The sequence below is a fragment of the Oryctolagus cuniculus genome, chromosome 14 (genome assembly GCF_964237555.1).
Source record: "Oryctolagus cuniculus chromosome 14, mOryCun1.1, whole genome shotgun sequence".
NCBI classification, from domain to species: domain Eukaryota; kingdom Metazoa; phylum Chordata; class Mammalia; order Lagomorpha; family Leporidae; genus Oryctolagus; species Oryctolagus cuniculus.
This window is the reverse complement of record NC_091445.1, coordinates 42,476,110-42,764,467: the sequence shown is the minus strand read 5'-3', so window position 1 is coordinate 42,764,467 and position 288,358 is coordinate 42,476,110.

Below are 288,358 nucleotides of genomic sequence, written 5' to 3'. Positions count from 1 at the left end.
AAATATTTTCTCCTATTCTGTTGGTTGTCTCTTCACTTTATTGAGTGTTTCTTTTGCAGTGTGGAAACTTCTCAATTTGATATATCCCATTTGTAAATTTGGGTTTTTATTGCCATGCTCCCAGGGTCTTTTCCAAGAATTCTTTGCATATGCCAATGTTTTGCAGAGTTTACCCAATTTTCTCTAGGAATTTGATGGTATCAGTTCATAGATTTAGGTGTTTGATCCATTTTGAGTGGATTTTAGTGTAAGGTATAAGGTAGGAGTTTAGCTTCATACTTCTGCATGTGGAGATCCAGTTTTCCCTGCACCATTTGCTTTTCACACAGAGACACAGTTTTCCCAGGACCATTTGTTGAAGAGACTATCTTTTCTCCTCTCCAGGGACTGATTTTAGCTCCCTTGTCTAAGATTAGTTGATTGTAGCTGCGTGGATTAGTTTCTGAGTTTCTATTCTGCTCCATTGGTCCATATGTCTATTTTTGTGCCAGTACCATGCTGTTTTGATTATAACTGCCCTGCAGTGTGTCTTGAAATCTGGTATTGTGATGCCTACAGCTTTGTTTTTGTTGGTTAAGATTGCCTTAGCTATTTAGGGTCTTTTGTGATTCCATATTAATTTTAGCATCATTTTTTCTAGATCTGAGAAGAATGTCCTTGGTATTTTGATTGGAATTAAATTGAATCTATAAATGGCTTTGGGTAGTATGGACATTTTGATTATGTTAATTCTTCCAACCCATGAACATAGAAGATTTTCCCATTATTTGTGTGTCTTATTTCTTAACATTTTGTAGTTTTTATTGTAGAGCTCTTTCACATCATTTGTTAAGCTTATTCCAAGTTATTTAATTATTTTTGTAGTTATTGTGAATGGATCTGGTCTGACAAATTCTTTCTAAGCCATAGTATTGTTTGCATATATAAATGCTATTTATTTTTGTGTGTTTGTTTTATAACCTAAAATGTTGCCAAACTTTCTTGTAAGATCCAGTAGTTTCCAAGTAGAGTATTTTGGTTCCCTTATATATGGGAATCATGTCATCTTCAAATTAATAAAAGAATGTACTGAATGGAAATTAAATACAATTAATGGAAAATATTGTGATTACTAAAATAGATGCATTTTTTAGAAATGAAAGAGCCATTTTCTGTACCTGGAGTGACCAGTCAAGAATTACTTCTAGTAGACATTTCCAAGAATCATAGTAATTTCAAGAAGAAATATGATTTTGAAGATGTATCATTCTGCTTACTCTACCTGCTGAATCTTGTATTGTTAAAATGATAGAACAGTGTTCTCTGAGACTATTCCAGTAACTACTACATGTGGAAAGGAAGAATTTTCCAAGTTTCTTTAACTCATTCTTCCCTCTCATCCCCAATGTCTTCAAAGAGCTCCACACATCACAGTTCTTAAAATTTCGATATTTACAGAAGAATGTGGACTTTGGGGTTTTCTAACCTTGGGCATTAACTTACCTGATTCTTTCTAGATGTGAGATTTGGAGTCATTTAATTTTGTTGCACTTCAATTTTCGGCTGTAAACTGAGAAGTAAGGTATGGCGAGTTTGATTTTAATAAGAGTAAGTCTCAAGAAATTGGGAAATAGGGCAATAAAATTATTCTGAGAGTTATGAAATTAATATAATATTTTAGAGGAGCATTTTATTAAAGATATAAAGCAATGATTCTCAAGAGGGAGTATTTCTACTTGGGATATATTTCAGAGTTATATAGTGGTAGTGGTAAAGCCTTTTCAAGCTTTCCATAATTTTCATATTTCTGCTAGAAAAACTTCCATTTCTTTTAAAAATTATTTCTAAAATGAGTCACTATTTCTGATGGCATTGTGCTATGTCTCAAGTCTTAGGGCAGAAACAACAAGAGGGTAAAAATTCTGATTTCCGGAAAGAACATATCCTTTAATTGATGATGTGGTCAATCAGAGTCATCGAGAAATGAGAGTCTTTAGGGAATGGTCTGTGTTGCCAACCCTAACCTCAACCAAAGGAATTGCTTAACATATTTATACAAATATACATTCTGTATTTAAGTGACATTTAGCACTTTTATCTCTTTTGAGTCAGCCACCTTAGGGCTGACCAACAGTGGAATATTAACCCAATAACATTTCAGGACTGTTAAGATGGGAGGCAAGGAATTTGTAATTGGTTAATTCACTCAGACAGGTGCTACATGCCGGTTTCTGATTGCATAGTTATGCAGCTTTCCCAAAGAACTGGGGATTTTCATGTTCTACTGTGACCTCTCTACTGGACTGTTAAATAGACATCTCTGATAGAACATGTCTGACATAAAAATCTTGATTCTTCATTGCTCTGCCAAACTTTCTACCAGTAGTCTCTGTTTGAGTAAATGGAAGCTCAATTCTTCCAGTTGCTTGGGCAAAAATTCTGGATAAGCTAGTCTTCCTTTTTTTTTTTCTCTTACAATTTCTGGAGGCACATCTTAGGGCTTGGAATGATTCAAATAATCCCTAGTGCCAGCCCTCATGATACCTGTCCTCTAGTACCCATACCTTTATGTAATCCACCACCTTGACAGTGAGTGGGACATATGACCTGCTTTTCAGCTACAGCATGTGGCGTAGTAGGTGGGCCAACATTCTTGTGACTATATTATATGGTAAAAGCAAGGGATAAGATCCATAATTATGACTTTGAGTTAGTTACAGAGGAACCTGAGTGGACCTGTCCTAGTCAACTCATTATTAGAAGACCTCACACTCCCTGAATTCAGTTATCATACTGACCTATTTATTACTCTTCCCTTATTCTCGGTGATGCCACACTGCCCCCTGGTTTACTTATTTAAGATTTATTTTTATTTATTTGAAAAGTAGAGTTACAGAGAGAGAGAAACAGAGATAAAGAGATCTTACATCCACTGGTTCACTCCCTAAATGGCTGCAACAGCCAGAGCTGGTCATGCTGAAACCAGGAGCCAGGATATTAATCTGGGTCATGTGGGTTCAGTGGCCCAAGTACTTAAGCGATCTGCTCCTTTTCCAGGCACATTAGCTGAGAGCTGGATTGGAGGTGGAGCATCCAGGACTTTTACTGGTGCCTGTGAGGGATGCCAGAATTATAGATGGCAACTTACACCATTATGCTACAACACCAAGCCCTGTGGTAAACTATACTAAGTTTATCCATATTGGATGCAAACTTGATTCTTCATGAACCTGCAACAGTCAATAATCTCTTTTTGTTGAATCCAGCTTCCAAAGGGATTTTTGGAATATATTCCACATAAGAAAATGTTGCATTTTGAGGTGATGAGTATATCAATTATCCTGATCTCATCTTTACACATTGTATACATATAATGGAATATCACATTTCACTCGTGGAATTAAAAGATACATTCATTTTGGTGCAACGGTTTTCTGAAATACCTAATTTTACATTACACACATTTTCCACAAACTTTTTGATTACCCCTAATATGCAAGTCTTTCAGTTGTTCTCACCAAAATTTATTTTTTTAATTCCATTTTCTTAAGAACTTCGAAGTACTCTCATACAATGTGTTCTATAAATATGCCAAGTTCCAGTATGATGGTAAAATTCATGTGTTCACTTGACTGGGCTGAGGGATGTCCAGGTAGCTGGTGAAATGTTATCTCTTGGTTTTTCTATGAGGATGTTTATGGAAAAGATTAGTATTTGAATTGGTAGAGTGGGTGTGCATCTATACTCAAGTCTGTTGAGGGCTCAAATGGATCAGAAAGGCAGAGGAAGGGCAAGCTTGCCCTCTTCATCAGCTGGGATGTGCTCAGTTATCAAAGATTCTGGTTCCTGGGGCCTTAGAATGGACATCATTGGCTCAACTGTTTCTCAGCCTCTGGGCTTGGATTGAAGCTGTATTCTAACTTTCCTGGCCCTCCAGCTTGCAAATAGCAGATTATAGAACTTCTCAGCCTCCATTATCATGTAAGTCATTAATAATAAATCTTTATGTATCATGTGTCTTTCCATCATCTATCATCTGCCTATCCATCATCTGTCTATCTATCATCTATCTATGTATGCATGTATCTGTCTATTTGTGTATCTATTCATCCATCCATCCATCAGTTCATTATACTAGTTCTGTGTCTCTGGAGTACCCTGGCTAATACAATCAGGTACAGAACACTTTACATTTATTGTTATATTTTTAAAATATTTTTTGAGAGTTAGAACTACAGATAGAGAGAGGGAGAGACAAAGAGAGAGATCTTCCATCTGCTGGTTCACTCCCCAGTATGGCCACAATGGCTGGAACTGGGCCAATCTGAAGCCAAGAGTTCTTCTGGGTCTCTCCTGTGAGTGTAGGGGCCCAAGCACTTGGACCATCTTCCACTGTTTTCCCAAGCCATTAATAGAGAGCTGCATTGGAAGAGGAGCAGCCGAAACATGAACTGGCACCCACGTGGGATGCTGGCATCACAGGTGGAGGCTTAGCCAACTACACCACAGTGCTGGCCCTATGTTTATTATTTAGTGTGATACTCAAAATAATTTTGTATAGTCTGTTAAAATATTCAACTTCCTTCTTGGGAGAATTGGGGCTTGTGGAGAATAAACAGCTTATACAGGAACATATGCCTGGAAACATGATAGAGCTTGGATTTGAAGGCTAGCAATCAGCCTGCACAGTGTACTTTGATACTCTGAACATGCTTATTAGATCCATAATTTTAATTGTCTTTAAAATCTGATGTTATCCTGTATTTGAGATGATTATGTTGTGTTAGAGTAACTGAAAACAGATAAGGAAAATTATACCAACTGATTGACTAGTGCAAATAAAGCATTTGCAGCTATTAATAAATCATTCTAGCATGCAATCCATGGACTCAGATAGATGCACTACAGTTGAACTACAACCCTTCCCTTCTGTCCTACTTAAGTATCTTCAATTATTATTCTGAATTTTGTTTAAAAGTTTAATAAAAATTTAACAAGACCCTCAGAAATCACTTGCTTTAATTAAAAATATCTGAATTCTCTTTCTTGAAATAACTATCATACTGTCAATTTGAAAATACTGAATTGAAATATTTGCCGGTTCGAATGCAAATCCCAGTATCTACCTTCAGAGTGCAGCACAGCAACTTTGATAGGTGCTGGAGGTGCTGGAGGTTTAATGATGGTCAATAATACTGTGCTAGTTAACATATATATAAACCCCATTTTTTCCTTTTCCTAAAACATAAATGCTGCTTTGATTTTCTTCTGTAGCCCACAGTCTTCCAGGCTGTCACTTGTCGTTCACACCTTGATTTATCCTGATGATTGATTGTTTAAAAATCATTTTAAAAGATCTAAATGTTAGAAAAGACCTTTTATTGCTGCCTGTATGTATTTATCATTCAATAAGTAGTTACCCTTCTAGACAAAACGCTAGAAATGGGAGTTATGATTTGTCTGGGCATCTCATACTTCCAACCATTAGTATTCACCCAACCGTATCTACAAGAATAATTAACACTCAACACTATATTTTGAGTCAGTTCTGAACAGATAGTAAAGTGTTGTTCATTCATCATCAATTAATATTTACTTAAAACCCACAGAGAATGACATTGGGTTACTGCTTTCTGAAGATTGAGACACTATTGCTTTGGAAGGCTGTATGGTCTTGTTATGTAAAAACCCACTTAACAGGTTTGGAGATGGACTTTGTAGAATAAATATCTCTGCAAATGGGATACCAAGGGCCTCAATGGATTATCTGGCCTCAACAGAAGCTTCCAGGAATGCAGTACCTAGAATCAATGAGTTTTCTGGTTGAAGAACAATTTGAAGTCACGGATCTATTACTCTCCTTTCCAACATGCCAGCAGAGATTTAATAATTTTCCCTTTTTAAAAATTTTTAAATTTAGTTTAATTTAATTTTTTTGACAGGCAGAGTGGATAGTGAGAGAGAGAGATAGAAAGGTCTTCCTTTACCGTTGGTTCACCCTCCAATGGCCGCTGCGGCCAAAGCACTGCAGCTGGCGCACAGTGCTGATCCGAAGCCAGGAGCCAGGTGTCTCCCCTGGTCTCCCATGAGGGTGCGGGGCCCAAGGACTTGGGCCATCCTCCGCTGTACTCCTGGACCATAGCAGAGAGCTGGCCTGGAAGAGGGGCAACCTGGACAGAATCTGGCGCCCTGACCGGGACTAGAACCTGGGGTGCTGGCGCTGGAGGTGAGGATTAGTCTATTGAGCCGCACTACCAGCCCATAATTTTCCCTTTTTAAGATAAGGGTTTTATATTTTTATATTGTGAATACTTAGTTTATATTTTATGTCTGTTTTCCTGGTTGAACTCTGCAGAATTCTACTTTTAAAATAATCTACATTCCTCATTTTCTGGCTAAAAGTTATCAAGTTTTTAAGCACCAATGGCAGCTAGTTTCCCATCCAATCCTTGCCCTCCCCACTTTCCATCTGAGCTTCCCATTTGGGAGAATGTCAATGTAGTAATCTAAAATTTAAGAAGAGGAATGGCCAATGATATGTAAGAACACCTAATTGACAGGTAGCTCTATGAGTACACCTTGAAAGGGGACACTTGGTTGACTGTTGCCTGGAATGTGTGCATATAGGTGAAGTTCCACAATTCATTTGTGACCATGAAGTAATCTTGAGGGTGGAAGCTGCAAGCTAACAAAAGCAGAACAGAAACATAAATGGAGTTTGGTGCGTCAAGAGCATACCAGTCCTAGATTATTTATACTGTACTGCATGCTATATGTGACAAAAGGATGCCCTGTTTTGCTGAAGGCATTCTTACCTTGGGTCAATTTTTATCCTAACTGAAACGTACTTTCATAGCAGAAATGTGTCCATCTAGTAACCCACAGAGACCCTTTCAGATGCAGTTCTCTAATGTCATTCTGTCGTCACCTCCTACCAGTCTCTTTTGCATTGTCTATTACATCCATGTAGCCTCTCTCATCATCATCATATACCCAGGTCTCCCCAGTTCTGTGCTTGCCATTCACTCTGCCTGCAGAACTACTGCACAAATGCTTGCCTGGCAACTTCTTTCATGTCTCCCAGGGACTTACATGTGAATCCTCACAGTATTTTGATCTCTGATCATCCTCTCTAACACTTAAGTTTTCTATCTCCTACAACTTTGTATTTTCCTTTCTCGATTTAATTTTTGCCTTTGCATGATCTAACATATAGTATATTTTACCTTTTAATTCATTTTATTGCCTGTTTCCCTCCTAGACAGTAAGCTCCCAAAGATGGATATTTTTGTTATATTTTATTCACTATAATTCAGCCAGATAATAGGTACGAACTTTTGTATTTGTTGAATGAATACTTGTGATAAGGAAGTGGATGACCAAGAATGTTTGGGAGGAAGCTATTAGGGTCAGGTTTGGAAAGCTGGTATTTGTTATTCAGCTTAAATAGCAGGAAATCATGTCCAAATTTAAAAGCATAAATGAAGAGGAACATAACTTGAAAAGTTAGTGGAAACTATGTATTTGAAGAAAACCATACATGGGCTTCAAATGTTTTACATGAAAATATGCATCTTCTCATACCATTTTACCATGAACTTTTTGCATATTTCTAATCATGAAAGGAAAAAAGAATGAAATGAGGAAATTTAGAAAAATGAATGGCAAAGAGCTTAATCCATGAGAATTTTTTTAGTTAAGGGGAGAACTATGTTTCCTAAAGGGCAGGAATGAAAATACCTGAAGGTAGAAGAGCACAGAAATTCTGTGTGGTGAGGGTAGGGGTGAAGGAAAAGCAAATCTACTACCTCAGTCGTCTAAGAAGAGGATGAGCTGATCTGCTGAGTGTGAGGGAGGGCACAGTGATAGAAAATGGAGGGGGAAAATGTTGTGCTCTCAGCCTCTGTGGGAAACAAAAATAATGCAGAACTGCATGAAAATTTGTGCATAGCAACATGATAGCTGGAATTGAAGTAGATAATGAGAATTGATGGTCAAACTAACTGCCACAGCTTTTATTTCTTTTCTTATAATTCTTAGCAGCCCAGAGGTGGGAGTGGGAATAAACAAGAACAGATGGTCAGCTGCTCCTAGGGTTGGTGAACAGTAAGATGGGCTGGCAGGATGACAAGGTGGGCATGGTCCAGTAGGTTGTAGAAATGATTGAAAATAGCATCCCTGTGAGAGAAAGAGGAAAGAACTTGGCTATGCAGTAGCGGGTACCCTAAAAATCCAAGGGAGTCCTCTTACCATGGACTCCACCTCCAACTTCATTTGTACTTTTCATTCCATTTCCTCCTAACCCACATGTAAAGTTGATGTTCAAGAATTCATAGCATTCTTTAGTGCATGTGCTATTTGGCCTGTTGTGTGAACAAGACCCAGCAGAAACTTTCCAGGAAGGTTTATGGTACACACTCGTAGGCACTCATGAATCAAAAGACACAAGAAGGACTGGTGTTGTGGCGGGCGTAGTAGCAGGTTAAGCCACCCCCTGCTGGGCCGGCATTCCATATGAGCACTGCACAAGTCCCAGGTTCTTCACTTCCAATCCAGCTTCCTGCTAATGCTCTTGGGAAAACAGCAGCAGATGGTCCAAGTCCTTGGGCCCCTGCACCCATATGGGAAACTTGGATGAAGCTCCTGGCTCCTGACTTTAGGCTGGCCCTGCCCTGGCTGTTTCATCCATTTGGGGAATGAAGTATCATATGGAAGATATCTCTCTTTCTGTCTCTCTCCCTTCCTCCTCCCATCTCTCTCTCTCTGTAACTCTGCCTTTCAAATAAATAAAATCTAAAACAAAAGACATAGGAGCTTAGCTCATTAGTATGCTGTTCATTTCTATTGGCTCTGGGTACCTGCATTTCACATTAGCTCTCACTGTTCCCAGTTCTTTTTTACCTGTGTCCATCAGAGAGGCAGACAGAGAGAATGGGGGTTGCGAAATTTGGCTCTAGAGTCTGTTATTTGGGAGTAATCACTGATTACAGAATTTTCTAGCTATGTGATCAGGAAGATCTAAGTTCTTAACTTCTCTCCAATTCAATTTTCTTGTTTTTGCAATAGGGTTGATGCTTGTGTCTACCACATAAGGTTGTTATAAGGATTGGTAAAATGTGTAAAATACTTACAGTGGAGTCCAGCACATAAGCATGCTTATTACCTGTGATGAAGTTGATGGTGGTAATTCATGCAATAACTACAACAGTTTGATGGAACCTGAATAAGGAACCTGCTTATCATTTCCTTACAGTGGAGCAGGGGGACTAGTGGTCTATAAATATAAGCAGGGGATGATGATAACAGTTTTTTCATGAGTGTTGTACTAATTGAATGTCTGTCTCAGGGATTTCCATATAGTATAGTCAGAAAAGGCGGAAAAACTCCCAAGATACATTGAAATAGTTCATATCATTTAAAATAAAAATTTGGATAAAAGTGTTGATTCTCAGTGCAAATCAGTAAAATATTATTGTAGAAAAATTAAGAAATAATCAAAAAAGAAAAACATACTTAAAAAACCCCACCATCTACATACAATTATGAATAGCTGCAAAGAAGCTTTATATTTTGAATAGTGCGATTTTTAATTTGACTGTGTCTCATGCATTTCTCTTCTCATGAATACTGTCCTATGGAGTTTTGTGTGAGAATGGCTGGTATTCTGTGGTGTCCATTCCTTTGTTGTGTTCTGGCTTGCCTAGATAGAATCAGCGAGACTCTCCGAAATGCAAAGAACAAAGGGACTTCTTTTGTAGGTCCAGCATGCTGGGCCCTGGCCTCCCGTGCAACGCAGTGGTGGGAGACCAAGACCCCCTTCTCTTTGTTTTCAGGGTTTTTATAGTCCCTGGGCAAACAAGTATTACATCCGCATTCCTTCTTTCCCCTGGCCCTGCAGGACCAAGGATGCCCTACCTTATTGGTTGCCCCCACCTGTCCTGCAGGACCAAGGACTGCCCAGTGTCAGCCTTCATCTTCTCCTCCCAGGTGCATCCTGGGCCTAGCCAGTTCCTTTGTCTTGTGAGAAGCCTGTCATGGTGTGGCTCTGGCCTCTCACACCTTCTCTCCCACCTATGCTTCTCTGCACCCATCATTATAGCAATCCAAAAACTGAGGGGGAAGTTGAAACTCTGTTAGCCTTCTAGAATGAGCTGTGGGCTCCTGTTCAGCTTCACTAGGAATTGTCTTTTGGGAGTGTGTTAAGCAGTGGTCCACTCCTAATGAAGCGCCTTTCATTTACATCCTATTAGTCATCATTAGCCTAGGGGGGAAAAGCCAAATAGGAGCATTCTTAGCTTTCTAGAATAAAATATCATGAAATATTGTAAAATTTAACTCAGGTTCCTAATAGCCCATCTAATCCCCTGGCTCCACATAACAGCTTAGCTAAATACATTCCCTTTCCTTCTAACTATAATGCACATAAAAGCCTTAGTATAGTACCTGACACATTGTTTTTACTTAATTGTAATCATTTTTACTTCATCTTTAGACATAGCAAATATTAGACTATCATTTAGGTCATGACACAATTATATGCCATATCCTTTTAAACAGTGTTTTAGAAATGTGGGCTATTCAGTTTCTTTTTAAAATTTATTTTCGCTTTTGATTGATGTTAATTACATACCTATGAAGTAGCATTTAATGTTTTGATACATGTATACATTGCATAATATTAGAATCCAGGTAGTCCATATATGCATGACTTAAAACTTTTATCTTTTCCTTTTGGTAAAAACATTCAAGATCTTCTCCTAGCTATTTGGGAGTATAAGATGCATTATCAGTCCCTGTAGCCACCCTACTGTGCGAGAGAACACCTGACTCATTCTACTTAACTGTAACTGAGTACTCACCAATTTCTCCACCGCCCCCACCCTACCCATTTTTTCCCTGCTTCTGGTAACCAATATTTTACCATTGATGTCTATGAGACCAATGCTTTTTTCTATGCATGAATGAGGTTTATCTTTCTGTGTCTGCCTAATGTTACTTAACAGAATGTTCCCCAGGTTCATCCATGTTGCAAATGATAGAATTTCATCTTTTCAGATGCTATACAATGGTATTCCATGTTCTTTACCCTTCATTTGGGATGTTTCTGATTACCAAAGCATCACCTGCTGATGGAGAGAAAGCACCTGGCAAGAGCCTCCCTGGAAGGGACTTGGGGTTATGTACCTTCACAGTTCTTTTTATTGCCACATTGCGTGGGGTGGCCTTTTGATTGTATTTCAGTTAGCATTGCACAAAGTTCTTGCTTTATAACTACTGTTTAACAAAGCTCAAGGTACTTTGGTGAATGTAATTAAGTTTCAGCAAGGAAACCAAAATACTTCTTTCAAACATCCTACTAGGGAAAAGAAATAAAGTTCTAAAGTTCATGAATAACTGTTTCATAGATATCAAACTGTACAAGTTTGACAGTAATTAGAACAAAAATTATGCTATTTTATGTTGATACAGAGCGATTTCTAACATTTATTTTATGTGATTTGCATAATCTTGATTTATAAGTTAATGAGAAAAAATAATGGGAAATTCATTTCCAGGTATTGGAATTAAAAGTAATAGGAATAAAGGTATGTATTTCAGGTGACTGTTTCTCATCTGATGAAATAAACCTAGATTGAAGATTAAACAAAGTTTCCATCCTTACAATGCTAATTTTTCAAATGAAACAGTAAATTCAGAATTTTTAAGGAAATAGCAGATAATGCACTAAATACAACTTGCACCTAAACTAAAGTATAAAATGAGTTTAAATATTTTGTATCCTGAGCTTACATGATAACACGATGGAGTCATGGTTTTCATGTATAATTTAATCAAAGGACCAAAGCTATGAAGTGTAACATATTATTAAGACTATTTAACTCATGGTGAGACATAATATCAGCAATAATATTTCATGGAACTGGAAAACATGCAAAACCCTTGATTTTCTTCCCATCCAGTTATATGACATGCCAAATCAGGCAGCTCTTTTAGCAAAGGTCTTGAGATAATAAGTCATCAGTAATATTAGCTTAGGATGTTTCATTTCATCCTGGGACCCGCAAATAGCATTTTAACTTACTTTGGCCTATCTCCTTATAATATATTAAATGCTCCATATAATTTGTATTGTCTGTATGTAGAATAATCTTAGGTGGTGGTCTTGGCATGTTTATATGGTACTGTGAAATGTGGTTAATGGCATATGTTCTGCTACCCAAGTGTCTGAATTTGAACCTTTGCTTTCTCCTCACGAGCTGAGTGATTGTGTGTTGGTAGATTGCTATGTCAACCTCCCTCTCTTCACCTGCAAGAGGAGGTAGGCCATCTCATGGTGGTGAGAGTGGAGTGCTTTGCTCCATGTGAGATGGTTGAAGCCCGCCCAGCCTCGGCAGGTGCTGTTCCAGGCCAGTGGCCCTTGTTCAGCAGCAAGAAGTCATGCTCAGTCATGCTGATTGGTCAAAGTGTTTCTTTTTAGAAGGTTGTCTTCATAGTGAAACCAAGGGAAAGGGACTGATAGATACAACAAAGAACAGAGGAAAATTAAGGAATTGTGCTTAAATTTATGTCTATTTTTTAAGACTTATTTATTTGAAAGACAGAGTTATAGAGAGGCAGAGGGAGAGAGACGTCTTCCATCCGTTGGTTCACTCCCCAGATGGCAACGACAGTCAGAGCTGCACCGACCTGAAGCCAGGAGCCAGGAGCTTCTTCCAGGTCTCCCACACAGGTGCAGGGGCCCAAGGAATTGGGCCATCTTCCACTGCTTTCCCAGACCATACAGAGAGCTGGATAGGAAGTGCAGCAGCTGGGACTTGAACATGCACCCAAATGGAATGCTGACACTGCAGGCGGCAGCTTTACCCGCTACACTACTGCGCCGGCCCCCATAAGTCTATTTTCAAGAATCATTTGTTTAAGAAACACTATCTACCTTGTTTACTTTTGTAAAAATTTAGCCTTGAGGCAGAAGTACAACAAAAGAGCTAATATTTAAATATACTGACAAAGAAGCAAGTGCACTTTCACTTTCTACCTATGATGTCAAAAAGACCTCCCAAGGATGGGTTATTTCTATGAAGACGGGTGCTTTTAATATGAATGGATATATATCTTTTAACATTTTCATTCTTTATTTGATGGATTCTAAGTAATGCTGATCATATAAACTACTCATGCACAATTCTTTTTCATCATTTCAATTCAGATATATACAGAATAATAGGATTCTGACTTATTAGGGTTAATTTAAAATTAAAACTCAGATATTATTAGGAAATTTTAACTACTAGCCAACTTTCTTCTGTAAGCTGTTGAGCTGACTTGGGTAACAGGCTGGGCACAGTTTATGATAATACACATGATTTACTTCTTTACAAATATAATAAATAACATGTTGGGGAAGAAGGCAGAGAGCATCATGACAGAGAGAGGAGTATCTGTTTGGGAGTTGAATTATCCAGTTTTATTTAAATTCTCAATTTCTATACTCCCAAACTCTACTTTTTACCTGCTTTCAACCTATAATCCTGCCTTGATTAAGACTTTGAGTATTTTTGTCTTATATACTAATTAACAAACAATATGTACACACACATAGACACACACATATATCCTTATGTCCATATACCTAGATGCCTATATACATACACAAACCATGTCGTCTGATCCTGGCTCCAATCAGTATCTCCACCAGCTCTCTAACCTGAATAACTTAGATGCTATATACATAAGTACCCCTCTACATGCCAGGATCTTTCTTCTTTCTATTCTGTTATTACTTTGATATAGTTTTTCCCTCATGGGAAATGTTTATCTCTTCCCTTTCTCCCTTCTCCTTTCCTAACCATATTCAGGAAGCTCTTGATCTTCTTTAGATTTCTACATCAGTCCTTGCCTCAGTTCTGATTTTGACTTTGAATTATATGGGGCTTTTTATTTACCCATTCCAAGCTTACCCATGTTGTTTCTTCAATTAGACTAACTCCCACGTCAGCAGAGCCCATATGCATACCTACCATACTGTAACATGCTTAGTGATTATTACTTAAAAATCATCCAGGCCCTCTCAGGTCATTGGACAAAGGAAAGAACTGTCATAATAATGATTTTAGGCTGTAATCAGTTAACCACAAAATACGTACAACCCGTGTATTTTTAAAATTAGTTATTTAAGTTGACAAATAAAAATCATAATGACTTACTGTTATTGCATGATAACATATTGTATGATATCATATTTTGAAATATGTATACATTGTGGGATAGCTAAATAAAGCAAATTAGCATATCATTACATCACATACTTATGTTATTGTACTGAGAACACTTAAAATTTACTGTCAGTGATTTTTTTTTAAGATTTTTAAAAATTTTCTTTACTTGTGAATTAGAGTTACAGACAGAGAGAGGGAGAGACAGAGAAAGGTCTTTCACCCACTGGTTCACTCCCTAAATGGCTACAATGGCTGGAGCTGGGCTGATCTGAAGCCAGGAACCAGGAGCTTCTTCCAGGTCTCCCATGTGGATGCAGGGGCCCAGGCTAATGGGCCATCTTCCACTGCTTTCCCAGGCCATAGCAGAGAGCTGGATCAGAAGAGGAGCAGCCAGGACAAGAACCAGTGCCCATATGGGATGCCAGTGCTGCAGGTGGAGGCTTAGCCCACTACACCGCAGCACTGGCCCCAACTGTCAGTGATTTTCAAGATTATAATGCATCATTATGAGTATTAACCACACCATTTTCACCGTGTTGTACCATAGATCTTTTGAACATACCTCTCCTCACTGAAATTTTGCATCCTTTGACCAGCATTGCCCCAATATCCTGTCCCTCTCAAGCTATAACCACTTTTCTGCTCTCTTGTGACTTCTAGTTTTTTAGATTACGCATGTAAGTGTGATTATGCAGTAGTTGTCTTTCTGTTTTCAGCTTATTTCATGTAGCATAATGTCCTCCAGATTTATCGGTGTTATTGCAAATGAGAGGATTTCCTTTGTTTTTATGGATGAATAGTTTCCACTGTGTATTCTATACCACATTCTCTATTCATTGTTGATGGACACCTAGGTTGGTTGTATATCTTTTCTATTGTGAATGGTGCTTCAATGAACACAGGAGTGTAGGTATCTCTTGGACATCCTGTCTTCTTTCCTTTGAGTATATACCATGTAATGGGATTGTTGGATCTTATGGTAGTTCTATTTTTAAGTTTTTGAGGAAACTCCCTACTGTAAGTACCAATATATATGCCCATTAACAGTGTGTGAACAACCCATCTTTTGAATATAAACCAACCACTTACCTAATCTCTCTCTTGGAGTGTTTGTACAGGCTTTGAAATCTGTCACTTGACACCTGATGTCAGATACCTTGTTTGATATTCTCATGTTTTTATTTTTATAATTTTATAATTATTTATGTAATTATTTGCTTAGTATCTGATTGTATCAATGGCCTGCACCTTCATGAGAGAGAGACTATTACTGCTGTGCTTAAGTGTGTTCTGCATATATTTTGGAAGACAGGAAGGAAGGAGAAAGGGATGGATGAACAAAAGGGATGAAGAAAGAGAGGCAAGTAAGCAAAAAGAGAAAGAAATCTTCCTCGTACTTTGCTTAAGCTTCAAAGCCTGTTACCCCCTCGGCTGTTTGATTTGATGTTTCTTTGCAGATTGCACTAATATTTCCAAACAAAATTGCTTTTAAAATTTAACACCAAGAGCAATTTCCATTTCAAAATTGTGCCAGTTATTGAAAATGTCTTCAGTGGTGTTACAAATGGTCTTGAGGCTTCCTCCTCAAATATGCTAGGCATTTAGTAATGGGTGTCTGTGACTGTCTCCTAAAAATTGCTTATCTAGTTATCGCTAAACAAAAAAGAAAAAAGCCTGGAGAAGTAATCATCATGCTGTGTGTAAAATAAGTGCAGCAAATAGCTCTATAAAATAATATTTTTAAAAGAGAGTTGTTTTGTTTTGTTTAATGTCCCAGAACCTTCCAACTGAGAATTAAAAGAAACTGCTGTAGTGAGTGAAGCTGGTTAAAATTACTTCAGGACAAAACTCACAAATGCAGAAAAAAGGAAATAGGTGATGTGGTGGTGGTGGTGGGGCATCCTGATACACATTTCCATCCTGAACACTAAGGCATGCACAGAAATAAAAATCTCATTCTGCTCTGGGATGAAATAGGATCTTTCCAACAAGGTCTTCAGAGGTCTTGCTCAGGTCTGCTGAAGCAGCCTTCCACTGTCATCTTCCAGAGTATTCAAATTCATCAGTGGTGAAATGTTTCTTCTAAATCCTGGCAATTTTGACATGAGGCAAAATTTCCCATTTTCTTACTAGTGGGCGAGTCTCAGGAAGTCATTCAGCTATTCTAGTAATTGTCCTATCTATGAGGTCTTGCACATACCTCCTTCGGTTGAGGTTCCTGAACTCTGAGTGGGGAAATCCTTAAAAGTCACATTTGAGGGGCTGGTGTTGTGTTGAGGTGGGTTAAGACACTGCTTGTTATGCCAGAATCCCATATGGGAACACCAGTTCAAGTCCTGGATGCTCTGATTCCAATTCAACTCCCTGCTAGTGCAGTTGAAAAAGAAACGAAATATGGCCCAAGTGCTTGGACTCCTGCCAGCCATGTGGGAGATCAGGAAGGAGTTCCAGGGATCTAGCTTCATTGGGACCATGTGGGGCGTTCTCTGGCACTTTGCCTCTCAAACAAACCAACAAATCTTAATAAAAAAAATCACACTTTAAGCCTCATCCACTGAAGAGTCTGTTTCAATACATCTATAGTTGTGGAGGGCCCAGCAATTGCAGATGAACCATAAACAGAAGACACAGCACTGTTGTTGTCAGTTCTTGAGAGAAGTCATATACATATAAGCTTTATTTGCGCAATTATGTCAGCAGAAAATGAAAATGTTTAGATTTCTCATTTCTCTTTAAACAGAATTTTCTTCTCCTTGAAACCCATTTTCTGGTAAAGTTCTTTATATCTCTGTCTTTCCTGGAGTCCTACCTCCCCTTACCTAACAGAGCTCAGAAACTTACCAAATTCAACCACCCCAGTTCTTCTGATTTTCACAGCGTATTTTTCAGTGTGAATGAATACACATGAGGTGGCTTCAAAAAATTTTTGAAATTGATTCATCTGAGGGTCTTCCAAAAGTTCATGGAAATATGTATTTTGAAAAGCTATGAATAGATTTCAAAATGTTTTGCACCAAAATGAATACTTCTTTTTAAAAAGATTTATTTATTTACTTGAAAGGCAGGGTTACAGAAGCAGAGAGAGAGAGAGACAGACAGACAGACAGACAGAGAGACATATCTTCCATCTTTGGGTTTACTCCTCAAATAGCTGCAATGGTCTGAGCTGGGCTGATCCGAAGCCAGGAGCCAGGAACTTCTTCCAGGTCTCCCACATGGATGTAGGGGCCCAAGGACTTAGGCCATCTTCTGCTGCTTTCCCAGGCCATAGCAGAGAGCTGCATCAGAAGTGGAACAGCCTGGACTTGAACCAGTGCCCATATAGGATGTCAACACTACAGGCAATGGCTTTACCTGCTATGCCACAGCACTGGCTTCCAAAATAAATACCTTTTAATTCCATTTTTTCATGAACTTTGTAATTAACCACATATGTGTGTTTATATTTCCATGTCTTTTATAATAATTCTAACACTGTACTTCTAGATCTGATTATGATGGTTTCTCTGTTATGTTCCACTCAGAAGATAGAAATCAGTCTAAGTTTTTCACTAGAAGGAATTCACTCGTTTGGTTCAGGGCCTCTTTTCTTGGAGAATGGAAGATATTAGCAGCCAAATAGGTGCATCTTGTTGATGTATCCAAGGAATTAACAACAGTGGGAAAAGCTGGGCTCACCCACAAGATTGGAGAGGCAATAGGAAGCAGTGATATTGGTGGTGTTATCGTAACACAGGGGTCATTCTCAGGGAGTGACAGTCATGGCACGGAAACGGTGGCATTGCAGCTCCAGGGCAGATGCAGCCAGTGTTGGTTTTATTGTGTGAAGTAGAGCAAGAGAACTAGCCCGACCACTCCCTGTCCCCCAGCTTCTTCCCACGTGCCTCCATTTTCTTTGCCAGGGCCTCCCTCAGGGTGAAACCATATTTAATCCAGGTGACAAAGGAGCCTTGAAGATGTTCCTTAGAGGGATAATGGAAAATGGATTTGAAAGAAAGACACCCGTGACTGGCTCAGTTCCTGTACAAGGAACAGCTCATCCATGGTGTGACGTCTTTCTGTTCTATCCATGCAATGGTTACTTTCCATATAAGGTGCCTGACTACATGCCAATATATGGGAAGTGAGAGACTAGAGAATAATAAAACTGAGATGAAGCCAAAGAGTAAACATCTGCATTTGCGTCCCTACACCCTCCTTTGTTCTGCTCAGCCAGCTCTCCATCCTTCCCCTCTCCCAGGAGCTACTAGTTCTTTTCTGTGAGACTCTCAGCATCCTGCAATAAGATTCAAGGTGGGGACCAATCAGGGAGCGTGATGGTGGTGAGAGCTCCTAATTTCTGGAGGGGAATTGGAGGGAAAGTGGGAAATAGCAGACGACTCTTGGGAAACTGGAGGAAGAAGGTGACTCCCTTGCCATATTCAGCTCCATTTCTCTGAGCTTAGGCAAAGGCAGCTACTTAAGTATGTAAAATCCCAGCCAGCCACAGAACCCATTATGGTTCTCTGAAGATACTGCAGCTGGAGCCAACAAACAGCACCAAAGATTTCAAACTGCAGATGGGACCAGATGTATTAGGATGGCACAGATCCCAGAAAGATTTGCAACAGGCTGTCCCCAGCAATCGGGTTTCAGGCAATTTACATTTTTTGACCTAACGGAAGGATACAATGTCAGTTTTGCACCCGGTGTCTCTTCCCCCTTTGCACTTCCCTGCCAGCCATTCTGTCAGCCTGTTTTAGTTTGGCATCGGTCAGTCCTTCCTCTGAAAATATCCTCTCTACACGACCTGCTCTGTGATTGCAGTTGGCTGCTTAGCAGCACTGAAAACTGGTGAGCAGCTTCTTCCCTTTTCAGTTTTTCCAGCCATCATTTTTTGTTGTTTATCCTCTTACATTTTTATTGTTCTTTCTTGGTTTCTTTTTCTAGTTCCCCTTCATCCTAAATGTTTATACTATCCAGAATCCCCAAATTGAGCTTCTTGACTCCTCTCAACCCAACCTCTTGTTTTATGGACATGTGCTCCCTGGACTTCTCATGCATGAACTTAATTATAACGTGTATCTGCCCAAGTCTCAAGACTGGTTTAGACTGAGAGCGTCTAAACTTCAGGTCTAAATTTCCAGTTGTCTGCAGACCATCTGCAGCTGGATGTTTTACCTCAAACTGAGCATGTCCCAAACTAAAGCTATTATTTTGCTCCTTAAACTGATTGATTTCTCAGTTAACAGTAGTATTTTAACTAAAAATCTGCTGGTATCTCTTACCTTCTCCAAGGTGAAATCTCAAATATCATCTGTACTTCCATGGCATGGAAGATATTGTTCTCTGCTAAAGCCTGAATGTTTGTGTCCCCTCATAATTCGTAGGTTAAATCCAGCCACAAATGTGACAAAAGTAACATCACATTGTATGATGAAGGTGGGGGATTTGGGAGGTGATTAGGTCATGAGGGTAGATCCCTAAGGAATGGGATTAGTGCCCTTTTGAAAGAGGCACCAGAGAACTCCTTGCCTCTTCTTACCTGTGAGGTGAGAACAACAAGGTACCACCCAGTGAACCAGGAAACAGAACTTATTCAGACACCAATCTGCTTTTGCCTTGATCTTGGATGTGGCTGTCTCCAGAATTGTGAGAAGTAAATTTCTGAGTTTATAAGGTATCCGGTTATGGAATTTTATTATAGGAGCCCGAAAAGACTAAGACTTTCTCAAAATATGTATATATATTTTACACTTAATTACTGTGTGTCTGTTGTTGGATCACACTGTGATTTCATCAAGGGCAGGGACTAAATCTAATTCCTCACTGAATTTCTGGGGCCCAGTTCTACGAGCACCTTACTCTCATCACCAGTTCCTTCTCAAATGTGCTGCTCTCTCATTACACACATAAAAGGATACAACGCATACATGGATTTACACATTTGGAGAATTCATTACATCTTTCATTTTCTTAACTATGTTTAGAGCAGATGTTTATATTTTCTAATTCATTTTAGACAGTTTAGACATAGCTATTTCATTTCCAGCTGCCTTGGGACATGAATTCTAGCCATTTGAGTAATGTACGAGTCTTCAGCTTCAGGAAATCAATTTGTCTAGACCACTATGTTCATGATAAAGGAATTTTATCTGTCTCCTATTCCATATTTATTTTTCTAATGTTGACAGAGGATGAATCAGAATCTTCAGCAACTTTTTTAGGGTTGTTCACCTCAGAGTTTCATCAGTCTTTGATTGTGACCCTATGTGTTTTTTTAGTGTAACTTTTTTTTTAAAGATTTTATTTATTTGAGAGGTAGAGTTACAGAGAGAGGGTAAGACAGAAAGGTTTTCCTTCTGTTGGTTCACTCGCTTAATGGTTGCAACAGCTGGAGCTGTGCCAATCCAAAGGCAGGAGCCAGGAGCTTTTCCCAGGTCTCCCATGTGGGTGCAGCAGCCCGAGGACTTGGGGCATCTTCCATTGCTTTCCCAGGCCATAACAGAGAGCTGAATTAAAAGAGGAGCAGTTGGGGCCTGAACCAGTGCTTACATGGAATGCCAGCATCGCAGGCATAATTTTAGCCCACTACGCCATTGCAATTGCCCTTAGCATAACATATTGTTTTAAAAGATATATTTTATTTATGTGAGAGAGTTTCAGAGAGAGGTCTACTGAGACAGAGAGAAAGATCCGCCATCTGCTGGTTCACTCCCCACATGGCTGCAATGGCTGTTGCTGAGTTGATCTGAAGCCAGGAGCCAGGAGCTTCTTCTGAGTCTCCCACGTGGGCGCAGAGGCACAAAGATTTGGGCCATCTTCTGCTGCTTTCCAAGTTGCATTAGCAGAGAGCTGAATTGGAAGTGGAGCAGCCAAGACTTGATGTTCCTATATAGGATGCCAATACTGCAGGCCAGGGCTTTAACCTGCTGTGCCACAGTGCTGACACCTAGAGTAACATTTTTATTAACATTATTTGGAGTACTTTTAGGAGGATACTTTTTTATAAAATTTATCATTTATTTCCTTGTATTAAATAGATGAGTTTGCGTATATCTCATTATTTTCCTAAGGATATAGTACATTCAACTTGAACTTACTCTGAAGTCTAGCATTTGGATGAATGAAATAACTCGGTGATCAAGTTTAGGGAAACCTCATTAAATTCAGTCTTAGCCTTGGTTTCTTAGAAATTGGAATCTGAGGCACAGATTTAAAGGATTGCTGCTGTATTTGAGAAATGCAGGTGCAGGACAGGGGAGAAGGCTGAGGAAAAGGGTGAGCAAGAAAGGGAAGAGCTGAAGAGATCATCAACAATCCAGCCACTGTGTCACAATGAGCAGTACAAAGACATATCTGGGCCCCAGGTGCATCTTAGTGAGAAAGAAACTTACATGAAAAACCTGTGTCTCAGAGCAGTCTGCTGTGGTGCTGGGGCTTGCCTCCTTCCTGTTTTCTGATGGTCACTGAAGTTCACTCTGCACAGTGAGTTAAGTGCCCTGCTCTTTAGGGTTGCATGCTGCAGCTCAGTGTGTGGCCATTGAAGATGCCAGATTCCATCCTGTGGAGGGGTGGTCGTTTTATCTCCCTGTTTCATGCCAGTTAAAGACTTAACAGTACAGGCTTAAGCCATGATGGCTGAATTCTGAAAGCAGAGGCAGGGTCTATACACTTCAAGCACATGGCTGATGGACTATGTTGCTTGTTGGTAATGAAGATCAAGGGATTTGTCAGTCCCAAGCAGGATTCAGGAGACAACAGAGTCACATATAACCCAAATAAGTGCAGAAAATTAGTGTCTAATGGCCACTTTTCTGACTGGTTTACAAAGGTGGGAGGCAGAAGATGCTTTGGCCTAGAACTTTCATCAGTTAGAGCCAAGTTTCTGTAAGTAAGTCATCACAGGTGATTTTGACATGGCAAGGAAAAGCACTGAGAGTTAATACGCTCCCTCAATTCTACTCTGAGTCTGAGTATCACATTCTCAGTCTGGCTGTCCTTGTCTGGTTCCTGGAAACGCCCTTTCTGACTCTCCTGAAGAAGCTGTGTGCTCTGCTTTCCTGTTTCTGAAGTATTATAAAAGATTCTAGCTGTTACCCCAACCCCAGATTCCATTACAATAAATATAGAAATCTGAAAATGCTGGAGACATATTTTCCAGTGATAAGAGGCACCATTGGAGCAGCGTTATTCTGACGGCTTCTGACTCAGCTCCTTTGCAGAAATTGATGTCTTATTTTCAGAGAAATGTATGTCCTGGCCCCAACTGCATTTCAGTTTTGCTCATTTTTGTTTCTTGGGAAACAGAGCTGAAGGGTGCTTTTATCTTCACCAAATTTTGAAGGACCAACCATACCATGTATGGCTTTTCTTATGACCACACCGTCAGCACCAGAGTCAGCTAGTTAATGCTATGCCTTAAGAACTGAGCATTCAAAGGTTTGGAGGTGTTGAGATTTGGAAAAAGCAGGCTAGAAAAATCCAGAGTATGGGGCTTTGACTTGCTAATGACTTTGAACTAGAGAATTGAAAGGCCATAGAAGCAGCCTCAGAAGCAAGGGCTTTCAGACCTTCTCAGGTTTCTCCCAAGAGCAGGTGAAATCTTGTCTTTGAAGTACTATTACTGGAAGCTCCTCTGAAGGGGACACAATTGCCCTCAAATTCATTCCAGAAATTTCATTTACCATGGGGCCCGACTATTGTGGAATATTGGATTCCCCTGCCGCCTGCAGTGCTGGCATTTCATATGAACACCAGTTCCTGTCCCATCAGCTCCACTTTTGATCCAGCTCCCTGCTAATGTGCCTGGGAATGCAGTAGAAAATGGCCAAAGTACTTGGGCCTCTGACACCCATGTGGGAGAACTGGATGGAATTCAAGGCTCCTGGCTTCAGCCTGTCCTAGCCCTGGATATTGTAGCTATTTGTGGAGTGAACCAGTAGACAGAATCTCTCTCTCTGTGTCTGTCCCGCTCTTTTTGTGACTGCTTTTCAAATATAAAAAATAATAAAAATAAATCTTACCAGAAAAAGAAAGTTCATTCACCAGAAAAATTAAACTCATATCTAAGGAAGAAAGACCAAGGGGTATCACCTCCTAAGCAGACTTTGTCATAGCTCTTGTCTGGTTTTGATCCCATTCAGTTTCCAGAGAGATTAATTGACACACTGTTGGGTTCTTTTGGATTATTAAGCTTTCTTAAAAATCATTTACTACCCCTCAAAATTGCCCACTTTCCTCTATGAACACGGGTATGGATGTGTAAGTTTGTATATCAGTGAGTGAATGGGTAACAACTCTCCCATGATTCTCCTGTGCATGTAGTAAATATGTATGCCTTTTTTTCCTATTCATATTTCATCAGTTTATGTCAACAGTCTCAGAACTTCAAAGGGGGAGGGAACACATGTCTTCACCCTTACACATGGACACATGTCCAGGTCAGTTCTCCATGCATGGGTTTAGGGCTTATTCCAACCCTTACTGAATTCAATCAGGGCTCTGCACTGCTCCTAACACTATTCTTCTGATGTCAGTTGTAGATGACCTGAATAATTTATGAGAATTTTTACATGATACCTAGGAGGGATATCTCCTTGAACTTCACTTGTTCAGTCCCCAAAGCATGCTAATAGTGATGTTTAGGGAGAGTGTTAGCTGTGTGTTGTCCTCTGAATTGTGCTTTTTCATTCTTTGAAGGGGGTGGGACAGTGGGCACCAAGTCTTTCACTGGAGTCTGTATAATCGGGCTGGGTAACTTATGTCCTTCAGTTATCTCTCCGTGTCATTACCTGTCCTGCTGCTGTTCTGCAGTGATGGCTGTTGGGTATCTCCCACCTGAATGCCAGTGATCAGCTCTGAACCTGAATGCTCCCCTGGGGGTGGTAAATGGATGGCTGATGGCATTCCAGACCTCTAGCAGCCTAAACAACCAGGAAGTTTCCAATAAATGAGAATTCTTTTCATTTAACTGCTTTGTTTAAGCTATGTTGCAAGTATCTTGGGCCATGTGGTTTGAATTCTTAGGGGTACATCTTATCATTTTTAGAAGTCAATGCAGAGTAGTTTTTCTCCAGTATCTTGCTGACAAAAGGGAAGGTTTGATATAGCAGCTTTCTTCCTTTTCTTTCTGAAAGGGAAAGACTAACTCTACAAATTATTGTCCAGCTTGACAGAAATCAATGAAATCTACCACTAGAAATTCACATTTCAACCAACAATGTGCAAAGGCAAATAAATAAAACTCTATTCAATTCTGCAGGTGACTTGCAAGCTCTGTCTTAGAAGAAAAGTAAAAATAGAATGGCGTTGCTGATTTAAAATTCATTAGGGAGTTTCAATCCAGGCTAGTTCACAGATATTTTAGTCACCTCTGCAGTGAATAGCTAGAAATTGTGCCACACTCTTAACTTTTGTAACAGAACAAGGAGTTAGTTTTACTGGGCATTGCTCTTGTGTTAGTTCACTTTTTGACAGTTACTTTGTTAAAGATTGTGTGGGATACAAAGACTTGTTATCTGCCCTAAAATTAGATTCCACTGTGGGAGACAAATTGTGTGTAATCTAAAGACAATCTTTACTGTTAGAGCTGAGCAGGCTTGTACACTATCACAATTACTAATGAACATTGCCTTGTCCTGATTTAATGCTGGAGGATTCCCCACTGACTTTGGTTGATGCTGCCAACGTCAAACCGTAAAAGGATAAACCACTGTCCTTAGTGAAAGATAAATACTGTTAGAGTTTTAACACAGGATATAAATATACTTGAAAACTATATAGAAATTGTATTGAATGAATAAGTCTAAAAAGTAAAGAATTCATATTTGTCTATTAAAATCAAGAGTGCTAAAGCTTATCAAGATTCTTGGATGTTAGAGATTCAGTTTCTTTTGCTTAGACCTGCAAAATACACCAGTGTTCTTACAAGTGATGTTGAGTGATAATTTTTTGCTGATCATCCAATTTTCATTTTTTTTCTCTTATGGGGAATTTAGGGTATGTGGGGGATGATTTAGGGTCTTTCCTCAGCATATGCTTTTGAAATTACAATTAGGCATTCATTGGGAGCTTTCTAGTTTAACTTTCCTATTTTTACACTAATTCTAGATACATGCTAGAATGCTTTCTGTTTATCTCATACACACACAAAACAAAACCACAAAAGGCTAAGAGATATTTTGTTCCTCAGAGTCATTGCTACTAGAATCCACATTGAAATATAAAAAGGGCAAAAATAACCAATTAATGAAAGTTTAAACTTTCCCAGAGGTAAAGTGGAAAGAACCTAGAGCTATGGTCTCTGAGCTGGCACACCTTGCCCACAGCTGGGTAATTCAACTGCTGGTTGCACATACTAGGAAACCAGGCTCTTTGGAGAGCACACATAGTCACAGGGTGCTTCCAGAAATAACATGAATTTGTGAATTGGAGAAGGAATCCAGGAGATAATTTAACAGCTCAGTTGACCAAATTGTGGCCAAACTTTGTTAAAAATAAATGCCTAGGGCTTCAGGTGATCTGGTAAATGTATTTTGTAGAAACAATTGTTGGTAAATTGGGACACTATTGGGTACTAATAGTGGATGCCTCTGGGATTGTGGGTATTCTTCATTTTGTCTTTGTTAATGTTTATATTCTCTAATGAGCATGCACTGTTATAATGAGAAATACTTTAAAATATATAATAAAAGCAACTGGGATGTTTAATTAAAATAATATATTGTCAATTATGCCTGCTATATTTGGCAAACTTAGTAAAATTCTTTTACTTATACAAATTGGAGGAAAATTAAATGTTAGCAATTGCTAGTTTCATTTTATTTTCTAAAACTTTGTTTATACTGGATGTTCCTATTGTGGCTTTTAATTTTTTAAAATTAACTTGTCTATAAAACAAATATCACAGAAAAATAATAAAATAGTGATTAGATGTTAAAACAAATAAGTTTCAAAAGAAATGGGAAGTAATGTTCTTAAATGTCAGAGAGAATTGCAGAATTTCCCCATGACACACCCCCAATTTATCAATGTATGAAAAACAAATTGTTAGAGAGCATGTGTTCTATAAAGCCATGATTTTCAATGTAATCTTGATTTATTTAATTATACTCAACCTCTTTTTGCCAAATAAAATACTACCAGTCAAGCTAGTTCTAGTTTCTGTTTACTCTATGTCCTGCCAATTCAAAATGTTTAATTCTTATATTAAGAGAAAAACCAAGCCTTTTAATCCTTGTGCATCTCTTTTGTTGGAGGGTCTAGTGCCTTTGTGTTCTTTATTTTGTGAGGAAATCTCCATTCCAGGTTCCACTTCCCCTCCCTCCTTCCCTTCTTCCTTTTGGCTTTCCAGGCTTTCTTGCCATCTCCCCCTCATTTTCTTTAATTTTTTTGAAAGATTCATATATTTGAAAGGCAGAGCTGGGTGGAGGTGAGGTCAAGAATGAATATGAATCTGTTGACTCATTCCCCAAATGGCCACAACAGCCAGAACTGGGTCAGGCTGAAATCAAGAACCAGGAACTCCATTCTATCTCCCACATGGGTGTCAGGGGCCTAACCTAAGCACTTGGGCCATCTTGTTTTGCCTTCCCAAGCACATTAACTGGAAACTGGATCAAAAGCAGAGGAGCTGTGGCTGAAACTGATACTCCAACATGAGATGTAGGTATCCTGTACCACAACACGGCCCCCTCCTCTCTCTTTCACTTTCTGCCTCTTTTTCTTCTCTCCTCTCTTCCTTTCTTCTTCCCTTTCTCTGCCTTCCACTCTTCCTTTGTTTTTAATTCATAGAACTAAAATTTAAGGAAAACAAAGCAAATGCAAAGAAGCACAGTTGCTAATTACATAGGTATCTTTTAGTCTCTAGGAATTAGAGGATTCAGTTACATCTTCGTAGGCAGCCTAACCATTTAATTGAATTCTGAATTCAGCTGTCAAAGGAGACCAAGTCTTCCCCAATAGGCTCATTGTCATGTTTTACTTTATTTGACCAGGTCATAAGTTAATTGAATATTATGTTTAAAAGCTGATATATGGATTTAATTATCCTTAATTGTGTATTAATGATGAATGAACTTTTATATCATAAGTTAAACTCCATAGCTTCCATAGTTTATAGTTCACATAACATAATGAGATAAATAGTACAGTGATAAGGTTAATATTAGTTAATTAATATAGGTCAGACTTGTTCTGGCTTGTTTTGTTTAATCCAGAAATAACCCTGAAACAATTTAATTGGTGTTATAGAACCTATTTATTATATCAGAGTGATTTCAACAAAACAAAACATTGCTAATGCAGTTAAAGGCTTCTTGTTACCTTTCTGCCATCTCATTCTCCTCTCTATCCTCAAAAGGAGCAGCTCCCTTAAGTTGTGTTTTTCCTTTCTATTCTTTGAATTTCTATTATATACACTTTCATGAACAATGTTTGTGATTATTTTGTGTGGTTTTCAGTTTAATATAAATGTCTTCACATTGTCCACTACTGACGTTTTTATACTGTATTTTTGAAATGTTTCCCTCTTCTGACATAGGTGCAATGTTTTGAATGGTTGTGTGCCTCCAAAGTATATGCTGAAACTTAATCCCCAGTGCAATAGTGTTAAGAGGTGGGTTTTAGGGAGTGATTAGGTCATGGGAACTCTACTGTTAGTCATAGAATTACTCACTTATCAAAGGGCTCAGGGAGTCTCCTAGTGCCTTTTGCCCTTCTGGACTTCAGCTATGTGAGGGCATCATGGGTGCCATCTTGAAATGGGAAACCTCACCAGATACTGACCTTCCCAGCCTTATTCTGGGACTTGCTTGCCTCCAGGACGGTGAGCCAATAAATTTCTGTTGTTTATGAGTCACCTAGTAAAAGATGTTTTGTTATAGCGGCCAAACAGACTAAGACAATTGGGATCTACTTCTTTCATTGTAAATGATCTACTTTGGGATTTAATGAGTGATTTAAAAGATTTACATTTACTTTGGTTATTAATATATTTAGATTTTTCTAAATTTCTCAGTTGATCCTTTTGTTCTGATTTCGTTACCCTGTCTTGTCATACATTGATGATTGAAAAAGTTCTTTTTTCTATTTTCTTTTTTTTAACTTTTATTTAATGAATATAAATTTCCAAAGTACAGCTTATGGATTACAATGGCTTCCCCCCCATAACTTCCCTCCCACCCACAACCCTCCCCTACCCTCTCCCTCCCCCCTTCCATTCACATCAAGATTCATTTTCAATTATCTTTATATACAGAAGATCAATTTAGCATATATTAAGTAAAGATTTCCACAGTTTGCACCCACATGGAAACACAAAGTGAAAAATACTGTTTGAGTACTTGTTATAGCATTAAATCTCAATGTACAGCACATTAAGGACAGAGATCCTACATGAGGAGTAAGTGCACAGTGACTCCTGTTGTTGACTTAACAAATTGACACTCTTGTTTATGGCATCAGTAATCACCCTAGGCTCTTGTCATGAGTTGCCAAGGTTATGGAAGCCTTTTGAGTTCACCAACTCTGATCATATTTAGACAAGGTCGTAGTCAAAGTGGAATTTCTCTCCTCCCTTCAGAGAAAGGCACCTCCTTCTTTGATGACCCATTCTTTCTTTCTTTCTTTTGTTTTTTTTTTTTTTTTTTTTTTTTTGACAGGTAGAGTGGACAGTGAGAGAGAGAGAGACAGAGAGAAAGGTCTTCCTTTTGCCGTTGGTTCACCCTCCAATGGCTGCCGCGGCCGGCGCGCTGCGGCTGGCACACCGCGCTGATCCGATGGCAGGAGCCAGGAGTCAGGTGCTTTTCCTGGTCTCCCATGGGGTACAGGGCCCAAGCACCTGGGCCATCCTCCACTGCACTCCCTGGCCACAGCAGAGGGCTGGCCTGGAAGAGGGGCAACCGGGACAGATTCCGGCGCCCCGACCGGGACTAGAACCTGGTGTGCCGGCGCCGCTAGGTGGAGGATTAGCCTAGTGAGCCACAGCGCCGGCGATGACCCATTCTTTCCACTAGGAACTCACTCGCAGAGATCTTTCATTTAGGTTTTTTTTTTTTTTTTTGCTAGAGTGTTTTGGCTATCCATGCCTGTAATACTCTCATGGGCTTTTCAGCCAGATCCGCGTGCCTTAAGGGCTGATTCTGAGGCCAGAGTGCCATTCAGGACATCTGCCATGCTATGGGTCTGCTGTGTATCTCACTTCCCATGTTGGATCATTCTCTCCCTTTTTGATTCTATCAGCTAGTATTTGCAGACACCAGTCTTGTTTATGTGCTCCCTTTGGTTCTTAGTCCTATCATTATGATCAATTGTGAACAGAAACTGATTACTGGGACTAGTGAGATGGTATTGGTACATGCCACCTTGATGGGATTAAATTGGAATCCCCTGGTATGTTTCTAACTGTACCGTTTGAGGTAAGTCAGCTTGAGCATGTCCCGAATTGCACATCTCTCCCCTCTCTTATTCCCACTCTTATATTTAACAGCAATCACTTTTCAGTTAAGTTTCAACACTTGAGAATAACTGTGTATTGATTACAGTATTCAACCAAAAATATTAAGTAGAACAAATAAAAAAATACTAAGAGGGATAACGTGTTAAGTTGTTCATCAACAGTCAGGGCAAGGGCTGATCAAGTCACCGTTTCTCATAGTGTTCATTTCACTTTAACAGGTTTCCTTTTTGGTGCTCAGTTAGTTGTCACCAATCAGGGAGAACATATGGTATTTGTCTCTTTGGGACTGGCTTATTTCACTCAGCATAATGCTTTCCAGATTCCTAACAGGGATCACTTTTCAGTTAAAAGTTAAACACCTAAGAATAATTGTGTTCTTCCCTAGAGAGTTATAAACTCCTAAATTAAAAAAGTAGATAGATTTTATTTCATAAACAATTTTAGGCTATTAGAAAAATTACAGATAATACAGAGAATTTCTATATATTCTATACTTCATTTCCTCTATCAGTGTTTAACATTAATATGCTGCATTTGTTATAATTAATAACCACATATTGATATATGAGTATTAATTAATATCAGCCTTTATTCATAATGTTCCAGGATTCTATTCAGGATCTCACATTACGTTTAGACATCAGGTCTTTTCAGTCTCCTCTTAGTTGTGGCAGTTTCTCAGCCTTTACTTATTTTTGATGACCTTGACCCTTTTGAGACATATTGGTCAGACTTGTAGAATATCCCATTATGTGGATTTTTCTGATGTCTTTATCATGGTTAAACTGGAGTTCTATATTTTTGGGAGGAGGACTAGAGTTAAAGTGCCACTCATCATGTCAAAGGTGTGTACTGTCAATTGACCTGTTGCTATTGATATGGACCTTGATGCCTGGAGCTGAGGTTGTGTTTGTTATGTGTTTCCACAGTAAAGTTTCTCTTTTTTCTTTCTCTTTCTAACTATACTCTTGGAAGAATGTCCTATACTAAGCCTATACTTCAGCAGTGAGGAGTTAGGGTTTTCTGGAGTGTGTGTGTGTGTGTGTGTATGTGTGTGTATACTTGGAATTCTTCTAGGCAGATTTGTTTCTTTTCCCATTTTTTTATATATTTGATAATTTATTTGTATTAGTGTGTCCTCTTGGATAGGTAATTTAGTGTTATAATCCAGTACTCATCTTGTTCCAGTTTTGGCCATTGGAAATTTAAATTTAAATAGACATGCAAACTTTTCTAATGATTCTGAAGTTAACAACAGATTTCCTAGCCTGCTTTAATTCTACTGTAATTATTTTTCCAGTTACTATTGACTAGAATTTTGCTTCACCCTTGAAAATGCAAATTTTATTAAAACAATTGATATTAAATATTTAGCAATTATTATGAACTCTTGTGATGGTTAGTTCTATATGTCAACAATGGCCCAATAGGCCCCTAGTTGCCTTGATAACTAAACAACATTTCTGGGTGTGTCTGTTAGGATGTTTCTGGAAAAGAATAGTATTTGAATTAGTGGACTGAACAAATCAGAGGGCTGTCTCCAGTGTGAATGAGCATTGTGCAATACATTGAGACCCAGACTCCCTGTGGAAGGAAGGTTGGATTAATTCTGCCTCACTGGTTGAGCTAGACATGGGTCTTCTCTTGCCCTTGGCACTCCTGGTTCAGATTGGAATCTTGAAGGTTCAGATTGGAATCTGCACCACAGGCTGACTCTCAAGTCTTTGAACAATGCTACTAGCTTTCCTGGGTCTCCAGTTTACAGATGGTACCTTGTGGGACTTCAGAGCCTCCATACTTCTGTAAGCAACTAACTTATAATGAATATCTAGTGACCAATAGATATAGCTATTTACATCTCTTACTGGTCCCATTTTCTGGAAACCTTTTCTAATACAACTTTCTAAGTTTGCTCTTATTTTTTGAGAAGTAAATAATCTTGAAATTTTTGTGGAAGTCTGTGAGTATTAGGTTTTTATACTCATATTGCTAGAGGACCCAAGATGTGTGTCAGGCTTCCTGTTTTCATGAAATAGTTAATTAGTTTAGGTTTTTCTCATCCTTTGAGCAGTGACTTCCCAGTACAAACTCTGTAAGTGGAAATTAAAGTAATTGGGTTAAATGCTCCTTAGAAACAACAGAAAAATAAAGGGTAATATTCCCAATGAGAGCTTGGTACTTACCTATTATAAATGATATAAACCGTGCCTTGAACCAAATTATGTGTTTTTGTATCACAGATGAATTTCTGTCTCACTTTTCTTTCAGTTTGCTATTGCAGTGTCCCTCTGATTATTTCAATTTCATTCTATCTGCCTGTTTCAATCTGTTCCATCTCCTTGCTATGTCATGTTTTTTCAAGGTGGAAATATTGTCATACAACCTGCTTGATCTTTAGATGTGGATTCTAAGAAATCTCAGGATAGACTCAGTGTCTTGGTTCCATTATTATCTGGTTGCTGGATACCTTTTATATCTAACATCTTCTACATTTATCCATTGCCCTGTCTATGCCAACCACACCATGAGATAAACCAGACTTCTATCTTTCAGATTTCCTATCATTTTTCACACTCACATCTTTCTAATTGCTCCCGGTGACTCTGCTTAGAAAATACTTCCTTTCATTTTTCTTTTGGAAAACTGACCCCAAAGCTGATCAGATACCATCATCTGAGGGTAGTTGGCTTTGATGCTCAGCTACTGCTCTCTATGGGCATTTACCTGCAAGGCATTATCTTTGTTTATGTTTTACCTCTCCTCCATCCTGAAAATATTTTTAAGTCAGTTCTGGACTTTGTATTTTAGATAGCTAACAGCATGAATAATGAATGACAGGGACAACTGATGAATAAACACACCTCCAAGTGCTTATTGAATAGAGAAACATTCTGCTAATAGAAATCAATATTCCTATTAGATTATAAAACACCACATGTAGTCCGGTTGATAGTCTAAAATGATCCTTTACTTTGTTCCTTGAGTACCTATTGGTTCATGTTTGGGAATCCCTACTCCATATTCCTTTTTCATGCCTCTTTCTTCCTCCCACCCCTCCTGCCCCTTGATCTCCAGAGCTTTATCAGTCCTATTTCATTATTTACACTTTTTTTTAAACTCCTTGTTTTTACATTTTTCTTAGGCTCTGCCTCTCCGTATATCAATTTCTATCTGATCTTAGCTTCTGGAGAGTAGTGAAGAAGCTTTGGTGTTCTCAGTTCCTGTGCACAGGGAGAGAAGATGAAGAAATTGACATCATTTCACCTAGCCTTAGGTAGATTGTCTACGAACACTTCCTTTACATATTTTACCAATGCTTAGTGCAGAAACTAGAGGGTAATTGCACCAAAGAACAGCTATCTGAGATCATTTATCTCCCTCGACAGGACCACCTTCAGTTATGATAGCCTAAAGTAGCTCAGGTCCTCAGGAGAAGGGAACTAAGTGTGCCAGGAAGTAGATGGGCATATGGAAAACTCTATCACGCCTCCATTAATTTGCATGGAGCTATACTGAGTGTCTACAAATTGCTAAGGAAGGAAAGATTTCATATTTTGCACATCATACCTCAAATCCCTAGGCAGTTTAGTCTCCCCTGCAATTTTACCTCTTCCACACTATCCATTATTCCAAGAATATTGTTCCCTAACTACTCTGCAAACCACTTAATCTGCCCCTAGACATATGCAACCCGAATTTGCCCAACTCATCCATAGTGCTGTCTTGCGCAACTTCATACTGAAGGTTTTCTTAATCAATTTTCCTCCTAGCTGAAAGCTGACTCCTCTACAAGAGCCTTTGCTGTCTTTATTATAGGTTCTTCATGACTTGGTGGTAAGATTCCTGTCCTTTGCTCCTTGTTGTGTCTTCCAAACTATTTTTCTTTCTGTTCTTTAGAAAGCCTCAATTCCAGTAGAGTGTCACTTAAAGGACTTTCCCACTCTATGCATTTTTACTTGTGTCTTCTATTGGCCTCATCCATAGATGACTTCAGAGTTTGTGTTTTTGTTTTCTGGGAACCAGTCTGTCATCTTTCCTTAGGACTTCAACAGCCATGTCAATGACCCATCGCAGTTTCATCAGTTCCACAAGGCTCGTATCCATCCCTCTCTCACCATCAAAAGTGGTACTTGTGGTGGCTCATGCACCTGAGGGCTGAACAATATTCAGGATAATCTCATAACTACACATTCCAACTTCACTGTCACTGAGATGATTGTCTCATATCTTCTTTCTTTTCAATTCCAATATTCCTCCCCCTACATTTAGCAGGTCCATTCCCCTCATTTTTCATAGAGGAAAGAGATTTGGTCAGATAAGAATAAGATTAGCAGCCAGTGCAGTGGCTTACTGAGTTAAGCCCCTGCCTGCAGCACCAGTATCCTCTATGGGTGCCAGTTTGAGTCCTGGATGCTCCACTTCCAATCCAGCTCCCTAGCAATGCACCTGAGAAAGCAGTAGAAGATGGCCCATGTTCTTGGGCACCTGCATCGATGTGGGAGATCTGGATAAAGCTCCTGGCTCCTGGCTTCGGTTTGGCCCAGCCTTGGCCATTGCGGCCATATTGGAAGTAATCAGCAGATGAAAGACTTCTTTCTCTGCCTCTCCCTCTCAGTAACTCTACCTTTCAAATAAATAAATAAATATTTTAAAAAATGAAGAAAAATAACAAGATTAACTCTTCATCCTTGATGCACTGACACACCTGATTTGTCATGATCAGATTTTCTTCTCTTTCTTTTGTAATGATGAGATATCCTGTAGATTTCCCAAGATCAAACTTGCCTTCTCAAGAACTTTGTCTCCTTCCTACTCCAGCTCTCTCCAGTCCAACCTATTTTCTTGCCATATGATTTTTCCCTTCTCAATTTCTGCCTTTCTACTGACTTACTGATATTGATTTACAAAGATGTCCATCTTCATTAAAATCTATCCTGACACATCACATTTTCTTCTACTTTTTTAATATTTATGTTTTCTTCACAATGAGAGATCTTTCTCTGTATGTTCTAATCTCTTATTTTTCTTCAACTCACCCTAGTCGGGCTTTCAATCTTGGCATTCCACTGAAATCATTCCTACAAGATACTCTTCATCTTCCCAAATTCCCAGTTCTTTGCATCTGACAAGGTTGGCCACTTTGTCTAGAAAATTCTTTCTTACATAAACAACCATACCAAAATGCTATTGGTTCATCCTAGACTCTTATATTCCCCTTTTATCTCACAATCTATCAAGAAGCTTGGTTATCTCTAAAAATATGTATCCCTTCTTATCCTGTTCTATCCTATCCCATTCTGTCCTATTGATTCTATCCTAGACTATCTTCGCCTAGCCCATCTCCCACACCATATTGCTTCTTACCAGTTCTTCTTGTACTTCTCTAGCACAATTCTTGTGCATTTCACAGAAGATGAAGCCTCTATTGAGTTTTTCTCCTTAGATTCCATTTCCTACATAACAACCAAGACCATCTATTAAAATGCAGATCATGTCACATCATACCCCAGCTGAACTCCCCACCCAAGTTCTCCATGGTTTCTTCTCTCCATGCAAAGGGTGGTAGTGATATAAGCAATAGGTGGGATTTGAAAAGTGAGTCTAAACCCTTGTTCCCAGCAAAAGCCGGGGACTTGGCAAGATCTCAGAATCTTAGGAATCTCCTGAGTGCTAGAACAGTAGCCTAGAAATGGTTTTATGGCACTGGGACAGAAGGATCTTAGAAACTTGAATCAAGCATCCCTCAGACTTGAAAGGTACAGGCTTGGAAAAAGGTACAGGACCCCTCAGTGACAAGTATTCATGGTGGGCATCATGTAAGCAGTCCTGGGACACAGGTGCAACTTGAGAGATGTAGTAAAATGGGAAAAACCCTGAATTGTCTAGAAGTTGGTTTCTACCAGTGGAAGAGTAGGGGCTTAAAATAGAGATTTAATTCAGTCATAGAATTAAAAAGTATATTCTATGGGCACATGGATTTGTGGGCTAGTAGCTGTACTTGGTATTTTATAAGGTTGAGTGATAATATGTATGAGTGCAGGTGGAAGGAAAAGATTCTAGTTTTGGCTATAGCTGTGTGGGCTTGGGCCAGTTCCCTTAACATCTTTGAGTCGTGTTACTTATCTATTAAATAAAGGGATTGTATTAAATAAATGTATCCCTAGTCTAATCTATCTAATGAATTATCATAAGTATTTTATCTTAATCTCAGGTATACCAAAAAGAGTGCATGTGTCTAGAACTTGTTCATTTTATTTTTAATGCAAAGTAACTCTCCCCTAATTATAAAGTTTTGTTTCTCACTTTATTATTGATATGTATGTGTTATTATATATAATTATTGCTGTAATCCACTTTTTATGTGTGGCCTTTTTAACCTTAAAGGAAATGAGGCAATCAAATGAGTCTAGAGTAGTTTGGTAACAGGTAGTAAAGATTTTAGCATATGCAGTATTAATGATATCTATATCTAAATAATCTTTTGAAAACATATTTCAACTCATCTGAATGTTTGAGTAAAGCATCAGAATAAGTTGTCTAGTCAGAAAATGTCAATATTAACTAGATAAATATTTCAAGTAAATACAAAAACAAGGGCCCCAAACTAAAACCTACAATATTGAATTATTACCTAACTAAACTACAATATTGATGTTTATGATGGGCATAAATGAGACTTTGATTTTTCAGCTCTATTTTTCAGTACCACTAGGGAAATTACCTTTACAGTAAAATGCATATTTGGGATGCTTTTGAATAAAAATGCAGTGATGACATATATATGAAATCTAACAGATATTGCTTCAGGTCTTCATTTATTTTTATTTTTTGGTATTCTGGTATTAAGAAAGCAGCAGAAAATTAATAATGCAAAAACTCAGTGGAAATATAGATAATATTATATGATTTATTTTTTATTTATATAAAGGGAACAGATTTCATGTATTACACATATACAGTTTTGAGAACATTATGATACTTCCTACCCTCCCTCCCTCCCTTGCTCTCGCCCTCCCTCCTATTCCTTTCTTATTTTTATTTTAATTTTTGTGATGCTTTACTTTCCATTTATGTTAAAATCACAAGGTTAATCTTCTGGGGACTTATCCAAGAAGTCTTTGACTAGGCCAGTTTGTTGTAGTGTTTTTCCTATATTTTCCTCCAGTAATTTGATATTTTCAGGCCTTAGGTTTAGATCCTTGACCCACTGTGAGTTGATCCTGTATATGGTGTAAGTAAGGTAGGGTCTTGTTTCATACTTCTTGTCTGGGGATGCAATTTTGCCAACATTATTTGTTGGAGAGACTATTCTTTCTCCAAGGAGTGATTTTAGCTTGTTTATCAAAGGTTAGTTGGTTGTAGATGTGTAGATTTATTTCTGTGGTTTTAATTTGTTCCATTGGTCCACATATCTGTTCTTGTGCCAGTACCAAGCTGTTTTGATTATAACTGCCCTGTAATATGTCTTGAAATCTGACATTGTGGTCCTTATGGCTTTGTTTTTATTGTTTAAGATTGTGTTAGCTATTTGGAATCTCTGTGTTTCCCTGTGAATTTTACTGTCATTTTTTTTCTAGATCTCAGAAGGATGTCCTTGGTATTTTGATTGGGATTGTATTGAATTTGTTAATTGCTCTGGGTAGTATGGACATCTTGATGAGATGAATTCTTTCAATCCACCAACATGGAAGATATTTCCATTTTTGGTTTCTTCTACTTTTTTCCTTAATATTGTATAATTTTCATGGTAGCAGTCTTTCAGATTTTTGGTTATATTTATCCCAAGTTATTTAAGTTTTTTTGGAGTTATTTTGAATGGGACTTCCCAATTTCTTGATATAAGCACTAATTGTTGTAAACTCTCCTGTTAATGCTTTTGTTGCATCCCATAAGTTTTGATGTGTTGTCATCATCATTAATTTATAGGTATTATTTTTTAAACTTTTATTTAATGAATATAAATTTCCAAAGTACAGCTTATGGATTACAATGGCTCCCCCCTCCCATAACTTCCCTCCCACCCGCAACCCTCCCCTTTCCCTCTCCCTCCCCCCTTCCATTCACATCAAGATTCATTTTCAATTCTCTTTATATACAGAAGATCAGTTTAGCATATATTAAGTAAAGATTCAACAGTTTGTATCCACATAGAAACACAAAGTGAAAAATACTGTTTGAGTACTAGTTATAGCATTAAATCACAATGTACAGCACACTAAGGACAGAGATCCTACATGAGGAGTAAGTGCACAGTGACTCCTGTTGTTGACTTAACAAATTGACACTCTTGTTTATGGCATCAGTAATCACCCTAGGTATTATTTGATTTATCGTATGACCTACTGTTCATTAAAGAACATGTTGTTCAGTCTCCATATGTTCCCACATTTCTACAGTTTCTTTTGTTGTTAATTTCCAGCTTCATTGCATTGTTATTAGAAAAGATACATGGTATGATTTCTTTTTTTTTTAGCTTGTTGAGACTATTCTTGTTGTGCATATGGACTATTCTAGGATACATTCCTTGCACTGATGTAAAGAATGTGTGGGATGAAATGTTCGATAGATATCAGTTTGATCCATTTGATCAATAGTATAGATTAGCTCCTTTGTTTCTTGTCAATTTTTTTGTCTAGTTGATTTGTCCACTGATGAAAGTGGGGTGTTGAAGTCCCCCATTATTATTGTACTGGAGCGTATGTGTCCCTTAGATCCATTAACATTTACCTGAAATAGCTAGGTGTCCTAGCATTGGGTTCACGTACAATTACTATAGCCACATCTTCCTGTTGAATTGATCCCTTAATCGTTATATAATGCTCTTCTTTTTCTTTTTTTAAACAGTTTTTCTCTTAAAGTCTATTTGTGTGATATTAGAATGGCTACTCCTGCTTGCTTCTTATTTCTGTTTGCATGGAATATCTTTTTCCATACTTTCACTTTTAGTCTGTATATATCTTTGTTTGTGAGGTGTGTTTCTTATAGGCAACATATAGATGGATTTTTTTTTTAAATCTATTCAGGGAATCTGAATCTTCTAATTGGAGAATTTAGTTACATTCAAAATTATTATTAAGTAATGACTCGGTATTGCCATTTCTCTGTAACTATTCCTATTGTTTGATTTTTATTTCCTTTGTGCTTTTCCTAGGAGGTTTTCTCCCTTTACATTCTTTCATAATGCTGATTATCTTTGTTCTGTGTATAGCACATCTTTAAATATCATTTGTAAAGCTAGCTGGCTGGTGACAAGTTCCAACAATTTGTTTGTTTTGGAAGGTCTTTATTTCATCTTCATTTATAAATGAGAGCTTTCCTGGTCTTTTAGGACTTGGACTATATCTCTCTATTCTTTCCTAGCCTATAGGGATTCTTATGAGAGATCTGCTGTCAATCTAATTGGAGTTCCGTTAAAGATAATCTGGTATTTCTCTTTGACATTTTAGAACTTTTTCTTTATGTTTATTTTTTTAACTTTTATTTAGTAAATATAAATTTCCAAAGTACAGTTTATGGATTAAAATGGCTTCCTCCCCGCCATAACTTCCCTCCCACCCACAACCTTCCCCTCTCCCACTCCCTCTCCCATTCCATTCACATCAAGGTTCATTTTCAATTTTATATACAGAAGATCAATTTAGTATATATTAAGTAAAGCTTTCAACAGTTTGCACCCACACAGAACACAAAGTGCAAAATACTGTTTGAGCACTAGTCATATCATTAATTCACATTGAAGCCAGCTCCGTGGCTCAATAGGCTAATCCTCCACCTAGCGGTGCCGACACACAGGGTTCTAGTCCCGGTAGGGGCGCTGGATTCTTTCCCGGTTGTCCCTCTTCGAGGCCAGCTCTCTGCTGTGGCCAGGGAAGGCAGTGGAGGATGGCCCAAGTGCTTGGGCCCTGTACCCATGGGAGACCAGGAGAGGCACCTGGCTCCTGCCTTCGGATCAGCGCGGTGTGCCGGCCACAGCACACTAGCCGTGGTGGCCATTGGAGGGTGAACCAACGGCAAAAGGAAGACCTTTCTCTCTGTCTCTTTCTCTCACTGTCCACTCTGCCTGTCAAAAAAAAAAAAATTCACCTTGAACTACACATTAAGGACAGAGATCCTACGCGAGGAGTAAGTGCACAGTGACTCCTGTTGTTGACTTAACAAATGGACACTCTTGTTTAAGGCATCGGCAATCCCCCAGACTCTAGTCATGAGTGGCCAAGGCCATGGAAGCCCCCTGAGCGCGCCGACTTTGATCTTATTTCGGAAAGGCCACAGTCAAAGTGGAAGTTCTCTCCTCCCTTCAGAGAAAGGAACCTCCTCCTTTGATGGCTCGTTCTTTCCCCTGGGATCTCACTCGCAGAGATCTTTCATTTAGGTCCTTTTTTTTTGCCAGAGTGTCTTGGCTTTCGATGCCTAAAATACTCTCATGGGCTCTTCAGCCAGATCTGAATGCCTTAAGGGCTGATTCTGAGGCCAGAGTGCTGTTTAGGACATCTGCCATTCTATGAGTCTGCTGTGTATCCCACTTCCCATGTTGTATCGTTTTCTCCCTTTTTGATTCCATCAGTTAGTATTCACAGACACTAGTCTTGTTTATGTGATCCCTTTGACTCTTAGACCTATCAATGTGATCAGTTGTGAACAGAAATTGATCACTTGGACTAGTGAGATGGCATTGGTTCATGCAATCTTGATGGGATTGAATTGGAGTCCCCTGTTGTGTTTCTAACTCTACCATTTGGGACAAGTCAGCTTGAGCATGTCCCAAATTGTACATCTCCTCCCTCTCTTATTCCCACTCTTATATTTAACAGAGATCATTTTTCAGTTAAATTTCAACACCTAAGAATAACTTTGTGTTAATTATAGAGTTCAACTAATAGTATTAAGTAGAACAAAAAACTACTAAAAGGGATAAAATATTAAATTGTACATCAACAGTCAGGACAAGGGCTGATCAAGTCATTGTTTCTCATATGTTTAGTTTTTGAAAGTTTTTCTATAATGTGTCTCAGTATTCCCACAGTCACAAGGTCTAGGTTTTTCACAGTCACAGTGTGCAAGGGATTGACTCACTGCCCCATGAGCCTCTCTACCTATGGAGAGAGCTGATCCCTCCCTGGAGGCATCTGCCTTGGTGACAGAGGTTGATTGAGTGATAGGAGGGGAGAAATATGCCCTCCCTTAGTGGAGTTAGGTGGGCACCCTTACCCCCACCAGCTCTTCAGACTAGACTCAGTTGGTGGGAACCACAAAGTTCTCCCTCACACGGGATCACCAGTGGAGTGCTACAGATTCCTTTGACCTCAGTGTGAGAAGATAGCATCCCTGCTTGTCTTGGAAGTCACTGATGGAAGCCTGCTAGCTACTGCATGATTCTACTGTCTTCACTCCTCTACAGAGTCTCTCAGCCATCTGTAGACTTTCCACTGTAAACTTCTGTTCAACTGTTCCTTGGGAATGCAGTCCCTCTCCTGCTCTGGCATATTCTTGTGGTTAAAATTAGCTCTTCTCTTCCCTTTTCAGCCATTTTGGATCCTTGAATACCATTTTAGAACTCATCTGAGCATCATTACTGAGAATATAACTTCAAATATATATCTACAACCTCTTGATTTTTGTCCCCTCTTCCTTTTACTTTCTGGGAAATCACTCTAAATGTTTAGTGAAAGAGACATAGATATGTTGGAAGCATCCTGAGTCCTGAATTCTAGTTCTGGTTCTAGCTTTAGCTTATTTCATCATCATTCCTTTGGGCTTTGGATACACAGTTTTAGATGGATCTAATTCATATTCTGATAATTCATGAAGTGTCATGATCAGAATTGCAAAAACCCTATTTGTAAATGGATCGTCACACTGGACATTATGGTGTTTTGTTTATTCACTACCCATAAGGTTTGGTATCTTGATGTTTTACAGTCATTAAATGTCTCCCAGCAGATTGTTAACCTTCTTTGTCTATAAACAACTCACATTTCTTAAAATTTCAACCTCATTTTGGTCTTTTTATTTAAAATACTTTGAATATTTGTCCCCATCTATATAGACTGTGCTGACAAATCTTACACCAGGTACAAAGTACTTCTGGTCCCATCTGTGACAGCAGTGTTTGTGGAATCAGTATGGTACTGAAGGAAAGAAGGTGCATTCAAAGACACCAAGCCCAGATTTGAATTCTGGCTTCAATTTTTTACCTGCACAACAGTCGATTCATTGTAGCCATTGAATGAGGCATGAATATACAAGGGAATTTCCAGGTGGAAATGCAGAATTTTTAAGGAACTAGGTGGGAATCCTGATCACAAATTCACAATCTGTTTCAAAAGAATGGAGAGATTTGAGAAATGGGTGTCTTATGAGAGGGCACACAGAGTTACATGAGTCTCATTCTTCTTCCCCTTGCTATTAGTTAGATCACTTGGGACTTTGACAAAAAGACTACTGGGATAGCATAGAATTCTGAGATTAGGGCACAATAGCCTTGAGAAATCTCTTGTGAATGACAGAGTGCTTTGAGGGCTGCAGTGCTGGAGAAAGGTTGCCCTGGGCCCTGCACAGGTCTGTCTTATGAATCAAACGTGCAAGAACTGATCTGGAGTTATTTGAGGTTACAGTGGAAAGAGTGTTCTATGCAGTGGACCACCAGGCAGACGGGGAGGAGGGCCAAGGGCCACCCAGAGCAAACCTGTGTCTCTCCTGAGTCTTGGGAGTTATTTTTAGGGATTCCTGATAGCCACTCCTAGAGATGGAGTTGCCTTTCACCTCCACCAGGTTCTTAGCAGGCAATCATTTGTGTCTGTCCCGCCTTTTCATCAGAAGGTGTCCTAGAGATGGCCATGATGTGGGCAGTGAAAGAGTAGCCAGGAAAGGAGATGGCTGTACTTCCACTTCTGTGCTTCTTGCTAAGGGAAGCAACCAGATGTTATTTCCAAATTCTGGCTAAAATCTGACCATGAGCCTTTGATTTCCTGTGAGTGACCAAAAAGATCTTGAGATTGCCTGCTTTTTCATCCAATGAACACATTTGAAAGGTTGAGAGGGAGGCAAAAATAAAGTTTCATTTTGAACATGTCATAGGTAAGATTGTCTTATGCTCCAGTGACCCTTGGAGGGTGCCATCTAGGGCAATTAAGTTGCCCACATGATCCTCTGTTTCCTTATCTCTGAATTGTTATAATGACACAGTCTTTGCGCAGGAAAAGAGCAGTAATGATGGTACAGTGTTTCTTTCTTGATAAGGGTTTGATCAGTGAGATCTTTCAAACTGTCTTACTTAATTTTAAATTATTTCATAAAATAATAGTTTTGATTTGATTACAGCCTTCTGGAAAGAGAAAGATATTTAGAGAATAAAGCACGTTAAAATGCCTCAATTTTATTCTGATGAAGGGTTTCTTTCCTATCTCCACAGTGCCTTTTCAACCTTCCACAATGCTGGCAGGTAGTTAGCCACTTGTGCCTTTTGTTCTGAAAGCCAGAAATAGAAGCAGTGGGATTTCCATCTCCTCCTCAAAAGAGATGGAAAGGCAGGACAAAGCTTATCTCCTCTGAGAACACCTGACAAATCCTTGCCTAGTTTTTACTATCCATGGAAGCTGTGTTTTCTGAGTATTTTAGGAGCAAGGGAAAGAGAACATGGGCTCCAACAGAGCCTTAGAAATTGTCGCCTCTTCCTTTGCTGACTATTGGGGTGACAGTAAACAGATGATAGGACTTCAACAAAAGCCATAACTGAGTTTCAAAGAGACTCCAGTACCCCAACACTTCTCCCCTTACTCCCTTGCTTGGTACAGAACCAGAGACTCAAGCGTTCAGCTTGAATTAGAGCTCCTGTTGCCTTTTCACCACTTGTTAACTAATGTGCACTATTTGAGAGCAAGGGGTATGTAGTTCTTTATTGAGATACTGTTGGGTGTAGAAATAGGAGTAGCCTCCACGTTGGAGTTTTCACAGGGGCTATGAAACTCTGGTGGAATTCAATGGGTAAAAGAGGACTCTACTGAGAACTCAGGAGGTGTAAGTGGAAGTGCAGCTGAGCATGATTTCAGAAATTATAGTTGGTATGTCTGCTGTTGTCATGCTGGATTGGGAGAGTGCGTCACTAATAAGATGACACAGAGGCTCATCAATATCAACATCTGGAATGACTGCCTGGGGGGACGGGCATTGAAAGTGTCAGGAAAGGTCCTGTTTTAACTCTCAGCAGAGATTAATTTCTGTAGTACGAATACTCAGGAACTCTGAAAGAGCAGGTAATGTTCTGTGTGGGAAGTGTTTGTGGATGAATTTGGTTTAATTTCAAAAAGTTTCGTTAGCAATTCGGGTGAATTTGCATTGTTGAAAAAGGACATTTTTGGTGTAACAAATATAGCAAATTTGTCTGTATTTCTCTCTTTTTTATTAAAATGATTGTTGATGTAAGATGAGCAGTCAAGCAGAGGTCCTTTAATGATAAATAGCCATCTTCTACCCCAGTGTTTCTCACCCATGGGTTACACTCCAAAGAGCCAACTCTTTTAAAATCAATAGTGTTTATTCTCCCTGGTGTTTATTTCTGGTTTCTAAAGAATTGGTATGTCTGTTATACCTTTATCTATCTATTTTAGATCACCTATTGTCTCCCTAAATAGAAGACAAAAATATAGAAATTTGAAACTATATAATTTTAAACAATATTTTTACTTCTTAATTTAGAAATTTTCTATATATGAAATTTTGTGTTGGAAATTTTTCATCTTTTGTTCCAGGGTTCCAATTTCCTCTAGTTTTTATTCTGGTTCTTAACAGATAAGGAATTGATGTGGTCTTTTTTATTGGGGGGCACATGCCATGCTATTTAGTTGGGAAGTTCTATGGTTTATTCTATTACACATTTCATAATTTCTTCACTCCTATTTCCTCTTTTCTCTCAAACAGGCATTATAACACTGGTAAATAACTCAGTCAGATGTTGATTCTGTGATTCAATTTTCTAAATTTCTTTTTTTTAAAACTTTTATTTAATGAATATAAATTTCCAAAGTACAGCTTATAGATTACAATGGCTTTTCCCCCCATAACTTCCCTCCCACACACAACCCTCCCCTACCCTCTCCCACCCCCTTCCATTCACATCAAGATTCATTTTCAATTATCTTTATATACAGAAGATCAATTTAGCATATATTAAGTAAAGATTTCCACAGTTTGCACCCACATGGAAACACAAAGTGAAAAATATTGTTTGAGTGCTAGTTATAGCATTAAATCACATTAAGGACAGAGATCCTACATGAGGAGTAAGTGCACAGTGACTCCTGTTGTTGACTTAACAAATTGACACTCTTGTTTATGGCATCAGTAATCACCCTAGGCTCTTGTCATGAGCTGCCAAGGCTATGGAAGCCTTTTGAGTTCGCCGAATCTGATCATATTTAGACAAGGTCATAGTCAAAGTGGAAGTTCTCTCCTCCCTTCAGAGAAAGATACCTCCTTCTTTGATGACCTGTTCTTTCCACTGGGATCTTACTCACAGAGATTTTTCATTTAGGTCATTTCCTTTTTTTTTCCCCACAGTGTCTTGGCTTTCCATGCCTGAAATACTCTCATGGGCTTTTCAGCCAGATCTGAATGCCTTAAGGGCTGATTCTGAGGCCAGAGTGCTATTTAGGACATCTGCCATTCTATAAGTCTGCTGTGTATCCCTCTTCCCAAGTTGGATAGTTCTCTCCCTTTTTTACTCTATCAGTTAGTATTCACAGACACTAGTCTTGTTTATGTGATCCCTTTGACTCTTAGTCCTATCATTATGATCAATTGTGAACAGAAATTGATCACTGAGACTCGTGAGATGGCGTTGGTACATGCCACCTTGATGGGATTGAATTGGAACCCCTGGAACGTTTCTAACTCTACCATTTGGGGCAAGTCTGATTGAGCATGTCCCAAATTGTACCTCACTTCCCTCTCTTATTCCCACTCTTATATTTAACAGGGATCACTTTTTGGTTAAATATAAAAGTACTTAAGAAAAATTGTGTATTGATTACAGAGTTCAACCTATAGTATTTAGTAGAACAAACAAAAACTACTAAAAGCGATAAAGTATTAAGTTCTTCATCAACAGTGAGGGCAAGGGTTGATCAAGTCACTGTTTCTCATAGTGTCCATTTCACTTCAACAGGTTTCTATTTCGGTGCTTGGTTAGTTGTCACCGATCATGGAGAACATATGATATTTGTCCCTTTGGGACTGGTTTATTTCACTCAGCATGATCTTTTCCAGATTCTTCCATTTTGTTGTAAATGACCAGATTTCATTATTTTTGACTGCTGTATAGTATTCTATAGAGTACATGTCCCATAATTTCTTTTTCCAGTCTACTGTTGATGGAAATTTGGATTGGTTCCAGGTCTTAGCTTTTGTGAATTGAGCTGCAATAAACATTAAGGTGCAGAGAGCATTTTTGTTTGCCAATTTTATTTGCTTGTGGGATGTCTGGGTTGTATGGTAGGGTTATATTCAGGTTTCTGAGGAATCTCCAGATTGACTTCCATAGTGGCTTAACCAGTTTGCATTCCCACCAACAGTGGCTTAGTGTCCCATTTTCCCCACATCCTCGCCAGCATCTGTTGTTGGTAGATTTCCAACAGTTGTCTCAGCACCATTTATTTTTATTTTTTTTAACTTTTATATAATGAATATAAATTTCCAAAAGTACAGCTTATGGATTACAATGGCTTCCCCCCCATAACGTCCCTCCCACCCGCAACCCTCCCCTTTCCTACTCCCTCTCCCCTTCCATTCACATCAAGATTCATTTTCCATTTTCTTTATGTACAGAAGATCAGTTTAGCATACATTAAGTAAAGATTTCAACAGTTTGCTCCCACACAGAAGCATAAAGTGAAAAATAATAGATGATTTTTTAAATGATGATGATCAGATCAGACCTATTGTCATGTTTAATCCCAGTGAGAGTCAAGTTGGGATATTAATTTCCTTTTTTTTTTTTTTTTACAGAAGATCAGTTTAGTATACATTAAGTAAAGCTTTCAACAGTTTGCACCCGTATAGAAACACAAAGTGAAATATACTGTTTGAGTACTCGTTATAGCATTAAATCTCAATGAACAGCACATTAAGGACAGAGATCCTACATGAGGAGTAGTGCACAGTGACTCTTGTTGTTGACTTTACAAATTGACACTCCTGTTTATGGCATCAGTAATCTCCCTATGCTCCAGTCATGAGTTTTCAAGGCTATGGAAGCCTTTTAAGTTCTCCAACTCTTATCTTGTTTAGACAAGGTCATAGTCAAAGTGGAGGTTCTCTCCTCCCTTCAGAGAAAGGTACCTCCTTCTTTGAAGACCTGTTCTTTCCACTGGGATCTCACTCACAGTAATCTTTCATTTAGGTCTTTTTTTTTCCCCCGAGTGTCTTGGCTTTCCATGCTTGAAATACTCTCATGGGCTTTTCAGCCAGCTCGGAATGCCTTTAGGGCTGATTCTGAGGCCAGAGTGCTGTTTAGGACATCTGCCATTCTATGAGTCTGCTGAGTATCTCGCTTCCCATGTTGAATCACTCTCCCCTTTATTTATTCTATCGGTTAGTATTAGCAGGCACTAGACTTGTTTATGTGTTCCCTTTGACTCTTAGTCCTTTCATTATGATCAATTGTGAACTGAAATTGATCACTTGGACTGGTGAGATGGCATTGGTACATGCCACCATGATGGGATTGAATTGGAGTCCCCTGTTGTGTTTCTAACTCTACCATTTGGGGCAAGTCCGATTGAGCATGTCCCAAATTGTACATCTCTTCCCTCTCTTATTCCCACTGTTATGTTTACCAGGGATCACATTTCAGTTAAATTTCAACACTTAAGAATAACTGTGTATTAACTACACAATTAAACCAGTTATATTAAGTAGAACAGACAAAAAAAACTAAGAGGGATAATGTATTAAGTTTTTCATTAACAGTCAGGGCTATGCTGATCAAGTCACCATTTCTCATAGTGTCCATTTCACTTCAACAGGTTTCCTTTTTGGTGTTCAGTCAGTTGTCACCGATCAGGGAGAACATATGGTATTTGTCCCTTTGGGACTGGCTTACTTCACTCAGCATGATGTGTTCCAGATTCCTCCATTTTGTTGCAAATGACTGGATTTCGTTGTTTCTTACTGCAGTATAGTATTCTAAAGAGTACATATCCCATAATTTCTTTATCCAGTCTACCGTTGATGGGCATTTAGGTTGGTTCCAGGTCTTGGCTATTGTGAATTGTGCTGCAATAAACATTAGGGTGCAGACAGCTTTTTTGTTTGCCAATTTAAATTCCTTTGGGTAAATTCCAAGGAGTGGGATGGCTGGGTCGAACGGTAGGGTTATCTTCAGGTTTCTGAGGAATCTCCAGACTGACTTCCATAGTGGCTTGACTAGTTTGCATTCCCACCAACAGTGGGTTAGTGTCCCTTTTTCCCCACATCCTCACCAGCATTTGATGTTGGTAGATTTCTGTATGTGAGCCATTCTAACCGGGGTGAGGTGAAACCTCATTGTGGTTTTAATTTGCATTTCCCTGATTGCTAATGATCTTGAACATTTTTTCATGTGCCTGTTGGCCATTTGGATTTCCTCTTTTGAAAAATGTCTATTGAGGTCCTTGGCCCATCTCTTAAGTGGGTTGTTTGTTTTGTTTTTGTGGAGTTTCTTGATCTCTTTGTAGATTCTGGTTATTAACCCTTTATCTGTTGCATAGTTTGCAAATATTTTTCCCATTCTGTCGGTTGTCTCTTCACTCTCCTGACTGTTTCTTTTGCAGTACAGAAACTTCTCAATTTGATTCAATCCCAATAGTTGATTTTGGCTTTGACTGCCTGTGCCTCCGGGGTCTTTTCCAGAAATTCTTTGCCTGTGCCAATATCTTGAAGGGTTTCTCCAATGTTCTCTAATAACTTGATGGTGTCAGGTCATAGATTTAGGTCTTTAATCCATGTTGAGTGGATTTTTGTGTAAGGTGTAAGGTAGGGGTCTTGCTTCATGCTTCTGCACGTGGAAATCCAGTTTTCCCAGCACCATTTATTGAATAGACTGTTCTTGCTCCAGGAATTGGTTTTAGATCCTTGATCAAATATAAGTTGGCTGTAGATGTTTGGGTTGATTTCTGGTGTTACTATTTTGTTCCATTGGTGTATCCATCTCTTTCTGTACCAGTACCATGCTGTTTCTGTACCAGTACCATGCCATTTTGATTACAACTGCCCTGTAGTATGTCATGAAATTTGGTATTGTGCTGCCTCTGGCTTTCTTTTTGTTACACAATATTGCTTTATCTATTCGAGGTCTCCTGTGTCTCCATATGAATTTCAGCATCATTTTGTCCTGATCTGGGAATAATGTCTTTGGTATTTTGATTGGTTCGCATTAATCTATAAAGTGCTTTTGGGAGAATGGACATTTTGATGATGTTGATTCTTCCAATCCATGAGCATGGAAGATTTTTCCATTTTTTGGTATCCTCTTCTATTTCTTTCTTTAAGATTTTGTAATTCTCATCGTAGAGATCTTGAACGTCCTTGGTTAAGTTTATTCCAAGGTATTTGATTGTTTTTGTAGCTATTGTGAATGGGATTGATCTTAGAAGTTCTTTATCAACTGTGGCATTGCCTGTGTATACAAAGGGTGTTGATTTTTGTGCATTGATTTTATATCCTGCTACTTTGCCAAACTCTTCTATGAATTCCAATAGTCTCTTAGTAGAGTTCTTTGGATCCCCTAAGTAAAGAATCATATCATCTGCAAAGAGGGATAGTTTGAGTTCTTCCTTCCCAATTTGTATCACTTTAATTTCTTTTTCTTGCCTAATAGCTCTGGCTAAATATTCCAGAACTATATTGAATAGCAGTGGTGAGAGTGGACATCCCTGTCTGGTACCAGATCTCAGTGGAAATGCTTCCAACTTTTCTCCATTCAATAGGATGCTGGCCGTGAGTTTTTCATAAATTGCTTTGATTGTATTGAGGAATGTTCCTTCTATACCTAATTTGCTTAGAGTTTTCATCATGAAACAGTGTTGAATTTTATCGAATGCTTTCTCTGCATCTATTGAGATAATCATATGGTTTTTCTTTTGGAGTTTGTTAATGTGGTGTATCACATTGATTGATTTGCAAACATTGAACCATCCCTGCATACCAGGGATAAATCCCACTTGGTCTGGGTGGATGATCTTTCTGATGTGTTGTTGTATTCTATTGGCGAGAATTTTATTGAGAAATTTTTGTGTGTATATTCATAGAGACATTGGTCTCTATTTTTCTTTCAATGCTGCATCCTTCTCCAGCTTAGGGATTAAGGTGATGCTGGCTTCATAGAAAGAATTTTGGAGGATTCCATCTTTTTCGACCGTTCTGAATAGTTTGAGAAGAAATGGAGTTAGTTGTTCTTTAAATGTCTGGTAGAATTCAGCAGTGAATCCATCTGGTCCTGGGCTTTTCTTTGTTAGGAGGGCCTCTATTACTGTTTCAATTTCTGTCTCAGTTATGGGTCTGTTTAGGTTTTCGATGTCTTCCTGGTTCAATTTAGGTAGGTTGCATGTGTCCAGGAATCTATCCATTTCTGATAGGTTTCCCTTTTTGCTGGCATACAAGTCCTTGTAGTAATTTCTGATGATTCTTTTTATTTCTGTGGTGTCTGTTGTTACATTTCCTTTTTCATCTCTGATTTTATTGATTTGGGTCTTTTCTTTTCTTTTTTTAGTTAGTTGGGCCAATGGGGTGTCAATTTTGTTTATTTTTTCAAAAAACCAGCTCTTCGTTTGGCTGATTTTTTGTAATGTTTTCTGGATTCAATCCTGTTGATTTCTTCTCTGATTTTAATTATTTCTCTTCTCCTACTAGATTTGGGTCTGGTTTGCTGCAGTTTTTCTAGATCCTTGAGATGCATTGAAAGTTCATTTATTTGGTGCCTTTCCAATTTCTTGATGTAGCACCTATTGCTATAAACTTTCCTCTAAACACTGCTATTGCTGTATCCCATAAGTTTTGATATATTGTGTTGTTATCCTCATTTACTTCCAGAAAGTTTTTGATTTCTCTTTTGATTTCTTGAATGACCCAGTGTTCATTCAGGAGCATGTTGTTCAGTCTCCATGTGTTTGCATACGCTCTAGGGATTCCTGAGTTGCTAATTTCCACCTTCATTCCATTGTGGTCTGAGAAGCTGCATGGTATGATTCTAATTCTTTTGAATTTTCTGAGACTTGCTTTATGGCCTAGTATGTGGTCCATCCTAGAGAAGGTTCCATGCACTGCTGAGAAAAATGTAAAATCTTTAAATGTAAGATTGAAAGTTCTGTAGATATCTGTTAGATCCATTTGGGCTATAGTGTCAATTAAGTCTGCTGTCTCCTTGTTGATCTTCTGTCCTATTGATCTGTCTATTTCTGAGAGTGGAGTATTGAAGTCCCCCAGTACTGTTGTATTGGGATCTAAGTCTCCTTTAAGTCCCTGAACATATCTTTTAAATAAACCAGTGCCCTGTAATTAGGGCATATACATTTATAATAGTTACATCTTCCTGTTGAATTGAACCCTTAATCATATAGTGTCCCTCTTTGTCCCTCTTATCAGTTTTTGTGTTAAAGTTTATTTGGTCTGATATTAATAGGGCTACACCTGCTTTTTTTTTTTTTTGGTTTCTGTTGGTATGGAATATCTTTTTCCAACCTTTCACTTTCAGTCTGCATGCATCTTTGTTAGAGAGATGTGTTTCTTGTAGGCAGCAAATAGATGGGTTTTGTTCCTTATCCCATTCAGTCAGTCTGTGCCTTTTAACTGGAGAGTTGAGGCCATTAACGTTCAATGTGACTATTGATAAGTAGTGACTTTGCCCTGCCATTTTCCCAAAGATATTTTATAGTATATGCTTTGAGCTTCCTGTGATCTTTTGCTGGTATGTTTTCTTCCTTTACCTTTTTTCATATTGATGCCCTTTTTCTGTGTTTCTGTGTGTAGCACATCTTTCTTTAAGCATTTTTTGCAGGGCTGGACGAGTTGCAACAAATTCTTTCAATTTATGTTTGCTATGAAAGGTCTTTATTTCACCTTCATTCACAAATGAGAGCTTTGCAGGATATAATATTCTGGGCTGGCAGTTTTTCTCTCTTAGTACCTGGGCTATATCTCGCCATTCCCTCCTAGCCTGTATGGTTTTCTAGATTTCTTTTATTTTCAATTTATTTTTTTCTTCTCCATCTAGTGTTATTTTCCTCTCCCCTTTACAGGATGTCTTTTAGTTGTATTATCATCAACTTCTAAGACTATTTTAAAATATATTTTTTACAGATGACGTTTTTCATATTTCAGGGGTGAGATGTCTCATCTTTCTGCATATATTCACTACAGATTTAAAAAAATATTTCTTCAGTATCTCATCATTTCAATTTTGTTTTACTGTTGCTCTGTTTTGGTCTGCATTTCGTGTTGTCAGAATTCCTCACTTGTCTTGTGGCCCAAGCTGTTTATTTATCTGTGAGACTGAGGTACTTAAAGCCTGATCTGAAGCCCTATGGATACAGCTGAGTTCTGTGGATGAGTGGCTTCTCTGACAGTTTTTTAGTATCTGAAGAGATTTTCACTGGAAAATCCTCAATTAGCTGCTGTCTCTGGAAACCAGTGAGAAATGGCATAGGCACCTCCCTTTTTAGTACTCCCTAGAATTGAATCAGATCTGGGTTCTTTCCCCACATCTCAGCTGTTATTAATAGTATTTCCAAGAATATAGGAGAGCTAATGGCTCTGAGATCTTGACTTCAACTGTTGGGAAAAATGCCCAGAAGTGGGATTTCTAGATAGATGTTCTATTTTAATTTTTTTCATGAGCCTCCATGCTGTTTGCCCTAGTGATGACACCATTTTACATTGCTTCACACAGTGAGCAAACATTTCAGTTTCTTCACATCCTTGCTGACTCTTATTTTCTTAATTTTTAAAAACCATTTTAATACTTACTATCAGTTGCCTTGATTACTATAATAGTAATGCTTGTCTCTCCCCAAGACCTTTGTTGTCTTTCTACACTGCATTTTCCACATAACATCAGAATAACCTTTTACAATTTAGTTCAGATTATTTCCTTTCTTATTCTGCTGTCTATACTGGACTGCAAGGCCACACAGGGACCTGGCTAGAGTGTGCCATGTTTCTCTGCACACTGGGCTCCTTATCATCTTGGGCCTTTGCATCCCTTCTCCACTCTGCTTGCTGTGCTTTCCCTCAACATTTTCCCACCTGGGCTTCTCTGTGTTGTTCAGATCTCAGCTTGGAAGTACCTCGGCCTCACTGGCTATACTTTCACCCATGGGGCCCTTCCCTGAATGAGTTGTGCTTAGAGGGATTTGGACATGTAGATTACAGCCTTTTCTGTGAGTATTAGATGTTCCTCATTGTCCTGGGATGGGAGAGTTTGCAGCAGGGAGTTTCCACACCATTGGTTCTGTTATTTGTTCTTGGTTTGTCTGGCTTCAGGCTTCTGAATCTGTGCACTATGTCACATTTTGGGACAATAGTTCTTTGTGGAGAGGTGTTCTTGTGAGCATTGTAAGATGCCGAGGGCATTCCTGGGTTTAACTCACCAGATGGAATTAGCATTTTTTAGCTCCACCTATGAAGACACCCAAACTCGAATGTCTGCACTCATTGTAAAATATGTGATGGGGGCCAAAATTCTACCTCCTTCCCGGTTGAGAACCACCTGCCTAATCGATGAACAGAGTAAATACACAGTAAAAGCCATTCTTTCCTAAGTTCCTGGGCAAGGTCCTAGGGGCCCTACAGTGTTTTTCCAGGGTCTTTGTGTTTATCTGTTTGTGGTGTGTGTGTGTGTGTGTAATATTTTCAAAAGTAAATACTGTTAACTCTAATTTTCACTTCATTGTATTTCCTTCAAAATCCTGGTTTGTGTGTTGTGTTGGAGTGGCCATGGGCATGTTTGAGACTCAACTAAGTTTGTTCAAATTGTGTTTAGAGGGAGTTGAACATGTAGATTGCAGTGTTTTCTGTGAGTATTAGATGTTCCTCATTGTCCTGGGATGGGAGTTTGCAGCAAGGAGTTTCCACACCTTGTGCTTGCTCACTTGGTGCAGGAACATGAAGATTCAGGGCCATAGGTAATACACTGATTTGAACATGTCTTATAGCACCTAGTGTGTGGGTAAGAGATGTACAGAGACATAGGCTGGTTTGTGGAAAATGTGGTTATTGAAAAGTCAAGATTGTGAAAGGAAGATTTCCTTCTCCTCACCCAACAGAATGAAAATTATCTCCTGTCAAAAATACTAAGTTGTGTACCATATACTGTATTTGTTCTCCTTTTTGTGAGGGTCATGCAAAGTGGAATTTTTCAGATTATTTTTGTGATCAAAAACATTTATATAAAAAACATCTCACTTTAACAGGTTTTATGAGAAACGGTGACTTGATCAGCCCTTGCCATCACTGTTGATGAAGAACTTAATACTTTATCCCTATTAGTATTATTTTTGTTTGTTCTACTTAATACTTTTGGTTGAATACTGTAATCAATACACAGTTATTCTCAAGTGTTGAAACTTAACTGAAAAGTGATTGCTGTTAAATATAAGAGTGGGAATAAGAGAGGGAAGAGATGTGCAATTTGGGACATGCTCAAGCTGACTTACCTCAAACGGCAGAGTTAGAAACATACCAGGGGATTCCAATTCAATCCCATCAAGGTGGCATGTACCAATGCCATCTCACTAGTCCCAGTGATCAATTTCTGTTCACAATTGATCATAATGATAGGACTAAGAGCCAAAGGGAGCACATAAACAAGACTGGTGTCTGCAAATACTAGCTGATAGAATAAAAAAAGGGAGGAGAGAACTTCCATTTTGACCATGGCCTTGTCTAAATATGATCAGAGTCGGTGAACTCAGGGGGCTTCCATAGCCTTGGCAACTCATGACAGGAGCCTAGGGTGATTACTGATGCCATAAACAAAAGTGTCAATTTGTTAAGTCAACAACAGGAGTCACTGTGGACTTACTCCTCATGTAGGATCTCTGTCCTTAGTGTGCTGTACATTGTGATTTAATGCTATAACTAGTACTCAAACAGCATTTTTCACTTTATGTTTCTGTGTGGGAGCAAACTGTTGAAATCTTTACTTAACGTATGCTAAACTGATCTTCTGTATATAAAGAGAATCGAAAATGAATCTTGATGTGAATGGCAGGGGAGAGGGAGTGGATAAGGGGAGGGTTGTGGGTGGGAGGGACGTTATGGGGGGGAAGCCATTGTGATCCATAAGCTGTACTTTGGAAATTTATATTCATTAAATAAAAGTAAAAAAAAAAAATCTCTAGTAGTTCATGTATGTAAGAAATTTGGTGAAAATCTTCCCCAAACTGACAAAAATGCTAAAAGTGTCACTCCTAATGTCAAATTGTAAAGTTGAAATATACCCTGATTGAAGTACCAAAATATATAGTCAAAATGCATGAAAAATGCTCTGGGTATGTATTAAACAGGTGATCAGTTAATATGCTGTTTTTTTTTTTCTGTTGTAGTATTTAGTTGTACTGTAGTTTTAAAATTATTTCTAACACATTTTTATTCTAAATTTATATTCATTTCTGTATCTGATTTTAAATTAACATTTTCTATGTCATTTCTTTCTTAGTGAAGCCCCCTCCCATCCCCCTACACTCTAACTTATTAAGCTAGAGGACACACAACTTGGACCAATTCTGGCTTAACACTTCTAGGGGCAGGAGAATTGAGAGTAGAGAAATTTCTTTTATGTTCCCTACTTATAGCTTACTAGAGTGCATTTCTCATAGTGGATTCTCCATAAACAAATTCACAATTGTTTGGCTTGTCTTGCAGACAACATTGAGCCTCTTCTAGGCTATCTTGCCTGCTGGCTGTGTACACTTTCAGCTTTCAGGAGTGGGTTAGAGAAAAACCCAGGAAGACCAATTATGCATTTGTTTTATTTTGTTTCTTGATTATTACTTTCTCAAATATGTAGCTTTTTAAAATGTAAGATTTCCTAGTTTATATTTTTACCTTATTTTCCTCATTAGTAAGGCATGTATTTTGTATCACTAAAATATCCATACTATCTGAAGCAATTTACAGATTCAATGTAATCCCTATCAAAATAAAAATAGCAATGCCATTCTTTATAGAAATAGAATAAACAATACTAAAATTTGTATGGATCTGCAAAACACCCAGAATGGCCAAAGAAATGCTGGGGAAAATTATTTAAGCTGGAGGCATCAAAATTCCTGATTTCAAAGTACTACAAAACTATAGTAATTAAAACAGCATGCTGCTGGCATAACAACCAGCATAGATCAGTGGAACAAAATAGAGATCCCAGAAATTAATTGACGTATACACAGCCAACTGATTGACAAAGTTGCTAAGAACACATACTGGAGAAAGTATAATCCTTTCAATAAATTATGCTGACAAAACTAGACATATATATGAAATTAGATTCCTCCCTCTTACCAAATACAAAAATCAACCCACAATGAATCAAAGACCTACATGTGAAATTGCTAGAAGAAAGCATAGGGGAAACACTTTAAGGCATTGGTGTAGGCAATTATTTCTCAGATCAGACCTCAAAAGTGCAGGAAATTAGCAAAATCAGACAAATAGAATTTTAAAAAACTCAGAAGCTGTTGCACAGCAGATGAAAAAATCAATAGAGTGAAAAGATCAAACAGAGTGGGAGAAAATATTTGAAAGCTACTTATCTGACAAAGGATTATCCAGAATATATCAAGAACTCAAAAAACTCAACAACAAAAAACACAACCAACGCCATTAAGAAATGGGCAAAGGACCTAAATAGATGGTTCTTAAAAGAAGACAAATGGGCTGATGCCACGGCTCACTTGACTAATCCTCTGCCTATAGCACCGGCACCCCAGGTTCTAGTCCCGGTTGGGGCGCCGGTTCTGTCCTGGTTGCTCCTCTTCCAGTCCAGCTCTCTGCTGTGGCCCCGGAAGGCAGTGGAGGATGGCCCAAGTGCTTGGGCCCTGCACCCGCATGGGAGACCAGGAGGAAGCACCTGGCTTCAGATAACAACAACAACAACAAAAAAAAAACAAGAAATGACCAGCACATATATATAATATATATATGAAAAATCGTTACTAGCTCTAGTCCACAGGAAAATGCAAATGACAATGACAATGAGATATCACCTGACTCCTGTTACAATGGCTGTTATCAAAAAGACAAAGTAATAAATGCTGGCAAAGATATGGAGAAAGGGTAATTCGTACAATATTGATGGGGGAATGTAAGTTAGTACAGTGACTATGGAAAATAGTACAGATTTCTCTTTAAAAACTAGAAGTAAAACTGCCTTATGATTCAGCAATCAAGCTACTACCTATATATGCAAAAGACATGAAATCATTGTATCAAAGAGATATCTGTAGCACTATTCACAATAGCCAAGATATGGAATCAAGCAAGGTGTCTGTGCATTCTGAAATAAAAATCTAACAATAATAGGATTTTTGAGGGGATTAGATGAAATTAAGTACATGAAGCCTTCAGTGCAGTAGCTGGTACACAGTAAGTGGTGACTGAATATTAGCTACTACTTCTCTGATCTTATTCCTAGAGCACTTGTCTCATTTGTCTCCATGAAATCATAGCTATTGATAGCACCATTGCAAAGTAGGTTTTGTATTTCCTCAAGCTCATCAGAGCCCTGGGATGAGGCTGGTCACGGGTGGGAAAAGATTGAAGAGCATCACAACTTCACACTTTCCCACAAGCTTTCCAGCTGTGGCAGAACCTCTCGGGGTCATGACCCTGTGGAAGCGAGCATACCAGTATGGGACTCAGTAGTGTCTTCCAAAGCAATGCTTACAACTTCCAGAGGTGGCTAAAATTTTCTGATAATGTATTGAAATGATTCACAGTACTTGAACAATAGATTTAATATATCATCCAGATTTCTTTTTGCTTGGACATCATTTTTGTTAGAATATATTATATAGAGGCAATTACAGGCTACAATAACAATTATTTATATAGTGCAAGATCACAGGACTAAATCTAGCCCAAATCCCTACCCTAAATATGACAGAACCAAAAATGGGCTAGAAATACTCACTAACATCAAACCCTGGACTTTCCAGATTCTTTTTAGGTTGAAGTAGTTGAGGATTGACCTTTAAAACCACAGTATACAAATTATGTTAGATCAACACTGCCATAAGGACAAGGTAGTAGAAGCATGGTTATTTGCTAGGAATTAAGGCATATAAAGTTTACTGTAGCTCTGATACCCCCACCCCCAGAAGGATTTTAAATATTAAACAGTGTCATTCTAGAATGTCATGTTTGCACTTTTTATTTTTTTGTGTGTGTGTGCAAATTTATGTCTTCTGACTCCAACTTGTAAAGGTTATATTGAAGAAATTTGGTCTTTCTGAAGTTTGCTCTTAAGTCAATTAAGTAAAATTTAATTCTGTATTGCTGGTGACCTTCTGAAGCATCCAGATATTTTGCAAATTTAATGTGAAACTCATTAATTAACTCCACAAAATTTGCTGTATGTGTAGCTAATGCCAGCTGCTGTGATAGGTAATGGGATCCAATTTCAGAAACCAATGCAGTGTTCATGGAGCTGTGGCCAGAAAGGCTGCTGTGCAGGAGAGGTGCTGGGTGTGGTGTCAGTTTGTGTAACAGTACCGCATGTTCCAAACAGAGGGTAGTTGAGAAAGGTGCACAAAGGAGATGTTTAAGATGAGGCTTGGTGGGGGGATTTGTGGTTTTCAGTGTCTGGGGTATTAGTTGGGGAAAAGGAGGGATCTGCTGAAGAAGTGTGAAGAGGGGAAGCAAACAACGAAGTTGTCTGTCTGCTCTGCATCACAGTTTCATGAGCAACACTGAGCTACTGCAAGGTTTCTAAGTATCAGACATACCTCGTGATGTTTGTACTGAAGAAAGATATTTTGACCCTAAGGTGAAAGCAAGAAAGTGTAGTGAGCACAAACCAAGTTGGAATGTGTTAGCTTCGACTATCTATTAAGGAATCAGTATACAGGCTAGTGTTTATCATCCATGGAAAGAAAACAAACACTAATGTTTGGAAAATAAACACCAATAAGTTAAAATTGTGTCATTATTTGCAAAATTCAAAGATCTCATATTCTTGGTTTATTTAAATGAGTAGTGGATTTCAGGTAATTACAGGAGAATTTCATCATTTTACTCCCCGTTTTAGAAAATTCTTTCTTTCTTTCTTGCTCTCCCCCTATACATCTAGGTTAATAAACTGTAAGAAAGCATTTTTTCAAAGAACCCTGAGGGAAAATCTAAGAAAGTTTTTGCTGTGGTGACCACACCTAAATTATTTCCATTATTCTACTTCAAAAATAAATAACCTTTAGGGCAGTCACTTCTTTTTCCCTTTATTATGCTAACACTCTGGAGGGAACATGTCTAGCTGAGAAACCCCATGAGTCACCTGGCTCTAGTAATACACTGCATTTTGCTCTGGTTTTACTCAAGTTTTCCATTTCCCTTGCCCATTGGCTTTCATAGCACACTCTTAACAAGGCAAAGGTGGAGCAGGCCTTTAGCCAATGATTAAGATGCTTACTCCCACATCAGCGTGTCATGGTTTGATTCCCTGCTCCAGCTCTTGACTCCAGCTCCCTGCTAATGCAGAGCCTGGCAGGCTGTGGTGATGGCCTCAGTACGTGGGTTCCTGCCACCCATGTGTGAGAGCTAGGTTGCATTCCCAGCTCTGAGATTTGGTTTCAGTCTAGCCCTAGATGTTGCAGAAATCTGAAGGGTGAACCAGTAGGTGGGAGCACTCTATATCACTCTTGAACAAATAAATAAAAACAAAAAATAGACCCTGTTCTTTAAAAGAAAAATACAGAAGCAAGAGACAGATAAACCAAAAGCCACCAGATATGTTATTCATCTGCATCATGGGCATGGCCTCCAGCTGGTTCATTTCTCTAGGGAGTTACAGCAAGGACAGGAGATTCAGGCTTATGAGCAGTACAGATCTGAAAGGCAAGCGAAACAAATCTCTCTGCACAGTGACTATGCTCCCTGAGGGGCCCATCCATAAAAATAGAGTTTGTTAGGGAGGTGAAGGCCACTAAGCAATTTTCCTGGGAGACAGAATTATGAGTCTGGGGAGAGAGCCTTGGAATACAATAGAAGGGAATGTACCGGCTTGGTATGAGATGACAAAGACATTTATTCAGTGTGGCTTGTTCTGTGCATCACTGGCTTGCTTCATCGAGATGTGTGCAGAGACTGTCACCTTGTATGGCTTCACGCCTTCTCTGCTGTTGATGCCATTTTGTGCTGTGTGGCTCTTCTCAGAGATCCTTGTGTGCTGCCTCAGGAGAGTGAGGGAGGCAGCATTTTCTCCTTTGCTGCTCTTCTGGAGCACCATCCAGGGTCTCCTCTCTCAAGGATCTTGAGAGCTCCTTAACTGAGACCAGCCACCAAACCTTGCTGTGGCCATGCCTCTCCATTCTCCTTCCTTCGAAACTTAACCCTGTCTCTGAAAGCAGAGCTGGGGATTAATACTCATGCAAGGTATTCAGGGAAGGAACTCTGGAGAAGGGGAGTGACATGGAATGTTCTGGAGCATGACCTGCACTCCAGGGTCAGCTCACCTGGAGATAGGGAGCCAGCTGTTTGTACCACATGTCAGCTGGGGATTGGCTGCCCTAAGTGAAGGTGAATGCTGTTTAACCTCACAGGCTAGACTGATACTTAGGCTGAGAACAATCATCTGTAGATGGAGCAGATTTGAGCCATCCACAACCAATGCTCAAAGCAGCTGGGAGGTCAGTCACCTTGATAACAAGTCAGTCTGGGTGCCCTGACTACAAACTACAGGGATTTACAATAATCTTTAAAGGATAATTTGGGATGCCTTGCTATCTTTCCTAAGAGTGTTTGCACTGTGTCCTAGACTAAAAGACAGAATCTGCATTCAGGAAGCTACAGGTATTGTGTTTGACTGATGTGGAGAATACTTGCAGGCATGAGTGGTGTCATTCTAGCATCTTCTTGTTGCTCATATTCACGAAAACCAGAGTTCAGGAGGCAAGTCTGGTGTGTCTGCCAGCTACAAATGTTTCCTGGTAAGCATCAGGGCTGTGTGACTTGATTTGTGCTTTGTATACATCCTCTAAGGCGCTGTGATCGCAGCCTTCCAGCACACACACATCCATCTCAGACATGCAGCCCTGGGAAGCTGAGTTAGAACAGACATGGGTTCCCTGCAGCTAGGCGCTGTGATCCTGCAGCAGAGTTGCCTGCCAGACTCATGCAACTCCTTCCTCAGTTCCAGTTCCTGAGCTGCTGATAATTCCATTTGCATTCAGGTCTCAGTCAGCTCTCACCAATGGAGTGAGGGCAGACACGTTTGTCACTTTGAGGCCTGTTCTTCCCTTCCCTGGGAGGATGGCAGTGCCCAGCTGGTAGACAGAGTGGAGGAGCTGAGGCACCGAGTGCATATGTGGAATTCCACCTGCAAACACTTGCACTGAATGGTTATGGGAACAGCAAATGTATTTCTGTTTTATTAATATTAGAACCCCGAAGCCACTCAGAATAGCTGATGTTAACTTAATTAACACAGATCTGGAACACTTGGTTGTTTGCAGTGAATACTGATTCACAGTAAACACTGGGAGTACGTATAGGGCAAGTGCACACTTAGCGAAGTGAAAATTTTCCAGTAACAAATCAAATGAATGTGTTTACATAATATAAAGGCCATACCAGAAGCACTGATGTGAGTTTATACTCCCATCATTGGAGCAAACACTAACAAGACCAAGAAAGACTTAGATTCAGTGAGGTCTTTCACCAAGTTTTTTGAAGTTCAAAAGTGTTGGTGTTGTACAAGTTGACACATGAACAGGACAAGGTCATTTTTGTTAATGAAGTGCTAAGATAATCTGGTCCTACAAAGTGACTTGGAAAATACATAAAAGTTATTGATGGGCTGAAAAACAAATGCTGTAGTATTTGACAAGTCATTTGTATAGATATGATGCCTCAAGTTGCATATTTGTTGTCCTCTTGTATTTTTGAGCATTTGAAGTTCTCTTTAGAATTCTTAAGTGATTACATTGTATGATGCAATTTCCATTTATTATGTCTCCATGGAGAGACACCGAATGAAGTCTTAGAATACTAACATTAGTTTTCTACAAACGTAGATCAGAATTTCTGATCACTTGGATTGAGTTGTTTGGCTTGGCTTTATACCAAGGTAAAAGGGGAATTCTTCAACTACATATTTGAGAAAATACATCATAATTGCCTATTATACCTAGAACAATTATGTGGCCCCACTCTGCCTTATGAAACCAAACAAGTAGGGAGAAAATGAGTTTCCTGTATTAAAATCTATCTAAACTCACTGCTGAAGGTAACTATGAGAAATGATATGCAGAAAGAAAGTGGTGCTAAAAATCTTCTGCAGCAGCAGGAACATGTATAATGGGCCAGGAAAGCAATTAATGTCATTTTTGTTTCTTCAGGCAGATGAATCAAAGTCAAGAGGAAAGCTCTATGCTCCTAAAATTCTTTCATAATTTCTTTGTCTTGGATTGTGGAAGAGTTCACTTGCAGAGTCCTTTCTTTAGCCACATAAACAGACTAACTATTCAAAGTATTTTAGAAAAATTCAGAAACTAAAAGTGATTTCTCCTGTATTTATTTATTTATTTTGCTTAAAAACTATAAAAGAAGAGGCTATTTGTTTACTGGAAAATTTGAATTAAAGCAGAGAAAATATAGCAAATAGTGGAAGCTTCCTCTAAACTACTCTTCCCATTAACCATGATAATCACTAATACCAATTCTGTGTATAATAGGATACTTAAAAATTTGTGGAAAAGTGAAATTAAAAAATAAATTTATTCATGTGCAAAGAAACCTGTGCATGTTTTTCCATAATACAGATTTTCATGAAATTTTTAGAGACCTTATATATGCATGGATTTCAAAATTTATTGCAGCAACATAAGCTTATGTTTTATTTACATTTAAAAATTTTGTGTATTTTTCTAAATTTTTTTAAATTTATATAAGCTGAAAAAATTTTATGTATTTCATATAGACAGATTTAAGATCATAATGCTACTTCCTACTCTTCCTCATCCTTCCCTTCTTATTTCTTCTTTTAATTTTTATAATTGCATACTGCATTTGAAAGGCAAAGATATTGAGAGAGAGAGAGAGAGAGAAAGAGAGAGAGAGAGATTGTCCATTAGCTGATTCACTTTACAAATGCTCACAATAGCCAGGATTAGGCCAGGCTGAAACCAGGAGCCCAGAACTTCCATACTGCTCACATGGGTGGCTGGGACCCAAGTACGCAACTATCACCTTCTGCCTCCCAGGGTACACATAAGCTTGAAGCTGGATTGGAAGTATAGCAGCCACGACTTGAACCTGCAACTCTGATGTGTGATATGAGTATTCCAAGTGGTAACTATCTACTGCTCTAAATGCCCATCCCAAGCTTACAGTTTAATTCCATTTTCTATGAAATTTTTGAAGTCCCTTCATATATGTGTATTTTTTATTTTGCTTTTCTATGTTTTGAACCTTTTTTTTTTTTTGGAGTAGAATACAAGTACACTATTTCCACGAGGGTAGTAGTAGTAGCTAGTTAAATGAAAAATCTAACCCCAGCCTGATCTATGGATCTCAGATTGAATGTAAATTGCACCACAGCTGTCTTCACTTGAGGCAAGAAGCAGGACTTTTGGTTCCTACATTAGTCAGCCACTGGAGCCCATGTACTAGGCCATGACTGCCAGGTACCTCGAGGTGAGTCACTGTATCTTCCAAGTGCTGGTACCTGGTGTTAGCTACTAGCACCAGCTCACCTCTCAGTCCCTGGGATCTGAGCAGAGATTCTGTGGAATCTGCTACAGTGTATTTGATGCATGTAAGTCTTTCTTTGTTATTTGAAAACAAAAGAGAGAGAAAAAGAGAAGGAGGGACAGGGAGGGGAAGAGATAGATAGACACCTCCCGTGCTGGTATGCTCCCCAGATGCTCACAACAGTAAGGGCTGGGGAACTCAGTCCAGCCCTCCCAAGCAAGTGAGGGAGACTCAAGTATTTGAGCCTTTACTTGTTGCCTCTCAGGGTCTGCAATAGCAGGAAGCTGGATTGGAGAGAGGAACTGGAACTAGAAACCCAGTACCAGATGCACGCATCCTAAGTGGTAGCTTAATCTTTGATCCAAATGCTTGCCCTGGTTTTTGCTCTTGAGTAATAAAGGCATTTAAAAACAATGACGTTTTTATTTTTAGCTGCCTCCCTTGGGTTTTGATATTTTGCATTCTCATCTTTACTGATGTTGAAATGCCTAAGCATATCCTATGTGCCAGACATTCTTCTAAGCACTTTTAAACCATTTTCTCATGTTATCCTCACAATAGTTTGTGAGATCAGTACTGTTATAATTCTCATTCTCCTGATGAAGATACCAAGGCAAGCCAGAGGTGGTGGAAGCTGACTTTGAATTCTGAGGTTCTAACTCTGGGGTCCTTTTATGCTCCTAGCCCTGACCATGGATTTTCCCTCTGGTTTTCTGTGGAAATGTCTTTTGCCTTAGTCCAATTTAAAGCTTGTATTTTGGGTTCCCTTTGTTGGACTTTATCACCAACTTGATTCTTTCAGCTTTATATTCTTGAGAAATCTTTCCTTGGTTTGATTTTCTGGTAAATCTTTTCTTATTCTTTTTAATTTGTCTTTTGTTGTATTTTGCTTAAATCACATCAATAAGACTTTGGTTTTGAAGAGAGATGAAAGCATGTGGTGCCTCACCTGTGTTGAATTAAAGCTCCTCTCTTTTACCCTCAACATATCTGAATCAAATACTTCCTTTAGTTTTTTTTTTTTTTTTTTTTTTTTTTTTTTGACAGGCAGAGTTAGACAGTGAGAGAGAGAGAGAAAGGTCTTCCTTTTTCCATTGGTTCACCCCCCAAGTGGCCGCTATGGCCGGCGCTCTGCACCAATCCAAAGCCAGGAGCCAGGTGCTTCCTCCTGGTCTCCCATGCGGGTGCAGGGCCCAAGCACTTGGGCCATTCTCCACTGCACTCTGGGCCACAGCAGAGAGCTGGACTGGAAGAGAAGCAACTGGGACAGAATCCGGCACTCTGACCAGGACTAGAACCTGGGGTGCCGGCGCTGCAAGCAGAGGATTAGCCTAGTGAGCTGCGGCGCTGGCCTTCCTTTAGTTTTAATCTAGTGGCACCAAACATCATATAGAAGATTTTTCCTATTTTCATGAATATTTTAATTAAATTCCAAAAAGGCTTACATTTGTTTCTAATTCCTTGTTATTGGTTGTAACTCTCAAAAGGCTGCTTTTCAGTTTCCTTTTTGTCAACATTCACCTTGAGACAAAAACTCATCTTCCAGTTGCTGATGATGAAGAAAGTGTTTTTGTGTCCTAGTAGGATGTATATGGAGAGCAACAGATCATGGAATTAGAAAACTCCTTCTGTGGCATAGAGAGCACATCATTAATGTAATCTTTATACATTTTTATCAATCTAGATTATCATTTTTTAGAATATGCTTCTGTTAAACAAAAAAACTTGTTTGATGCTGAGATAATATCTCCTATTCACAAGATACAAACTAGACAACATGGAAAATAATTTTCTACTTGCTCTATCTCTATATTTTCCAATGTTGATAAATTTACCTAATGATTATCTAGCTGCTTATGTCCTTTAAAATCCAATATCATTAAATTTTTAATAACCCTGTTTTCTATTTTTTTAATGAGACAGATTTCATAGAGAAGATGAAGGCCTTAGACTTCTTCCTTTCTTTTTTAGTGGGACTACTTGAGTTTATAAAATGCTCTATTACATTAAGATTTTTGTTAAAAATATTTTGGTGAATAAAAAGAATCTCTCTTGAATTTGTAAACTCTTAAATAATTTAGGGATTTTTTTTGCCTTCTTCCCTATATAAATACTTATCTTTGGTATAAGAACCTGGTGACTAGATTTAAATCTAGATTATGTCCCCAAGGTACTAGCACAGTCTGGGTATTCCATTCTAGAGAAAGAATTCTTAACTTTTTTGTTCTGACTGCAGGGTGTTTGACTCTGCTGATTTCTTCTACTGTAGGTTTTCCTCTGTGCTATTAATGGCTTCAACAGATTGCTGTCTTCCCACAGCAGGGACTTTGGCACCAAAAAGAGCTGTGATGGCAGATGTACTCTCACCTCTCCCACATGTAGAATCGTTCCACAAATTCCATGAGAAAAGTTCTACGATTTAAAATTAAAGAAGCAATGGGTTTTGAAGAATCAACCTCACACAGTTGCTTAGCAACAGCTAAGCATCATTCTGTATAATATGAATGAAAAAGGATTGATACCCATTTAATACTGCACTAATAAATGAAACCATTGCTCTCAATGTGGACAGCACATTTGTAGAATGCTGGCAAGGGAAGAATGTCAGTCTCACATCAGTCTTCGGTGTTTCAGTCTTCTGTTTAAGATTGTTGTCATTGACTGCGTATAAACTAAGTATATCAGATGAAGTTCTGTGAGAAAATAGAATTCTACTCAAACTGATCAACTAAAGAGGCTTGAATGAGAAGCTGTAGAGTTGTGGCAAGGTTGAGGGCATCACAGAAGGTGCTGAGGCACCCAGGACTAGCAGAGTGGGAAATCTAGAGAGTAAAAGGAGAGAATATTCTCGGAGCACCAGCACTGTGGATAAGCTTTGCATTACAGGATGCAGCAACCAGAATCACAGGACTAAAGTAGGGAGCATGAAGGGAGCAAATTTCCCAGCCCCTGTCTCTTTCTGCCCTTCCGTCTCCTGCCGGGGCCTGCCACTGGTGAAGAGGCTGAGAGAAAGGAGTCAGAAAAATCCAGTCTTTAAGGATCAGACTTCTAGGGAAAGACAGAGCTGTCAGAAAAAGGTAGAAATAGTTGATAGGTGGGATAGGAGAGGTCAACACATGAGTAACTTACACATAGGTTAGTATATTAGATATTTTGAATAGATTTTCTGTCATCTGTTCTCACAACCACCTGGCAGGCTTTATTGCTACCGATAAATGGAAAAGGTAGACCATAAAAGACTTAAGGCTGTATGCATGCCTCAGAGAACATTTCCATACTCTTTTTTTTTTTTTTTTTTTTTTGACAGGCAGAGTGGACAGTGAGAGAGAGGGAGAAAGGTCTTCCTTTACAGTTGGTTCACCCTCCAATGGCTGCTGCGGCCAGCACACTGCGGCCGGCGCACCGTGCTGATCCGATGGCAGGAGCCAGGTGCTTCTCCTGGTCTCCCATGTGGGTGCAGGGCCCAAGCACTTGGGCCATCCTCCACTGCACTCCTGGGCCACAGCAGAGAGTTGGCCTGGAAGAGGGGCAACCAGGACAGAATCCAGCACCCCAACTGGGACTAGAACCCGGTGTGCTGGCGCTGCTAGGCGGAGGATTAGCCTGTTGAGCTGCGGCGCCGGCTTCAAACTCTTAACACAGTCCGATGTGAAGGGATTGTAAGCCAGAAACATTCCTTCTTTTCTGTCTGCTCATCCCATTTTGCCCTTGAAGGTGCCCTCGAAGCTCTTCTTCCTTCTTAGCAATGCACACCCATGCTGATGCTCTAGAACTTCTACAGATACGAATGGTTCTAGCTTCCCAAGTGGCTCCTTCTAATCTAGAACCCGGGGTGCCGGTGCCACAGGCGGAGGATTAGCCTAGTGAGCCACGGCGCTGGCCTCCATACTCTTTATAATATCAACCTTAATACAATTTTTGCAGGGTTAGCTCATGCTGTTTTAGTGGTGTGAAATATTTTGTAATTCCTTGTTGTCCTCAAGATAAAACCTTAACTTTGTACAGATGGCCCATTGTTATCTGGCTTGTTTCTCTTTTCTCAGCTTCATCTTTTTCCTGTCTTAATGCATGCACCCAATAATACCATTATCCGAACTTCTTTCCCTATAACTTACCCACTCATTGTTCACATTTAGGGATGTTTGTAAATGTCACACATTTATCTGGTGCATCTTCTTTCAAATTATATTTTTGCATCTGGTCATCCCATTTTGATCTTTCACACTTAGGCCAGCCTCATTATCACTTCTATCTGGAAATGTCCCAGGACCGCCTCTGTTCATTCTAGGTTAGGTGATTTTTTTCTGAATCCTTATGACATAATTTGAAAGTCACAATCACAGCCTCACCCACAAGATGCTGGGTGTGTCCTGTGCATGCTGTGTGTTCATGTTATTCCCTATGTCCATTTCCACAGCTGACACATGGAAAGATCCATACATGAGTTTAATTCTGAACAAGGGTTGTGAATTATTGAGTCTTTGCATACAATAATTACATTTGGATTTGGATGGGTAAGGGGCATCAGATTCTTCTCAATGCTCTTGATGTGGTTGATATGTACAAATTCCTGTCTGGTAATAGTTTAGAGGTTGAGCACATGCTGCAAGGTCAAAGAATTTCAGGTCATTCAATTTCCCAAAATAAAATAACTCCCTTGATACAGAATAAAGGCAAGGGGTAAACTATATTTAAGGTAAAGTGTACTTAAAGTTGATGGATGGCTAACTATCTTCTGAAACACATCAGATTTGCCAGAGTAGATTAATCAACTAGACAAAGAATAAGAGTGACACTTAGGTGATGGGAAGAGATAAGATAGGTTTTAGTTATGTGGATAACAGGGGTGGGCAATAAATCTGGAGATATTTGAGGAATCATAAATAATAAAATGTGTGTTTGCGAAGTCAGTGAAACTTAAGGACACAAGGCAGGTATTTGGTTTTTCTCCCCTTTAGCTCTTTTTTTAAGGTTTTATTTGAAAGTCAGAGTTACACACAGAGAGAAGGAGAGGCAGAGAGAGAGAGAGACAGAGAGAGAGAGAGAGAGAGAGAGAGAGAGAGAGAGAGAGAGGAGGTCAGTCTTCCATCCACTGGTTCACTCCCCAGTTGGCTATAATGGCTGGAGCTATGCCAATCTGAAGCTAGGATCCAGGAGCTTCCCCTGGGTCTTCCAGATGGGTGCAGGGGCCCAAAGACTTGGGCCATCCTCCACTGCTTTCCCAGGCCTTAGCAGAGAGCTGTATCAGAAGTGGAGCAGCGGGACTTGAACTAGCGCCCATATGGGATGCCAGCACTGCAGGCGGTGGCTTTACCTGCTACTCCACAGTGCTGGCTCCTCCTTTTTAGCTTTTGCCTTTTTTCCCCCCTTTTAGTTTCATTTCAAAAGAGAAAATATATGCCAGTGTTGTGGTGTAGTGGATAAAGCTGCCACCTTTAATACCGGCATCCCATATGGGTGCTGGTTTGTGTCATGGCTGCTCCACTTCTAATCTGGCTCTCTGCTAATGGTTTGGAAAAAGCCACAGAGATGCCCAAGTATTTGGACCCCTGCCATCCATGTGGGAGCCTAGACCCAGCTATTGCAGCCATTTGGGGAGTAAACCAGCTGATGGAAGCTCTCTCTCTCTCTCTCCCTCCCTCTCTCTCTCTCCCCCTCTCTCTGTAACTCTGACTTTCAAATAAATAAACCTTTAAAAAAGAGAAAAGAAAAAAAGAGGGTATTTGAAGCAAATAAGTGAGTGATGAAATAGGACACTGAGTTAGGAAAGAGAAATGGAAAAAAAGATTGAGATCCAGAAAGAAGCAATGTTTTTACAGAAGGTCATTCAAAAAATGTGAAGAAGAATGGTAACGCTGGTGGCACAGTAGGAAACTGAAGAGAAGGAACAAGAGGGCATTCAAATTTGGTTCTGATTTCTCTGTCTTAGCTTAGCCATGATTCCTCTAAGGCTTCAATTGAATATTAGAGGTTAAACAGATTGGAATAAAAGCTATTCAATGGGCTGGCTGTCAATAAGCCCCAATGAGAAGAAGGCAAAAACATTCTTTGGAATAAAAGTTGAATCTAGTGGTGAGCCATAATATAAAGCAGCCAATCTGAGCTATCATTCAAACACCTAATATATATTATGAAACTTTGCTACTTAAATCTCCTCTGGGTTTCATGGTTTTCTAAGGAAATTAAAAATTAATCTTGTGAGGCTCAGGGTGAAACAAAAATTTAAAGAATATGAAATTTGGCATATCTCTTCTAGTGTTGGGAACATTTTGTTCTGTAGAATTAGTGAGAAACTATTTGATAATATGAGAATCATCACAGCATATTTAGCATATGTGGGTTTAAAAATATTACTTAAAGGTAGCATATGTCATAGGAGACTTTAGAATATGAGATAAAGAAACAGATTTTAGAAACTGTTGTAGAATTAGAGGGAATTAAGAATCAAATTTAAACATGGAAATACCCTCCCTCCCCCAGTTACACCATAAGGAGATTTGGTTTAATTATTGTCTGCTGCTGTTGTGGTAGAAAAGAAAAATTAAACAGACCATTTTTTCCTATGAAATGAGGGAAACATCTAGATGATTTTGAGCTATTTTATGTGCCAGTGAATAATAACATGTAAGTTTAAATAAAGTATTGAAAACAACTCTTGCCCTCTGGTGATAAAGAGTTCTGCTAAGCATTTTAACAGGTAAGGTGTTTACCTTACCTGTTTGTGATGTGTATGTATGTTTTGAGTTTATTTTACAAACATGCATCCTCTTTAATAGGCCATGAACGTTTGGAAGTCAGAACTTCTATCATTCATTTGTGCATCTGCAGTTCTTAGTATAATCCCTGGCACATGTGTATACTTAGGACAATTATTATGTGAAACTCATGCCTAACTCCCAGAAAGGAGAAGCATAGAGACAGAACTGATTTATAAAATGTTCTTACCATACATAAGATTTCAGCCCCAGAAATGATAATGTCATCCATACCCCACCCTGGAGCGGTATGACAGTCTCCCCAGTTAGTCTCAGGAATGAGCCCATGCTTTCCAGAGACTCAGGACCACCTAGGGCAGTTCTGGAAGGAGACGCTGCCATAGAGGAGGATGACAGAGACTTTGGTCATGCTAACTGAGTGGACTTACACACATTTACATGTGTGAGACACAAAATTTCAGAAGCTCTTGAATTCTTACCTGGTTGATGTTTTATAAAAGACAATAATATGGGACATTGCTCTATAATTATTAACATAATTCTTTTCTACTTGTGGCTTGTGAGGTCTAGGGAACCTTTGGATTCTTCATAATAGATTTATTATTTTAACTTCTTAGGTGCTAGACATCCTTATGGTATCAATTCAGAAAAACTTTCAAAGATCATGTAGAATTTTTCTTTGAAACAACACGGTAACCCTGGGTTATAAAGAGATTACTATTGCTACCACATATTGATTTTGACTGGATTATCTGCTCCTAATTATAGAAACTTGGGTTCTGATTTACTTGGTCACATTGACCTAGGACATACAGCCTTATTTATGAGGGTTATTCTAGTCATTAAATCCTTGATGCTAAGTTTTCCTCTTAGCATCCTTAAAAAGTTCTTGTTTGCTAACACACTAATACCAGTAGTTTCAATATCAAAGGTTAATAACACCCAAATGAGTCAATCGATTTACCAAATTTATTTGTGTGCAAACCATTGGTAGAAACCAGTACCAGGAGAGTAGAGAATTTTATACAAGAAATTCTGATCTATGCATATCCATTTCATAAAACAGATGATTTCAAGATAATTGCTTAATTATAAGAAAATTCATGGTATTTTAAGTATTGATGAACAAATATATTAAAAATTTATCCAAACAGTTCTTTTATAGATTTATATATAATAAAATAACCTCTAAGACTAGTCAGAGATAAATATAGTTTACAGACATACATTAAAAATCTACTTACATTTATAAGTTACTTTATTTATTTATTATTTTTGACAGGCAGAGTGGACAATGAGAGAGAGAGAGAGAGAGAAAGGTCTTCCTTTTGCCGTTGGTTCACCCTCCAATGGCCATTGCGGCCGGCACACCGCGCTGATCCGATGGCAGGAGCCAGGTACTTCTCCTGGTCTCCCATGGGGTGCAGGGCCCAAGCACTTGGGCCATCCTCCACTGCACTCCCTGGCCACAGCAGAGAGCTGGCCTGGAAGAGGGGCAACCGGGACAGAATCCGGCGCCCCTACTGGGACTAGAACCCAGAGTGCCAGTGCCGCAAGGTGGAGGATTAGCCTAGTGAGCCGCGGCGCCGGCCACATTTATGTTACTTTAAGAAGTGCTATTTTTCCTGTTATGAAAACATTTTATTGACTAAATACTGTCTATAGGGACACATTGTCAATTTAATCATGGCAGTGTAAATAGGAGGAAATAGTATCATAAACATATACATTGTGGGCCAGCGCCGAGGCTCAATAGGCTAATCCTCCACCTTGCGGCGCTGGCACACCGGGTTCTAGTCCCAGTCGGGGTGCCGGATTCTGTCCCAGTTGCTCCTCTTCCAGTCCAGCTCTCTGCTGTGGCCCGGGAGTGCAGTGGAGAATGGCCCAAGTGCTTGGGCCCTGCACCCGCATGGGAGACCAGGAGAAGCATGTGGCTCCTGGCTTCGGATCAGCACGGTGCGCTGGCCGCAGCGCACTGGCCGAGCGCGGCCATTGAGGGTGAACCAACTGTAAAGGAAGACCTTTCTCTCTGTCTCTCTCACTGTCTAACTCTGCCTGTCAATAAATAAAAAAATAAATAAACAAACATATACATTGTGGTAGATATTTGGCAAGTACCCTGAATTGACCATTATCCCATATATAAATGAATGAAAATATCACATTATGCCCATAAATATGTATAATTATGTTTTCATCAAAAATAAAGCAGTGTACATTAGAAATAAAGCATTGAAATATGTGCTCATTAAAACCCAGTACTTATAAATTAGTTGCATAAATTGTAGAAAACCTAGATAAATGGAGATATATACTATCTCTTGGAAGGAAAAGAAGCAGGCATCATACTAGACGTAATGACCACTAGGCTAAACCCTTTGTGTGGTTGCAGGTGATGGGTTAGTAGTCAGGTTCCTGCCTTCCTCATGGGAGACCAGCATTGAGTTTCTGGCTCCTGGCTTCAGCCCTGGCCCCTCCACCCCATCCCCAGTATTTGAGGGCACAGAAGGAGTGAATCAGTGGTTGGGCATTTTCTCTCTGTCAGTCTCTCTCTTTCTCTTTGTCTCTCTAAGTCTCTATAAATAGATAAAAATAAAAATAATGTATATCTTTACTGAAGTTTTTGGGGGAAATTAAACAAAGCTGGTGAAGAATAAGGTGATGTGGAAAGTGGAATCCAGTCACAGCATTCAGTAAGCAACACAGCAAAACAGAAAAGAAAGCAAATACTCGAAATATAAAAATAGATTTGGGTAGCTGAACTTCAAAGGGTTTGAGGAAATCCTAAAAGGATAGAAAAAAGAAAAACAATATAATGTCACTTGAATGTCAGGAAAAAAGTGGAATTCATAAAAGATCAGAGGGATTTACTTCTCTTCCTATATAAAAGCTTCTCTGACATTTCTATCATTGGTGACTCTTACCATCCATACATAACTGCCATGAATTTTTAGTATTTTTTATATAAACATTTTAAATGCACTTAACAGACTAAATACATATTTGTAAGTTTGGCATCTGTTTTACATTTTGCTCTTTTTTGAGTTAATATTCTAACTAGTCTTTCCCTAAAACATTAAATAATCTGCCATGCATGCAAATGTTGTAGTATTATCTTATCGTACTCCTATTACAATCATAATCAGATAAGACTTTAGACAGGTAGAAAATAAGTAACTTGACCGAAGTCAAGAAGTCACTCAGTGGAGGATCAATGGCAGGCTGACTCCAAGCAGTCTGGTTCCAGGGCAAGCTTGGAGCCCTGTGTTCTGCTCTTCCCTGGGGGCAAGTAACTCTTCAGAAAATACCTCCATTGGTGTTTTGGAATAAGTTTAGGAAATTTTAGAGATTTCAGTGAGATGTTTCTATCACCTCAAGGAAATCCTCTGTTAAAATTGTACCCCTGGCAACGGCCTCCGATTGACACCATTCTTTGGCCAACCTGCTTTGGCTGTTATAGCCTAGCATTCCATTTCATGGAAGACTCTGGAGTTGGTATACGGGCAGTTCTTCTTGAACTGTATGCAAGAAGTCTAAATTTAAGTTGCCAGTGTAACGTGTGAGTAGTCATTCCACATATGTGCCCTTCTAAGGGAGAATTTGATTTTGTTGTTGTTGTTGTGTTGTTTCTCTTTTTATACATGACTAATGGTCTTGCCTTTATTTTGCCTGACTCACTAGCAGCAGGTCATTACATTGAAAACATAATATGTTATAAAATGATTCTTTTCCCAATTTGGTATGTATTTGAGTTACACTCTTAGAGAATGGCGATTATACATACACATTTAGGAGGACCAAAGAAGCTCTTTTAAAGACTGATTATTTGCATATGTAGTTAGGCTTTGTGCCTCAAGTTAACAGAAAAATGCATGTGTAGTTTTTTCATTCCTTTTCTTATAATTGTTTATTCTACATAGTACAGTTATAGCTAACACTTCATAAAATTCTCCATTACAGCATTGTTTTTCTAAGTGTATAACTCAAATTGTCAAGTTTCCTCCAAGGCTGAAATGTAACTTATTGCACAAGTTGTTAAACCCAGGAGCAATTTTTTGGTGAAAAAATTAGCTTGAAATATTTTTTAAAATTCCAAGAGAGAAAAATAAATAAGAAGGACTTTTTTCTTATGGCTATTCTTTTACACCATTAAAGAATGGGTTTGTTATATTGTATGATTTATATACCCTTGTAGAAAACAAAAACAGGAAGCTCTTTTAACAAACAACTTTGTGTTTTCTGAAATAAAATACTAAAGAAGAAATTCATCCACAATTGATTGCTAAAATCCTTCATTTGTGTGTAGTGTGTTGATTTAATCATAGGATAAACAATTAGAGTAAATCTCAGTTTGAGGGGTAGCTAATAATTATTTATAACCTGCTATGAATAACCATGTTAAACACCAACAGGGAGATCTTTAATATCTAGAATTGAATGCAGCTAGAAAATTACTACATTCCAATAAACTGTATTAACTTTACCAACATGTGTTTTATTCCTATTATTTTCTAGCTGAAATTGCTTAGGTAAAATGGACTCAAAGCAATATTCCATTCTTTTCTCAATTTAATTTAAACATGAGGATCACAGTACAGGTGTTTTGTGTAGTAGTTAAAACTGCTTGGGACATCCACATTCTATATAGGAAGGCCTGATTTTGAGTCCTGGCTCTGCTTCCAATTCCAATTCCTGTTAATGTGCACTCAGGCAGGCAGCAGATGACTGCCCATGTACTTGGGTCCCTGTGACCCATGTGGGGCATCTGGATTGAGTTCCAGGCTCTTGGTTTCTGCCTGACACAGCATCAGCTTGGTGTGGGCATTTGGTGAGCGAACCAGTGGAGGGAGAATCTTGGTCTCTCTCTTTCTCTCTCTCTGCCTTTCAAATAAATGAAAATTGAAAAAAACAACATTGGGATCACACAGGGTCTTCTTTTTTTTTTTTTTTTTTTTTGACAGGCAGAGTGGACAGTGAGAGAGAGAGACAGAGAGAAAGGTCTTCCTTTGCCGTTGGTTCACCCTCCAATGGCCACCGCGGCCGGCGCACCGCGCTGATCTGATGGCAGGAGCCAGGAGCCAGGTGCTTTTCCTGGTCTCCCATGGGGTGCAGGGCCCAAGCACCTGGGCCATCCTCCACTGCACTCCCTGGCCACAGCAGAGGGCTGGCCTGGAAGAGGGGCAACCAGGACAGAATCCTGCACCCCAACCGGGACTAGAACCTGGTGTACCGGCGCCGCTAGGCGGAGGATTAGCCTAGTGAGCTGCGGCGCCGGCCACACAGGGTCTTCTTAATACCTGATGGGTTGTATTTAATTCATCCATCAAACAGTGCCTTTAAACAGAACTAATAAGTTGCCAAGGCTATGGAAGCCTTTTGAGTTCGCCGACTTTGATCTTATTCAGACAAGGTCATAGTCAAAGTGGAAGTTCTCTCCTCCCTTCAGAGAAAGGAACCTCCTCCTTTGATGGCCCTGTTCTTTCTACTGGGATCTCACTCGCAGAGATCTTTCATTTAGGTGGTTTGTTTGTTTGTTTGTTTGTTTTTGCCAGAGTGTCTTGGCTTTCCATGCCTAAAATACTCTCATGGGCTCTTCAGCCAGATCTGAATGCCTTAAGGGCTGATTCTGAGGCCAGAGTGCTATTTAGGACATCTGCCATTCTGTGAGTCTGCTGTGTATCCCGCTTCCCATGTTGAATCATTCTCTCCCTTTTTGATTCTATCAGTTAGTATTCACAGCCACTAGTCTTGTTTGTGTGATCCCTTTGACTCTTAGACCTATCAGTGTGATCAACTGTGAACAGAAATTGATCACTTGGACTAGTGAGATGGCATTGGTACATGCCACCTTGATGGGATTGTATTGGAATCCCCTGGAACATTTCTAACTCTACCACTTGTGGCAAGTCCGATTGAGCATGTCCCAAATTGTACATCTCCTCCCTCTCTATTCCCACTCTTATATTTAACAGAGATCATTTTTCAGTTAAATTTAAACACCTAAGAATAAATGTGTGTTAATTATAGAGTTCAACCAATAGTATTAACTAGAACAAAAACTACTAAAATGGATAAAGTATTAAATTGTACATCAAAAGTCAGGACAAGGGTTGATCAAGTCACTGTTTCTCATAGTGTCCATTTCACTTCAACAGGTTTCTTTTTTGTGCTTGGTTAGTTGTCACCGATCAGGGAGAATATATGATATTTGTCCCTTTGGGACTGGCCTAATTCACTCAGCATGATGTTTTCCAGATTCCTCCATTTTGTTGCAAATGACCAGATTTCCTTGTTTTTGACTGCTGTATAGTATTCTATAGAGTACATGTCCCATAATTTTTTTATCCAGTCTACTGTTGATGGGCATTTGTGTTGATTCCAGGTCTTAGCATTTGTGAATTGAGCTGCAATAAACATTAATGTGCAGACAGATTTTTTGTTTGCCAATTTAATTTCCTTTGGGTAAATTTCCTTTGGCAACTCATGACTAGAGCCTAGGGAGATTACTGACACCATAAACTGGAGTATCAAATTGTTAAGTCAACAACAGGAGTCACTGTGTACTTACTCCTCATGTGGGATCTCTGTCCTTAATGTGTTGTCCAAAGTGAATTAATGCTGTAACTAGTACTGAAACAATATTTTACACTTTATGTTCTGTGTCGGTGCAAACTGTTGAAATCTTTACTTAATATATACTAAATCGATCTTCTGTATATAAAGATAATTGAAAATGAATCTTGATGTGAATGGAATGGGAGAGGGATCAGAGGATGGGAGGTGTGCGAGTGGGAGGGAAGTTATGGGGAGGGAAGCCATTGTAATCCCTAAACTGTACTTTGGAAATTTATATTTACTAAATAAAAGTTAAAAAAAACAGAACTAAAAACCCACAGCCAACATCCTATTGAATGGGGAAAAGTTGGAAGCATTTCCACTGAAATCTGGAACCAGACAGGGATGCTCACTCTCACCACTGCTATTCAATATAGTTCTGGAAGTTCTAGCCAGAGCTATTAGGCAAGAAAAAGTAATTAAAGGGATACAAATTGGGAAGGAAGAACTCAAACTATCCCTCTTTGCAGATGACATGATTCTGTATTTAGGGGACCCAAAGAACTCTACTAAGAGACTATTGGAACTCATAGAAGAGTTTGGCAAAGTAGCAGGGTATAAAATCAATGCACAAAAATCAACAGCCTTTGTATACACAGACAATGCCATGGCTGAGGAAGAACTTCTAAGATCAATCCCATTCACAATAGCTACAAAAACAATCAAATACCTTGGAATAAACTTAACCAAAGACGTTAAAGATCTCTACGATGAAAATTACAAAACCTTAAAGAAAGAAATAGAAGAGGATACCAAGAAATGGAAAAATCTTCCATGCTCATGGATTGGAAGAATCAATATCATCAAAATGTCCATTCTCCCAAAAGCAATTTACAGATTCAATGCAATACCAATCAAGATACCGAAGACCTTCTTCTCAGATCTGGAAAAAATGGTGCTGAAATTTATATGGAGGCACAAGAGACCTCGAATAGCTAAAGCAATCTTGTACAACAAAAACAAAGCCGGAGGCATCACAGTACCAGATTTCAGGACATACTACAGGGCAGTTGTAATTAAAACAGCATGGTACTGGTACAGAAACAGATGGATAGACCAATGGAACAGAATTGAAACACCAGGGCCGGCGCTGCGGCTCACTAGGCTAATCCTCCGCCTAGCGGCGCCGGCACACCGGGTTCTAGTCCCGGTCGGGGCGCCGGATTCTGTCCCGGTTGCCCCTCTTCCAGGCCAGCTCTCTGCTGTGGCCCGGGAGTGCAGTGGAGGATGGCCCAAGTGCTTGGGCCCTGCACCCCATGGGAGACCAGGAAAAGCACCTGGTTCCTGGCTCCTGCCATCGGATCAGCGCGGTGCGCCGGCCGCAGCGCGCCGGCCGCGGCGGCCATTGGAGGGTGAACCAACGGCAAAGGAAGACCTTTCTCTCTGTCTCTCTCTCTCACTGTCCACTCTGCCTGTAAAAAAAAAAAAAAAAAAAAAAAAAAAAAAAAAAAAAAAGAATTGAAACACCAGAAATCAACCCAAACATCTACAGCCAACTTATATTTGATCAAGGATCTAAAACCAATTCCTGGAGCAAGGACAGTCTATTCAATAAATGGTGCTGGGAAAATTGGATTTCCACGTGCAGAAGCATGAAGCAAGACCCCTACCTTACACCTTACACAAAAATCCACTCAACATGGATTAAAGACCTAAATCTACGACCTGACACCATCAAGTTACTAGAGAACATTGGAGAAACCCTTCAAGATATTGGCACAGGCAAAGAATTTCTGGAAAAGACCCGGGAGGCACAGGCAGTCAAAGCCAAAATCAACTATTGGGATTGCATCAAATTGAGAAGTTTCTGTGCTGCAAAAGAAACAGTCAGGAGAGTGAAGAGACAACCGACAGAATGGGAAAAAATATTTGCAAACTATGCAACAGATAAAGGGTTAATAACCAGAATCTACAAAGAGATCAAGAAACTCCACAAAAACAAAACCAACAACCCACTTAAGAGATGGGCCAAGGACCTCAATAGACATTTTTCAAAAGAGGAAATCCAAATGGCCAACAGGCACATGAAAAAATGTTCAAGGTCATTAGCAATCAGGGAAATGCAAATCAAAACCACAATGAGGTTTCACCTCACCCCGGTTAGAATGGCTCACATTCAGAAATCTACCAACAACAGATGCTGGCGAGGATGTGGGGAAAAAGGGACACTAACCCACTGTTGGTGGGAATGCAAGCTGGTCAAGCCACTATGGAAGTCAGTCTGGAGATTCCTCAGAAACCTGAAGATAACCCTACCGTTCGATCCAGCCATCCCACTCCTTGGAATTTACCCAAAGGAATTTAAATTGGCAAACAAAAAAGAGGTCTGCAGCCTAATGTTTATTGCAGCTCAATTCACAATAGCTAAGACCTGGAACCAACCTAAATGCCCATCAACGATAGACTGGATAAAGAAATTATGGGATATGTACTCTTTAGAATACTATACCGCAGTAAGAAACAACGAAATCCAGTCATTTGCAACAAAATGGAGGAATCTGGAACACATCATGCTGAGTGAAATAAGCCAGTCCCAAAGGGACAAATACCATATGTTCTCCCTGATCGGTGACGACTGACTGAACACCAAGAGGGAAACCTGTTGGAGTGAGGTGGACACTATGGGAAATGGTGGCTTGATCAGCATAGCCCTGACTGTTAATGAACAACTTAATACATTATCCCTCTTAGTAGTTTTTTTTATCTGTTCTACTTAATATGACTGGTTTAGATCTGTAATTGATGCACAGTTATTCTTAAGTGTTGAAAATTAACTGAAATGTGATCCCTGTTGAACATGGTGGTGGGAATGGGAGAGGGAAGAGATGTATAATTTGGGACATGCTCAGGCTGACTTGCCCCAAGTGGTGGAGTTGGAAGCATACCAGGGGATTCCAATTCAATCCCATCGAGGTGGCATGTACCAATGCCATCTCACCAGTCCAAGTGATCAATTTCAGTTCACAGTTGGTCATGGTGAAGGGACTGGGAGTCAAAGGGAACACATAGACAAGTCTAGTACCTGCTAACGCTAACCGATGGAGTAAATAAAGGGGAGAGTGATCCAACATGGGAAGTGAGATACTCAGCAGACTCATAGAATGGCAGATGTCCTAAACAGCACTCTGGCCTCAGAATCAGCCCTAAAGGCATTCGGAGCTGGCTGAAAAGCTCATGAGAGTATTTCAGGCATGGAAAGCCAAGACACTCTGGCAAAAGATCTCTGCGAGTGAGATGCCAGTGGAAAGAACAGGTCATCAAAGAAGGAGGTACCTTTCTCTGAAGGGAGGAGAGAACCTCCACTTTGACTATGACCTTGTCTAAACAAGATAAGAGTCGGAGAACTCAGAGGGCTTCCATAGCCTTGGAAACTCATGACTGGAGCATAGGGAGATTACTGATGCCATAGACAGGAGTGTCAATTGGTAAAGTCAACAACAGGAGTCACTGTGCACTTACTCCTCATGTAGGATCTCTATCCTTAATGTGCTGTACATTGAGACTTAATGCTATAACGAGTACTCAAACAATATATTTCACTTTGTGTTTCTATGGGGGTGCAAACTGTTGAAATCCTTACTTAATGCATACTAAACTGATCCTCTGTAAAAAAAAAAAAAAAAAAAAGAAAAAAAAAAAAAAGAAATTATCAATTCCCAACTTGACTCTCACTGGGATTAAACATGACAATAGGTCTGCTCTGATTTCATCATCATTTAAAAAATCATCTATTATTTTTCACTTTATGTTTCTGTGTGGGAGCAAACTGTTGAAATCCATACTTAATGTATACTAAGCTGATCTTCTGTATATTAAGATAATTGAAAATGAATCATGATGTGAATGGAAGGGGAGAGGGAGTGGGAAAGGGGAGGGTTGTGGGTGGGAGGGACGGTATGGGGGGGAAGCCATTGTAATCCATAAGTCGTACTTTGGAAAATTATAAGCATTAAATAAAAGTTTAAAAAAAAAAAAAAACAGAACTAATGAAAAACATTTTTTCCAGAATGGAACTCATAAAAATCTAAGCTTGAATATTTGTTTTCCTAGCTTAACCAGCTCTACAAATAGGTAGTTCTGAACTCATGATTGTTTCAGTCTAAAGCTGGCTAGTTTTCTTTCTCATTATATCCAATTTGGACAAAGAAATATTATTCAGAAAGCAAAGAAATACAAGTCCATTCCATTCTAAATACCTTACATTCAAGATTTCCATTTAGGGAATGAGCCAGTGGATGGGCGCTCTCTCGCTCTCGCTCCCCCCCATACATAAACAATAAAAAGATTTATAATTTGTTTCTCATTTACACTTGACCTGGTTGTCAGAGTCCATGGGGAAACAAAGTGAGACAGTCTGGGAGGAGAAGGGGAAGGGGACGGGGGCCATATTCCTGCCTTCAGTGCCAATTTGCTGATCTCTGTCCTATGCAACCAAACTCTCTGAGAGGAGAGAGGTGAAGCAGAAAGATGAGTGGTGAGTGCCTTGCAATGAGATAAACATGGACTGTGCACAGCGGCGGGACTCAGGATCCTCCCGCTCTTCCTTCCTCTTTCTCTTCTCCTCCTCCTTTCCCTCTATACTTTTTTCTTTTGTTTTCCAAAAGTAGCCTTCTTATTAGAGGAAAAAAACAGAAGACCCATTCTGATGTAACTTATACGAATGGAGTAGATTACATTACTGTGGGCCTAATTTTTTTTCTGTTTATATCTCTGCCTATCTAAAAATATTAAATTGATTTCTTCATGTTTCTCTATCTTGCGATATACTTTATTATTAGAACTGGTAATATAAAATGATATTTCTATGATTTTAAGTTTCATATTTTTAGAGATAGAGTTGAGAAAAGAGAGAGGGAGGAACACTGTCAATAATGAATCATTCCACTGGAATTCATTATTTCTTTCATCCAGTTGTTAACTTAGGAAACAAACATGTCCCTAGTGCTTGTTATGTCCAAAGCACTGCCTCAGGTTCCAGAGAAAGAACAGTTATATTCTGTGTGGAATATTCTCATCACCTCATTGTTTTTCAGGGGAAATGATTGACGTAGTCGGGTGTATTTATGTTATACCTTCTTTGTACCAATGGATGATCTTAGTTTTTCCTGATCAAGTTATTGGCAAGGACAAGGCATTGTGTGCTGTGAGGACACCTGAGGCAATGAGGGAAGCTGGCATGTTCCTGAAACCCAAGTACAGAAATTGTGTCTTAGCCTCACAGAAGCTGGAAGTGCCTCCAAGGCAGCTCTAAGAAGCTTGACTTCATGCACTTCTGTATCTCTGTTCTGCCATTAAGGTGCTCTTCTGGTCTTTGCTGCTTTTGTACATTCATCTTCCTACTGATGCTCTGTGGCATCAGCGTCTTCTCTAACTTTCCCCTCTAGTACTGTAGATTTGCAATCTCTGTAATTTTGTGTTTGTCCAACTATGTTCAACTGGAGTCCCAGCTGCTATTTAATTCTTTCTTTATCTGCCAGTTTAAATTTCCAAGAGAAAATCTAACTGGCACAATCAATGACAATTCACTTCTGCTTTCAAAGGGCTAAATGAAGAAGATGCCCTTAAAAAGTTGACTGATCAACTACCACCTTTGTGTTTCTCCAACCTGTGGTCCAGTCATTTTTCTGTGGTGCAAAAGTGAGGGACCACTCTCTGATACAGAATATAAGTGTGTTGAGGTCATTCTTCTTTAAGTCTCCCTTGGGATCCTATGACTGTGGAGCACAAAGTGTAAAAAAGATTTTTTTTTCTAAATTTGAGTGGGTAGGAAAGGTTTAACATTGTAATTGCAACATCAGTCCCTTCAGTGAAAAAACTGTCAAATTAACTTGGACATTAGTGTAGAGATCATTGAGATTTGTAGTTTTGTTTTCCATGGTAAACCATAGTCTATTGAGGCATCTAGTCTCCTGTATGCATTCATAAGCAGATGACTAAAATAAGTTTGTGAATCTGACTTGAGGTGTCATTTGAATGATGCCTGGAAGGTAACAGAATATTGAAGCAGAGGACAGTCCAACTCTTGAAATTCTGTCATTAGAGATGGTGTGGGGAAATCATCCTGATTTCCTTTATTTTTATTTTTTTTAAGATTTATATTTGAAAGGCAGCATTACAGAGAAAAGGAGAGAGAGAGAAAGAGAGAATGAATCTTTCATCTGTTGGTTTTCTTCCCCATATGGGCACAACAGCCATGGCTGGGCCAGGCCAAAGCCAAGAGGCAGTAATGTGAGTGCAGGGGCTCAAGCATTTGGGTCATCTTCTACTTCTTACCTAGGCAACAAAGCGTGTGGCAACAAAGCTTTTGTGGGGAGTGTGTATATAATTGAATGCATATGTCTGTGCACACAACATACATGCACACACACATACTTTTGCCTATATGAATATTTTGACAATAATACAATTAGAAAAAAATAGCGAATAATTTGTATAAAGAATTTAAAGTGTTTAATGTCTTTGAAGTTTTTAACCACAAAATATCTTTTGATATTTTCATTTATATGCCCTATAAAAACGATCTGTTTTCCTTGGTAATTCCCTGACCTATTTGCTTATCAGCTTGACATGAAATAGATGGATTTCTTTATAATAACAAACAAATTTGAAACCCTGTATAAACAATGATAAGTTATCAACAATCACTGCTGTTCATTCTTCCTTCTCAAGATGGAATTAAATCAATAAATTCTACACTATTGATTTAAGTGGGATGGTATTTTGAAGCTGCATGTGTGATGATGTGCATGACCAAGTGTATATATTTGCCATCAGGTTATTGAACAACTAAAGTGACAGTTTAATGTTTCTGCTTGAAAAGCAGAGGTATAAAATATTGTAGTAATTCATAAAGAATAACTGTTTTGTTACTGAGTCTATAAAAGAGCATATGCTATAAAAAGAACTTTTTAAAATGACTAAACATTTTGTTGACTAAGTAAATTAAATCATTTAAAAGAATTTACATCTAGTATTGCCATATAAAATAATACTTAAACACTGGATTGTTTGTAAGTTGACTATTAACTAACTGGATAACAGTGTCTGGCATTTAATTTGCTTCAATGACCAATCTGAATCCATCATTTGGTGCAATTTGATCAAATTCATTGCTAAAAAATATGATCAGAAAATATCTAGTCTGTCATGAGACCTATTTTATGTAATACCCAGTTTCTTTTCATGTGTATCTCTTTATAAATTTGAGTGGCTTTCTTACTTGCAACTCTTTAGTTATTTTGTAAATCATTTGAATATTGGTTAGTAAAACTGGATGTGGTCTACCCATGACACATTCAATTTGTAAAGAAAATACATCTGTCAAATTGCTGCTTTAATGACAAATATGGGTGATTTTATGAATTCTATTCACTATTCCAAATTTAGCCAAACTAATTTGTATCTGGATGAAGTCTAAATCTAAATTCACTGTGTCATTTCTGATTTTCGTTTTTTGGAATGTTGAGGCTCTCTGGCTAGAACAGAATCCATGCATTTTTACATAAAGATGGAAGTTTTATTTGCCTTTGCTGATGCTAATAGGTAAAGATGTTCTGATTTTTTCACATGTCAGAAATTAATCAAACATGTTTTTGAAAAAGCATTTAAAATATGGATGTGGAAAGAAATTTTAGGAATTGATTTCCTTTTAGTAACACTATAGTGTTAATACCATCAAATGACATAGTCAATTATTAATAATGAAGATACTATATTTCTATGAATAATTTTCAGGTGATGGTGGGGGCACTAAGAGACTTGTTTTATGCTGATTGATGAATTAACCTTGGCATGAATCAGGTTGTGCATCATTTCTTCATACCTGCAGCTCTTTCCCTTTGAACCTGCCATGATTTGTGAAAGTCCAACTTGACATGAGAGAGGATGCACTCACCATCACTTTAGTTGATAACTCTAGTTTTAAGCATGGGATCAGTCATCATCTGACACTTAGTTAATCTTTTCCATTTAAAAATTAGTGCTCTGGCCAGTGTGGTTCTTTGCCTCAGAATATCTTCCCTTTGTCAGAGTGGGTATTTCAAGACCTCTACTGGTACTTCTAGCATACTTACTCCCAACCCTTGCTATGACAATCTTGGCAAAAATCTTATGATTAGTCATAGGTGATTTTCAGGACTCTGTGTCAGTGGCTTAGATGGCTCCGCTACACTTTTCCATAGTGTTTTCATTTGATTTGAGTGCCTCTCCTGTTTCTATGACCATATCCACTCATTGGACCAGCCTGTTCCAGTTGTGAGGTCTTATCACCGTTCATGAAGTTCTACTTCAGAAAGATCCATGACTGTCCCTACCATTCACTTGTCAGCACATAGCTCTCCAGATAATCAGTGTCTAGACCATGTACTCTTCACCTCTTACTATTTTCTAGAACGTTCCTGAGCATCAGTTGTTCACCCAATGAGTCACTTATTACTCTCAACATTCTCTGCTAGAGCAAGCCTAGATTAGACTGCAGCAACAAATCAGTTTCAGTATCTCAGTGGCAATGCGTGCAAACTTTTTCCTGCTTATACTGCATCCACATCATGTTGGTGGTGGTCAGAGACCTAGGCTCATAGAAGTATTAGCCTTTCATGACACTAGGAACTCAAAAATGCATCACTGTAGCAGGGAGAAAAATAATTGACAACACACACCCACTGTTACTTGCCTCAGACTAGAAGAGGAACAATTCATCCCGATACATAGCTATTTGTCCAGAATGATGTCATAGCTCCTGCTAACAACAAAGAGATTAGCCATCTTCAGAACCACATGGATGTTTGTGACCTGTACATGTCTTTCTCCATATGTCCTGGAGACCATGTTCTACATGGGTGGGTGATCTCCTTTTATCAAGAAGCCATCCTCAGTGATCATTTCTACTGTAAAGGGCTGACTTTGTTTTAGGTTGCAGAATATTCTGGATCAGTCAGTGCTAAGTATGAATACACCTGCATTCGTTTCTATAAACACTGAAAGTCACACAAAAATTCTGCATTTATAGTATTGTATTATTTTTTCTGTATCCCATATTTAGATCCTGGTAACCATAAAACACAATTTTGATAATATTTTTACTTGTAAAAGTGCAGAAAAGTTGACATTTAATACTTTAATTTGCAAGATCCTTATTTGTGAGACAGATGTATTCCTTGGTTTTGTGGCTTAGTTAAGCAAGTTTTCATTATTACACACTTCTGAGCAGGCAGCTCTTCAACCCACACATCATGCAGACTTACAGGTTAAATAATTTCTAATGGGGGGTGCCAAGTATTGATGTTTATCAATCTGGCAGTGATGGATTCAAGACCAAGGAGACTCATTAAAATGGAGCCATGCTATTCAATCAGCTGTCAGTTCTCCAGCATGCATGGAAAAACCCAAAATGTCTTCTGGGCTTGGCTGGATTTCTGATGGATTGGGTTGCCCCAAAGTAGAGCCAAGGTACATGGTTTTCACAGAGAACTGGAAACCATAGATCATTCCAAATGATTGTTGTATATGGCAGTCAACAACACTTGGGGATAGAATCATCCCTAGGAGAACAGTGGCCAGTTGTGATCAGTTAGGTACATAATTTGATAATGACAGCATTGATCATGCAGTCTAATGTGTTTATCATTATCAACCACGAACAACTGCTTCTCAGTCTTTTGGATACGATGAGCTTTATAACTATACACATTTTAAATCAAACACTCAATTCAGTGCACTTCCCTCTGGCTAATAGGCACATGCAGGAAAGAAGTAGTAATATTTATGCACTCTAGATTTTAAGTACAGTTCTTGCAAAAAATAGAGTAACTACTTAAATTTTTCCAAAGACTGCTCAAGCATTACTGTCGCAGCAGCTGCTGTAGGAACATATGTGTATCATCCATCTGTTTAGTGTCTAAATCTCATTTATCTTTGTGTTATATTATTTTGTCATTGCTTCAGAGTCTGAAGTTACCTATAATATTTGGTTTAAAGGACTCTGTCTCTTACTCTAGAGTTGTTAATAAAAAAGGGCAGTTTTCACACCCTTCCATATGCAATTTTCCATTTTTGTTTATTTTACATTGTTTATATGTCTGCTATGAGCTCCAAAGTAGTGATTACTAGAAAGTATATATAGCTTTCTTTCACGTATTTCAAAGTTGGTAGCTTACAGAATATATAATGCATAATTCTTGTAGTATTTATTCAAGATGTTACTTCTAAATGTCAAAAAAGAACACCAGATAGAGAAGAGTGAAGAGATCAGATGAAGGGCTTAGTGTTGAACTTCAGAAAGACTTCATATTTTTATTAAAACTCGGGATTAGTGCCCAATTCATTTGTTTATTGTAGTCTATTAGAGGGATGCATTCAGTTAAACAAAATCTAAATTCTGTTTCCCTCTCTTGTTTTGTAACATCAGTCAGTCAACTTTAAAAATATAAAATTTATTAAGAGGGAATTTATTCATAAATTTGCTTTTACCTCTCATACCTTTTTGATTGAACATAACAAGGGAAAATAAATTGGTTTAATAGACTTGATTAAGTAAATATTTGATCAAAACTTTTTTACATCAAAAATAGCAAAAAAAAAATCAACTACAAAGGAATCAATTTATGGATGTTCACTGGTATATGCTAAATGTAATTGTGTTCGTGGTCCAGGACTTTTGGTTCCTTGAAATTTAGAACTGAAATTGAATTTAATATAATTTTAGTAGCTAAACATAATTCTGTGTGTTTCCCTTATACATAAGGTAAAAACTATTATTATTGAATTAGTTACCTTACGGAACAAGACCATTGAAAAAGTGCATATAATACAATCTTCTGCTTCATTTTTGTTACTTAGTGAGTTCTTCATGATATCTGCCAAGGGGGAGCAGGTATCTTAATGTGAGAGGCAAATAGACTGACCCCCAGAACTAGTTTACAGTCACTTGCTTGTCACAGAGAATGCTTGTCCGCAGCCATCCCTGTCCATAGAATAGCAACAGAGATAAGCTGTTTCCTGTAGGGAGTCAGAATCTGAGTGGAAAGGGGTAGATGCTGATCTGAGCATGCTCAGTTCCTTCCTCCTAGTTCGGGAATCAGGAAAGTCACTCCAATTCAGTGGGGCGGGGGAGGGGTGCAGAGTGAATGAATACATGGAGAGACCATCTGGAGGGATCTAAAAGAGCTGTGTTCAACAGCAGCTACACATGTAATAAATAAGTTCAGTCTCCTCTGACCTCTGTGATGGCTGGATAACTCTGCATGCTCCACAGCTTGCAATCCTTCCTTCACTTCCACCACTTCCTGGTTCTTAACTCTCACGCTTCCAGCTCCACCTGACATCCCTGAGGACTGAGCTGGTCGCTCATCCCATACTGCTTGTGGAGGGCTTGCAACACCAGTGTTTGGACAGGCACTTAGAGGTTGGTCTGTCTTTTCCCTGAACTCTCTCCCTAACCTGACCTTCACCTGTGAAGATGTTGTCAAGTGCCTGCCCAGGGTTATGCTCTGTCTGGATTCTCTGCTCTTCTTTTGAAGTTGTCAGCACTTCTGGAGAAAGCCACCATCTACTGCTGGTTGGTTAACCCAGAAACAGAAATCGACATTAATAAAGGAATTTGCGGTGAGGATGGAGGTTAGTTTCTATTGAGCCTTCAGTATTTTTTTTAAAGATTTATGCAGGTGTAGGGGCCCAAGGACTTGGGCCATCTTCCACTGCTTTCCCAGGCCATAGCAGAGAGCTGGACAGAAGAGGGGCAGTTGGAACTAGAACCAGCACCCATATGGGATGCTGGCTCTTCAGGCCAGAGCTTTAACCCGCTGCACCACAGGGCCAGCCCTGAGCCTTCAGTATTTATCAGAAATCCTTTATTAGTATTTGATTGATTCAAAAACTTTCACTCTTTATAAGATTCTCATTCTCCCAAATGACTTCATCACTCTCTTTATAGAGTTTTAAACTCTCTAATTTGAATTTTCTCAAATTTGCTCTCTGCCTCTCAAGCTCCCCTCCTGCCATTATTTTTTTTTCTGCCTTTATTTTGGCAGATATGCCCATCAGTTTCAGGCCTGGCCATTTACTGGACTTGTCTTTCTGTCTTGCTGCATCTCTTTGGAGGCTCTGTACTCTGGATAACTCCCTCCTCCTTTCTCCTTTCTCTGAATTAAATTGCATTCACTGACTTTCCTCTCTCTGCCTGCAAACATGTTCAACTATATTTATTTTGAAATGTCCTCCCAGATCTTCTTGCCTTCTTAAGACATCTATCCTACTTCACTGGCAAATTCTCTTTACTTATCTCTACTTTTTAAGAGTTCTCTCAAAATCCTACCCTTGGAAATTGGACTTGCTTTTAGCAACTCCAGGTAGCATTTCTGGGGATGATGTCCTCCTAAGGGCTTTTTCTTCCATAGTTCCCTTTTTAACCCATCTCAGTCTTTATCCTCTTGACTAACCCCATCATTAAAGCCTTGCCTTTTCCTGGACTTCTAATTTTCTGAGTGCTCTTTCCACTTCTCAGAGCAAATTTCTTTTCCCCAAGTCATTTTCTACACAAGTTAATCTCTGACTACTGTGGGTTCAATAACCAAATCTATGCAGGTGATGCTGATGCTTCCTTTCTGAATTCAGAGTTCTGTTTCAAATTCCCTGATGCTTATCTATTGTAACTGTTTCTAAAGACCCATAGACTTGATCATACCATTTTCCCTTCACATGCATTCCTTATGATTCCCCATTTCTATTATTGACAAGACTTTTCTTCTCATTATAAAGTTCCTATTTCTAGTCACATTTATTCAGTTCCTATTGATCTACCTCTACTAAAGAATCTGAGACAATCCTGCTGTATTTATTTCCACTACTCTTTTGATAGTTCAGATCTCACTTGTCCATAGCTTAGCTTAGTCGATAACTGCTTATTATATCTCGCCCCTTCACTGCCTGCAAACTTCAATATCGCCTATACACACTAGATGAATCCCCCTAAAGCAAAAACTCTGCTTGTGCTATAACTTGATGTTAAAACTGAGGTTTCAGCAAGATGCTACTCCATAAATAGATTTTTGAAAGAAATATTATTTAATCCATTTCACAACTCTTAAACTCCCCATGCAGAAGAAAGGTTTTGATGAGTTGAGAGATCAAGTTTGGGGTTGATTTTGATGATGAAATTGTTGGAGCTGTGTTGTGCGTCTACTTTCCTGCAAAGAGTACACTAGTAGAATCTTCAAGACTAAGGAGTACTGCTTCAATATGGGCCACTCATAGCCTTAGTACACTGCTGATGGTCCCTGGCACCTACAAGAAGAGGCAGCCTGTCTCAGCAGAAAGGAGCTCTGCAGTCAGGATACTAACACATGATGCTCTTGGTGGGAATAGCAGTATGCCATGATTGGGCAGGGGATTCTGCTACAAAGAGCAGATGTCAAAATGAGACAGCCATGTAAAATGGTGTGATGAATATTGGCAAGAATAGAGCTGACATGTGGTGAGAAGAGTCTAGTTGATGGCAAGGTCTAGCTCCTGTCAAAGTTGATGTAGGCCCATAGGACATTCTGGAGAAAGTTCCGTGAGTAAAAAGTCAACTATAAGAAGTTGCTAGTTTCTAGAAACTACAAAGCCATATCACAACAGGGTTAAGGTGGATTCAACTAGCCACCAAGTACTGAATTCTTTCAATGACCAAGTTCTTTTTTTTCCTTCAACTCTGGCAGGATCAGAAATATGTCAGCAAGTAGGGCAGAAGTCCATGACATGGGAAGACATATCAGTCCCATACAGGCTGCAGCCCCCAGGTAGTCCCTTGCATCTGGAGGGGCTAGTGAGACATAAATAACCTGAGGATGAAAGTTGAAGGACTGATCAAAATATTAAGTTGAATACTTTAAATTGATGATTTAAGATGACAGGGACAACAAACCATGTCTATTGTCAAAGTGTGACCAATAAGCTTATGAGACTTGGCAGAGTTTTCTTTGCAGGACATAAGATTAGCCCCATGGAGCAGATTTAAAGAGAAAGGGAGAGACCCCTTCAAATAATAAATACATTGCTTTTATGCTGACATTGCATGACTTCTGCATGTGTGGTGACCAGCCCAAGTCACTGAAGTTTTCCCACAGTTCGCTGAAACAGATTAGATCTTGAGTGGTAGCTTCCAAAGGAATCTCTTTAGCCTGAGCTTTAGTTCATGCTTTTTCCTGCTGTGTAATGACCAAAAAGCCAGAGATTCAGATGTCAATCTTGCTGATCACTAACTGCATTTTTTGAGCAACTGCATAATCTCTTGTCTTTTTCTGTCAGTAGAGTTGATTAAAATGTGTACTTTATATGTATATTGGGAGGATTAAATGAGAAAATGCTTTAGAAACATGACATATTGGTTATCTATTGCTAAGAAACAAATTAGTTTAAAATGAAGCCACTTAAAACAACATACATATATCCTCTCATAGTTTCTGTGAGTCTGAAATCTAGCTATAACTTAGCTGGGTTTCTTTGGCTTGAGTCACTCAGAAGGCTGGACTCCAGTATCAGCCACAGCTGGACTCAGGGAGGAACCACTTCCAAGCTTTCTCCTGTGCCTGTTTTGAGGCCTCCTTCCTTGCTGTGTGTTGGCTGGAGACATGGATAATTTGATATGAGGCTTTTCCATAGGGTAACTCATGATTTATTAACTGGCTATCTCAGAGTGATAAATATGATAGAAACCACAGGGTTTTTGTCACCCAATCTTGGAAGAGACCTCTCATCACTTTTGTACTGTTTTATTCACTACACGTGAGCCATTATGTCCAGGCAACAAGAACAAGGAGGTGACTACAGAGGGCACAAATATCCAGGGCTGAGGATCGTGGAGGCCATGCTAGGGGCTGCCTACTATGCACAGGGTGTGGAACAAATGTTTCTACCTCTTCTATACACCCCACATCAAGATACACTCCTAGAAACCTTTCTCTCATCCCTCCAACTGAATTCGCTTTCTACATCCTCTGAATTCACACAGCATTTCCTTGGCTTACATGTGCTTTTATCATTGCTTTTCCTTAAATTTATTTTTCCTATGTTCATTAAATAACGGCACTCTGGTGTGTGTGAAGAGACAGAAATTGGGTATATCTGCTGTTGCCAAGAAGGGCTGCCATGTTGCTCACCACAAAGAGAACTAGCCACATTGTGTGGACAGTGTACCTTAAGTTGGGTGATGGAGGTGGCCCTATCCCAAATGGCCCCTTGTTTATAACGGTAGATTTGAAAATTAACAGTCACAGTAGAACACTGCAAAAAAGAGACAAATAATTATATGTGAAGAGGCTGATAATGACTTCATGAAAGAAAGGTCCTATGAACGGATGTGGAAAAGAAAGAAGAGGTTTTCCAAGCACAGCAAAGAACAGAACATTCTAGTCCTCAAAAAAAATGAACAATTTTAGACATCTCAATTCTGTCTAACTCTCCCTGTGCTGTAATAGCAGTTGGCAAACTATAACTTACAGGCTGATATCTCTTTTTGTAAATAAAGATTTATTGGAACACAACCTCATCTATTTGTTTTATACTTCCTCCTATTTGCTTCCAAGATACAAAAACAGAATTTTGTAATTATGACAGATTCTTTATGGCTCACAGAATCTAAAATATTTGTTCTCTGGCCTTTTATCCAAGAAGTTTTCTGACCCCTGTTCTTGGACATAAATCATGCACATGATACAGTAGGAAGTACTCAAGTGTTTGCCAAAGTAAATTGCTGAATAATCACCAGTAGGAGGGATGCCTTTGTGTACTGCTACACAAAGTAGATGTGCATTCAGTCAATGTCTTACATGATTCCTTATCAGTGATTCTTGACAAATGTTTCAAGTGACACACGACTGTGCATAATAATGACATATTTTTGCAGCAAGAAATAAAGTGCAAGTGTGCTATTCTCTAGATCTGAGTAAAAAGGAAGTAGTTTTCTACTTCAGAATATGTCATGTAAATCTGTTTTTAATGAATTTTCTTTTCTCCAAAAAGTTGGCCAAACAAATCAAAGAAAGTTTGTAACAGATATAACAATACAACTCTTGTAATGAAAGAATGTTTTAAATCTAATATCATAAAAATATCCAAGAGAATTTTTCAGTACTTTTTTCTCCACTGAAGTTGAGTAATATTTTTATTGACAATTTAAAAAATCCCAAATCATCAACCACAAGTTCAGTACCAAGTGATTTATATAACCTTTGAAGCTGAATGTTATTATTATTCATAAATATGTAGTACCATAGACCTATCAACTTAGGCTTTAATAAAGTGCAAGATATTTCAGATTTTGAAATGAACTAGATAATAGAAATGTGTTGAAACATTACTCTTTGAAACCTGGAATAGCCATTAAATAAGTCACAGAATCATAAATATTTGTATCAAACCTAGTGATTAAAATTTTAGATTATTTCCAGTCCTTTAAAGTGAAGTACTGGTTTTAAAAAAAGGAACACCAAATTTCTGTATTCTCTATAAATTTTGTGGATTTCAGTTTAATTTATAGCATTTGTTGATCAGAAGCTATTGATACACAGCTCATGGTCCAACTGGTTAAGAAAGCAATGGGGTTGTATATTCCACCATTAAAACATGGTTGCTTTCTTGAGTTCTAGCAAACATCACTAAAATCAAAGTACCTCAGAAACTCATACTAAGAAACTGTAATCTCTTGTCAATCATGAGGTACTGAAGGCAAAAGTAGACTCCACTGTAGATGTGACTGTTGGGGTTTGGTTTGTGGAGTGCTAGGTAAAATACTTGGGTTTGAGCCAGTTGAAAATAATTATAATAATATCGAGGACAAAAATATTTTTATGAATTTGCTTTTTAAATATAAACTTCAAATCTTAGACTAATTTTGATTTTACACATAATTCAAAGAGCATACAGAAAATTCCCCCATGTCCTATAGTCAGTTTCTTCTATAATTAACATCTATATTAAAATGGTAAATTTCTTTTAATTAGTTAACCAATATTGATAAGTTGTTAACTATTGAAGTCCTTATTTCTTTCAGATTTCTTTAGCTTTTACTGTATTAATTTTCCATTCCAGAATCCCATGCAAGATAAATTGCATTTAGTTGTTATGTCTCCTTCAGATTTCTTTGGCTGTGATAGTTTCTTAGACTTTAACTGGTTTTGATGATCTTTGCAGTTTTGGGAAGCATGGACAAGGTATTTTGTAAAATGTTCTATTCTACATTAATAAGAATATAATTAAAAATCCTGTTATTAATTATTGGGATTTGCCTGATGATTTCCTTATAAATAGTCCTGGACCATATGATTTCTGGAGGAAGATGATGGAGGCAAAGTGCTGTTTTCTTCAAATCACTTACTGCTGTTGATGTTCAGGTTTCTTCACTCTAAAGTGACATTCTCCCCCCCCCCCCCCATAGTGTTTTCTTTACAATGATGTCACCATGTGAAATGACATTTAAGGAGGAGGAATTATGCTATACTTCTTTGAGGGTGGCTAACTCCATAAATTACTTAAAACTTTTCTGTGGGGAGGATTTGTTTATTCTCCCAGTTTTATTTGTTCATACAAGAATTTATTTAAATCAGTATTTGTGGTATTTATTTTATTCCTTTGTAAATAAATGTATGCTATTTTATTTCTTCTGTTGCTCAAGTTGTTCCAGCACTGGCCATTGTGTGTGTGTGTGTATGTGCGTGTGTGTGTGAGCACCTGGATTTAGCACTACCCTACTGTATGGCACTGTGATTTGCTTCAGGTTCATCTGTGATGTCATTGTTTCTAGGTTCTCTCAGAGAACAGAACAAGGATGTCCCTTTGTGTGCATTAACTCATGCATACATGTATTTCTACAAATCTCTAAGTGTAAAAATACATATATCATTATTAAATTAAACATGAGATTTGTATTAATGTCTCTGATTACCATTCATTGCCACATAGATCCCTGTAACCTCTTTTCTTTGTCTTCTCACTCAAATGTGAAAAGCCTGGTTCCCATCATCTGCCATCTGCATACTCAATTTTTCAGTTCAAGTATACATGGATAACCTTATCAGAATTATTTATTGGTGTCCTTTGTGGGAAAACAGCTTAATCAGTTAGAGTGTTTATATGCAGTTTCTTTTGGGTTTAGTTTTACAAATGTAATTATTTTTTGACCTTGCTTATGTTTCACATTGTTCCCTCCTTAATCAGCAAGGCCATTTTGAATACTTCTAATACAGTTATATTGCTTTGTTCTGATTCTGGAAACACTGGGGCAGGGCTGTTCGATGCTGGATGACCAAGATGAGAATTGATGCAAACAAACAGGTTTGTTCAGGAGGCTAGCAATCCTGGAGAAATACAGCCATCTTGAGTCTCAAAAATGCTTTTTCCAGTCTTGGTAGTAAATAAGAGCACTTTTAAAGGATGAGTTGAGGTTGGGGGAAGATAGGTAAGATAATGGGCTCAGTTGATTGTCAAACAGATTTTCAAGGTAGGTTTGAAACTAGTTTGGTTGTGGCCTCTTTGAGCCGAGACTTGAATGTTGCAGTGGGCAGTTGTGGTTCCTGTCAGGTCGGGATTTCAGTCATTTCCCTGGGGTCAGTCCCTGGAATTTTTAATCAAGTATTATTTGTCTGTTGCAATACAATTCTGATTGGTCAAAAGACCAGCAGTGAGCTTTTGTTAATCAAAAAGTAAAAAGAGGAAGAATAATGTATTCATTACACTTACAGTGCCATACATCCATCATGACAATATCATACCAATAATTCTTAAAAAAATCATCAGTACTTACCCCATTCATCTCACCTCACCTCATCTCTCTGACTCCCTGGAAACCCTATAGTTTCATCATTTTCAGAATGTCATGTAATTGGAATAATACAGTAGTATATACACTTTCTATTCTGAATTATTTCACTTAACAATATACATTTAAATTCATCTGTGTTTCTTTAATGCCTTCATAGCTCATTTCTTTTTATCATTGAATAATACACAGAGGCACCAGAGTTTATCTTTTCACCTATTAAAGGACATTTTGTTTGGTTTTACTTTTTGTTGATTATGAGTAAGACTGCTGTAAACATTCATATGCAGGTTTTTGTGTGGAAATATGTTTTTGACTCATTTGGGTAAAATCCTAGGAGTGTGATGCCATGGTCATGTGGTAAAGATTGTTTAGCTTTATAAGAACTTATCGAATTGTTTCCCACAGTGGCTGCATTATTTTGCGTTCTCAGAAGTAATGAATATTTCTAATATCCTACATTCTTGTGAGCAATTGATATTGTTATTTAAAAATTAGCCATAATGATAAGTGGTTAATGGTATCATATTTTAGTTTCAATTTTCTCATTATAAATAAAGTTGATTTTTAAAATTTTTATTAATATAAACAGAAATTTCCATGCATTTCTTTTTTTGTTAATATAAAGAAAGCAGACTTCTTGTATTCATAAGTACAATTCTGATAACCATACTTCCTTCCCTCCCCCACCCCCTTTTTTCTTCCCTTATTTTCATTAATTTTTACAAAGATATAATTTTAATTTACTCTATAATTACAGGCTTAATTCACAACTAACCATAACATTCAACAAGTAAAATGTAGGAAGACCATAGGTCCAAAGGAATATAAAAAAGGGCTAAAAATGACAATCATATCACAGGATTTCCATTTCATTCCTTATTTTTGTATTCAATATTAACTGCCAGAATTAAGAGAAAACATGCTATTTGTCTTTTTGAGACTGGCTTATTTCACTAGGCGTATTGATTTCACGTTGCATCCATTTTGTTGTAGCAGACAGGATTTCATTCTTTTTTAAATTGGTTGTGTAGGATTCCATAGTGTATATATACCATATTTTCTTTATCTAGTTATAGGTTGATGAACATCTGGGTTGATTCCATATCCTAGCTGTTGTGAATTGAGCTGCAATAGACATGAGGATAGAGATAACTCTCATATGCTGATTTAATTTGTTTGGGTGAATTCCCAAGAGTGGGGTGGTTGAGTTGCATGGTAGATCTATTTTCAAATTTCTGAGGAATCTCCATATTGTCTTCCAGATTATACTAGTTTACATTCCAATCAGCAATTTTAAGGTACCTTTTTCCCTGCATCCTCATTGGCATTTATTTTTTGATTTTTGGATAATAGCCATTCTAACTAGGGTGAGTTGAAACCTCATTGTCGTTTTTATTTGCATTTCCTTGATGACTACTTGATGACTAGTGATTCTGAGCATCTTTTCATGTTTCTGTTGCCCATTTGTATTTCATCCTTTGAAAAATGCCTATTTATGTCCTTTGCCCTTTTCTTAAATGGATTGTTTGTTTTGTTGTTGAATTTCTTGAGCTCTTTATAGACCTGGATAGTAATCCTTTTTTTTTTTTTTAAACAGGCGGAGTTAGACAGTTAGATAGAGAGCAGAGAGAAAGGTCTTCTTTCCATTGGTTCACCCCACAAATGGCTGCTGTGGCTGGCGAGCTATGCTGATCCAAAGCCAGGAACCAGCTGTTTCCTCCTGGTCTCCCATGCAGGTGCAGGGCCCAAGCACTTGGGCCATCCTCCACTGCACGCCCGGGACACAGCAGAGAGCTGGCCTGGAAGAGGGGCAACCGGGACAGAATCCAGTGCCCTGACCAGGACTAGAACCCAGTATGCCGGCACCGCAGGTGGAGGATTAGCCTGTTGAGCCATGGTGCCCGCCTAGTTACTTAGGTTTTAAGAATTCTTTTTATATTTTGGCTAAAAGTCCTACTACAGTTATGTTTGCAAATACTGTTTCCAAGTTGATAGCTTTTCTTTCCAATCATTTAGAACTGTCTTCTGCATGGTAGGTTTTTGAAATTTTTTTGTTCTTTTTTTAACAATATAAATATAAATTTCCAAAGTACAACTTTTGGATCATAGCAGCCTTTTCCCCCCATAACCTCCCTCCCACCCACAACCATCCCATCTCCCACTCCCCCTCCCATCCCATTCACATCAAGATTTTGAAATTTTAACACATTCAGTGTTCTTTCTTTCATGGGAGTATGTTTTTGCATCTATAAACTCATCATCAAACCTATATCACATATTTTCTCCAAAAAATTTATACTTTTCATTTTACAACTAGATCTATGATGGATTTTAAGGTATTTTTAACTGCCACACAAAATTATACATATTTGTGGGGATATTATATGATGTTTCAGTACATGTATACGTTTTATAATGTTCAATAAGGGTAACAAATCTATTTCCTCAAACACTGAACATTTCTTTACTATCAAAGCATTTTCAAAATCTTTTATTCTCAGTTTTTAAGAGAAGTGTCATTTACATTATTATTTTCAGCGGTTCATTTTGAATTATTTTTTGTGAAAGTTAGTATTTGCAGAAGGATTTCCACTTAATACAAAACATTTGCTGAAAAGACTATCATTTCGCCATTGAATTGCCTTTGCTCATTCGTCACTTAATTATATTAGTGCAGATTTTTTATTTGAGTTCTTTGTTATTTTGCATTGATATATGTGTCTATTCTTTAGCCAATACCATGCTGCCTTGATTACTGAAGCTTTATAATTGGTTTGGCAATTGAGTAATATGAGTCTAAATTTTGTTCTTCAGTACTATATTGGCTATTCTAGCTGTTTTGCCTGTCCACATATACTTAGGATCGGTTTATCAACAATAATTAAATAGCTTTTTGATGAAGATTATGTCAAACTTATACCTCGACTTTGAGGTAATTGATTTCTTAACTATATTGGATTTTCCATTTCATGTACATTGGTTCTCTTTACCTTTGTTTAAATGCCTGATTCACTTTATCAGAGTTCTGTATTTTTCTATACTATGGACTCTGGATATATTTTGTTAAATTTGTATCTAGGTGGTTTCTTTTTAAGATTTTATTGATTTTTTTCGAGAGGTAGAGTTATAGACAGTGAGAGGAAGAGACAGAGAGAAAGGTCTTCCATCTGCTGGTTCACTCTCAAATGGCTGCAATGGCTGGAACTGTGCCCATCTGAAGCCAGGAGCCAAGAGCTTCTTCTGGATCTCCCAGGCAGTGCGGGGGCCCAAGCACTTGGGCCATCTTCCACTGCCTTTCTAAGCCATAGCAGAGAGCTGAATTGGAAGAGGGGCAGCTGAGACTAGAACTGGCACCCATAGGGCATGCTGGCACTGCAGGCGGTGGCTTTACCTTCTATGCCATAGTGCTGGCCCCAAGTGAAGAATTTTAATGTGGGATGAAGGCATCTTAACAATTATACTAATGCCCACCCTGATTATTTTGGTAGATACTATTTGGTCTTCAGAAGTTAAATCAGCCTTGTATGCCCAGAATAAATTCAACATTATGGAGACTAAGGAAAGTTTTCAAACTTTATATGCTAAATAATTAAAAACTAAACACTTCTACATTTTTTTTTTAGTAATACCAATGACCCTCCAAATGAAATCAAACCAACCAACTAAAAAACTCAAACAAAATCAATACGTCTCAGTGATAATCTATCTTGGTATTCATGGATAAGAAAACCACAATCCTATGAGTGTTTCTCTTTTTTTCAGGTGACTGAAATTGCCAGGATCTCAAACTGTCTTCTGTACAAACACCAGATATTTTCAAAGTGAGGAAATGTCATATGACAGGTAAGCAATGAACAGTCAGTGATCTTTTTTTGTTTGTTTGTTTTTTGACAGGCAGAGTGGACAGTGAGAGAGACAGAGACAGAGAGAAAGGTCTTCCTTTACTGTTGTTTCACCCTCCTATGGCCGCTGTGGCCGGCACGCTGTAGCCGGTGCACAGCACTGATCTGAAGGCAGGAGCCAGGTGCTTCTCCTGGTTTCCCACGCGGGTGCAGGGCCCAAGCACTTGGGCCATCCTCCTCTGCACTCCTAGGCCACAGCAGAGAGCTGGCCTGGAAGAGGGGCAACTGGTATAGAATCTGGCACTCCAACCAGGACTAGAACCCGGTGTGCCGGCGCCGCAAGACGGAGGATTAGCCTATTGAGCCGCGGTGCTGGCCCAGTCAGTGATCTTAAAGAGAAAAATTTAGAGGGGGCTAGTATTACTTGAAACTGTGTGGTGTGGTTTTATACTGAATACTATTTATATATACTAAATAATTTATAAAATGATAGCTTTTTCAGGAGAATCCTTTTTTTTTTTTTTTTTTACTCTGTTGAATCAAAGTTGGGGGTTTAAAAAGACTATCTATGGTTCAGCACTCTAATAAAAAAGTTTTTGCTTTATTGCCAAGAAACTGAAACCAGAGCATTACATAAAACACTCTCCCATCACTATATATATATATATATATATACACACACACACACCTGATTCATATGATGAGTGGATAAAATTAAGCTAGACCAGGACATCTACTACTTGTTTGACATGAAGTAGACATCAAGCAGCATACGAAATAGTTGGCTGGCGCTGCAGCTCACTAGGCTAATCCTCTGCCTGAGGCGCTGGCACCCCGGGTTCTAGTCCTTGGTGGGGCGCCAGATTCTGTTCCAGTTGCTCCTCTTCCAGTCCAGCTCTCTGCTGGCTCGGGAAGGCAGTGGAGGATGGCCCAAGTGCTTGGGCCCTGCACTCGCATGGGAGACCAGGAGGAAGCACCTGGTTCCTGGCTTTGGATTGGTGCAGCACGCCGGCCTCAGCGGCAATTTTGGGGGTGAACCAATGGAAAGAAGACCTTTCTCTCTGTCTCTCTCTCTCACTGTCTAACTCTGCCTGTCCAAAAAAAAAAAAAAAAAAAAAAAAAAAAAGTTGACAACCATATGTCATGGCCCAAGAGATTCAGGTGTTTGCTTATTTTGACAATGAGAAAGTCCAAGAAGGTTTATCAGAAAACATTTATTTATCTACATCTGGACCAGTTCATTTTTGTGGACTCCAGATCTTAGCGACAGTGAGAAATTTGTTCAGCATCATCATCACAGTTAGACAGAGTTAAGGCTTTCACAGTAGTGAAACATATTGTTTCCATTGAAATAGATGGCCATCTATACAACTTTGTTTTCTATTTTATTTATTTGTAAGAGTGATGGGAAGGGAGGGAGGGAGGGAGGGAGAGGGAGAGAGATTTTTTATTTATGCCTGAATTTTTAGAAATTATCTTAGCAAATCTCTCGCCAACAACCTCTCCATTACTTAAGACCACCTGTGAATAATTCCTCTGGGTCATTTTTCCTATTATTTAACAATCAATTCAATAAGTTTAAGGTATTATTCTGTGAATTATGAACATGGTTCACATCATGAAATTGATTGCACCAGAGCTGCTAATGAAAGGTGTATGCTTATAGGCTAATGAAACATGTGTGTTAATACAGGTGTGCTTAGAGAGTTGAGTAGCCATTCTGTAATACAGAAAATCAGGGCTCTAAGGCTGGATGAAGAGTGTGCATTTAGGTAAAAGTGGCAGACTATTGATGTTAAGTCACCTCCTTGTCAGTGCCTGTATTCTTGAATAGGATTGGCTGTGCATTCTCCACAGTTTCTTTAATCATTTTTTTCCTAGAACTTATGTACCAGGAAGCACTTGAAACTTTGCCATAATGGTTGAAGCCAACAAGTAACTTAAAGATTTGTTTAAGAATTCCATATTTCTGTTTGTTAGTTGACCAGGAGCCGTGAAACATCATTACATAAAATACTAAAATTCAGAGATATAATTGGTCCATTAGGAACAGAAAAAATATAATTAAATTTGGCTAGATTTCATTCAAATGCAAGATACTTTCATTGTGAATTACCCTGCCCACGTTAAAATTAGGCTGGTATTCAAGGATCAGTTAAAAGAATGATTGCGCCTTTAGGATGGTCAGAGGAGTCAACAGTTATAATACATTTATTTATTTTCTTGTTTGTACTAGGCAGAGAAAAGTGTGTTATCACCAATAAATGAATAAATTAAAGTTGCATTGCCTTGAGAAATTACAGATCAGAATGTGCCACAGATTGGGTGTTGAGTAGTAGAGGGAAGAAATACAGAGTGTGATAAGCAAGCAAGAGCAGAGAGAGCACTCAGAATAGACAGGAGCCCAGGACACATTTGTAAAAGCAGTTCACACTGAGGCTGGGTCTTGACGGGTATTTGGATGTGGTGGGAGAAACAACATCCACTCAAAAATGTCCTATATTAATCCCTGAAACCTATGAATATGTTGTCTTATATGGCTAAAGGTTTTTGTAGAAATGATTGAGTTAAAGGCAATGACATTGGGAAATTATCTGAGTTGGTCCAATGCAGTAGTAAGTGAAAGAGGGAGATATCAAGTCACAAAGGAGAGGTGATGATGAAAGCAAAGGCAGAGTGAAGTTTACAGATGAAAACAGCTGCTAAGAAGGAATGCTGGTAAACTCCAGAAGCAGTAAAGCCAAGAATTGGAGTCTGCCCTGGAGCATTCAGAAAGAATGCAGCTCTACAGACATTTTTTTTTTTTTTATTATTTTTTGACAGGCAGAGTGGACAGTGAGAGAGAGAGACAGAGAGAAAGGTCTTCCTTTGCCGTTGGTTCACCCTCCAATGGCCTCCGCGGCCGGCGCACCGCGCTGATCCGATGGCAGGAGCCAGGTACTTCTCCTGGTCTCCCATGGGGTGCAGAGCCCAAGCACCTGGGCCATCCTCCACTGCACTCCCTGGCCACAGCAGAGAGCTGGCCTGGAAGAGGGGCAACCGGGACAGAATCCGGCGCCCCGGCCGGGACTAGAACCCGGTGTGCCGGTGCCGCTAGGCGGAGGATTAGCCTAGTGAGCCACGGCGCCGGCCCTACAGACATTTTTCTTTAACCCCTCCTAATGCCCACAACAGCCAGGGCTGGGTCAAGCTAAAATCAGGAGCCAACAACTGAATAAGAGTCTTCCACGTAGGTGACAGAGACCCAAGTACTTTATCCATCATCTGCTGACTCCCCAGGTATGCATTAGCAGGAAGCTGGAAGTGGGAGCTGAGCTGCAGTTTAAGGCCACATACTCCAATATGGGATGCAAGCATCCCAAGTTGTTTCTTAACTGCTGTGCCAAACACCCACTCTAACATCTTGACTTTAGCCCTGTAAGCATCATTTGAAACCTCCTTTCTCCAGAATTGTTGGACAATGAATGTGTTGCTTTATACCACAAAATTTGTGGTATGTTTTTTTCTTTATAAGAGTCTTAGCAAGTGAATAACATTAGCTAGTCTCAGTTGGTGGTTAGAAATGAAGGAGGTAAGAGAAATGCCTTAGGAGAGGAAATGGAAACTGGGGTGAACTGAGGTATGTAAGAACATGTCTTGTTTCAAGAACTCAAGGTTTGTAAATGTGTGTACAGTCTCTCTGTGGGAGTATGTTAAAAGCAGTGTTGCATAGCTAGACAAGGTCACAGCCAGAGAGATGTGCTGAGGTGCTGCACTTGTTCACAAGGCACTGGGAGCCTTTAAGTGGTGAAGTGGCAAAATCATTATATATCTTAGGTGCTTCAATCTGGTGACTGAGGGAGACATAAGACTAGCAGTGGAAGAATCATTTGTGAGCATCTATGAAAGCCAGTTGTGAGTCCGTAGTGATGCATTTTAAAGAATGACTTTAAATGATGTGTAGAAATAGAAGAGCAAGTGTTGGTGGCCCCTTGGCTACCGTGAGGACAGAGGTATGATTTTAAATTTCAGAATTTGATGAATGAGCACCATTAGCTAAAGAAGTTGTGAAGTGTTACTGCCCAACATCCACTTACTTGATTTCTGTCTGAAATTTTCTCCCACTCTCAGCTCATGAGGATAGCCCTAGGAAGAGTGAGGCCAGGCTACAGCAGAGTAACCCTTGGTTTTTCTCTGGTGAATGTGAGTGTTCTGGTTATGGATATGTAGCCTAAACCAGTGTGACTGAGTGTACCACAGGATTTTGGTAAGGCTTCTCCATCTTTTTTCTGCTTAGATTAGGGCCTGAACTCAAGGGGTATGAGGTATGAGGTACTCAAGGTGTCAGCCAGATGCAGCACAGTGCCTACTATCTGAAGACAAAGTTTTTAAAAAATACAAAGGCACTATCAAAACTGTGACAAAGGGCAAGATCATTCAGACTTGGTATCAGAACTGAAGTTTCTGAGTCCAACAAATCCAATCCTGGAACAATGAATTGCCTTTATTTATTTAAATTTGATTGTAATAGTCTTTCTTACAACCAAAAATAAAAATCTTAGGAAAGTGCATAATTTGCATGAGACATGTGAATTTGTGACTGTATCAAGTTTGTCCTGGGTGCATTCGAGTTGTTTAAAGACAAATTAACCTAAAATGTACATTTCATGAGGTATTCTTTCATAGACAAGAGAGAACTGATCAAGACTTTTCGAAATGACTGGGAGAAGGGGCATGGGTGTAGAACTGAGAACAGGACACATTCTGAAAAACTTGAACTGTGACACTGTGGAGAAACAATAAAGGAAAGTTTCTCTAATGCTTTAAGTTACTTCATAATCAACTTTGGTGTTATATTTTCATTTGTTAACAGCTGATTTTAAATACACATGCAATAAAACGTTATGTACAATTCTAGTATTTAAATACAGTAGCCTCCCTGTGTGAGTTTCTCAGGCAGTTCAAGCAGTCATTATTTGGTGAAAAATGTTTACTCTTTGGGGAATTCCTAGGCTTTTCTATAGAGCATCACTTTAAAAACTGCCGACCTGTTTCAAATAATTTTAATCTTTTAAAAATTCCATTGCACTTCATAACTATATATAGTACTTCTACGTATTGTAAAGGGAATTCTATGAAAATATTTTGCACAAGAGAACAAAGAGGCAATGATATACAGAAATCAAAAGGGGCCTGTACCTTGTAATATATTTTAGAATGAACTGCTTTCTTGAACTGATAGAACTTGACTTTAATGTATCTCAGGAGATCAACTCTTCCATCCTTCTGCCTCTAGACGGTTGTATTTGCTGTCATTTTTGAAAACTTTAGACAGAGTGACTAAGCTCTTTTCCATTAAAAGGATCAGTAATTAGCATGTTGAAGTCTCCAGCCCCTGAGCCGTTTGGTAATGATGTTCTTTAGCACTGCACTAATTGAAATACCTGGAAAGGAACTCAGGAAGAAGTTGGAATTGTCTGTTCTGTAGTAGAGGATTCATGATTAATTTTCCGGAGTTTTTCGCATAGGTGGGGTTGGTACACTTTGCACTGAATTAAATTAATACAATGATATCCCAAGAATGTTCATTAGCGTATGTCTGGGCCTTGGGATTGTCAATGCAGACTTTATCTTTGTAGGATCCAGGGAAAATGACAACATGACAGGCATGTGGGCAAGGTTCTGGCTCTGCCAACCAGAACACACTTAGTGTATTGTCCAGGAGCTGTTCATAGCACTGGCCCTGGTGTTGGCCATAGCATTGGTATGGGTGTTGGCTCAGATGTTGGCCTGAAGTTTGCTGGGTTCTGGCCATGGTACTTGCACTGGAGCTGATGTTGCTGGCCCTAGTGCTGATCCTGGTGCTGGTTCTGGAGCTGGTCTCAGTACTGGTCACAGAGTTGTCTGCCAAGTAGGGCAGTAACTGAGAGAGAAAAAGGTCAGCACATACATACCCTAATGGAGAGTGTGGTGTCTGCTGTACTTCTGGAAAGAATTAGGACCTTTGAATGCCTTGACAATCTTGTGGATCCCACCCAGAACACTCTAGGTTTCTAGGGTCAATGAGCTAGAGTTCCTAGGATGTTGTATTACCAACATTTACCAAAATGTAAAAGTCAAATGTCTTGTTCTTAGTTACACAGCTATAGGAATTCCTGTGAAGAGAGTAACTCAAATCTGGACCTGAAGCCTGTGTCAAAGTCTATTTCTGTCAGATGAGATCTGATATTCCAATAGCAGGGACAGGTTCTTGGGAGGATAGGCAGCAAGATACTAAAGTTCTATGTGTTGTTTTGAAAAATAAGGTTGTGGGAACCTTTGAACCACCTATATTTTTATAAAATGACAATATACCTGAAAAGGGAGACAATCAAATATCATTTTTTTAGAAAACTTTTATTTCATAAATATAAATTTAATAAGTACAACTTTTGAATTTTAACAGTTTTTTCCCCCATAACCACCCTCCCATCCACAAACCATCCCTTCTCCTTCTCCTTCTTCCATCCCATTCTTCATCTAGATTCATTTTTTTTTACTGACAGAGTGGACAGTAAGAGAGAGACAGAGACAGAGGGAAAGGTCTTCCTTTACCATTGGTTCACCCTCCAATGGCCACTGCTGCCGGCGCGCTGCGGCCGGCCCACCGCACTGATCTGAAGGCAGGAGCCAGGTGCTTCTCCTGGTCTCCCATGTGGGTGCAGGGCCCAAGGACTTGGGCCATCCTCCTCTGCACTCCCAGGCCACAGCAGAGAGCTGGCCTGGAAGAGGGGCAACCGGGACAGAATCCGGCGCCCTGACCAGGACTAGAACCCGGTGTGCCAGCGCCGCAGGTGGAGGATTAGCCTATTGAGCCACGGTGGCGGCCGAGATTCATTTTCAATTATCTTTATATAGAGAAGATCTACTTAGTATATACTAAGTAAAGATTTCAACAGTTTGCACCCACATAGACACACAAAGTATAAAGTACTCTTTGAAGACTAGTTTTACCATTAATTCTCATAGAACAAACATTAAGGACAAAGATCCTACATGGGGAGTAAGTGCACAGTGACTCCTGTTGTTGATGTAACAATTGACACTCATAATTATAATGTCAGTAATCACCCAAGGCTTCTGTCATGAGCAGCCAAAGCTATGGAAGCCTCTCAAGTTCACAAACTCTGGCCTTGTTTAGAAAAGGCCATAATCAAAGTGAAAGTTCTCTCCTCCCTTCAGAGAAAGGTACCTCTTTCTTCGATGGTCAATTTTTTCCACCCAGATCTCACTCACAGAGATCTTTCATGGAGGACGTTTTTTGCCATAGTGTCTGGTTTTCCATGCCTGAAATGCTCTTATGGGCTTTTTAGCCAGATTCAAATGCTTTAAGGGCTGATTCTGAGGCCAGAGTGCTGTTTAGGGCATTTGTCATTCTATGATTCTGCTGTGTGTTCTAGTAGTTTCCCAGATTATACTGGTAGCACTGTTATTATAGTTGCTACAGGCCTGAACACTCTAATCTGAGAATCATTACAACCATTTCTCTACCAAGTGAGTGATCTATTTAAATGGAGGCCTGGAAACTGTGTCTAACAAACCTTCAAAGAAATGCTGATAGAGATAAAGATTGAGGAACGCTGTCTTAGAATGACTAGCTCAGCCTCTGGGACTGAGGACATATCCAACTTTCCCACAAGAGCAGAGTGGTAAGAAACACACATCTCAGAGGCATTGATACTTAGTTTGAAATTTGGAATGCAACACAGTATGTGTTTATAGAAAGGCGCTTATAATTTTTATACCTTTTTACTTTCTCCAGTCTAATAAAAATCAACTGTTTATTAAATTGTGATCAAAATGACACGTCATTTATTAGAGAATGCTGTAGAACTTCCTGAAACCTTTAGATGTGGTCAAGATTTATTATCGTTACTTAAAATAAGTCTCCTAATAAAAGTGATCATAGAAGCAATTGACTAAGGCCAAATAACTGAATGCCTTTTACTTGTTGCTGTACTGATAGTTAACTAAAGAGAATTAGCACCTTTTCTTGGGTGTTTAACTTTAACATAGTTAAATGAAGAATCATGTCAGTGATTGCAGTGAGTTTTTGTATTATGGACAGTTCTGTTTCTCCTGTGGGAGGATTTGGTTTTTATATATGTAAAAAATTATTTCACCTATGTTGCAGTTTGTGTTGGCAAGTTTTCAAGTGTCAGGTGGAGAAATAGTAACAGATTTTCACAGCCAGTGACTGGGGCTCTCACTGAACCTAAGCGTTGCTCACTGTATGCATTATTTGACTTCTTCAATTAATTAGAGAAAATCACTTTGAATTCTAAGATCTTGCCACAGCAACATTCACCGTTTTTTTTTTTTTAAAGAATGCCATGGGGATAAAGAGGTGAGGTGCAAATACATTTGCAGACACCCAGATCTGCTCCTCCCACCTTAGGCTGTATTAAGTTTGATACATAATGGGGAATGTTAGAGCAGAGTGAGGACAAGGTGAATCTCCTCTGTTGATTGCATCTTCCCCTATTTCTGCTCTAGGATCTTTCCTGGGTGTTACTTCTTTTATGTGTTGTCTCTTCCTAGATAGCAGATACCATAAACTGAGGGGATGAAAATGACATATATTTTTTATTTCAGCTTCAAGGAGAGAGGGGGCCATTGTCACTAATTATCTGGATTCCAGCTCAAGATTTATCTGATTGGAATTAAGGTGTTGGCATAGGGTTCACTGTGAGCCAAGGCTTCATTCCTTCTCCTAGCTCTAAGGTTGTTAAAAAATTGATCTACTTGCAGCTATAGTACTGAGGCCACCCACTTTCTTTCTGGGAGTCATTTTCAGTTCCTAAGTTTGCTCCACATTTCCTGACACATAGTCCTCTCAGAGGAACAGTAGGGCAGTTGCAACTTCAAGGTCTGCAGGAAACTGTCTCCCATGCCTCAAAGAGCTGACCTAGGAAGGGCCTCTTGTCTTGTCTTATCTTTCTCTTTTATTTTCTACCTAGAAACCATTTATTTAAGGAACACAAACTTCATGCATTTCATATAAACAAATTCAAGAATGTAGTGATGCTTCCCACCCTACCCTCCCTCACATTCACACTCCCACTCTTTTTCCTCTTCCCTCTCCTATTCCCATTCTTATTTTTTACTAATATCTATTTTGAGTTAACTTTATAGACATAAAATTAACCCTATACTAAGTAAAGAGTTCAACAAGTACCAATGCCATCTCACTAGTCCAAGCGATCAGTTTCTGTTCATAATTAATCATAATGATAGGACTAAGGGTCAAAGGGATCACATAAACAAGACTAGTGCCTGCAAATACTAACTGATAGAATAAAAAAGGGAGAGAATGATCCAACATGGGAAGCGGGATACACAGCAGACTCATAGAATGGCAGATGTCCTAAACAGCACTCTGGCCTCAGAATCAGCCCTTAAGGCATTTGGATCCGGCTGAAAAGCCCGTGAGAGTATTTCAGGCATGGAAAGCCAAGACACTCTGGCAAAAAAAAAAAAAAAAAAAAAAAAAAAAAAAAAAAAAAAAAAAAAAAACCAAAAAAACAAAAAACAAACAAACAAACCTGTTTTTCAACAGTCGAGACAAGAGCTGTTCAAAATTATCACATCTCAAAGTGTCAATTTCAATTCTATAGTTTACTTTCTTTCTTTTGACAGGCAGAGTTAGACCCCCCAAATGGCCATTACAGCCAGGGCACTGCTCCGATCTGAAGCCAGGAGCCAGGTGCTTCCTCCTGGTCTTTCATGCGGGTGCAGGGCTCAAGCACTTGGGCCATCCTCCACTGCACTCCCGGGCCACAGCAGAGAGCTGGACTGGAAGAGGAGCAACTGGGAAAAATCCAGCATCCCGATTGGGACTAGAACCAGGTGTGCTAGTGTTGCAGGCAGAGGATTAGCCTAGTGAGCCATGGCACCAGCCTATAGATTACCTTTTAAGTAGTCTATTAGTTAACAAAGATCAGGGAGAACATATGGTATTTGTCTCTTTGGGATTGGTTTATTTCACTAAGTATAATGTTTTCCAGTTGCATCCATATTGTTGCAAATGACAAGATTTCATTTTTGAAATGCTGTGTAGTATTTCATGGTGTACGTATGCCATAATTTCTTTATCCAGTCTTTAGTTGATGGACATCTGAGTTGATTTGATTTCTTAGCTATTGTGAATTGGGCTGCAATAAACATAGGGGTGCAGGATCACTGTTTCATATACTGATTTCATTTCCTTTGGGTAAATTTCCAGGAGTAGGATGGCTGCATCATATAGTATATCTATATTCAGATATTGGAGGTATCTCCATATTGTCTTCCACAGTGGCTGGATCAGTTTACATTTCCACCAACAGTGGATTAGGGTACATTTTTTCCCCACATCCTCAATATCATTTGTTATTTGTTGATTTCTGTATGAAAGCCATTCTAATGGGGTGAGGTGAAACCTCGTTGTGATTTTGATTTGCATTGCCCTGATGGATAGTGATCCTAAGCATTTTTTCATGTGTCTGTTGGCTATTTGGATTTCTTCTTGAAAAATGTATGTTTATGTCTGTTGTCCACTTCTTAACTGAACTTTTTTGTTGCTGTTGAATTTATTGAGCTCTTTATAGGTTCTTGATATTAATCCTTTATCTGTTGCATAGTTTGCAAATAATTTCTCCCATTCTCTTGGTTGCCTCTTCACTTTGCTAAGTGTTTCTTTTAGAGTGAAGAAGCTTCTCAATTTGATATAATGCTATTTGTCAATTTTGGCTTTGATTACCTCTGCTTCTGGGGTCTTTTTCAAGTCTTGGCCTATGTCCATGTCTTTCCCCAACATTTTCTAATAATCTAATGGTATTGGGTCATAGATTTAGGTCTTTAAGATACAAGATAAGGGTCTAGTTTTATACTCTTGCACATGGAGATCCAGTTTCCTCAGCCCCATTTGTTGAAAAGACTGCCCTTGCTCCATGGATTGATTTTAGCTCCTTTTTCAAAGATAACTTGTTTTTAGCCACTTGGATTGATTTCTGGTGTTTCTATTCTGTCCCATTGGTCTATTCATCTGTTTTTATACCAGTACCAGGCTGTTTTGAAAATAACTTCCCTGTAGTATGTATTGAAATTTGGTATTCTGATGCCTCTGGCTTTGTTTTTATTTAGTATTTGCCTTTTTAGGTCATGGCACCAGAAAAATCTTCCCTGTGATTAGCTGAAGTCAACTAAGTATGGGCTTTAATTTTACCTGAAAAACACCTATAAACTTTTTCTTTTAATGTAATTTATTGACAGAAGTGATTTTTTTTTTGTAGTCATGGCACCTACTCATAATCAGACAGGGTGATATAAAGGGTGTGTATAAGTCCGGGCATCTTGAGTGCCTTCTCAGAATTTTGCTTTCCATACATCTCCTCCCTTTCCCATTATTTTTACTTCTTGCTTGGTGTGTATATGCACACAGGTATACATGCACATATGTGTGAGATACCTATATAATAATAGTAATAGCATACCCTCAAAAAGCAATAGCAGAACATACCAAGATGTAATGATGTGTGATTTTTCTCTGACAGTTTACAGCTTTTGAAAATGTTGAAATTACTAGTTTTGAAGGATGAAAATTCAGTCTGGTTGTTTAAAGAAAATAAAAACTTTGCAATAGCAGATCATATAGTACTGATTTGTCTTGGGTTTGATGGGCTACTCCAACACAAACTAAGAAAGCTGTATTAAGTTCTAGATTTTAGGCAAAATATGCAATATAAACAAACTGTAGTCCATTGCTGCCAATATGTTTCATGGAAAGAATGAGTTCACAGTAGCCAAGCCTATAGTCCCTGTAGGAAACTTAGGCTACATTGGGATTCACAGATTTTCTCTGAGGTCTCTCAAGGACTAATGAAGCTTACCATTTCATTCTAATATGGTGTGTTCCAAACCAAAATAAAAACACCTTTTTTTGTGCTTAATATTCAAGAGTAGAGTTAAAATTGCTTGGAACTTCACCTATTTGTGTTAGCAGCAGAATTGCTAAGATAAAGACAACAAAAGATCTTGAATTTAAAAAAATTATATACAGGAATGGTAACTAATTTTGTCCATGAAAACAATTCAGAAGAATTAAAAGATGCCGGCGCTGTGGCTCACTAGGCTAATCCTCCACCTTGCGGCGCCGGCACACTGGGTTCTAGTCCCGGTCGGGGCATGGGATTCTGTCCTGGTTGCTCCTCTTCCAGGCCAGCTCTCTGCTGTGGCCAGGGAGTGCAGTGGAGGATGGCCCAAGTGCTTGGGCCCTGCACCCGTATGGGAGACCAGGAGAAGCACCTGGTTCCTGCCATCGGATCAGCGCAGTGCAACGGCCGCGGCGGCCATTGGAGGGTGACCCAACGGCAAAGGAAGACTTTTCTCTCTGTCTGTCTCTTTCACTGTCCACTCTGCCTGTCAAAAAAAAAAAAAAAAATAATTAAAAGAACATTTTTCTAAGTAAAAGACAAATAAGACTTTTGTGATAGATCATCCATATTCTTTTTTGAATTAATAACTGTCAAAAAAACATGTCCTGTATTTGTTACAACTAATAATTCCAAAAATCTGGATATGCTTAGATTATTTTCCTCAAGACTCCTTTGTGGGCTTTATGTTGGTTATTATTGTGATATAATCCCTTATTATGTATTATAATCCCTGTGGAGTGGGATTTTAGCTTAGTGGGTGTTATATGTGGATCCCATAATAGAGTGCCTGGATTTGACCCCTTACTCCAGTTTCCTGCCAGTACAGACCTTGCAGACAGCAGGTGATGATTCAGGAAGTTCTTGGCTTCCTTTCAACCCATGTGGGAGACCTGAATTGAGTTTCTTTTTAAAAACCATTATTTAAGGTATATAAGTTTCAAGTATTTCATGTATACAGATTTAGGAACATAGTGATATTCCTAACCTATCCTCCCTCCTGCCCACACTCTCACCCTTCCTCCTCCTTCCTTCTTCTATTCTCTCTCTTAATTTTTACACTGATCTAATTGCAGTTTACTTTATGCTCAAAATATTAGCCCTATACTAGGTGAAGAGTTCAACAAATTAGTATGAAGAAAAAAAAATACTGTTCCTCAACAGTAGAGAAAAAGTCTATAAACAGACATCAAGACTCAAAATGTCAATTTTACCCCAATACATCACATTTTTGGTCCTTAGTTACCACTGATCAGGGGAAACATGATATTTGTCTTTTAGGGACAGGCTTATTTCACTCAGTATAATGGTTTCCAGTTGCATTCATTTTGTTCCAAAACATAGATGTCCTTCTTTTTTATGGCTGAGTCATATTCCATGGTGTATATATACCATAATTTCTTTTTAGCTCCTAGCTTCAGCCCTGTTCCTACCCAGGCCATTGAGGGCATTTTGAGAGTGAACCAGCAGATAAGAGGAGGCTTTCCCTCTCCCTTTCCCCTTCCCTTTGAGTTTCTTTGCCTCTCAAATGAACAAATAAAATTTTAAGAAATTCTATAGGTATATACTTCATTCTACACTTCACTGGTTCTCAAGGGATAAAAATGCTCCTAATTCCCAGTATCCATAAATATAACCCTGTTTAGAAAGGGTCCTTGGAGAATATGATATTAAGATGAAGTCATTAGAATGAGCCCTAGTACAATATGACTACCTCTTTATCAAAATAGGGGGATCTAAACACAGAGGCAGACACTCAAAAAGGATAAGTACAAGGCACAGGGACAATGTCAGCTACAATCTCAGAAATGCTAGAAGTTTTCAGAAGTTAGGAGGGGCATAAAACAGATTTTTTTTTCTCATAACTCTCAGAAGGAGCCAACCTGCTAGCATGTTAACTTTAGACTCCAAGCTTTCTGAACTGTTAGGTGAAAATTCTGTTGTTTAATCCACTCAGGTGTGATACTTGGTTAAGGCACCCTCATGGAGCTAATATATGGAGATGCTAAAATTTTCAAAATTCTATGTGCTTAAATGATGCCCCACACTATTTCATTAACCTTTTGCAATGAAATTGCTTAAAATTTGATTATAACATCGTTTGCTTTAGAAGATTTTCAGTGGTTTTCAGTCAGTCCTCCTAGGCTTACTATGTGATCCAGAATGTGCTGAAGTTCCTACTCCTGAGAATTGTTTTTAGATACGGCCTCCCAGTTTGACACTTCTGAACAGAGAGGATTTTCTCATTCTTTGGGCATTTATTGTTGTTAGAAGGCATCATTTTCTTCTGTTTGTCAGTGAAGAACCTGAAAACAGACTTGTGCTGGAAAGCTTTCTTTCATCTACAATTATTTTGAAGATATCTGGGGTAAGAATATAAGCACGTATTTTTAGGTGAAACCATAGGGGATGGTATCTGTTAGTTTTCCATGGGGAGAAAGGTCTGAGAAATTGACCTCACACAACATGACATCACCCTGAAGATATAACATTTTTGTTGCAAAGTTTTTCAAGAAAAGGAAAACCTTCACCCACACAGCATGAGCTGTAGAATACTCATTCTGCTGGTGACACACAGGGAGTCTCTGGAAAGTAAATTTTTTCAGTTTTAAAATAATTGGAAGCCATCTGCTGATGATTTCTTGAGACCACTTAGTTTTGTCTTTAAAGTATATGTCACAGTGTAAAAAGCTGCATATCTGCTACAATTACAAATATGAATACACATGCTCAGTGAGTATATTAGTCAGCTTTCTGTTGCTACAGTGAAATATCGAAGATAATCTATTTATAAAGGAAGTAGGTTCAGTTTTGCTCATGTTTTGAAGGTTCACAGCCTAAGATCAGACATTCCTACTGGTTCAGCTAACTAGAGAGGAGAAGAATGGCAATGGTGAGGAGTGTGCAGATTAACAATCAGATGGTGGGTAAGGAAGCAGAGGAGAGAGACAATGTGTGGCTGGGTCTGACTCAGATTTTATAACCAAACTTTTTATTAGAAGTACCTCTGAGTAGATGCCTCCAGTGTCATAAAGACCTCACATTATAACACTTTTAATTTAAGAGTATCAGTGTTTTTTGTAGATTTATTTGAAAGTTAGAGAGGGAGAGGGAGAGAAAAAGAATCTTCCATCTACTTGTTCACTCCCCAAATTGATTCAATGGCCAGGGCTGTGCCAGGCTGAAGCCAGGAGTTAGGAGCTTCTTCTGGGTCTCCCATGAGGGTGCAGGAGTTCAAGTACTTGGTCCATCTTCCGCTGATTTCCTCAGTGCATTAGGAGGGAGCTGGATTGGAACTGGAGCAGTTGGGACTCCAGTCAGCATCCATATGGGATACAGGCACTGCAATTGGCATCTTTACCCGCTATGCCAAAGCACCGGCCCCCAGAGTATCACTTTTTAGAAATTTTTGTTTTTAAATTTGTATTTATTTGAAAGGCAACAAGGAAAAGTCGCACCAAAGCCAGGAGTCTAGAATTTCATTCAATGCCACTTTCTAAACATCATAATTAAGTTTCCATCCTCTTAGTTCAACGAAATCATGACTTTGAGGATTAAATATCTTCATGAGTTTAGGAGCCATATCTCTTGAACCCATAGGAGTTAGGAAAAATTTCAAAGTACTAAGAGTAGTGATGCACACAATACCAGATTTCAGGACATACTACAGGGCAGTTGTAATCAAAACAGCATGGTACTGGTACAGAAACAGATGGGTAGACCAATGGAACAGAATTGAAACACCAGAAATCAACCCAAACATCTACACCCAACTTATATTTGATCAAGGATATAAAACCAATTCCTGGAGCAAGGACAGTCTATTCAATAAATGGTGCTGGGAAAACTGGATTTCCACATGCAGAAGCATGAAGCAAGACCCCTACCTTACACCTTACACAAAAATCCACTCAACATGGATTAAAGACCTAAATCTACGACCTGACACCATCAAGTTATTAGAGAACATTGGAGAAACCCTTGAAGATATTGGCACAGGCAAAGAGTTTCTGGAAAAGACCCGGGAGGCACAGGCAGTCAAAGCCAAAATCAACTATTGGGATCGCATCAAATTGAGAAGTTTCTGTACTGCAAAAGAAACAGTCAGGAGAGTGAAGAGACAACCGACAGAATGGGAAAAATATTTGCAAACTATGCAACAGATAAAGGGTTAATAACCAGAATCTACAAAGAGATCAAGAAACTCCATAAAAACAAAACAGTCTGGAGATTCCTCAGAAACCTGAAGATAACCCTACCGTTCGACCCAGCCATCCCACTCCTTGGAATTTACCCAAAGGAATTTAAATTGGCAAACAAAAAAGCGGTCTGCAGCCTAATGTTTATTGCAGCACAATTCACAATAGCTAAGACCTGGAACCAACCTAAATGCCCATCAACGGTAGACTGGATAAAGAAATTATGGGATATGTACTCTTTAGAATACTATACTGCAGTAAGAAACAACGAAATCCAGTCATTTGCAACAAAATGGAGGAATCTGGAACACATCATGCTGAGTGAAATAAGCCAGTCCCAAAGGGACAAATACCATATGTTCTCCCTGATCGGTGACAACTGACTGAACACCAAAAAGGAAACTTGTTGAAGTGAAAGGGACACTATGGGAAACGGTGACTTGATCAGCATAGCCCTGACTGTTAATGAACAACTTAATACATTATCCCTCTTAGTAGTTTTTTTGTCTGTTCTACTTAATATGACTGATTTAATTCTGTAATTAATACACAGTTATTCTTAAGTGTTGAAATTTAACTGAAATGTGATCCCTGTTAAACATAAGAGTGGGAATAAGAGAGGGAAGAGATATATAATTTGGGACATGCTCAAGCTGACTTGCCCCAAATGGTAGAGTTAGAAACATACCAGGGGACTCCAATTTAATCCCATCAAGGTGGCATGTACCAATGCCATCTCACTAGTCCAAGTGATCAATTTCAGTTCGCAATTGATCATAATGAAAGGACTAAGAGTCAAAGGGAGCACATAAGCAAGTCTAGTACCTGCTAACACTAACCGATAGAATAAATAAAGGGGAGAGTGATCCAACATGGGAAGTGAGATACTCAGCAGACTCATAGAATGGCAGATGCCCTAAATAGCACTCTGGCCTCAGAATCAGCCCTAAAGGCATTCAGATCTGGCTGAAAAGCCCATGAGAGTATTTCAGGCATGGAAAGCCAAGACACTCTGACAAAAGATCTCTGTGAGTGAGATCTCAGTGGAAAGAACAGGTCTTCAAAGAAGGAGGTACCTTTCTCTGAAGGGAGGAGAGAACCTCCACTTTGACTATGACCTTGTCTAAACAAGATAAGAGTCGGAGAACTCAAGGGGCTTCCATAGCCTTGGAAACTCATGACTGGAGCATAGGGAGATTACTGATGCCATAGACAGGAGTGTCAATTGGTAAAGTCAACAACAGGAGTCACTGTGCACTTACTCCTCATGTAGGATCTCTGTCCTTAATGTGCTGTGCATTGAGATTTAATGCTATAACGAGTACTCAAATAATATATTTCACTTTGTGTTTCTATGGGGGTGCAAACTGTTGAAATCTTTACTTAATGCATACTAAACTGATCCTCTGTAAAAAAAAAAAAAAAAAGAAAAGAAAAGAAACTATCAACTCCCAACTTGACTCTCACTGGGATTAAACATGACAATAGGTCTGATCTGATTTCATCATCATTAAAAAAAATCATCTATTATTTTTCACTTTATGTTTCTGTGTGGGAGCAAACTGTTGAAATCCTTACTTAATGTATACTAAGCTGATCTTCTGTATATTAAGATAATCGAAAATGAATCTTGATGTGAATGGAAGGGGAGAGGGAGTGGGAAAGGGGAGGGTTGTGGGTGGGAGGGACGGTATGGGGGGGAAGCCATAGTAATCCATTATTCGTACTTTGGAAACGTATATTCATTAAATAAAAGTTAAAAAAACAAACAACAAAAAAAAAAAAAAAAACAAAAAAAAACAACCCACTTAAGAGATGGGCCAAGGACCTCAATAGACATTTTTCAAAAGAGGAAATCCAAATGGCCAACAGACACATGAAAAAATGTTCAAGATCACTAGCAATCAGGGAAATGCAAATCAAAACCACAATGAGGTTTCACCTCACCCCGGTTAGAATGGCTCACATACAGAAATCTACCAACAACAGATGCTGGAGAGGATGTGGGGAAAATGGGACACTAACCCACTGTTGGTGGGAATGCAAACTGGTCAAGCCACTATGGAAGTCAGTCTGGAGATTCCTCAGAAACCTGAAGATAACCCTACCGTTCGACCCAGCCATCCCACTCCTTGGAATTTACCCAAAGGAATTTAAATTGGCAAACAAAAAAGCTGTCTGCAGCCTAATGTTTATCGCAGCACAATTCACAATAGCCAAGACCTGGAACCAACCTAAATGCCCATCAACAGTAGACTGGATAAAGAAATTATGGGATATGTACTCTTTAGAATACTATACCGCAGTAAAAAAAACAATGAAATCCAGTCATTTGCAACAAAATGGAGGAATCTGGAACACATCATGTTGAGTGAAATAAGCCAGTCCCAAAGGGACAAATATCATATGTTCTCCCTGATCGGTGACAACTAACTGAGCACCAAAAAGGAAACCTGTTGAAGTGAAATGGACACTATGAGAAATGGTGACTTGATCAGCATAGCCCTGACTGTTAATGAACAACCTAATACATTATCCCTCTTAGTATTTTTTTGTCTGTTCTACTTAATATGACTGGTTTAATTCTGTAATTAATACACAGTTAATCTTAAGTGTTAAAATTTAACTGAAATGTGATCCATGTTAAATATAAGAGTGGGAATAAGAGAGGGAAGAGATGTACAATTTGGAACATGCTCAAGCTGACTTGCCCCAAATGGTAGAGTTAGAAACATACCAGGGGATTCCAATTCAATCCCATCAAGGTGGCATGTACCAATGCCATCTCACTAGTCCAGGTGATCAATTTCAGTTCACAATTGATCATAATGAAAGGACTAAGAGTCAAAGGGATCACATAAACAAGTTAGTGCCTGCTAATACTAACCGATAGAATAAATAAAGGGGAGAGCGATCCAACATGCGAAGCAAGATACACAGCAGACTCATAAAATGGCAGATGTCCTAAACAGCACTCTGGCCTCAGAATCAGCCCTAAAGGCATTTGGATCCAACTGAAAAGCCCACTAATTTCAGGCATGGAAAGCCAAGACACTCTGGGGGAAAAAAAAAAAAAACCCTAAATGAAAGATCTCTGTGAGTGAGATCCCAGTGGAAAGAACAGGTCTTCAAAGAAGGAGGTACCTTTCTCTGAAGGGAGGAGAGAACTATGATCTCGTCTAAATGAGATAAGAGTCAGCGAACTCAAAAGGCTTCCATAGCCTTGGAAACTCATGACTGGAGCATAGGGAGATTACTGATGCCATAAACAGGAGTGTCAATTTGTAAAGTCAACAACAGGAGTCACTGTGCACTTACTCCTCATGTAGGATCTCTGTCCTTAATGTGCTGTACATTGAGATTTAATGCTATAACGAGTACTCAAACAGTATTTTTCATTTTGTGTTTCTATGTGGGTGCAAACTGTTGAAATCTTTACTTAATGTATACTAAACTGATCTTCTGTATATATAGAAAATTGAAAATGAATCTTGATATGAATAGAAGGGGAGAGAGAGCGGGAAAGGGGAGGGTTGCGGGTGGGAGGGACGTCATGGGGGGGGGGGAGCCAATGTAGTCCATAAGCTGTACTTTGGAGATCTATATTCATTAAATAAAAGCTAAAAAAAAAAGCAAGAGTAGTGATGTTGAGGTGAGAAATTCAAATATTTTATAATCATCAGCACTGGTCATAATTTATAGACTGTATTCCCTTTTCAGCTTTATTGAATAGCTATATTTTTGCCCTGATCTATCACACATCTGTTATTACTATGAAGATGACGAGCATTTCAAGAACAATTGTTGTGCAATTGTGGTAGAAACTGAGGGAAGAATGGGCAAGGCAATGCCCAGCCTTGCTACCAGTCCCTGAGGATGCCTTCTCTGGATTCAAAATGTTCTTCCTAAAAATGATTAAAATTGATTTCAGTATATCCTAATGATCATTTGTTGCAAGAGAATCTCATGATTAGCAAAAGTTTTAAAATTCATAACTACTCTTTTTGGGCATCAATTTCCTCAAAATAACTTAAGAATTTATATTTTACCAACTTTCTCCCAGAATCAGTTATCTTGATTGAAGTTGCTGAGACAGATGCATGCAGTTATGGTAATCAAGACCAAGGGGAAAGGAACAATCTTTAGTGGTGATGGTGTTGTGCGATGTTTTTTTCATGTGTGTGTTTCTTTTGTGTGTGTCTATGTGTGTGCTTTAGTATTAAGCCCTAGACACAAATATCTTGGAGTGGCAACAATGAGAGGAAAGTTAATGATAAGAGGGGCATTAGGATTGAGTATTGCATTATTTGCTTTTCCAACCTTTCCACTCTTGCTTTCAAACCAGATCTATGGCAATTATAAATACCACTGATGCGAAAAGGCAGGATTTGTGCATCTGTATGTGTATGTGTGGGGGGGATGAGTGGATGATTGTCTGCTATATTAACATTTTCTTTTAATGTCCAGTGAGAGATTGATTACAGCAATAAAACACTATTACTAATTTACAAATTGAATTGCATTCAATTTGAAGGATTACTGTTAAAACTAGAGGAGAGGAATAGTGGAAAGTTCAGGACACAGGTGGTATTGTAATTGCTCTTTACCAAATACCTATTCTCTGCCAGAAACTGGCTGCCTGCTTAGTTATGTTATTTCCTTACCTCTCACAGCAATGCTCTGGGGTGGATTTCATTGTCTTTACATCACTGGTGAGGAAATTGAGACTAGGCAATTGTGTTCATTTTAAAATCTATTAGTTGGGGTAACACCAGCTGCTGTAACAGATAAACCATAGGACTTCAGGGACCAAGCATGATGGAAGTTAATTTCTCACTGTGGAACAGATCCATGCAGGTGTTCCTGGTGGGCTGTTCTACTTGCCATTATTCAGCGATTGTGGGGATTCTTAGAGTCCTGTGTTTGCATTTGTCCAGACGGCAAAGAAGCCAAACCTGCTTCTTAAAAACTCTGGCCCAATAGTAATGCTCAGCACTTGAGCTCATGTTGCATAGATGAGAGCAACTCACTTGGACACCTGGGTGCATGGGAGATTGGGAAATTAGCTCCCACTGGGCATACGAATTCACAATATTTGAAGGGAAGCCATACATTTTGATAGAAAATTGTTTCTGCCTTTCTTATTCATTAATATTTCATACACAATCAGTATGCATCTGTGATTCTGAATAGTATAATTTTATTTGAAAAATCATATAGGAAATTCTTGTGAGAAAAAGATCGGATATTGATATCATGATTCTGGATCATGATAACCGAATGCCTTCAAAGGATTATAATATTCTCTAACACTGATGTTGAGGTGAAAGCATAGTGAAAGATCAATGGTAAGCAAAGAACTATTTCAGGGCAAAATATGTTTGCCTGGAATAACTGTTTTTTTTTTTTTTGCTGGCTGGTTAGATTATTTCTTTTAGGAATTCTTAAGGTGTTGGCAAAATTACAAAAGTAGGAGTTTCAAGACAATCAGAAATTTAGCCCCAACCCCAGTGGACGTTGATATCTACTTCTCTAAAGAGGGGGCCAGTGGGTTTACTGTGTGTGTGTTGGGGCTTGAGATGAGGTGACACAGTGCTCCTGGTAGTAATTCCTGCCCCAAGCCTATGGGATTAGGCTTTCTAACATTTTGTGAAATCTGAGTGCTTGGAGTGAGAATTATTTGCAGTGCTCTGGTTTTACTTAAGTCTTTTAAAAAATATTTACTTTTTTGAAAGAGTTACAAGTGGAGGGAACAGGAGAAGCGGAGGGAGAGAGAGAGGGAGGGAGGGAGGAAGAGAGGGAAAGAGAGGGAGAGAGGGAGAGAGAGCAGAACAGAAGAGAACAGAAGAGAAGAGAGAATGAAATAATGAGAGAATGAGAGAGAATGAAAATCTTCCTGCTGATCTACCACTCCCCAGAGGACTGCACTGGTCCAGGCTGAAGCCAGGAGGCAGGAGCTTCATCTGGGTCTCCCACATGAGTTGTAGGGGCCTAAACACTTGGGTCATCTTCTGCTCCTTTTCCCAGGTTATTAATATGGAGCTGACTCAGAAATGAAGCATCCAGGCCATGGATGAGCAACCCTGGGATGCTGTCATTGCAGAGTCTTTTCCTGCTACATCAGAATGCAGGCCCCTTTACTCAAGTTTTAACCAAACTTCCAGCATATAACAATCACAGAGTCAGATGAATTAAAACTGAAAGAGATTAGGAAGTCTGGCTCCAAGTTTATGATTTTATAGAGAAACACAGAAATCCTCAAAATCTTCAGCATCATTCTAGTTTGAAGTCGGGTCTCCTGTGTCCCTGAACCCTACACCTTTAATTAATTTCTTTCCTTTCAAAATCCAACCAATTCAAATGTTTGAGCACCATTAGATACCATGCACTGTGCTATATTCTAGGGATGTGGTAGGATCTGAGGTAGGCAGTGCCCCACACAGCTTTCTGAGGAAGACACTTTAGACTGATAGCCAGGGTGCACTTGTGTCTGATTATGAATGGAATTGTGAATGCCTCTTGCTTGGATCCTTGCTCTGAAGTTATCACATTTCCTGTGATCTTTGAGGAACTCAAGATAATTTAATTTTTTTTAAATGTTAAATTATCAACTTTTTTTAAACTTTTATTTAATGAATATAAATTTCCAAAGTACGGCTTATGGATTACAATGGCTTCCCCCCCATAACGTCCCTCCCACCCGCAACCCTCCCCTCTCCCACTTCCTCTCCCCTTCCATTCACATCAAGATTCATTTTCGATTCTCTTTATATACAGAAGATCAGTTTAGCATACATTAAGTAAAGATTTCGCAGTTTTCTCCCACACAGAAACATAAAGTGAAAAATAATAGATGATTTTTTAAATGATGATGAAATCAGATCAGACCTATTGTCATGTTTAATCCCAGTGAGAGTCAAGTTGGGAATTGATAATTTCTTCGTGTTTTTTTTTTTTTTTACAGAAGATCAGTTTAGTATACATTAAGTAAAGCTTTCAACAGTTTGCACCCCCATAGAAACACAAAGTGAAATATACTGTTTGAGTACTCGTTATAGCATTAAGTCTCAATGTACAGCACATTAAGGACAGAGATCCTACATGAGGAATAAGTGCACAGTGACTCCTGTTGTTGACTTTACAAATTGACACTCTTGTTTATGGCCTCAGTAATTGCCCCATGCTCCAGTCATGAGTTTCCAAGGCTATGGAAGCCCCTTGAGTTCTCCGACTCTTATCTTGTTTAGACAAGGTCATAGTCAAAGTGGAGGTTCTCTCCTCCCTTCAGAGAAGATAATTTAATTTTTTCAATCTGGCACCATATAGCATTCCTGTCTATGATTACAAGGGCAATAGAACACAGTAATGGATTTACTTAATATAAATGTACCATCTCCCACCACCACCTCTTTCCTAGGGACTCAAATTTCAACATAGAATTGTGATTTCTAGCTGGTATTTAAGACTGTAAAGAGAGATACCAGCAGCTGGACTGCTTTCGTTAGATGCAGTGAAGAACATTCCTTTGGTCAGTAGCTGTGTGGAGTGTCATGGGTATCAGGATAGTTCTTTCTCTCCAAATGCATACATGCTCACCAACTTGCCTGTAAGTAGCAACAGAGCCAGGAGCTGGGGGGTAATTACTGGAGAATAAAAACTCTCCTTCTCTGGATTAGGTTCCCAGGAATGCTTCATGGGGATTTTCCTTTTGGCTGGTGAGCAAGCAACCTTCTGTTTGTTTCAAGAGAAAAATGCAAATTTTACTTGATTTCTGATCTTGCTGCAAATATGGCTGGGATTGGGCAGTGGGATATGTTTGATACATCTGAAGCTTTATATCACAATGTATTTATTTGAAGACTCATTTTGTGAGTACATTCCCAATTCAGTATACCAACTTAGCCCCTAACTTTCCTAAGGGAAAAATATAAACAAAACATGATGTTTATTACATGGTAGAAATACAATACCATACAACTGGCTAAATGGAAGCTACCTTTGCTACTACTATTTCTGTTTGTGAGCCCATTTCAAAATATAGCTTAGATTTACTAGCTTTCCATATGTACTGTTGTATAACAATAGCAGTAGCAATGAAAACACAAGAAAATAGGGATAAAAGATCTGTTTAATTTATTTTACTTAAATGGTAGGTTGACAGAGCTAGAGCAAGAGTGAGAGTACGAGAGAGAGAGAGAGAGAGAGAGAGAGAAAATCTTCCATCCAGTCTTTTACTTCCCAGATGGCTGCAACAGATAGGACTTGGTTAGTCCAAATTTAGGAGTCAGGAGTTCCATCCTGGTCTCCCACATGGATGGAAAGGACCCAAGTCCTTGGGCCATCCTCTACTGCCCTCCTGGGTGTATTAACAGGAAGGTGGATCTGAAGTACAGCACTCAGGATTTGAACTGCTGCTCTGATATAGGATGCCTGCATGGCAAGTGATGGCTTGTGCCATATGCTGGCTCTGAAAAGAGACGAAACCAAACCAAACCTTTAATAAAACCATTGCTTATATTACTGCTGAACTAGGGTCTTTTTACTTGTCTGTCGCTTTATTTAACTGAGCATTAAGCCCTTGACTGAAGTGCTAATTAAAATATGTTATCTCAAAAATTAAGAAAGAGGGAAAAAAGATAGCAAATGGGAAAGGAGGGAAGGTGTGAGGAGGGGAAAGATGGAAAGGAAGAAGGGAATATCATTATGTTCTTAAAATTGTTCCTATAAACTACACTAAATCTGTGCTCTTTCAACTAATATTACATTAACATGAAAAAATAATGTATCGGGAAAAAATCTTTCTGTATTAGAAGGGAATTCATAAGTTATTTAGGTCAGCTGCTTTATTTCACAGGCAAACAATGGAAGTCCATACAGATAACTCACATGGCCATGGTTACTAGGAAATAGAAGGTGAGGATCTATATCTGAGGATAAATCTACTCTACTTCTTATTGGGTCCATGGCCATGCAAATGATTTAGAAATATAGAGCTTGAAGGCTGAGGGCAAGGAGAATTTGTGGTTTCTGATACAGGGTCACCGTGGAAAAAAATGTAACTGAGACAATATTGACTTACAAATCCTCTGTCAATGAATTCTTATCAAATGGCTATTGCTTTATCTCCCTCCTTTCCTTCCCTTCCCTTCCCTTCCCTTCCCTTCCCTTCCCTTCCCTTCCCTTCCCTTCCCTTCGCTTCGCTTCGCTTCGCTTCGCTTCGCTTAGTAGCTGCCTTTAATCCTACTCACTATATGCTAGCACAATTTCATCTGTTACACATACTGACAGGATTATTATTATGATGTTAGTTTAAAAAATAGTATAATTAAATGTTTTCAACTAATGTGATCACTTAGGCAAAGCAATCAAGTGAATCATGTGGATTCAGGATCTACTTAGGAACCTGGCAACTTCCAAACAGTATTTATGTTTGCTGTACTATTAATAAATAGAGAGCTCTGTTAGTTTTGGGCACTAATTTTTACAATGGCAATGGAAAATTAATTGTGAAATGATAGTGATGGACAGTGTGTTGATTTTATAATGTAACAAAAATTTGACATTCCTCCCATTGAAAGATGGGGTTTATGCTTTGGATTATGGTGATCTTGCCAGTACTTTAACTGGTAAAATATAGAGGGCATGATGCTGTTTCTGAAGTGAGGTCCTAGAAGATTATGCGGCTTTTCCTTGTTTGAGGTAGTACCCTCTTCAAATCAGAGCTGCCCCATCAGAAAACAGCAACTCTGAGGGTGCCCCACCATGAGGAACACTAAGCCACATAGTGAGGCTGCATGTCCCAGATGACCTCAGCCTGTAAGTCATCCCAGCTCTGACGCCAACTTTGTGAGTGTGGAAACTTCCAGGTGATTCCTTCACTCAGGGCTATGATTCAGCCCCTGTTGCTTGAGTATCTTCAGTTGAATCCCTAGATACAATGGAGCTGAATTTCTGATGCACAGTATACATGAGAAAATAAAATGGTTAATTTCTCACGTGACTAAATTTCAGGATGGCTTTTTATGCAGAAGAGAACTGAAGCCAATTGGTAGCTGGAGAGCTGGCAGCCAGTTGATGGAGACAGATTTTATTCCTGGAGAAGAAGAAAAATCACCCCAGTTGATTTAGAGACATCTAAAAATGTTTTTTTCTCATTGCAGAAAAGTTAATTTTTTAGGCTTTTGTTATATTAGCAGAGAACATGCTAATCAGAAGAACAAAATATTGCAAACGAATGTGAGCATGGAAAAGCAGACTTTCCATGGCAACGGAGATGAAGTCTTGTTTTTAAAGTTCACACTGAAAGCAAAACAAACTCACAGCCAGTCCTCATCATCTTGAGTTGATTTATATATAGTTCCCTTGCTTTTAATAATCTTTCATGCTATAAATATACTATTTCTGAATTTAGTGTTCATATATGCTGATTCCTTGATTGTACTGAAGAGAATTTGAGTATCCATAGTAGATATTCCATAAAGTGTTTGAAATACAGAAGCATTTTCATAAATTTTGTTACTAAAGCAGTATGTATATATATATGTATATATATATATACACACACACACACACACACACATATAAGGACATTATATTTCCCATTATAATATCTTAAGTTTTCTTACTGGTCTTATAACAGGTTGCCATTTTTTTTTTTTTTTTTTGAAAAGGCAGAGTTAGACAGTGAAAGAGAGAGACAGAGAGAAAGGTCTTCCCTTTCCACGGGTTCACCCACAAAGTGGCCGCTGCAGCTGGCGCATTGTGGCCTCTGCACTGTGCAGATCTGAAGCCGGGAGCCAGGTGCTGCCTCCTGGTCTCCCATGCAGGTGCAGGGAGGGCCCAAGGACCTGCGCCATCCTCCACTGCACTCCTGGGCCACAGCAGAGAGCTGGACTGGAAGAGGAGCCACCGGGACAGAATCCGGCGCCCCAGCCCCAGCCGGGACTAGAACCCCGGGGTGCCGGCGCTGCAGGCAGAGAATTAGTCTAGTGAGCTGCGGCGCCGGCCAACAGGTTGCCATTTAAAAAGAACAAAACACTGTACACTCTTCAATTCAGATGTAAGACTATCTTAAAAACATTTCAAGTATGAAGAAGGTAAATCTTGAAATAGCAAAATAACAAGTTATGTTTGATACCAGACCAAACATATGTTAGATTATAACTCAAAAAACTGCATTTTCTATAATTAACAGACATATATATTTTGGGAGAGAAATGCAAGGGTTTTAGTGGTACTGGGTTAAGAAGATCCTTAATATGTCAGCTGACCATTGAATTTTTTAGAAAACTTTTATTTAATAAATATAAATCTCCAAAGTACAACTTTTGGATTATAGTGGCTTTTTCTCCCGTAACCTACCTCCCACCCACAACCATCCCATCTCCCACTCCCTCTCCCATCGCATTCTTCATCATGATTCATTTTCAATTATCTTTATATACAGAAGATCAACTTAATATATACTAAGTAAAGATTTCAACAGTTTGTACCCACACAAACACACAAAGTATAAAGTACTGCTTGAAGACTAGTTTTACTGTTAATTCTCATAGTACAACACATTAAGGACAGAGATCCTACAAGGGGTGGAAGTGCACAGTGACTCCTGTTGTTGATTTAACAATCGACACTTTTATTTATGATGTCAGTAATCACCCGAGGCTCTTGTCATGAGCTTCCAAGGCTATGGAAACCTTATTTAGACAAGGCCATAATCAAAGTGGAAGTTCTCTCCTCCCTTCAGAGAAAGGTACCTCCTTCTTTGATGGCCAACAATTAATTTCTATCAAAATTTGCCAATAACACCTGTAATTTTATTTTTGACAGGCAGAGTGGACAGTGAGAGAGAGACAGAGAGAAAGGTCTTCCTTTGCCGTTGGTTCACCCTCCAATGGCCGCCGCGGTTGGCGCGCTGTGGCCGGCGCACCGCGCTGATCCGATGGCAGGAGCCAGGAGCCAGGTGCTTTTCCTGGTCTCCCATGGGGTGCAGGGCCCAAGCACCTGGGCCATCCTCCACTGCACTCCCGGGCCACAGCAGAGGGCTGGCCTGGAAGAGGGGCAACCGGGACAGAATCCGGCGCCCCAACCGGGACTAGAACCCGGTGTGCCGGCGCCACTAGGCGGAGGATTAGCCTAGTGAGCCGCGGCGCCGGCCCAACACCTGTAATTTTAAAAACACTCATCTTAACTGTCCTCTCTGTTAAAAGTTTGTATTTTTATAGGAATTAATGGGATCTCTTAACAAAAGACATAGCATAATAGAACTCTTTTAACAACTCCAAAAATATTTATGTTTCTGGAAATAAAGATTAGATTTCTGTTTGTGAATATTTGAATATTCTTATTCACAAATATTCACTCCTGCATATATCTAGCTGAGTATTTGTAAGCATCATAATACTTGTAAGGAAACTGTTCAGGTAGGAAGGAAATTTTTTGCTTGAAAGAAGAGTGATGTTAGCCTCAGAAATGAAATTATTATTTGAGACCCCATGTCCATGAAACTTATCAGCCACCTGATATTTTATCATTTTTATTTATGGAATCATTATCGTACTCAGCTACAAATCTTCTGCTACAAAACTGTTTCTAGTTTGAAGATTACTTTTTGAGATTCGGAAAGGAAATATTAAAAAGTCAAAAGGGAATAGGAATCACATCCTGATGCATGTGTCCATACATGATATATGTATGTGTACACATGTTTGTCTATACAGACATACATGGTTGTCTGAACTTGTATTTTTTATTGGAGATTCAGGAAATGTTGTGGTAGGCAGAAATCAAAGATGACCCTTTGTGGGGAGCAACTGGGAGCAACTCGGACTAGACTAAGTTACTGGAATTAAGACTTACTCTATGCATCTGCTCTCCCACAATATGGTGCTGGGAGAGGAGGAAACAGCTTCTACACAGCTGCCTCCAGTTCAACCAATAAACTGTAGGACCTGCTCCTGATTGGAGGAGAGCAGCGTACTCAGCGTGTGGGTAGCAGAGCATGGATTGGTGGAGAGGACTATATAGGAGGAGAGAGACGGCATGGTGGTGTGGGTTGGTTGGAGAGTGCGTTGGAGAGTTCGCGGGGAAGTTCGTTGCTTTGTTCTTTCTCATTTCTCTCTACTCATTCTTGCTTTGGGAGTTCACTGTTTACTTATTCTTACTTTACTATAGAAAGGACTTGTAAAAAAGGGGAACAACAAGCGTCCGGTCCGGTGCGGCTCCTCCGCGTGCGGAGGAGCAGCAACCCTTCAAATCCCTTTCCCTATGGGAATCTGATGGATTTTTCTCCCTTGTTTGGGGTGTTGTTTGGCACAGCTGACTCTGAGAAAGGGAGACTTAATGTATGGGCTTGACTGCAGGGAGTGACACTCCAAGGAATGAAGCATCCTCTAGACTCTACAGCCTCCAGGCTAACAGTTGGCCAGGAAAAGGGGAACTCTGTCTCTCAACCCAGAGAGCTTGGATTCTGCAAATGAATGAGCTTGCAAGCAGATTTTCCCTGAGGTTCCTGATAAACATTCAATCCTGAGAATTTTTAGCCCTGGGCAGAGAACCCAGCCCAAACTATGTTGGGCTTTCTTCAGAACTCTGAGCTAGTAAATGGGTGTTGGTTAAATCTCTAAATTTATAGCAATTTGTTGTGCAGTGCTAGAAAATTAAAACAAATGTGCATTTACCAAGGGTCACTTTTGAAAGTCAGCATTCAGGTTGGAAATCTATTGACCAAAGTGGTTTCATTTCTCTGCTCTTTTGCCTGCCTTGGAAGGGATCAGAATGTGGAACAAAGAGAAGCAGAATCACAGTAAACCCTTCTCTTCTGACATGTTAGTGTGTGTGATGTCTTCTCAGTAAAGACTGAAAACAATCTTTAAATTTCCTTCTTCATTATGGTCCTTTGGATTGAATTCTGTGAAGTTGTCACAATGAACACTCTTTGCTGTCTTTGTTGCCATCAAGGGCTTTAGGATAATTTGGTGGCACTCCTCTGAGATCCCTGAAATAAAATAGAATTTTGAATAAAAGAAAATCTTGTTTAAGAACATACCTGTAGTGAGAGATATTGTGAGAAGAGCTAGGAAAGAAATGAACCTAGGAAGTTACTATATTTTTTCTTCAGATATTCTCATAGTTGAATTGTTTGTCCTATGTGTTTACTGTTCAGTTTATCTGAAGGATTGATTTATATTTAAAAAAAAGTAACCCAAACAGAAATTATATATATATATATGTTTATATATATAATTTTTGCTGCTTAAATTGTATTATGGAAAATTGAAACTCTGATTTTTGTTAAATGAATTAGGCAAACTTTTTAAAAATAGACAGAATCATATATCATTTAACACAACAAACTTCTACTTAATTATGGCCTAAAAGTCTGCTTAGGTTTTTTATCCCTATAGAACTTTAGAAGAAAGATTGTTCAGAATCATATAGTAAAACAATCTTTCCACAGACTCCATTTGTAATTCTCTCAGTACTTCTTAGACATCAACTGAAGTGTAAAGGGAGTTTTCATAATTCAAAATCTACTTAACTGTGCAAAGGAAGAACTCCCACCTTTTATTTAGAATTGATTAATCTGAAGCATAATGACATCCTAAAATGAAAATATTATGAAAAAGCATAATAGAACTCTATAAATGCCTGGTTCAAGTAATGGACACACTCAAGTAAAAATCATGTGTTCATGGATTTTTAACAGTATTTAGTGGTGTCTATTTGTGAAAAAAATACTTTGATGTTGAATTATATAAAATCTAATGGATTTGGTTATAGGAAATAACAAATTTTATTTATTTGAACAACAGAGCTTAAAGATAGAAGTCTAGAGAGAGAGAGGTCTTCTGTCCTCTGGTTAACTCCCCTAACAGCCACATTGGCCAGAGCTGAGCTGATCTGAAGTCAGGAGCTTCCTCTAGGTCTCCAACATGGGTGCAGGGGCCCAAGCACTTGGGCCATCCTCCCCTGCTTTCCCAGGAACACTAGTAGGGAGCTGGATCAGAGCTGGAGCAGCCTGGACTCCAACTGGAGCTCATATGAGATGCCAGCACTGCAGGCTTGGGCCTTAACCCACTGTGCCACAGTGCCAGCCCCAGAAATAACAACTCTGAAGCCACTAATAACAAATGTTATTCCCCCAACACCCAAAGAATTGCAATCTTCTCATTAGTAAAACTGTACTACAAAATCATACTCAATTATTACACCTTAATTTGTGTCAGTTAAAATTTATCAATTTGGTTTTTTTTTCAATATATAAGTATTTGTATAATATCCGTGATTTTGCCACATGGTCCACAGTACCTAATTTACTATATGACCAATTACAGAATAAGGGTTCCAACTCCATGTACAGGATTGTCTTTGATCTGGCCCCTGCATCCCTCTTCAGTCTTCTCTGACATCACTTCCTCCTCACTCATTCATCCCCAGCCACACTTGTGCTTCTTCCATTTGCCATGGCAAATGCTTTGTCTTCACTCTGCTAAAATCTGTGCCTTCTAGTAGTCTTTGTTTAAATGCTATTTCCATAAAGAAGTCGTTTGTGGCCTACTCTTGACCCTTTGTTGATGGACACCAAGGTGGATTCCATATCTTAGCTATTGTGAATTGAGCTGCAATAAAGATGGGGTACAGATAACTCTTTCGTAATCTGTTTTCATTTTGTTTGGGTAAACTTCAAGGATTGGGATGGCTGGGTTATATGTAGACCTATTTTCATATTTCTGAGGAATCTCCATACTGTCCTCCACAATGGTTGTACTAGCTTACATTCCCACCAACAGTGTATTATCTTTTCTCCCCACATCCTCATTAGCATTAATTTTTTATGATACCCATTCTAACTGGGGTGAGATAAAATCTCATTCTGAGTTTTTATTTGCATTTCCTTGATGGATAGTGATCATCAACATTTTTTCATGTGTCTGTTGGCCATTTGAATTTCATCCTTTGAAAAATGCCTGTTCATATAATTTGCCCATTTCTTAACTGGATTGTTTCTTTTGTTATTGTACATCACCTGAGATATTTTTTAAAAATGTGTTCTTTCCTCTGACCTTGACAAATACACCCTTGTAACAATCAAGAGGACTAGTTTCACATTCAGAATTTTTGCACTCTGTGGATTTTCCCCCTGGAACATGGGAGCACATAACAACCATATTTATTTCCCAATGGGTAATTTATGCCTTGTGTGTAGACACCAGTTTTCCTGTCCAAGTGTGATGTGCACCACTACAAATAACCAGTCCTTGACTACACTTCCCAAGGATGATGCACCTGTACATACCTGAGACACAATTTGTCCCTGAGACTATAATTTGAAGAATCTCATGGAACCCCTAACAGCTGTTGGAACACAGGATTCCAGGACCCCAGAAAGTCTAGAGTGAACATTTTCTGTGAAGGAGGAATAAAAATTTTCTGTAAAGTTCAAGATAATAAATAGTTTAGGCTTTGCAGGCCATTCAGTCTCTGTCACAAGTACTTAGCTCTGCTGTTAAAGTGTGAAAGTGGTCACAGATAATATATAAATTAATGGACATGGCTATATTCCAGTATAACTTTATTTATGACCACATATGGCTTAGAAACACAACAAGCTCCAGCTTATAGAATTAACATCCCATAAACTCTTGGGATCCTTGACACTGAGTGAAGCATAGCAGATAAAATCCATGCAGACCTGGGAATTCCTCTGGAAAATATCAGCTGTCACTTCGGGGTGGTATGAGGCCCAGCCCATATGCACTGGTTTGCTAACACTTGGTTGAGAAGAATGAAATGCCAGTGCCAATGACAGGAAAACATATCTTTAGTTATTTGTAACAAGTAAAGAAGAAAATGAAGGGCAGGCGTGGGGGGGAGGAGAACACGACATCTATCAGTGTCAACCAGAGATTCCCCAAGGAATAACGATACTTTTTTGGGAATAGTAGAGCCCTTTCATGGGAGTAAATGTGACATAGTAAACTAGAAGCTTATTCAATGAGGTTGAAGTAAAGGGAAGTTTAAAAAAAAAAAAAAATGAGGAGGCCAGTGCCGCAGCTCAATAGGCTAATCCTCCGCCTGTGGCGCTGGCACACCAGGTTCTGGTTCCGGTCGGGGCGCTGAATTCTGTCCCAGTTGCTCCTCTTCCAGTCCAGCTCTCTGCTGTGGCCCGGGAGTGCAGTGGAGGATGGCCCATGTCCTTGGGCCTTGCACCCACATGGGAGAGCAGGAGAAGCACCTGGCTCCTGGCTTCGGATCAGCACGGTGTGCCGACTGCAGCGCACTGCTGGAGTAGCCATTGCGGGGTGAACCAACAGAAGGGGAAGACCTTTCTCTCTGTCTCTCTCTCACTGTCCACTCTGCCTGTCAAAAAAAATTTTTAAAAAATGAGGAGAATTAGGAAACAGTAATCTGTGACCATAAGGGTTAATAACAAGGCTGATATGTGAGGTTGAAACTGCAGTTTCTGAGCAGATGTCCTTGCAGGAGTATTTTTTGTGTAAGGTTGTGGTGACCTTTGTTCAAGTCTGTGGTCTGGGCAGAGTCTTTTATGATAATTACTTTCATGTATGAGATAATGATAATTTCATGTATGAAATGTATGAGAATCTTTCCTTCATAGTTTCCTGGCTTTATGCATTTATTCTTTTGTTAGAGTTGACACAAGTGACTGTTACGATTCTGACAAATTTTATATTAGCAATAGACAATGCTATAGTTCAGAATTTACAAAAAATGTATTATTGTATGTAGAGATGATTGATGGTGGCTTGGACCAGGTAACTAGAGTGGGAGTTAGTGAAAATGGTCAGACTTGATATAATTTGCAGGTAAATGGTATTTATCTTTATTTTTTAAAGATTTATTTTTATTTATTTGAAAGGCAGAATTACAAAAAGCTAGCGAGATCTTCCATCTGTTGGTTCACTTCCCAAATGGCCACAATAGCCAGGGCTGGGCTGGGCCTTGCTGAAGCCAGGAGCCTGGAGTTTCTTCTGGGTCTCCCACACGGATATAGGGCCCCAAAGACTTGGGCCATCTTCTACTGCTTTCCCAGTCACATTAGCAGGGGACTGGATTGGAAGCAGAACAGCCGGATCTTGAACCGGTCCCTTATGGGATGACAGTGTTGCAAGCACAGGCATAACCTACTACACCATAATGTAGGCCCCCAATTCTGGGAGATCTTACAGTCACTTTATGATTTCTTGCCATGGAGTCTGTATTAGCTTCTGGGACTTCATAATAAAGTAGCACACACTGTGTGGCTTAAAACCAAAGAAACATCATATACAATGCCGGAGGCTAGAAATATCATAAAAGTATTGCCCAGGTCATGCTTTCTTGGTAGTTTTCAGAAGGCTTTCCTTGACTATTTTTGCATCTGGTAGTGTCTAGTAGTATTAGGCATTTCTTGACTTGTAGGTGTCAATCAGTCCAGTCTCTGCCTTCATCATCACATGGTGTTCTACCTGTGTCTGTGTCATGTATTCTCTTCTTAAATGGACACTGTCATATTGAATTTAGGATGTTCTTCCACTCCACTTTTTGTATGATTTTATTTTAACTTGGTTCCATCTACAAAGATCCTATTTTCAAATAAGGTTATAATTCTTGGTACTCGGGGTTAGGATTTGAATGTATTTTGGGGGGGACATAATCCAGTTAATAATAGGATCCATATCTGGACTGTGACTTATGAAGCTTTTGAAATCTGTTTCCATACACGACTTCCTGTTTCAGAGGTGGAGCCCAACACTTTCATTAGACTTGAATGTGTCTGGACTACAGCAAATCAAATAGGTAATTTAATTCCCCCCTTTCAGAATGTCTGAGCTTGAAAGAGGTCGAGTGGCTTGAAGATGCTCTTGACTGTGTTGTGGTAGACCTAGGGGCAAGTATCACCTGACTCTTTTCCAGAGTCATCCCGTAGGTCTTTTGCTTGGTGGTCACATGAAATGACTAATAATACAAAGAGATGCTCTATTATCTCACAGCAAAACAGGCATGAATTTCATGTGTCTGGCCTGCCTTTTAGTGTTCTGAATGTGACTTTTTTCATGGGTGGGGTTTTACATAATCCATGGTAACAAACAGTGGAATTGTAAAGAGCTGCGCATCAAGCCTGGCACATCTTAGAATGACTGATATACTTTGTCATGCTGGTGTAGAAAGAATCTTGAAACGTTCATGGCAAATGTGTATTATGAAAAAAACCTGTGTATAGATTACAAATTATTTTGCACCAAAGTAGATTTATCCTTCACTTCATTTTTCCATGAACTTTCGACGGTCTCCCTGTATACAGTTTGGAAATGCACATGGAGCTCTTCTGAATCTTATTCGGTTCATGGGGTGATAGGAGAAGACACAGCTGTGCTCTAAGGTGATATGAGCATTAGAATATTATGGGAGAGAGACAAGATCCAGGAAACAAGAGATAGTTTAATGAGGTTGATTGTTTAAAAAAATCCTTTTTGTCCCTTTTTAGTTAAAGGACCTTCTACTTCCATTGCAACCACATTATTGCTTCATTCAGTTCTCTCCCTGGCTTACTGACAGCATGTGCTGCTGTGATGGTGACGGCCCCTTCCTGCTTCATGGTCTCCACACTCCTGCATGCTGGTGTGTCTCTCACACACTTGCACAAAAGGCTGTGTCTTGGGCTCCTCAGAATAAAGTTGCCTTCTCTTCTCGTGGCCAAAAAGCCACACCTGCACTTGATTTGTAACAAATAAAGAAGAAAATGAAAAGAAGAGCAAAAGCAGGAACATGACATTTATTGCAAGTAAGCAATGTTGCAGGCTAGCACTGATTGAGGTAGAAAAATGTTATTATTCAGTGGTTTTGCTTTTCTGATTTTGTAGTTGAAAATACAGCCTTTTTCTTCTTCTTTTTTTGTTTTTCTCTTTCCAGGTAAATTGTATAAATTGGCTGAAAATACCTAGTAGATGGCAGAACTATAATTCACTTTTTAAAACTTCTAGCAAAGAATTGTAATTTTACTAATGTCTTTCTTTTTTACAAAGAAAGAGAAGAAATGATTTTTCAAAATAATAAGAGTGCTCCATAGAAACAACTCTTTAAGACCTTGTTATTTCAATTTATTATAATTACTGATCAAAGAATCACTCCTTAGTTATATTTGTCCAATGTAACTGTCTTAGACCACCCTAAAATCACTTCAATTTCTTTTTCTTTACTATTAGAAAATTACGGGGCCTTTAACCTACTGAGAAAATCCCAAAACCATCACAGGAGCACTCTCTTGATTAGACTCCCTGCCACTAAAACAGACTTCTGTGCTCAGCCTTCCTCCCGTCTTTGTGATCTTGTCTTCAGAGAAGCCTTTACCCAGCAAATCTAATCCCTGGTAATTGGCGTCCCCTGGTCTCCTGGAGAACTGCTACAATCAGTCCTTCCTTCCCTGAAGCCTCATTTCCTTTGCTCTGAGGACTATTTCCCTTCATTGTATAAACATACTTAAGTCTTTTTTCTTCTTATTTAATATAAATTCTTCTGTTTACTTCTTGCTGTCTTAATATGTGTGTATTTCATAGGTACATTTCATAAAAAAAGACGATAAATCACTTTGTGCTCTTTATTTACATTTGTGTAGCATTCATTATCCACATCATGCACTACACTCTATCCATCCACTACAAATCACTTTCTGTATAGTCATTAGCAGTCTCCAAATAACACAGCCCATGCTTTTTATTTCTGTACTTTTTTTTAATTTTCATTTTAATTGAAAGGGAGAGAGAGAGAGAGAGAATGATTGAATGTTTGTTCATTGCTTGTTCACTATCCATCTCTCCTTATGGTGGGGTGAGATTAGGAGTCCCGGCTCCCATGTGGCCCCTGTAAAACCACGTGGGCCTCCTCTTTGCTGTGTGGTGGTAAAGCCTGACTCCTCACTGGGTCACCTCTGACATAACCCTTTTCATGCCTCTGATTCTCCATGTGGCCTCCGTCAATGGCAGATTGGGTCTTTTGACATCTCCTTAGCTTCCCCTTCTGCTTCATTTCTCAGAGGTTTGCTTTTTTTTTTTTTTTGCCTTCTGCTGCTTCTTGTGTGACTGTATTGGGCAAGCCTGGACTGGCCAGGATCATTTCTCCATGTTATGGTCAGCAGATTCAGAACCTCAATTTATATATAAGAAATTTGTGAAAGGCATAAAAGTGACACTAACAAGGTAGAGAAATAATTTTTCAAAATGTTCCATGAAAAAATCATGGAAATGAAGTCTAGGAAGTACTATTCCATTATCCACACCTCAGAAATACACAGCATGTGTGCTAGTTAGGGTCTTTGATGGTCCGTACTATCGCAAGTATCTGTAACATCTTAGTGGTTCAACATTAGCAAGGGTTCACTCTAGTTATAATATGATTAGATGTTTGGAAAGTGAGCCTCCATGTGGTGATTTCTTTTTAATTTTCATTTTTAATTTATTTTTAACAGTTTCAATATAGTTTGTTGATGCGATCCTAAGACTATAGTGAAGTTCCCTTCCCTCTCCCCCTCTAAGCTGTACTTCCTTCCATTTTATGTTGCCTTCATCTTGTACAGCTTCCTTGGAATTCTCTAACAGGCATTCTATGTTCAGCTCCCCAAGGATGAGAGAGTAAAGAAAATGAAGTGAGTCATTTGATATTAAGAGCTACAAATGTCAGTATCATTTTCCCACATTCTGTTGGACAGAATCAGCCACAGGTCTTAAACTTAAAAATAAGGCACCTGCTGCAATTCCATTTCCCGTGGTTCTCCTGAGGCTTCAAAGTCTAAACAAACAGACCAAGAAAGGAAAAGAAGGAAAGAAATGTGGGCATTGAATATGAAGATAAAAAAGCAGTGAAGAAAGCACCTATCCAGTGTCTGCTGTGTAACTTTAAAGTTCAGAAGTGAAATAGTGGAACAACTGTTTAACTTGGCTTGGTTTTGTGTTTTCCAAACTTAAAGATTATTAGTTTGGGCAATGGATTCTCCAACAGTTTTCTTCAAAATTCTCTTCAAAAATTATAATTTAATGATTGGAAAAGAAGTATTTCTAGTTATTTTAGAAGAAGCACTATGTTCCTAAAGTTGTATTTATGAAATGAAATGTTTGTATTACTTAAATAAAAGGTTTCAGGGAAAATTTTTTTGACATATTGGTAATTGTTACTGTAATTAGGAGTATAATGACTCATTATCAACCCCTATAGCTAAGACAGATATGAAATACACATGTATTTGAAGAATAAAATTTGTTGTAGTATCCAGCTGGAGGCAGGGTGATGAATGATCTTTGTTAGTTCCAGACTCATAGAGCAAACCTGCTAGGAGTTCCGGTTGTACTAATTAACATTTAGCCCAAGTTTAAGGATAAGGGCAAGACATGAGTGCTTTATACTCTAGAAGCCATCTGAGAAATATGGCTAATATGTATACAGGAAATATAGATTCTTCCAGAACTAGGGAATCCTTCTTCCATCAGTTTGTGTCATCATACTGAGATGGACAGATACAGAGGTTAATGATGTTTTCTGTGCAGGGATTTAGTGACTTACATATCAAAGTAACTTCCTTATTTCTGTCATGAAACAAACTCTATAAAAAGTAAGGGAGGAAATCCTGTTAAGGTGGGTGGTAAAAATACCATTTGAAATGCTAAAGTGATCAGGTCAAGTGTTAAAGTGATCATATAGATAGGATTAAGTGTTAAAGTGATCATATAAATAGGATCACGTTTCTGGTAATAATAGAATTAAAAAGCAAGAATGTTCCAACATGGGAAGCAGCCCACACAGCAGACTTGGTAGAATGACAGTTGCTTTAAGTAGCACTCTGACCTCAGAATCAGCTGTTAAAGCATTCTGGACTGGCTGAAAAGTCCATGAGAGCATTTCAGGCATGGAAAACCAAGATATCATGGCAAAAAAGTTCTATATAAAGGATCTCTGTGGGTGAGACCCTAGTGGAAAGAAGTGGCCATCAAAGAAGGATGTACTTTTCTTTGAAGGGAGGAGAGAACTTTCACTTTGCTTATGGCCTTTCTAAATAATGACAGAGATTGTGGATTCAGAAGGCTTTCATAGCCTAGGCAACTCATGTCAAGAGTCTTGGGTGGTCCCTGAAATCATATATAAGTGTTAATTGTTAAATTAACAACAGGATTTGCTGTACATTAACTTCTCATGCAGGACCTCTGTCTCAATGAGTTATATTAGAGTTAACTGTAAAACTTGTTCTCAATTTTTGTGTGTGTGTGTGTGCAAATTATTGAAATATTTATTCAATAAAGAGTTGGTCTTCTGTGTATAAAGTAATTGAAAATGAATCTTAGTAAAGAATGGGGCTGGGAACGGGAAAGAGAGAAGAAGAGGCAGGATGGGAGTGTTGGTGGGAGGGTGGGTATGGTGGAAAGAATCCCTATGTTCCTGGAGTTGTACTTATGAAATGCATGCAATTTATAATACTTAAATGGTTTCTTTTGGAATAAAAATGAAATAAAATAAAAATAAATTAATAAATTAATAAGTGAGGGTGGAACTATACCTGAGGGGCTAAGGACTTGTGGTCTTTCCCCAGTATATACAACTCCTCTCACTCAAAATGTGGTACCCTTGGGGCCAGTGCTATGGCTCAGCAGGTTAAAGCACCAGTCTGCAGTGCCAGCATTCCATATGGGCACCTGTTGAAGTCCCAGCTGGTCCTCTTCTGATCCAACTCTCTGTTGTTGCCTGGGAAAGCAGTAGAAGATGGCCCAAGTGTTAGGCCCCTGCCCCCATGTTGGGGACCCAGAAGAAGCTCCTTGCTCCTGGCTTCAGATCAGCTCAGCTCTGGCTGTTGCGGTCATTTAGGGAGTGAACCAGTGGAATGGAAGGCCTCTCTCTCTCTCTCTCTCTCTCTCTCTGGTTCTACCTATCTCTGTAATTCTGTCTTTTAAGTAAATAAAAATAATTATTTTAAAAAAATATGGTACCCAGATCAGCAGCAGCAACATCACCTAGGAGCTTATCATAAATGCTGAATATCAGGATATATATATATAGGTGATTCAGATTACAATTTGCAATGCAATAAGTTTCCCTGGTGATAGAATTACATGGGAAGTATGAGAATTCAATAGAGGTACATGCACACACATATACATGAGTTTTGGAAGTCTGATTCCTGAGCAATGCCCTCTACAGTTTACAGTAGGTCATCAGACAGCTAAGAGACCTACGTGTTCCTTATCTTGCAAATATCATCTGCCACCCATGTTCGATGCCAAGATGTTGAGGAGCTCCTCATGCTAGCACTGAGTGTTGCCTGCAGGTCACCCATACCTCTGGGGAATAAAAAGCAGAGTGGCCAGAGGAAGAGTTTCTGAGAACTGTAGGCTCAGTGCTCAGGCTGAGGGTGTGCTAGAGGTTGCAGACACTCTCGGTCTCATTGCTTTCTCTTTGCTTTTCTCTGGATAAACAGAGGATTTTGGTCTGCGACGTCAATCCAACTTCTTCAACAGGCACCAAATTAAAAAAAAAAAATAGAAAGGAGAGGGAAGGAATGAAGTGGATAATGGTCAAAAGTAAATATCAGACAAAGCAAACTCAGTGGTATAAATACTGCAATAAAAGGAAAGAGCATTGAAGGGGGAATGGGTTTTGCAGGCCTAAAACGTGGAGTGGAGTCACTGAACTAGCAAGTCCAGTGACCTCAACTCTCAAAAGAAGAAAAAAAATTCAGCCTGTGATTTCTAATAATTAACCCTTCAGATGATTCTTTTATTTTGAATTTTATGTTACTATAGATCAGATACAATTTTTTTCTTAGATGTTAATGTTAAGTTTTATGAACCAGTTTATGTCAAGTTGAATAGTGGGTTTTTAAAATTTGTGCACCAAATGAATTATGGCTGCTTCAGTACATAAAATAATATAAATCTTTTGTCATGGATACAAGTAGCAATAGATTGCATCCAAGAACTCAGTAATTGATTTCACATCCTGTACTCCCACCAGCTACTTCATCATCACTTCTCTTGTCTTCACCTATGCATTCAACTCTTTTATTTCTTTTATTTGAAGGGGGAGGGAGAGAGCTCTCCTATCTGTCTGCAGATTCATTCTTCAAATGTCCACAATATCAAGGCCAGGCCAAAGCCAAGAACTGGAAATTAATCCAGGTCTCCTATGTGGGTAGCAGAGACCCAACTATTTGAGCCATCAGCTGCTGCATTAGCAGGAATCTGGTATCAGGAGTGGAGGCAGGACTCGGACCCAAGCATTCTGCTGTGGGATGCAGGTGTCTCAAGTGGTGAAATGCCTGCCCCTGTCAATGGTTTACATGATATTGCCTTGGTTAGTCCTCTCAACAGGTGGAAGAATTAGTATAATATTACATCTCACTGTTCACATAGTACTTTTCTCAAGAAAATCCAGTTATTGGATCCTTATAATCACAAACCAGAATTTTCTTTCAGAAGACTCTTGGATTATATGAGGATAGTTCACAAAGTTCATAGAAAATGTGTATCGTTCAAAAACTATACGTGATTCTCAAAATAACATCTTCTAAATCCATGTTTCCATTAATTTTTTGAAGTCTCCTCATAAATTATCATTGGAAAATTGCTATGTAAACATTTTTCAACATTAAAATTCTGTAATTGCATGATTTTTAATTTGCTTATTCTGTTGAACTCCCCACAGGTAAAATGGAGCAAATCCATTTTTATTTTAAACTTTCCTATTAAGACTTTTTCCCTGGAGCAAATGGGAGTTACTGGGTTTCTGTCCAGTAGAGACCAGTGGTGTGTTGTCTATGAGACTGGCCAATTTTATGCTTCAGAGGAAACCCTCCTCTCTGCTTCTGAGGTGAGGATTACTTCCCTCTACTGTCACCTTTATCCCTCTGCTCCTCTTCCAAATAGTCCTGGCTCATGATATTGCAGAAATTTATGACCCAAGGGACCAGTGTTTCAAGGTTAATGCAGTCAATTCTGACATTCTTGAAGAATTACCCATCTCTACACCAGAACAGTTGGTGCTGGTCAAACGTCAAACGTTCCTATGGCCATAAGCCTGCTTATTTTTTATTTCTTCTCTGCCTTTCGCACAAGAATAGGATTCTTTCTAGAGGCTGTTCATCATTGCTGTCTCAGAAATACAATAAGGAATATAAATAATATAAGAATGTTGCAGGAAATACGTGTTTACTTTCTTTTTTTTACTTAATACATACAGAAACTGCCCAAATATAGAGGCTCAGTACTACTGAGGAAGGATACACAAGGACAAAGAAATAAGAGCTCACAGTTCTGTGGATGATGAAAGAGATTAGAAATTCATAAAGCCATGCTTCTCAGGTTTTATTACTCCTCCAATTATTCATGGATCATGTCAAAATACAGGCCTTGATTTAGAAGTTCTATGGTGAGACTGGAGATTCTGCACTTCTACAAAGCCTGGCTTAGATGGTGTCAATGTCACTGGTGACCACACATTGAGCAGTCACACTTCAGATGCAGCCGAGAGGGAGGAAAAAGATGAGAAGAAAGCTGTATACTCAGATGGGCAAGGCAGCCTTGCTGCTCCCTGTGTGATCTGAAGACCAGCAGCAGTGCCCTGCAAGCTACGCTGGAGCCTGAGACCAAAGGAACAATGTGCCCTGTGTATACTTATTACCCTCCATGAGGGTCCTCCAAAAAGTTCATGGACAATGCAGTTCACAGGTGCTTAGTTTGGTGCAATTTTTTTGATATCCATGCTCAATTCTTTCATGGTACACATTTTTCACGAACTATTTGCAGACCATCCATATTTTAAACTAAGCAGAAAGTGGAAAATAAATCTTTACAATTGAAAAGCATTATGATAAAAAATAGGCGAGAATGTATGCTGTGGATTAATTGTGACAAATATATCATACTAATAATAGGGGAAGTTGAGGATACATAGGAACTCTTTGTACTATACAATTTTTGTTTTGTAAATTTAAAGCTGTTTCTAAACAAAAAGTAAAAAAAAATGCACTGTGGCATATAAAGGCTTGGCATGCTGGCTCTGTTCCCATGGCAATGGGGTCTTCAGAGTAGCACCTTCTGGAATCACCAATAAATAGGGATGATGATTCCTGTTACCAATTAATGCAGAATATTAATAAACAAATTAAATTTTTTGATATTTTAAAATTCTGTCTTTTAAGGAATCACTTTTGTTTTTAAAAATATTGCATTAAATTTTATGTTTTTGGTTACTAAGTTATTTTTATTTTATTTGAAAGGATGACAGACAAAGAGAGGGACAAAGATCAACCATATATTGGTTCACTCTAAATGCTCACAACAGCCAGGGCTGGGCCAGGCTGCAGCCAAGAACTCAATCTGGTTCTCTCATGTGGGTGGCAGAGACCAATACCCATGCACCATATTCTGCTTTCTCCCAATGCATTATCAGGAAGCTGGATCAGAAACAGAGAAGCCAGGATTTGAACCAGGCAGTCACATATAGGGTGCTGGCATCCCAAATGGGGATTTAACCCCTGTGCCAAACACACAGAGTTGATTACTGAGATTTTTATTGTCTCTTCAAATCTTTCGTTTGAGGAAAGAGCCTCTTACCAGATAGGAATATAAGCATCACCGGGGACCTTGTTAGAACCTCGGAATCTCAAACCCCATCCAGATTTATGGAGTCAGAATCTATATATCAACAAGATCTCAGAGTAATTTTTGAGCATGTTCAAAGTGGAGATGTATCTTTCAAAGTTCAGGCTTTCCATCTATAGTTCTCTCAATCTTTGTGTCTCACCTTATCTTGGAAGAAGACTTTGGTTTAACATTGAATTACCATGCCTGAGTTTCTCTGTTTCTCAAATGCAGATGGTCCTAAATTTCCTCTAAATTTACAATGTTTGTAGGAAGTATGTTTATGTAACAACTGTCTTTTACAAATAGATATGGGTTTTGCCTCCAATGCCGTGATGCCTTCCACCTCTGCTCTCAATCCAATTTTTAGTGCATGTGTTGCCAAAGCGAGCGCACACCTCTGCTCTCAATGTTGTGATGGACCTGTCACCTTCTGCCCTTCGTGCTGTGATTCTGCTTCTGCTGACTGTGTCTTTGAGGCGGTCTCCTAAAGGCATCAAATTAATCCAATTCCAGTGCAATCTGGGAATGTAATGATAATGGAAAATGACACAAGTATCTTTTCTCATGTCAATGATTTTGAGAATAGTTTGTAAAGGTGCTAAATTAAGTCTGTCTTTTGGGGAGTTTCAAAACTCCACCAGTTGTGCTTCTAGGCTGTGAGTTTCAAAAGAATTCATAAGAGTTTATAGGGTATTTTGATCAACAAAAATGATGGATACATGTTTGTGGCTGTTTTATGAATTGAAATTTCTTTGACTCTACTATCTTTCATGTTTCACTTACATGAAAAAATCTTTTGTTTGTTATGAAAAAGCAGTACACATTTTAGGTTGACTTTTGTTTAATGGTCTCCCTCACTGTTAAGCTTTGCTTAACATAACGTACAGCTGGGTGGTGTGGTGTTTGGGAAGTAAGGTGATGAGGATCTTTTTTTTCTGGTTAGTTATCGATCACTTTCTTGGCACTAAAAGCAGAAAATTTGTGATGAATTTAATAACTGGAGGCTGCAGTAGTTCTCAGTCAGAAGCAATACTGCCAGGTAACATATACCTGGGAATGTGTGGGAACCATATTTTTTTGTCACAGTAGGAAGCACTCTGGCATTTAGTGTGCAGGGGTCAGGGCTGCGAAACATCCTGTGTGTAGGGGACAGTGACCCTCAAGATAGAATTACCCCACCCAGTTGCAGACAGAGTCTAAGGTAGCCCCTGTTCCTTAGTGTTCATGCTCCAAAGTAATCCTGGCCTTGTGGGTGTGGGCGGGATATGTGCAGTGCCTCTTACCAGTAGAATACAGCAAGGTGGATAGGATGCATGCAGTTGTGTATTTGTGATTGTTATTAAACCTTGTAAAATTGGTTTTGCTTTGAACTCTCTTCCTGGATGGCTTTGATGAAACCTGTGACCTTTTTGTTGGCTGCCTATGGAGAGGACCATGTGCATAGTAAATGAAAACAGCCAGTGAGAAACTGAGACTCTCAGTCTGAAAACCCACAAGGAACTGCCTGCTGCTAACAACTTCATCAGCCTGAAAGGTCCTCCTTCCCTAGGTCAGCCTTAGAACGGAACACAGTCCTGGCTGGCACCATGGTTATTGTAGCTTTTGAGAGAAACAAGCTAAGTTATGCTGAAGCTCTTGACCCCACAATATTATGACAAGTAAATGTTTTGCTGTATTTTATTGGGTTGGTAGTAAATTTGTTACTAGGAAATACATAACTCACTCTCAGTTTTTCTATCCCTGGCTCTCTTTGCCTCTCAAATAAATAAATAAAAATTTATAAGAAATAGATGAGAAGTACACATCAAGTATCCCCAAACCCTTTAACTTATGTTGACTAAATTGATGAACTTTTTACTGACCTTTCTTGGCCCTGGCAGATTTGATGAATTTAAGCTCACTGGATCACTGCATACTTAACCATCATCTGACATCATGCGTGCCTGATTGATGGTCTTTTCATCACTGTGGCCTGGTGTATAGAGAAGAGTCCAGCATGTAAGAGGTGCTAGAAAACTTTGCTAACTGAGTGGTAGGTAAGCTCAAGCTGTAAGTGAGACTGGAACCCTGCAGGAGCACCCACTTGGCAGCCTGTGTTGAAGAGAAGCCTGAAAGGGAGAAAAAGGGAAGAGCCCCTAAACTGGGAAATGTTCAGATTGTAATTTCATGTGGCAAACAGTTTTGCAGCAGTATTTGTTTGCACTTTTTGTAGTTCTCAGCTGCTTATTTTTCATTATAGAATTAGTCAACTTTCCCCCATTCGATGACTTTCAGGAAAGTTCCCTGCATTTAAATGGGTGTTTGGTAGAGGGACTTGATGCTTCTGCCTCTTTTGTCTCATCTGGGCCTGACTCCAGAGGTGTAGGAGTGTAGCCAGTGTGGTGCCTCTGATCGCGTGGTAGATATTCCCACAGAACTTTATTTACTACAGGAAAGGGATAGTGTGGGGAGGAACTGACTATTTTGGGGTGTATAGGGCTAAAGTCAAAGAGACCCATATATATCCTCTTTTTCTTCAGGGCTCAACTGTGCACACACAGCAGCTCTCCCTTGTAAAGACTACTCTTCTAAGCCTTTTCTGTAGCTCAGTCTGGCTATGTGGTCCTGTTTGGCAGGTGGGATATGAACACATGTTGGACATCAGCATTTTTTAAAATTATTTATTTATTTGAAAGGCAGAGTTACAGAGAGGCAGAGGCAGAGAGAGAGAGAGAGAAAGTCTTCCATCTGCTGGTTCATTCCCCAGTTGGCTGCAATGGCTGCAGCTGCATCGATCTGAAGCCAGGATCCAGGAGCCTCTTCCAGGTCTCCCATGAGAGTGCAGGGGCCCAGACACCTGGGCCATCTTCTACTGTTTTCCCAAGCCATGGCAGAGAGCTGGATTGGAAGTGGAGCAGCTGGGACTTGAACTGGCACCCACATGGGATGCTGGTACCGCAGGTAGTGGCTTTACCAGCTATACCACAGCACGGGCCCTGGTCATCAGTATCGTGAGGAAGACGCTGCTGTGTTCTGAATGCTTGTGCACCTCCAAATTCCTACACCATCACCCACAATGTGATGGAGTTATGTGGAGCTCTGAGGAGGTAGTCAGTCATGAAAGTGGAGTCCATATAAACAGGATTAGTGTATTTATAATGGAGACTCAAGGCTGCTTGTTTGACCTGCCACATAGGGAAACAGTGAGAAGAGGTCATCTATTAACTGGAAGATGACATCTTCTAGCTCCTTACTCTTAAATTCCCAGCCTCCGAAACTGTCAGAAAAAAATTTATTTTGTTTACTGGCAATTTGGTAGATGGTATAGCAGCTCAAACATACTAAGACACTCCCTTGCTGCTTTTTCACTCAGTAAACAATGGAGCAGCTGCCTCAATGCAGAGATGGAGGCAGGAGTGCAGGAGAGCTGATCATGCGTATCTCTTCCTTGCTTTGCATTCATTCTGTGGCATCTTCCTGGTACCATGGATTCAGCCATACTGGCAATATTTATATCATAGAAAATGGTAAATCTACAAATAAAGAGTTTTGGTTTGCTTGTTTTAAACTTTTTTTTTAACTTTTATTTAATAAATATAAATTTCCAAATGATAACTTTTGGATTATAGCAGCTTTTCCGCCCATAACCTCCCTCCCACTTGCAACCATCCCATTTCCCACTCCTTCTCCCATTCCATTCACATCAAGGTTCATTTTCAATTATCTTTATATACAGAAGATTTACTTAGTATTTACTACGTGAAGATTTCAACAGTTTGCACCCACATAGACACACAAAGTACAGAGTATTATTTTAGTAGTAGTTTTACCATTAATTCACATAGTACAACACATTAAGGACAGAGATCCTACATGGGGAGTAAGTGCACAGTGACTCCTATTGTTGATTTAACAATTTACATTCTTATTTATGACATCAGTAATCACCCTAGGCTCTTGTCATGAGCTGCCAAGGCTATGGAAGCCTCTTGAGTTTGCCAACTCCAATCTTATTTAGACATAGCCATAGTCAAAGTGGAAGTTCTCTCCTCCCTTCAGAGAAAAGTACCTCCTTCTTTGATGGCCTGTTCTTTCCACTGGGATCTCACTCATAGAGATCTTTCATTTAGGTCATTTTTTTTTTTTTTTTGTTTTTTTTACCACAGTGTCTTGGCTTTCTATGCCTGCGAAACTCTCATGGACTTTTTAGCTGGATCCAAATGCCTAAAGGGCTAATTCTGAGGCCAGAGTGCTGTTTAGGACATCTACCATTCTATGAGTCTCCTGTGTATCCTGCTTCCCATGTTGGATAGTTCTCTGCTTTTTAATTCTATCAGTTAGTATTAGCAGACACTAGTCTTGTTTATGTGATCCCTTTGACACTTAATCCTATCTTTATGATCAATTGTGATCAAACTGATCACTTTGATTAGTGAGATGGCTTTGGTACATGTCACCTTGATGGGATTGAATTGAAATCCCCTGGCATGTTTCTAACTCTTTCATTAGGGGTAAGTCCGAGTGAGCATGTGCCAAATTGTACCTCTCCTTCTCTTATACCCACTCTTCTATTTAACAGGGATAATTTTTCAGTTAAATTTAAACACCTAAAAATAATTGTGTGTTAATTACAGAGTTCAACCAATAGGATTAACTAGAACAAAAAAAAATATACTAAAAGGGATAAAGTATTAAATTGTACATCAAAAGTCAGGACAAGAGCTGATCAAGTCACTGTTTCTCATAGTGTCCATTTCACTTCAACAGATTTCCTTTTAGGTGCTCAATTAGTTGTCACCAATCAGGGAGAACCTATATTTGTCCCTTTGGGACTGACTTATTTCACTCAGCCTGGTGTTTTCCAGCTTCCTCCATTTTGTTGCAAATGACCGGATTTCATTTTTTTTTAACTGCTGTTCCCACCACTCAATGAAGGTGATGTGTTAGAGATCCACTTTCTAGTCCAGAGTATTTCCCTGATTTGGACTGTTTGCCTCTGAACTATCACATGGATAAGGAATACCTTCTGTTTAGCCAGTGGGTGCTGGGTTCTATTTATTATAACTATTCAGCTTATACATTAGAGCAGGCCACATAATTCTGAGTGGAGGGCGTAATTGTCGGAGTTCCACCTTACTCACTCTGTCTCCATGTGAGCTTCTCACTCCTGTGAAAGGTGCTGCTCTGGTATTTTTGGGCATCTTACCTTTTTCCTCTTTCCTTTATAAAAGGGAACCATTTGACAAGTCTCAGATGTAGCAAAGTCCTGTAGAGTCAGCAGCCTGGTCTTCAGAGACAGGCAGGTCTTTCATGTGAAGGGCTGTGCCGGATCCTCTGGAAGCTGCTCCCGTTCCAGCCCACGGAGCTGACATGCCCTGATTCTAAGGGGGCTAAAAAGTAAAGGGAGAGCCTTTCCTGAAAATTCTTTTCTCTGCTGTTTTCTTAGTGTGTTAATAAATTTCCCACTTAGCAGACTTCTCTCATTTGTTATCCCTCACTGTTCAGCATAAATAGCAAAGCTTTCACCTCTACAGGGCTTTAAACTTTTCCGAGCAGTTTCCTAGATGCTGTTTTGTTGAACTTCTGAGGCAGCAGGGTGTGCGTTAGTCTGTCTCCTTTCAGGTGAATATATTGAAAACCTGATATAGTTCTCAAGTTCACACTGAGCAGGAGAGAAACTCACATCTCTAAATCTCAGTACTGTACAACAGAGATAACTGTATGCACTTTGAAACCACGAGGTTTGAGAGTAGACTTTTCACTGTCACTAATTGTGAGACTCAGAGCAAGTTGCTTACAGGGTCTAAGTTTCATTTTTCTCATTTGTAAAATCGGGTTAATAACAGTTATGTCTCCAGGCTTATTGTGACAATCGAGTGACATCTGGCATAGTATATTTATTTCATTGAGGTAGCACTCAGTGGATGTTTTTCATTGTTCTACCATGGACCTAGCGCTGAACAGGGATAGGCCACCTACATATTCTTCTTTTTCCAAATTTTGAGTCTCCATTGTATCCTAGTGTTACCTCTGGATTCATATTGTAGTTCCTGTATCTGCATACACTTTTGAAATGAGTTTCCACCCACCCAACAATACTTCCAAAAAGTATACTCCCACCTTCCCAGAAAAGGAGGCTAGAGAAGGGGCAAGGTCAAGGAGAAGGTTCTTTGAGATGCTTAGAAGTGATCAAACAGAATTAAAATACTGCAGGATTTTACTCAATACCCAATTCGCCTCCTCACATGTGATTTTAGCTTATTGTAGCATGCTTTTGATTCACTGCTCTGGTTAATTTCCCCTCAGCCATTTTTCTGTCATCAGCTCAGAAGAGAGGCTGCACATGCACCCCCTAACTCTTGGTAATGGCTCAAGGCTGATGCCTTCTCTGGAAAATTTCCCTCAGGTGACAGGAGTTACCTTGATCCCAGTGAAGCAATGATTGAGGTGGGGAATACAAAAGACAGGTCACTTTCCTTCAAGGTGGAATCATGAGTATGTGTGTTCCAGATCCTTTTTGTGGAATCAAACATATCTCTAGCCAAGACCACTTTCCACCTCTTCTCCCTTTTCTTTGCCTCACTCTCCTTCTTCTGTAGCATCCTGTGCGTAAGTACTCCTGTACATGTGAGTCTGCCTTAGGCCTCTACCCAGCGACAGCTTTGTTCACTTTTGATACAAAGGTGTAGGAATTCATCTCTATAATTTTCTTTGTAGGCATTGGAAACTTGATTTTCACTCTTGGTTTGGTCTTTTGTTTAATATTCCTGCTGAGAATGTGTTCTTTTAGCCTCCCGTCCTGAAGAAACCTATTCCTCCCAGTCCAGTGCCTTTATTAGGGCACTGTACTGTGGATATTCAGAGAGTTCATGGAAAATGTATACTAGATCCAATTATGCAGGAAAACCTGTGCATGGATTTCAAAACTATTTTGTACCAAAATAAACTTATATTAACTAGCCAATACATGTATGAACAGGATCTAGTTTGAGGCAGTAAGAAATATAAAACATCAGTTTGGAAAGGTACCTCTATCAAAACAACCTGGATTTTTCTAAAATTGAAGTAATAGTAAAGCATCTAATGTATAGTTTGGGTAAAAGAATGGTGAAATTATTGATGCTTTATGAAAAGTTTATGGAGGCAGTGCCCCCAGAGCAATCCATAGCTTATAAATGGATAATTCAAATAATCAAACTCATGAAGCATTTTGACAAAGATTGTATCAGCTGATGAAATGGCTTTGCCAGGACTGGCTTTCGAAGATGAAGAATATCATTTTAAGAAAGGATGAGACGATGTTGAAGATGAAGCTAAGGCACAATGGCAGACCATCCACACCAATTTGCAAAGAAAAATTAATCTTGTTCTTTTCCTAATTGAAGAAGATTATGATTAATAGAAGAAACAAGAGGCAATACCTAAACATCTTAATTGTTTCAGCTTACACAATTCTGATAGAAAAATTAAAGTGGTTTCATCTTGGTGGGTACCCAGAACAGCTGCAGACAAGAGCAGCGCTTTTAGTAGGGATTTTATAAAAGATCAAACTCATGAAGCATTTTGACAAAGATTGTATAAGTGGATGAAATGGCTTTGCCAGGACTAGCTTTTGAAGATGAAGAATATCACAGCCATGACTACCGAGAGGTAGAAGTGGTCCAGTCCAAGCAAAAGCAGACTGGTCAAGAGCAGAGGTCAAGACAACAGTTTTGTGGGAATGCTCAAGACAATTTAGTTGTTGAGTTTCTAGGGTGCCAAAGAATAATAGTGTTTGCAATATTAGAGAGTAACTTGAGAATGGTAGCCACAGCTTCTGCAGAAAAATACCTAGGAGTTTCACCTGACAATCTTCCTTTACCATGACAATGCTTTTGCTTCTTCTGGACATAAAACAAGGGCAGTCTTGTGACATTTTTGGTGGGAAATCATTAGACACTCACCTTGAAGTCTTGATTTGGTGCTTTTTGATTTTTTTGTTTTCTAATTTTAAAATATCTTCAAAGAGCACTCATATTTCTTTCCTTAAAAAACTGCTTTGTGGGTAAAATATCAGGAATTAATTTTTTATAGATGGACAAAATGACTGGTATGTGAAAAAAGTGTCTTGAACTTAATGTTGTATTGAGGTATGCAATTTATATTTTCAAGGTAAATATTGACTAAACTCTTAAAGGAGGACTTGAGAGCATTGTTTGTCACCCATAGTTTGTCCTAAATTCATGTTGTAAGTGGAGCAACTATCTTTGTGGGTTAATTGCCTATATTCACAGGAGAGATGAAAGTTTTATAAGTTTATGTAAGGGAGAGTTTTCTAAAGTGATTCCTCTAAGTAAAGAAAATTGACCAGATTTTTTTTTTTTATTTTCAGTGGAAGAATGAAACACTATTTTAAAAATATACACATTTTATTTATTGCAAGGCAGAGAGATAAAGATACACATGCATAAAGTCAAAAAGGAAGAGAGAGAGAGAGAGAAGAGGGGAGGAGGATATGGGGAGCAACTCGGACTAGACTAAGTTACTGGAATTAAGACTTATTCTATGCATCTGCTCTCCTACAATATGGCGCTGGGAGAGGAGTAAACAGCTTCTACGCAGCTGCCTCCAGTTCGACCAATAAACTGCAGGAGCTGCTCCTGATTGGAGGAGAGCAGCATGCTCGGTGTGTGGGTAGCAGAGTTGGGATTGGTGGAAGAGGACTATAAAGGAGGAGAGAGACAACATGCACCAGGAACATCCGGATAACATCTGAGCAGCCCCCGAGAGAGCCGGCCGGCGGTGTGCCACTCCCCCGCGGAAGTGGGGAAAGTGGCAGGGGGAGCCGCCCTTCCACAGAGGTGGAGGGGTTGCCAGCCAACCCGGGAAGGACCAGCAGCAAACCCGGGAAGGGCCGAGCAGACAAAAGAACAGCGCAGGGTCCTGTGTCGTTCCTCCACGAATGGGGGAGCGACAGGAGGAGGAAAAAGGAAAGGGGGAGGGGGATATGGGGAAATATATTTTCATCTTCTGGTTCACTTCTCATTTGTCCATAACAGCAAGGACTGGATCAGGCTGAAGTCAGGATTTGGGAACTCAATCCTATGCACTTATATCCTAGTGTCCCGTGTGGATGGCAGGTATGCAGCTATTTGAGCCATCACTTGTTGCCACCCAGAATCTGCATTAATAGGAAGCTTGAATCAATAGCAGAGCTAGGACTCAAAACTGGGCACTCTGCTATGGGATATACACATTCCAAGCATTGTTGTGTTTGCTGTATCAACCCCCAGTCCCAAGTCTCTTAGTTTTAATTTGTATAAGTGCTTATATCTGTCATATTCCATAGGGCAGCAACCATCCTAATCCTCATAGAAAACTTCAATTAATGCTGACAGATCAGCCTTCTAGCCCTGGTTAAATCAGCCTGGTCCCTTACTAAAAAACACTCATGGAGGGTAAGAGAACAAAGAGATGGATGAGTGATGGGCATAAGTAGTGGGAACATGTGAGAAAGGGGCTAAGATAGAGTGAAGAATTCAGAGAGATGCCAGAAAAAAATAGAAAGACATTTGAAAGGGAGTCTTGTATATTTTGGTCTAAATATATTTTGTAATGTTTGACACACAAGTGAATGATAAGTTAATAATACTGTTACTGCAATCTGATGGCAACTTCTGCATGGCTACACAAGGTTTCTCTACTGTGATATTGGCCTTCCCAAGAGAATATGCCTCCAACCTAGATAAGAAGAATTTTTTCCTTGAGTTTATTATATTAGTAACACCATATATTTTGCAAAATCATAAAGACATAGTTAACTGCATTATCTAATGTATTTCTGACAGAATGTCTTATATAGATGAAAACACTGAGGCTCAGAAAATTGAGATATTCTTCAAGATTGTGCAGGTAGTGCAGTTAGCACATAATTAAGCACAACTAAGCAGACTCATAGGATGTAGCTTAGGGCTCTGACAATAAACAGCATTTAAAAAATCTGGATTTTATCAAGCATCATCCAACCACAGCATTTTTAGACCATGAGTTGTTACTTGTTTGGATAACAAATAATATGGAGGTGCCAAACTACCTGCATAAAAACAGAATGATTTGGACTAAAACATATTACCTTATCAAAATGAAAATAATAAGTATGTGAGGTAATGAAGGCATTGATTAACCTAATTTAATATTATGCAAAATCCATACCTATATCAGAAAGCCATGATGTATACCCTAGGGATGTACAGTTTTTATTTATCAGTTAAATAATTACATTAAAAGGCCTAAAAATGAAATATCAGAGCAAACACATGTAGAAATGTTAAGTATTGGTTCATAAACTTCTATTCCAATGATGTGTGTATAAACTGAAGTTGTGCCTGTGAAGAAATTCATTTTTGAAGCTTGGAAGGGCTTGATCTCTACTACTTTTGGGCCTCACAAGCAGAGACTGAGGCCCAAAGGAGTGAGAGAGTGGCCTACAGTAGGAGTTAATTGTGGGTGAAACCCTGACCGAGCCTGAGGCATTTTTTCTTCTACCCAATGTGTGTGTGTTCCTCCTTTACCATCCTCTTTTTTCAGTCTTGCATAAGCAGTGCAGGAAGCTCAAAATCTCATCTCCTGTCAGTGTTGGATAATGGCTTAGCGGGGCTTAACTTTTCAAAACAGAAATGAATCCTGTCTGTTATCAGAGGAAGGAGAAAAATAACAGGCAGCTGGATGTTGAAGAAAGGTCTTGTAGACTTAGGGCAAAAGCAAGGACCTAGAGCTTCTTGGGGGAGCTGGGAGTTCAGACTGCAGGTGGTCCAGAGAAGCAGCTGAAACTTTCTCTTCTGCTAGGCTGCAAATGCAGGAGGAGGTACAGTAGTCCTGACAAAATGCAAACCACTAGCTCTCCTTTGCTGGAGAACTTGGAATTTGCCAAGAACGCCATACTGTTGCTTTGACCACAAGGCCCACTATAATCACAGAATGGAAAGCAGTGGTGACCGAAGCTCAGCAGAAGGGCTGGGCATGATGGACCACAGGATTGATTTCCCCAGTGGGGCAGGCACAGCCATGGACTATGTCATTTAGTGGTTCTGTGTTTTAGTTTCTCATCTGCAAAATAGAGATAAAATTCCTTTATCATATTGCCAACCTTGATACGGGGATTAATTTGGTATGATATGAAGATGTGTAAGGGAAATATATTTTTACAGCTGTTAAAATAAATAAGGGAGAAACATAAAAAGGAACAGAAAGCTAAATGTTATTGTTCATTAAATATGGTTCAAGACTCTAAATTATATTGCATATGTTATCTTCTCAAATTGCAAAAGCCAATGTTGTATCTATAAATTATATTTTTATAGTTCTCACTAAAAGACTCCTTCTAACTGAAAGAGTTCCCAGTGGCCAAAGCTGGAATAGTTTGAGCAATAAAATAAATAAGTATTAGACTATAACCAAAGGTGTAAAGTAAGTATTCATGAGTCTGTATTAACTTAAATAAATGATTGAATAAATGATTGGATAAACAAATGAGAGGAAAGAGAAAAAATATTCTGTGCAGAATTCCAAGTCATTTATGTATTATCCTTAGCCTGCAAGGAGGTATAACATACTCCTCATGCTTTCAAAAAATGTATCTATCTATCTATCTATCTATCTATCTATCTATCTATCTATCTATCTATCATTTATTTTTGGTTTATCAAAAAGGGAGAGAGAGAGACAGACAGACAAACAGACAGATAGAAAGTGATCTTCCATCTGCTAATTTACTTCTCAAATGCCTACAACAGCTAGAGCTGGGCCAAGCAAAAATCAGTAGCTTGCAGTTTAGTCTGGGTCTCCCATGGGAGTGGTAGGGACCTAAGTACTTGAACTACCATCTGTTAACTCTGAGAGTATGCACTGTCAGGAAGCTGGATTGGATTACGGCCTAAAAAGATAGGACATTAGAGTACCTGTGCCAGTACTCAGCTCTAGCTCCTCACTCCTCCTTCTTGTTACTGTGGACCCTGGGAAATGGAGATGGGCTCCTACCACACAATTTTGAGACTGAGATGAGGTTCCCAGCTTCCCACTGTGATGTAGTCCAATTTGGGCCATTGTGAGGATCTAGGGAGTGAATCTGTTGAATGGAAGCACACTTGCTCTTTCTCTCTCTTTTCAATGAATGAATAAATAAATGACAAATGGGGCCAATGCTGTGGCGTAGTAGGTAAATCTGCTGCCTACAGCGCTGGCATCCTATATTGCCAGTTTGAGTCCCAGCTGCTCTGCTTCTGTTCCAGCTCCCTGCTAATATGCCTGGGAAAGTAGTGGAAGAAGGCCCATGTGCTTGGGCCCCTGTAGCCATGTGGGAGACCTGGAAGAAGCTCTAGGCACCTGGCTTCAGATTGGCCCAGCTCTGGCTGTTGCAGCTATTTGGGGGAGTGAACCAGTAGATGGAAGATATCTCTCTCTCTCTCTCTCTCTCTCTGCCTCTCTCTAACTCTGCCTTTCAAATAAATAAATAAAAATTAAAAAGTACAAATTTATGAAATATGAAATATTAGAAAATGATATTAAATGAAAATTAAAATTAAGTATGGACTTTAATAATCAATGTTTATTAATTGTGAGAAGTATATCATAATAATGTAACACATGAATAATAGGGGAAATTGTGTATGATATACTGGGGCCTTCTTTATTCCTTGTTCTTTTTATGTATATCTAAACTATTCTGGAATTTCAGATCAATTTCTGCAAACATATACCAAGCTGTTAAGTGACAGATACATAGTCCCTGCCCTTCACAACTTTAAAATACTGAGGAGATACAGTGTGCAAACACATCCTAGGGTGTAAGGAGATACAGAATGGCACAGATTTTACAATTTGTAAATGGTGAGACTGTAGAGAAAGGCTAATGGGATAGATGATGGTGTTTGGTGATGTCGGAAAGTTTCCTCCAGCAATTCTATTGAAACGTGTTTCTTCATTAACAAGATGGTACCAGGACAGGTAATCTGATAGGACTGTGTTTGATTCTGAGGATACTGAACTCCAAGTGCTTGTGGGATATCTTCTATGGTTTTGATGTGGTTTATCCCCTACTGTAGCAGGGCTACCTACTGTAGCAGGGCTAAGATGTATTGGGATCCTTAAGAGATGGTCCCTGAGTGTGTAAAGGAGGTATAGGTCACTGTGGGTGCTGCTCTGAGAAGGGATTAAGGTACCTCTCCTGGAACTACTGAGTTCTTGGGAGAGCCAATTGTTACAAGTTGACTCCAACTCCTGAATTGCTCTCTGGCTTCTTGTCTGAAGAGAGGATCTCTTCTTCCCACATATTCCTGCTGTTGTGATTCCAGGCATTTTTAGGACATTTACCTGACACTGAATCAATGGGACCCCTGATCTTGGAATTTTAGCTACAAGACTGTTAGCAAAATAAAACTCTTCATAATGTTAGCTTGCCTAGGCAGTTTTTTTTAAACAGTAATTAAAAATATCCTAATATAATAACTGAATCTATGAAATCTCATCTGTAGGTCTGTGTAACTTGAACATCATCAGATTTAATATAACTGAAGTGCCTATGATGAGGATCCACAGTTTTTTCACAAACAGAACGATTTTACTCAGTGAGTAGTAATGTAGCCCACACCTAGAACCAGAGTCCCAGTGTGGCAATTACTAACTGAAATGAAAGCAAATTGTGTTCATTTTCTGAGCCTAGTTTTCTAATCAATACATCGGGGATTGCAATGCCCCTGATTCTTTCTACCTTTCAGGTTGGATGGGGGATCAGATGCTATCCTAATGTGTCCTTTGTACTCTGTACAGTGGGAGATGGAAGAAAGTCATTGCTTGGTGTGGCTTTAGAAAGTGACTTCAAAACAGGCACTCTAGGAGTTTAGTTCTCTGAAGCCTTTGGTTTATTTGGATGTCAGTGTTCTTTTGGAGATTCAAGGGCTAAATATCATGGTGGTTTGCACACTGTTTTGGGAAATCATTCAAAGTCATGGTTGTTGGCTCAAGATCAACTTTCCATTATAAGATGTTGACAAATTTGCATTTCCCATCATCTAACTCAATAGTACCATTTCAAGGGAAACCTGTAATGCATTTATATTGTTTTTTCTTTTTAAAAAATTTTTCTATTTATAAAAGGTGAACAAATTTCCATGTATTTCATATGTACAGATTTAGAATTATAGTGACATACTGTCCTTGAACAGTGGACAAAGGGCTATAAACAAATAATCAGATCTCAAAATGTCCATGTTTCTCATATGCATTACATGTTTTACTCTATTAGTTACCACAGATCAGGGAGAACATATGATATTTGACTTTCTGGGACTGGCTTATTCCACTAAGTATAATAGTTTCCAGTTGCATTAATTTTGTTGCAAAAGAAAGTATTTTCTTCTTTTTTATGACTGAGTAGTATTCCATAGTGTGTGTGTATGTGTGTGTGTGTGTGTGTGTGTGTGTGTATATATATATATATATATATATATATAACACATTTTCTTTATCCAGTCATTGGTTGATGGACATTTGGGTTGAATCTCTATTTTAGCTATTGTGAATTAAGTTTCAATAAAGAGGGGGAATACAGATAACTCTATCATATGCTGATTTCATTTGTTTGGATAAATTCCCAGGAGTGGGAGGACTGGGTCATATGGTAGATCTATTTTCAGATTTCTGAAGAATCTCCATACTGTCTTCCACAATGGCTGTACTGGCTTACATTCACACCAACAGTGGGTTAGGGTAACTTCTTCCCCACATCCTCACCAGAATTTATTGTTTGTTGATTTCTGTATTAGAGCAATTCTAACTGTGGCAAGGTGAAACTTCGTTATGGCTTTTATTTGCATTTTCCTGATGGCTAGTGATCCTGAGCATTTTTTCACTTGTCTGTTGGCCATTTGAACTTCCCTATTGAAAACTGCCTATTCAAGTCCTTTGCCCATTTCTTAAAGGGGTTGTTTGTTTTATTGCTGTTAAGTTTCTTGAGCTCTTTATAGATCTTAGGAATTAATCCCTTATCAGTTGCATAATTTGTAAATATTTTTCTCCCATTCTGTTGGTTGCCTCTTAACTTTGTTGAGTGCTTCCTTTACAGTGAAGAAGCTTCTTAGAGTAATGTAATTCTATTTATCAATTTTTGTTTTGATTGCCTCTGCTTCTGGGCAGAAGTCTTTGCCTATGCTAATGTCATGCAGTGTTTCCCAAGTGTCCTGCTCTAGAAATTTGATGGTATCAGGTTGTAGATTTAGAACCTTGATTTATTTTTATTTAATTATTATATAAGGTATAAGGTAGGGGCCTTGTTTCATACATCTGTATGTGGAGATCCAATTTTTCCAGCACAATTTGTTGAAGAGACTGTCCTTTCTCCAAGGATTGATTTTAATTTCTTTGTCAAAGATGTTTTAGATGTATGGATTAATTTCAGGCATTTCTATTCTGTTCCATGGGTCTGCATGTCTATTTTTGTGCCAGTAGCAGGCTGCTTTGATTATAACTGCCTTGTAGTATGACTAAAAATCTGGTAGTGTGATGCTTCCAGCTTTGTTTTTGTTGTTTAAGATTGCTTTAGCTATTTGGGGTCTTTTGTGTTTCCTTATGAGTTTTAGGATCATTTTTTCTAGATCTGAGAAGAATATCATTGATTTTTTTTATTGGAATTGCATTGAACCTATAAATGGATTGGGGTAGTATGGACATTTTGATGATATTAATCTTCCAATCCAGGGACATTGAGGTTTTTCCCATTTTTGTGTCTTAAATTTCTTAATGTTTTATAATTTTCATTCTAGAGATATTTCACCTCCTTCATTAAATTTATTCCAAGTTATTTAAGTTTTGTAGCTATTGTGAATGGAATTGACATTAGAAGTTCTTTCTCTGGCGCCACGGCTCAATAGGCTAATCCTCCACCTGCAGCGCCGGCACACCGGGTTCTAGTCCCGGTCGGGGTGCCGGATTCTGTCCGCGTTGCCCCTCTTCCAGGCCAGCTCTCTGCTATGGCCTGGGAGTGCAGTGGAGGATGGCCCAAGTCCTTGGGCCCTGCACCCACATGGGAGACCAGGAGAAGCACCTGGCTCCTGGCTTCGGATCAGCGCGATGCGCCGGCTGCAGTGCGCCGGCCGCGGTGGCTATTGGAGGGTGAACCAACGGCAGACCTTTCTCTCTGTCTCTCTCTCTCACTGTCCACTCTGCCTGTCAAAAAAAAAAAAAAATTAGAAGTTCTTTCTCAGTCATGGCATTGATATTTGTTTGTTGCTTTTCCATTTTTGAAAATTTTCTAGTGGAGTTTTGTTTCACATGACAAGTAGACTTACTGTTGTTAAAACCTTCTAAGAAGCCTGTTGTGAGAAGTTCTTATCTTTTTTATTAGTGTGTGATATGGCAGGACATGGGAAAAAGTGATGGAGAAAACCATGTAATTCTCACTGCAGAAGTTACGTAATTTCATAAAAATGAGAGCTCAGAAACCAACTAATCCAAAAAATATTTCCAACTTTGATGATAATAAAGGAAATAAAGATGCATAGGTCAGGCCAGGGATTTAATTCCTCACTTTCCCACTATGGCTCCATCGACAGAGCTTTCTTCTAGGTTAACATAAGCAAATGTGCTATTCAGGTGTGAACTTGTCAGGTTCCTGGCCGTGAATTTCTCCCTGTTAGTAACCTTTTCAAAGCTCCCAGTAATGGAATTTAAGTGCAGTGCTGCTCTCTGAGATTTTGTTATGAGGCAGTGTAGTCTGTGACCCATTCATGTGAAGTAGTCTCTTCTTTTTTTCCTGAAGTCCCTGGACTGCCCTCTCACCTTGCCAGTTCTGAAAAAGGTCATAGGAAAACCAGAGTGTGGAGCTGTAATAAAATGTGAGGTTTTTCCTACTCCATTAGAACACATTGATGATATCTGTTCTCAATGAATAGCCACACATGGACTAGTTATTCTTTTGGTTAACTGGCCACATCAAGCTCTTTGTGAAGCATATTTTTAGCAGTTCCCATGTGACAATTATCATTTGCTGTTTGAAAACTCCTTTTGATATGCATTTTAAAAATCTGAGTAAGAAGAATGAAAATGAACAAAGTAGAATTAAGTTTGAAACTAGATGAGTTGTGATAAAACATGGTTGTTTCATGTAGAAAAACATTGAAAATGACTTCTCTTTCTGACATAGGAAAGACGTATCAGCTGAGATTCTGAAGAGACTATTTCTAAATAACCTAAAGGGAATGTGATGCATAGGATGGGATACTTTGGGTGAAATGTTATGTAGGGTGTAGTGGGATCACATTCTATTATCTTTTTACTCTTCATCATTATTATCTTTTACTCGAACAGTACTCTATATCTTGTGTGGTTGTATGGGTGTAGTCTGTTGAAATCTTTATTTAGTATATACTAAGTTGATCTTCTGTATATAAAGATAATTGAAAATGAATCTTGATGAAGAATGGGATGGGAGAGGGAGTGGGAAATGGGATGGTTGTGGGTGGGAGGGAGGTTATGGGGGAAAGAGCTGCAACAATGCAAAAGTTGTACTTTGGAAATTTATATTTATTAAATAAAAAAAGACAGCTGATCTCAATCCATGATCATAAGCAAACCAGTACCAAATTTGTGTTTGAGTCTCAGATCTACTATTAAGGAGCATTGTGATCTCAGGGATAAGTGGCAATGGCTTTCAGTCTATGGCCTTCATTAAATGAGGATATGAGTTCACATCTGATAGAATTGTCAAGAAGATGAAATGTGAAATGTCTACACAGAAGCTCCCTGTGTAGCAGAACACAAATGCATTCATTGTTACTAAGTTGCCCTCTCACTTTTGGACATGGTCAGACAGTATTTTTTAAATGCCTGATGAAGACTTCATTTAAGTCAGGTTTAGATAAGTTGTGATCTGAGTGACCTGTGGGCATGACTGATATTTGGTTTAAATGTTATTACATAGTTCCTGGGTGATGGTGAAGACAAGGGGATAGTAAGCATTGCTCAAAGTCCTAGGAGGAGAGATTTTAAATACTTGACAGAGCTTAACATCAGAGAGAGCATGAATAAGTGAAAGAATAACCTCTGAAAAAGAATTGGAGCTTCTATTTAGCCATAGCTCTCTAAGCATCATGCCGGGAAGGGCTGGCAGGAGAAACCTGAAAGGACTCCACTGGTACCTCCCTATGTCCAGGTGGGTAGATTTCAAAGCCTTCCTGCCTACTGGTGTGAAATTTACTGTGTTCCCTCCTCTGCAGGGGTGTTGAAGTCCTAATCCCCAGTTCTTATGAATGTGACTGTATTTTGAGACAGGATCTTTGCAGATGACCAAAGAAAGATTAGGTCATCAAAGTGGGCCCTAATGCAGTGATTGGTGTCTTTGTGGAAAGGGGGAATTCTGAAACAGAGACAGACAGGTGCAGGGGAAGACCATGTGAAGATATAATGAGAATGCCATCTACAGACTAAGGAACAGAAGATGTAAATCTAGCCAACAACTTGATTTCAAACTTCTAGTTTCCAGAACTGTGAGACAGTAACCAACTAGTTTGTGGAGCTTTGTTACAGCAATCCCGGGGAGTAACCACCCTCTGCCTGGCACATAAATGTTATTTAGTGATTCTTTTATTTGCTATGTACTTCAACTGGGTCATGGTATTCATGGTAGTAGAGTATGTCTCCATCATGAAGCCTAGACCATTGTCTGGAAGGTAATGGGTACAACACAATTGTTAGGCAGCTGAACATGAACAGAACTTATATGTTCTGAAGAGCCTCAAGAAGTTTCTGTATCACAATAACAGAAAAACTACAGGGATGGCACAATGTCCTAAAAAAGACAGTCATGTGTCCGTCATATCATTATGTCAGTTGACCCTGGGCTGATTAGGATGTCATTAACATTGTGGTTGTAGTTATGACTACCTCCAGAATCACCATTACGGATCCAAAAGGACCCATTATCAAAGAAAATAGACGGTACCCCTGTTGCAGAACCCTGCCTTGATCTGAGGACTCTCCTTCCCATCTCATGGACAATCCCACTCCATCATTACAAGAAAACATGAAGAATTCTCCTCAGACTCTGCGCAGAAGCTCTCTTCCCAGAGCCTGTTCCCTCTCCATATCTGCAGAGTGCATTTTCACTCACTGTAAATGCTATTTCCTTGCTCAATTCTACCCTGATGTACCCTAAGACTCTTTCTTGCAATGGCATCATTAATCTGGGTACACTTTCTGTTAACATAATTGGTATTTGTTGAATAAATTTTTATTGATGGGCCCAGCATGTTGAGCCAAGGGTACAAGAGTAATTGAGCCCTACTTTAACTGAATCAAATGAAGCACACATCATTGATGTGTGATCTGTCAGTTTATTCTTTCTCTTTTCTTTTCTTTTTCTTTTCTTTTCTTTTTATTTTATTTATATATTTGACAGATAGAGTTAGACAGTGAGAGAGAGAGACAGAGAGAAAGGTCCTCTTTTTGTTGGTTCACCCCCGAAATGGCCACTACGGCCGGAGCTATGCCGATCTGAAGCCAGGAGCCAGGTATCTCTTCCCGGTCTCCCACATGGGTGCTGGCGCCCAAGCACTTGGGCCATCCTCCACTGCCTTCCTGGGCCACAGCAGAAGCTGGACTGGAAGAGGAGCAACCGAGACCAGGACCCAGTGCCCACATGTCAGTTTATTCTTGATTACAGATTGGCTCTGGAAAATTACCTCCAATTAGCAAACACAGACCTTTGAAGTAATAGAAATACTATACTCTGAAAAGAAAAGTATAGCTGATAATTAGAATGGCCAATCAAAATTAGATTATAAATATTTAAAATGTAGCTAACAGGAAAAATTGCTAAGAATTTAGATTTGGCTTTTATGCTACTTCTCTAGCAAGCATGTACCTCATCCTTCAAAATCAACTATTGTAAGACTCATCTAAATGATCGTGGTTAGTTCTATATTGATTTTTGATGCCTCTGTAACAAATTTAAAAAAAAAAAACTTAGTATAACAGGAATTGATTGTCTCACAGTTCTGGATGTCAGAAGTTGGAAGTATTCTCTTAGGGCTAACACAAAGTGTTGGAAAGGCTGTATTCCTTCTGGAAGCTAGAGGGAGAAACTACCTTTCTCCCTTTCCTAGCTTATGGAGGTGATCTATGCTTCAATGACAGTTAAATCTTCACAGCCAGCAGTGGTCAGTACCGCAGTGTGACTGATTCTGTTATCGAAGGAAGAGAATGAGCTTGTGTTACAATCCAGAGTTCCAGGGCCTGGACTGGGTCCCTGAAAATGCTTTTTTGGATGATCCTCAAATGGCCATATCTGTAGTCATGATGGCATCTCCGAAAATTCTAGCCCAAATGTAGAAAGATGACCCCTCACATTAAGCTCTTATATAGTTCTTGTTTAATACCCTACATAATACTTGAGAAGGTTCTTTTTTTTTTTTTCTAGTTTGCTGATAAGCAAGACACAAAGGTAGATGCATGCATAAAATACATTTAGTACCTCAGGATTTTGTAATGCCTACGCCGGCATTGGAGCCTGGGAAAACACATACTTCCAAGATCCTTCTTCTACTGGCTTCTGACCTAATTCTCCAGTAGAAATCTTGCTCTGATCTCTACCTCTCTAGACAGTGACCTCTGAGTCCTGCTCAAGTGTGAAGTGCTGACATCCTTTTCCTGCTCCTCACAACTCTGTTGGCCTGCCTCTCTTCACATGGCTGAGACTGGGAGTAATCTCTCCTTTCAGGCAATCCACTCATTCCTTCCTGGGCATGTCATTTGTGATTGCACAAGCTCCAGTGCTAAGGAAATTTCTCTCATTGGGCTGTTGTCATTTCATTCACTGTCAGAGTTGATTTGATAGATGTATTAGTCTTCTATTTCTGCTATCACAGGTTACCACAAACTTAGTCACTTAAAATAATACAATTCTTTATTATTGTTCTGGAGGTCAGAATTCTAAGAAGGTTTTGCAGATCTATCAGTGTTCCTGCTGAGGGATCAGGGGGGAGAATCTAATCCTTGCCTTTTCCAGTATTAAGAGGCTGCCATCATTCCTTGATTTGTGGCCCGTCCTCCAACTTTGAAGTCAGTTAGCAGAGCATCTTCTAATCTCTCTCTGGCTTAGCATCTTGTAAATCTCTTTCTGCATCTGTTGGTACAGTAAATTTTCTCCTCTCTGCTCTCAAGAGTTCTTACAAGGATTCTTATGATGACATCGGACCCACCCAGATAATTTAAGATCATCTCCCTGTCTCAGCTTCTTCATTTAATTAAAGCTGCATTCACTGATGGAGACCGAGACATGTGCAGGGTTCCATTAATTTGTCTACCAGAGTGAGCATGGACAGACAGGTATGAAGGTGGTCTCATTTATCTTTAGCTCTTGGCTAAGAACTTCAAAGAAGATGCCTTTCCAGAAAAGTGAACAGTTACTATCATTTTTAAATGAATGTAGTTGAGTATCAACAAGAGTCTGAAATAGAAATCTGTTAGCTGGCACCACGGCTCACTAGGCTAATCCTCCGCCTTGCGGCGCTGGCACACCAGGTTCTAGTCCCGGTCGGGGTGCTGGATTCTGTCCCAGTTGCCCCTCTTCCAGGCCAGCTCTCTGCTGTGGCCAGGGAGTGCAGGGGAGGATGGCCCAAGTGCTTGGGCCCTGCACCCCATGGGAGACCAGGAGAAGTACCTGGCTCCTGCCATCAGATCAGCATGGTGCGCCGGCTGCAGCACGCCAGCCGCGGCGGCCATTGGAGAGTGAACCAACGGCAAAAGGAAGACCTTTCTCTCTGTCTCTCTCTCTCACTGTCCACTCTGCCTGTCAAAAAAAAAAAAAAGAAAGAAATCTGTTGTTATGTCTGCATATATACATGTGTATATGTGTACATGTGTATGAGTATATTAATATTTATACATCATGTATATATATATATATATAAGAAATGCATATTTTTATTCATCTAACTATCTATACCTGTACAACTCATACATCCTGGTAAAGTCTTTGAAAGTTATAATGAATTTAACGGCAGTCCAGGGGAATATAAAAGGGAAGATTCCATATTCTATTTCTTTTAAATGCTATTGACAGGAAAGTAATGGGCAAATGAGGAATAAAGAAGAAAATCTATTGTGTTAAAGGACAGATCTACCAAATGGTGTTTTTTCTGGGGCTTAGGAGCAAGTGGGTACCTTGGAATAGTTTCAGTGTTCGAAGTACACAAGAAGATAGTTTTTCCTACCTTTTTAAGGGAACATATTTACGTTAGGGAACATTATTTGTAAGCTCTCACAGCTTCACTCTGAATTGCAAGATAAAGAAAACAGTAAGAACAGAAGTTAAATGATGATTAAAAACAGCATGGCAGGATTTAAACCTTCAGATTAAAGATGAAAAGTTTTGCCAAAAACTATCAAGTGAGACATCTGCTACCATAGATGAAAGATGTTGCACAGTACAATTTTTTTTAACTGCTTGTTCTGGATAAAATATTTGATATTCGCTTAGTAAACAGAATAATTAGTAAAGATTAAGGAAATGAATCCTAAAGTTTCTTGATTGATAAAATTTACTTGGTATGAAGTTTAGTAGAAATAAAAGCTTATCAATGTAACCATGCATGATTTTTAAATTAGGCACTGGAATTTGATCTAATCAAGTCCAACTGAATTAACAGCTTGTCTGGGTTTCCAAAACTACCTAAAATGTTTACAGTAAAATTTACTGAGAGAAGATCTTGTAGCTTAGTGGTGGCTTTATCTTTACCCAAGCACATGAGGAGAAATGGGATCCATGCTTTCAGTGAATACTGAAATGGTTTAGGTTGGTCTGTACCTTGTCTGTGTTATTTTTAATCCATTTATAGTTTAGTGGTATGCCTTGCAGAAGCCAAAGGTGATATGAAAAAAAAATACAAAACTCCAGTATCACAAAAATTTGTGTTAAAAGTCTGACTCTTCACATTACCAGTTGTGTAAAAATGAGAAAGTTTACCATCCCAATCCAATTTCCCAATACCTTCTTTATAGGAAAAAAAAATAATCCTTGCAAAGGCTGTTGTGAGAATTTCCTAATACAATTCATCAAGATGAATTTTCAGTGTAGGCTGGTAATAGTTGCTATGGACAGTGGATGTATTTCCTTACTGTCTCAGAGGAAGTTTGGTGTTTCTGGATAGGATACTGTATATGTTGTCTACGGCCATACCACCCTGAACGGGTTTATCTGATCTCGGAAGGATACTGTATATAACGGTATCATACAAAATGTTGAAGAATTCCATTTTATATTCATCCTCTCCATCATAAAGAAACGCATGCAGGGAAAGGGGTTAACCACCTACACAGACTGTTTGCCTGTAAGCCTGGTCCTGGAAAGTAGAGTGTGGAACCTTGCTGGGCAGCAGGTTTTTCTCTTAGATTCCCAAAAGCAGCTGAAAGATGTGAGAAATGCTAGTCTAGCTAAAAAAAAATTTAAAAAAGGAAAAATAACAACAAAAAACTAGGAAAATAAGAGGGCTCAAGGATATTACTTATTTCCATTGGGTAGCTGGGCTAAATTGCACTACACAAATTGACTTTTGAGTTCCCTATTTCCCAGTGATAGCACGTGAAGAGCGTTGCATCTGAAACCCTTTCATTTTGGTCAATCTCTCCTCTGTTTTGGATCCTACAATAAAAATATGCAGAACCTATTTTTAGGATCAAGATAGAAGTCTAGGGGATCAAAAGTTGAGTCTGGAGCTTGCTGTTTTCATTTTGTGCACATATGAGTTTAAAAGTATTATTTTTTCCCACTTACCCTAAAACCGTTTTTGTGGCTTCAGAATCTTTTGTCATGGAAAAATATTGACATGCTGGCAGACTGGAATTCAAAATGTTTTCAGCTGTTTTAATGAGTAGTATTACTTCATTAATTTATTTGACATTCCAGCAATATCCATTAAGCATCTTCCCCATGTGGGCTTTTTCCTAGGTGAGAGGGACAGAGAGTTAAAAAAAATTATCTTCATCTTCTCTCATTACTCTCCTTCTGTATCACTTTTTCTGTGTCTTCCTACACTCCCTGACTTCTTAGATGTTGGAAGGTTTCACTCTACAGACCTCTCTTAAACTCTATTCCTCTCTAGTTTAGGAGATGTCACCTTTTATTATTTTTTCCAATCAGAAAATATGTTAGGCTTATGTGGGCCACACAGTTTCTACTGCAGTACCTCAATTATGCCATCGTAGCATAAAAGTGTGCATACCCAATAAGTAAATAAATGATGTGACTGGGTTCTAATAAAGTAGTTTTATAAAATTATTATTTGAGAACTATGGTTTGTGGCTGCTGATCTAGGTAGTCTAAATCTTGTGACTTTCAATGCCTTCTAAATTCTAGTGATCTACAAGTGTATATCCCTTGCTCCTGGTATGTAGGCTGAATTGTCTGCTTGATACTTCTGCTTGGATATTAACAGGACTCTTGAACCTAACGTGTCCAACTTTGACACCCTCATCGCAATTGAAAACGGATCCCTTCCCAGTGTTCCTCACCTCACTAAATAGCATCTTTGTCCCATTCTGTTGATCAAGCCAGACACCTAGAAAGCATCTTCAATTCTTGCTTCTGCTAATGGTCATTCATGAATCTGTCAGTAATTCCACTGGCTATTCTTTTCAAACAGATCCCCAACCTGACTGCTTCTCACAGTCAGTGACCCTACCACACTACTCTAGGACATAATCTCCTCTTATCTCAACCTCTCCAGTAGCTCCCAAAGGAATCTCCTTTCTTTCATTCCTAGCCTAATTTCCAGTCAGTAAAAATCTTAAAAGCATTTCTCATCACCCCTGGAGTAAACCCCAATATCTTAATGATCTTCAGAACCCAACATGGTCTGTTTCCTGAACTCCTCCTCCTCTTATTTTCCACTATTTGTCTTGCTTCTTGCCTTTGATCACATGGTCTTCCTTAATTTGTCTTCAACCCATGGATCCTAGTCCTATGTTAGCACTATCAAACTTGGTTTTCCCTCTCTTTGGAAAAACCCTTCCTTATCACATGTATCACACTTCCTCAACAGTCTTCCCTGACAAGCTGTGCTGGGTACAATAACACCCTCTTCATTCTCTCTCTTTCACCTTACTCTAATGTAGATTTCTAAGAACCAGCATGTCAGTACCTGACATTGGATTGTGCACATATTTATGAGTTTTTATTATTTGCCTGCCCTACTGGAATGCAAACTGCAAGTCAAAGACAGCGCTGTCTTGTCACCATTATGTCCCCTTCCTGGAATAGGATGTGGCACAGAGTAGACAATCAATATCTGTTGATGGTCTGGAAGAGGATAGAGACATATTCTTTTTCCTTGTAAGGCTACAGTCCAGTAGGGTGATTCAGCAAAGTAAATATTCAAATAGCATGGGGAGAACTTTGGTAAGAATGGGGAAGAGGAATTTGAAGTTCCATTCTTGCTCTAGATTTTGGTTGCTGGACCTATCTTCTCAGAGCAAGGTAAAATCTTGAGTCTCTAATGGTGTAGTATAGTTAAGAATCTTACGCTAAGTGTAGATTTCTGAAGGTGTTAAGCCTGGGAGAAACCAGGGAGGCTGAACTTCTTAAAAGATTAAAGATGCATTTTAAAATTTGATAGAGAGGACATTTTAATAATTTTAGCATTCCACATTAACTGTCACCTGAATTCATATTTAGTATACACAGTTTTATTGTTTTTAAGCTAAGTACACTGTTTGATGCATAATGTTGCAAGTTTAATCATAGAAATGTAATTGTCTCCGCCAAGACAGTAGCAATGGAAGCAGTGACCTTTCTAGTGGTCAGAACTCCTGCTGGCAGCATAGTAGGCTGTCTCCAAATGCTCTGAGCTGTGATTCAAATGTGAACACTAGCTGCACTTTTTGCCCTCACTTTAATGAGTCATTTTGTCCTGGGGAGATTCTATTGTCTTGGATTGTCATGGCAACATTTCAATGATGGGGGAAAAAAGCCTAAACTTTAAGAGAAACAAATTAGTAATATTATGCCATTATTCTCTCCTCTGCTTTTCCAGATGCAATTTCATCACACTTTTTACTTGCAAAATGTACACCCCAAAATTTTCCTTCAATTTCAGTGTGCCAATGCTTTTAGTGTGTCCACATTTTCATTTCAAGTTTTGTGAAACCAGCAGGGACAGAATTATTCCTATTTACATATGATAAATTTTTTTTTTTCTCCTGCTATTGGTATCCCTTGGCACCTGTTTGAAAACTTAAAAGGAATTAATTAATGAGATACCTCACGTTGGCAAAATACCACATAATGGCACCTGAAGTAGGATTGTAATAACAAAAATGTGTTTCCCACAATAGACAGTGGTACTTTTCTGTAATTTCAGGAACTGTTATGAACAGGGATTTACAGCTGGAGTAGGTTAGCCTATGAGATTCGCTTCGAGCACAGGGTATGAAGATTGTAAATTACTTCTGACCTGTTGGAAGGCTGTGGAAAACACTTCATATATACCATCTTTGGAAACTGTGTCATTTTCCAGACATCAATGTCAGCTCATTTGTCAGTGATCTGTAAACAAAAGAACTTCTCTGTTAATGGAATTGCAGGGGTGGGATTATAGGTCTAATATGCTGAAACTAATAAAAATAATATTTTAACAATAGGATTTTTTTCAAAGAATTTCATATACACACACATACTGAAATACTATTAAACCTCAAAAAATAAGGGAATTTAGGGAGGGCATTGTGACACAGTAGGCTAAGCCATTGCTTGGTTGATATCAGAGTGCCTGGAATCCATTCCTACTCCTTCCTTCCAATCCAGCTTCCTACCCATGTGTCTTGGAGGCAGCAGATGATGGCCTGAGTGCTTGAGTTCTTGCTACCCATGTGGCAGACCTGTGTTGAATGCCAGGCTGCTGACTTCAGCCTGTTCTAGTCCCAGTCACATGGGCTTTTGGAGAGTGAAGCAGAGGATGAATGATTCTCATTCCCTCTCTCTCTCTCTCTCTCTTTCCTCCACTGCCTTTTAAATAAATAAAAATCAATAAATAAGCATTCAAAAATAAGAAAATCATTGTCATTTGTGACAACATGGATGGACCTGGAGAGCATTATATTAAGTGACCTATCCAAGCACAGAAAATGAATACCACAAGACTCACTTCTATGTGAAATGTAGAAATGTAACCCACAGAAATGGAGAATAAGATGGCAGTTACCAGAGTCTGGGGGAAGGGAGATTATTCAGGAGATTTTAGTCAAAGTACACAAAATTTCAGTGAGAAAGAATAAGTTCAAGAAATCTATTGTGCCTCATGGTAACAATGCATTGTATAGTCTCATGCTGCATGTTTCAGTCAGTGATGGAGGGCTCATGTGATGGTGGCCCTATAGACGTGTGTCACTTAGTAGAGTCAGAACCATCTTCGGTTGTATAAGCATACTTCATGATGTTTGCACACTGGCAAAATCACCTAACAGATTATTTCTCAAAACGTATCCCTATTGGTAAGCAATGTATCATAGTATTTAAAATTGCTGTGTTTGAAAATTCAAGTGTTCTCACTGAAAAAAGCCTACTAGGTGAGGTGATGTATATGTTAAATAATTTGACTTTCTATTCTACAGTGTACACATGTATCAAAATATGCTCTTAGCATATATATATATATGCACACATGACATATACATATATATGTATAAAACATATACATTTAACTATGTGAATTAATGGTATAACTAGTACTCAGTACTTTACACTTTGTGTTTCTGGTAGGTGCAAACTGTTGAAATCTTTACTTAGTACGCACTAAATTGATCTTCTGTATATAAAGATAATTGAAAATGAATCTTGATGTGAATGGGATGGGAGAGGTTGCAGGTGGGAGGGAGGTTTTGGGGGGAAAAAGCCACAGTAATCCAAAAGCTGTACTTTGGAAATTTATATTTATTAAATAAAATTTAAAAAACATATACATTTAAGATAAAAATTAGGATGATGGCTAAACTAAATAAGAATTTATAAATGTGAAATATTTGAATTAACAACTGTGTCCCACTACTGAATAAAGATATCCGTTTTGATTGACAGATGCCACTTTAGTCCATGTTACATTGATTTCTGTGGTAATATCTTTGTTTGTCTTTATTTGCCCTCTCTTCTTCTCTCAAATATACCTGATAGTTTAATAAAAGGAAGAAATTATATGAGGGTATTCAAATGTTCATGGAAAATGGAATCAAAAGATTATTTTGGTGCAATATGCATAGTTTTTTCATAATACATTTTCCATGAATTTTAGAAGACCCTCATGTGTATGGATCTCATACATATTCCACTTGTGTTTTTATTACTCCTTTCTGGGCCATCAAAATCATCTTTTGTCTTTCTGTAACAAAGGATCTTAGACTGAATGACTTATAAAGAAGATATGTTTGTTTCTCACAGGCCTGGGGGCTGGACACATGTGAGTAGAATGCCAGCACTGTCAAATCCTGGCAAGGGCTCCCTCTGGGTCGCAGATGACTTCTAACTGTATCCTCACATGACAGAAACAGAGCAAACCAGCTCTCTGGTCTCTTCTCTTAAGAATACTTATTCCCAAGGCCTCTACCCAAAGACCTCCCAAATACTCCTCCTCCTAATACCACTACATTGTGGGCTTGATTTCCATGTCTGAATCTTGAGGGGACCCAGACATTCAGTCCTTGAAAATGTTCTTCCGTATTTGCCTCCTTGAGTTAGCTGGGCAGGGACAGTGTCCCTGCGGCTCAAGCCTGCACTGCCCAGGAGTCCTGCAATGGCTCCAGATACTAAGCCAGTCCAATAAGAGGACACAGCATCAGAAAATAGCTTCCCTTGATGTATACTGTGTTATCCCCATCCTCTTTACTAGAAATATTGGTAATAGTTTGATTTTCTATCTGATTCACTGTTTTGTTGTAGTTTTAAATTGGTTTATTGTTTGCTGAAAAAGAAAGGCAGAATTTATCAAATACCTTGAATAAGAATTGTACTAAGAGTTCATGAACTTTTGTTTCCAGTCTTTAAGATGATTTTCCATAAACTTATACCAGAGATATTAAAAAGACAAAAATGATGATATCTTCTTTGTCTTTCCTGAGCAATCTCTGTAGTTCTTTTTTTAGGGTTTTGTCTTTATTTTATTTTATTTTTTTTGAATAGCATCATGTACATCTTGTAATATCCTCAAAGGTACTTGTTTATTGTTCGCTTATTCAGTTGCCCATGGCTACAGGAAAGATTTTTGCAAAATTCAATACAAATTGTGTTAAATTTAGGGAATTTCTATAGTTTTTAAAATCTCTGCCTACCCTCCATATTTTTACCTTTTTGTTTGATATTTGAAATTCTTTATGTGCATGTGTAGGAACTAGTTCATAACCCAGTTATAATACTGTATTGTTCCTAGAAAACAAAGTTGTTCAAATTATTATTTAACTGAGTCTTAGATCTATAAAGCTTTCCAGACAAATAACCATTTTTGTTTTTTTTTTTTTTTTTTAGTGAATACATTTAATGTTTAGCAACAATTTAAAGGGCCTATGATCCAGAGTAGATCAGGTAAAGTTAGATTTATTTATTCAGTTTTTAAAATTTAGTACACTACACATTCCATGTATCTGGGAAGAGTATGTTAAAAACAAGAGACCTGTGATCTCTTTGTTCAGAGGTAATCACTGCTAACATTTTGGCGTGTATCATTTTAGGCTGTATTCCACATATTGAACACAAAACTCACATATGCAATCCACACATCATCTATTATTTTTCAGTAAAAAAAAAAGGTCTCAAAGTTTTTGATTAAATTGAACATTTTACTACCAATGAGAAAAAATTTAACATGAGAGACCAAAAAAAAGAAAAAAAATCAGAGCTCTTGACATCTGTTTTAGACATGGCCTATGGAATTCTTCCTAGAAAAATATCTTTAAATGTGGAAGGACCCATGAACTGAAGTTAGTTTTATCAGAATGCTCCCCATTAGAGTGGTCAATACCAGAAGTACGAGGACTTAGTGGAGGCTGTAGAGTAGGAAGATAAATCTCAGCAGGATCAACACGTCTTGGGGAGCCATGCACCACTGCACTTTGGTAAAGATGCAGCTGACCATGAAAGACAAACTGCAGAGTCCCTGCCATTTCTCAAAAGAACATAAGGTAAGACCCAGACCAAATCGGATCAACTGGGAGATTTACTCTTAAACCACAGCTAATGGAGAATTCCATGTGTACAATGTACTATCACCAGAGGTAGAATTATCTTTCTATTTTGTTTCCAATTGGATCTGGACATAGAGAAATGCCATTTTTGAGCCAGTGCAGACACCACTTACAGCTGCCATGTGAATACAACAGTTCCTTCTAGTCTATATCCCCGTCTCACAGAGCCTTAAATCTCCAACTCTCACTGAGTTTGACAGTTCTGGTTGTGGAGTTCTAGAGGAAGGTAAAAAATCTTAAATATGTCTGTGTACTTGTTGATGTACCCAAATACATTTTTTTTCTGGTAAATTCAATGTGCTTTCTGAATCTCATTTTTTTTTTATTTTTTGTCATATATTAAAAACTTTGTAGCTTAATTTGAAATAATCAATATTCTTTCCAATGGTTGTTCATGCATCTTGTTATGGACTAAGTATTTGTGACATCCCCAGTGAAATCCTAACTCCTGGTGTTTTACTGTTGGGAGGTGGGGCCTCTCATAGGTGCCTAGGTCATGAATGCAGAGGCCTCACAATGGCATTAGTGCTGCTGTAAGAGGATTTGCCAGAATTTGCCAGAATTTGTCCACTCTGGGCCATCTCAGGATACAGTGAGAAGTTGGCTACCTGAAAACAGAATCTCCTCACTCTGGTCTTGGACTCCCAAATCTGCAGAACTGTGAGAATAAGTGTGTGTGAGTTAAGCTACCCAGTCTCTAGTGCTTTACTGTAGCAGCCTGGATTGACTAAGACAGACCTGAAGTGGAGAAGCCTACATCCATTCTCTGTAGGCTGGTAAGTACGCCAAGCATGATAAAATGATCTGTGCTTCTGGTGTGACCACATGCAGTGAACGCAGCATTTTCCAGGTTTATCATGTGGAATGATTCCCTTCCTCTAGGGCCTTACTCTCTTTGTTGAGCATTTTGATATGAATGCAGTAAAAAGTAGATGTTTTGATCAACTAAAATGTTGCATTGTACCCCTTAAAAATGTACAAGCATTACATGTTAAGCCAAAATTTAAAATGAAGAAATGTGTAATTTATAACATTTTCATTTAAAAGTAATATTTATGGAAGACATGCATACTCATTATAGATGGGAGGAATGCAGGAAAATAAAGCTCCTCCAAGAAACTTTATTCTTGAGTGGTCACACACTCATGGATCATCACTGCATCAGCATGTGTCACACTTCCTAGGAATACAAATACACACACACACACACACACATTCAAAATAAATCTACAAAAATAGGTTTACAGTCTATATGTTTACTGGTTTTCAACTCATCCTTTATACTGAGAATTTTTATCCATGTCATCAAATATTACTTAAAAATATGTATTTTTGTGAATTATACATATCCCCTGATATGGATATTACATCGTATTTATGTTTGAGATTTATAGACAACATATATGTTGTTTCTTTTAATCTCCTTTACAGATAACCCTGTGGCTAACATCTTTATTAATAAATAATTACTTATATCTTTGCTTATTTTCTCAAGATAAAGCCCTAGAAAGAGAATTAGCAGAGTTTTAAGGATTTTAATGTATATTCATAAATTACTCGATAAAAAGCACTTAGCAGGTAACATTCTCACCAGTGGCTTATAAATATATGCTTTCTGATATGTCACCAGTACAGGATATTAGCATAAAATAATTGTTTCCATGATGAACTAAAGGTGGGGTGGGTATCAAAAGTCCTTTTGTTTGATTTGTATGCAAGTTGGACTCTAAGAAATATTTTATACCCCATATGTATTGTTTCTTTGGTGCATCAGCTTTTCACATTTTGCCAGTTTCTCAAACTGGCATATCCATCTTTTTCTCCTATGTAAGAGCATTTTATGTATGAGGAATAATGACCCATTGTCTGTTATTTATGGCGTACTAATTTTCTTCCAGTTTGTGCTTTTCAGATTTTACTTTTAGAAGCTTTTGTTGCATAAATATTTGAATTTTTTATGTGACCAAGCCCATCCATCTTTTACTTTATATTCGCTTCTCTTTATTTCTGTGCTTGGATATGCTTTCCCTACTCTACTCTGAGACAGATATTTATCAGAAGCAACACATAAAACATTATTTTAGGACCACTGTTATTTTTGGTGATTTGTTCTGGATGGGTGCACGCTATGAACAAGGTGGAAGCAGAGGAGGGAAAGGAGCTAGGGGAGCTGTGGTTAGGAGTGGATGCTGTTCACATTCCTTCTCATCAGGCTCTGAGGGATTTTCCTCTCTGGAAACAAGAAGACTGATGGGAAGATGTATGAATGAGTCATTCCACTGAATGGCCTTTGTGAGGGCTGGAAGGGTCTGTGGCATCTATCTTAATTTTGGCCTCTCCTGGGAAGCCTCTTGCCTGCTGTCACCTTGTGTAACTGGGGATTGCTCCTGGACCCTGTAGTTGCTTCTTAGCTGGAAAGATGTAGTACGGGGAACACCAGGGAACACAGGAAGACCAGGGAAGAGCTTGAGCTAGGTTGTTTGTGGAAGAGGGAAGTCATTCTTCACCTGCTCACCTTCCCCAAACTTTTCCTGAGCTTAAAATCAGAGCCCATGCTCATGGTTAATTCACCATCAACTGCACCATAGGTCTGAGCCTTCCTGTGATTGAGGGATAATCACTAAAGAATGAAATTTATGGGCTCAAGCAGAAGAATCTGGGTGGTCTGGGTGTTATAGAATCTGAACCCCAAGTAGCTACTCTGTGCTCCCCACAAAGCTTGTCTTGTCACCCTGGCCAGTCCTCGCAGACATAACAGTGACAGATAAACCCTGATATTGGTGTTCAGAATGAGAGCTCATAGTGCTACGGGGGACACTCTCAGAATTTTCCACAGTCAGAAAAAATGAGAATTGGAGAGAAGAAAGTTAAATAGTATGTTAACTTTAATTTCCTTTATGTATCTGAGGTCTTCACAAATTATTTAGCTAAATTCTCAGAGCTAGTGAGGGTCTTTGATGTTGGAAAAGGGACTGTTCTTATTCAGCTGTCTTATTTTGCTTAAGGATAAGTCATAAGCTTAAGACTGATTTAGAGTCCTATGAAAGGGATAGGGAAGGAAGTTGGGTGAGCTTCAGAATATCAGAATCTGATATTGCATATAAAAATGTTCTCCACATATTCATATTAGTCCATTTATCTATTTCAACAGCGGTTAGAGCTTTATTGAAACTGAAGAATGTGTTTGGGATGGTGTGGTTCAAAATACAGACTCCTTAAAGAATGATGAAATTGTCTTGGAATCTTGTGACATTTGGAATCTGCAGTGACATCTGAAAGCAAAACCAATCATGTTTTGTGGATGCTGCTGGTGGTAAAACTTCCCACATCCACTGGGCCCTTGCACAACTAATAGCAATTCCATAGGGCATGGCAAAGGGGACTCTTCACTGCATTTCATGATGGTTTTTTGTTTTAAAATTTTTATTAATTCTTAATTGATCTAATATACATCACAGAAAAATTCAATTGAGTTAATTAACATATCTCATCAATTTATCATTTTTTGTACGTGTTGAGAATGATAAACATCTGTTCGTTTAGCACTTTGGAAATGCAAAGCACAATATTATTACTGTGGTCATCATGTAGTGTGATAAATTACTAAAATATATTCCCCCATTTAAACTGGAGCTTTCTAATAGTCTTAGTGAAACTTAGATCAACCCTGTAATGGTTCTCTTGACTTCTGATTCTAATTTGTACTCCAGTCAAATCTAATGCCCTGAGTGTTGATAAAGAAGTTAAGGAGCAGACCTGTGCTGGACACTGAAGAGTAGGTGAGTTTTGCTTTCAAGGATTGATAAATGGAGAGTAGAAAGATGAGACTTGTAACTACATAATTTATTACATATACTGACTTGACCCACGATGGTAGGAGAAGCTATAGGTCAGCGGAACCAAAAGTTCTTGAACAACACAGGATCCTTGGCTCTTTATGAATAATTTATGTTCTTCCTCTTTCTGTTTTCATCCTTTTCTGTGGCTGAAAACTTCCATTGTCCTCCCTGACCTTTCTTTAAGCAACTGACTAGACTCCTGGAAATTTGTCTCTAATTGCTGTTTATTTAATTCACAGGTAGGTTGCTTATTATATTACCATTACCATAATTTAAGAACCATATTACCAGGGCAATCCAGAATGGAGTATTCACTCTAAATTGGCCCTAGACCTTTAGCCTTACTTATTGTCCCATGATTTCTGGGTCACCCTACTTGATTTTGTGATCCCAGGGAAGCAAACTCTTGCCAGATCTGCATACTTTCTTACTCTCCCTTGTATGCCTTGACTAATTTGCAGTTTCCCTCCCAACCACTACTTCACACCTCAAAGCCTTCTATTTTGTACCATAGGATAGTAGATAGTATTTCTCAGACTTTGTTGCATATGGGACTGATCTGCCTTCATGATGTTTTCCAAGAGATTTGAACAGGAAGCTGTTTGAGACCATGAAACAAGACCCTTACTACTCAAAGTGTGTGCATTGGGGTAGTAGAATGGTTATCAGCTGAGCTTGTTCCAATTGTAGAATCTTGGAATCCACTCTCATCATTCCTGAATACAAATTTGCTTTATCATGGCACTCATTTCATTCAGATGCATGTTGAAGTTGAGAAGATTAAAGAGCCCCTCCAATCTACATATCCCAGCCAACAGCATCTTTTTTCTACAGTCATTAACTAAAGATCACCAAGAACAAACTCAAGTCAACAAAGTTAGGTTTATTTGGCTTGGTACAGTGTGGGAAACTGTGTGTTAGAGAAACCGTGGGACCTCTAGGCAAGAAGGAGTTGGGAGAGACATATTTTAGGGTTTAGGCTTGGGTTGCATGACTTGAGGACAGAGCACTAGAGCATTTTTAATTCTCTCCACTCCTAGAAGGAAATAAGTGAGATCAAGGCATTGAATTTCCTTCCCTTCCCTTTGTGACAGCCCACAAACTCAGAGCTAGTGCCTGTTTTCTTAGCTCTTCCTAACAGGAATAGCATTTTGGCACACACTACAGTGTTGTAGGTACATCAAGGAGCAGAGGAAGTGGGTTAATTGTGAGCAGTTCAGGATTTTACAACATGCAACTAATGGGTAGCATATCAGGCCACTGACATACTAAGTATGTGTAACACTGGATTATAAAGGACTTTTTGTAGTAACAGCTTCAGACATTAAGCAGTATTTTCTAGACTTGCTCTGGCTGTGAGTGTCTGGGCTCAGAGGATACCTTGCCAATCCAAGAAGACATCACCACTGACTGAGATGCCAGCCTCACTATGTCTCCCAGACAGAAGAAGACTGAGTAGAGCTTTGGAAAGAGGACATGGTATCTTTGGGGAGAGAGCATTCTGGAAGGTGTTCAGAGCACATCTGAGTTGGAGTCATTCCTTTGCTCTTGCTCCTGAGGGAAGTGCCATTGGACATTTTTCCTTAAAGACTGGTTTTTGTGAACATGGGGCCTACGGCACAGTTTCCTCTGGAGACTTCAGTGGCAGGTCTTGTAGATAGTCTCCAGCTGCTCAAGGGAAGTCTTGGAGGAGATGGTAGAGTGGCAGAGCAGGTTAGAGCAGGTCATGGTCATTTCTAGGCCCCTAAATCCCAAGCTTCCCTATGGGGACTGTATTCATGGGACAGAAAATCCTATGTCTAAGGCAGCAGATGTAGCAAGGGCAGGTCTGGATCTCTAAAGAGAGAGATTGCATGCAATGATTTTGGTGTGGACACCATGTTAGGGATAGGAGTTGAACACATCTCACCACCCCTGAAGACTCTCAAGGGCAGAAAATTTCACAGGGAATTCTTACAGCCAGAAAAGTGTGCCTCAGCATATGACTTTTTGGCATACTCAGTACTTTGAATTGGAGGGTTCTAGAGGGACTTCAGAAGCCGAGCCTCTTTCTGAAATTCTGTCCTCCTTTCTTCTGATCCCCTTTCTCCTCCATAAGAGGCCATGGATATTAGAGTTCCCTTTTGTTCAAGGTAGAACATAGAAATTAGTACCTTTCTCTCCCAAAGTTAGCCATAAAACTCAGAAATAAAATTCTGGCCTTCATTGCTTTTCTGTATTGCAGTGGGAGTTGACCATAAAGAAATTCTCTGATCTACCTTTACTGGAAGTAAGTCATAAGCCCTATATCTGGAAGCATGAAATGCTACATAGAGAGGCTGAGAAGCATCTAAATACACACCTTGTTGGGTTTACCTTCTCAGGCTATTACCACTGGCCATACCCTTTTTATTCTGTAGAATGGATGTCCATTCATCATTTACTGTAAGCATAAAAATGGAAACTTTTCCATGAATCTTTGTGTCTTCACTTCTGTAAAACTGATTAAATAAATGTTACATTTTTTTTCTTTTTATTTAGCCTGTTTTTGTTGTTGTTAAAGTGGTGATTTTATAAGGTATCTCACTTTTCCAACTCTAAAGAGGTCTGGGGCTAAGTTGCTACCAGCAAATGCGTCATTATGCTGGTCAAGTGAGCAAGGCCATGGTGTTTTATACATGTAATTCACCTCTGTCACAGAGACTGGCCCCCCTCCCCTTTCTCCTAGTAATAAAAGATTTTTAGATATAAGCAGGGAGCACGAGTGAGTGCATTCAGTGTAAGAAGTCATTAGTGGCAAAGAAACAGAGCTGCTTCCCATTCAGGTGGAGGCAAACCTATGGCACCCTCATGTTGCCTGTGGCTTTCTGCTCTAGGCCCATTGAGAATCAGATGGCCTCATGCACATTTCACAAGGTTTGTGAATTCACATTGCTTAATGAGTTGTTCAGCTGATGAACCACACAATGAATATTGTATATATAAATATATATGCTTATGTATCTCTTAATGCCCACCAAACTATCCAGGTGATTCTTGTCAAAAATGTTTTTGAAGTCAAGATGTAGTCTTCCTATTGGCAACTTTGTAATTGACATGTTACTGATCCCACTGGCTTCTAGGCATCCTGCTTCCTTTGTTAACTGCTACACAACACTTACAAGCTGCTTTCTCAGTGGTGATTATAACTGCATTCATTGAGTCTTGCCATAATCTGGGCACAATTATTTCATTTTACTTGGTCAGGTCTCTAGGGGTGGACAGAGTCTCAGAAACTCTGGGTATGATTTTAGCTAGATTGGGTGACTTGGAACCAGAAGTGGGGCTCTAGGACTTGGTGGGAGGTGTGGCTGGGAGAAGATATTACAATTGTCTTCAGTATTTCCATCAGGCTTTGTTTTCTGAGGCTCACTAGAGTCACCTTGTGCCTCCGCTGCCTCCCTTCTCTGTTCCTCATTAGTTTCATGTGTGATGGCAGGAGTGTGGCTACATTTCCAAATGTCTCCCTCAGCTGTGCTTCTTCTCCGAGTCTTAGAAATGGACCAATTTGATCTTTTTAAATTTTTGAGATCTCTTTTTAACTAATAGTCTATGGAACATCTGATGACATTCACTGTTCCTTTATCTTTCTTTTCCCATTTTCTTCCTTAAGCTAAAAGTCCCTTGTTTCTAGATTGAGTGCCTCTAAATCACATGACCATAGACTTATAGAGTATTTTAACCTCATTAGTAAATATGATTGGCAGTGCCAGCATTGAATAAAAAGATTGTCTTTTGGGCATGGCACTATGGCTTAGAGGGTAAAGCTGCCTCCTCTAGTGCTGCCATCCCATACGGGTGCTGGTTTGAGACCAGGCTGCTCTACTTCCAACCCAGCTCTCTGCTATGACCTGGGAAAGCAGTAGAAGATAGCCCAAGTCCTTGGGCCCCTATACCCCTGTGTGAAACCTAGGAGATGCTCCTGGCTTACAGATTGGCACAGCTCTAGTCATTGTAGCCATCTAGGGAGTGAATCAACAGATGGAGTCTCTCTCTCTCTCTCTCTCTCTTTCTCTCTGCCTTTGCGTCTGCTTCTCTGTAACTCTGCCTTTCAAATAAATAAATAATCTTAAAAAAGGCATTTAATCTCCAAATGATATCTGTTAATGCTGAAAAGTCCCACAAGGGCTTTAACCTGCAGGATTTGAGAGCCTGAGGTCATGGCCCAGCTGTGTGAATGCAGAGGCCAGCTTCACCCACACCAAGTGAGTAACTTCTGATGAGTCTCTGATCCTCTCTATGCCCAAGTTTCAGAACCTGAGAAATGGGGGGACAAAACATAGAATCATCTTTACAGGCTAGCTGGAGGAGTGAATTCAATCACTCATGTAAAGCATTTAAATTCATGGTTGGTGAAATCGGCATGTCACCCAGAATTCTTAGAATTGTGTATGTGGGGAGAGCAGTTCCTTTACTGTTCTTGATCCTATTTAATATAAACAAAAACCTATGTGCTACAGCCAGTGCAGATAATCATTATGAAGAATGATGAAGTTGGGAAAATAGAGTAGGAAAGAAGATGTATCAGTCAAGATTCTCCAGAGACAGAATCAATAGAATATATGTAAATGTGCATACACACACACGCACACACACACACACAGATGGGATACTTTAATGAATTGGCTCTCAAGTTGTGGAATTATGGGGCTGGCAGTTCTTAAATTTGTGGGATAGACTGTAAGACTAGAAACTCAGCCAGGAGTTGGTCTTGCAGTCTTGAATTCAAATTTTTAGGGCAGATCAGCATGTAGAAACCAAAAAGAAAGTTATTTTGTTTAAAATGTATGTATTTTGTGTAAAATGTTTTCCATACTGCAAATGTGTGATAACTAGGTAGCAACAAAGGTGTTTTAAATAGTTTGTGTATCTCTACTTGCTGAAGTTGATGCGTATTTCTCAAAAGCATCTAACCATCATCCACTGGTCATATTGGATTAAGTCAGATCAAAATAATGATCTTGTCTGACAGGTCCAGAGGCAGGTGGAAAAGTTGTAAACTAGCAGATTGTGGCAGTGTTTTCTAGAAAAATAGAACACTTTTTTATCTTTCATTTATCTATGTATCAGCTCTCTTTTATCATCTACTTATCTAGATAAATATGGAGAGAGAAGTTAAGGATTTGACTCTCATGGTTATACTCATGGGGGCTGGCAAGTCCTTCATTTGTGGTACAGATAATTTGGGCTGAAAGGTTAGGCTTGGCTTCTGCATTGCAGCCTTGATGCAGATTTCTTTTTGTTTTTGAAAACTTCAGTTTTAGAGCCTTGAACTGATAGAATGATGCCCAACCTCATTATTACAAGTAATCTTTACTTTGAGGCAACTAAGGTGTTAATCACATCTTCAAGATACCTTTCCAGCTCCATCTAGACTAGTGTTTGACCAAACAAACAGCTGGGCAACATAGCCTCGACAGGTGGACACACAAAGTTAACCATGCCAGGCAAGGTGTGTGCTCTCTTATTAGAGACAATCACAGGTGAGCCTCTGAGGAGGTGGCAAGTGAGTGGAGATCCAAATAAAGTTGAAAAGGAGAAAATGCAAAGGATTGATAATTAGAGAGATGAGCACCCTGTGCAAAGACCTTGGGATGGGAGCATCTAAAAACATATAATCACTGTCATATGGAAGAGCCTTGCATCTTTCTGTGCTTTGACAACATATTTTTTTTAAGATTTATTTTTATTTTATTTGAAAGACAGAGTTACAGAGAGAGGTAGAGACAGAGAGAGAGGTCTTCCATCCGCTGGTTCACTCCCCAGATGGCTGCAATGGCCTGAGCTGTGCCGATCTGAAGCCAGGAGCCAGGAGCTTCTTCTGGGTCTCCTATGCAGGTGCAGGGGCCCAAGGACCTGGGCCATCTTCTACTGCTTTCCCAGGCCACAGCAGAGAGCTGGATTGGAAGAGGAGCAGCTGGGATTAGAACTGGTGCCCACATGGTGCCATATGGGATTCTAGTGGTTCAGGCTGAGACTTTAACCCGCTGCGCCACACCACCGGCCCCTTGACAACATTTTTACACTTCATTGTAAGTTATACTATTTCCCTTCTTTATACTTTATACTTGAAATCATTGTTCAAATCTAATCATTATTCAAGTCATTTCCAATCTATTTGAAACATCCTATTATAGAAACTACATATAAATGACAAAATGATTAAGTACAATTATTTACAAAGTCCAACTTCTTAGTATCATGATGATGTTCCCAAGCACCATCCTCTTCTTTTGGGTTTGCAATGAAAAATTATGTTTTGCTTTGGATCCTGGTTCAGTCATCTCTTCTTCTAAGGAAACAAATTTATGTGACATTCTTGAATTGGTAAACTTAATTAGGAATTCACATATGTGTAGTACACACAGCTGATTGTGCACACATTCACACACACACATAGGCAACACTTCCTTTTCCTTCTTGAGATGGTCTTTGCTATGGTCTTAATGTGAAGTGTTGGGAAAGAGAACTCTTGCTGTTCTTTTATGATTGGATTGCAAAAATACTACAGATTTAGAAGTATATTCTGGGGATAATGCTGAGGATTGGGCAGCTTCTTGTTTAAATTAGAAAATATTTAACTTCTGTAGGATTTCAGATGCCAACACGATGCAGTCTTCCCAGGAAAGCATGCTTTTATGGGTATTCAGTCTGTTTTGTCTGTGAGGCTTTGTGGCTTTAGGATCTGAGGGACAGCTTGCACACTGGGAAATTAAAGAGCTGAAATGACAGTTGAGGCTTGTCTTCCTCTGTGTGGTATGTAACCTTTCACATCATTCTAATGAAAATGACATTTATGGTTGCAGGCTTCTGTGAACTTTCAAAAGTTAGCTATAATAAAATTGCTGCCTGGATTTTAGATGGCGTCTTTAACTTTGAATTGTGTAACAATATTCCATGGCCAAAGAGAACAAAGCAAAGCTGGCTTTCCTCTCTAAGGACTCAACTTTTGATATTAAGTTTCGTGTCCACACTGAGATAAAAATCTGTAAAATTCTAGGAAACGAACAAGGCTGGAGAAATTAAAAGACATGTCATCTCATGGGAATTTTGTCTTTGCTGAGGTTTGTAGCCTAACTTTGTTCCTCCTAAGGGATGGAGGTGGTGCCCACTAGAGCCTATCTGAGCAAACTCTGAGCCTTTTGAAATGACTTCTTCAAAAGGTTCAACATCTTCTGCCTCAATTATCTGGAGACTGACATTTCCCTTAAGCTTTGAGATTTTAATGCAGGTGCTCTTCTGATATTTTTGAATTGGGATGACCTGCTGCTTTCATATTTGTGAACATTGCTCCCATGTGTCTGCAGTGCCATTTGTGCTTCAGATCCGAAGTACTTGTTGATGTTGACCATCACCTGAGTAGCTGCTTTCTGAAGAATAGATCCCAATTCACCTTTGTCCTCCCTGTTTTGTCAGCTTGATAGTGGCTGTCAGAGAATCCCTTCATTTTTCAAGGAGATCAATTGGCCTGCCTTCAAGACTTGCTGTTAGATTTGATCCCATCAATTATTCTCTCCATGAAGGCCCTTTTGCTCTGTGATTGGCCAAACAGGTCAAATTCACATAGCACCCTTAAAGAGGCATCCAATTAATATTATCAAAGGCTGTGGCACTCAATATACTTGACATTCTGTAAAATAAAATCTGCTCATATGCTGTTTCTCATCATTCTCATGGGAGCACCCAAATTATTTTCCCTGAATGTTGTTGGTAAATATTGGGATCATGATTTTCTTCCAAGAGTTGCCTTTAAGTGAAAGCTGAGTAACTAGAGTGAGACACACAGCCTGAATCATGGCCTCTAATTTAATATTTCCAGGGAAAGCCCTACCTCTTCATTTAAACTGGACTCACAAATCCATATTTCTTGTCTCTCTTTTCTGTGAAGTCTGACAATAATGGCTGTCTCGGAACTCAGGCAATAGCAAGGCAAACCTTCTGAAGGAAATTATAGTGTGCTCAGGAGGGGACCTGTGACAGTTATCTGTACTCAATATGACAAGGGCATTCATCATGTCTGCATTGGGCCCAGGGTCTAGGGAGCGGGAAAAAGCAATAAAGCAAATAAAAACATGAAGCTTGCTTGATGTCTCAGTAAACACAGTGGTTGTTAACCTCTTGCTGGAACCCTGGATTCCAGACACTGCTTTCTCACACCAGAAGTTGTCATCAGAGGTCTTGCTAGGCCCAGGAGAGGCACAAAGCCCTGGTTAATCAATAGCATCTCTGGGTTCTCTTTGTTACTTCATTTTTTCCTACTTGGGATGGTGTTTAATTTATCAAATATCTTCTTCAAGGATTTACTATTGTGATTAAGTACTTTTTTCTACTTTAATCTTTCTCATTTTAAATTGAAATAAAAACACTTAACCTAAAATTTACTGTCTTAACTATTCAGATTGGTATGGTTTATAGTGTTAAGTACATACACACCTGTGGTCCAATAGATCTGTAAAACTTTTATATCTTACAAAACTGGCCCAGGGGCCAGTGCTGTGGCCAAGCAGGTTAAAGCCCTGGTCTGGAGCGCAGCAACCCATATGGGTGCCAGTTTGAGTCCCGGCTGCTGAACTTCTGATCCAGTTCTCTGTTGTGGCCTGGGAAAGCAGTAGAGGATGGCCCAAATGCTTGGTCCCCTGCACCTGCATGGGAGACCTAGAAGAAGCTCCTGCCTCCTGGCTCCGGATAGGCACAGTTCTGGCCGTTGCAGCTATCTGGGGAGTAAACCAGTAGATGGAAAACCTTACTCTCTCTCTGCCAATGCCTCTTTCTCTCTCTCTCTCTCTGTAAGTCTGCCTTTCAAATCAATCAATAGATATATATAAAAAAAGAAAAAGTCTATACTCTATTGAACAACAAACAACTCCTGATTTGCCTTCCTTTCACCCCTGCAACCAGCATTGTGCTTTCAACTTCTGTGAGTTTGATTGCTTCAGGAACATCATGTAAATCGAATTGTATAGTGTGTCTTTTTTGTACCTATTTCGCTTAGCATAATGTTCTCAAATTCAATGTGTGTTGCAGCATGCAGCAGAACTTCCTTCTAAGGCTGAATTTTATTAGTTGTACATGTATCACCTTTTCTTTATCGAGTCATCTGTCAGTGGGCATGTGGGCTGCGTCTGCCTCATGGCTGTTATGAACAAAGCCGGAATAAGTGTGGTTTGTCCTTTGGGTTCTGTTTTGCATTATTTTTTTTTCAAGGGTTCAGTGACTATATGACATAAGTCTTTAAAGTTGCTAGCCTGTAATATCATATTTAGAAATTTATGCAAAATATCTGACATTGAAAAGACACCAGAAGTGAATGGAGTGGGAAGAAGAGGCAATATGTGCAGTTCTAAGGCAGAAAATTAGAGAAATTGGAGAGAAATGAAATGCACCTGTGGCTACATCTTCTGGAATGATTCAGATGCTTCCTTTGGACTCCTTGGGAAAGAGGAGAAGGGAAAGGCAAGGATGCACATGGAAGACACTGTAGTTCAAACAAGGACATCCTAACCAAGGACCATAATTCCCAATTGATCACCCTGCTCTCCATCAGAAACATACACCACTTTAAAAGCCACTCTTTTTTTTTTTTTTTTTTTTTTTTGAGATTTGAAAAGATTTGAGTCAAAGACCTCCAGCCAGAGTGGCATGGAAGGGCAAGAGAGGGCAAATCCAAAGAGGTGGGGTTTTTAAGTACAATCTTGGGGACTAAACTGTCAGTCAGTCAGTAAGGTGGGACAAACCCAACAAAAGACCTGATTTACAATTCTTTATCCTGTCTGGCTTGCTCTAGATAAAACAACAACAAACAAACAAAAATCCAGAAGGGTGGGATAGGTAACTTTTTTTCTTGATAAACTGTGAGCTCGCTAGGAATCTCAGCTCCCTTTCTATTCTCATGGTAAATTTGGAGATTCCTTAGGGAGGAGTGCATTTTGTTCCTGCTAAAGATAACCTTTCAGGGAGCATTCTATACTCCAAATTCTACTGGTAGTGATATCAGAAATGACCCCCTAAAATATATATTAAAATGTGGCCCCTTAAAGTCCCCAGAAGTCTCATCTGGGGTGCCACATATGCTATTGAAATTCAGGGTTCCAGAAGATATTACCATATTGCTATTAATAAATCCCCAATATTAATAAGCCCGAGATGGTTCTTGCCTAATATTTAGAGAAGAATTCTAAATACAGGCATAAATAAATGAGGCAGCATGGTACATTTTAAACTTTCATTTAGTGAGAAAGATGCATAGGAGAGTAAGAGCTTTATCTAGGAGAGAGGTAAATCTGGGTTTATACCTAGCATCTAGGCCAGGAAGCCTAGGGTGGCCTGAAGAAGGTCACACGCCCTGGGGGCGCAGGGCTACAGCAAGCCCTCTCCTGGCAAGAGGTGGGGGGGGGGGGCGGGACACCGTGCCCCAGGCTTTTAACCCACTTTGAAAGGGCAGTGGTTAATTAACCTGATTGGCCAGTGGGCACTCAAGTGTGGCCAGGTAGGGGCATGAGGTCACACAGGGGCGTGGCGAAGGCATGGTCTTCCAGCTCACAAACCCAATGGATTTTTTTTTAAAAACCCAATGGATTTTAACCTGTATGCCTGCTTACTTCAGCACCACCCTGAATACCTTAAAAGCCACTCTTATCATGCAAGAGCTTTGTGAATCCTATGTCCACAGAATTAAATGTATCAGCATTATTCAAGGATTATAAGAGCATGGCTCAGAAATTGCTTTTTGGTTTTATTCTCCACCCTTCATTTCTGGAGCTGAGTGAGGTATGTGTAGCTCTTTGATGACATGAGTTTTCGTCTTTACCCTGTCCATTCATTTGTAAGATAGAGATAGAAGGCTTCCATCCTTTGGTTAACTTCCAAATGCCCACAACAGCCAGAATGGCGCCAATCTAAAATCAAAAACCTAGAACTCAATTTGGGTCTCCCACATGGTGACAGGGACAGCAGTGCTTGAGCCATTGTCTCTGCTGCTTCCCCGAGTGCTTATTGGCAGGTAGCTCGATTAGAAGTGGAAAAGCTGGGACTTTAACCGGAAACAACCCTACCAACCCATTTATATTGGTGTCCCTCAACAAGACCTTCCTTTTTTTGAAATCCATGGTCAGGTAATCTTATGCCTTCAATGACTATATTTATGCAGGTAATTTTTGTATTTATATATCTGGATCAGACATAGCTTCTGAACTGGAGCCCCACATATTCAACTGTGTACTAAATATCCTCCACTGGACTTCCCAAATGCACTGTGAATTTATCATATCCCCCCAAATCTATGACCTTGTTCATCTGTTTTCCTTCCAGTTTTCACATCTAAGTGAAATTTTTCACCATCTCTTTTTTATTTTATTTATTTATTTTGACAGGCAGAGTTAGACAAAGAGAGACAGAGAGAAAGGTCTTTTTTTTTTTTTCTGTTGGTTCACCCCCGAAGTGGTCACCATGGCTGGTGTGCTGTGGCCGGCACACTGCACCAATCCAAAGCTAGCAGCCAGGTGCTTCCTCCTGGTCTCCCATGCAGGTGCAGGGCCCCAGGACTGGGCCATCCCCCACTGCCTTCCCGGGCCACAGCAGAGAGCTGGATTGGAAGAGGAACAACCAGGACAGAATCCGGTGCCCCAACCGGGACTAGAACCTGCAGGCAGAGGATTAGCCTAGTGAGCTGCGGCGCTGGCCTTCACCATCTCTTTAAACATCTTAGAGTGTGGAGTCAACTTTGTTCTAGCAGTTAAGACATTGCTCAGGATGCCCAAATCCTGTATCTGAGTGCCTTGGGTTCAAGTTCTGACTCCATTTCCACTTACAGCTTGCTGCTTATGTACACCATGGGAGGCAGCAGGTGATGCATCATGCAGTTTTTTCCCTACCATACATGTTGGAGACTGGGATTGAGTTCCTGGGTCCTGGCTTTGCTGTGGCCAATTCTCTGGCTATTTTTTGGTATTTGGAGTTTCCAGTTTATGAGAGCTCTCTGTGTCTTCTTTTAGTTTCTCTACCTCCAAAACAAGTTAAAAAATTATCTGAGAGAGCTGGAGTTATCTTTAATGCTCCCACTCACTTCCATATCCAGTATCCCAATATCTCTCCTCCCTGCCCACAACCATTCTAGTTCAAACTATCACCTTTTTCTTTAAACCGCTCTTCTGAATTCCTAATTTGTCTACAGAATCCATTGTTGCCCATTTTCAATCCATTTGCTACAGCACAAAGCAGAGTGATGTTTATAATTATCTAATCTGATCTGCTGGATTAAGGTCTCCTATTGGATGTTCTTATAACAATAGATAATTCTCCTTCTGACAATCAACATGTTTGTACATACACATTCTATATGTCCTTTCTACTAGATGTGATGATATCTATTGGGACAGGACCCACCTGTGGTTTACAAATGTCTATCCATTGCCACATTTAGGCAATGCATTTGGAAATTAGAAAGCCTTTGGTAGTTTTTGGAAGAGCAAATGTGTTAATGAATGCTTAATTACATCTGCAACTAAAGCTAATATTTAAACTGTAACCTGGTTTCTACATGTAATTCTTTGCATTTTTCTATTGCTACATGGTCAAAGTAGGACAAAGTTTTGATAAATATACTACCCTTTGAGACTGTGTTTTCTTTTTCCTTACTACTGTGGTATATTGGAACTAGTGCCCCAACTTCTTCACTAACTTGTAAAATACATACCATTGCGATGAAATATCCATTGATATTAAGGTTGGCCATGTGACTTGTATCGACAATAATGTGACACAAACTGTAAACTTAAATATATTGATGCTATTTTGCCTTACTTTATTGTGCTTTGCCACTCATCAAGGAAAAAACATATCCTGGGGTTCCACTTAATGAAGGACAAGGACCAGATGGATGATACAGACTTGAATTCAACCTGCATCTTAGAAACAATTTCAGTTGACCATCAGCCTAAACATTGTAATCAAGTTGCAAAAATATAAGGGGGAAAAGTAAATGCTAGGTGTTACAAACCACTGAATTTTGACGTGGTTTGTTGCTATACAAGGATATTACAGCAATAGCTGTCCAATGCAATCCCTCATTGGAAAAACAATAGTGTTCTTATGATATATTTTAATTTTGACAGGTTGTAAGTATTTGGTACTAATTTTAGTTTTTCACACATTTCTTTAGATTGTAACTTTTTGGTAGTCAGAGACAGTATTATTTGAAGGGTGATGCTAAAACAAGTAACTGACATCATAGTTAAGGCCTGATACAAATGTATGTAGTGAATTTGAAATTCTCCTTTCTTTTTTATGACAATTCTGATAATCACCAGTAACTCCTTTACTTCCCCTGCAGTTGCAATCTTATTTCCTAATATAACTGAGAAATTTAGAACTCTATTTTGACATAAATTCTCAGAAGTCCTTTTATGTCCGATAAGGTCTCATCTAATTAATTAGCATCCCTGTGAAACACCAAAACTAGACTAGAGAATTACATTGTAAATTTATTTTCTGTTTATGCTTGTTAGCTAGAAAATAAATCACCTTTCAGGTCTGTTTCACAATTGTTTCCCAAACTCCATTTTACCTGTCAGAGACAAATGGGCATGTTTCTTGATTGAAACTGTAGCTAAAAATTTAATATTAGGAAATTAGGCTAATGAAGGTTCAGCTGTCTTAAGCAAAAATCATCTAGAAAAGTGAGTCTATTTTAGTAAAAATGTGCTTTATTTTAGTAAAAAATGTGCATTATCATCAATTAGTTTTGTTTTACTTAAAATATTGCTTTATTCTGTTTCATAACAGATATTTATGCAGAGAATCATTTATTGAATTAAAAACCAATACAGATTTTGCATAAAGAACTTTGGTATGATATACAAGAGATTGCAAGTAACAATCATCTGTTTTGATGAGAGATGGTGGTAGAAATTCTGTGAATTTGGAATAGCAGTCGGAGGGTCACTTAATATATATATTTCTTTTTTTAAGATCTATTTATTTATTTGAAAGGCAGAGTTATAAAGAGGCAGAGGTAGAGAGAGAGGTCTTCTATCCAAGGGTTTACTCCCCAGATGGCCCCAATGGCTGGAGCTATGCTGATCCGAAGCCAGGGGCTTCTTCTGGGTCTCCCACATGGATGCAGGAGCCCAAGGACTTGGGCCATCTTCCACTGCTTTCCCAGGCCATAGCAGAGAGCTGGATTGGAAGTGAAGCAGCCAGGACTCAAACTGGTGCTCATATAGGATGCCGGCACTACAGGCAGCACCTCTACCCATATGCCACAGCGTTGGCCTCTAAATATATATATTTCAAAGTTTCCATTTTTGAATATTGTGAATATATTGCTTTAAAATTATATATACTTTAGCATAAGGTTTATTATTTAGGATGAAATATAGCTCAGAGAGAGTTTGATGTATTTTTAGACTGTACTTGTTTTGGTGTTTGACAAAATAGCCAACGCCTGATGATAGTAAATGTTATCTGAAGAAATAATTTTTGGGTGAAGTGAGATCTTGACCCTTCAGACTACACCTGATTTGTGTCTGTTCTGGCTTTGCCACTTAAAGCTATTGCTTCATTTACAATGATGACACAATTGATGTTTCAGTGCTTTGCTCTTATTGGGGAAGAGAAGTAGCAAGAAAATAGAGGATCTATATACTCAATTTCATTGACAAGCAACTGGCTTGTACCTAGTTTCATAAAGAGGAGGAGTACAGATATAAATCCCTTTGAACTCTATATTCCATGGAACTTTTCACATCATTGTTAAATAACTTACTTGCTGTTGGCTGGAGGTCATCTCACTTTATGTCCATTTTTATCACTTTTTAAAACCTGGCTTTGCAGAAGCTCAATTTATGAAAGTGTTCTAAACTGGAAATATGAATTTTTAAAGCACAGGCAGAAACATAAGATGCTAACATGTTTAGTTCAGTTTCTAGTTCTTAGCATTTTAAATCAGTGTTTTGAACATCTATATTTATACATTGGCAAGATGAGAGAGTTGGAAGGTGATCATCTCTGGGAAAGGTAGAGTGAGAATTAGTTGATTAATGTGCATAAGTTGCTCTCATTATGTGTTAACTGCCAGTGATCTGGGGTTATTAGAAAAAAATATAAGTGTGTGTGTGCATGTGTGTGTGTGTGTGTGTGTGGGTGTGCAGATTTGCCCCCAGCTTATTGACTTTCATTTATTATGATCTTAAGGACCTCTCTCCCTCATCCTTATCCAATTAATTTTGTCATTTCATTGGAGATCTGCTTGCATGAGATTTATTTTTTTAATGACTTAGAAGATTAATTTGGAAGAACAGTATATTACTTTACTGTTGAGTAGCTAGAAAATGAGGTCAGATGTGGAAGTCTTAACTGGCTTAGTTCTGTGCCCTGTGAACCCAAGAGGCTCCGTTCTGAACTGATGCTCACAGTCATTCTCACTGTACCGAGCTAGAGAAGCATGGCCGCACACATCACCACATCTGGGACATTAGCTCAGCCACAGACAGAGGCTTGAAGGCTGCATATCCTTTCCATTGCAGTGGCCTTTCTTTCCTCAGGCACTCAATTACTTAAATTATAGAATTGGCAGTCACTTTTCCATTTTAGGAAGCTAATTGAATGTAATATTACGAAATGCAAGACCTGTGATGGCTTCAGGGGAAGTCCTCTGAATTCCACCGAGATTTTACAACTCAGATGCTGAGACATAGCCTCAGTGCATTACCTAGGGAGGCATAGAGGAGAGGGCATTTAGGAAGAGTTTGTTGCTATCCTCAAAATTTCTGCTTTTTTAAGATTTATTTATTTTACATGAAATTCAGAGTTATACAGAGAGAGGAGAGGCAGAGAAAGAGAGAGGGGGGGGGGGGTCTTCCATCCAATGGTTCACTTCCCAATTGGCCACAACTGCCGGAACTGCACTGATCTGAAGCCAGCATCTAGGAGTTTCTTCCAGGTCTCCCATGCGGGTACAGGGGCCCAAAGACTTGGGCCGTCTTCTACTATTATCCCAAGCCATAGCAGAGAACTGTATGGGAAGTGGAGCAACTGGGACTTGAACCAGTGCCCATATGGGATGCGAGTGCTTCAGGCCAGGCTGTTAACCCACTGCACCACAGCACCGGCCTCCAAAGTTTCTGCTTTTATCATTGCTAAACCAGATATGGAAGTCCACAATGGACGAAATTGCTGATGGTATCTGTGATCATATTGAAAATAATATTGCCTGTGAATAGAGCAGAATTGGAACCTATGGCACTGTGTTAATCAGCTTAAGTTTATATTACAAAATATAACCTAGATAGCATAAACAACAAACCTTTATTTTTCACAGTTCTGGAGGGTGAAAAGTCTGAGATAAGGGTCCTAGCGTCCACTGACAGTTTAGAATTTGGTGGTTTTTCACCAAGCAAGAGATTAGGAATAAGTAGTGCTGCATGATGAAAATTCCACCTGGTGGATTTATGTCCAGCCTCCCACATCCCTTCTTTCTTTGACTTCTGTTACAAACATGAGTGAGATGTCAGTGAAGCATGAAGCAAAATGACATACATTGGAAGGGGTCATTTAGTATTCAATCGCTTGACCAAACCTAAACATATCAGTTGTGGTTTAGAATCTCAAAATGTTTTGTTACAAATCCTGACCAACACAAATATGCTTTTCTTATAGCTTTTGATACTATGATGCACTTATGAAGCAGCATATTTAATATTTTCTCACTTGAATTTGCATGTGCTGTTTTTACACCCTCCTAGCTGATTGCCAGGAGTAATAATATGCTGAATAAGAATATTTAAATTTTATTGAATAGTTAATATCTGTCACATGTATTATATATGTTAATTACCACAACATTCTGAAATACTTTTCATTAATAACTCATATTTAGGTGAGGCCATTCAAACTCAGAAGGGACAGGTCACTTTTCAAGGTCACATGGAAGGTGAATAGCATATCAAATTCTTGTCAAAAGAATCCAAAACACCAGCTCTTAACAACCTTGTTTCTCTGACCTTTATGTCAACTGCACATTTTGCTCTCCCAGAAATGACTCTCTGAAAAGGAATGGAAACAAGAAGAGACTTCCACTGGAGGTGAGAGATTTGTAAGGAAGAGATGTGATTCAGCAATGTCAGAGGTCACATTTCTTAACTGGATCAAAGCTGAAACCTCTCACTGTGTAGACAGAACAGGTGAATAGTTGAGTATTTGTATTTATGCAACAGAAGTTCATTTTTAAAATATTTATTTATTTATTTGAAAGAGTTACAGAGAGGGGAGTGGAGAAATTCAGAGAGAGAGAGAGATCTTCCATCCGATGTCCACTCTGCAGATTACTGCAATGGCCAGCACTGGGCCAGGCTGAAGCCAGGAGCTTCTTTCTGGTCTCCCATGTGGGTGGCAGTGGCCCAACAATTGGGCTATGTATGCCAGTTTTTTCCAAAGCCATTAGCAGGAGTCTGGATCTGAAGTGAAATATCTGGGATATGAACTGGTGCCCATATGGGATACCGGCATTGCAGGTGGGGATCTTACCTGCTATGCCATAATGCTGGCTTTGAAATAGGTCCTTATTGAATTTATTGAGTGTTTAAATGGCACAGCTTGTATAGCCTTTCTGTGTATATTTAACATTTTAAACCTTATTTTAAGAAATACAGTTAAAAACTTTTTAGGGAATTATATTCCTCCAGTATAGTGTTTGATTTCTATGGCAATGGCATTTTTCAAGAAGTTATGTTTTTGACCTATGCTCATCCAAACTCAAATTATTCCATAATAGTTTCATGTTCTTGCTAAGGTGTCCATATTTCTCCCCAGAGCACTAGATACTTACGATCTTTCTTGATTGATGTCTTGCCTTTTATCAACCAGACTAAGTGAAGACAAGATGGATTGGAGCAGAGTTCTTTTTCTAACTAGCTGAGTCTCTGTGAGATCTAAGCAGTTGGTGCTGAATATCATCCCAAATTCTGCAAGTTTACTCACTTTGGTGAAACATTTATTATGACTTGCATGAAATGCCTTTGGGCATACATCAAAATATTTTAGTGAATTTAAAATAAAACCCAAACGTCTATGTACGCAAAGCCCTTCCTATAATAGTTTTGAATGAGGTCAAGCATGCAAAGTGGTTTTGCTGAACCCTTTAACTTTACTCAGGTCTTTTCACACACAATCTCCCCTGCTACCACCCCATTCAACATATATACACACACTCCAGTCTTGAATACTCTCTGCCTTGTGAGTGAGTTATTCTTCCACTCTAGAAACAGATCTTTGTGCCATTTTATTTCTCCTGCTGTCCATCAGATTATAGCTTATTCATTTATGATCTGAAGGTATTCTGCATACAGCTCTCATAGTCTTCTTCCCGTGGGTTTATAATCTTTTTTGTCACTGTGATATATTCTCACCTTTAACTCTTTCATTCAACTGTGAAATTTCAAGGGTGGGTATGTGCCTTAACTTTCCACATGTAGGACCTCACACACTTATTACATTTAAATCAGCCATCTGATAAATTGTTTGTGTCAGGATCTCCCCCTTTGGGAACTGGCTGGGTTACCATGAAGGAAGAGTCGAGGAGACTGAGGAAGGTCAAGCTAAACACACTTTATTGATACTCTAGGCGACTAGGAGGAGAGATCGCTCAAGCCTACTCCTGCGGGCACTAGACACTACGGACCAGGGAGAGAGGCTGAGCAACCTCTGGTTTACAGCGTCTGAGGGTCCTCTTATATACAGTTTCTAGAGGCTAGCCCCACCCACATTCCGACCTCCCAGGGTCCCATAGTCATGGCAACGACAGTTTGTGGTTAGGCCTTCTAGTTAGGCTGTCCTTTTTCAAATCTTATCAGCTAGGGTGGTTACCTTTCTACTTTTCTTTCAAGCTGTGCTACTGCGCAGTTACTTTGTTTCAAAGGGTGCTACAGTTACTTTGTTTCAAATGGCGCTACAATTACTTTCTCCATGAATAGTTCCCTAACAGTTTGCTATTTGTGTGTCTGTCCTTTAGGCCCTGAAAGTGGGTACTTAAAAATTAAGAGCAGCTTCAGCGTATTGCATGTCTTTCTTCTGTCTGCTGGACTTTCATCATTACTCTCAGGTCAGCTCCATTAACAGGATTTAGATCCCAGCTTCCCTTAGCCACCATCTTCTGTCATCTTTGTCCGTGATAACTGTATTTACAATTGAAAGTGGTAACTGCTAGGGATTGTCCTGTGTGACATTTGAACCTTGTAATGTTAAACACAGAAGGTTTAATTATTGATAGAACAATGCTGGAGAAAGCCAACCAGGGTATGACTAGGTGTACTTCTGCATGCTACAAAGACAGATGCAGATATGGGAAAATGCCACTGAAGCCCCAGGTCCTGAAACTTGCTGATGTTAGATCAAAGTCACCTGGCACTTCTTCAGAAGGGTCAGCCTTCAGCAGTATTAATGTTTTCCAGAATATGCTGCTCTATTCTTCCTCTTTTAATTACCACACAGTGCAAATATATTGGGATCCTTGGAATATTCATAAGTCAATCTAGTAATTATTTTCAAAGTATTTAATGTTATGAAAATAAGCAAATCAAAGTTCCAGTGGCCGCTGTGGCACCTTGTCCTCTGTCCTAGAAGCCCAATGAAGGGAAGTAGAGACACACTTTAACATCTACTTTGTAAGAACAAACAGGGGAACCCATCAACTGGTAGACTCCAGTTCTGGATTTTGCAGTTAGAATTATCTCCCCTTTTTGATTGTTTGTCCTGACAATTTCTTTTTCACTCCTCCATTTATAAAATTGTATGTCTGGGTTCAAATACTCACCTCTCTTTTAGTTATTCATTTCCCCTTGATGATTAGTTCATTCCTAGATGTTCCCTGGGTTGCCCTCCTCAAGGTATTTACAGGGACCACACAGTTGATATTTGCAACCACCCTCCACCCATCAGTGAGTGGGCACTTCAGTTTTTTTTTTTAAATATTTGTTTTATTTTATTTGAAAGTAAGTTACAGAGAGACAGAGGGAGGGAGGGAGGGAAGGGGGGAGGGAGGGAGAGAGAGAAAGTCTTCTATCACTAGTTCATTTCCCAAATGGCTGCAATGGCCAGAGCTGACCAGATCCCGAAGCCAGGAGCCAGGAGCTTCCTCTGGATCTTCCCACATGGATGCAGGGGCCAAGGACTTGGGCCATCTTCTACTACTTTCCCAGGCCATAGCAGATAGCTGGATCAGAAGAGGAGCAACCACTTGAATTGGCACCCACATGGGATGATGGCACTGCAGGTGGCAGCTGTACCTCTAAGCCAAAACACCAGCCCCCAGGCACTTCAGTTTCATAGCTATTCACCTAAATGCTGCTTATACCTTAGTCCCATTGGGTTTCTTTTCTGCCATTGAGTGGGAGATCTGTGGTGTTGTCTGTCCTCTCCAGGGCTGTCTGATCTGGAGTTCAGTTCACTGGCCAAGAGTTTTAGTGTATGGCTTCTGTCTCTTTGTTTCCTCAAGAATTAGTCTACAATATCTCCGGAGTGCAAACCACTATGTTTTCTGCATTCTAGTTTTCATTGAATTAAAACTGTTATATTAGAAGGATGCTTATGTTGTATTCAGGAATTGTTTGTTAATCTACATCCCTTTTAAGTCTTTATTCTTTTAAAAAGTAGTGGAATTCTTTCCTATTTGATGTGGGCAGCTTCCTGAATGTTTGACTCTCTTCCATGAAGATATTTGCAGAATTTGAATCTATTACTCACAAAGGTAACCTTGGCAACCTTTACAGGCCAATGGAAAAGATGTATGGATCACCTACTATATATAAGCATTGTACCAAATTTTGATATTTTAAGATAAATAGGACATAAATTGTGTGTAGTATCAGTCAATGACTGGGCAAATCTTAAGTAAAAATGTATTGACACCTGTGTGTAAATATAATTAGATATGCATATATATATTTGTACATAAATATGACAAAACTTCAAGAAGTTTGTGGAAAGTAAAATAAGTTTATTTTGGTATAAAAATTTTGAAATCTATGCATAGTTTTTAATATAGGCATTTTAAAGTTATCTCGGCATAAATTTCAAACTTCTTTTAAAAATTTATTTATTTATTTGAAAGGCAGAGGGAGGAAGGGAGAGAGGGAGAGAGGGAGGAAGGGAGAGAGAGAGATCTTTTATCCTGTGCTTCACTCATGAAATGGCTACAACCAGAGGTGGGCTGCACACGGGTGCAGGGACCCAGGGACTTGGGCCATCTTCTACTGCTTTCCCAGGCTATAGCAGAGAGCTGGATCAGAAGTAGAGCAGCTAGGACTCGAACCAGCACCTGTATGGGGTGCCAGCACTGCAGGCCAGGAAGCAGCTTTACCCGCTAAGCCACAGTGCCAGCCCCTCAAACATTTTTTTCACCAAAAATAAACTTATCTTTTAATCCCATTTCCACAAATTTCTTGAAATACTCTTGAAAGTGTGTTTAATTGTGATACAATAAAAATACTTGTTTAGGTTACCTATCTACTTGAACATTATTCTTGGCAATAACTTCAGTGTTTTTTTTTTTTCTTTTTGAATACAGAAAACATAATTTCATAGACGAGGCATTTTTCTTACAAATTAATTTGGGAAATATGTTGCTAATTGCTTCAACTGAAAGCATTCTTTTGGGAAGTAGATTTTGGAATTAGCTTAATTAGTTTAACATAGTATTCTCTTCACTTAAAATTATATCTTTGAAGTTTAGTTACAAAGTGTTTTTTTATTTAAAACAAAATGACAAGATCCCTTTACCATGACATTAGCAGTTCATGTCATCAGGGGGCTGCGTTCCCAAGTCTGTGTGCAGGCAGCAAATCAGCCGCTGCCTGGTCTGCAGTGCTGACATTCCATACAGGCGCTGGTTCGAGTCCCTTCTGCTTCACTTCTGATCAAGCTCTCTGCTATAGCCTGGGAAAGCAGTGGAAGATGGCCCAAGTCCCTGGGTCCCTGCACCTGTGTACAGCCCACCTCTGGCTGTTGTAGCCATTTTGTGAGTGAAGCAGAGGATAGAAGACCGATCTCTCCCCCTCACCAACCCCGCCTTTCAAATAAATAAATAATTTTTAAAAGAAGTTTGAAATTTATGCCTGCATTTCTCAGTGGATTTCATTGATTACTAACACGTTGTATCTGAGTTTACAGCTCTTCTGGGTTGTTGGTGAAGTCTACCTTCATTCTTTCCTACTCTGAGCCATGTAATTTCATGTAATTACCAACATCACCTATACCTCTATTACCATGACATGAAATCTCAAGTTTGAAGACAGGATGCATTTACACTGGCATGTTAACACTACTATTGAAAGCAAAAACAGCTCAGTGTGGTTCATCTTCCAGTCAAAAATGACTCCTTCCCCTTTCCATCCTCTCTCAGGCTCTAAGCTGAGATTATTCAGGGGGTTCTGCACAATTCTGTAAGATTATTTAGCCATTTTGAGGAAAACAAATCCAGAGAAAGCTATGAACCCCTTTAAGGTTTACTTTTTTGTGCTTCATGCTAAGTTGGTTGCCTTTGAAAGCACATGCTCTCCTTCTGAATCCAAGTCTCTCAGGGCATAACATTTTGATCTGACATAGGACTCAGTCAGGACAGGTAGGTGCAGATGAAGGGCTTCTTGCACCCAGGTCACCCTCTGTGGTAGCTAGCAAGTCCTGTGCAATGCATGTGATGTGGAGAGGAGATGCTGTGGCCTCACCCGGGTGGGCTGCACTCCATATCCAACAGAGGATCTGGCACCTTTGGGGTTTGGAATGTAGAATCAGGATATGAGGTTTTAAGTCTTGGGCCAGGCACTTTAAATGTTAGACAATCTTAAAGTAATAAATTTTGGTAGATACTATCATCTATGTGGGTACATGTGTACTATATATAGCAGGGAGAAACAGACTCAGGAAAAATTACAAAGAAAAAATTTTTTATACTATTCTATTAGCTGTTAAATGGTAGAGGCAGAAGTCAATCAATAATGTTATGTACATCTCTGCTTCTTAGTAGCATTCCTGGTCCTTACATACTATGGAATACCCTAGCTCCTCTGGCTAGTGCCAGATGCTTGAATAGACTTGGTATTTTTTTTTTTCCTCAAAGATAGATAGATAGTCTACATATTGATTTATTTATTTGAAAGTCAGAGAGAGAGAGCAGAGAAATTGAAAGACATTGATAAAAGCACAGAGATCTTTTATCTGCTGGTTCACTCCTTGAGTGCTTACAAAAATTAAGACTGAGCCGTTAAGACCTGGACTCCATCCAGGTCTCCTATATGGGTGGCAGGGACCCAAATACTTGAGCCATTAACTACTGGCTCCCAAGATTTGCATCAGCAGGAAATTGAATGGGATGTGGAGGAGCCAAGACTCAATCCAAGGATTGATTTAACTGATGTGCCGAATGCCTGCCCTACTGTGGGGAGCAACCGAGGCTAGACTAAATTACTGGAACTGCTATGACTAATTCTATGCATCTGATCTCCCACCATATGGCACTGAGAGAGAATAAACAGCTTCCATACAGCTGCCTCACCAATTTGACTAACAAGCTGCAGGAGCTGATCCTGATCCTGATTGGAGGAGAGCAGCGTGCTCGGGGTGTGGGCAGCAGAGCACGGATTGGTAGAAGAGGACTATAAAGGAGGAGAGAGACAATATGCACGAGGAACATCTGAGCAACCCCTGAGAGAGACAACAATATGCACGAGGAACATCTGAGCAACCCCTGAGAGAGACGGCCCAGCCAGCGGTGTGCCGCTCCTCCGCGGAAGCGGGGAAGCGGCGGGGGTGCCGTCCCTCCGTGGAGGCGGGGGGGGGGGGGGGGGGGGGGGGGGACGGGACAGGGCTGGCAGCAAACCCGGAAAGGGCCGGGGAAAAAGAACAGAGCAGGGTCCGGTGTCATTCCTCCGTGAGTGGGGGAGCGACACCCTACATCCTAAGCTTTATCAAATATTAATTAAGTGCATTAAAAGAGCCAATATTGTGGTTGATATGGGTGAATTCAAAGAATTAATGAGAAAGGATACCACCAGCTTCCATTGGGATCTTTCTCAATAATCTTATATTTTTCACATAGGCATTGGGGAAAGAGGTGGTCACACAATGTATATCTCAAGGTATGAGAGGAGAAGGGAAAGTAAATTTTATGCACAAGAAGTGTAGTGAAAAAGCTTGAGGTTTTTGTAGCCAAGGAATAAGATTATTTAGTCATTTTTAAGAAAATGAACCAGAGAAAACTATGAAGCCTTTTGAGGTTTGTTTGTTTATTTATTTACACTCCATGCTAAATTGATTGCCTTAAAAGGCCCATGCTTTCTTTCTGACTCCAAGTCTCTCGGGGCATAACATTTCAACCTAGGACTTGAGGACAGGTGAGCACAGGTAAGGAGGACTTCTCACACCTAAGTCATCCTCTCCTGTAGTTGGCAAGTCCCTTGCATAAGGCTCTTGTGGTGTGGGGAGGGGACACAGCCTGTAGCTGTGAGACTTACAATGCCCTCAATCCCTCCTCCACCTTTCTGCCACACTCCCAGGTATGTGTATTTACTTTTTTTGTTTGCTTTTACTCAACAAAGCAAAGTGAAGCACAGCAGCATTAGATGAAAGAGCTCCAAACTCCATCAGTCTGAGCTCTGGAAGGAGGGAGAGAGACACAAATGAGTACAGGCAAATTTTGGCAGGTGCATGGTCTCTCTACTTCTTAACACCTCATGACAACTCATTAAAACGAATGTCTCTTGCTGTTTGAAATTTTTCCAGAGGAATAAGAAGTTTTCTTCCCTTCATATATTATCTTAGAAGACAGAAGGCTCCCTGCAATTTTTTTTATCATTTTAGCTCTCTTTGCAATGAATTTCTAACAGCACAGCATCTGCTAACAGAACATTTCTCTTGATGCTTTGCTGAGAGATGGTTTCTGTCCTCTGCCAAGAGCAGTGGTTTTGAAAGAGTTTGCGAAAGGCTTGGGAAATAAGTAGCTCAGTCTGCACTTTGCCATCCTCACTCTCAATGAACTCTTTTTCAAAGTGATCCAGAGAGGTTAATTAACCTCATTGTCACAGTCTATTGTAGATTCCACTCATTTGAGAAATGTACTAAGATGGGAGGTTTGGCCTTCATAGGCTGGAGGCCCTGAAAGATGTGGTGGTGTGGACAGATGCTGGCCTTTGAGTGGAAGGGGAGAGACCAGTCTGAAGTAGAATTTGTCACAAGGCAGAACCTGTAATTCCAGTCCTTTGGTTTATTCCTTGATTTTCCTTTTATTTTAAACCCTCAGAGGGTGCTATTTCCTCTCATCTTTGTGTGAGTCACTCCGGGGAAAAAAGTAGAAAAGATGAGGTGGTGATAAACCCAGGGAAATGACAATCATAATGCTGATTTCTGTGTCATACTTTATGACATCTTTCTTTTTAAAATTATTTTTAAAGATTATTTATTTGAAAGACAGAGTCACAGAGAGAGGTGGAGACAGAGAGAGAGGTTTTCCATCTACTGGTTCACTCCCAAGATGGCCACAACAGCTGGAGCTGCGCCGATTCAAAGCCAGGAGCCAGGAGCCAGGAGCTTCTTCTGGGTCTCCTACGCAGGTGCACAGGCCCAAGGACCTGGGCCATCTTCTACTGCTTTCCCAGGCCACAGCAGAGAGCTGGATTGGAAAAGGAGCAGCCAGGACTAAAACTGGTACCCATGTGGGATGCCGGTGCTTCAGACCAGGGCTTTAACCCGCGGCACCACAGTGCCGGCCCCTGTGACTTCTTTTCTTTTTAAAGAAGCAAGAAGTATGTTGAAAGATGATTTTGTGTTTATTTTTTTTTATTTTTATAAAGGGAACAAATTTCATGTATAGAGTTTTAAAAGCACAAGGATACTTCCCTCCATTCTCCTTCTCTTGTTATTTTTCTTTTTCTTTTCACTATGACATACCTTCTATATGCATCACAATCACAAACCTAACCTTCCACCAAGCAAAGAACCTAACAAATATGGAAAGATGATTTTAAATGCGTCATAACTGTGTCATACATGAAATGAAATGTATTGAATCCACAAGTTTAGAAAGGATAGTTTGTGGCAGACTAAATTGGTCAAAAAATAAAATACTTAAAACATTCTGTAAGACAGCTAATAAAATTAAAAAAATTTTATGTTTATGTTTTTCATGTAAAAATTTGTAATTTTTGATAGTTTTTACATAACTTTCCTTGAAAGAAATGTGTGAAAATTAGGCTAGTGATGTTTGCTGTGAAGTAACTTATTGGAATTGGAGTACTTATTTAAGTACTAACAAGTATAGACAGAGTTGCTATTGTTTTCCTACATCTGTTTATTATATGTACTATTATACTCATCCTTAAGATAATTAATTTCCTTTAAATCACACACAATTGATTCTCTTCACAGACACACACTCAAACACATATTTAGGTTTTTTTTTTTTTTTTTTTTTTTTTTTTGGACAGGCAGAGTGGACAGAGAGAGAGACAGAGAAAAAGGTCTTCCTTTGCCGTTGGTTCACCCTCCAATGGCCACCGCGGCTGGCGCGCTGCGGCCAGCACACCGCGCTGATCCGATGGCAGGAGCCAGGTACTTATCCTGGTCTCCCATGGGATGCAGGGCCCTAGCACTTGGGCTGTCCTCCACTGCACTCCCTGGCCACAGCAGAGAGCTGGCCTGGAAGAGGGGCAACCGGGACAGACTCCGGCGCCCTGACCAGGACTAGAACCTGGTGTGCTGGCGCCGCAAGGCCGAGGATTAGCCTAGTGAGCCACAGCGCCGGCCCTAGGTTTTAAAAAGTTCAAAGATTCAAAGATAATGAGAATTTTCCATGAACTTTTTCAAGCCTACTGTAAATATGTGGACTCTTAGAAAATTTGTGGGGTATGTGAATTATGAAAAAAGATACATAATTTTTGCTCCAAAATGAACTTATCTTTCAATTACATTTTCCAGGAATTTCTGAAGCGCCTCAATATATATGTATGTGCAAGTATATAACGTGTTTGTTTATACATATAAATGTTTGTGTATGTATATCTGGGAGAACACATTGTGTGTATTTTATGTATATATGTGTACATGTATAAATGTGAGTATATGCATGTCTGTATATATATATTTTGGTATATGTATATGTACTAATACACATAAGTTTTTATATGTGTGAATATAGAAATATGTGTATGTGCTTGCATGAGTATATGTGTATATATATGTACACATGTGTGAATGAATAAATATATGAGCATGTATGCATATGTATATATAGACTGTAATATACATTTATCTGAGGATTTTAAAATCTTGCCATTGATTTTCTAGTATTAATGTTGTCATTGATTTTCTAGTATTAATCTACTTATTAATTGCTTATGCTTGAAATTATGAAGAGAATTTGACTTAGAAAGCTGAAACCTTTCATGTTCTTGTCTCAACTGGTCAGTGACCTTGGAAAAGTGAAGCAACATCATTGTGCCTCAAATTCATTTCCTTAAAAATATTGTGCCATAAATATTCTCTCTTAGAATCTGATATTGATGGCTTTAATGGGGATTCTTGAGGAAGATGTGTGTAAGAATGAAGGGGATTTCTGAGATGTGTGATGCATATAATCATAAATGGTATTTGCACTGGGGATTGCACTGGGCTGGTGTATAAAGAACTTGAAATTTAGGCCAGGAATGCCTTCAACACAACTGTTCAGCTTTGGAAGACCTTCCCACTCCTGATTTCACTTGACTGTGCCTCCAGGATCTTAAAATGTTCGCCTGGCCTTTTGGACACTACAACTCTAAGCTTCCCACAACATACATCATGACCCTGTAAATTATTGGAATAATTTCCCAGAAACTCATTGAAGGTGTGTAGAAAAAGGAATGTGGCATATGAGACCTATTAAGGCAGACTCTGAGTTGCTGTAATGTTTTTTGTTCAAAATTTCCAATTGTTGGGAGTTTGTCTATGATAGATCTAGTAGTATCCTAGGTTCTATGGGATATGAAAAGAATGTTAAGATGTGAGTTGCTCTCTATAAACTTTTCATATATTTAAAATAATAAAATTAGTCAATAAGACATCATCCACCATTAATTATTCAATATGCATGTATATATAAAAAGGGTTTAAGGGTCCCTGTGCTGGATGCTTTCATACATCATGCAGGGGAGGGGAATGTCCAGCCCATGGGCCATACAAGCCTGTAAAATCATTTGTTCTGGTCCTACCAAGGCAACTACAGATGGGATTCAAAATTCAATAAATTCTATAAATTCTGCATCAGGATAATTTTTAAGTTGATAACTTTATATGATCTATGAATGATATTATAAATATCCAAATGCCCTTGACAGAAAAAACATTTCCCCACCCTGAAAGCTCACCAAAACTTGTAGATATTAGGTAAACAATTATTACTTTAGAAATATTAGGTAACCCTCTTAACTTCAGTGAGATAGTAAATGGAAAAGCAAAGGTACACACCAGTCTGTATGACTCTAGAATCATTCTCTTCCCTTTAGTAACAATATTACTAGTAAAGTTCCAGAACCAAAATGGTATTTCTTTTTCAGTAATGATGAATTCTGGAGGACGAGGTTTCCTAGACCCTCATCAAGAGATAGTATGTTGAGGCATGTGATTTTCAAAAGGATGGGAAAATTAATATACTTTTGGGAGTTTCCAACATTAACAGTCAGTTCTTTGGTTTTTCCAGTGACCATACCACAAATTAGTTTAACTGAATCCTAAAACACTTTCTTCAGACAGAGAGTTATAAGCACCACACAGCCAGCTCTGAGTACTTCCAAGGATGATAGTAGAGACGATGTTAAAAACATTGGAGTTTCTAGTCTAGAGAAGTTGAATGAGCTCCTGTAACTGAGAACTTTCAAGACTCAGGATGCAAACTTCAAGATACAGAAATGGAACAAGAGATCAGGGGTAGAGTAAAGTGCTGGATAGATGAATGAGAGATCCTTGGAAATATGAATCCTTCTGATTTACATTGGAAGGTGATACCATAAGACAAAATTATAGTCAATGATCTTCCTGGTGTGGAGCCTCTCTCCAGGAATAGGCTGCCTTCCTAGATACCTGAAACCTAGATGGTTTCTACATCTGTAAGCTAAGGATATTTATTCTGGGTTTTTGGCTACTGTTAATTATAATTTATGTGTAAAGTATTTCATAGCCCATAATAAATAGTGACTCATTTGAAAACATTTCCTATAAGTTATTCAAAATTAAAAGAACACCTACCAGGGGTTAATAGCTGTAGAAATTCATCTCTTATAAGTTGACCTACAGACTCTTGAACTCTGACAGGTCACCTGCAAGAAGAAGAAGACAGGTCTTCTGGGGCTAGGAATGCAATGTAAATCCGGTTGCCCTGAGGGATTGCACACAGATTGTTCAGTTTCAGAACAGGAAATGGTTTGTGAAATATTTGTTCTTTATTTATAGTCTGAGGCAGTTTAATGTCACTGATCATTTCATAATTAGGGTTTGCTATCAAGGATTGGATAGTTCATTTTTCACTGTAACATTCTGGTAAAGCAACTATACTCCCATAGTAACTCTAACTGAAACAAAATAATTAACTACTTAATTATAGTTTGTAAAACATGTCATACTTCTCTATTTCATAAGCAGTTGTAGGCTCAAAATATTGCAATTGTAAGAAAGAAGAAACAGTTATGAAAAATTATACAGGAAGGCCAACATGCTTAAATGAATTACTATTATAAATTGTATACAGTTTATACAATCTTTATACAATCTAATTTTCTCATTTTTATCCTGGGTTTGAAAGTTTTAGCTCATCTTGAAATTTTATATTTATGATAAAATCCTTCTTAATGCCCCAGTATTGTTTCACTGCTCCAGATCTTTCCATTCTTGATTATTCATAAAATAATTTTATATATATTTTTTAAATATCTTGTGCTTAACTCCTTTTTTGGTTCTTGCCAAGTCACAGAACAAAAAGAGAAAAAGTTTTCCTATCTCGTAGGGTCATTTTTTTTTCCCTGTATGAATGATTCATAGCTAGTTTTCTTCTCTATTATTTGCCTTTTTATATTTTCATTTTTTGTTACTCTTCTCAGAGACAGATTGTTCATCTAAAATAATCAAGTTCATTTGAACTAATTTTTTCCTATACTTTGGGTGATCCTGCACTTGTCTGGGAGACGGCTTGCCTAGCCCATGTAGGAGGTTAAGAGGGTATGGTATGCCAAGCCTACTGGGAAAATACCCTGGATGAGGGCTCAGCACACTGGGACACACACATGACCTGGCTGCTGGCAGTGGCAGGGACCCCAGATACATTTCCCGCACCCCCACTTCCTGTTGAAAGGCCTTATGATTGTCAACAAGGTAAACAGCTCCTGGGTGTGGCCCATTCTCATAAGGGCCACCTGGAAGGCTATGTAGGCTACATGACCTTCAAGCTGATTGGAAAAGCATACAGGTGCCACTATCATTTTCCTTAGAATTAGTGTTATCCTGAACTAGCTATGCCCCCTCTGCCTGCCCCGTAAAAGCCTGTGCCTGATTGTTAATAAACGGACATGTTCACTGAAACTTGTCTCTGGTGCTTCTTGTCAAAGAATGCCATCACCCCACCATCCTGACAGTGTGGGCCTTGCAGGATGAGCCCACACTATACTAATTATGCATTATTCAAACAGATCCAAATATCTCTGTTTAAAATGAACCAGTACTCTTCTCTGTCAAATCAAGTGTACAACTTCATTTGAATAGTATCATGAAAGTACAATTCTCAAGTCATAAAGATTTTTTTTTTCTTTTTTTTTGACAGGCAGAGTGGACAGTGAGAGAGAGAGACAGAGAGAAAGGTCTTCCTTTGCCGTTGGTTCACCCTCCAATGGCCGCCGCAGCTGGCGCATCGTGCTGATCCAAAGCCAGGAATTTATCCTGGTCTCCTATGCGGGTGCAGGGCCCAAGCACTTGGGCCATCCTCCACTGCACTCCCGGGCCATGGCAGAGAGCTGGCCTGGAAGAGGGGCAACTGGGACAGAATCCAGTGCCCCGACTGGGACTAGAACCCGGTGTGCTGGCGCTGCAAGGCGGAAGATTAGCCTACTGAGCCACGGCGCTGGCCGATTTTTCTTTCTAAAACTTAAACACTTATCTCAAGTGAAGAAAGATGAAATCACTTTTGTCTTGGGTAGCAACATATCATGGATCAGGCAGAAGAGGCATCATCCTGAGAATGAATAATCTTAAGGCCAGTGGAGAAAGACCCCTAGGAAGAAATTATTTAGTGCTGGAAACCTCTGAAATTAGGTCTAGGTAATGGGAAACTGTGATTTCCTTTAATAGGTAGAATTTGGAAAAATAATAATGTAACAAACAATGATAAATGGGAGATATGTATTCAAACTAAATAAGATGGATTGAGAATAATGAACAGGATGTGTGGAAAGAGACTTGTAGGAGGAAGGCATTCACAGATTCAAGCTACATCCAATCTTTTTTTTTTTTTTTTTTTTTTTTGATAGGCAGAGTGGACAGTGAGAGAGAGAGAGAGAGAGACAGAGAGAAAGGTCTTCCTTTTGCCGTTAGTTCACCCCGCAATGGCTGCTGCGGCCAGTGCACCACGCTGATCTGAAGCCAGGAGCCAGGTACTTCTCCTGGTCTCCTATGCTGGTGCAGGGCCCAAGCACTTGGGCCATCCTCCACTGCACTCCTGGGCCACAACAGAGAGCTGGACAGGAAGAGGTGTGACTGGGACAGAATCTGGCACCCCGTCCGGAACTAGAACCCGGTGTGCCGGCGCTGCAGGTGGAGGATTAGCCTATTGAGCTGCAGTGCTGGCCTATACCCAATCTTGAATGGAGAAGACTGATGATATGATCCAACCATTAGATTGAAATTGTCAGAAAGAACAAGTCTGAAATACTCTACAAATATATTAAATGTTACTATAATATCTTTTACTGGTGATTTTCTTTTTCAGTGTAATTTCTGTTATATGCTTTCAAAAGTCACACAGTCTAGTTAGAAAAATATCTAATATATACAAAATGATTAAGGGACCCTTGACTAAGTAACTTAATCCTATCTGTTTCTTTGCATGTACAACAAGCGTGGCAAGATCTCATTGTGCTTTAGTGATGATGCTTCTAATGATTTTCTGCAGCCCTGTATTCTTCCATGTTATATTTCACTTGATAGTAGGTAGCTAGTCTAGGAAGATCTCTGCAAAATGCAGTATTAACCACAGATATCACATTTAATTTTGTCCCTACAACTACATATCTTAGTTGAAAAAACGTTTGCAGCATAAAAATGACATCTAATAAGCTTTGATATTTTTGCTCTGCCCACTCATATCTCACACTAGCTAGTGTAATCTCTGCCAACTAATATTACCTATTGTGTCTACTTATATAATCTTTATTTATGAATAACTGTAAGACAATCCAATCAGTGTGCTGACTGATTGTAAATGTTTGCAGTTACTAAGTACAGCTTTTCAATGCTCATTTAATATATACATGCTTGTATGTTGTATAATGTAAACTTTTACATTTCCCTGAGTGTCACAAGGCCAAGCTCTTCTTGCCAAGGAGAAAGCCCTTCAAACACAGCATGCAAAGATCTGGTTTCCCTGGCAACTAGAAACTCTCCACCCCAGTATTCAATTCAGCATACACGTCTGCACCATTTTCTTCTTTATTTTTTAAGTGAGAATGCAGTTTTAGAACAATGGCTGCCAAAAATGGATAATAGCACGAATCAGAAGGCTATTTATATAGGAAATTGGGACATTAGCAGATTTTTCTATTCCATGTTCTTAAATAGTTGACTTGAATACTTAATGGTTAAATAGTGCTAAGTTTTATTTTTAGTAACAGTGAATTTTGAAAAGAAACCTATGTACATCTGCAATTTTGTTAAATGGCAAGATAGTATAATTTTTTCTGATTAAAAATATCTTCTGTCACAGTTTAAAAATACACAATTATCTATCTACAAATAGATATGTGTACATTATTTAGATAGCATATGAAATATTTGATAACATTTTTGTTAGCATTTTAAAATGTGTTATGTTTGCACAATATAATTATAGACAAACCTAGCTGTTGGTGGGATGCTAAGTTAATGCAAAAGATATTTGGAATACTTTTGTTTCTGGAAGGCACACAGTTTTATAGCCAAAGTTAAAAATATCAGTCTAATATACTAAGTTGTGATGCTTGGACACAGCCTTGCCTTTGGGCAAGATAATCAAGCTCTAAAGTTTAGGTATAAACTCAGATGTTTAGCAAGGCATGTAGGAAATGACGAGAGATCTTAACAATGGTTTTCACCAACCGCCCTCCTTTGCCTCTCGTTGCTGCAGATCTCTCTTGCTCTTATCTTTCCCGGTCAGCTTTAGGAGAGCCAGATCTGGTGGTCTAGCTGAGAGAGCACCACGGATTCATACCGTCATGTGTGTTTAGTTTGCAGAGGTTGTTAAATGAGAGCAAATCATCTTTAAGAAGTCAGTTTATAAGCATCCAATATTCAGATGTCTATATTTTGAGCAAGGGTCTTTTCTGGAGTGCAATAAGTATTCCTGCATCTAACATTGGCCCAGAAAAGAAGTTTGCACCTCTTGTGGGTAGCCCAAGACTAGGTAAATTGAAGATATCAATTGTCAAGGCTTTTATTGACCACAAAAATTTTTTAAGAAGAAATCCCAGAAACTAACATCAGCAGCTATTATATATCCTTAACAATTCATTGTACTTGGATCTTTGTGGATAAAGTGGTTTCAGTTATTTCCAACCTATTATTTATTACTTTACAGAGACCTGATTTAAGAACCTTTCTAATTATTATTTTTTATAAATTAAATGGACACAGAAGTCACATACTAAGAAATTCACACCACAGGATAGAAAAAAAATTAGGTAGCTCATTGTCAAGAATTAGTGATAAAACAACTTTCTTCTTCTACAAGTTTTGACACAAGGCACTCCGCTAATAAATATCTTGGTATTCAAGAGATTGAGCTAGTTGTGAATTAACATGAAATGCAAAGGAAGGAATCAGATGACAGTCACCAACATGAAGCACTCTTCCTTTTTGTTTCTCTGAATTCTGTTTACACTACAGAATAGCATTTCAAGGGCTGTGTTATTGGCCTTGACCATGGAAATAAACTGAGTTGGAATAGATAAACCTAAAGAGATGAACAAGTCTACAGGTTCCCTTCAGATGCTCATCTTCACTATCATTACTAAAAGAATTATCTTTCTGATATTTTATCTTAGAGTGAGAGCGAAAAGATAAAAAGTCTTCCTCAGCAGTATCTAAATATGGTAAGAGTTCCTCATAGATAAGTTCTTATGGATGCAAACCACTTCCATATACTGGTGCAGTTGTGTTAACCTGATCCTTATTTTACTTAACTGCTTCTCTGTTCTGAATCCCTGCACTGTCAGGAATTTCTGGTGTGTATCTTGATTACAGTTTTTGGACTCAAAAGTTAAAAGCAATAATTTGGCATAGGAACCCATGCAGACTCAACCTTCAAGTTTAATTGTATATAAAATTTAAGTTTTCCCTCAACTGTCTAGAACATGAAGATACTTCAAAAAGTTTGTGGGGAAATGGAATTAGAAGATATCTCTACTTTGGCAAATAATGCTTTCTGGAATGTATGCCTAGTTTTTTCATATTATATAATTTTATGTGTTTTTTTGAACTCTTCTCATTTTTACAGCTTTTAGGGGAAGGATTTTAATGACTTCTGTTCTGATTCCTTTACCTGTGCCTTACTGGTTTCTTGGGGGTGGCCTAAGCCTTGACAAAAATCTCTAAAATATCATGGCCTTTACAGTCTAGTGAGTTTTTGTTAATTTTTCCAGTCATAGTTCTACTGTCACATGCTCTGTGTTTTCCTTGATATTCCATTAACACTTAGGTTGTATGAACTGTGTTGTTCTGTGAATAGTGTTGTAAATGCCTTCTATGGATCTGTATATAATCTCCATAACATTTTTTGGTAAGCTCATGGAAGGCAAGTATCAGAGATTTGACACTTAGTTCAATTCCAGTTACTGAACAAAGGCTCAATGTAGAGTCTGTTCATTAATTTCATGTTTTGGGACCAAGTTGTGTTTTCTCCTCATCCAAAATTCATATGTTGGAGTCCCAATTCCCAGTACTTCAGTATATGACTTTTTTTGGAGACAGGAATGAGATAATTAAGTTTAAATGAGCCCTGATCTGATCAGTGTCTTCATTAGAAACAGAGATGAAGACTCAAATATGTGTAGAGGAAGACTACACAAAACATGAAGGAGATGGCCATCTGCACTCCAAGGAGGGAGGTCTTGGAATCCAACTGTGTCAAAATCTTGACCTTGTCTTCTGACCTTCAGAGAAGGAAGAGAATACATTCCTGGTGTTTAAGGCACCTGGTCTATCATGCTTCATATGGCAAGCCTAGCAAATTAATACTGTTGTACCTGAGTGAGTACAAACAGAGGAGAACTATACATGGATAAAATTTGATGGTCCTTTATTGCCAGAGGTGGAGAGTGAGCTCATGCCCTAAAGAACTCATGACTCTTTAGCTGAAAGCAACAAGGTTTATAAAGGCAGAAACCACAGGAAGGAAGGAGGAATACATGGTTGCTAGGATCAGGGGGAATATGTGGTTACTATGGTCAAGCTGATCTAAGGCCTTTGTGAAATTAATATCAATTATAAACTCAACAAGAGACAAATTATAAGCTTAACATTAATGCAGCTGCAGCCTATCTGTTTTAAACTTGAGTAACCATGCTAGGAAGTTTCTGTGTTCAGTCAGGTGGGATGCAAGGGACTGTTGTTGTCTGTGTTTTAGATCATAGTTTCAGACCAGAGTCTCAGAGTGGGGGGTGCTTTCACAAGATGGAGTCTCGGGTGCTCTAAAATGGAGTCTCTGCTTCCAAGGTGTTACTTCAATAGAGTACATATTTACAGCATTTCTACATATTTGGAATGCCATTGGTTCTTTTTCAAAAGCAATCAAGGGTCTTTGTTCCACAATCATCTCTAATTTCACTATTTTCTGTTCCCCATGTGATACACAAAACCTGTAATCTGACCCTGTATCACCTCTTTGCTCATCCCTCAGCAGCTCCCCAGTTAAATGTGGTTAAGCTGGCAGAGCCTCCTATAAGAGATGGTATTTCCATTAATGGGCTGTTTTTCACCACAGAAGTTATTGGCTAGGAACACAATGTGTTTGAGTGCGAGTGTTTGTAAGTATCCAACCCTTGTGATGTCATTACCACCTTGTTTCAGAGGCCATTTTGTTGCTAATTGTTTGTTGTTTATTTTGATAATTTTTTTCTCTGTTTTTTTTTCTTCCATTCTCTGAGCATTTCATTGCTCTGTTTATCCTCTTTTTAATATAACATTGTTCTTAATGGTTAATAGACTTGCAAATGCAACCTTTGTGTTTCATCATGTGGACCCTATGCCAGATTTTTCCTTCTGCTCTCTCTGAATGCTTAATAGCACTGGCGTTTTCAGGAACTGTGTTGCAGTTCATTTCCAACTGTCTTCCTGCTATTAAATGTACAGTACACAACAAGGAACACATTCCACCAATGTGTTCTCCAGAAAGTAGCTATGAGCATAGAACATCAAAAGCAAAATGAGTTTGGCAATCTTAACATAACATCTGTTCAGGGATTTCTCCTCATACCATGAGGGAGGAAAGAGAAAGTGAGATAACTGTATACTACATGGCACATTTTAAAAGAGTCAAAGAAAGCTGCTATGTGAAAAAGGAATAAAAAGATACCCAATGTAGAAAAAAATACATAAAATTATATACCACCCCAAAGACAAATTCATATTCTATTATGTGCTGCTTGTTGAGTGGTTATACAGGTGGCAACAGAATACAGGGTGATTCACAATATTTTTCTTGTGTTCCCCAGTTCTCAATAACCATCAATTACCATAGGGCAAATGACTTTTCTCCAAATACATCTGAGCAGTCATATATTTTCATTATCCTGCACTTTGTTTCAATGACCTGACTGTAGATAAAACGCCATGTGTGTGCCTGCTGTGACATTCATTGCAGCAACTGCACCTGTTAGGAGAACATTTCTGCTTATTACAAGCATTTGGTGAACATTGAGGCCGCGTCTACAGAAGGCAATTGTTTTAAAATTAATACTGGATCATTTGTCTTCAAATACTATTCTCCTTGTTTTTTTGTAGTCCTCACATATATACAAATTTAAAAAAAAGGTGGAGATAAATGTGTTTTTCAAGCACTACAGGCCCATGAGAAGATTTTTTTTTTTAATAAAATACTTTTATTTGGGAGGCAGAGAGAGAGAGAGAGAGAATGAGAATGCAGAACTATCCCATTGGCTTATTCACTCACCATATACCCACAACAATTGGGGCTGGGCCATGGTGGAGACAGGAATTCATTCTATTTCTCCCATGTAGGGGGTCAATAATCTAATATGTTGAGCTATCACTGCTGCCTTCTAGGGTCTGTATTAGCAGGAAGCTGGAGTCAGGCTCTAGAGCCAGAACTCAAACCCAGGTACTTGATTATGAGATGTGGTGTCTCAACTAGTGCCTTAATTGCTATACCAAATGCCTGTTCTAAAAAGGCTGATTTTGAATTGGAGCTGCATTACCACATTGAGGCACTGGCAAGATTACTCCTAATACTTTAGTTATTTCATGTTACTCAAGCTAACATATTCCTGAATTTTATTGCCTTCTACCTTTGCCTTCTCATTCTGTACCCTCCCTCAAATCTACTCCTCATGCTGAAGTTCGGGGAGGAGATGAGAAGAAAAGGGAGAAACACTGCTGACTTCTTTTAGAGCCACTCATAGTGTAGTTGCAGTAATTGGATATGGCAGAAATGGAATGATCAGGTAGATGATGGCTCTATCAGATGTCTGCCTCTCCACCATTGTCCTATTGTAGCAAGGACCCAGCCAACTGCAGCATGTTCAAACAGATTGCTGCTTCTTGTCTGCTGCGGCTGGCGCATCGCGCTGATCTGAAGCCAGGAGCCAGGTGCTTCTCCTGGTCTCCCATGCGGGTGCAGGGCCCAGGGACTTGGGCCATCCTCCACTGCACTCCCGGGCCACAGCAGAGAGCTGGCCTGGAAGAGGGGCAACCCAGACAGAATCCGGTGCCCCGACAAGGACTAGAACCTGGGGTGCCGGCGCTACAGGTGGAGGATTAGCCTATTGAGCCGCAGCGCCGGCCCACATCTTTTCCTTGAATTAACATCTCTGAAGTCTTCCCATTGGTAAAAGAAGAGCATGAGCTTTTGGGTCAGACTTGATCTTGAATCTCAGCTCTGCTATTCACTGACTGTGCCTTAAAGTAAGCTACTTCACATCACTGAGTCTTGATTTTTCTCAGTTATAGAATGGGAAAAATAAAGCCTTCTTAATGATTTGTGAGAATTAAAATAATACACATTAAGCAATTAACCTAATATAGTGATCACAACATATATATCAAATTCTTCTGCTAACTAATCCACAGTTTGAACTATACTTTTTATGTACTTTTTGGTCACATCCTTCTTAGAATTGTGTTTCATTTTTCAAGAGTAAAAGAAAATCATAACTGTTTGAGAGGATTGTGCTGCTGGTTTATTGATTATATTCCTTTCTCTTCTGTATCCTTCTAACTTGTCCCATTCCTCCCACGCCCATGGAGTCAATTTTTGACTCCCGGTTTTCACTATGAAAATAAGAAACTTTATTAATAAAGATGTAATGAAAATTTCACCAGAGTAGTCCTCTTGATATAAACACTGTAACTTCGCCTATGTACATATTTTACATTGAACCTCCTATTTTGAAAAATTTCCTGTGACTCTTGGGAATATACATTTCTCCACTTTTCCTTTTCTTAGACTAAATTCATCTTGTCCCAGTACCGCTGTGTTTTCTGTATCTGCCCCAATAATAAGAAAATAAACTGTACCACCTCCTACTAAAAGCAAATTATTTGACTCCATGCACTCCTTTCGTACCATTGCTCTGAGGCAGAGTAGAATCACAGAATGAAGTTATACATCTCAATATTTTTCACTGTTTATTGAGTAGATGAAGATTGTTATTTTCTCCTCAATCCACTCTTTATTTGGCTTTTGTTTATAGTAAAGCTCTCCTTGCCTGGATCTTCAAAAATATTTCATGTTGCTAAGTTCAGTAGAAACTTCTCTTTCTTTGTTTTCGCTGGCTTCTCAAAATCCTTCGACTCAGTTCTTTGAAATACTCTTATGCATTTCTGTGAACTGAAGAATTTCCTTTTTAAAATTCTGCTTATCTACATTTTTATTTTTAATTGACAAATTATTTGTATTTATGGAGTAAAATGTGAACCTGGTGTTCCAGCGACGCAAGGCGGAGGATTAGCCTATTGAGCCACAGCGCCGACCTGCTATATTGAATTTCTATCAACCTAATTAGTGATATTCCTTTTGCTTCTTTGTGTTGAGTTCTATCTATTCTATTCAATCTGTTCGTGTTGGATCCCGTATGCCACAGGATCTGTTCCTGATTCTTTTCTGTGTTTTCATTTATTCCTATGACTTTGCCTATCATATTACCTATGACTTACAAATGTATATGTATGTGTGTAGGCATAAGAGTATGTATTTTGAGATATGCATAGTATATATCTTATCCAAATATATTTGTCATTTTGTCTTTTCTATCTAAATACCCATCTAATAATCATTTCTTAATAGAATTCCAGGAATTCCAAAGTTAACATTTCAAAACTGGAGCCATTAATCCAATCATATTCAAGATGGCAGTTTATGCTCTATTAAAGTCAGAATCATCATCATCTAAAATGTCTAAGCAAGGAAAAAAACAGGCATCATTTATATTTACTCCTTCTCAGTCCATATTCCACAGTAAATTCAATCAAACTCTATCACTTCCAGGTTTGTTTGATACTTACTTCATACACTTGTTTCTGTCTCAGTCAGAACCATGTTTGTCCTCATCTCAATCATTACTTGCTTTCATCTTTGACCTTCTCTCTGCTTTGCTTTTTCCTCTTGCCCCTCCTGTCTAATTCATTCCCACCATAGCAACCTATAGACTATTTCTTAAAAATAAATTACAGTTCAGATTGTGTGCTATTTATTTGAATATGTCTTGTACCCTTGGACTCGCACAAGAATTTAATTCCCCCAGATCATATATTAATGGTATTAAGAAGTTGGAAACTTAATTTGACTGTGGTGTTTAGAGTTGAGGCTATTGAAAGTGACTAGGTTTAGGTAAGGTCATTAGGAGGGAGAACTCATGTTTGAGTTCTGTGACTTTAAAAGACAGAGGCAGAGACTAAAGACAGACATACTCTCTCTCATTGTCATGTTTTTCCATGTTTGATCTTGGAAGTCTGCCATTAAGAAAGTCATCTACCATGAAATCATGCATCTAGGTGGGGCCCTCACCAAAACATGTATTATGCTCTTTGGTCATTCAGCATCCAAATCGTTGAACTAAATAAATTTGTTTCTTTATAAACAGTCTGCCTAAGATGTTTCATGATAGAAAGGAAAAGCTATTACATCATGATTCTCTCTTGCTTAAAAACGTCCAATGATTCCATTTTATTTTCAAAATAAAATCTTTCTATGAGCCACCTCTTTCTTATCTCTCTTTAACCTCATCACATTCCACACTCACTTCCTCTTTGACTTACTCTAGCCTCCTTTCTGCTCCTTATTCTTGCCAGTCTCATCCCTCTCCCAGAGATTTGGCTTTTGTATATTACTCCTGTGGGGGATGTACTTCCCTGTACTTCTCCATGAGTTTTTCCCTCACCTTTCATAATTTATTTCCAATATCATTTTTCAGAGAGGCCTTTCCTAACCAATTTACCTGAAGTTGTTTCTTTCCTAGTAATCATTATAGCACTCTACTTATGTCCTTCATGCTTTATAATATGTCTCTTCCTAATAAAGTATGACCTCTTCAAGAATAGCAACCATGCTGATTCCACTTCTTCCAGTGCTTAAGTTCCAGGCATCTGTGGTATTCAGATAACTGTCTCTAATGATGTCCATAGAATCTGTGAGTATGTAACCTTCTAAGGCAGAGGTGGCTTTGCAGATGTGGTTAAGGTCAAGGGCATTGATTATCCTGGATGATCTGAATTGGCCTGGTATGAACTCTAGGTCCCTTTGATGAGGGAGTCAGGTCAGAGGAAGAGAAGATGATGTGAAAGTAGGGAGAGTAAGGGACGGTGGGGTTGTCTGATGATGGAAGCAGAGGTGGGGATGATTTAGGGCCATGAACCATTCTGCAGATGAACTTTTGAAGCTGCAAGGGCAATGAAACAGATTTTCTTGTAGAACCAGCAGGGAGACTGCATCCCTGTCAAAGCCTTAATTGCGGGTCACAGAACTGATTTTGGATTGCTGAGTAATGTGTTTGTGTTGTTTAAGCCACTGAATTAAATTTGTTATAGAAGCAGTGAGAAACTAATAGAGCTACATTTATGATGTCATCTTTTAGCCAGTCCAATAAATATTTGGTGAATCAATGTATTGAGTGCTGTTACATATATAAGGAATATTTGTTTGCCTTCAAGGGGCTTACATTTTTGTCTTCATATTTTTTATATGTCTGAGCAGAGAATTATGGCTGTCTTAAAAGCATTTCTAAACTATATCAATTAGAGTATGGGTTTTAGTAAAATTTTCTACTCAAAAACTCATTTAATTCATTTTAAAGTGCCATTAATTATGGATATCTGTGGCGGATGTATAAGTGACAAAATAACAATCAAGAGAAGAAAATCTGTATGTATAATGCTGCCCAATATAGTGGGGACTAGCTACTTGCAGCTATTTAAATTTATATTATCAAAATTAAATTCAGTTCATTATGACAGTGATCACGTTTTAAGTGCTTAGTATCCACATGTAGCCAGGGTTCACCAAGTTGATGATATAGACATGAAACATTTTCATCTTTACAGACATTTGTTTTAACCCAGTATATTTAAAGGCAATAGATGACTGCACAGACAGTTCTCCATGGGGTCTTCATATCTGCATATCTTGTGATCAGAAGCACTGCCTACCTTCTGAAAGATGTTTGTATAGCAAAAGCTTCAGAGGTCAGAGGTAATATTTCCCTCCACACAAAAACAGACATGTTCACTCTCTGTTACAGTAAAGATTACATGTTCTTCTTTGAAAAAAGTCAGGAGGGACCGGCTCCGTGGTGTACTAGGTTAATTCTCTGCCTGCAGTGCTGGCATCCCATATGGGCACTGGTCCTAGTCTCAGTTCCTCCTCTAGTCCAGCTCTCTGCTGTGGCTTGGGAAAGCAGTAGAAGATGACCCAAGTGCTTGGGCCTCTGCACCCTCATGGCTCCTGGCTTCGGTTTGGCACAGCTCTGGCCGTTGTGGCCATTTGGAGAGTGAACCAACGGAAGGAAGATCTTTCTCTCTGTTTCTGTCTCTCACTGTCTGTAACTCTACCTGTCAAATAAATAAACACAATCTTAAAAAAGTGAAAAAAAGAAAAAAGTCAGAAAAGTTTGCCTGTAGCCCATTGTCAGCAGCCCACTGTATGTATAGTTTCCACCCATGCCCTAATTCATTTCCTCAATGGAATTTGGGAAATAAGAGAAACATATATGAACCTGAGACTCCGGCTTCTTGCACTGCCCTGAGCAATAAAATACTTTGTTTCTGACCCAAGAATCTTGTATCTTTTGCCAGTATCAGTTAATCCATGGCAAACTTGCCTGTTGGCGTACAAATAGGGTAAATCTTAGGCTCTTCAAAGTTTGTCAAATGGGTTTTGACAAGCAATTTCAGAAAATTACTGAAACATTATTTGCTCTGCCAAAATATTCATTTCAAAGTTCTTTCCAGTAACACATTTAGGTTAGTTATAATATTATGTGATCTAAAAATTCTCCCCAATATTCTCTCTTCCTCCAAACCTCACATTCAGTCTTTCTAGAAATTCATGTCAACCTGTATATTCATATACGTAGGAATATATGTCAAAGAAGATAAAACTCTACTTTGTAAAAATTGAAGCAGTCTACAATAGCCAAGTGTCAATAGTGCGAAAAGGCTTCCTATATACTTTTCTATTGATTTTGCATTGGTATCTCAGAGGTCCCTGTTTCACATCTTATTATATACATAGTATTAGGTGGAAGTCATCTACCATATAATTAACTATAGTAGTTTCATTTATTCATGAGAATAAAGTATATAAAATTAGCTGTTTTGAAAACATAAATGGCATTTAGTTATTTTTCATAAATGTTCTTTTAAAATTATAACTGCTAAATGAGAACACTGTCTTCACTCAGGTAACTAAATTGTGATCCTTATTTGGAGAATTAACATAAAATATTAAATATAGCCACAGCTAAATAGGAAGCCTGGAAAATTGAACCTCAACAAATATAAGTATTTTAGGATGCATCTTATTTTCTTTCCAGATTAATGACGATAAAAGTTGAGCTTCAGCATTTCCCTAGTTTCTCAGGTATAGTTCAAAAGACTCCTCTTGCACAGAGCTCTCAGTCCTTCCTAAAGCATACGTGATTGCTTTTCTCTCCTATCATGTCCACTTGATTTAGTGTTACTTTAGTTTAATCAAAGTAAACAGGGCACAGTGATTTAAGCAGGATGGAAATTTCTTTCTATTGATGGTGTGGTTTTCCCTAAAGCTGTAGATTCCCAGTCAGTTTGCCATTTGCTGTTCTCAGCATATAATTTTTTCCTCAGATTGACCTTCTGATCCTGGAAGGCTTCTGGAAACTTGATCACTAGGTTCCCCTTCAGCAGTAGGAGAGGAGTCGGCTCCTTTAGAGGCTTTCCTGGAATTCCTTTGGAACATTTACATGGCATCTGCCAGAGAATGTCACATGTCTATGACACCTACAAGACAAGACAGCTAGAGAACGATCATTCTGGGAGTTATGCATTCTGTTAAAAGTTGGATTCTGATACATAGAGATAGAAATATAGTCGATTATAAAATTACCAATCTCAACCACATTTTTCTACATAATTCTTACATTGTCATGCCTGATGATAATTGATTTTCACTTGACTGCTATCATCAGGGAATTCTAAAAAATATATTTGTTTTGTGTAGGAAAGAATGAGTACTAGTACTTGTACTGTTTATCTTACTTTTCAGGACCTAACAGCACCTGCCATGCAATCCATCCCTAATCAACATATACTGTTTCAATAGTATTTATTGACTTTGATCAATCAATCAAAGTCAGCGAACTCAAAAGGCTTCCATAGCCTTGGCCACTCATGGCAAGAGCCTAGGGAGATTACTGACGCCATAAACAAGAGTGTCAAAGTGTTAAGTCAACAACAGGAGTCACTGTGCATTTACTCCTCATGTAGGATCTCTGTCCTTAATGTGTTGTCCAATGTGAATTAATGCTATAACAAGCACTCAAACAGTATTTTACACTTTATCATCTGTGTGGGTGCAAACTGATGAAATCTTTACTTAATACATACTAAATTGATCTTCTGTATATAAAGATAATTGAAAATGAATCTTGATGTGAATGGAATGGGAGAGGGAGCTGGAGATGGAAGGGTTGCGGGTGGGAGGGAAGTTATGGGGTGGAAAAAACAATTGTAATCCATAAACTGTACTTTGGAAATTTATATTTACTAAATAAAAGTTAAAAAAATAGTATTTATTGAATAACACAGGCCATAACATATCTTTATTTTTCAAAAATAACTTTATAGTTGCTTTTAGTAAACTATGTGATTCTCATGACAAAAGTTTATGAAGATGGTTTATTTTAAAGATTTATTTATTTGAAAGGCAGAGTTACAGAGAGGCAGAGAGAGAGAGAAAGGTCTTCCATCTGCTGATTCACTTCCCAAATGGCCACTATGGGTTGGAGCTGAGCCGATCCAAAGCTAGGAGCCAGGATCTTCTTCTGGGTCTCCCACACAGGTGCAGGGGCCCAGTGCCTTGGGCCATCTTCTACTGATTTCCCAGGCCATAGCAGAGAGCTGGATTGGAAGAGGAGCAGCCAGGGCTTGAACCAGCACCCATATGGGATGCCGGCACTGCAGGCTGTGGCTTTTTATTCACTATGCGGTAGCACCAACCCCTGAAGATGATTTTCAAATTTATTTATGTAACTTTAAAATTTTATTTGAAGAGCAGGGAGTGAGAGTGAGAGATCTTCTATCTGCTGGTTCACTCCCCAAATGCCCACAGTAGTGAGAACTGGGTCAAGCCAGAGCCAATAGCATGGAGGGACCCAACTACGTGAGCTATCACCTGTTGTGTTGTTGGGTGTGTATTTCCAGGAAGCTGGAGTCAGGAGCTCAGCCAGAACACAAATCCTGGCACTGCAGTGAGATGCAGGCATTCCATGTGGGGTCTTAGCCACTGCACCAACACATGCCCCATCATGGTGCTTTTCCAAAATTTTTATTAATATAAAGAGAACAGATTTCATAGGTACAGTTCTAAGAAGATAACCATACTAATCTTCTTGCCCTCTCAGTCTTCCTCCTTCTCTCCTTTTTTGTTTCTTTCAATTTTTGCAAAAACATATTCTCAGTCTATCTGTCATCACAGGCTTAGTGCATCACTAACCATAATATTCAATAAATAAAAAATAGAAAGACCACAGTTCTACAAGAAGGGAGGAAAACAACAACCAAATCACAAGATGTCCATTTCATCCCTATATATTTTTTGTATTCTATACTAACTATTGCATATCAGAGAAAACATATGATACTTCTCCTTTTGTGACTGGCTTATTTCATAAGAATAATAATTTCCAGTTGCATCTTCTTTTTTTTTTTTTATTTCAGAAGACAGGGTTTCATTTTTTATGGCTGAGTAGTATTCCATAGTGTATATATACCACATTTTCTTTGTCCATTCATCAGCTGATGGACATCTGGATTGATTCCATAACATAGATATTGTGAATTGAGTTGCAATAATCGTGTTGTTAAAAATAACTGTTTCACGGGGCCAGTGCTGTGGCGTAGTGGGTAAAGCTGCAGCCTGCAGTGTCGGTATCCCATATGGGCACCAGTTCGAGACCCAGCTGCTCCACTTCCGATCCAGTGCTCTGCTATGGCCTGGGAAAGCAGTGGAAGATGGCCCAAGTCCTTGGGTCCCTGCACCCGCATGGAAGACTCAGAAGAAGCTCCTGGCTTCTGGCTTTGGATTGGCCTTGCTCTGGCTGTTGTGGCCATCTGGAGAGTGAACCGACAGATGAAAGACCTCTGTCTCTGCTTCTCCTTCTCTCTCTGTGTAACTCTGACTTTCAACTAAATAAACAAATCTTAAAAAAATAACTGTTTAATATCGTTGGGGTAAATTCTCAATAGGGGGATGGTTGGGTCATGTGGTGGAACTATTTTGAGGTTTTTGAAGAACCTCCATATTGTTTTACATAATGGTTATACTAGTTTAAATTTCCATCAACAGTATATTAAGTAACTTTATTCCTACATCCTCATCAGCATTTATTATTTTTTTGATTTCTGTATGAAACCCATTCTAACTGGGGTGAAGTGAAACCTCATTGTGGTTTTGATTTGCATTTCCCTGACGGCTAGTGATCCTGAGCATTTTTTCATGTGTCTATAGGCTATTTTGTATTTCATCCTTTGAAAAATGCCTGTTCATGTCCTTTGTTCACTTCTTAAATGGATTTTTGTTGTTGTTGTTGAGTTTTTTGAGCTCTTTATAGATCCTGGGTATTAATCCTTTATCAGTTGCATGGTTTCAAAACATGTTTTATTTTGGCACACACTATTTACTAGACAAGTATAGAATTTATATTAATCTATTCCTTCATTAATAGCTACCCTCACTCATAAAGTATTTATTAAACACTTTACCTGCAAGGCATTGTGGCAAGTTTATAAAAGTGAATATGATGTAGTGCCTGATTTCAGAAAACTCACAATCTAGCACTCTTCCATTGCAAGTGTTGATAATGAATGTCGTTGCCTATTAAATACTTATATATATGGCACAGGTTTCCAATACTTTTACATTTAAGAGCAAATTTCTTTTTCTTTTTTAAAAAGATTTATTTATTTATTTGAAAAGTAGAGCAGAGAGGAAGAGACACACACACACACACGCACACTCACTGTGCTTCCATCTCTTGCTTCACTCCCCAAATGGCCACAATTTTCTGGGCTGGGCCAGTCCAAAGCCGGAGTCAGGAGTTTCTTTCGGGTCTCCCACATGAGTGTGCAGGCACCCAAGTACTTGGACCATCCTCCAATGCTTTTGTCAGGCCCATTAGCAAAGAGCTGGATCAGAAGTGGAGCAGCCAGGACTTGAACTGACACCCATATGGGATGTCAGTGTCCCAGGTGGAAGCTTTACCTACTATGCCATGGTGCCTGCCCTGAGGGAATTTCATTAGTAATATTTTCCTTTAACTGCTACCACAGAAAAATTAGTGACCTGTTGGACAGAGAGAAAGAGAGGATTTATCTACCCTTTTTGAAAAAGTCCTTTCAAAGTATAACTAAGGTAAGTAGAACTTGATTATAAAATAAGGATTTTTAAAAGAGTTCCTTACCCTGTAATTTCTTTTGTGAAGTTGTGGAATTTCCTTTTACCACCACGTAAGATTTCTGTCCACAGAATGTTCCTTAAAATCTAATATAGTCTATTTCAACTTGTAAGACTTTATAGAAACCTATTATCTACTTTCTTCAGGTTAGAATTAGCATTGCCACTGTTCCAAACTGCTTTTATTACTTTGTTTTCTATTGAAAACAAATTTACTCATTCTGCTATAGTGCTAAATTAATTTAATCTCATTGTAGATTCAGTCCCATGCATATTCACTAACAACCCTGTGTACTGAATGCTATGGTGTGCCACCCAGATTCTAAGGCATTCATTCCTCTAGCTGCTAATAGTGTTGCCAGCTGATGGCTCACAGCTCAGTCCTCCCTAGTTAAGATTGCTTACATCTGAAGGGGGGAGACTCATAGAGACAATAAGCATTCTCAAATGAAAGTTCTCATGGAATGAATCAATGATATGAAGGCTTCAAAGGATTGGCCCGCTGTCTTTAAATTAGGAATCTCCCAAGAACCATTCCAATTCCAGAGCTTTCTACCAAATTAGCTGAAATTTCTCTTGTAATAACCATGTAATACTGATGTAATGATAAAACTTTGAGCATTATTAAATTGAGGTGAGTTGCAGTCCAAAATGTAATGGTAGGGCTATATCTTAAACATTTGAGAAATTTAGAATAATTAGTAATTATAGGTCAGAGGAATAGAATGGCTTATACCAGTGTTATTGATGTTTTAGACAAAGAAAATGAAACATTCAGAGTCTCCCTGACAACAAAAAAATCTTGCCTTCTGGAATTAGAGGGCATAAAAGCTAAATATCAGGCTCAAAATTTAATTTTTAGAGTGCCAGGGATCCAGAGAAGATTAAATTCTTAGCCACATAAAATATGCTATGCTGTGGATAGCAGATTGTATATGTATGGGATCCTGAGACTTGAGGTGATGGACATCTGGGTTGATGCATTTGACATTCTTGAATTACTAGTTTTTCCTAAATTTCCTGGATCTGCAAAAGTACCACACTTCTACCTGTTAAAGGTTAGCACTTTTGCATTGATTGAAGATGAAGCAAATACCTGTTCCTCCAAAGACAATATACATCCCTCCCATCTTCTGTCTGTATCTACCTCCACATCCATTCTAGCCATCAGATAAATAACAAATGATTAGTCACAGTGTAAGCCAGCAGGGCAGGTGTTGGAAATGCTGAAGGTAAATATAGACCACTCTGAATGGATCTGTAGGACTAGCTGACATGTATTAGCTTGAGTATTGTGTGTGGGATTGGATACTGAGATGCTGAATCAGCAGTGAGGGAGGAGCAGAACATAAAGTTGGATACAGGGGGGTTTACTGCTAGCCAAGGACCTTCCCACCACATGTACTCCTTCCAGAAGACTTGCCCTCAGCCCAAGGGAGCAGGGTCTTCTAAGGTTATGCCCCTACCCAGGGAATGCCTATGCTGAATGACTGGTTTATGATAGGAGCACATTTTTGCCTTAATTTCTCAGTTGTAGGCAACTATAAAGGACCTTTCTACTTCCATACTTCCTCAGGGCTTTGATAGCTTTGTTGTAAATTCAGCTTCTTTTTGTCTACTCCTGTTCCCTTCACTGCCTCACAGATGTCGCTCCCAAGAGTATTTCCTGAGTGAAATTCCTCATTAAAGGTCTGCAATTCAGTATATTCCTGGGAAATCACCTTATAGCCTTTGTCCTCTGTGTGTATGTGTGTGTGTGTTTAGTTTTTAAAAAACATGTTATCATCCTCTATTTAATCTTGTAGCTGATAATAGCCAATTATTCTACTTTAAAATATGTGTCTATGTAAATTAAACTTGGAGAATGCATATTCTTCTATAATTTATATCCTTTACTCTGTTGTATATTTTTTATTCAATACTTCCCCCTAGCTCACTGACTAATCTTATGAGGAACATTTCATCTGATTTGTGTTTTTCTGAAGATTGCTAATTTATTACAGTGCCATTATATTATCTATTAGGATTATCTATCATTTTCTAATAAATGTGGGATTTAAGTTCCTTCATTTTTATCCTGTGAAGCAAATTTTTAAAATCCATGCAGAGATCGTACTCTTCTGCTTCAGTGCAAGTTTCATTAAAAACATAAATCAAAAATGTCTTTTTGTAGGATATAACATATCAAGATTCAAGTGAGTAACTCAAATATTGCTTTTGGCAGGGCTGACAGGTTTTCTGTCTACTGTCTCCCACAATTCAGAATGGCCCCATCCATTTTCCATTTTTATAGACTCCCTTTGTGTGTGTGTGTCTATCCATCCAATTAAGATCTATTGACATCTTGTTGTAGGAGATGCAAGATTACCCATGGCGCCTAAACACATGATGCTGTTATTAAATAACTTTCTTACTTATGGAAACTTATGAGTGAAGAAAGTTTAGGATCTTTCATTGTTGTTACCCAGGGGCATGTCTGTGCCAGTGGCCAGACGTGAGACAAAGAGAACTGGAAGACAGAGGACATCCCTGCCATTTGCCTTCATATCTGTGTGTTGGCTTCAAAGGGAGGTATTAGTGTGTCAGGGCTTCCTGTATCACAGGCTGTGTAGCTTAAACAATAGCATTTTATTTTCTCATAGCCCTGAGTGAGATGGTATGGCCAGGGCTGGTTTCTGATGAAGCCTGTCCTTTGGTTTGCAGATGGCCTTGTTCTTACTGTGACTTCATAAAATCTTCCATCTGTATTTGTCTGTCCTAATCTCCTTGCCTAAGGACATCAGTTGTGTGACCTTATTTTAATATGACATTTTGAAAGATTCTGTTACTTGAGGGGCTGGGGGTTAGGACTTCAAGTTATGAATATACAATTCCACTCATAACTAGGAGACAGGGAACACCTATTCTCTTAAAGTAATGAGAAACAGAGTAAAATCCAGGCACTCTAGCACCATGCTAGAAAATGTGCATACCAGGCCGGCACCGAGGCTCAATAGGCTAATCCTCTGCCTGCGGCGCCGGTACTCTGGGTTCTAGTGCCGGTCGGGGCGCCAGTTCTGTCCCGGTTGCTCCTCTTCCAGTCCAGCTCTCTGCTGTGGCCCGGGAAGGCAGTGGAGGATGGCCCAAGTGCTTGGGCCCTGCGCCCACATGGGAGACCAGGAGGAAGCACCTGGCTCCTGGCTTCTGATCGGCGCAGCACGCTGGCCGTAGTGGCCATTTAGGGGATGAACCAATGGAAGGAAGACCTCTCTCTCTCTCTCTCTCTCTCCCTCTCTCTCAGTCTCACTGTCTAACTCTGCCTGTCAAAAAAAATAAAAATTAAAAAATTTTAAAAAAAGAAAATATGCATACCAAGGGCAAAGATCTGCATTCTAAGAGGCTGAAAAATAGTGGAGACATTGCCCTATAACCTTAGTATCTCTCTGCAAAATGTTTTGGTCCAGGTGGGCTTGTTTGTTGCCTCAGGTAAGGGGAAGGAGAAAAATCCACATAGACAGCTAAAACTGCATATGAATTTGTAGTTCTTTGTGGGTAGCAACTCGGACTAGACTAAGTTACTGGAATTAAGACTTATTCTATGCATCTGCTCTCCCACAATATAGCGCTGGGAGAGGAGGAAACAGCTTCTACGCAGCTGCCTCTTGCCAACTTGAATGATGACCTCCAGGAGCTGATCCTGCTCCTGATTGGAGGAGAGCAGCGTACTCGGCGTGTGGGCAGCCGAGTTGGGATTGGTGGAAGAGGACTATAAAGGAGGAGAGAGACAACATGCACCAGGAACATCTATCTGAAGGAACACCTGTGCAGCCCCCAAGAGAGCCGGCCGGCGGTGTGCCACTCCCCCGCCGAAGTGGGGAAGGTGGCAGGGGGAACCGCCCTTCCACGGAGGTGGAAGGGATGGTAGCCAACCCGGGAAGGACCAGCAGCAAACCAGGGAAGGGCCGAGCAGACAAAAGAACAACGTAGGGTCCTGTGTCGTTCCTCCACGAAGAGGGGGAGCGACAGTTCTTCACATCTGCTATGTGTGTGTCAGATAACATGCATATATAATTCCGATCAGCCAGTGACAGTATGGCAGTCCCAGTCCCCTCAGATGCATGCGAAAGCTTATTAAGTTCACACAATTATGTCCTAGACCAGCCAGTGATCTATAGACTATTGAGAAATACTGAAAACTTATCATTTTCAACCTCTGAATTTTTGAGATGGCTTGTGATGAACTCACAGATAATTGATATAATAAAATTATTTTAACAGATATAACATTTACATTTATTTGTGGGGTACTATATGATATTTCTATATGTGCATATACTGTGTGATATCTACTCAGGGTAAAATATATCCATCTACTTAAACATTTAACATGCTGTTGCGGTGAAAGCATCCATAAGTGTATTTTCTAGGTTTTTTAAAAAAGTGAAACATATAATATATTATTGATAGTTACCCTACTGTGCAATCAAAACTTAGAACTTCATAATTTGATTTAATTATAAAGTAGTGCCCATTAATCAAACTTTTATGATTCCTCTCTCCTTCTTCCCCTCCCTAGCCTCTGGTAACCAATATTATGCTTTTAATTTCTATGAGATAGCCATGTTTTTAGACTCTACATAAGAGTGGGATTGTGTGATGCTTGTCTTCCTGTGCTGAATTTATGAAAATAGATGTAGAAAAAATGAGGCAATTACAGAGGAAAAGTTAAAACATAAAATGCATACCATGCAAAATGTGTGTTTCTTATCTCTAGGTCAACTAGTGGGAAAAGGATTAGACCCCCTATTATATGATACCTAATATTTACAAGATAGTTGTATGCCTAGTCTAACTGTGCCTTTGATTTCCCTAATAAATGTCTGCATGGAATTTTGCCACATTGGAAATCAGGCAACAATAAAGTAAATAACAGCTTTTTTGGGTTTTAACAATCCCCCCCCCCTTTTTTTTGTTTATCCAGAGAGGTTCTGATTATTCCAGAGCATCTTTCTACTCCTTTATGTGTTATTCTTTTATTCATCTTTTGTCATCTTTACTTCACATTCTGTATTTTTCCCTATAAAATTTGTTTCCATTTCTAACTACTGATAAAGGACCAAAGAGGTTAGTGAGGCAAGGTCCAACTGGGACATATTTGGGCAAGATTAATTAGGATACTAATTGTAATGTTCACTTTTTCAAAATATCTTTAGATACAGGGTGTTTCACCCCATGCATCTTCAAACATATATCAGCAGTTAATGAGCTTTCCTATTTCACAAGTTTATATGATATCACATTGATTAGAATAAATAAACTACATATTCATCAGATATCTTGTATCATAAATAGCAATTATTTACCAGAAAGTTTAGAAATATATCATTAGTGTGGGTTTAAAAAATCTTTAAATTTTATTTATATGTACTATTCAGCTTCATTGGCTTTACAAAAACTTATTCTAAAATTTTGACTTCTAAAAATGATTGGTTTCAGCTTTGCCAGTCAGCTTTTCATAATAAATCATCTTTTTAAAAATGTATGCTCACCAAATGCCAATATTGGCCATAATTATACATAGTAATGGCCAGAGTGTTAGTTGCTAGAACATGAAGACAAATTAGCTGTTGTGCTGCCAATAATAGAAATTGCTGTTGGCTATGTTGAGGTCTCTATTCCAATCCATCAGTGTTTGGAGAAGTAATGTGCTAATGGCACCCGAGGACCTGTGAGGAGGCCTCTAAATGAACATGTACTAATTTTACATAAAGTTTTGTGATGTGGTAGATTTTCAGATATCCACTGTGGAGTGATAACTTGAGTAGAAAAATTTGATATTAAGTACCCCAGATAAACAGTACAAAAAAAGCCCCTTCCCTTTTTGGAACATGTTTTAAAGCAGGTATTTGCTTTTAATGGTCTATAAAACAAAAACAAAAACAAAAACAAACAGGAAACAGTGCGTAATTGAGCAGCTGAAAGGAGCTGCTTACCTCAATAATCATTCCTTTCTCTATTGAGATCAGTCTCTCTCCTCTTTCTGTATATTTGTGCTTTTTAGAATTGTAGTTGTGAAGTAGCCTCACAGAGGGGATGCTATGTTAAATGGTAGTTGATAAATGGGCTCAGGAAGGGTTCCTCATATGTCACAATGGATGCTGAAAATAGTTGTGGCATTAGACTTAAAAGCCCAGGTGGTCTCATGAGAATGAGCAGTAAGGAAATGAATCCTATTCAGTCAAATCTTGTACCCTGTTATTCAGCTGTAGATATGGGTAAGTGGGGGTGATTCCTGAATTTCTTATGGGGAAGGAACAAAAGGAGGTGGAAAGAAGAGAGCAGAAACAAAAGGAGAGTGTGGTAAGTAGACTCTAAGTCCCAGGTAATCCCCAATTCCTGGTATTCACAATTTAATGCCTTATTCTCCTTTGGATGGTGGTCTGTGCTTTTTGGCGTGCTTCTAATGAAGAGACCACAACTATATGATGCAAAGTACTGCTGAGGTTAGTTCACAAAAAATTAAAAAAGATACCTTTTGTCTTTGACTAGGTAGGTTTACATATGGTTTACATATGTAAGTTTACATATGGTTTGAGGGCAACTTCAAGGGTTTTTTGTGCTATAAACCTGGTTTCAAGTGTGTTGATGTTGGGAGGTATGGAATCTTTACAGAGATATGGCCATGATGGGAGGTGGCTAAGGCTGGGAGCACCCAGCCTTTCAAGGCATTGATACTAGTCTTGGCAGGGAATTAGTCCCCATGAGAGCAAGTTGTTACCCTTCGCCTCTTCTGTGTGTGACCATATCCCTTCCTGTTTCTCCACCATGTTGTCATGAAGACTATAGTGGTTGGACAGATCTGGCTACTAGCCCAGTCATGCACTTTCAGTAGTGTAAGCTAAATGAACTTCTTTTTTTTTTTTTAATGAAAGAACTTATTTTCTGTTACAGAAAAATACCCAATCTCAGGTATTTTGCTGTAACAATGGGAAATGGATTAATATAGGCACCTTTTCTTCTTTCCCAGAACCCTTATTCTGGGAGAAACAAATTTATTTGTGCTGGGAGTACTGTGGATAATACCATGTGATAAGACACTTACGTTTTTGCAAGACCCAGTGAGAGGCTGAGGTCTGCCTACAACCACAAGGGAGAGGTTGGATGATCATTCTTCTGCAGAGAAACCTGCAGGTGACTCCAGTTTTCACAGACACTTTCCTTGATTGCAGATAGATAAAGTCCTTGAACTACAAGCATTGCCAAGTCTTACCTGGGTTCCTGACTCACAGAAACTATGAAACAATAAATGTTTGTTGCTTGGAGCTGTTTTTTGGGGGGATAGATAATAATAGAAATTTGATAAAGAAAGAGACAGAGATAAGGGGGAGAAGGAGGTAGAGAAGTTCTGTCAATGTTTTCATCTTGTATCTTAGTTTTTACTTTCTATATCTATTTTCTGTTTTCCTATCTTTGTCCTGCTATGAGTTTAAGATTCTTAGGACTAGCTTTTCTTGTTGCTTGTGTTCTAGAGTCACAAGTGGATATCTCAGGCAATAGGAGATCAGAATAACATCACTGGTCTTACGTGTACATTGCTCTTAAAGCAACACAAAGTTTAGATGAGGTCTGTTGTTGAGACAGAAGCATCACACCTCCTCTCACATGTTGGATTTAGCAAAGAAAGTTTTAAATTTAGTTCTCAAAATTTCTCATATCTTCCCCAATCATTCAAATATCATGTGGAATATTGGTGTGACTATAAATCTTCCTACAATCTTAGAAATTCATTTTGCTTTTGGAAATTGTATTTTTTGTTGGAGTGTTATTCTCAATTAATTTTATTAGCAAGGAGTATACTTATAATCAAGAGTAAATTTTTATTTTGGGAAAGTATCTACATTTTATCCACAAAGCTGTGTTACACTTTCAGGTTTTTAAGAGCTAATATCTGTATAGTTGCAGACATGTTTGTGTGCTACTCAAAGGTGTGCCTTTTTGCCATACTGCTGTCTCCCTACATCTTTGTCATATATAGATTAATCCCCTCAACAAAGTACATTGTCCAATAGAGACTTTGAACTCAAGGCCATCATCCTTGGTTCTTTGAAGCCATATGGATGGCTACCCACTGACTCAGCCTTTTTGTTTATTGACTTCTTTGATTCTCCTTTTATTTCCTACCCTTTCATGTTATAACCTGGACCTAGAAACTACTACACCTTTGAAATTGGCAAAGTATCCAATTCTTTCATCATAACTGCCCACCTCTTCCACTTTTTGTTTAACTACTCTAATTTTGGCCACTTATGAACTTCAGCAACAACAATCCATTGTATCTTTGGCTGTTGTCCAACCCATTACTTTCCTGTGATCATTATGTTTTAGATATTATTGACCAGTATTTCAACAACATTCTTGCCAATGCTGTTAACACTCTTCTTCCTTCTGGTTTTAAAAATTATTTGAGAGAGAGTGAGAGAAGGCTCCCATTCAATGATTGGCTTCCCATATGTCTACAAATTTGGGAGCTGGGAATTCAATCCACGCCTCCCAAAGGTGTGGCAGGGTCCAAATTACTTTAGCCATTACTTTTACCTCTTAGGATTTGCTTTAGCATGAAACTGGAGTAAGGAGCTATAGCTGATTATTGAACCCAGTCACTCCAATGTGGGGTGTAGGCAACTTAACAGCTAGGATAAGTCTGAATCTTCTTTCCTCTGATTTTTAATTTCATTCATCTATACAAAATTTAAACCTAACAAAAAGTTCATATTTTCATATTTGTACCCATGTAGCTGAGTACTTCTGGAGAAAGTCCTAGAGTTGAAAACCATGATTTACTCTGAATTCACTAGTCCCCACCTCCACTATATGTCAACACTAATCATCACATATGAAATTTTTTAAAAATACTGTTATTTTGTAAAAAAAATTCTTTGAAAGGCAAAGTTACAAAGAAGGAGAGACAGAGAGAAAAAAAAAAAATCCTCCATCCACCAATTCATTCCCCAAAAAAGGCCACAAAATAGCTAGGGCTGGGCTAGGCTGAAACCAGGAGCCAGGAACTCCAACTGGGTCTCACGTGTTAGTGACAGAGTCTTATGTACTTGGGCCATCCTCCGCTGCTTTTCCAGGTATATTAATAGAGACCTGGATCATTAGTTGAGCAGATAGTAAACAAAATGACACTCATAGAAGATGCCAGTGTCAGGTTATAACTTCCTCACCATAATGCCAGCCCTCATATGATATTTTTAAGTGCTTTCCTCTTCAGTTACTCTATGCTACCCCTCACAGTCACTCATATTTGGTTCATGTATTTTTCTTGTGCTCTTTTCAAAATATAAAATGTGTAACTGCTTAGTCTGTCAACAACCACACCAATCTGAATTCATAGTCTTTACTGCCTCTATACAGTAGAGGGATTACCCTAGGATAATCTTTCTACCACAGTTTTGGATCACTACCCTCCACAATTTTGCAGAAATCTTTGTTACTAAAATTTTTCTCTTGTATATTCAAATTTTTATTTTAATAAAGTATTTCCTAAACTTGCTTGTATACTCTGTGAAAAAATTTTGCTTATATGACTGTGATGTAAGACAAGGAAATGCAACTCTTTTGGTTCCATTCTCTTTCTGCTTGCTATCTGTAGCAGGTTGTATTTTCTAAGAATGGCTGCAATGGCATATCCTATCATTCATTTCTTACAATGTGACTTTAATTATTTAATTAAGTAGAGGAGATTCTGTTCCCTCTCTTTGGACCTGAGCAAAATTTCTGACTTCTAGGCTAATAGAGAGGAAGTGATATACATGTGGTCTCTCCATGTAGTTTCTCCTTATGGTCTTTTTTGCACTTCCTCACAGCATTGGTGGTTCAAGCCTAAGAGTAGTAGAACCATGCACCATTATTATGATCAAACTTTGGTAGTCCCATATACTTATTTCCCACATGGTTTAGCAATAATGCATATTGTCAGATGGTGTATCACTGATGGTGACAACCTAGATCACCTAGCTAGGGAAGAGTTTGTCAGGGTTTCAACTATAAAGTTAGTATTTGGATCCAGTACTCTTGGATAGGAAATAACCATGTATTGCTCATGCTTAAGGAGTGGGGATTTATATGCCCCATTTCCTTAAGTATCTATATAAATTGTTCAGAGTTCTTCTTCATGGACTACCTATTCTCCTTTATTATTCAATCACTTATTTTTATCAGTATGGACTTACAGATATTTATATTTTGGGTTATAATACAACAGTGTATTATTTACATTTTACTCAAATTTTCATCCTGCTCATCCTCTTTCTCATTTACTATTCCTTCAATCCAGCTTTGGCATTTGGAGTTCTTCCTGTTAACTCCTGTGTGTTAACTCCTTTGACACAACCACCAATGTAACATTATTTTTAGAACTTCCTTACTTTTCATCACTACATGAAGTGCCAGCCTCATCATGTTTATTTACTTCCCTACTCCTAGTTTTAACCATTTCTCTAAGGAATTTACTTCTGTTATTAGAACAGGGCATTGGAAATTATGATTCAGGCACTAGTGTGATCTTTGCTACTGAGATGTCATTGTTTTTAGACCCTATCAGATGACTGAGTGAGGAAATACATGAGTATGTTTGTATCTGTGTATGCATTTTTACATGTATATGTATTGTTTATAGTTTAGCTTATTATAATTTTTAATAGTTTCAGCAACCTTAATATTCTTATCAAATATCATGGGATATCATCAGTTTTCCCCCTTAAATGCCTCTCAAATTAATTGTGAAATTAGGGGCAAACCACTTAACCTGTGGAAACCTCAGTAGTTTCATGTATAAAGTTAGAACAGAGTCACTGCATGATTGAAGAGTTATCCAGGTTCCAAGTCTCTGTGTATCTATAAGCAATGTATTTGTGCTTTTGTTGGGGGGCCTTGATCTTGACTTATAGAATTTATAATAAATTTCACTGTCACGATCCCTGAGTGGATGTGTCTGTGTGGGTTGAATATCTTCGCACACATTGGCCACTGGCTTACTCAGTATATTCCTTTTAGATATTCTCTTCTATGTGTTCTTTATTAGGTTAATAATGCACTAGTGAATATATGTACAACACTCACAATTAACATTGCTTTATGAGAATGACTCCATTTTTTATGAAGTCACATCTTCCACCTTTTCTTATGATATTAGGAAAAGATCTAGAATGTTTTACTTTTTCTGTCAATGCAAACCTAGCTCTCCTTTGCAGAAAAGTTCTCTTAGGAAGCAAACAAGGATACCAGTATGTTCTGGACATCCATGTGGATAATATATACAATCATTATATCTCAAAAGCAGGTGTACACTACTTATAGTATGCTGGATCAAGAATAGATTTCTACATATTTTAAGTGAAATAACAGTCATGTAATTATATGGTTCACTGCTTTATGTTACTTCCACAGAAGAAAGAAAGCTTTATGTGACAAACAGTATCCATCCCACCTTCCATGTGAGATCATTGTTTATGTGGAATGAAGGATTATAAAGTGTTGTGAGATTTTCTGGACCTGACAACTTCTCAATCTGTTTTTTTTTTATTATTATTATTAAAGATTCAATTTAGTTATTTGAGAGGTGGAGTTACAGACAGAGAGGGAGGGAGAAAGAGAGACAAACATCTTCCATCCACTGGTTCACCCCCCAAATGGCTGCTGTGGCTGTGGCTGGGCCAATCTGGAGCCAGGAGCCAGGAGCTTCTTCCAGGTCTCCCACGTGGGTCCAGGAACCTAACTACTTGGGCCACCTTCCACTACTTTCCCAGTCCATAAGCAGAGAGCTGTATTGGAAGAGGAACAGCCTGGACATGAACTGGTGCCCCACGTGGAAAGCTGGCACCAGAGGCAGAGGCTTAACCTACCATGCCACAGCACTGGCCCATCTTCTCAATCTTTTCTGCACACACTCAGTTTAAGCAATCTATTCTGTTCTGAACATTGTAAGAATATATATGCTAAAAAATTAAGTAAAAATAGTTATACTTGACCATGTCATGGCATCTGGGCATTAGGAATAGAATTCTCACTAGTAGCTTTACATTACATAGTACTAATGCTAATTTTAATTTCAGCCTTTGATGACAAAAGGATTTCTAGGTTTAAATATTTTATATCAGGATTTTTTATCAGGTTGTTTTAACCTCTGGCAATCAATTTTCTTTGATGTAGTTATGGAGTTTGTGTGATATTGGCTCTGGAAGACAAGGTATGTCAATTAAAGGGAAGTTAGCTTGTCTCTTCTGAAACAAAGTTTTTGACAGCATTAAATGCGACATCTTCAAGGAAGCATCTGGACTATGGTTATAGATGAACATTTCTCATTTCATTGTCTGAGTACAAAGCCATTTATAGGACAACTTATCATATAAACACCCCTTGGCATCTTATAATCGAAATCAATAACAGAGCCAAAAAGAAGACAGACACAATTTAACCATATGCTATGTAAAAATATCCTGTAAACTTATTAAAAACTTAGTGCATACTATATTTACCTTGCATTGATGCCTGATGTATATGGTTAATTTTCACAAGTATTTGCTACAAAGAGATTGAGATATTTACTTGAATAGGGATATTAGAAAATACATTTTAAGAATCATGAAACATTTTGAGATTTGTTATCAAATGTGCTATCATCTATCTATATCAGAAGACATGCTTTAGAGACCTAAATGGAAGTGAGGAGGAATCCATTTATCAATAAAGAGAAATTTAGGAAGAAGCAGGAAATTATTCTCTAGCCTGAAATGTGACAGATAGAAATGGATGTTAACTGGCAGGAGGAGCTGATGGTTCTGGAAATGGAAGGTAGGTTGGGGCAGAGGCAATGAGGAGCTGATCACATGTGGATAATCAGAGTGGCTCAGATGGTGGCTGAGGCAAAGACAGTGGCAATGACCTGGCAGCATCAATTGTGACCCCAAGAAACTGCTACTGCTTAGAAACAAGGTGTCCAAATGGCAAGGCAAGTATTATATTTGACCTTGAAGGAAGACATTTAAAGCAGTCATACTTGCAGAAGACACACTAGGAGATCGACATGACCTTCTTACCCAGGGCAGCCGTGGTGGAAGAGGGAGTTTGAAGGGAACAGGGTCCCCAGGATTGATTTGCAATAGTGATAATACCACACAGACTGATTACTGGTGGCTTCTGTGCAATTATCCCTCTCAGGTTGAGGACTGTGAACTGTGACTCAGGATCCACAAGGAGTCCACAACTCTTTATTTTGTCTGGAAACCTGAAGGACAGACAGGTGGTGATGTCAAATAGCTATGCCAAATTCTCATAAATAACTTTAATGTCACAGCTTTTGCTGTTTTCAGTTTAGAGAAGATCAACACCTGAATTGTGTTTTAATGTTAAGGGCAAGTCTGTCTAGTACCCCATCATTTCTTGTAAAAAATGATTGATATTCTGTTAGCTTTTACAGATTTTTTTACTCTAAATATGCATTCCCTTACTTCTTTCAATTCTGTGGGCAGCCACAGGTAGTGGCTCCCTTTGTTTACACTTAAACATATGAATGGAGACTTCCTGGCACAGACAATTAGGCTAGGGGAGATTCTGGGAAGAGGCAGGAAGAACCTAAACCTTTCACAAGAGATGATACAGATAATCAGTCACACCTGTAACCTGCATTTATCACCTAAGTGTTTTATTGTAACCTTAAGAGCCTTTTTGATATGTAAATCTTTTGTGCTCCTTCTTGTAAACAATTGGTCATGTTTAAATACTACTGGATTTGTTCAATAAAGGAGCCTTGATCAGGACTTGTCTTGGCTCCATTCTTTGCGTCCTTGTCCCTGCATTCCCACTCTGTTTCAGGAAAACCCAGTTCATTGTGCCACAGGCCGGCACAAATTCCTTTTATTTAGTATCAGAATCTCACATTCTTAGGTGGTGTTTATTTTTGTTTTCTTCTGGTACTGTAGGACCCCAAAAGTGGTGTCCTTTTGTGACGACCCCAGAAACACAGACTCCAGACCAGACGATGCAAAAGGCAGGAGGCAGTTTTATTTCATTTGTGCAAACGGGCCCTCTTCTTGCTGCCGCAAGCAGCGGAGGCAGAGAGGAGCCCCGAACAATCATTTTACACAGTTTTTAAAGGGCAAAACCACAAAATTAACATACTATAGGGTGGCGTAAGTTTATTGGGCAACTATAAGGGGAGGAGGTCCTCGAGGAGGAGGAGAAACAGGGGGCTACGTGCCCTACGTGTCTAAGCTTGGATATGGGGAGGGGGTCCTTGAAGAGCAGAAAGGGGTGGCTACGTGCCCTACGTGCCTCGCGGTTTCTTTGTTAAGCTTGAACAAGCACAGGGGAGGGGGCTTAGGTGCGTACCAGGATGTTCTGTCGCCCTTATCTCTGGGTAGTAGCCCTTATCTCTGGGTAGTAGCTATCTGCCTTCTCTGTGAACTTAGTTTACTCCCCATTTCCCAGGACTGTTTTATTAAGGCCATTCTTATGGCAGCTCTTGGCTCTTGGCCATTCCTTTCAGTACACAAATCATTTGTTCTTGTAATTTGCATTTGATTTTTTAAATATGAAGAGAATTTTAAATTTTTTTAAATTTATAAAATTCCATAATGTCATAGTCTAATATAACTTTGTATTTCATTCTCAAATGTTAGGGTAGACTATTTATTCCTTTTGTGTAGTCCAGTCTTTGATGATAGTAATCCTCTTTATGGATCAAACACAGAAGCCAGGGCTATTCCTCTTTTATTCTCTTTTGTGCCTTAGTTTTATTGAGATGTAACTCATGTTCTATAATGTTTGTCCTTTGAAGTATATATGTTATTTCAATGATTTTAGTGTATCGTAAAGTGTTCAGTTATCATCCCTAACTCTAGAACTTTTATGAAGTTTCCAAAATCAATCCCCATATTCATTCATCTCTTTTATTTAATGCTAACCCACTTTCTGTTTCTATAGATTTGTCTATTTCAGATACTTTGTATAAATACTATCATGCAATTTGTGTTCTTTGTGTCTAGCTTCTGTATTCAACACGCTCCTTCAAAAGCTCACTCATGTTCTTGCATTTTCAGTACTTCACTGATTTTTAAAGCTAAGACCACATTGGATGAATGTACCACACTTTCTTACCTATTTATAAGTTATAGATAATTGAGTTGTTTCCATGTTTTGGTTTTTATGAATAGTTCTGCTATGAACATTCGTGTACAACTTTCTGTGTAGACATCTGTTTGCATTTGTCTTGGTTATATGCTGTAGTAGCTTGCTAGGCCAACACAGCAAAATACCACAGATAGGAGTTTCAAGGACCACAGAGGTTTTTTCTCACAGTTCTAGAGGCTGAAAACGTAAGACCACTGTGTCAGTGTGGTCAACTTCCTCTGAGGCCTTTGTCCTTAACCTACAGATGGCCACACAGTTCCTCACCTGGCCTTGATGCATGCACATCCCTGGTATCTCTCTCTGTGTTTCATCTTCCTTCTCTTGTTAATTTAGGACCCACTCTTCAGATCTCATTTTTAACTGAACTGCCTGTTTAATGATTTTATCTCCAAATAAAATTACATTCTGAGGTACTGAGGGGTAGAAACTTCAACATATACACTTGAGAGGAAGCAAAAATTAATTCTATAATTGATACTTAGGGAGGGTGTTGCTTGTTCAGATGAGAATTCTATTATTAGCCTTTTGTGGAGCTGCTCAACATTTTTTGATGAAGCTGCAGCACTTTGCATTTCCACTAATAGTGTATGTGGGTTCGCTTTCTTCTCATCATCACCAACCTTGTTAATACCTCACTTTTTTTATAATATCCATTCACAAAAGTTAAAGTTTCAAGTGTATATTTTTGTGAGTTTCCTATTTCCACACATTTCTGTTTCTTGTCTCTCACATTATCCCTCTCAATTGTAATCCTTGCATGTCTGTGTTGCTCTTGGAATGCTCTAAGAGTTTAAATATTTATTATAAGACTGATAATACTGGGAGAGTGCTGCAAAGCCTAGTGAATTGTGTAATTTGTTATCAATAAAGCAAACTGCCTAGTATTGTGCAAAAACATAATTATTGAGAAAGACATAATTATTGAGAAAATAGACAATCTAGATGAGCAAAATTTAAAATTTTGTTTATATACAACTCAACTTTGAAAACAGACTACATTGTAGATTTACATAAAAGAATAAAGAATCTACCACACTTTGTCCTTTCAATATTATGCCTTTGCTTGTTAAAACCATTGCAAGGAGTGTAAAGGTACTTCCCTAGATGCAATTCAAGTTGGAAAGTAAGTACTCCATTGTAATCATTAATTTTACAGAATAAAACTCATTCGTGATTGAATTGTTTATATAACTTGGAAGTTCCCTACATCTGCCTATGTACATTCAAATGAGGAATTTCTGAATTTAGTTTTTATGTTAATATAAAGTTTTTCTGGAAGATTATAATTCCTTCCCATAACTGCATTGAAGAATATTCACCTCTCTGAACAGTCAGCAAAAAAATCACTAAAACTCCAACAAAGTTATTCTGTGAAGAGGTATAAGTGAGAAATGATCCTTCTTTTTGCCAGGTATCTGGGAAAAAGAGTTTGCATTTTACCTGAGGCCAATGCATTTCTAATATGTTAATATCTCTGAAGCTTGTATCAATGCAAAACAAACTGATGATGTTATTTTAAACACTGGGGTCTCATTCCCACCTAGGCTGGTATTTTTTTTTTTTTTTTCCTGGCAAATATAGTTAGTCTGAGCTTCTTTCCTGAATGCTTATATGGATCATTCTGGATTAGTCTCACCTGGAAATCAGCTGCAGTGTCATTTTTGCATCACTTTGGAGGATTCTCTCAATACGTACTCTCTGTCCCCTTGCACTCACCCTAATGCTCTTTTGGCACTTAATTGCAGCAGCATCTGCATCAGCTATGGTCATTTTACACATGTCCACCTCTGTCCAGGTCAATGATTCTCAAGGTGACAATGCATGAATCTTGCCTTAAAGAGCTTTGCAAATATCTTCTCCCCTCTGGGATCAAGACACAGGATAAGCTAGCTCATGTTCCAAATCTAAAAGACTTCTTCAGTTCTAGGTATTGCCAGACCCAGTCCCTTGGGCAATTTATCAGATTGAAAGAAGGGGGATGGGCCATTCTTCCCATGATTTTGAGATGAGCCATCCTTTTTCTTTTGTCTGTTTTGTGGTCTCACTCTGCCATTTGGCCATAGTGAATATTTGTAAATAAAGAACTTCCCAATTATGCATTTTATAGACTCAGTTAAGGAGTTGGGTCTAGAGTAAGCTATTTTATAAATCTTGGCTGGAAAGTCATGCTAAAAAGAAAAATGAATAAAGAATGGGGCTTTTTTTTGAACATATGTGTGATATGCTAGACAATGAATTAAGCACTTTAGAATAATTTAATTCACCCCACAACCTCATGAAGCATGTATTGTCATCTGCACTTGACAGATGAAAAAAAAAAATCAGAGAAATTGGACAGATTACTAGAGTAATGGGACTTAGATGAGCTGGAGGATCTTACACATCCCACATTGCTTGTTGGTTAAAAATGGATATGTTTGCATCAAGTTAGATCAATACTTTATTACACATTCTATCTCAGAACAACAAAGACTAAATGGAAGTTTGAAGTTTAGTACCCAGACCAAAGCCGAGCCTACTGTTTGTCTGTTTGTCCTCATATATTGCTCTTCAGATAAAATACAATTGTTTTAGTCTCAACATGCCAGCCTGAGTGTGTGTGCTTGTTTGTGTGTCTGTATGTGTACATTGGGTCTCGTGCATTGACAATGCTCTTTGACAATGCTCTTTGGTAGAGGATATGGTCTCTGGTTCAGAGTCTGATCTTTGTAGCAGGCTGTGTCCATCAGAGATTAATCTCAGTTACCCTCTAAAGAAGAATCCTTATAGTTTTAAGAAGTAATGCTAAAATTGTGGTCTGTTTACTAGATTATGAGTGCTAGTGGAGGCGGAGAAGCTTCTATTTATCCATGAAACATCTATCAGAATTTTGTGAAAATAAACACAGCTAAATCATGAAGGGTTTAGGTGAAAACTATAGATATATATATTTACATTTCTTTAATAATTTTTAAGGTGAATAAGTTTCATGTATTTCAAATATACAGATTTAGGAATCTAGTGATAATGTTAGGTAGGAAGTCAGTTATGAACTTATGTGTGTGTGACCTGAAGGCCTAGAGAGAAGACATCTATGTCCAGCATATGCTGCATCTCAAAGTCATCCTGATGGTGTTTCAGGGGCAGCCCGGTATTCACATCCTGTCCTGCCCTGCCCCCTTCTACCTGATAACCTGCCAGGTGGGGGGGGGTCCCCACCCCTTCTGCCTGACAAATCTTCCACAATCTCCCAGATGCAGCCCAGTATCTGCATCTCAAACACCCTGCTCCCTTCCTCCTGTCTGATAACATTTGCATCCATAAAGTCCTTTGTTTCAGACCTTCAAGAGAGAAGTTTTTATATTTACATCCAAAAAGCCCTTTGTTTCAAGAGGAGCAGAGGTGGGGAAGCAAGACCCATCTCCTTAAAAACCCCCAGCCTCAACCCGACTGCGCTCAGCCCTCTGCCTCTCTGCTGAGCCACCCGCCTGGTCTGGCCAGGTGTATTCTCTCCACTCAACCATGTAACCTCCACCCCACCCCGCCAAGTCTCTCCCCATCTATCCTTACGGATGTCCCTTCCCTAATAAACCTTGCTATTTTACCTCCCACTACTCTCTGTCTCATGCCTGAATTCTTTCTTGTGCGAAGACAAGAACTCTGCAATTTCTCCAGTAACAATACTTCCCACCATAATCTCCCTCCTGCCCATGCACCCACTCTTCCTCCTCCTTCCTGTCTTATCCCCTCTCTAAATTTTTACAGTGATTTTATTCAGCTAATTTTATACTAATAAAATTAACCCTATACTAAGTAAAGTGTTCAACAAATAGTAGGAAGGAAAAAACACTATTCCTCAACAGTAGAGACAAGGGCTGTAAACAATCATAGAATCTCAAAATGAGTAGTATTCCATTCTCTCTCTATCTCTCTGTCTCTCCCTCTCTCTCTCCATATATATATCAGTTGATGGACATGTGGGCTGATTCCATATCTTAGCTATTGTTAATTGAACTACAGTAAACATGGGGTACAAATAACTCTTTCATATGCTCATTTCATTTGGGTAAATTCCCAGGAGTGAGATTGTTAGGTCATATGATATATCTATTTTCACCTTTCTGAGGTATTTCTATACTGTCTTCCACAGTGACTGTACTAGTTTACATTCCCACTAACAGAGGATTAGGGTACCCTTTCCCTACATCCTCACATTTATTATTCTGATTTCTGTCTGAGAGCCATTCTAACTGAGGTGAGGTAAAACTTCATTGTGGGTTTGATTTGCATTTCCCAGGTGGCTAGTGATCCTGCACATTTTTTTTTTTTCATGTGTCTGTTGGCCATTTTTGGCTTAAATACATTAATGCAGTATTGTGTAATGTGTATACTGGAGTTAGAAGATCATTGATCAGAAATAATACATCATTGAAACTTGTATCCAGTGCTTTTTTCCTCATAACAGATTCTTATAATATAGATTTACATTCAGAGATATTCAGCTTCTCTGTAGAATATATAGATTCTGCAAGGATAAGAAGCTTGGGGAAACATGTAAGGTTAAAGAGCCTTGAAAAGGAGATAGAAGCGACCTCTGGATGATAGCTGCAAACTCTATGTGGTGAAGGACCAGTTTGTTTTTTTTTTTTCTTTTAATATTTAAACATCAGTACTAGCTCATACCAAAATATGTGTAACATTTGAGTTTGATAATCTCAACCTGTTTTACAACCTATTTAGTGAAATGCGTTCGTTAATCATGTACCTGGATGTCAGGCAATCCCACTTGCTATAAAAGTATGAAAGTGCTCACTTTCAGATTCTGTATTTACCAAGTAATAGAAAACAGTTAGCAGATTGATGCTGATCAGTTTAAGGGATGTACCTTAAACTGTATTGCTGTAGATAAAGTTTATCTACTGAATACTTCTACCAAAGGGCAAAACTGCCAGTAGATTTTAGGAATATGTGCCCAGTCTTGATGCAATGCCTATCATGATGTGTATTTACATATAAAGATACACTACTAACTCCTTATACAACATTGTATTATTTGGTCCCTAATAGCTACTTTAAAATTTTACCTCTCATCAGTACTTATGACAAAGGGAATAACTTTTCTTGTCTGAAATGTGACTCCCTTGTATAGAAATTAAAGAGAATCCAAGATTATAGCCGTAAAGGCAACTGTGCATTTACTGTATTTGTATAGTACTACAATCAGTACTCAATGACTTAGAAAAAGGAAAAGAGCGATGGATTGCTTCTGGGGGAGAAAAGCCATAGCTAACAAGAATACAAACAAGAGGGTGCTGCTTAGGTAGAAAATTTACAGAAAGCCTAGAAATACTTATAAAGGACTCCAGGTATAGATATTTGGCCAGAGGTTAGGATGCTGCTTGGGATGTCCATATCCCTTACTTGACTGCTTGATTCGGAGTCCCAGTTCTGTTCTGGATTCCAGTATCCTGCTAATATGAACCTTGGGTGGTAGCAGGTGATAGATGAAGTAATAGATCTGAATTCAGTTCAATCTGAATTGAATCCTGGATTCATCCTAGTCCAGCCCTTCCTGTTGCAGGAATTTGGGGAGTGAACCAGTGAGTGGGAGTTTGCTGTCTGTCTCTCTGCCTCTGTCTATCTCTGTGTCTCCTTATGTTTTAAATAAATAATTGATAATAAATAAAAAGTAGTCAATCAACTTTTAGGTTTTCCCACCATTTTTGTTCAACTTAAAGGTTTTGATAAAGAAAGGGTTTCATTCATTTTTATGGCTGAATACTATGCCATATTGTATATGTACCACATTTTATTTATCCAGTCATCAGCTGATGGGTATCTGCATTGATTTCATATCTTTGCTATCGAGAATTGAGCTGTAATAAACAGGGATACAGATAACCCTTTCATATGCTCATTTCAATTCCTTTGTGTAAATTTCAAGGAGTGGAATAGCTGGGTCATATGGTATATCTATTTTTAGCTTTCTAAAGAATCTCCATACTGTCTTCCACAATAGCTGAGTTAGTTTGCATCCCTACCAACAGTGGTTAGGGAAAGATTTTTCCCACATCCTCTACAGCATTTATTGTTTTTTGAGGGCCATTCTAATTGTGATGAAGTGAAACCTCATTGTGGTTTTTATTTGTATTTCCCTGATGGCTAGTGATCCTAAGCATTTTTGCATGTGCTTATTGGCAATTTGAATTTCTTCTTTTGAAAACTCCATGTCTAAGTCCTTTACTCATTTCTTAACTGCACTGTTTGTTTTATTATTGTTTATTTTCTTGAACTCTTTATAGGTTCTGGATATTAGTCCTTTATGAGTGCATAATTTGCAAATATTTTCTCCCATTCTGTTGTTGACTCTTCACTGTTTTGAGTTTTTCCTTTGTAGCCTGGAAGCTTCTCAGTTTGATGTTATCCTATTTGTCTATTTTTACTTGATTGCCTTTGCTCCTAGGGTCCTTTCCAAGAAGTCTTTGCTTATGCTAATGTTTTGCAGAGTTTTCCCAATGTTCTCTAGTAATATGATGGTATCAGGTTGTAATCTAGACCCTTGATCCATTTTGAGTGGATTTTTATATAAAGTATAAGGTAGGGATCTTGTTTCATACTTCAGCATGTGGAGATCCAATTCCAATTTTCCAAGAACAGAAGACAGTGTCCTTTTTTCAGGGATTAATTTTAGCTCCTTTGAAAATTAGTTGGTTGTATATCTGTGGATTGATTTCTTGGAATTCTATTCTGTTCCATTGGTCTACATGTTGTTTTTTTGCTAGTACCAGGATGTTTTGATTATATCTGCCCTATTTTAAGTCTTGAAATCTGGCATTGTGATGTCTCAGGCTTTTTTTTATTTATTTATTTTTGCATAAGATTGCTTTAGCTATTCAGGATCTCTTATGTTTCCATATTACTTTTAGTATTATTTTTGTAGATATCAGAAAAATGTCATTGGTATTTTAACTGGGATCATCTTTAATCTGTAAATTGCTTTGAGTAGTTATAAACACTTTGATCATATTCTTTGAATCTGTGAACATTGGAAATTTTTCCATTTTTTGTGTCTTCTATTTACTCCTTTAATGTTTTGTGATTTTCATCATAGAGATCTTTCACCTTACTGGTTACATTTATTCTAAGGTCTTTACATTTTTGTAGCTAATATGAAGGGAACTGATCTTACAAGCTCTTTCTCAACTGTAGTGTTGTATACAAAGGATATGGACAATTGTGTGTTGATTTTATATCCTGTCACTTTACCAAACGCTTTTATGAGTTCCAGTAGTCTCTTAGAGACTAACTGTAGATTATAGAATACAGGCTCCCCAAATATAGAATCATGTGACCTGCAAAGAGGTAATTTGACTTCTTCCTTTCCAGTTTGTATCCCTTTGCTTTCTTTGGCTTGCCTAATGGCTCTGGCTAAAAATTCCAGGACTTTACTGAATAGGCAAGTGGGCATCCTTGTCTGATTTCAGATCTTAGAGGAGATGCTTCCAACTTTTCTCCATTCAGTGTCATATATTGCCTTGATTGTGTTAAGGAATGTTCCTTCTATGCCCAATTTGCTCAAGGTTTTTTAAGCTCAAGGAATTTGAGTTCTATGGAAGCTTCCTTTGCATCTATTGAGATAATCATATGATTTCTATTCTTCAATTTTTAATGCTATGTATCACATTATTGATTTGCTAATATTGAATCACCCCTGCCTATCAGGGATAAATCCCACTTGGTCCAGGTGCATGATCATTCTGATGCAGTGTTGGATTTGATTAGCTAATATTTTTTTTGAGGATTTTTGCATCTATGTTCATCAGGGATATTGGTCTGTAATTTTCCTTCTTGTTATCCTTTTCTGGTTTTGGAATTAAAGTGATGCTAACCTTATAAAGGAGTTTGGGAGTATCCCCTCCCTTTCAGTTATTTTGAATAGCTTGAGAAGAATTGAAATTAGTTCTTCTTTAAAATTCTGGTAAAATTCATCAGTGAAGACTCTTGTCCTGGGCTTTTCTTTGTTGGGAGGGTCTTTATTTCTAGTTCAATTTTCCTTGATCTGTGGTAACTAATAGAGTACAGAAAATGTAATGCATATTAACAAAATTGACATTTTAAGAACTATTATTTACAGCCCTTGTCTCTACTGTTGTGGAACACTGTTTTTTCCCCTACTTTGTGTTGAATTCTTTATTTAGTGGAGGGTTAATCTTACAATTTTAAAATAAACTGAATGTATGTCATTGTAAAATAAAGAAAGAATAAGTAAGGAAGAAGGAGGGAGAGTAGTAATATGGGTGGGAGGGAGGATAGTGGAAGGGGGAATTATCACTGTGCTTTTAAATCTGTATATACGAAATACATGAAATTTATTGAACTTATATAAATAAGCAAAATTATTTGAAATATTTTGAGAGTTTAATTTTATAATAAATATTTCAAGCACCCCATCTGGAGGAAGCTTTGAAGTAAGGAGTGAGAGATGTTGACAAAGAGGCTATCAAACACTGTGAGGGATGGAGCAAAATGTGTATTCCATTTGCTGGTTCACTCCCTAAATATGCAAAATTGCTGAGGCTGTGGCTGAAGGTGGGAACTGGGAACTCAGTTGAGGTTGCCCATTTGTATTTCAGGAACCCAGTTACTGGAGCCATCACCACTACTTCCCACATTAGCAGAAAGTTGGAGCCAATACCTCCTGAGTATTGAACCCAGGCATTCCAATATGGGATGCAAGTGTCATAACCACTAAGTCAAATGTATTCCTTTAGAATACATTTTAAATGGATATGAAACTCTTTCAGATATTATCAAAAATAAACATTACCTAATTAAACTGATAATTAAACCATAATGACCAAGTTCTAGCAATCAAACACAATGTCAGGCAACTACCTCATGACCAATAGTAACTGGGAGAACTGAATGAAAGGCATACATATTTATTAAAGCATTAAAAATAGCAAATTATATACTTGAGTGAAGTGAATACAGTAGCTTACCCCCACACTGCCAATCCATAGGAGATACATTCCAAGACTCCCAATGGATGCCTGAAACTATGGCTAGTACTGAATCCTATATACACCATTTATTTTCTTATACATTTTTAAGTGTTGGCCATAACAACAGTGCTAACCTACCCTTCCATATTTTATGCCCTGGTGCCTTCTTTGCATCACTACTCTTGCACTTGGGAGGCAGTAGTAAAATAAGCATTATTTTAACTCAAGTTATGTATTACTGTGACAGCTGATTTGATAACTGAAACAACTACTAGTAACTAACAGGTGGGTAGCATATACACTGTGGATAGGCTGGACAAAGGAATGATTCCATCTCATGTGGGATGGATTTCATCATGCTACTCAGCAAGTGAGTTAAAAGTTGTGAATTGTTTGTTTATGGATTTTCCATTCAAGCTTTTTGAACTGCTGTTGATCAAGGGCAACTGAAAGCATGGAAAGTGAAACCTCAGATAAGAGGGGGAATATTGTATATCAGTTGCATATGTTCAGTATAGATATAATCAGCTTATAAAATAAATATATATAATAAATATATATAATCAGCTTATAATATAAAATGACTACATTTTAAGTCATTTTTCAAATAATACAGTATGTAATATGTTGTGAATCCAATGTTTGTGTTCTCCCCAAATGCATATGCTAGAATCCTAGCCCCACTGTGATGGTGTTGAGAGATGAAACCTTTGGGAGATAATTAGGTTATAAGGATAAAGTGTATAAGCTCATGGAAGAGGTTAGTGACTCTATGAGAAGAGACTCCAGAATTTTTTATCTGATCTCCATCATGTGAGGGCACAAGCAGACTAGAGGCCAGTGTTGTGCTACAGTCAGTTTAAAGCTGCCACCTGTGATGCAATTGACCTGTATCAGGATGCTGGTCCAAGATGTAGCTGCTCTGCTTCTGCACTAGGTCCTTACTAATGTGCCTAGGAAAGCAGCAGAAGATGGCCCAAGTGCGTGTGTCCCTGCCACCTACAAGGAATGTTCAAATGGAGTTCCAGGCTCATAGCTTTGGCCTGTCTCTGCCCTGGGCAAGTCCCGCCCATAGTGATGATGTGGGGAAAGGATTAGCAAGTAGAAAATCTCTCTGTTTCTTCCTTCTGTCACTCTGCCTTTCAAATAAATAAAATAAATCATTAAAAAAAGGAAGAAGACGACTACTATTAGTAGACTGGGAAACCAGCCTTTACTAGACACTAAATCTTGGACTTCCTAACTTCCAAATCTTGAGAAATAAATGTTTGTGATTGAAACCATCCAGTATATGGTAATTCATTATAGCAGGATGATCTAGGATATACTTTCAAGGTGTGAGCATCAAAACAAAGTGAGTGCATGATGATGGACAGCACAATTCGCTGCGATCTCTCAGACTGTTTAGTCCCCCTTAAACAAAGAAGCTTCTTTCAAAAGGACATTTTTGCTTTGTTTCTACTTACATGTATTTGGTGATCTTTGTCCATATTAAAATAAGTTGCAAAACTGAACAATTTTTGAATTACTGTATTTTTACAATAAGAAAAGTTTATACAAAAATTAAGAAACAGCAAATCTCAAAAAATTAAATAAGTTATTTAATATTAATGATAAAGTCTATCTATCACCAATGATAAAAGTCATTTTGCATAAGACCCTTGTTTTCTGTACCATGAATTTTCCAATGAATTAAACCTCATTCCTGCTTCTAATGCAAATCATTTTGTAGGGAAAACAATTATTATCCAAATAACTACAGCATAGGATAACTGGTGCTGAATGTAATGAGAGGCATTGAGTACTACAAAGTTTAGGGAAGAGAAGTTTGCATAAGATGGGAGGCAATCCAATTATAAAACTCAGTGGAGGAGATATATTTAGTATGATTCTTCATAGATTCAGATTTGTATGGATAAAAAAGGCATTTTAGTAATAGGAAAATATTTAATTGATATTCAAGCAAGACATTCAATTAGGCTTATGGAGGGGATTATTAATTTTGATTATAATCATCCAAGTTTCTCTGGGATTGTTTGAGGATTCCATATTCTCTAAAAGTGGGTTGTGGCAATGAGGTAGATTTAAATAAATGAACTTTAAGGAAAATTATATAATTTTCTATGTTCTTCCTAATAATGTTTAGCATTGTTACTGCTGTGTTGGCCTTGGACCCTAAGTGGTTATGATAAACAGAGTACCGTGGCCAGTCCATAAGGATATAAAGAAGGAGAATAATAAATCTTATTTGATTTAATCCACTTAGGGTTTTGGGAGATTGCTTGTTAGTGCAACATCAGCTAATTTATGCTATTCTGACCATTATAGCTTGAGATAGAACATGTAAAGGCAAAGAATAAGAGAGAAGATTGGCCAGTACTGTGGCTCACTAGGCTAATCCTCCGCCTGTGGCGCTGGTATCCCAGGTTCTAGTTCTGGTTAGAGCGCCGGATTCTGTCTGGGTTGCTCCTCTTCCAGTCCAGCTCTCTGCTGTGGCCCAAGAAGGCAGTGGAGGATGGCCCAAGTGCTTGGGCCCTGCACCCGCATGGGACACCAGGAGGAAGCACCTGGCTCCTGACTTCGGATCTGCACAGTGTGCCGGCCACAGCGGCCATTGGAGGGTGAACCAACGGAAGAAGGAAGACCTTTCTCTTTCTCTCTCTCTCTCTCTCACCGTCTAACTCTGCCTGTCCAAAAAAGAAAAAAAAAAAAAAAAAAGAGAGATAAGATCAAGAAGTTGCAGAGGGCAAAGTCATTCTTGTATATTATAAATAATTGTTTTATGTCATAACCAATACAGAACCATTAACCATTTTTTTTATTTTGTTTTACTTTTAATTTGAAAATGACATTATTAGGTGAACATATTAGGATGAGTTGATTTGCAGTGTATAGTAGAGCAAGTTGGAGGAAGTTGGAGGAAGTAAAATATAATCAAGTAGTGACATTTAATAGACAACTATAGCACTTCCCACGGTGAGATCATGAACTTAAAGTTGCAGCTGTAGGAAGAGAGGACAGAAGTCTTGCAAAAACACCATAGAGGTGCATTTGAGGAGATATGCAAGCTAAATGATTGGCACATCACACTATCATTGAGTAGGAACTTGTCCCCTGAATAGATAGGTTGTTCCAACCTCCATTCCCTCAGAATGTGACCTTATTTGGAGATAAATTCTTTACAGAGATAATCAAATGAAAATAAGGCCAGAAGGCCATTAGGGTGAGTTGTCATCTAATATACCTGGTGCTCTTATAAGTGTAAGAAATTTAGGCTATGAGATACATGCCCAGAGTGCAGATTATATGAAGACCACAGAGAAAAGTCTACAAGCCAAGAGTAGGAACTCCGAACAGGTCCTCAGAAGGAATCAGGGCCTCCATCTCAGAATTTTGCCCTCCAGAACTGAGACAATAATTTCTGTTGTGTAAGTACCCAGTTTATAGCAGTTTGTTATGACAGCCTAGCAAGCTAATAGTTCTCTTAAATTTTATTTTACATGCCCTTTGATCTTTGGAGATTTCCAGCCCCATTCCCTGTCTACAAGCTACTCTCATTGTCTAAATGTAATCAGAGGCACAGGAGTAACCTTCTGCTCCTAGATTGAGCCTATTCTTCCAGCTGAGTGACTTCTATTGAAATTTGCATTTTCTTCTTTTCATCTTGCCTCCCTTCTTGTATTAGGAAGGTAGTAGAGCTTAGCATGTTTGTGCAGACACAAGCCCTACCTTGAAAGATGGAATAAGGACATTCCATTTTAAAAGATTCAGACAGTTTTGAATCCTGCTTAATTTTAAAAAGCCCTTTAAGGTGATGAATGTTGTCGTTAAATTAATACCTACCTCTATTGAAAACCTACTGCAGTCAGCTCTTGATTTACGGGAGTCAAGGTAAAAGGCTTCCCACATTTCCCATCTAATGAAAATGAGCTGTGTACTGGGGACTTTCCTTTGTTCCCCTCTAAGATCTACATGAATGCAGCAGGTGAATATGAGATGTACTTTAGAGGAATTAATGATTTTTATAAACTCATATTCATCATATTTTAATGCCAACAATTGATAGATTATGGTAATATGAAATAATATTTATTTTTAACCACATTTTGAAAGCTTCCATCAGGAACATGTTAGTCATTTTAATGTTAAAGTTAGCTTGGCCCTGGGAAATTTAATATGTTCTATTATGGAATATGACTATTGCAGTAAACTAGAAAGGAAAAGTTGACTCAATAAATTGTCCAATTAAAATGATATCCAAGGGGCTGACACTGTGGCACAGCAGGTTAATGCCCTGATCTGAAGAACCAGCATACCATATGGGTGCCAGTTCAAGACCTGGGTGCCCTACTTCTGATCTGCTATGGCCTGGGGAAGCAGTAGAAGATGGCCCAAGTCCTTGGGCCCAGGCACTCACATGGGAGACCTGGAAGAATCTCCTGACTCCTGGCTTTGGATCATCCATCTTCAGCCATTGCGGCCAATTGGGGAGTGAACCAACGGATGGACAATTCTCTCTCTCTCTGTGTAACTCTGACTTTCAAAAAAATAAATAAATATTTTTTAAAAAAGATGATATCTGAACCTGTCTTTACCAATGGATTATTTTCCCTCCTCCACAATATGGATGCCAAATGTCATTTTAAAAATGCCTTGCCCTGACTGTTGATGAACAACTTAATATGTTATCCCTCTTAGTATTCTTTTTTGTTTGTTCTACTTAATACTTTTGGTTGAATACTGTAATCAATACACAGTTATTCTTAAGTGTTGAAACTTAACTGAAAAGTGATCGCTGTTAAATATAAGAGTGGGAATAAGAGAGGGAAGAGATGTGCAAATTGGGACATGCTCAAGCTGACTTACCCCAAATGGTAGAGTTAGAAACATACCAGGGGATTCGAATTCAATCCCATCAAGGTGGCATGTACCAATGCCATCTCACTAGTCCCACTGATCAATTTCTGTTCACAATTGATCATAATGATAGGACTAAGAGCCAAAGGGATCACATAAACAAGACTAGTGTCTGCAAATACTAGCTGATAGAATAAAAAAGGGAGAGAACAATCCAACATGGGAAGTGAGATACACAACAGACTCTTAGAATGGCAAATGTCCTAAACAGCACTCTGGCCTCATAATCAGCCTTTTGGCCTCATAATCAGCCCTTAAGGCATGCGGATCTGGCTGAAAAGCCCATGAGATTATTTCAGGCATGGAAAGCCAAGACACTCTGGAAAAAAAAAAAAAAAAAAACACACCAAAAAACCAAAACCAAACACACAAAAAAACTAAATGAAAGATCTCCGCGAGTGAGGTCCCAGTGGAAAGAACAGGTCATCAAAGAAGGAGGTACCTTTCTCTGAAGGGAGGAGAGAACTTCCACTTTGACTATGAACTTGTCTAAATATGATCAGAGTCAGTGAACTCAAAAGGCTTCCATAGCCTTGGCCACTCATGACAAGAGCCTAGGGTGATTACTGATGCCATAAACAAGAGTGTCAATTTGTAAAGTCAACAACAGGAGTCACTGTGCACTTACTCCTCATGTAGGATCTCTGTCCTTAATGTGCTGTAAATTGTGATTTAATGCTATAACTAGTACTCAAACAGTATTTTTCACTTTATGTTTCTATGTGGGTGCAAACTGTTGAAATCTTTACTTAATATATGCTAAACTGATCTTCTGTATATAAAGAGAATTGAAAATAAATCTTGATGTGAATGGAACGGGAGAGGGAGAGGGAGAGGGGAGGGTTGCGGGTGGGAGGGAAGTTATGGGGGGGGGAAGCCATTGTAATCCAAAAGCTGTACTTTGGACATTTATATTCATTAAATAAAAGTTAAAAAAATGCATGTTTGATTCCCACCAAAATGATTTGAATATATATATATATATATATATATATACTAGTTGTATTAAAAAATAAACTGGAAGACAACTTTGAGAGAACTCAAGTTACATAAATTATGTTTTAATTTCTCAACCAATGCTATTGGCAGTTTTAAGATAGTCCCAATAATTAGGTTTACTGAAAGCTTTTTAAAATTCTTCTGGAAATATGTTTTTGAAAATTTATTTATTTGAAAGAATTACATGGGGTCAGAGGCAAGAGAGAGAGAGATTATCCATTTGGTGGTTTACTTCCCAGATGGCCACAGTAGCCATGGTTGGGGCAGTAAAAAGCTAGGAGCTAGGAATTCCATCTTATGCAGGGCAGGGGCCCAAGGACTTGGATCATCATCTGCTGCCTCTCAGGTGCATTAGCAGAAAGCTGAATCAGAAGTGGAACATCTGGCATGACTATATGGGATGCTACAATGACAAGCCCTGAGCCAGATCTCTAGACCCCATTCTTGAAATGTTTTGATAAGAGCCAGTAATGAGATGATGTTTCCAAGATTACACTCACAAAATACTTAATATATTTAATGTTGGTGTGTTTCAACACCTAGAATCTTGCTATGAAGATGTTTCCTATACAAAATAGACTTAAAGACCATATCAGCCACTCATCAGACCTTTATTCTTCCTTATGGATAAAGTGATATTCCAGGGAATAGGATTTCAAAGATCTATTAGGCAAGGTCACTTACATATTGTCAAATGATGCATATGTGTAAATGAATAATAGTGTTACAGTATAATGCACACATGTATTGTTACTAAGCTAGGTCTAGTATGTTTGACCATACATGAGGTTACTTGACTTGCTTTCCAAGAAGTAGATTTCTATTTTTTTTTTTTTTTTTTTGACAAGCAAAGTGGATAGTGAGAGAGAGAGACAGAGAGAAAGGTCTTCCTTTTGCCATTGGTTCACCCTCCAATGGCTGCCACAGCTGGCGCACTGCGGCCGGCGCACCACACCGATCCGAAGGCAGGAGCCAGGTGCTTCTCCTGGTCTCCCATGGGGTGCAGGGCCCAAGCACTTGGGCCATCCTCCACTGCACTCCTGGGCCACAGCAGAGGGCTGGCCTGGAAGAGGGGCAACCAGGAAAGAATCCGGCGCCCCGACCGGGGCTAGAACCTGGTGTGCTGGCGCCACTAGGTGGAGGATTAGCCTATTTAGCCGCGGCGCCTGCCGTAGTATACTATTTTCAACCAGAAAATGTGATGAATACTTTAGGCCGAGGAAGAAACACAAGCTGAGGTTTAAAAGCTGAGCAATATGTGCACAATTTGGAACCAAGCACAGAGCAGACTTGCTTAGAGAAAGAACAGTTCACATAAGGAGAAAACTCTAAAAATAGGGGGGAGGATGATAGTTATATAAATAATAGGAAATGTTAGAAGTATAGAACTGACAAAAGTGAAAATAAAATCTAATGTTGAGACTGATCCAGTCAGCACATGCATCCTGGGGAAAAGCAAGTGTGAAGGTCATGTGGAGCATGCAGTTACATTATTCCAGCTCTGGCACTGTCACTGATTATTTTGGAAATCTTTGCCAAGGCATCCAGTGTCCATGCACTTATCAAATGATGTAGCTGAATGCATGGGCTCTCTAAGCCTGGTTAGTTACAGCTTTGAAAGGAGTTGGGGTTCTGAGAAGGTCAGTTCAGATGTTACTGAGTCCCAGAATCAGTGCATGCATCATCAAGGGTATGCTGATGGTCTTCTCAGAGAAGCCAATCGGCAAGTGATAATAAGTAGACATTCAGCACACAATTTAATAGTTTTCCTTAACATTTAAAGACCTTGTGTTTACTGAAAGCTCCCTTACTGTGGTAGGCATTTAGCATAGATTTTAGGCACTTCTTGGATGTCTCACCTCTTGTGTGTGACAATCATTCACCTTAGGAATCTCGTGTCCTTGAAGTATGAAGTATGATTCTCACTTTTTCTAAGATTTATTTTTATTTATTTGAAGAAGTGCAGAGAGAGAGAGAAAGGGCACTTTTATCTACTGGTTCACTCCCCAAATAAGTGCAATGGTTGGATCTGGGACAGTCTGAAGCCAGGAGCTTGTTCTGGGCCTCCCACAAGCACTTGGTCCATTTTCTACTGACTTTCCAGGCACATTAGCAGGGAGCTGTATTGGAAGTAGAGCAGGTAAGACTTGAACCAGCACCCATATGTTATGCCCATTCTGCAGACAGCAGCTTAAACCACTATGGCACAGTGCCGGCCCTCAGAATCTCACTTTCTTGCTTCCTTTGCAACTGGGGTTTAGAATATTACCTTGATCCAATCATACATACATCTTGCCATAATATCATTGTTGAAAAGTGTGAGCTGAAGGAGGAATCCATGTGATGGAGATATTTCTTTTTAACGTAGCAATTGCAGAAGTTCCAGTGGAGTAAACTCCTACCCAAGGTCATGCAAACCCCAGTGTCCACGACATTGACAGTGGCTATAAAGCTCCCCTGTAGTCCTTGGCAGTGGGACACAAGCATTTAACTTAGTTGTATGACTGCAGCATCCACATATGTTCTTGACCCTGCTGGCAAGTCTCTATTATCAGTATTTTTAAATAGTTTCTTTCTGCTTGATCTAGTAAGGGGGTGTGCTGGTATTTACATCTAAGAACTCTTTATGATACGACAATCTGATCCTCTCCGCTAATCCCTCTGTTTTGTCAAAATCCCTGTTTGCTAGACAGGGAGAGAATTCCATCATTATCCAGTGCCAGCATGCTTTTCCTCACAGAATAAACCAAAATGTTTTTTATTTCTGGTGAGCTTGCAATAATGATAGAAGTGGACATATTTCAGGCAAACCATTTCAGGACTCAGTAGTCAGTCAGTCTGGAGTTTTTGGGATTCTCTTCTGTTTGCTCTGCCACTCCAAAAACCTGATACAGTAAATAGGTCTAAGGAAATGGCTGCTACAAATTAAGATAGCTTCAAAAATTGAGGGAGAAATGGTAAAAAAGAGAGAGGTCAGAAAACTGAGAACAAAACATAAAAATCAGTTGGAGGAGAAGGTAAAACAAAGTATGATGGGGGTTAGTAGTTGCTAACTAGACGAATACTGTACAGTTAAACACATCTCAAGTGTTACCGTATTTCCATTTGTACCACTCAAGTATAATTTATTTTGATTAATTACTGTTCTCTCCAGTTGCCTGCTTTACAATGGATATGTCAAGCACAGGTAACCACCAAGTCATTAACATCTCCATGGGACAATGAGCCAGAGAATCTTAAAATTCTCTTTGCCTGGTTTAACATTTATTCCCCATAATCCCCACCTGTTAAATTACACTTTTTTCTGAGCCCTGTCTTTTGCCTTTTTATGGTGTCACCTGTTATCTCTAATAATGTTTTCCTGTGTTCACAGGTTTCTATAATTCACTTTTTCCATTTAATTGCAATGTTTCTGCTTCCTCAAAGATGTGAAATCTTTTGATGGGACAACCCTTTTAGGCCTTTCTTTTCCGATCTTCTGTGTCTGCTCCAACTCTGAAGGTTCCAGAGAGAGACATCTTCACATCTATGTTAACTAATTTTTCTTGTAGTTCATGGTCTTTGTTCATCACTTTGAGATAAGTGAGCCTAACTTTGAAAAAACTTTAGGCCCTCATATTTTACTCTTTCCACACATCTTATACACCCTCATCCTGTCTTCTTCCAGCCCTGTTTGTCACCCAGAATTGACGTATAAAGTGCACTTTGGTGAATTATTTAGGCATGTTATAATTTCCTGGATGTAGTGTTTGTTTTTACTGACCAGTTACTGTAGTGTTCTACATGAGTTCAGTTCTACGGGGTTATATGATAGAAAAATTGAGCCGTCTCTGTGGGCCTCAGCTAGGGCAAATGTCCTCCAAAATAGCATTACTCAGTGTTTTTCCCAAGGAATGCCCATGACAGGTGCACTTCCAAGGGACAATCCCCTGTTGGAAATTCTCTGATTTGTTTTTCTTCTCTTCTAGGCATTGTAACAAAATATACTTTCTATTACAGAGATTGTGGGGATCACTGGAATCTTCTCTGGATTTGAACATGTCGTTAGTTCACAAAGGTTAACTAGTTGGTGACACATGCCTACAACATGCCTCACTGCTGATCAGAACACATTGGAGTGAAGTAGCCCCTCAGCTGTAGGGTTTGATGTCTGGATTTCTTTTTTTAAAATTTTATTTAGTAAATATAAATTTCCAAAGTACAGTTTATGGATTACAATGGCTTCCCCCCACATAGCTTCCCTCCCACTCGCACACCTCCCATCTCCTGCTCCCTCTCCCATCCCATTCACATCAAGATTCATTTTCAATTACCTTTATATACAGAAGATTGATTTAGTATATATTAAGTAAAGATTTCATCAGCTTGCACCCACACAGAGCATAAAGTGTAAAATCCTGTTTCAGTACTAGTTATAGCATTACTTCACATTGGACAACACATTAAGGACAGAGATCCCACATGAGAAGTAGGTACACAGTGACTCCTGTTGTTGACTTAACAATTTGACACTCTTGTTTATGGCGTCAGTAATCTCCCTAGGCTCTAGTCATGAGTTTCCAAGGCTGATTTCTTGCCCATATGTATATGGTCTCCAATGCTTGCTGTTCTGATTGGGTCTTGGTTACCCCCTTTTCTTCTTATCTCACCCTTTGTCATTGCTTCCTCCTTTTATATATTTCACAGCAATATAAGTTACTCACTCTCAGTAATGGTGCCTTTTCAAAATTATAAAACACAGCCAGCTCTTCGCTTCTCTGCTAAGGAATAAGGTAACTGAACTTGATTCAAATATCCATACCAGACTCCTCCAGCCAACACTTACTCATGTATATTCTTGAGAGAGAGCTGAAACACTGGCCAGGATCTTTACCTGACTCCTTACTTTCAGCAAAGCTGGGCTTATGATCTTGAACAAAGACAAACACTGACCTTTAGCAGGTGGCAAACAACTTCAGTTTGTAAGGATGAACAAAAAGACACAACTAAGAATGTTTCACTGTAGTAGCACAGGTGAGCTAGAAAGCTCATCCACCCACCCTCAAATGAATGCAGATACATTTTCTGCCTCTATCCTTTGATTTTCCTGGGGCACTCACCTTGAAAGCTGCTGAAGTAATTAGATGCTTAGCTATGTGAATTCTTTCTGATGTTTCTTCACCAAATCAGTGAAAATCTGACTTACATGGTGAGGAGGACGTTACTGTTTTTATCTTCAAAATATTTTAGAACAACACTCAACCTCAGTGGTTATGTAAAACATACTTAATGAGATCTACCTTTATAAACTAAGAGTAAGTAAGAGAACTCAGAGAATGTGATATGAATTTTTATTTCATTTTTTTGTAATTTGAGGAAACATGTGTTTTAAAACAAAGGCATGATTTAACCCAAATGAAGTATTCTATGGTCTCTCAAATTTACACAATATACTTATAGCCTAAGGCATATTTCAATATGCTATATATGTATATATCTATATAAAATTACCTCCCTGTAATTTTAATATTAATAGTGAGAAACAAAAATAAATATATTGCTTTTATTTTAATTAGTTGTTATAGTATTTTTTAGAAAAAAAGTTTGAAAATATTGATATTCTAACTCACTTGGGAAATATTTCTAGTGAGTTTGGCTTAAAATAGAATTTATGTCCTTGTGCATATAACTCTAAAATTGCAGTTTTTCTTAAACTGTAATAAATAAGAATATTCTTTGTTTTTTTATTGGCGTATTTTTATATGACTGAAAGAGATAAGTTATTGCAGAGTCTAAGTGGAGGATCTTCATAAGTTGACACTCATCAGAAAAGCCCATTTATTATTCCTGTCTAATTAAATACAATAAATCCACCTTGTTTATGCGACATGTGATGCCTTTACTGCTCACGTTTACTCACAATGGAACACAAAAGCTGTGCACTCAGTTCTAATGACATTGTCGGGGAGATCTGGTGATGAGCGTTGGTGTGTGTGGCCAAAAGGATAATGATGTGTCAAGAATGTGCTTTTCCATTTTGTCTGGCCTCTAGACTCTGGGACTTACCCCAGCTGCTGCTCTGGTTCTCAGGCCTTTGGATTCACAGTGAATTATACCACAGACTTCCCTAGTTCTCCGGGGAATCATCTCCAGCTTCTAAATGGCATATTGTGGAGCATCTCAGCCTGGACAATCATATGAGTCAATTCTCAGTATAAATAGCCTCTCTATCATCTTTCTGTCAATCAATCATCTTTATTTTTTTAAGATCTATTTATTTGAGTGGCAGACTGAAAGAGGGAGAGAAAGAGAGAGAAGCCTTCCATCTGCTTGTTCACTCCCCAAATGGCCGCAATGGTCGGAACTGGGACAATCAGAAAGCAAGAGCCAGGAGCTTCTTCCAGGTCCCTCAGGTGGGTGCAGGGCCCAAGTATTTGAGTCACCTTCCATTTCTCTCCCAGACACAGTAACAGAGAATTGGATGGGAAGAAGAGCAGCTGGGACTGGAACCAGTGCCCGTATGTGATGCTGACACTGCAGGTAGAGGCTTAACCTAGTAGGCCACAACACTGGTCCTGTCATCTTTCTATTTATCTTATAGTTTTGTTTCTCTAATATAGTCCTCCTTTTCATTTTTAATGTTAGTGATTTCTAATATTTTTCTTTTGAGAAATATCAATATATAGGTTTATTAAATTTATTACTCCTTTATATAATTTTCTTTTAGCCTTGTTATTACTATCTTTTGGATTATGCTTTTAAGTTCCTAACTTTATGAATTAATTTTGATTGATTCTATTGTTAGTTACATTTCTAACTTCTTAAATTTATATGTGTCGGGGCTAGAGCTGTGGCATAGCAGGTAAAGCCACTATCTGTAACACCAGCATCCCCTATGGACACTGGTTTGAGATTCAGCTGCTCTACTTCCAATCCAGCTCCCTGCTGATGCATTTGGAAAGTCAGCAGATGATGGACCAAATATTTGGGCCCCCACAGCCATGTGGGAGATCTGTAGGAAGCTCTGGGCAGCTGGCTTCACCATGGCACAGCTCCAGCCATTGAGGGCATTTGGAGAGTGAACCAACAGATGGAAAATCTCTCTGTGTCTTGCTCTCTCTCTCTCTGTAAATCTGACTTTCAAATAAGTAAAATAAATCTTTAAAAATCATATTAATCTTAATCTGCACCTTAATTTATCTGCATCCAATAAGTTTGAGATGTAGTATTTTCTGTATTTTATGTTTTAAATGTATTTTTTATATTTTCTGTAATTACAAATATTTTCCTTCTTATTAGTAATGTATTCAATGTTGAAAATGTTCCAATATAATGATGTACTTGTCAGTTTCTCATTGTAGTCCTTTCAAGTTTTGATTTAAAAAATGTAACTCTATGTTACAGAGTAAACATCTGGAGAATGGGATTTTTCAATTGATAAACCACAATTTTATATCCAATGATATTCTATTTTTCTTCAGGTCTAGATCATCTGAAAGATCTTTTTTTTTTTTTTACTTCCTCCTCTGCTACCTCACTGAAGTTTTTGTTTTGTTTTCATACCACGTTTGTTAACTGGAGGCCACTATTTAGGAATTCTCATGAAAGAGTGTTCTTCTCCCCATCCCACTTTGACCAACCAAAGCAGAAGTTTCTCCTGTGTTTGGAGGATGAGTTTTGTGCTTCTGCCGGACAGTGCGTTCTGTAGGACACTATCCTCTGAGTGTGTGACCCTTTAGTGGTTCTGGTTGCTCCCATCTGAGAGGCTTTCCTTTCAGTCTTTGACCTTACATGGATCTGAGATTTTGCTTTCTATTCTGGGTCCCTTCTCAAAAAATCCTTATATCAGTAGGGATAACCAGAACCCCTGTGACCAACTCTGGCTCCTGATGATTAGTTACCTGTGGAACTCATGTACTATTGCTTCCAATCTGCTCAACAATATATGAAAAAAAAAAAAAGATTTCAAAAGATTTTATTCTGTTTTCAGTTATTCTCTCCTGAGAGTGGTTTCTATGAGCATTGCTCTCATATTCAAACTATTCTGACTGGTTTGATGTCTGTTGCTTGCAACAAAGAACTTTAATGAGACCTGTCTCAAAGGCTTGTGGGAAGATCCATTAACAATGTACCAATTAGTAAGATTTTAATTATCATTATTGTTTTATTATCATAATCAGTCTTATGATTATGTTATATAATCCAGGGAATATTTGAATTTTTAAGTAAAGATTCTTACTAGAGAATAATACTTTGATCAAAGACATTGATTTCTTTTAGGAAAATATGAAAAATGGATAAAGTAGATTTTTTGAAGAGGTATGGAAAAATACGAATAATTTTTTTCTAGTTATGTTCCGTATTCATCTGAAGGTTTTACTTCCAAATAGATAATGATTCAGTATTTGTTTCAAACTACAAAACAATATTATCTTAAGAGAAAAATATTCTTTATTTTGGAGAATTGATGAGGTCAAACTACTAGTAGAAATTCATTAGCCAGATTGCATTCTTTCAAGTTATTGAATAAGCAAGGATATATTTAATTTTGAATCTTCTGAATTTCCCTTCAAACCCTGAAGCTCCTCTGAAAACACTTTTTGCATATGCACAGACAGTGATTAGTAGGGTCACATTTGAATTTCATGGGCTTCTGGTTTGACTTAGACTTACAATCCCTAGTATTTTAATGTAATTTGCAATTTCCTTTTTATTTTCAAAATTAAAGTTTCCAGAAACCATAGATTTTTAATTTTTTTTCTTTAATTTTTGCTAAGGCATAATTTCAGTCCCCTCTGGAATCATAGGCTGAATCAGGAAGACTTTCAAAAGGGGAAGAGGGAGGCAGAGGAGAACTAGAGACCGCACTTGGCCTGTTTTTGCTGGTTTTGAAGACGAAAGAAGGGGTAACATGTCCAGAATTGTGGATGGTGGTCAGGAGATGGAAAAGGAAAGGACTTGGAGTCTCTCTTGAGTTTTCAGAAGGGAATTCACTGGGGCAACACTTCGCAACCTAGGGAGATCCATTTCAGACTTCAGACTCTCTGAACTCTTAAGCTAATACATTTGTGTTGTTTTAAGCCAAGGTTTGTGGTAATTTGTTCTAGCAGCAATGGGAAACAAATATTAGAGACAAAACCAATATAATAATATATGAACTTGCATATACTCTTTTGAGTAGAGAAAAAAAAAAAAAAGCAGGATACCACCCTATCTGGCTTTTAGGTTTCTTATTCTAAAGTTTCTACCTCTTTATCCGCCCTATTCCAGAGACATTGCAAGTGTCTGGTACAGCTCAGTGTAGCATGATCCAGGTGGGTGGATTGAAGGGAACCAGTTGGTGAAATCTAGTGTAACTCAGGCAAGATCACATATTGTTGCAGATCATGATGTTCAGGTTGGGTTAGAATAAAAGGAAATGGTTGGATTGTTATTGTCACGTATTTTCATCTCAGAACATGAATGTTCCCCTATCTCTTGCTTAATTCTTTTAAATCACTGCGTGGAAAATAATGCCTAGGTCCTTATTCACATTTTAAATAAAATTTTTCCATTGGTAAAAAACGAACCTAGACAGAAATCTACACAAAGGAGTACAGAATAACTGATGTGTAAATGGGCGTAGAAAGGGTAAAGGGTATAACGCCTGCTCTAGTAGTTAACAGATAATCTCTAGACTGCATTCCCGAAGGTTGGGAGACAGTCTGCTCAGGGTGCTCTTGAAAGAGATGGCCCACTGTAGAAAACAACTATGAGTAATGTGACTGGCTTCAAAGTCATTGTTTTTGCTGTCTGAGTCAACATCAAACATGACAGAAATTTTAACCTAGGTGTTTACGTAATGGGTTTTGTTAACAAAAAGTATTCACATCATGCATATTCATGTCACACCCCCAGCTGAGGGCCAACTTAAGAAAGGGTAAATAGTGAGTTATTTAGAGCCAGAGAATTGAATCTGATGAAGTGTGTGCATTGTCAGTCCAGGCGATAATGGGTTACCTGCAGTTAGTGTGCGATTTCTGATTTTTGGAGTGTTTAAGTGTACATTTAGTCTGGTAACTCACATGGGTATTTCAGTGTTGGATGTAATAATGAATAAGGAAAGTGCATAAACCAACAACAAAGGGACAGAGTTTCTATTCTCTTCTCCATGAATGAGAACTCTTAAACAGGGTAATTAACAAGAATATATTTGGGCTTATTCATGAAAAGATCTGAACTGGGTGAAATCATTGGATTTTGGACCAGTAAACTGAAACTAAACAAAACCTAATCCTTTTTGTATATGTTATATATCATATAAATACTGTTATAAGGAGGTATATAAAGTAATTTTACACAATCATGTTCATTACACACTTACTATACTTATACATTGTTTAATTTTATTCTCAAAAAGAACCAAGATGAAGCATGAGCTACTATCTCATTTTATACATGAGGAAATTGGGTCTGAGGGATACTGGTAACTTGTCCAAAATCAAACAGTTAACAACAGAGTAGCAGTACGAGGGTGTGTGAACATGTTTGTCCAGCTGCAAATGGCATGAATTTCCTAAGTGTGTGATGATAGAAAGTCCAGATATTCCTGAAAAGACTGCAGGGATCACACCAAGGAGAAGTCTTCCAGGTACTCATGTTGAGGCTTTACTTTTTCTTAAGTGTTGAGATTCTGAACATAAGCCTGCATGAAATACCAGCCTAATAGTTCTACATCTCTAATTTTGTAGACAGGGAACTTGAAGCTGAGAAGCAAAGCAATGGGTGTGTTTTCATCAACCATGTTTTGTTCTCTTATATTGGATTTCACTGGGCCCATGGTTACCTGGCTTCAGCTTCCTTCCCTTTCCATCTATGTCATGTTATTGAGTGTCTTGGAGAAGTTTGCCGTCAATGGAGAACACATGGGTTCTTATTAATAAATCCACTGACTTCTAGCATCAAAGATTATGATTTGAAAAGATGGTCCTAAAATTGTATATTTCCATGTACCAAATTCAGCAAAACACTTCAAATCTAGAAAAATGTGACCCCAAATAATGATTTATTCACTGGCATTCAAAGTAGAATATTTGTATTGTCAATGTTTCAAAGTGATGGCGAGACTAAAGCACAATGCAATCTGGCTGAAAAGGATTGATAATTTTGTTAGTGAGCCAGCAGATGGCAAATGTAGCTCAGGAGCAGAATGCACAATGACCTGATCACAAATGTGATGTGTTAATCATATATCAAACAGATGAGAAAACAGAGTATTTTGTGGCTATTATATGAAAATGATGGAAACTATTAGTTTAATGTATAACTAGTAAACTTCATCTTTAATACATGTGTGCACATATTTCAATGAATAAGGCAGTGTTAGTATATGTGATATGGTTTGAGAAATCTTATGCTGAGCCATATATAGCATGGTATTGTTATATGGGTTTAAAAATACAGATCTAAAGTCTCTATGAGAAGAATTGCATTATTCAGGCATATGCAAGCTGAAATATAGGAGTCCCTGATATAATGAAGTAATCTTCTTGGGCAGGATCAACATGGCATTCTTATTTGAATAGAGATTGTTTCCAATTTTTGGTTAAAATTGTGCCAATAAGAATAATATAATCTCTGACTTAATTTGTATTGGTATTAACATTAGATTTATGTGGTTGAAAAAAAAAAACCTAGCAGTTCTGGAGGGTGAAATTCTAGATCCAGGTGTTGGCCTTCTGAGTCCTCTCTCCTTGACTTGCAGATGGCCATATTCTCCCTGTTTTCACAGACACTTTCTCCTGTGTGTGTCTCTGGCCTAGTATCCTGTTTTAAAATCACCAGATTTACTAGATTAGCGCCAACCCTAAAAATTTTCTTTTAACCTAGGAATCTTTTAAAAGGTTGCATCTCTAAATGCAGTCACATTTCGAGGGTGAGAACTTCAACTTATGAATATTGGGGAGAAATAATTCAGTCCACTGTCTTATAAAAATAATCGTGGAAATAAATTTTCCCATTGTAATCCTGTAGTCTGTTCCTAAGGAATAACCATTAATTAAAATATCTTATATGATAGAAACATTTGCGTCAAAGTTTGTAATTTGCCCAGGGTATGGAAGCTAACCATATAATATGGCCATTCTACTTAATTGCAGCCTAGTTTCTAGGGACTTCATTCTCCCCACCCCAACTGAGGCAGAAGTTATTACCGTTCATAGACTCAGACATGCATTCCAGATGGAGTTATTTATTTATTAAATATTTATTGGAATACTCACTCCAGAGCGTATCATTGCATCATTGGCTCTTTGCCTCACCATTGATGGTTGAGTTGGATTACAGGCTACTAATGGTGCCATTAAAAATAATATGTGTTTGATACCATGACATAATCACTTTCATTATTTCCTTAATCTTCACAATACTCCTATGAGGCAGAATTTTACCCACATGGTGCAGATGATGAAAATGGGGTACAAGGAAGTTTGATCAGTGTGTTCATTCATAACAAACTACCACTATGTCAGTAGTATCAAACAATATCTTTTCATCAGGTCATCTTGAGGAAGTTGGAAGTCTTCCATGGGTAGCTGGGCTTTCTGCTCAGGACATCATAGAGGGAAAAGGTACTGGCATAGCTGAATCCTCATTGTGATGGTCTGGGGAAAATTCTTCTCTTCTCATTCAAGTGGTGGCAGAATTGTCTTCCATGTGGTTCTAATAATGAGGTCTCTGCTTCTTTATTGACTATAGTGGATTGGATCACTCCCAGCTTCCAGAGTCTACCTGCATTCCTTGCCCTCTGGATGCCCCCATCTTCAGGCAAGCAACAACCTTCAAATCCTTATCATGGTCCAAATTTCTGACCTCTCCCATTTCTTGACCTCTACATCCAGATTTAAATGTATGATATGACTCAGTACCATCTAGATAATGTCCCTTTTGTAGAGTTAACTATGCCATATAATGTATGTAATTTTGGAAGTGATATTCATCAAAGCCACCTATAGAATCACAGAGGATAAATATACCAAGGGGTAAGAAATCTTGGATTCACTTAACATTCTACCTATATAACCAGTTAATTGTGGGCCCAATGACACTGTGTAGCACAAATCCACAAGAAACTTTCTACATGCACTTGCCTCACACATCTGTGATTCATTGGAAGTGGTGATAGGATATCAGTTGGTCTGGTTCAGGCTTAGAATCAGTTCCTTAACTGGAGAGGTTTTATCACATATGCCTCTTTGCCTGTGCCCTTGTTTGGCAAGTTATCTGTCAGTGATGATGTCTGAGTGAGAGGGCAGGAATAAATATGCAAGGCTCTTGTGATCCAGGCTCACAACAGGTACTTCTGGTGCTGATCACATGCTCTTTATTTTATTGACAAAAACAAGTCACATATCAAAGTCAAGGGGCAAAGAAATATCCCCTGAGCCTTTAGCGGGAAGAACTGCAAAGTCTGAAGGCAAAGAAGGCAGATCCAGAAGGAGTGAAAAACTGGGGCCAAAGGTCTATCTATTAGAATTATGCTTTGCCATTGTGACTTCCCTTTGGCCCCATTGGAGATTCTGATTGTGCAGTTATGCTGTATGAATACATGAGCTTGGATTTAATGACTCCTGTATAAATCATTCTTCTGTATTTGGTTGATCAATGCTTTCTATAAAGAGTGAGACAGTATTTTAAGGGTTGGTGAACAACACTGCAGTAGGAAAGAAGCCACGGACAATATATAATAAAACTTTATTTATATTTATAAAAACTGGCTTCAGGCTAGATTTGACATGTAGGTCATAATGTTTTGACCTTTGGTCTATATCCAATTAACTGTTATTTAACTTCATTGGTTATTTTGATAACATTAAGTTGTTTGATATTTAATAACAATCAAGTAACTGTAGAAACATTAAGAGGATTCCCAAAGCAAACATTTGTTGATATGCTCAAAGGTCTGTGCAAAAACTATAGTGTATCTTATGTAGGATGAGCCTGACTTGGTGGTCTGTCTTCATGCTGTGAACTGGCTGGGCATTGCTCCAGGTAGCAAGTGGAGTCAGGGCTCCTACACAGGAATTTCCTCTCCAGATTAAAGGGTAAATTATTACTGGTGCAAGCTCTGCTTGTGGTGGTTAAGCAAAATGAAAGATCTGAGAAAATTCTGGAAGATTTTACGTTATGTCTAGTACCATTCTATTGGTCAACATTTACAAGACCAAACTCAACTGCATGATAAATTTTATTCTGTCCATGGTGAAAAAGGGAAGCAAGTGAATATTTGGAAGAGAAAAATCCAAATGATCATGCCTGGATGAATTGCAAGGCATGACAATTTCTTCTAATTATCATTGATGGTCAATTTTGTATAATCAGAAGTATTCTTCACAAATAAGCTCATTCACTAGGATAAATGGTAGAACAACTTTAAAAAGACAGGAAGCACTCCACTCTGAATATGTACAAGAGAGAGTGTACATACTATCATTTATGGATTTTCCCCCATTAATTCACTTGGGATACCAATCAGCAACAACACAACAGGAGGAAAACTGACTAGAAGAGGCTAATCACAGCTCACAGAAATTATGCCAAGTACCAATCAAATTCTCAGCAGGTTAATTTGCAGAGGTACAGCATGGAGATTTGTTAAAATGTACTCTAATGTGGATCAGTTCAATTTCACCCACTTCATGGTGCATCTGGGTGAAATTGGGCCATAGATATCAACAGGAAAGTCCCAATATAAACTTGAGAAGAACTGAAATGCCTTGGGGCCTATTTATGTAAGCAAGTGATTCTCAAATCTGGCTGGGATTTGGGATCACCTGAGCAAATAAGAAAAAAAAATCCCTGTGGACGATTCTGAGAAGATAGTGGCAGTAGTAGCATGAGTCTTCCAAATCTCCATCTAAAATCACCTAGAAAAAAACAAAGCCCTTCATCCCATATTTGCAATGGAACTCATGGATTGATGGAGGATTTTGGTTTTCTATTGCTGCATAAAAACCCCAAAATTTAGTGGCTTAAGGTAACAATGGCATTTTAATATCTTTCATGGAATCTGTAGACTTAGGGAAATGGCAAAAGCATAGCTGAGTGGTTCTAGCTCTAGATCTCTCCTAAAATTATAGTTGGATTAAGGCTGGAATGGGGAGAGTAGGTGCTAATGCCCCTGAGAACTGGCTAGGAAATGCCTTCATGTGGATTCAAGACCTCTCCATGTGGAATCTCCAAGTCAGATTATTTGGGCATCTTCAGAATATGGTCACTGTAGGAAAGTCAGGCACTTGAGTTAGGGCTGAACTCTCAGAAGCATTCCATCAAGTAAAGAGGAACCTGTTTTGCTCAAATCCAGTTTCTGAAAATACTAGTGCCATTTCTGGTGTACTCTGTGTTCACCTTTGTTAGCACAAGCAAGCCAAGTTTCAGACAGAGGACACAAACATCATGTTTCTGTGGGAAAATTGTCAAGACAGCATTACCATGTGACCAGGTACAATGGGCGATAGTGTTGGAGCCATCCATCAATGAAAGGTATTACTCTCAATGCTTCACATTTTCTTGAGTTCCAAGTCCAAGTGAGTGGGAACAGATAACCTAAGCTCCCAGGCATACTTGATGTTGGTGTGGAGCAGGGGAGGAAGGTGAAGCATCATGGACTTAAGGGCAGAGAAATCATAACATCGTCAACATCTCTTCACTGTAAGTAAAGCAGGTAGATTTAAGAAGTGCAGCTGAAATAGTTAAGGATTTTGCCTTTTCCCCAAAGTGGAGGAAATGTAAGGATTTCATTCTAACTTTTATGACCTTTCACAAGTTACTTGCCAAAACTTTCTCATTAAACAATCCCAATGGGTAGAAATTGTAGAATATGAATAAATATGGCATAGGATGTGGCATTAAATGTTCCCATCAAAGTTGAGGGAGGAATACAGTCAGTATATCTTAGAGAGCAAATTGTTGTTTTGGTTCTTTACAAATGCTAGAAGACATTGGCCATCAAAGGCACAAACCATTGTAGAACATGCTAGATAGTGTAATGTTGTAGTTCAGACCACTAAAGTAGTTGATGAGGCCTGGAAGAGCATCTAAAATCAGGTAAAGGCCAAATAGACAAAGGATGAAAAATAGGGACAAATATCAAGAATAATCCCAGAGGCCATGAGTGATACCTGTGTTTTTATGGCTTTTTCTTCCCAATCTTTTGTCTCTTCCAGTTTCATATTTCTATGATATAACTAAATGAATAATGCATTGGCTAGACTCCAGCTGGTTGAATTTCCACTAATTCATTAATGAATTCATTCCTTCACTCATATATTTATGAGTCCTTATTGTGTTCCATGGACTGTGATAAGGAATGGGATTATACCCTGTTTGTTTCTTTGCACAACTATGTCCTTATTGTTTTACTCTCAGATTGATCTTGTTTGGATCCTAACTCAGTTTGTCTTTTTCTCTGATCTTCATGACATCTCAGAGTTTGTTTGGATTGCCTGATTTTGCCTTTCTATTCCCACTAATGTGCTGCGGGTTGGTCGTCCTCTTGCTCTGCACTGCAGAGAAAAAAAAAACTGTCCACTCAGACATGAAATACAGGTTTCTGGAAAAGTTACTGTTGTTCTCCTTTCAGTAGGTTAGTAGGCAGTGTTGCATAGACAATATCGGGAGGATATTGTAACACAGAGTGTCTATTTACTAATGCATTGGACACAAAGGAGCCACATGAGACCAAGAGAAGAAATAGAAAATAATGTGTGTCTCATATTTTAATAGAGTTGTATAACTTAGAGACTATGATGGGATAGTTACTATTTCTCTTACTGTATGTCTTAATATAATATGCTTTAAGAAAGCTTGTGTTAGTGCAGGAATATGGTACAGCAGTTAAGACACCATTTAAGTCACCTGCATCTCATCCTGGAGTTCTTGGGATAAAGTTCCTGTTCTTCTGATTCTGGCTTCTTCCTTATGAGCAACTTAGGGAAAAGCAGGTGATGTACAAGTACTTGGCTCCCTGTCAGCTACATGGGAGACTTAAATTGAGTTATAGGCTCTTGGCTTCCATCTGGCTCAGCCTTGAACATTGCAGGCATCCGGGAGTGAACAATGCATGGGAAATTCCAGCTCTCTCTCTCCCTCTTTTTCTCACTCTATTATTGAAATAAACAATTAAATAAAAATTGTATTAAATGGAAGATAACACATTTATTTTCATGAAGAGTTAAACTGTTCTCATGATTTTTATTAAAGAGAAAAATTATCATATACTATATTTAACAGATGTGTGAGTAGCAGAGCTAGTAATTTTTAAGGAGCCTAATTAATATTACTTCCTGAGAGTAACACTATGTTACTTTTATGTTAAGGTGGCTCCAAAGATTATCAGCAAATACTTCTGATAGATATATTTCAATTTGTTTTTAAAGCATGGGATGGGTACATTTGAGGTTCTTCAAAAAGTTAATGGAAATGTGCATTTTGATAAAACTGTGAACACATTTTTTACACAAAATAAACATCATTTTAATTTCATATTCCATGGACTTTTTGAAGTTCTTTCATATTTCTGTGTCATGTTGCATTTGAATCTTGGTTTTAGGATTACAATTCCAAAAAAATATTCCCAATCAAGAACTTCATGACAAGAAACAAAACAAAAACAAAATCTAGTGTCCCTCAAAGATTTTTAGCTTTGCATGAAACAGTGAGTTGATCACAATAAATGACTTGGTATAGAACCACTTAACAGAACCCTTTTAAAACTGAATAATGAACACGTAATTTAAGTAATTGATCCTATGTTTTTCTTTCTGACAATATTTAGTTAAAAGGTTTAATTGCTTCTTAAGGCAGCATCTTTTTCGTGATACTTAAACAGTAACATCAGCACAGTGTTGTCTACTTGTAAGTAATGGCAACTAATCACCCATTCAGCTTACTAAGTGCACCATCTGTTATTTAAAGTTTATGTGGGAGAAGAGGAGGCAAGCTATGACATAGCCCTGTTCTACACCATTTCAAATGGGGATTCTATTTGTCAAAACACTGTTCTTACTCATCCAAAGTTTGACTGAAGAATGGTGTCACTGCATAGAATTTGAAAGAGTATGAAAAGTTTTGAATATATAATGAAATTGTAAAAATTGTCAAATAAAACTATTGCTGAATACAAAATGTTATCTCTTTTTTCATGAGTTAAAGAGGAGTAGTGCCTTGCACAGTAGTTGCATGATACCCTGTAACACCACTTGATCCACACAGTGACACTGCAAATTAGTTTATCCAGAGCCATGTCTAGAGCTTCAAATTCAATCCATGTAATTTTTAATTTAGGTATATTACCTTAGTGTTTGATGGTCAAGTATTTAATACTGGTCTTCTAGTCCATTTTATAGGTAAGGTGATAAAATAACTCACTGGTGTTAGGAGCTGAGTGAGAACCTCTTTATTGGAAATTGACTAATCTTGATGGATTGATGAGAAAAGATCCTCAAATCTCCACATACTTTCTTCAGAGAACCACAGGTGATTGTGTCGGCTTCCTCCTCAAGAGGTTTGCAAAGATGTCTGTTGAGAGAGGCAGCATTGCCACCATCATCACATTCTCATATTCTTCCCCTCCATGCCTCCACCTCCCATTTTATGGAGGAGTACAATGTCTATTTATAGTTATATCTATCCATGTGGCAGGCACTGTCCTAAGAGTGTGAGAAGAAAATGTTCTACTCCCTTTGATCTTCCCATGGGTAGGAAGATACCAAGATGATGATTTGTGATATTTGTGACATTTGTTAATAACTGTGAAAAAGGAAAGAATCATGATGTTTTCTGGCCTGACCTTTAATATCTCGTTTGTTGGATCACCTAGCCTCCCTATAACAGAAACTGTGCTAGAGATGTTTCAAAAAGAATTGCTAGCCAAAGCACTGCCAGGAAAAGTAGGGACGCGGCGGGGTGGGGTGAGGCGAGGAGAGACAAGGTGATATTGTGCCTTTGACTCACATGATTACATAATTGTGGGAGCTGGTGAGGACATAATCTGAAGAGTAGGACAGCAGACTGTCACAGAGAAGAGTTTTGTTTCCATCTTGAGTTCACATTTCTCACATCAGAAATCTGTACAGTCAAGATTTCTGTGTTGCAGTCTTAAAGAAAATTCCCTTCTTTTGTGGAAACCTCATTCTTTCTCTTGTAGCCTTCAACTAATTAGACAAAGCCCACCTACATTACATAATGTTCTCTTTTTTACTCAAAGTATTTTGTTTGCTTTATATAAAATTTAAAAATTAATCTCATAAAAATAACACATTGACAGCAACGTCTAGAAAATTGTTTGGCATAACTGCTAGCACTACAGCCTAGGCAAGTTGACATATAAACTTAAGCATAAACAATGGGACTGTGGATTTAGTTGGATGGTACCAACCCAGTGTAAGGAAAAGTGACAAGTACATTAGCAAATGTAAAGTGATATATCCAGCCAACGGACCAGATAGAGAACATGAACAAAATCTAATAGGATGAGCAATGTCGTGGTGATCTGTCTAGATGAGTTTAGCACTGACTGAATGTGTCTTCCACCTTGAATTTCTCTCTCACCCAGTTGTCTCCACAAATACAACAACAAAGTGGATTCCCATAGATAGTAAGTTCACATCTGCTCTAGGATCAAATGTGAGAAATGGACAGCTTCTCTGAGCTATATGTTCTGAAGATAGATGGATGGGAGGTTGTGGTGTGATAAGGAGAAAGAAATTTAGCATTATGGAAGACTGAAGATCCAGAGTGATGGCTACTATTTTAGTAGCAAAAGGTATTGAGAAAATTTCTAAAAGTAGCATGAAATTGCATTAGCAGAGCTTGCTACGGAGAAGTGGTTAGAGAGTGATAAGGCACATGTGTGATTTATTAGGAAATATAATATATATCATAACTAATAAATCTGCTAACAAACTCAATTTAATAAAGTAAGAAGTCCTGCAGAATATTTCTTAATCTAATAATCAAACACCTTTGTAATGTGAGGTTACTTTCTCCATTAAAATGATGAAGAAACAGAGAATTTAAAAAACATAAATACAATTCCATTGGTGAAACACTTGGGACTTTTAGTTTAGAACATTTGAGATTTAAGTCCATTTCCTTTTCTTGTCTTTTTAATTTTTCCATCTTTTGTTACCTATATTAATGTAGATGTATCAAACTGATAGATTCCTGATAAAAATATTTTGAGTGAGTCTCAGTATGTGAATCAGTTAGGTGGATTCGTTCTGAGAGGAGTGTGGTGGGGGCAAGAGGCGCAGAGTCACCACACAGACTCCATTTCCATGTGGTCTCTGTACATGGCTGTGCCTGTCTTAGGTTGTCCCCCAGGGGATCTTACCATCATTGACTAACCAGCACTCAAAACGGGGTCAACAATGGTATGGCCAATAATCATGACTCCCGTTGCTCAAAAATAAATGAAAAGAGGGAAATGTATTGGAATGAGAAGGCCATGCCAAGATGTCCACTGGCAACAGAAACTGCCTAGCAACAGGCTGTGATTGGATGGCTTTGGAAACTGCCTGGCAACAGGGTGTGCTTGGTTAGGGCATAGACCGCCCCTTGACTGGATTGGCTGCCTTGGCTATATAAGCTGCTGTAGCAACTGAAATAAATGAGTCTGTAGGCTGCTTGCCTCAGGCCTGCTTTCACCTGACTTCTGGGGTCTGTGTGGTGACTCCGTGCCTCTTGCCCCCACCACGCTCTTCCTCTCAGGAATGAATCAACAGCAACAAGTATGTGAATCAGTTACTACAGCCACATACATTATGTCAGCATATCATAACTACAAATTTGACTTATTCTTTCTTTAAAATTTAATAAATAATTTGATTTGGTGATTATCCAATGGAGCAGGTAAGATTTTCTGTTTTCTGGGGAGATGTAAGAGCCATATTTTGATCCTGGGTAGAGTTGATAGTTTTATTCTATTTTGTTCTCCAAGAAATCCTTTCATCTTTTGAAGGGAGCTTCTGTAGAGGAAAGATTTTCATGCCAAAACATTCCAGTCCCATCCAATTTTTTTGCTAAAAATATGGTGGCCTCTTACGTTAAAATTTTATCTTTCTGTCTTCCACCTTTAGTATTGGATTATCCTTGATTAACACTGTACCTCTGTCTTCCTTCTCATTCATTATGTTGTTGAAAGACATTTTCACCTTAATTTCGCTGAACAGCTAAGGAGAATTTGTATCTCACATCTGTAATTGCTGTATCTCACAGCCAGCTGTAAGCCTTGTAAGAAGTATGTGTTTTTTGGGGGTCAGCTCTATGGTGCAGCAGTGCCACCATCCCACATGGGCTTCGGTTCTAGTCCCGGATACTCCTCTTCCAATCCAGTTCTCTGCTATCACCTGGGAAAGCAGTAGAAAATGGCCCAAATTCTTGGGTCTCTGCACCCGCATGGGAGACACAGAAGAGGCTCCTGGCTTCAGATCAGCTCAGCTCTGGCTGTTGCGGCCCTCTGGGGAGCCAACCAGTGGATGGAAGACCTTTCTCTCTGTCTCTCCTTCTCACTGTCTGTAAATCTAACTCTCAAATAAATAAATAAAAATCTTTTTAAAATGTGACTTTTCCATTTTATTTTTTTTCTTCTAGCAACTCCTTGACATTTTCCTCAGTTGTTAATTTTATTCTAAACAAGCTTATTAATGAAATTTTGAATTCTGTTGGCTTATTCCTTAGTATAATTGTATAATAATAATATACATTCATTATTAGTGCATTTTTCCTTATGCTTACCCTAGACATCTATTAATTTCCTTGAAACATAATCAATATGTTTATTAATATTTTTTGGTTTTAATGAATATCCCACATATACTTAACTTTACGAAGGGATTTCAAAAATTTCATACGTAAAGGAATTAATAGATAAGTGCACTATAGCTGCAAAAAGTTTGAAATCCATGCAGTTTATTCATAATATGCATTTCCATGAACTTTTTGAAAACACATCTGTGTGTGTATGTATGTAAATGACTATGTTAGTATGTGTGTGTACATGTCTAAGAATGTGTAATAGATGATTTTTATTTTTTTCTAAATCGACAGGATACATTTAGTATCCTTCATCTGGTGGTATTTATTAGCAGAAGTATATCTTTCTTTTAAACTATGTCATTTATTTTATAGGGCAAAAAATGTTTTAGGAATTTTAACATGGGAGGATTGCTGATATCGTTGCTCACCAGAAGGCATCTAAAGTTTCAAAACAAATATCCAAAATTCAGCATATGAAAATGTGTCTGAAGGTCATGGTTGGTTGCCTGCCCAGCAACTAGTTCCTCCACACCCATCCTTGTGCACAGTGATGAGCCAGCCCCATCTCCAAGAAGGGACTCCAAGCTGTCAATCTCCCTGGCCACAGGAACTGTATCCAAAGTTGGTTTCAGATTTTCTGCAGATTTGTTTTTTTCTGGGAATATCAATGCTCAGATACTAATCTCATCATATCTGGCTCTACTTAAATTCCTTCTTGTTTTTTTCATAACTTTTAGAGACAGTTCAAACACCTCTATTCAGTATTCAAGGCCTTTTGTAAGCCAACCTCTGACTTATTTTTTTTTGTGTAAATTTTTTTCAACTTCTGTTTAATAAATATAAATATCCAAAGTACAACTTTTGAATTATAGCTGCTTTTCTCCCCATAACCTCCCTCCCACCCACAGCCATCCCATCTCCCACTCCCTCTCCCTTCCCATTCTTCATCAAGATTCATTTTCAATTATCTTTATATACAGAAGATCAACTTAGTATATAGTAAGTAAAGATTTCAACAGACTGCACCCACACAGACACACCAAGTATAGAGTACTGTTTGAGTAGTAGTTTTACTGTTAATTTGCGTAGTACAACACATTAAGGACAGAGGTCCTACATGGGGAGTAGGTACACAGTGATGATTTCTTTATATTCATTGGTTGCTGCCTCCTCTCACCCAATCTGCCAGCCCTGCCTACTCCTTCATGTGTGTGCACTTGCAGACATACACATATGCACACACACACATGTCCTCTTTTCCTTACCTCTCTTTTTTCAACATCAGCTTAGGAGCTCTTTTTTTCAAACAGCTTTCCTACATCACATTTTTTAAGGCATTGACGGCTTTGCACACTGAAGTTCATTATCTGGAACCCCTGTGCCCTGCCTGCCTTTCTTCCCTCCTGTCCTGCAGCTAGTTTTCTTTGTCTTTCTAGATGTGGTCAAGCGTCACCACCACTGAGACTATTTCCATGGAGACAGAGTGATGCTCTGGTGTTATACTCCATACTCCCGCAGCTTAAGCTGCCCTGTCCTCCTTAGCATTGATTAAACTGCACTGAACTCGTTGGTGTTATGACCACAGGACAAGGGCTGTGTCTGTCACCAGAACAGAGGAATAGGAAGACAATGTACACAGGATTCTGATAGACCTTTCATGTAATCCCTCTGTGGGTATTTCAGAGTTGTAAAACCATTTCCCAGCCAAGCAAATTCCTTTAGTTTTCTGAGCCTTAGCTTATTGGCTTTATTTTAAATAGAAATAATAGTGTCTACTCTCAAACAACATGTGTGTATAGGAAATGTCATAAAAAACATTTAATAGGGTACCTGGCACATATTTCCTGTTAATATAAAACATTTAATATAAATATATACTAAATAACCAAATACCTGTTTATGATCAAAGTCCGAGAATCAGCTTGCAGGGAACTCATTGAGATGTAGCTTCTGCAGCACCATTCTTACACTTCTGAGAAATCATTTTCTGAAAGTCAGAAGCACCCATTAGTGCCTTTTGTTCCTTATTACTTTCCTTCTTTAAATATTTTATTACATTTGTTCCATCAGTTTATTCCATGAGGTTTGTTCTATCTGTAAGTTTTATGGTACATTAACTCTGTTTAGCTTTAGGTCATTAGAAAATGTAGTGGTATGCTACCTTTATTCTCATCAAAGCTATTAATTTTTAGGAAGATGAACAATTTATGTCTTGGCAGGAAAATTGAGGCAGCATGATGTTTAAAAATTTTATAATATTTTAATAAACACTCTAGAGGTTACAACACAATCATAACATATTAATTAATCTCACCAAATTTCCTAAGCATTATATATATGTGCACATGTGTATTTTATTATTTAATTCTTATGACAATTCTGTAAGTTTTGGTAATTATCATACTTTTATAGATGAATAAATACAGCATAAAAATTATGTAATTAGTGAGCCTGGGATACCAGATTCAAAGCTGACAACTTTTGCTATTATAAGAGATGAGCACATGATGGTCCCACCACTTCCCTGATGTGAGGACACAGCAAGAGGGCAGCCATCTGCAGCAAGAAGACCCTAATCAGAGCCCAGCCATGCTGATGCCCTAATCTTGGGTTCCCCAACCTCCATAGCTTTGAGGAATCTTTTCAGTGTAAGCCATGCAGCCCGTAAAATTTTGGTATAGCAGCCCACTTCCTTTTGACCCATTCTTCACTTTATAACCAGTGATCATTCCAATTCAAAATCTAATGTTACTCCCTTACTCAAAAATGTTCAGTAACCTCTAATTGTGACATATTATACTTGTAAATTTCTGGCCTGGTTACTATGATTTCTCAGCCTTCATATTCTTAGTTCCCTAATCATAGGGGATTGATTGCTATTTCTTGAAAATTCCTAAGACTTTCTTACTTCCCTGGAATATATGTAGTAATTCCCTGGTCTCAATAATTCTTCTGTACTATTTTCAAAGTAGAGCACTTTTCCTTGGTACAAAAGCCTACTTATTAAATCTTTAAGAAAAATAGAAGAAATTTAATGTATCATGAAAGATGGAAACTTTATAATTTTACCTAGTACATAGGGCATCTTGGCTTTGAGCTAACATTAAGTGGGTAAACAGCTTCTTAGACAGCTGTGAGATAGAAGGGATTTAAATGAATTTGACATGGGTGGACTAGACAGGAAGATTAGGTAGGAGTAGGTGAGCTAGAATTTCTGTCAGCCTTGCATTGTAACTCCACCCCCTTACCTGTCGATCCAGTATGCCCACTTTTCCAAGATGCACCTGGTCTCATCTAGGACCAGGAAGAAGGAGATGTCATGATGAGGCACAATGGCGCTCCCAACAAACCTCATGCACACTGAACTGTACCCTGTTCGTATATTCAGTTCAGAAACCACCCCCATCTCATAAGAGAGACTGGAATGGGAAGGACCATCTTTTGCTCTTGGCTTCTGGACTATGCTTATTGATCCTTCTCTGTCCTCCTCCCCCTCTCTCTCTCCTCAAAGGCAGCTCTCTGGCCCACTCATGACAATATCTTTCCATGTGGGGTGGCCCATACTCATGTGTGAATCTATATTCATTTTCTTTTAAATAAACCCTGCTGTCACCTGAAAAGAGGCATGATTTTTTGCATTTTCTCCAAACTTGTTTTTGAAAATCAAGCAGAAAATCAATGGACTATATATACCCAAATTTAAAATCCTACAACAAATTTCTACAGTACAAATAGTTGACAGAACTCCAAGCATTCTGATTATTTATAACTGCTAAACAAACTACCTCAAAACTTACTGGCACAAGATATCAACCACATAATTACCCATCATCAGTTAGTGAGCCACAAATTTATATAAGTGCTGGTTTTTCCACAGCACGTGGCATCAGCAAACCTCACTCTGTGATAGTCAAGTAATCTAGTGTTTGGCCTGACACATCTGAGGTGGTTTTTCTCTTGGCATGGATGGCTGAAGGTTTGGCTTAGCGATGCTCTTGATGGAGGCCGCACGTATGACCTGTTGGCATGGCCGCCTTAGCATGCCAGCATCTTGCCCGGTGGCTCAGGGCTCTGAGAAAGTGTACCCGAGAATAACATCGAGTCTTTCTGGGCATTTATGACTCAGCCTCAGATGTTACATGGCGACTCTATTGACTGAAGTTGTCACAAGCCCTCCTATATTAAAAAAGAGGTGGGGGGTGGGCCTTGGTATAGTGGTTATGTTGCTGCTTGTGGCACTCTCATCCCATGCCTGAGTGCCTGGTTGAAGACCTGGCTGCTTGGCCTCTAATCCAATTCCTAGATTAAGTTCTGTTCTCTTGGATCCAGCTTCCTCTTAATTTGCTTCCTGGAAAGCAGCATGTGATGGCTTAAGTACCTGTGTGTTTACAACCCACAGGGGTGATCTGGATGGAGTTCCTGGTTCTTGGCTTCAGTTTGGCCCAGCCCCAGTTGTTGCAGACATTTGGGGAGTGAACCAACAGATGGAAGACACCTCCCTACCTCTCTCCCTCTCCCATCCACACAAAATGAAAATAAATAAATTTAAAGAGGAGGAGACACAAGCCCTACTTCATCACAGGAGCAGTTTCAAGATATCAGCAGCCTGGTTTTAAAACTACCATAATCTATTTGTGGCCACAGATTGTTACCTTCTTTCCAAATACAAAATATGCTCACTCTTTCCCAAGATCTCCTCAAAGACTCACCTTTTTATGGCATAAAGGAGATCCCCTTATACCTTTATTCCTCAGACTTGAGTTCAAGGATATCATCATATAAGCCAAGTCCAGGTGCAAATAGGTCCAGGTGCAAGACACACAGAAATCACTGATCCACACTAATTAAAAGCCAGCTGGACCATGTTAGTAATTACAATTCTGTCATGCTCCCCCTGCCATGGTTCTTTTCTCTGTTTTCTGGACTCTTAATTCTCACATCTCACCCTGTGACTATTGTTTACTTATCCTTACCATTTCCATGTTTGTAACTGAGTAACTTTCTCAGTTTTCTTGCTGCATGTAGAATTTTTCAAGTCTTGTATTCATTTTGTAATTTCAATTCAAGTTCGTACAATCACTTTAATGTGGGGAGCAACTCGGACTATACTGTTACTGGAATTAAGACTTATTCTATGCATCTGCTCTCCCACAATATGGCGCTGGGAGAGAAGAAAACAGCTTCTACACAGCTGCCTCCAGTTCAGCCAATAAACTGTAGAACTTGCTCCTGATTGGAGGAGAGCAGCGTACTCGGCGTGTGGGCAGCCGAGTTGGGATTGGCGGAGGAGGACTATAAAGGAGGAGAGAGACGGCATGCACCAGGAACATCTAAGAGGAACATCTAAGGGGAACACCTGTGCAGCCCCCGAGAGAGCCAGCCGGCGGTGTGCCGCTCCCCTGCGGAAGTGGGGAATGTGGCCAGGGGGAACTGCCCTTCCACGGAGGTGGAAGGGACAGTAGCCAACCCGGGAAGAACCAGCAGCAAACCCGGGGAGGGCCGAGCAGACAAAAGAACGGCGCAGGGTCCTGTGTCGTTCCCCCACGAAGAGGGGGAGCGACACTTTAAGTACTTTATTTTTTGAAATGCCTCAATTTATAATTAATACAATTTTGTTAAAAAATCCACATCCAGAGCTGTCTATGAAATCAGTCTCTTGCTAATCCATGTGCATGATGAGTTTGCAAAATGTTCATGTATTATGTGTATTATCGAGAACAACTGACCCGATTCCTTGAACAAGTCAGGAGTCTACATAAGAAAAACAGGAAGTGAGCACTGTTTTGTATTAAAAGAGACTGAACAACAATAAGCCGTATACAGAATGTTTTTAGTTCCTAATTTAAACAAATTTAAAGAAAACAATGTAGTGAAGATATTTGACTATGAAGTGTGCATTTATTTTATCCCCTGAGGGAGGAGCACTTAAAAGATGTTGCCTGTGACCATGGCCACTGGCCTCTTCTGTCCTTAAGTTAGGAAGAGGTTATCTGAGTGGGCCTCCCCTAGCTTTTGAAAGCAGACTATTTTCTTCTGACTGGGAGCAGAGAAGAAAGTTAGAGTTAGAGTTAGAGAGTGATCCATGACAGGGACCTGGGTGTTTGCTATGATGAGAAAGCCCACAGGACGACCCAGGCAGCCCTGGGAAGAAGCTCACTGCAAGGAACTATTGATGTCACTGAGGACAAAAGCAGCCCTTGTTTGACAGCCAGAGAATGAAACCTCAGTTCAATGGCTGCCATGGACTCAAGTTTTCCAGTTACTAAATAAATGAAGGTCAGCCAGCCCACAGCCCAGGTGGGAGGCCCTGGACAGAGACCTCAGTTGAGCCATGTCAGATTCTCAATCTTCAGAAACTGTGAAACAAAGGAATTTTTTAAGCCTTTATATTTATGGGTCAGTTGTTACAAAGTAATAGATAACTAATATACCAAATAATTATTAATTTCACTATTACAATGGTAGCGTTTTATTACATAAGAAAATGCCCTTATTTTTACAGATTCATATGGAACTAATTTAGGAAGGAAATGACGTATTGAGAGGTTGCTTACAAATATTTCAACATAAGGAAGAAATCATTATAATTATGTATCATATATTAACTATGTTGATTGGAAACAAGCCAGACTTTCAAGTCTAAGTATTCACAATCTATTCTTTTTATTTTTCATTCTGTACATTTGCCTGATATAGAAATCAAGCCCTCTAATCATTGAAATTTGTAATCCCCTCTCCCTAGCTATTGTTTCCCAGCTAGTCTTCTAGTTTTATATTTCCTTGGCATTCTCATATACAAAGTTCTTAGTAAACAAGAATGTAACTCATTTCAGACAAGAGATCTAAACTCATTTAAAGTCACGGCAACAAGCTCTATTATAATTCCTTCAGCTATCTAGGTTTTAATTTCCTTTTTCAAATATTTGTTTTACTTTTTCAGTTCTAATTGTGGGACATTATTTATCAGAGGAACTAGAAACAAAATAGGGATCTAGCCATTCTTTTTCTCTGTCTTAAACAATCCTACAACCATCTCCCAGAGTGCTTTATTTGAACAAAACTGTAATGTCCTTTGGGGTTTGGAAGTGTTATTTGTTGCAATTCCATGTTGTTTCTTACATAGTTATCTTCCTTCTTGTGTAATTTGCATTTTTAAATGATTGTGTTGGTACCAAGTTCCTTTAAGTGCACAGTAGAGAATTCACCTTATCTGAATATATTGGTAGTCTCCTCATTCTTTAGATTTTTATTGAGGAACTATTGTTCCAGACATGGGACTGAGAACTAGATACACAGTGGTTAAATAAGAGAAATACAATGCTGCCCTCATAGAGTTTAGGAAACTCACAGGTTTCATGCCTGTGGTGAAGTAATCAAGGAGCAGGTTAGAAAATATTAATATAATGACGTTGAAAGTTCAAAGAAGACCTCTCCAAGAAATACATGTCTCATCAGTACAAACTACATCCTGTTTTGTACACAAAAGAAACAGTTGAGAATAAGAGAGACAAAAAGAAACCATGTGTTTCATTCATAATCAGATAACTACAAACTGAAATTTTAGAATTTTGTGTAATGTCTCCCTTGTATTCTAAAGATCTTAGTATCCGCAGGGGAAGCTGAGTGGTCAGCACACAGGTGAGGATGAAGCTGCGTTTCTAACCTTGCCTTGTTCTTTCTGACAACTAAAATATTCAGATTTAATTGTTATTAAGTTAAAAATGGAACCTTTGATGTTTATCAAAAGTGGCATATGACATTTTAATAACAAGTTCAATGAAGGAGCAAAGGCTGTATTTTTGCCTTGTAAAGGGACTGCTAGCATCATTTTTATGTTCTCCAGCCCAGTTTTGTAAACATAACTTTGACAGCAAAGAAAAATATCTTCAAGATATATCTCAAGGCCAGCACCGCGGCTCACTAGGCTAATTCTCCACCTTGCGGCCCCGGCACACCAGGTTCTAGTCCCGGTTGGTGCGTCGGATTCTGTCCCGGTTGCCCCTCTTCCAGGCCAGCTCTCTGCTGTGGCCAGGGAGTGCAGTGGAGGATGGCCCAAGTGCTTGGGCCCTGCACCCCATGGGAGACCAGGATAAGTACCTGGCTCCTGCCTTCGGATCAGCGCGGTGCTGACCCACAAATATAAAGGCTTAAAAAATTCATATTCGCATACAGCAATTTGTATTGCTACATATTTGTTAAGATCTTTGAAGAGGAGAGTTGACTCTCCTCTCTGAATTTATGTGGCTCTCGCCAGTCAGTGCTGACTAACTATTAAAGTGAAGGTAATTCTAATTTATTGTTCCAACTTTCTTGTCAATACCAATACCCTTCCCCCCACAAACATAAACATATTTGTAGACACACAAACACAAAACTAATATGCTGTGACCTTTGACATCTGAGATATATCTTTTTTTTTTTTTTTTTGACAGGCAGAGTGGACAGTGAGAGAAAGAGACAGAGAGAAAGGTCTTCCTTTGCCATTGGTTCACCCTCCAATGGCTGCCGCGGCCGGCACACTGCACTGATCTGAAGCCAGGAGCCAGGTGCTTCTCCTGGTCTCCCATGGGGTGCAGGGTCCAAGCACTTGGGCCATCCTCCATTGCACTGGCCTGCTTCCCATTTAAGTTTTTATTTCTTAACTATGGTGAAAATCTTTGCAAGCAGATCTTGGCTAAAGCTGACTGGTCTCTGCTGTAACCAGGGCTGTAGAAGGAACATTTGTGGTTAGGCCAAGTAAATGTGGGCTCCACAAGGCTGATCAAAATATCCTGTGTATGCAGTCTGAATGTTGTGAGATGATGAATCCGTTATCTGAAATTGAACCATTAAGTATTTTTCCATATTTTAAATGTTTTTAGATTTACATAATTCAAAACTTAGACATTGGTTAAATATAACATTTATAGTTTTTAAATTTTTTATTAATATAAAACAGATACAATGTATTTTATAGGTACAGTTATAAGATGATAACCATACTTCCCTCCCTTCTCCTCTCCCTCTCTCAATTCCCCCTCCTTTCTTCACTTATTTTTTTTCATTAATTTTTGCAAAGATATAAACTTAATCCACTCTATATCTTAATTCATCAATAACCATAATATTCAATAAAGGAAAAGTGGGAAGACCACAGCTCCACTGGAGCAAAAGCAAGAGCTAAGAATGACATTTATAGTTTTAGAAAAGATTATTTATTTGGAGGGAAGAGTTACAGAGACAGAGGGACACACACACACACACACACGCACATGCACACAGGTCATCCATCCACTACTCTACTCCCTCAGTGGCTACAACTGTCAAGGCTGGGCAGGTCAAGCCAGGAGTCTGAAATTCCATCCGTGCTACCCATATGGGTGGCAGAGACTGAAGTACTTGGGCCATTTTCTGTTGCTTTCCCAGGTGCATTGACAGGGAGCTGGATCAGAAGTGGGGCAGCTGGGACTAAAACTGGCACTCATATATTGGCATCACAGACTGATAACAGACTGTGGGCCCCAGATATTTATAGATTTTATATCAGTTGTAACATATATTAAAATATATAATATATAATAGTACATATTAATATAATAATATACAATATATTAATGTGATAATATTATATATATGTTCCTGTATAGAAAATAAACCTCCTTGTTCCTACTATTGCCTATTGTCTTGTAGTTTATTTGTCTTCTATTAATGTAGTAACTGCTGTTTCCCAGTGACTACTGTTTCTGCCTCCTTCCCTTTTATTTTTCATCACTTTTTGTTTGTAGACTGTAAATTGTAATAATTTTTTATTCAATTTGAAAATCTGTATCATTTGATTAATGTGGTTAAGTTCTTTATATTTAATATTTCTGATAAATGATTTGATTTTGGTCTCAATAATATTGCTATTTGCCTTTTTCTCATATCCTTTTATTAACTACCTTTTTATGAAACAAAAATTTTTAAATGAATTATTTCTTCTTACAATTGGCTTTATAGTTATATTTCTTTGTATTGGTGGCTACTGTAAAGATTATAATATAAATTATTTATTTTTAAAATTATTTTAAAGTTAAATATCACCAGTAAGTTATTCCTATTGGCTGAAGAACATATTTATATCACCCTTTCCATGTATTTATGCCAAATATATTTATGAAATCTACATATGTTATAAACCTATTTATAACATTGAAAAATTTGCTTTGATCAGTCATATGTATTTTCTGAAGTAATTAAGAGTAAAAGCAATACACACAATGTGTATATGAAAGTATTTCAAAACTTTTATGGAAAATGTGTATCATGAAGTAATTTGCAGGAATTTCACTTTTTGCACCAAAATGAATTTATCTTCAAATTCATCTTCCTCAGCGAGATACACAGCAGACTCATAGAATGGCAGATGTCCTAAGTAGCACTCTGGCCTCAGCATCAGCCCTTAAGGCATTCGGATCTGGCTGAAGAGTCCATGAGAATATTTTAGGCATGGAAAGCCAAGACACTCTGGCAAAAAAAAAAAAAAAAAAAAATAAAAAAAAAAAAAATAAAAAAAAGGACCTAAATGAAAGATCTCTATGAGTGAGATTCCAGTGGAAAGAACAGGTCTTCAAAGAAGAAGGTACCTTTCTCTGAAGGGAGGAGAGAACTTCCACTTTGACTATGACCTTGTCTAAATAAGATCAGAGTTGGTGAACTCAAAAGGCTTCCATAGCCTTGGAAACTCATGACTGGAGCATAAGGAGATTACTGATGCCATAAACAGGAGTGTCAATTTGTAAAATCAACAACAGGAGTCACTGTGCACTTACTCCTCATGTAGGATCTCTGTCCTTAATGTGCTGTACATTGAGATTTAATGCTATAACGAGTACTCAAACAGTATTTTTCACTTTGTGTTTCTATGTGGGTGCAAACTGTTGAAATCTTTACTTAATGTATACTAAACTGATCTTCTGTATATACAGAAAATTGAAAATGAATCTTGATATGAATGGAAGGGGAGAGAGAGCGGGAAAGGGGAGGGTTGCGGGTGGGAGGGAAGTCATCGGGGGGGTGGGGGGAAGCCTATGTAGTCTATAAGCTGTACTTTGGAAATCTATATTCATTAAATAAAAGTTAAAAAAAAATCCATCTTCCTCAATGTTTTTAAGCTTCTTTGTATCTTTATTTTGTACCTGCATAGTTACTATTTCTGGTATTTTTTATTGCTTCATATATATCAGAGTGATCATGTGGTGCCATTTCTCTTTAACCATTTGAACTTCTCTTGGCATTATTTTTTACAGTGTGGATCTATAGAAGCCCATTTCTCAGTTTTTATTCATATACAAATGCTTCATGACATCCTGATTTCCCTGGATGTCAAACTCTGGATTGAATCTTCATTTAGAAACATACCCGAACTTTGAGTTCTCCAATTTCTAGCCTATATTCAGTTTTATTATTATTGCCCGATGAGTGAATTCTCTGAACGTTTTATGCCATCATTATTGCACATGCTGCCCTTTCAAAACTCTGAGCGACTCCTTTAAAAGA